At 46.1% G+C, this 218933-nt stretch overlaps 3 protein-coding genes across 8 annotated transcripts; 1 reads left to right on the forward strand and 2 right to left on the reverse strand.

Moving 5' to 3' along the window:
- The first annotated feature begins 37831 nt into the window (after positions 1-37831).
- MRTFA (myocardin related transcription factor A) lies at positions 37832-147078 on the forward strand. Of its 2 annotated transcripts, none has more exons than XM_090042968.1 (15): positions 37832-38089; positions 101456-101521; positions 127586-127641; positions 131281-131356; positions 131890-132051; positions 133892-134067; positions 135354-135509; positions 136247-136500; positions 136809-136983; positions 137267-138382; positions 139377-139520; positions 140675-140839; positions 141909-142085; positions 142583-142643; positions 143075-147078. In XM_090042968.1, the coding sequence occupies exons 2-15, from the start codon at positions 101515-101517 to the stop codon at positions 143572-143574; spliced, it is 3225 nt and encodes a 1074-aa protein (XP_089899094.1). In that variant the 5' UTR covers positions 37832-38089; positions 101456-101514; the 3' UTR covers positions 143575-147078. The 2 variants fall into 2 exon arrangements, with proteins under 2 accessions (XP_089899094.1, XP_089899093.1); XM_090042967.1 differs by lacking the exon at positions 37832-38089 and adding an exon at positions 79816-80317.
- A 363-nt stretch (positions 147079-147441) lies between these two features.
- Positions 147442-198033, reverse strand: SGSM3 (small G protein signaling modulator 3). 5 transcript variants are annotated; one of them, XM_090042971.1, is made up of 23 exons: positions 193725-198033; positions 189600-189724; positions 177673-177765; positions 175087-175172; positions 173201-173267; positions 170048-170256; positions 169814-169921; positions 168701-168844; positions 168022-168217; positions 167425-167570; positions 166327-166554; positions 165548-165602; positions 159018-159145; positions 158508-158663; positions 156667-156721; positions 156005-156054; positions 152344-152496; positions 152041-152111; positions 151581-151629; positions 151165-151250; positions 150729-150851; positions 149358-149418; positions 147442-148847 (listed from the first exon to the last, which is right to left on the reverse strand). In XM_090042971.1, exons 3-23 carry the CDS (start codon positions 177677-177679, stop codon positions 148764-148766), a joined length of 2262 nt encoding a protein of 753 aa, XP_089899097.1. In that variant the 5' UTR covers positions 177680-177765; positions 189600-189724; positions 193725-198033; the 3' UTR covers positions 147442-148763. The 5 variants fall into 5 exon arrangements, with proteins under 5 accessions (XP_089899097.1, XP_089899095.1, XP_089899098.1 ...); XM_090042969.1 differs by lacking the exon at positions 189600-189724; XM_090042972.1 differs by lacking the exons at positions 189600-189724; positions 193725-198033 and adding an exon at positions 180758-180863.
- Positions 198034-198177: 144 nt separating this feature from the next.
- ADSL (adenylosuccinate lyase) lies at positions 198178-217657 on the reverse strand. Its single transcript, XM_090042975.1, has 13 exons — positions 217408-217657; positions 210046-210249; positions 208485-208529; positions 207897-207976; positions 205456-205627; positions 205094-205140; positions 204547-204637; positions 203112-203181; positions 202000-202147; positions 201311-201401; positions 200108-200197; positions 198468-198644; positions 198178-198320 (listed from the first exon to the last, which is right to left on the reverse strand). The coding sequence occupies exons 1-13, from the start codon at positions 217567-217569 to the stop codon at positions 198234-198236; spliced, it is 1464 nt and encodes a 487-aa protein (XP_089899101.1). The 5' UTR covers positions 217570-217657; the 3' UTR covers positions 198178-198233.
- Positions 217658-218933: the final 1276 nt, after the last annotated feature.

The following is a 218933-nucleotide window of genomic DNA, read 5'->3' on the forward strand; positions in this document are numbered from 1 at the left end:
ATGGCACAGTCCTGGCTCCTGCCCATACCTCTAAATGCTTCTCTTGCCAACAGACATCGCATCTGCTTTATCTGGGTTAAGGTATAGATGTTTTGCTTTCAGACTGAATGTTTAATTTCATGTATATGAAGCAGTGGCATGCCCTCACCATGAATAATGTGCTTAGTTTTGGTCATCTCCTCTTAATAAAATATTGCAAACACAGAAATGCTCAGAGACTGCTGATGAAAATGATTAATATTATTTCTGTTGTGGTAACACCTAGGAGTCCTGAGACCCTATGGGCTAGGTACTGCATAAATAGAACAAGAAGATGACCCTGACCCAAGAAGATGGGGTATAGAAGTATGAAAAGTCTTCTCCATAGGCTCATCTATGCTGGCATTTAAAATCATGCTCTATACATGTTTACTAACATAATTTTAAAACCTGTTCCTAGTCAGGAACTGGGAACAGATGTTTGCATCCTTTCTAAACTAGATCTACAACGGATTTTGCAACAACATAATTAAAATCCTATTAAACAGAAAAACCTGATAAAATCCTGTTGTAGACAAGCTATGTAAGGAGAGACTGAAAAAAAAAGGGAATTAAGTTTAAAGAAGGGACTAAAAGGGATTAAAGATGGTGACTTGATAGAGGTATATAATGTCTGGAAAGAATAAATGACATGTTTCTTTTTACCTACTTAGAATACAAGAACAAGGAGGTATCAGTAGAAAGACAGCAAAGGTAACCATGTAAAAGGAAATACATTTTTATACAGTGCATCATTATTCTGTGGGTCTAATGATACTTGATTGCATGGAGACCGTGACTTTAGCAGGACTGAAAAAACTAAACATGATAATGAGAAAGAGAGAGAGAGCTAGTGGTGTTAGTCTGCAGTTAGTCAAGGCAAGATAGGGTGGGTGGCATTGACTTGTTCAGAGAGGCATGAGCTTTTTTGGGGTACAGACTATTTTGTCAGATGCTATGAATGGTTCCATCCTCGGATGGACTTCACAGCATCTGATGAAGTACGCTGTAACTTATAAAAGCTCTGAATAAGTCAGTCCATAAGGTGCCAACCCTACTATAACAAGAATATGTTAAAAAAATTATAAAGACTATAAGCCCCACATTAGAGGGTAGAAGCCAACCACCACCTCTCAGGTTTAGGGGGGATTTCCCTTTTAGAAAGCGTCACTGAATGAACTTTGAGGGGATTTATGACTCATCTACACTAATGCCAGGCTTAGCCCATCTCTTCAGGAGTCCAGCAGTCACATGCTTCCATCAGGTGACTTAAAATAAGGCTTGTGGTCATTCAAGGAGTCAATGTGCTGAGAAAAGAGAAAGTGGCTGGTCTCTTGCCTTTCTAAGGAGAGTTGACTCCTGAGTAAGAAGCCCAGGCTGCAAAGGATGGTGAGTCTGGGGAGCAGGCCACAAGGAAGAGGACCCTTGATAAAGGACTGGAAAGATGATTTTTAGAGAGAGTTCATAAACTGAAAGAATGATTTGAGTTCTGGCCATCTTGTTCTGGCCATTGCTAGGGAACCTGATCCAGGGATCCTAATGCATCTGGGGCGGGCAAGTATTTTGGGTGGAGGGCCGCTTACTGAGTTTTGGCAAGCCCTCGAGGGCCACATGACAGGCAGCCAAGGGAAGACAAATATTAATTTTCTACATTTTTTAGGGGTCCCACAGGCCAGATGGAATGGCCTGGCGGGCCGCATTTTGACCACCCCTGTGATGCATTATTTCAAACACATAAGTACTTCAACTGACTTCAGCTGAACTTGCATGGTTAAGGTACTTTACTACATTCAGGTCACAGATAAGATACTGAAGTCACTGGACTACCGGTATAGCAACTCGTATTTGCCCTGGCTGAGTCCTCCAGAGAATTGTCATCAGTCAGCAGTATCAAACCCATCCTTTGGATCCTACGTGCTTATGAACTAGCTGTGGCCTCTGAGCAAAGGCCTCTTGGACAGTCTCCTGAGGTGCTAGTGTCCCGTTTGTCACTCTTTTTTTCAAGATGTGGGGCTCTCCAATCCAACTGCCCAAAATCCTGAAATCAGTTCTGGACTTCTCAAGGCTCTGTATATGCCTTTGCATGCTGAAATACACTCACTCTATTTTGCGTAGACCTGTCCAGTCTGGCAGGAAATGCAGTTAGTTCCTCTTCCCCTACGTACTCACCGATCCTGAAAGTCCTTGGGGAAAAGACAAAGTTCTTCTTGCCCCTACATCGCCAGCTGTGTCTCTTGGATGATAAATAAACTCTACTCTCCCTGCTTACAGAACTTAACGCAGAGTTTGTGCTATTGGGTGGCCACCTGAAGGAAAAACTACAGCTCTTCTAAACATGTGCTTAGGCAAGAGAAGACTTGCATTCCCTGCCCCATCCCAACCTCTCCCTGCACCCCCACACCTCCCCCCCAAAGAAACAGAAACAGTTTTCTGTGCTGGCAGAAATGCTGTTATTCAAGTAGGTGAGAGACATTCACAGCTCATGGCCTATGATTGCTTTGTCATGCCTTTCCAGACTAGCTTCTCTCTTTTCCAGGTTTCTGCTACCTGGAACAGAGCATCTCTAATCTATAATGACTTTTTCAGGTACAAATCATGTTTATAAAACTGCATGGAATTTGCAACTGGACGTAAACATATTCCCCTGACTATTGCATATTAGCATCCAAATTACTGGCAGTTGATGATGCCATAGTCCAAATGTTTCACAGTTATTCTGTGTGACTTGGTATAATGTTAAACAGCAAAATAACAAAATGACTGCTTGAAGTTTGAGGGCCCTTTGGGAGAACAAGCATAATCCCTCCTGTCCTCTCAGACATAGCAGAGCAAGTAGTCAGCTCAATAAAAGGCCATTATGTCATTTAAGCAAGCTGCCTCAGGCAAGCTGACAACACTTTGATGTCGCCACTAATGAAGGCTGCTGCGAGATCAAGTAAAATCAGCCTGAGAATTGTGTTCTTGTCTATCACTGAGATATTCTCTGTGATACATTTTCAGTTCCACACCTAAATCTCAACTCGCACTGAGAGGAATCAAGGAAAAATGTAGAATCCAAAGGGTATTGGAGAGAGGTCAGTAGTTGACAAGACTGACATTCTTAGATTTTTTTTCTTGGACGGGGCCTAACACTTGCATCCTTCAAGTACAGCTAACAATTTAGGCTCATGACAGGATGCATTTATATGCCTCTTTGAAGTGGGCTTAGCATATCCAGTGGCTTCTAATGATCAGTGCATGACATCTCAGTATCCTCAACCAGGGCACCATGGAACCCTGGGTTGGCTTGAGATCCTTTCAAGGGTGCCATACAACGTCAGAGTACTGTTAGACATACAAACTAAGATCTGGCATTTTCTGAGGGGGCCCTTGAGTCTAAAAAGGTTGAGAACCATTGACCTATCTCAGAAGGTAGGCCACAGAGTCCAAACAGACGCTCGGATGACAATAAAAAAAAAATGGACATAATATTGTCAATAACGCTAGAAATCCACCCTCAACATGATGTAACTGGGAGGTAAGTCATGTGCCAAGTGTAAGTAATCAGAGAACAGATAAGGTGGTATATGGGTACTAATTTGGCACTCAGTGGACACATCTACATGTTCATTAATGTGCAGTAGTTACTGAGCATTTAGTTTAGTACTTGCTTAATAAAGTACTACTAAATGTACAGTAACTACAGTTACCACTTTTTTCTGTAATACTTACTGCACAGTAGCCTAATACTACTGCATGGTAGGGTATTAGCACGTTTTTTGTCTGGGATGCTACTGTGCAGTGTTATTAGGCTACTGCACATTAAGCATCTCTGGGTGTGTCTATGCATTCATTAATGTACCGTAATTATCTATAGTACCTATAATTACAGGTGCTAACTTAATGAACTGTAATTAGTGCTACTGAGCATTAGCACAAACAAGTGGTCTTTTTGTGATGTTAATGCACAGTAGCCATCGTGTTAATGCGCAGTAGAATTAGTCTGCTGCTCTCAAAGCATCTCATGTACATGTGCCCAGTAGTTATGTAAAGCAAATGTGATTTGCTCTGATTTGCTGTTAGGTTGAAACCAAGTTCATTCCTGGAACAAGCACATGCAATTCTACTGAAGGTGATGGAAGTTGTCTCTACCTATGCTAGTTATGAAAGTTGATCTGGAGGACTGGAGATCATGTAACAGTACCTGTAGAAAGTTGTTTCATCTAACACCTTCTGTTTCCTGCTCTACTTGCAGTGTTCCCTGTCATTGTTTGGCCATGGTACATAGGGGATGGTTCCTGGCTGACAACACACACTAGCCATCAGGAGACTGGGACACATTTTAGTGGTTCAAGGCAGAGTTTGTGGATCTACAAAGGGGTTTCAGAAAGTAACAGCAATTTCAAAATAAAACCACTTTGTCTGCAATGGTCATTTTCTGGACTACATCACTTCTCCACATAGTCATGAACAACTGGTGCATTTGACAATGTAGCTATCGGTGTTCCCACTGCTGTGTAGTTTCCCACTCATTGCAGACAAAATGGTTGTATTTCAAAATTGCCCGTACTATCTGAAACACCCTCATATAAGTGTCTAGAGCTCTAGCAATGAGATGAATAAAAAGAAGCAGAAGAAGGAGCCTTTGGCCTCCCTTCCTATTTATTCCCTTTCCTTGCCTTCTTCCTGACACTACAACTAAAGGTCACAGAGGATGATGGCCCTCCTTTAGTGCATTGACTTATGCAAAATAGCTGCTACATACCTCCCCTCTCCCTGAGCAGGTGTAAAGAATGAGCATGTTACTTTGATTTGCTGTGAGAGGGTGATTGATGGCTTCTTGGTTCCAAAGGTTGGAATTACTTGCTCCCCACACCTTTGCTCATTTTATCCCTGCTTCTCTTATAGTGGTCATTTCCTTCCATGTACCAATTTTGTCTGTTCAAATTGGTATAAGCTTTACTGTCACTGCATGCTTTGACAAGCAGAAAGATCTGCTCTCCTAAGCCTAGAAAATGTAATTGCTATATAGTGCACAGAGGTCCCCTCAGATCTGTAAGAATGGTAGTTGCTCAGCATGTCATTGCACTAATATTGCTTAGTACTATTCATTTATGAATCTTAAAGAATTTTACAATGAAAAGTTACTGTCTTTGTTGGATGCCAGAAATTTCCCCAAGGTTATGTTGCAAAAATGTTGTAGTTCGTTTCTCGGGAGGCGAAGAACTCTCTCAGACACACACTATTAGCAACACAAAAGGTATATTTGCAAATAGGGTCAGAGTGAAGACAAAAGACCACACTCTGCCCCCAAGGAAAACTCTCAGCTGGGTTTTATCCCTTCCCTCCTGGGCACGTGTGCAGAAGCAGGAACTCTTACAACTCATTTCCGGTTCATACAAACATATATGAAATGACGTCACGTCATCCGTCGCATGTGCATTATAATTAACTACTTAAGTATGCGGGGCGGATAGGCATATATGCATTAGCTAATTACGCATGCTTAGAAAGCTCTCCAGGTTACCAAAAGTTCAAACCCCTCTCTTTCCCAAGGACACAGCCAATTAAATCACAGCCTTTGTAGTTTACAAGAGTAGAGGCAGAGGAGTTTGAAGGTATGAGTGATTTAGTGTTACAAAGAGATAGTAAATTAGCGAGATGTCCTTGGTGGTGTTGCTTCTTATCAGGTACGAGATACAAACTGTGCAGTTCTAACAACACTCTATTCACTATACATTTTTAATAATATTTCTAACAGTTACATAGTATGGTCAGTGACAGACAAAGCTAGAACCTAAGATAATGATTCTCAGCTAGGGTGCCATAGCATGCCGCACAATATTCATATTGGTAGGTGGACACACACCTACACAATTCACTGGATAAACCCAGAGGTTTCAAATCAGAGTCCATAATGTCAAAACCATTCTGAGTGTTGTGGGCTTTCTGCATGCTTTGCAACAGAAGAACTGCAGTTAGGAAATATGTGAAAGCTAAGAGCTGGCATTTTCCAAGGGGCACCTTGAGTCTAGGGAGATTGAGAATGAGAATGACTGACCAAAAGGCATGTCTACCTTGTGATGCTAGTGTCACAGCAGAGATGCTTCTGAGCACACCCTGCCCACTTACCCCCACTCATACACTCCAACCCTGGACACATGCCAGTGAGGCCTCTTTGAGGTTTCTTTCTGCGGCTGCTATTTACGCCTTGATCTCCAGTGTGCTTGGAAGTGGTTGTTGGAGACAACCTGAAAGCAGCCTCACTGGCATGTGGAGAGGAGAGGTGAACAGAGTATCCCTGGGGACTTCTCTACTGGAACACATTGCTGTCACCATGCTTACAGGCTCTTATGACATACTCACAGGCTCTTATGTTGTCCTCTAGTGCCTTATCCATTGGACCCTGCTGCCAGATGGCTTGATAACTAAAGGTTGGATATAATGTATGTACATCGAGAAAGCAGAGCTTCAGAACATTTGAAAAACAGCTCTCCTCAAGCTATGTGGGGAATGTCAGTATGAGAATGGGACCTTTTGGTCTCCCTCCATACTGCCACTGAGTTGAAGGGGCAGAACTGGGAGCCAGGAGACAATGCTAGGATGGCAGACCATGGGGACAAGAAAGAAACATTTCTTTATAGAAAAATAATATAAATTACTGGGGGAGAAAAATCTCTCCTACTATTGTTCTCACTCTGCAATTCACTGAAGCTGTGTTCAGAAATCAGGAGTGTGACGCACCTGGAATGTGAGTTTGGTGCCACCTAAAGGCAGGACTAGCAAATGACCCAAGCTATAATTTTTTTAATCAATAATTTATGTTCATTGGTGTCAAACACTGTAATTACAAAGCCGGAACTCTAGCCTCACCACCTCTTGAAAGGTAATTATACCTTAGACAGATTTCTTTTGTCTGAAGTTATGCAGGATTGGTTTCTGACAGGTTTTTTTTGTTTGTTTAATTTGAGATGAATTGATTCAGGTGTTTGAATTACATGAATGCTAAAGACAAACCCTCCTTTTCCTATATGGGGCTTCATATTCATTGTACTGTGCTCCCATCCAGAGGCCTCATCCAGGGCTGGGGTCCTTGGACAGGTACCTATAAAGATATTGTTACCAAAAACCATGTACTATTTAGTCTTTTGAGAGACAAGACTACAGACTATTTATGACCAGGACATCTTTGCAAGCTTAGACCCAGAATTCAAGGACAGTTATAATTCCCTTATTGATCACCCCTTTTGTAAACCAAGTCAAGATACACTCACATTTCACAGTGATCCACCCTTCCCTCTTAGCAGGTAAAGCACTACTACCACCCAAGTCTGATAAAGAAGCAAGAGAGAGGTCTATAGCCCAACTTTTTATAGATTTACACCCCAAAGCATAAGAATAAGCACTTGTCTCTATGTCTGTCTGGCTACCTGCAACAGCACAATACAGATTCCTACCTATGCTGGCTGAAGGAGACACAGGAAGGAGGAAGGTTTTCTTGACTTTGCAAAGGTCTTCCCCATAGAGTAATTCCCCTGTTTACACCCAATATTTATATGTGGCTTTAAAAAAAATACTCTGATTAGTGTCATTCAAATTTGTTTCACTGAAACTTTAGGAACTGGACTGAACCAGTTTTCCTATGGACTTGGAAGATAACAATTTGCTGGGATCTGTGTCCCCGAGAAAAGTACACTCTGGGGAGGGAGGACTTCTTATCTCTTTCCCTCATCATTTGGGAATGCTACTTGCCATGTTTTGCTCAATAGACTGAGTATAACATACAGCAGGTTAACAAAACAAAACATCAATTGTTACTTCTAGCTGTTGTTACGCACCCTTTCAAAAAGCAGTTTTTCATTCTTGACCTAGTCCAATATTAAAGGCTAGATTAACAGCTTCTTATTCCACTTCCTCAGGATGCTGCTGCTGCTTGTGAGTTAAATATAATCTTATTGATTATATGTCATCTTAAACACATATCATTTATAATTTAGGCTTTTGCTAGCTCTGTAATCTCCACTAACCCATATGTTCTGTCAGTCGCTGACCTTGTCTGTAGCCCACAATATGATTCTTGTGCAGAAGAACTTAACACTAAATGAATGAAAGATATTACCACCAAAATCTATGCCTCTCAAATTAAATTAAATATTATTGTCCACCCAACTCAAACAGCTGAAGTGAATAACTTGGCTTCTAGCCTGAAGTCCTTAGAGAAGAAGAAAAAACAGTTGCTCTGTTTGCTTGGAACAATCCCCCTTGACCAGTTTAATAGGCCATGGCCCTCTCCACTCTAAAAATCACTCTTTAAAACAGATTTCTGCTGTACTGATGACAGCAAATCAGCCAACTAGTGATGACTAATTCAGGGGGAAAAAAACACACTTTAAATCATATATGTGGAATTATCCATGGGCTGATCTAGGATTTTAATAATGGGGGTTGCTGATGGTGGGATACATCATCCCATATAACGCAACATACATTTTTCTCCAGTTAGAAAGAAACTAGATACTTTACTAATATGCTTGGGGGAAGCGGGTGGACAGCAATATATTAATTAGTTTAAAATCAAAGCAAAAACAAATATAACTTTTGAAATGTCTATTAGTCTGCTAGATTACATGTAAAGTTTGAAAAAAGCACAACAAACTAGGCAAACAAGTAAACATAATGTTTAATTAGTCTTGTAGTTAATAATATAGTTAAATGTACGTCTCTTATTCAGATTCATAAAACAAAATCTAGCATTTTTGAGCATCTTGGCAGTGCCTCCAATACTTCACTACCAGTCACTTCTACACCTGAGTTAATATTAACACACCTGTAGGGCTGTGGAATACAAGAGAGACATTACCAGGGGATGGCTAATGCACAGCAAAATTGAAGAAGGAAGCACAGTTTGAACAGTGGGACTCAAGACTATTAAGAGGATAGAGGGTCATTAGCACCTGTGGTGTAGAGAGAAATTAGCAGAAACGAGGAAGATGATAATTAGTCATGAAGTCAATTGACTCTTTCAGCATTGCCTGAATAGAAATGCTACTGCCCTTCCCAGGATGTTGGTTTTAAACTTTGGACGGAAGAGGAATTGAAGTGGGGAAACAACTGCACCACTGCCTCCACCACCTGCCTTGGGAATTATCTATTGTCCTTTACTCTCCTTTTTCTCTCTTATTGTTTCCCTTGCTCATTTGTCTTTAGCTTTTGTAATTAGCCTGTAATTTCATCAGGATACAACTGATCTTCTGATATGTTTGTACAAGACCTAGCTCAACAGGCCCTGAATCTGGATGGTACCTTTGGAGGTTACCATAATTTATATCAGTAATAATACTCCAAGTCTACAGAACTGACTCAGTTGTGTAAAACATAAGAATGGTTTAGATTGGAATAGGTAGAAATATTTGCCAGGATATTGTTTTCATTTGCTATTTTGCATCACCTTAACACTTAACAGGAAAAACATTGAGCTCATCTTGAATGAGCTGCTGAGCTGTCCTTAGATTCTGGCTTTACATAGTCCCTTTGGACAGCTCACAGGTGTTAGGGAACTTCAGCCTTTAAGGTTGGTTTTAGCCTCCTTAAACACTTTGGCCCCGTCCAGACAAGCGTGACCATGTGACATGCAGACGTGTCTGCAGCGTCACATACTGTACATTCAGTTGTTCTCCATGCTGCAAGGGGACAGTGTGAAGGGCTTTTTTTGACCCCTGGATATTCAGGGGTCAAAAAAACATGTGGGAAAAAAAAAAGCAGAGTGGTGCATGTGAGGGAAGCATGTACTGCTCAAAGCCAAAGCCTGGCCAGCCAGAGCTGCATTCTCCTGCTGGCCAGGCTCTGTGTGGCAGAATCGCTGCTGATGCATCCTTGGGAAGCTTTACAGAACCTCGGGTAAGGCTGCTGGGGCCAGCCCAGTGCTGGCTCCAGTCTCCCCTCCCCACCCTGGGTAACATGCTGCATGCCAGAGCATGCATGGCACAGGCATTCCCCAGGGACAACTAGTAGTGGCACAAGGTGTGCAGCTGCTAGTTGTCCCTGGGGAACCAAACATCCATGCACATTTGGACGTGGCCTTTATGTTTAAGCACACTTAAATACGCTTCTTAGCTTAGTTCTTTCCTTTTTCTCTTCCTTATTTCCTTAATAAAGGTTTAAACATCCAGAAGGTTGTCACATAATCCAAAATTAGGAAAATAAAAAATTTGGGGGTCAGGTTCCATCCTTACCCAACTGAGTGTATATCCAGAGTAACTTCATTATTGAATTTATAATCATTTGTGATGAGAATCTTGGCTGAGGTATTTAAATGTAACTGGAATGATCCCCATTGCACTTGCGTATTATTCCATTGATTCTCTTTGTATTGAATGTAAACCTTGATACAGCTATCTACATGATGTGCTTTGTTCCCCTATATGAGGCCCTACTCATATCTGTTCAATATACATTAGATTAGTCCACATGACAATATACATTTTTAATAGACTAATAACCTTTCGAAATAACAAAATGCTGTCACAACTTTGCTGAAAAAAATCTTGTGCTTCATATATACTATCCTTTATTCACTCCTCTTTTGTTATTATGCATAATGAGGACTGTATGTTCTTCTGGCAGTCACCCATCCTTGTATGTTTACCAAGTGCCATGAATATTTTTGTAACTGCAGAAATAATAACTGGCAATAAATAGCAATTATGATTAGTAACAACAGCAGCAGCATGATGAAATTAAAACTGCCATACTTTTTGACTGTACTGACTTTTGTTCATTTCATTTATGTACTTCCTTCCTTTCACATTCAGTTTGTCTTTCACGGTAAAATAATGCATTGATTATTGAGCAGTGACTGTATTCTTGAGATTGTACAAACATGAAAGAAAGGGCAATTCCTGCCCCAAATAGTTTATAGTCCAAGTTGGATGCACAGTTTAGTCAATATTCAAATGATGTACTTTGGTGAAAGTTCTAATCTTTCTATTAGAATATCTTGATTTTTTAAAATTTCAGACATCTACATAACAGCTTTGGAGGAGCAAGCAGACATACAGATAACTGTTTTTAATTACAGTCTCTAATGTCTTTTATCTCTGAAGAATTGGGCTCAAGTCTGCCTTAAACTACTGCATTCTGAATTAATTATCTCAACTCTGACCTACTTCAGATGACAAAAGCATACAGGGACAGACAGCTCTTCCTATCCATATGTAGATCCATCCTCTTCCATATAGGAAGGGAGTATGGGTATGGTAAGCCAGGACAGGTGGGACACGCATCATGTCACTCTCTCCCCACTGTTTAACTTCACTGGAAAAGTTAAGACCATTTAACCATATATTAACTTTTTTCAGGGAACTGCCACTTGAGGAAATTACTGCTTGGAGGACAGAGCTTTTAGCTGGATCCCAGCTCCTCTGAGTGGATGGTTCTCACCTCCTGTTCTCCCTCAATCCAACAGGTTTAGAAGCAATTTAATTTTGCAAGGGGTGGGCAGCACCTGTCTTTCTGGGATGAGGTAGGGGAATTGCTGTGTGAGGAATAGGCTTTCTTCTATTTTTACCATGGAAGGGGATGATCTGGGCTACAATTAGGTATAACGAGCCATTTCAACCCAGGGAAGGCATGGTGTTTTAATAGCAGTGGGTGCTGCAGCTCAGTAACTGGATGGCCTAGTATAGAGCTGTTCAATTTCTGAGTGGCTGGGGCTACAGGCGACCTCAACTGCTGCATGGGCTGCACACCCCTGGGCCATGTGCTGCATGGGCTCCACACTGTGTTCCCCTCCTGCACTGCACCAGTGCCATGGAGGAGCCCTGGGTCCCTCCATGCTGCAAGCTCCTTCACTCCACACACTGCACCATACCACACCTCTCTACCCCAAAGGGTAGGGGCAGGAAATGAAAGTTGGAGAGGGGAGGGGAAGCCTGGAGAATCCAGTGTCAGCAGCAGGACAGTGATGCGGGGAGCAGTGCTCAGACTGGGAGCCTGAGGATCCGATGTAGGTTGCAGGCTGCCTGTTGAACAGCTCCGAACTAGCAAAACCATGATTTTTTCAAAAAAATTATGTAAATATATTCACCTGACCCTCCGGATATATTCTCCATGGAAAAACCAGTGGCTAAAAACTATAAATATACAATCAGGACATGATGTACAAACAACTTGTACTGTCCCAAACTACCCACCAGTTAGTTGGTGCTAAGGATGGAGACAAAGGTAAAGACAACTTTTCCCCTGACGCCCATAGAGAATGGTTGTCCTTGTAAGGAAGGAGAGTGTTGTAGTGGCAAGGACATTGGACAGGAAGGGAGAAACATGGCTTCTGCTCTACACTCTGCCACTGACTTGGTGCATGGTCTCAGGAGATGAAGTCACCTCTTTTGCCTGGTCTGTGAAATGTAGAACATGTTCAGTCTCATTTGCCAATTGCTTTGAAATCCACAGTTAAAATCCTATTAAAACTATTGGTGAAGGGAGGAGGGACAATCTCACCCCCTTGTCTCTTCTGGGGCTTTCAGGGAAAAATGGGAGAAGAGGAAGATAAATGTTTATGACTTGCCAACAAACCTGGGACTCCCCAAGAATATCACAACTCACATCACTTCCCTTTTATATCTAGATTAGCTTAGGTTAGGTCAGAAAGGGGCATGGCTTGGATTTATGTGATGGCAGGCTGGAAATGGATGTCGCCTTTGTGTTGTGGTGCAAGAATTTGTGGAGGCATGAAGCGTAAGCAAACGGATGTCTTTTCCCTTGTCATACCATGAATGCCCCAAATCTGTGGCCATGGCACAGGCAGTATAAAACTATGCTGCTTTTTCATGGCTTCTATCTGATGTTTGCTTTATGGCAGGAATCCAGAGCTGAGCTCTCCAGCCACCCTGGGCAGGTGCTGCCAAGGTTTCCTGAGTACCCCAGGACTCCCCACTCAGAACTTGTGTGTGGACCCCAAGCCAAGAAGCGGTGGCAGGATGAGGAGTGGAGGAGCATCAAATGCCAGGGGCTGGTTTGGGGTGGAGGTAAAACCTGTGCTGTGCCAGGCTACATACAGTATGTCTGTGTGTGAAGTTACACGTTGCACTTAGATCATACTAACTCTGTGGCATACAAAGTGGTGTTAAAGTTAGAATGTGCTGCGAGCAGTCACATGTTAGTGGTTAATGCTGTTTCTTGTCACTTGACTTGCCACTGGGGGCTGGCAGCAGAGGCATAGCTAGGAGCCAAGACACCTGGGCTTGATCCCTAATGGGGGGGAAGGGGGGGGCTGGGAGTGGTGCATCCTGGATGCTGGAGGAGTGCAGATTGCTTGTTTTATCTCCATGGAGCAGACTGAAGTTACCCTGATACATGCTGGGCACCCTCACCTGAAGGGGCATCACTTTAAGATGCTCTGAGGGCACTTAGCATGAGTTAATGAGCTTTTAATGTGTGGATGCTCACCTTTTAAGTATCTAAGTGTAATGTGCAACTTTGCCCTGTGCCTGGCAACTGCTCCTGCCCTTCCACTTGTGGATTACAGCTAGGTCTAGGGATCCATTGGTGGTGACATGAACCTTGCATAGCCACCTGTAATAGGGTGGCCTATCCCCTTAAGAGAAGACAGCTAGCTTGGCTGAAAGGCTGCAGCTTTAAGAAGGCTAATGAGGGAGTGGCTCCTTGATAATCAAAAACTCAAGCAAGCAGAACCAGAGGGAGGTACAGAAGAAAAGCATCAGAGATGGGAAATTTTGGGGCTACCAGGAGGGCAAGCCTGAGATAGGAAGGTGGAAAACACAGCAGACCCCTCCCAGCATCCAGGATAACAAGGTTTTTTGTTTACTTGCTTCATTTTGCTAAAAGACTGAATATTACTGTGGCATGCTGCGAAATACTCTGGGTAGCAAAAGCCAACAGGTTTAAAGACTGCATTTTAATCAGGTTTGCTGAAAGCTGCTTGGGGAAGGGGCAAGCCTATTTAAAAAGGCCCACAGGTGGTAACTTGCTACACCACTGCCATTTCTTGCTTTTTCCCCACTTCACGCCCCCAATCCCCCCGCTCCCTGCCCTATGGGATGAGCATGGTCAGACAGACAAGCCTGTATCCCCATCTCTGCATGGCTCCTTGTCGCACCTCTTGGGCAGAATTTTGAAAAGGGGGGTGAGATGGTGTCATCGCCTCTAACACAATGCACATTATTCCCCCTGTTAAAGAGAAACTAGAAGCTTTGCTAGGTGCTCAGGGCTGTAGGATCCAATTCAAGGTCAAAGTAAAAACCAAAAGAACTGTATTGGAAAGTGCACTAATTTGCTACATATTGTGTGTGTGTGTTCTTTAACTTTTAGTTTTTAAATACTTAATACGTGGAACTAGGCAAAAATAGTCCAAAACATTGGTTTCTTAGTTCTGTAGTCATGGATAACTACAGGACTATATGGATAACATGCCCATTGCTTGGATTCATAACAGAAAACCTAGCCATTCTGGGCATCCTGACACGGCCTCCAACCCTTTGCTCCCAGTCACTGTCACACCCACGTGCCAGTTCACTTGGGGGAATATTGCTGTGCCCGAGCCAAGTGTTCATCTAGAACAAGCAGCAGTCTGAAGGCCTGTGAAACGAAGGAGAGCTGCTCGGGGAGGACGCAAAGTGGGTACAGTGGTGTAGCCAAACCCCGCCTCTCCGACGGGGCAAGCTCAGCGGCAGCCAGCGATGGAAGTCTAGAAGCAGGTAAGCATTTTCCTTTCCCCTCCGTGCTCAAAGTCCCCTCCCCTCTCTCTCCCCTTCCCATTCCCACACCAAGTCCTGCAGCCTCCTGGCCAACCTCTTCCTGGCCCTGGCCAAGCAGACCATCTGTGGCCATTTTACATATACATTTGTCTGCTCCGACAAAATGGCAGCACTGTGCTTTTGAACTAAAACACCTTCCATGCGTTTTAGTTCAAAAGTGCACCGCATTGCGCCATTTATACAAATGCACGTGCTGCAGCACCAGGTGATGTTAAAAGCCCTATAAGACCAGGACGGAGGCTCCGTCTGGGAGGACCCACGGGATGGCAGGGCTGCTTTCCTGTCCCTTGGTCATTCACTTCTCGGGGCAGAGTATCACCGGGCAGTTTCAGTGGCTCCTGGGATATGCTGGAGGGCCAGCAGGTGCGGGCTGGCATGCTCTGCTCTGTGCCCCCCTCAGCAAACTCAGGGTGAGCCCGTGACCTCACTTCGGGCCCTGTTTTGTTTTTTGTTTGTCCCAAGCAATCAGCAGTAGTCCCTTAGTGGCCCCCAGCCCCAAAGGGGGCTCTCAGCCCTACTTGGCGGGCTTCGGCCCACCCCCCACCCCATATGGAAAGGCCTTCCCCTTTTTCGGCTGGGGCAGCACTGGGACCTCCTGGCCCTGGATCGGCCCAGGCCCGTGGCAGCAGGCAGGCACCTCCCTGCTGCCTGCCAGCCGGGGGCAGGCGTGAGGAGGGGAAGCATGCCTCTGTGGCGGAGCAGGCGCTTCCCCCTCCTCCTAGGGCAGGGACAACGTTTGGCTCCCTTGGCACACGAGTCCTTGCTTCAGGACTGGGTGGCAGGGGGTACAATCGCTGCAGCCAGGAGCGGCCCCCGGGGGTGAACTGGGGCAGCGCACCCGCTTTGATTACTGACACACCCAGGCCCCCGCTGGTCCCGCCAGAAGCCTCAAGCCAGGCGCGCGCTGCCCCTTTAAGAGTCCAGACATGCCCCACCCCCCCCAGGGGAGTTCGGCCGCGCCCCCCCCGCGATGACATCATTTCTATCTGGCGGTTGGTCGTTGTCGACGTCGACGTCACGTAACGGCCGGCCCCGCCCCGAGGCCAGTGGCGTCTCAGCGTCGCTCTGCAGCCGCTGGTCGGCGGCAGTGTCGGTCACGGCGCTCGCCGCACTCTGATTGGCAGGCCGGCGTGTCACTTGCTCGGGCCGGGGCGCCGGGGGAGGCGGGCGCTTCCGTGCCTGCAAGTTGCCGGCGGCGGCCGGGCTGTGGCTGGGGGCGGCTGGGCTCGGGAGGTGGTGGCAGCGGCGGCTCCGGAAGGGGTGGGGCTGAGCTGGGCTGGAGCGCGGCGGGATGGAGCCTGACCAGGTGAGGGTCTCCCCGCCATAGCGAGGTCGGTGGTTGTAGCCGCCCCCCATTGACCTGCGCCCTATCCGGCCGCGGTGCAGGCAGGGGTCCCTCCCCCCGCAGCTGTGCGTGGACGGCTTCCCCCACAGGCCCGGGCTGAGGGCCTGGCTGCTGTCCCTGCGCCCCGCACCGCGGGCTGGGGCTGTGAGGCTTGCTCTGCGGGAGCTGCAAGAGGGAACCCGGGTGTGAAGGAAGCCCGGGCTCTGGGCAGGGTGGGTGGGTGTGGGAGGAAGAGCTGGGTCCCGCCCCTCTGATCCCAGCCACTGCCTGCGGTCCCGCGTGGGCTCCAGTTCCCCATTGCTTGCTGGATGTCACTCCCCGTGGGGGCAGACTCCTTCTGCAGCTGAAGAGCTCGGGTGCCCGTTCAGCAGGCTGAGCCCATGGTTCCCTTCGCCTGCTGGACCTCACAAAGCTGCCCCCTGTGCCGCTGCCTTGCAATCAGTTGCACGAGGCGTGCAGCGGGAAGAGAAGCGAGCTGCCCTGCGGGGTTTGTAGGTGGTGTTTGGCCTCAATGCCGTTTGGCAGGCGAGAGGATTATTCCGAGGAATCCCCTCAGGGCTCTTGCTTGTGGTGTTGCTGAGTCCCGCAACCTGTGCTCGTGTTGCCAAGCCCCGTTGTCCTCCACTGACCACACCAAGCTGGGGGGACTGTCAGGGAGGAGATGTTTTAGCTAAGCCGGATACGCTTGCTTTGTGTGAAGCACGGCTGCTGCTTTCTGGCGTGTGATAAATGCCCTTGAATGCCTCGCTCTGTAAGATTGAGTGTGTGAGGCTGCAGTACGTTTCTGGTGTCTGCGATGCCTTAAAATGATGTTTTCAGAGATCTTTCCCAAAATCCGCCTTGATCACAGAAGGCCTAGGAAACTTCCAAAGGATAAATTAAGCTATTTCCTAGATGAAGGTCTGTCCTGAGCAAGGTAGGAATCAGTACGCAGAACTGGGCTCGCCTCTGTTTTTGTTTTGGCTTTGCATTTCACCTTTTAATATAAACTGACCTTGCTTTGTCTCTCATCTGAAAAGCGCAGCTTCTTAATGGAGCCGTTCTAAAATGTGATGCTGCAGAGTTCATTTGTACTCAAGGTCACATCAGTCCCAAAGCATGTCTTGCTTTTTGTGTCTAATGTAATACATCAGTAAGGAAACTAATTTCTCTCTTCTTTTCCCAAAGCACTGTTAAAACTCATGCCTTAGTAGTACTTAGTAGTACATATCTAGTGCCCTCTGGGAGGTGTTTCAATATCTGCTTATTAAGAAATGGTGAACGGGAGGCATATCCATTTGTACTGGCTGGATTGACGATAACTGTGATCAGGGAGAAATGAAGGGGGTGATCTTGCACTGACTTTAAACTTTTCTTTCTGTTTCTTTACAGAAGCCAGCCTCCTGCTGAAAGGAGGAAGGAAAAGAGCTATACAATTGAAAATAAATGCCACACAACTTTGGACTGGGGGGAGGATTTGGCTTTTCTTTCCCCGTTAGTAATTTGCTGAGAGTGTAGTGCAAGCCTGTTTATACTCTTCCCACTCCTGATGTTTTTGGCATATTAGATTTTCAAAGAAATGACACTTAAGTAGCTAATTAATGGAGTTTGAGCACTCATTTTTATTCTGTAGTAAATGTAGGAAACTGCAGGTAATATGGGAGTTGGTAGAATTGGTACTTGCTTTGATCTTGTTTCAGCTTGTACCAGTCACTTTATCATCATCTGGGAAAGTAGGCAAAATCCTTAAAACCCAACTCTTCTCCCCCACCCCACATGCCTCCACCCCTCAAAACTTAGAGCAGTAAACAGTTTGTCAAATGTGGAAGCCAGAAAGGGAGGGGCTGCAGAAGAAGTTGAAGTCTGAGGATGGGAGAACAAAGGATGGTTATAGGTATAGAAAAAGAATGTAGGAGAAGTTTTGTTCCAAAGAGGATGTATTTATCTGTGGCTTTCCCATGAAACAGAAAAATTTTGAAGGGACCTTTGTATTGCTAAACCCCAGAAGGAACGTAACATGTTCAGTAAACTAGGGAGCCTTGCTCTTCAGGAGCAAAAGGACTTATCGACTTCACTTCCTGTTCAGCTTTGATAGTATTGCAATTTACCCCCAGTTTGGGGTACTTCAAATACGGAGAACAGAAGTAAACTGCAGAGGGTTATGGAAGTTGGTACAATCATAGTAGTAGGCAACAAAGGACTGACCTGATAAAAGTAAAGCTCCATATCCAGAGAGAAGAAATAGGCAGCCCAAATATAGTATGGGGCCAGGGAATGTAACTAAGCAACCATTCCTATGCACGAAAGGGGTTAGTCACCTCATTTCATTAATGCTGTCCTAGCATTATATTTATGATATCAATATAATTTGTAGGAAAGGTCTGAAACTGGGTGGTTAGCAGATGTGGCATTCATCACAGGGACTTTGTTTGAATCAGTTCATGGTATGAAAATATTTAAACCATTATGTAGTGAAACCTGATACTGGAGACTTCCTCAGATGTCCCAAGTACAGCTGTGCTATGTTTTGTTAGAAAGCTAATTCCATTAACCTGAGAATTTGTCAGTCTGAGCTGTTGGTTAAGACACATTTCATTATATTAAACAAATACCTGAAATTTTCTGGTTCACGTTCTGTTGGGTGTCAGTCTAGACTGGAACAGTCCCTTCTAGACTTAAGATTTGTGAATCTCAGAAAACAATATTATTATACTTTTTTCCAGTGTGTTGACCCTATATGTGAGTTGTGATTCCAGCTGAAGGTACTCTTTGCCAGCCTTGGCTGCAGGTACAAGTTCTGTAAGTCAGGGGCCACCACTGGATTTCCTTTAGTAGAAGGACCAGAATGAGAAGCAGTTTTATCACTTGGATTTCCACTCCTGCTGTTGTTGCTTCCAGCTTGTTAGGCTGCTGACAGATGCTGTCCCTCCCTTGTTCTGGAAGGGGCTTCCAGCTAAATGGGAAAGCTTGACCTTATATTTTGCTTAAATAGAAATTCTAGTGTTAGTGGGGGAGATGAGGGGAATAGATTCATCATAAGAGGGTTTTATTATACCAGTTAAGAATGTATCTTCTGTAGTCTAATTAAACCTGTGTGTGTGAGATAGCTTAAAATATGCTTTCTACCCCAAGAACACAGATAATCAAAATTGCTGTAAGTTGTTTTTTCCTCCCTTGTTTTTGTAAATTCAGCTATCCTTCCTGTGTCCTGCATAATGTCATCTCATTGGCTTAATCTGCTTTATTGCAAGCTATTCAGTATTGCAAATAAGATGCCTTCTTGAAACAGTGATAACTTTTTTTCTTTCTAACTAGGTGTAGTGATTAGTAACTCTATATATTGTACTGTGCTCTTTTTTTAAGGATTTTTTTTTTTTTAAATCAAAGATGAGTTGACCATTAACTCTTTTTTGTTTTTCTTCCTGGAAAATTGTTGAAGAAATAGTAGGCAAATATGACTGTTCAGTATCTGAAACAATTTAAATGCTTCCTCTGGGCAAGTCAACTGTAATGATTTTGGGCTGGGTGCACTCCTTCATGCAGTTCAACAGTGGAGCTGAGCTGAACCTGAAAATTGGAGCTGGCCTCAAAGCTCTGCCTTTTAATCTGCTGCATGGTAGGGATTTGCAGTGGACTAATGTACACCCAACCAGTTATTTTGTACATCATATTCTCTGGGATGCCATCAACTACGTAGGCTGCTGATAGACATTCAGTTAAAGACGTGATGGGAACTGATCCCAGTAGTCATGCATCCTGCCATGGCACACATGCATGGCAGGAGGCAAAGCTGTGGGATTGGGGTTCAGATCCCAATTGTGCTTTATTTTCTGTGCAGGAAAAACCTGGGATCATGAAAGTAGCAAGCCAGGTCCCTGGAGCGCCCCTAGCTGGGAGAGCCAGTTCTGTGGTGTTTCCAGCTGTTGGAGTGGATCAGAGCCTTGAAGGGCTCTTGTGACTGGGAGTGCTAGTCAGCCTGTTGGCATTCCCAAGTGTGGGAGCAAACTGGAGACTTGGGAGAACTAGTGCTCGCGTTAACTGACCAACTGGCAGTTAAATCTTGGCGCTATTATGTGCGGGTTTGTTGAACAACTTCTCAAGTGAAGGCAGGGCAGGGTGGCACCTTAGATTAACTTGTTCAGGAAGGTACAGGCTTTTATAGGTAACAGCCTGCTTCATTAGGTGCTATGAATGGACTTGTAGAAAGCAGGGGTACTACATAGAAAGGAATAAAGAGACAGAGATGTTTAAGAGCTGTCTTTCCAGCTCCCAGTCACATGTTTTCAGGTAGCGGGAAACTGACAGCAGTGGTAGCTCCTTCTCCATCTGTGTTTTAGGACAAACACCATCTTGTTAGATGACCACACTGGAGAGATTTTGCCAGTGGACAGGTTCCTTTAATATTTATCCTAGGCTTCTATTTTAGAATTCAAAGTACTGGATTTAACTTGTAGAAGCCTATTTTTTTCCATCTGTCTGTCCTCTGTTCACTATTGCTACCTCTGTGGGAAAACTTCAGATTTGGGCATACAGTCTACTTCCTTCTATTTTGATATCAGTCTTTTAAAAATTAAGAATGGAAATGTTAACGCTTCTCTTTAAAGCTCAGAAGTGCAAGCTGAGTAGCTTATTGGGGAGCTTCCTTTGTTTTTTGGTGTTTTGAAAAGTGCTGTTAAGCACTGCCTCTGGAATTCTATTATTGTTTCATCTGATCTTGCTGGTGGGGCCAGCCTCCTCTTTGTGTTATGCTCTCTCTTTATAAAAAGAAGCATGGATGTCTCTCTGCAGGCATTCACATAATTGCAGCTCATGAAAACCCTTTTTGCAAGTGACCTTGTGTTCAGTAACTTCACCAAAGGGAGGAAGTAAAACATGTGAGGATATTATTTTGGTCTGCAGAAAAGAGTTGCATGTATTTGGCTTCTCATTGCCTTGAGTAGGCAAGGACCTGGATGAAGAATAATCTGATAGTATAGGGCCAGGGAACAGGAGAAGCTCCATGAAGCTGGGTCCAGCCCACTATTCTCAACCTTTATAGGCTCAAGGTACCCCTTGGAAAATGTCAGCTCTTCTTTTTCACTTGATGTTTGACCACAGAAAAGTAACAGAGCAACTTTTCTATTGCAAAGAACTCAGAAAAATCACAGCAGGTCCGATTGCTTTTAACAGTATTGAATTCCTATTTGAAATCTCTGGGTTTATCTCATGACTCATATTTGCACACCTAGGAGTGCTAACATTTCATGGCACCCTGCGGCACCTTGAAGGGATCTTGAGGTGACACTGTGGTTGGGATTTGCTGGCTAGGGGGGTGTTTAGTTTTATAAAGGGGGTTAGGGAGATGATAATAGTTTAAAAAAAAACAAAAAACAAAAACCAACAACAACAAAACTAAAAAAAGCTGTTTGGGTTTTTTTTTAATTTAGGCTTCATGAAAAAAACACCAACTATGATTTGGGGGTGACAGCGTGAACTGCTGACTTGATAAACACTGGTATAATCTGAGGACAGGACCAAAAGAAAAGTGCTTTGAATTTTCTAGTTTTAGCTGTGTTACTGCCGCCTCTGTGGTGTTTGGTAAATAATTTAGCTTGGACTCTTCACTTTATCAGTGAAGTATAGATACTCCCTTCTGGGTGATGAGGGTTAATGCCTGTAAAGTGCTTCAAAGATGAAACTCATTGTAACTGTATTAATATTTTATTTTTATGGACTGAGGCTTAATCCTTGTATGCTTTTAGCTGCTTGAAAAAACAATCCTGTCTTATTGGAAATAAGTGCTCCTTTTGTGCCATGCCTCTTGTTCTTCTTTTTTTTCTTCCTCTGCTATGCACAATCCAGAGAGGAACCAGTTTTTTTCAGAGGTTAGCAGCAGTTCCCAATCTATAATTTCAGGGTTGTCAGCAGAGTTGTTTCCCACAGAATTAGCCAGTGTGAGGGTGAAGATAGTGAACTGCTTGCTACGTGCCGTGCTAGTGCTTTGGCCCACAGTAATCCATATGTAAGTGTGTGTCTGAGAACAGCACCCATATAAAGGAAACACACATGTAAGGAAAATAAACTAATTCTGTTAGTTTGTTAGAATTTGAGTTGATTGGCTTGCTCAGAACTGATGGGCTCCATGGTTTTTTAGCTCCCTTTGTATAAATGCCAAATAGGATGGTTGTATTCTTCTGAAAAGTTGGGATAAAATCTAAAATACCTACACAGACATGGACAAGAGAGTTTGCAGTGCCACAGAACTGCTGAAAACTGCAGTCTTCAATTTCCTATATTCTCTCATTAAGTGGCAAGCAAGCAATAGGTTTGCTATGAAAGCTAAGGATCCTAAGCTTTTCCATGGTCACAGTAGGCACTTCACTAGGGAGAGGATGCAAGCAGTGAATATCTTGGGTAATACGATAGGAGAGGGCAACCTAAAAGTGCTTTCAAAATCTTCCCTTAGAGTGATTCATTGCACATCAGATTTAAATCTAAGGGAGCTATGCTAAGGGTCACCTTTTTAAGGGGGTTAGCCCTCTGTTGTTGATGATACTAGCTTAGTAGCTGGAAGTTTATCATATTTATGATTGAGCTATGGTAAGCTGAAGAGAGATGGCTCTATTGGCCAAGAGGACTAGGGCTGTTAAAGAGGGTGGACAGCAGCTGTTGGGAGGGGTAGGTTTGGCACTGTAGTTGGGAGCTGCCAGTAAAGGTTGGCGTAGAGCAAAGGCATTGTACATGCTGACTTCAGCACCCTCGTCTAGGGGCCAGGGAAGATTTCCAGTCTGATATATGCATTTTATGTTCACTTTCATAGTGGAAACAGAGCTCCCCATCACAGAGTTGTTATTTCAACTAATGTCTTGTTATTCTGGTTGACACAGTGGGGTGGTTGACCACAAACTTGACTCCCTTCCATATACAAAGCCTTAGTTCAAATGCGGTGCTTTTTAGTTTGAGTTGTCTGGCTCAAGAAAGAGGTATAGACTAGAGCTTTGAGTTAAGAATGACTCGTCAGCTGCAAATACAACCATTCTGCGGTGTGGATCTATGCTAGTTCAGTTGAGTGCCTGTAGTCTTCCAGTGCCTTCCCACAATACCCATTTCTCCAGAAGGGTAGATATACTGTCAAACTTTACAGGGTGCTTAAGCTTACTGTAGCACTGCGTAAGAGCAAGCATGGTGCTAGTGTGGACGTGGCAGCTAGTCTTCTGTGGTATGGGTGTTCGTACTTGAGCAAGGCTAACTTGACAGGAGTACAATGGTAATGTCTTCATTGCAAGGTTAACTCAAGTAAATTATATTCAAGTTGGGATTGCTATCCCCTTCTTGGTTGGCTAGAAATAGATGGGGGTCAGGGAAGACTTGTGCTGTGGGTTCTGTGCCTCTATCCTTTGTGCTTTAATAAACTAAAGAATGTTGTCAGAGCACAGTTAATCCAAGTGAGTTAGCCAACTTGGGCACGAGAAGCCCACACAACAAAGCCATAGCCATGTTCCTCTGTTCTCAGTGTTACTTGCATTGCTTGTGTGTCTGGGCCCATATTCAGTGGTTCTTGAGCTTGAATGCGCTGAGGTTCCCTGTTACAGGAAAATGTGTCCCTCTCAGGAAGGAATTATAGGAAGGGCACTGAAGCACTAAAAATACACAAGTATTTTTTTGTTCTGTTATCTGTGTCTTCATGTTTAAAGTGCATAAGAGCCAGCCAAAGTTAGAACCTGTCTCTATCTTCCCAGCTGTGTAAAATAGCTTGAGCCAGTAGCAGCTCCAAACTTGTCAAAGGATTTTTTTTTTTCTGGATGGGTAGTATGGGGTTCAGGCTCATGCCCAGATTAACTATGCAGTGAAGATCTATTTTCTGTTCCTAGGATTTTTTAATTGGGCACTCTTCACCAGGATGGGTCACACAAATGCTTGTTAATCTAAATCTAAGATCTGTCTGAGAAGTAGTTTGGCTGCTGGAAAATGGGATACAAAGCCTCAGTTTCCATATTCAGATCAGAGACTTGTGTGTCATGCCAGCTAGTGAATTTCCATGCTGCTCAGGCACTGTAAAGCTCCAAGTCACCAGTGAAGTCAAATCATCCATTGCAATCATTGGAAAAGCCACAATTTGGCCTGAACATGTAAACAGTAATGTGTAAATATTTCCATTGGATGGAGAAGTTTATCAGCAAGATGAGACTTCTGCATTTCTTAGAGGTGACATTAGTTTATTCTTCAGAAAAACTTGGGCAACAGAATTTTTGTCTCTAGTAATTCAGTATAGGTAAAAGGGAAACTTTTTTGTTATAAATGGTAGAGCTAGATAATAAAACCAACTTAAGCATGGATGATTGCTGGAGAATATTTTAGTTATCAAATAAATCTTTGCTCATGGCCAAGATAGGTGCAGCAATAGAAAGAAATCCCTCTTTTAGGTTGTCTGATGATTTGGGGACTCTAACCCATTGTAGAGAGTGGAAGGTGTGTGTTGTGGATGAGAAGCCACATACAGGAGGGAAGGAACTTCATTGCTTGGGTGAACACTGTAAAGGAAAGGTCATGCTGACTGGTGTTTTGACTGGAGATTTGTCCTTGTCAGTGTGGGCTCTAGCACATTGGTGCCCAAGCTTTTTGCCCCGTGGGCTAGATGCTGAGTGCCAGATCTGGCCACCATCCAGATGTCTGGGGGGTAGGGGAGCAGCCTAACCCTGATCCAGATACCTGGTGGGGTAGGCAGTGTGGAGCAGCCCCTGTCTGAACATGGTGGGTGTGTGGATGAGGGACAGCTTCCCCACATGATCTGGACATGTGGGGAGTGGGCCCAGCCCTGGTCCCACTGCAAAGCAGTGGCCTGGCTGGGCTGGACCCAGCTGTGTGGAGCTTCCTCTGCTCCCTAGCTCCCAGTCTTCCTGACCCCCGGGAATTCCCTTGAGTCAGGTATCGTGGTTTTGTGAGCCTGAAGTTGAGCACCCCTGCTTTAGCACATTGGTTAAAGAAAAGGAGAAGGGTTTAAAATATGCTTTGCATGGTTGAAGTTTAAATTCCGTGTGAAGGTCCTATATTAACAGGATTTTCAGTTTTTATTATTTGCGTCAGCGTAGGTTAGCCACCTGATCCTCAAGGCAGTTTAACACTCTGCAGTGGTTAATCAGTTGGGAGTGAAGTTTTTATATATTGTTTTCAAATGCCTTTGAGTCTCTTCCTTCTCAGTTCTGGTAGCATGGAAAGGGCTCTTGCAAGTTTGGGCTGTTCTGTCTTTACCCAAGCTTCTACATAGGATCTGTTCCTCTTCAGTTTGATCTTGTTTTTATCTCAGTAAATTTCTACTTCATGGTCTTTAAATGTTTCAGCATTGCTTTATTCCTTTCTGAGGGCCCTTGGTCTGTTGGTTCTGTGCCTGTTCATAGGAAGCGGAAGCTATTTTTCCTTTAGAAATGCTGTGATGTTTTGTCACTGACCACAGTTGTTTTCCCATCTCTTTTCAGTGCTGTGACTTTTGCAGCCCTGTATCTGACAGAGCCCAGCGTATAAACAGAAATGTAGTAAAAAACAGGAGTTTTTTGTTTAAGCCCTTTGTATGATTGCTCATAACTGTTGTAATAATACAATGCATGGGTGTGTGTTGGAGGAGGTCTGGATGTGTATGGGGAAAGCCTGAAGACAGCTGCTGCCAATCAGTTGTTTTCAACTTCTCTGTGATGTCTTCTCATTAATGTGGCAGCTGTCACGGAGTCTGAAATAGGCACTGTTCTTTGATCCACCTTTTTAGTTTTTTCTGACATACGTGCATATTTAGACTGCCATACAAAGCAAAACTGCAGATATGTAATTTGCATGTCTGTGATGTTTAAACAAATCCTACAGAAATAAGGTATTCCTGCTGAAGTTGTGGCAAAGTCATGGAATTTATTTTTTACCTTTCCTTGTTCTCTCTCTTGGTGTTGATGCAGTAACATGAAGTAATAAATTAGTCATAACATTCTCCCAGCTTCCTTTCTCCATGTTTTGGGAGTGGTTAAGTTGTGGGGAGGAGAAGGTTGAATCTGATATTTTGTTGAGCATTGTAGTTAGCCAAGATCTCAGAACAGCATATTCCTTAGAACTAGATAATAAAAAATACTCAACTACAGCTTTGGCCCTGGACTGACTTTAGTTAAGTGGTGGGCAGGACAGTCTGTGCAGTCTCCCCTGCACTTCTCTTGTCATGAGCCACTGTGGCCTGGCTACTACCTGTCCCCAGCCAGTACTTGAATCTAAGATGAGCTTTCCCCCCCCCACCCCTCCCTCACTGCTTGATTTGGGCGGGGAAGAAAACCTCATCTGGGATTCAAATAAATAGTCTCACTCCTATCCCTGCTTGTCTGGATTCAGAAATACTTACAGGTGTTGACAAAGAACACTGGGTGGAGCTCTGCCTTAAAAGTACATAAAGAAAAATATGGGCTGTGATAAGTATATAAAGAGAATTAATTTGTGCTCTGTTTCCCTTTTTCAGTGAGCAGAAGTGCTTCTGACATGGAACAGAACTGGGTTTGTCTGTGGAAGCTGTGAGTAAGGTAGGTGCAGATTTTCCCCCTCCTATTTTCAGCCTGTCACCTTTTGCTTTATTTTGAAACCTATTGGGTCTTTTATGTGCCTTAAATTTACTTTTGTCTTGTTATGATTAAACCTAAACATAAAGCGGTAACTTTTTTTTCACCCCATTGTATTGAAGATGTAATTTTGGAAGCTGATGATGCAGGATCCATGTATGCTAGCAACTTGTTTAACGTTACCAGGGTTCAACATACTTTTAGATGGTTGCATTAAACATCTAGGGATAGATGTGCCAGGGACAGCTTGCAGTGTACTGCAGAGCCCCATTAATGTTTTTTGTCTTCATGCTGCTTCCTTGTTGCTCTGTATTGCTTCAGCCACTGATTTCAAGCAAGAGAATTGAGATCTGGTTGGTAGGTGGATTTGCTGCCTGGGTATACAGAGAGTGGTAGACTTGTGTGCAGGGCAGAATTGCTGTAGTAAATTAATTTACAGCTTGGCAGTCATAATATAACTGCCCGGGAGAAATGATGTTGTGTAGTATGCCTATGGGACTAGGAGCCATGTGTCATATTCTTGTCTGTGGCCACAGACAAAGTGCAGTCAATTGAGTCTTGTAGTGTGAGCCAGAAAGCTCTTTAGTGCCATTCTAGCAGCACTAGCAAAAAAGTTGTAATGTTAAGTTTTTAGTGATTGTTCTAGATTTCTTCTGTGCCTTGACTTAAGCTAGCTCCTTAATTTTTTTTTTTTAAAAAGCAGTAATACCACTTTCATAATGGAGACTGAATTTGTCAGTCACAAAGCTGATGCAGTATGGGCAGCAGCTGCAGTATAAGCTTCCTTTGTCATTTACTCCCCACCAATGTGCGTTGTGCCTCTAGTGTTAGGGTTCCTCTAGCAGTGATAAGAATAAATCTCCCTGTCCTGTTCAGTCCTTTAGACACCTCTTAGTTTGGCTGTAACATTTATTATGATCTAAATCTCACAAGGGCTATTGGTGCAGCTAAAAGAAACTAAGGTGATATTCTGTAGGAGGTGGGGAATCCAGAGGTGTATACAGCCAGACACCACAGGGAGAAAAGGAGTAAAAGGTCTCTGATAACTTAATATCATCTGCAGGACTTGGTAGTGAAATGGATGCTGTGTTGATATTCAGGTAGCTGAAATAAGAGATGCAAAGCAGATTGAAGAAATTTGGACTCTATGCCAAGGGGCCCCTGAAGGGGGAAATGGGAATGTTAGCTGAAATTGGGATCATTTTTGAAGATTCAAAATATGAGGCCCTTACGACAACAAGTGGTGAATGGGCCCAGAACATTTTGGGCAATCTCTGCTTGTAGTCTTATAGAACAATGGATTGGAATTCGGGTAGCCATTTTGGGAAATGCATCACTCTTGATGTCTGTGAATTTGGAATTCCTGCAAGCCCCTTGCATTCCACAATGTAGTTCTTGTATTAATGCCCCTCCCTAACTCCTCTTAGCCTAATGAATATTTTTCTACTGGCTTATATGACTGACTGAAGTGGCTGCTTGTTCTGTTCTTCAGTGGTAATGGTCTCTCTAGAACTCTTGCAAAAACCACGGTTTTATTCTGTAGTAGAAACCTTGTAAAGAGAAAACTATCCAACATTGACAGTCAATTGGACGCTCACAATTTTTTTTGGTGAGGGCATAAACAGAATTATATAGGTTTTACGTATTGCTGTACCTGAAATTAGAAGGAGTTCTTTCCCATTATGGTTTGCAGGACTTAAGCAAGCCAGGGGCTTTGACTTCAGTAGTGCATTATTTTCACTTTACTGAGCAAAAGGGCTGTGTGAAGCTTCGGTAGCTGATTAAATTTGGAGGAGACTTGGCTCAATTCAGGGACCGAATCTCTGAAACCAGATTGAATCGGGAGACCAGTTAAAAGCTCCAAATTGTTTCGAAGCATCTGAATTGGTTTGGCTGCTTCGGAGATTTGGCGATAGACTAAACAGGCAGCTGACACAGCTGCTGCCAGCTGGTAAGTCTGTTGGGGGAGGGAAGGGCTGTGAGGGAAGGAGGGATTGGGGCTGGGACTGGAACTGGGACAAGCTGCCCATCTGGGATGGGGGAGGGGAAGTGCAGGATGTAGGTGTAGCAGCACTAGGAGTGGGGGCTCTGCCCTGCTGCTGCTTGCCAAGCTGAGGCAGGGGTGCAGGATGCAGGCGCGGCTCGCTCCAGGCAGAAGGGGCCAAGCAGCAGCAGGGCACAGCCCTTGGTCCCAACACTGCCTTGCCAGCTAGCGCAGACAGAACGCAGGATATGGGCAAGTGGTGACAGGGCAGAGCCCCTGCTCCCAGTGCTGATGTGGGCGCGGTAGTGCTGGGAGTGGGAGCTATGCCCTGCTGCCACCTGGAGTGAGTCATGCCTGTATTGCGCCCTCCCACTCCCCTGTGCCAGCTGGACCAGGTGGGGGATGGGGCTGGGCAGGGCAGCCATGGGGGCTTCTCTTGCAGCTCCCCCTGCTGGGGCAGAGGCAGGCACAGCCAGAGGAGCTGTGGGAGAAGCCCCCATGGCTTCCCTGCCTGGCCGTAGTTTTCTGGCCCTTAAAAAAAGTCCCACACTCACAGGCTGTGGCAGTGGTGATCAGGGCCTCTGAGGGCTTGTGGCAGAGCCCCTCTGTGCAGTGGGGGGCAGCAGGGATCACTCCCCTTGCCTGGGACCTGCGTGGCAGATGCCCCATGGTGTTGGTGCACCATGGCTCGGCAGGGCACTGCATGGTGTTTGGGAACTGGGGCAGCTCCAGCAATCAGCTGGAGCCCGGATCTGCTCAGCCCCAGAGGTGCCAGCTCCCAGGGAGTGCGTGGTGCCCTGCCGAGCTGCGCTGCACCTGTGGTCCTGGGCAGGGCAGCCATTGGGGTTTCTCCCATGACTCCTCCTGCCCGAGGAGAGGCAGGCGCATCCAGAGGAGCCGCGGGAGAACTGCAGCCGACTGTGCCTTCCTCTCCCTGGCCAATCCGAATCAGTGCCGAATCTTCGATTCTGATTTGGCCCAATTGAATGGGGATGGTGATTTGTCACCTGCTTTATGGGGCCCCTGGAAGGAGCAGGAAGGGCCAAGCAGGGGTGGGGCCTGCCACCAAATTCCTGGGTATGGAGCCCTGTTGGGGATGCATTTTGGTGGCAGCAGGGAAAACAGCTGCTTTAATCCCCACCCCCTCTCCCCCAGCTCCCTAAGCCCATGCAGCACCTCAGGCATCTGTGGCAGTTAATGCTGCTGTTGCTTGCTCTGCTGCTGGAAGAGGTCTGGATCGCCAGCAAGGAGCAGCATGGTCTAGATTTGGCCTGGCGGGCTGAATGAGTTTGACACTGCTTCCAGTGTTAGAAATTGGTCCTCGTTGAATGGATTTTCAAGCTATTGGGGAGAGTTGCTTTTATCTACAACAATTCATCAACCATTGCGAACACTCTGCTGTTTTCAGTCCAGTTACGCCAGGCAGGTTCTTTCCAGCTCATTCCCCTTTCAAGTCCTAACTTCTCTTAAGACAGCTGTTTGTACCTTTTGACTGATAAGGTTTCATACTGGTCCCAACATGTCTTGTTTTGGATCCTAGATGCAGATCTCACCACTGCCTGGAGCAAAAGATTTCTAGTGATACTTGGAGATGGCCAGTCTTCTACTATCAAGCTCTTGGGACAGACTCAGAGACTTTAGCTATGTAGTGGGAACACAGCCATCCATTTCTTATCAACTTTTCTGTCTGCCTGTGTTTGCAGTATTTTTATTGAAGGCCTGGAGGATAGTGACTCAAAGTCCAAGATGGAGTATGCAGTCTTATATCTCTGAGTCACTAGTTTTAATGTAGCCTGTGGTTGCCAGCTGAAAATGGTTACTTTTTGACGGTTCAGTGGTTTGTATGAAATGATCATACTGCAGTTTCCAGAAGGCAGGAGTTCCTGTTTTATATTTGGCCTCTCAGCAGAGTGGTCAAGAGGCTAAACTCCACTGCTTGCCTGAAGGTGTTTCCTCTGGGCCAGAGCTGGGTTTGGTCTTTGAGAAGCTTTTGTGCTGCAGCTGACTGTGCTATTTCCTTATTATGGGCAGATGAGGCTTCAGTCTTAAGGTTAGTCAACCTGGATTTCAATTTACTGGAAACAGAATCCTGTTTCCGCTTGTATGCATAGCTGCAGCTTGAGTGACTGCATGTTGAATACATTCCTTAATGCATCCTTTTTTCGTGAGGCCTTTTATGGGGGTGATTTCCTAAATCTAAAAGGAGCTGAAGCTAAAAAGAGTGCTTGAGAGAGATCTTACTCTTGATCTCTAGCAACCTCTCAGTTTACCATGTTGCTGTTCCTTCCGCGTGCTACAGATTGCCGCCTTCTGGCCTTTTTTTCAGTGTTGGGATGATTGGGAGACACGACTGCCTTTGGGCACAACGTGACATTGTCTCTCCTTTTCTGTTCATTCATCTCAAAGAGTGATCCACTTAAAGCCTCTCTGCCCCAGGATTACCTCTTCTTTTGGCCAGCTGATCACAGCTGGCACAGTCATTTAACAGAAGGCTGCTCTTAAGTTTAAAAAAAAAAAATAGTATCTGCTTCTTCCCAAAATAGCCCAGCTGCACACACATGCTGTTGCTGTTAGCTGATGCAGGTTGCCTAGCAATTCTTAAATTGGTAGGAAATTACTATTGCCCTGGCAACTCAACCCCCAAAATGCAAACAGATTTCAAGGAGAGAGAGACAGGAATGCTCTTCACAGCAGCTTCCTCTCTTGCCTTGAGAAACTGAATGGCTGTGTTTTTTCCTCCTATTTCCTTTTTCATTGTCCTGATTGTTTGTTTGAATTTTTTGTTTCCTTTGAGGGCTTTCTGTAGTACTTGATGCTGGATGGCTTCCCCCTCTCCCCCCATTTAAAATATTCATCTTCATTGTTGGAGGCTGCATTCTGCCTCTACTGTGTGATACTTTTGCTGAAACTAATGTTGTACATCCAACAGCTACAGCATCAAGCCTTTCTATGCATGTGTGCTTATATATATTTGGGTAGATTTGGGAAACCTTACTCTCCTCCTGTGCAAAAGCATCTCATCCTCATCTCTCTATTACCAGCAGTTTTTATCAAAAAATGTTAAGTAATGGTGCAAAATCTTAATATTTGCACACACAAGTGGCTCCTACTATGTCTGAAGCAGAAGTTGTTTGCATTCAAAACCAAGGAGAAAATGGGACATAGTAGTTCACGTGCCTTTTGTGCTACTTTTGTAGCAGCTCTATTCTCTCATTGCCCTTGCTCAATGCTTATGTCATCTGTGACATATTCCAGAGGAAGCTAAGCTAAACTTTCAGTGGAGAGTTGCTGTGACAAAAGGCTTTTGACAGCAATGGGAAAATAGGGATATAAACAGAGGTTGCTGTCTTTCCTCAATCTCTTATTAGCTCCTATAAACCCCTTACCTTTAAGTGAAGGTTATTGTTGATCTTCTGCCTCTGTTCACACACCTGTATCCTCAGGACATGCTATTTCTCTGTGAAAAAATACTAATAGTCTTTTAAAATGGCAGCAAAACAAGCATTTTAAATATGTAATTAATTTGTAAATATTAATATGTGTAACAGCCTAATCACTGTAAAATGCTGCTCTCCTGGAAGTGGGAAAGAATGCATTGTGGGAAACCTTTTGGCTAAGTACAGACTGTCAGAAAGCCCAAGGCTGAATTGATTTGGTCTTTGCTGGTTAGTCTAAGCTGCAAAAATTGAACCAATTAGCAAATGAACAGAAATTTACTTTTCATTCAGGAAATGCAGCCAGATACCTGCAGTAGTTCAGGCCAGAAGCAAGGGGTGCTAGAGCATGGCCTTCTGGCAGGTAGCCAGAATGGTCTGTGTGTTCACTTCCTCTTCCTGCTGCCCCCAGGTCTGGGATTTGGAGTCACCAATTGGAGCAGCAGGACTCTGCAGGGTTGCTCATCACTTCCTCTTCCAGGTGCCTCTGGGATTTGTAGTCCACAGTCATAGTCAGCACTAACTAAACCAGCAGGGCAGTGCAGCTCTGTACTCCGGGGGGTGGGGATGATGCACATGGGATGACACGGTGAGTTTTTAACTTCCTTCCCTGGCCCCAGCCTCCAGCCAGGGTTTGCCTGGGGCCAGTGAGGTTGGTGAGCCAGTCCTCACTACTCCAGCTGGAAAGCAGAGGGGCAGAGGCAGCCCTAGTCTCTGGAGCAGTGGCACAGCCCAGGACTGCAAAGCATGCTGGGGAACTGTGATTTTTAACTTGAACCAGGAAGGGGCCTGGGACAGAAATTTAATAAACTGGTTTGTCCCAAGTCAGTTAAGTCTGCTACATTCAGCCAGGTTGATCTTAAACCAGTTCCAGCCTTTTAAACTGGTTTACGTGTAACTTCTGTCTCTAGCTCTTAAGATCAAACTTCTGGCAACCAAACAGGTTTTAATATCTCACAGTGGAACATTTGAAGCATTATACCATATTTGCTGTACCAAATTACTTGTAAACACAGCAGACTTAACAAACTACTGCCCAACCTGGTTTTTCCCCCTTTGGGTGGTAATTGACTTTCGGCAAGCTTTATATCCTGCTGTTCAAAAATGTCCTCTTTCCCTGAGACTTGTTGGAGTCAGGGCCATGGTCTGGAACAATCAAGATTGTGCAGAGCCAGGAATTCTGCATTTGTTAGACTGATACTTTGCCTTTTTAGGGATTTTATGAAGTAGTCTGCAATGGGAGATGGAGACTCTTAGACAAATTTTAAATGGCACATCAAGTAGAATAGGAAATATGTATGTTGGAAAATGATGAAAGAGCAGTACAGTAAGGAAATCTGCATGGTTCATATGCAATTCCTTTGTGAGGAACCCAACCCTTGTCATCCTGCTAAATTCAGTGTGGTGGCCTGGGAGTGTGCATCTCGCAGATCGGTGTCTGGCTAATCTGGGTGTGCCTAGACTAGGAAAACAAGTTTTGCTTTAAAACAGTGTATTGGCTAACATGGTTTTAAATACAACTTGGTTTGCTTACTCCAGGTCCAGTTTTGTTTTAAAATCATGTTAAAACCTGTTTAGTGAACATGCTTTGACATGCTGCCTATTTTTGTTAGTTTAAACATGACATGTGTGATAGCTTTGAAATCTTTCTTTCTACCTGAAGGGGGAAGGATCTTTTAGGGAAGAAGGTAAGATGGGTCGACTCCCAGTCCAACCTTTTTGTTAGCTGCTGCAAGGTTTGGGATGCATCTGTTATTGGGTCACTGCTTCCCAGTGGGTAGACTGGGCAGTATGTTGCAGTCTCTCTGCCTCAGTTTCCCCCAGTGGATTCTCCAGTGGTTGTGGATCGGTTGCTCTGGTCAGGCCATTACAAAAGTTCTGTCTTTTCTGCTGGGGTAGCGAACACCACTGTCCTAGTCTCTAAGCAGACTCAATGGGGGAAGTTCATCCCAGTTGAGCTCAACTCTATCTGAAGCTGTTCATCTGCCCACTCTTTGTGCTCAGTTTGCATCTCCTCTTCCTCCCAGGTGGGGGATCCCCTGTTATGGGCTTGCTTAACTATTGACATCAGGTTTAGTGTGGAGCCAACTCTCTCTTTCAGGGAGATTTTTATCTGGCTTTAGTCTTGCTTTACAATTGTTCTAGCCAGCCCTCTCTTCTCAACTGAGAGCAGTAGGTTCCTCTCTAGGCAGCTGCCAAATGAGGAAGATTTGTCAAATTTAGTCTTTCTACAGGCCCAGTATGAGTAGAAGGGCAATGGGTGGAGCTGATAGTACACTGCTGTTTAACTCTTCCCAGCCTATGCAGAGTCTGTATGTCCCATCACACTCTGCTATTCTACATCTTGGAGGCAGTGGGGAAGAAACATTTTCAGGCTTTATTTTCACATCATGAAGAAACAAAAGGTGGGGAAGCCCATTTTTCTCTTTGCAGATCACCTTTGAAATTATGCTTTCAAATGAATATGAACAAGATTTGTTAGAAAATGTATCAAGGAAGGGATAGTCTTATTCTAGCTGAAGTGAAATTAAGTAAAACACATGCTTAGTCTTGTAGCTGACTTTGGGTCTATTTAATTTCTCTTGTTAGAACAAGCACTCTTTTTTTTTTCCAGTTGACGTACTTGGAGACCATCCATCCAATTTTCCATAGTTTGTCTTGAGATCATGATGCAGAATTCTAGGGATGGCTATGACAGCATGGCTGAAATTAGTCTGTATACATTGCAGCAATTCTAAGTGATGGTTTGAGTGTTTGGTATGCATTCCTCTGAGGCAAGGATACTACTGCTTACCACTTTGCTGTTACTTGTTAAAATACTTTGCAAACATTAATCATCAACTTTGAGGTAGCAAAGAAAAACAGGGAAATGGAAGCTCCAGGCCAGGTACAGACATACTTTTACCAGTATAAGTGATCAAAAATGGGTCTATACCTGTAACAGAACAGAAGTTTTGGTGCCCACGTATTGGTTTAAAAATGGCAGAACCCATTCTGATTTGTGTGCCCGCCCCTTGGCCCCCCAACCAGAGGGCAGATGTGCATCCTGTTTGCCACTGACCTAAACTATGCTGCTTACAAAAAACCATGCGAGTTGTATCGATTCAGTCTCGGGCTTTTTGAATGCCTGTACCTAGCCAAAGACTGAAGCCTTGCCCACAAAAAGGTGGGTTTGTTTGAACCCATTTCAGGCTGGTTTAGGTTAACAGTTAATACAGTGGCTTCTGGACTTGATGCACGTATCAGTGAAGTACAGACAGGTAAAGCCCTAAGGCTGAATCCATTCAATCTTTGCAGGTTAGTCTAAGCAAGTGAACAGATACTCGCTTTTGATTCTGGAAATGCAGCCATGTGCCTGCAGTGGCTCAGGCCAGAAGCTAGGGAGTGCTAGAGCACGCCTTCCTGCTCAGCTGAAGCAGACAGCTTGGGCCAAGGCGAGGCTGCCCCCCCACCCGTGAGGGGCAGGGGATGTTGTGGGGGAGGTACAAAGCATCCTGTGATCCAGGGGGTGGACACTATGAGTTAACTTCTGATTCTGGAGGGGACTGGAGATGCATCAGTTTACTGAACTTCTAACTTAAAGCAGTTAAGTCTAAAACTACATCCATCCAAATTTATTTTAAACGGGTTTCAGCCATTTTGAAAGAGGTTTATGTGTACTGAACTTCTGTTATGTTACAGATTTGAACTGGTTTCTGATCACTTATACTGGTTTATTAACAATTTCTGTCCCTAACCACCAAGACTGGGAAGTACAATTGTCTTTAACGGAAACCCCCCTGCTGTTTAATCTCTAAAGAGAAAAGTTTTTGTTTAGGTGAGACTTTTGCACTGTTTTGTTTGAATAGTTTTTAAAACATAGGGATTTCCTGCAGATCTCATTTTGTTGCCTTCATAGTTATCTCTGTTTCTTTAATGGAAGCTTAGCTTCTGAAAATTCTACAGGCTGATAAATAGGTGCAGCACAACTAGAGTTAATGCAGTCTTGGCCTGTGAGCCTGAACAGGTAGAAGCAGCAGTGATAGAGATGCAGGAAACCCTCACCTCCATCAAAGCTGGGTGTGAATGCCTTACTACAAGCTCCTGTTAATGGTAGTACATCTTTCATTACTGGTTCTCATGTTGAAGCTGTCCAGCTGATTATATTTGCATCATGCATATTCATCCATTTGAAAGGCAGCTGTATGGGAACACAGATGTGGGTTTTAAATGTTCACATATTTGAATAGCTTGTTTGGATAATTGATTCTTGATTTATTCTTTATAAAAACTGTAGCTCATAAATTACAAGGGAACACTTTTTTACTTTTATGTACAGTTATTTTTTCCTCCATAATTCATTTGTGCTGTTTGTATGGGTTGCTTGTAGAATGGGAAAGATAATCATATTTCTAGTTTCAGGAAAGAGGAGACCTGTCAGGGAGGGGGGCAGGTAATGTGGCTGTTGGTGGCAGGACAGTAATATACCCATGCCCTACCCCTGCCCCTTATTCCCAAGCCACAGCTGCTGCCCCCCCCCAGCCCTGTTGCTGCCTCTCACTCCTAACCCACAGTACTCTACCCCCTCCCCTCAGACCATGCTGGTGCCTCTCCCTCCTGACCTGCAGCCTCTGGCCCTGCTGGTGCCCTGTGCTTCTGAGCTGCAGGGCTGTGAGGAGAGCAGACAGCTGCAGGATCTCCCAGTGGCCCCACCCCTTCAAGCACAGGCATCAATCCCAGTGCCGCCAGCCTGGCTGTGCAGCTCTCTGCTGTCCCCAAAGGGCCCCCCTACCTGCTTCCCCTGCCACGGGAGGACAGGTGCCTCCCTTGGCCTGCCGCAGCCCCAGCGTACCCACAGGTACTCACCCCCCTTCACACAGCCATCCCCTGCCACACATGTGTGCATGTACACACATGCACATGCCCCCCAGACAGTCCACAAGCTGTGGCCCCCCACAGACTTACCCGCATGTAACTGTTGGGGCTTGTCCTACCACCACGTGATGCCCTGTGCCTCTAATCACCCTCTCCCTCCAGCCCCAAGCAGCTCCTTGCTAGGGCAGGCTGGGAAGTGCAAGGAAAAAACTGAGCGGAACAAAATCCCAGACACTTTTTGATATTTAAAAAAACTGCCTTGATGGAGATGGGAGGACTCAAAATGAGGTCCTGTCCAGGAAAACCCAGATGTATGGTAACCCTAAGAATGGGGGAAAGAGGGGCAGTATTTTATTTTAAAGTGTGGATGTGCTTGCAAAATCAGATTATCTGAGAGCCAGAGAAACAGGTATACTACCTGAAATTACTCCACTTGCTTGAAATCCAGTCAATGGAGTAAAAGCAAGTTTTATATTATTTATTTATTACAAGGAAGGAGAGTCCTTAATTCTTATTAAACATGTTTCATTGGCAGATGCTAAGCACCATAAAACTAATGCTGTTTTTCCTTCCTTCAAAAAATGAGGAGATATAACTAAGGTTAGGAGTACTGTTGTAGGAGCTGTATAAAAAACAGAAGGGTAACAGTAGTTAGTAGCTTGTTTGATCATCGGACACAGTGAATGACCCTGTTGAGGACAGGAAAATGCCATGCAAGTCTCGAGGGTAATAGGCTTAGTGGGTGTGAATGACTGAGTCTAAATTGACAACAATAATGCAAATAATAAACTACATCTAGAAATGGTGTGCTGGACTTCAATGCAGAGATGCCACATATCATTATGGAAATGGGATAGCTTTCCCTGTGATAAGGTCCAAACTTGTGTTGTTTCTCTTGCAGGTTGCCATCACGAAAGCCAAAGTGGATTTCTCCGGTGTCGTGTGCCTGCCCCCTTCCGTCATTGCTGGCAATGGGCTGGATGGAGGAGGGGCAGGTGAAAATGATGATGAGCCAGTATTGGTGTCACTTTCGGCGGCACCAAGCCCCCAGAGTGAAGCTGTTGCCAATGAGCTGCAGGAGCTCTCCTTGCAGCCCGAGCTGACCCTGAATCTCCATCATGGCCGAAATCCCAACCTTCCCCCCCTAAGTGAAAGGAAGAATGGTAAGTGGCACAGTGGATTAATGTTCTGTGACGTTTGTCTCCTGTAACCAGCCTTTGGCAGGTGGAGTAAGCTGGTGTGGGACATGCTTTGATTATCACAGAAAGCTAGGGTTGGAAGGGACCTCAGGAGGTCATCTAGCCCAACCCCCTGCTCAAAACAGGAGCATCCCCAACTAGATCATCCCAGCCAAGGCTCTGTCTAGCCAGATCTTAAAAACCTTAAAAAAAGATGGAGCTTTTACTCAGAGAGGTGGTAGCCTGTTCCAGTGTTTTACTACCCTCTACCCTCCTAGTGAGAAAATTCTTCTTAATATCTAACCTAAACTTCCCTTGCTGCAACTTGAGGCCATTGCTCCTTGTTCTGTCATCTGCCACCACTGAGAACAGTCTAGCTCCGTTCTCTTTCAAACCTGCCTTCAGGTAGTTGAAGACTGTTATCAAATTCCCTCTCAGTCTTCTCTTCTCTAGACTAAATAAGCCCAGTTCTCTCAGTCTTTCCTCAGAAGTCATGTCCACCAGCCCCCTCACCATTTCTGTTGCCCTCTGGTGGACTCCCTCCAGTTTGTCCACATCCTTTCTATAGTGGTGGCCCCAAAACTGAACACAGTACTCCAGATGTGGCCTCACAAGTGCTGAATAGAGGGGAATAATCACTTTCCTTGACCTACTGGCAACATGCCTACCAATGCAGCCCAGTATGCTGTTAGCTGCCTTCGCAACAAGGGAATGCTGCTGGCTCATTCAGCTTATTGTCCATAATAACCCCAAGGTCCTTTTCTGCAGAGCTGCTGCCCAGCCAGTCAGCCCCCAGCTTGTACTGATGCATGGGATTGTCCCAACCTAAGTGCGAGACTTTGCACTTGTTCTTGTTAAATCTCATGAGATTCCTTTTGGCCCAGTCCTCTAATTTGTCTAGGTCACTCTGAATCAGCCCTGCCCTCCAGCATATCTACTACTCCCCACAGCTTGGTGTCCTCTGCACACTTGGTGAAGGTGTGCTCTGTGCCATCTTCCAGGTTGTTGATGATAATGCTGAACAAAACCAGCCCCAGGACTGATCCTTGGGGCACTCCACTTGATGATACTGGCTGCCAACTAGACATCAAGCCATTGATCACTATTGTCTGAGCCTGATGCTCCAGCCAGTTTTCTGTTCACCTTACAGTCCATTCATCCAGCCCATACTTCCTTAGCTTGCCTTCAAGAATGCTGTGGGAGACTATATTAAAAGCCTTGCTAAAATCAAGGTATGCCACATCCACTGGTCTCCCCCCATCCCCAGAGCCAGTCACCTTGTCCTGACTTGCCCCTGGTGAATCCATGCAGACTGTTCTTAATCACCTTTTTCTCCTCCAAATGCTTAGAAATGGATTGCTCGAGGATCTGCTCTGTGATTTGTTCCAGGGCCTGAGGTGAGGCTGACTGGTCTGCAGTCCCCTGGATTCTCTTCTTTTCCTTTTTTAAATATGGGCCCTTTTTCCAATCATCCAAGACCTTTCCTGATTGCCTTGAGTTTTCAAAGATGATGGCCAATGGCTCTGCAATCCATCAGCCAACTCCCTCAGCATCCTCAGGTGCATTCCAACCAGCCCCATGGACTTGTACATGTCCAGCTTTTCTAGTAGTCCCTAACCTGTTCTTTCAGTACTAAGGGCTTCTCCCCCTTCTCCCCAAACTGTGCTGCCTGATGCAATAGTCTGGGAGCTAACCTTGACTGTGAAGACTGTGGCAAATAAGGCAGTAAGTTCACTTCAACCTTTTCTGCATCCTGTCACAAGGTTGCCTGCCCCATTCAGTAAGGAACCCACACTTTCCCTGATTCTCCTCTTGCTACCAACATGCTTGTAAAAACCCTTCTTGTTACCCTTCACATCCCTTACTAGCTGCAACTGCAATTGTGCTTTCACCTTCCCAACTTCATCCCTGCATGCCCAAGCAATGCTCTTATACTCTTCCCTAGTTATTTGTCCAAGTGTCCACTTCTTTATAAGCTTCCTTTTTGTTACTTAGTTTACTGAAGAGTTCCCTACTATGGCAGAAGACAACTTGGCTTACTTTCTAGTCTTCCTGCACATCAGGATGGTTTGTTCCTGCACTCTTAGTAAGGCATCTTTTGAAGTACATCCAGCTCTCGTGGATTCCTCTCCTCCTCAGGCTGACTTCCCAGGGGATCCTGCCCATAAGCTCCCTGAATGAGTTGAAGCCTGCTTTTCTGAGGGCCAGGGTCCCTATTCTGCTGCTCTCCATCCTTCCTTTCCTCTGTATCCTGAACTCAGTAACCATGAGATGATTGATTAGTGTTACTTATTTGCAATATGTCATTCATATGAATGTCTCATAATCCATAACTGGTATAACAATGAGAAACTGAAGCAGATGTCAAAAGACTTTGACCTCAGAAGTGGAGGATCAGTCATGGATGTTTGGCTGCAAAAGGTCCAAGAAACTCATGCAACGAATGCTTGTTAGTTATTGTCCAAGGTAAATGGCAGAAATAGCTTCCACATGCTGTGTGGTGACTAACAGTTGTGCAAAACCCACACATAAAGGCAAAGGAAGTATGACCTTGCTCTTAAACTATCCTGGAGCTGGAAACCCATTTCCTTTCAGCGGTTCTTGCCTGGTTAGTTTATGTCTAGTGAGAAATCTTTCTTGCCCTGACTGGCTGAGACTGGAGGGAGGAGCCCAAATTGAGAAACAGCAGAAGAGCTAAACCATGACTTTCTCCGAGGATTTGGATTACATGGAATCTGAGCCTACAGATATTAAAAGCTTTAATGCGGGTGAAGTATTGAGCATCTTGCATGATTGGGCTTCATCTGTTTACAATTGCGTAGCACAACAAATCTCAAAACCTGGGAGATTTTTTGGTGTGGCTGTGCTGGCCATTACTCAACATTTAGGAAAAATGACTTGTAATAGTTAACTTGGGGCCTTCATCTACAACAGAGACATCTTATTTGGCTCATCTGTTTTTTCTGACTCAAAAGTGGGTAGTGTGTTTCTTTTGGAGGCTATGCCAAACCTTTGGTTTCTTCTCCAAAACAAAAGTAAAATAGATCTTCGGGAGAAGAGGGAAAGGAGAATTTTTCCCAACCTTTTCACTAATAAATACAATCATTTAATGTTACTTTGGTTGCCTGAGAGCCATTATCCTGAATCAAAGTGCTGTATAAACAGAATAAAATGCTCTTGTCCCATAGATTTTGGTCTTGGCACAAGGCAGGCAGTGAGTTTATAGACAGGTGTGGAATATAAAACAGAAATAGTATTAGCATTACAACCAGTGGTCCTGGCTTAGCAAGCATTTTTGTAGTCTCATGACAAGGAGTGCTGCTGAGAGATTTGGAGGATAATGAGGTAGCTTTATGGTTGTTTATGGTGAGCTGTTCCCATGCATGACAGGTAAGAGGGGAGAAAAGCACTAAGATGCTTGTTTTGAAAATTTAGCAAGTAGTGGTGAAATCATGAGTTGCTTGGAGGCAGGAATTTTTCTTGCTCAATAGCAGGTGAGATGATTAGATGAGGTGGGGTAGGTCATCAGGGGCATTCTTACGTGTGCTCCTGACGTAGCTTTGGGCGCTTTTCATTAGTGAGCTTCGCTAATGAAAAGCGCTTGGTGCCACGACAAAAGCATGCATCAGTGGCACAGCGTGCCTCTGCACTGAGAGTGTTGGTGGTACACTTTGAACTAAAGCACATTGAACATATTTTAGTTCAAAGCGTGCTGTTGCCATTTTCTCAGTGCAGAGGCACGCTGTGCCGCTGATGCACATGACATGCAAGGCTGCCAAAGTGCATCAATTTATGTACACTGGCAGACTTGATTCTGCTCCGATGTGCTGGATTTCCAGCGCGTCGTAGCAGACTCCCCACATGTGTAAGTGCCCTAGAACCTTAGAAAGAGGAGACTAAATGGAGAACAGTGCTTCAGTGTGATGCAGTAGAGGAGCAGCAGCAGCCACTGTAGGGATGCAAGAGTCTTATCTGAGCAAGGTGAGGAGCTGTGAAAATGGTCTTATAGCGCAATTCTGAATGGCTCTGATTGGGGCAAGATTGTGTTTGTCAAGGCCAAAGAAAAGGATGTTGTGGTCATCCTGGAACAAGATGAGGAGCCTGGACAAGAGATTTTGCTACGTGGATAGACAAGAATGGCAGAAAATGTGTGGAAAGAGCAGGCATATCAGTTTGCATACAAGTGTAGTTAATTCTGGCTGTAGCCTGCAGCTATATTACTGCAGGCTACTTGACTTGTATAAGTTAAACAGGGTTGGGTTTGGAAAGCAGCTGAACGGGATCACCTCTTTCTCCACAGCTTTCCCCAAGGGAGAGCATGGAACTGCAGGAAATGATTCACTAGGTGGTTGTTACTGAATTGATACTGAAACAATGCCAAACTTGATTAAGAAAACAATTCAAGCATCATCTTTCCCTCAGATAAGATGTAAAGTCCAAGGTCCGTAACAGTCCTGGTATTAAAGATAATATTTTTCTTGAAAATTACAGCTGTTAGCTCTAGTATTGCATCTCAATTCCAATTTAAATTTCCCTTATTTCATTCATATGTGTATGTATATGTATATATGTGTGTGTGTAAATATGAAATTGAAAATTTATTTTATATATAAAAAAATATTCTTTTCTCCTAGAACTGTGGGGGGATGCTATGTGTGTTTGAAGAGCTGCTGTGTTTCAGTTTTGGGAGAAGCCATTTGAGTGTTTGCTTGACCAAAAGGGTGCGTGTGTATTAAAGTTCTGAAGGAGGAAAGGTGCTTTGTAAATGCAAGGTTATCTACATAGGGTCCTGGTGTAAAAGGATACAATGGCTCACCAGTCTGCAATGATTTGGTTTGCAGTATATTTAATGCATCTTGGATCAATACATTTGTTCTTGAAAATGAAGGGAACCTAGAATGACAATATAGACTATTTAAAGTGGAGTTCTTTACTCAGTGGCACTGATGGCAGAAGTTGCATGATTTTTATTTTATTTTATTTATTTTTATATTTATAGATGTTGACAGCTACAGTTATAGCTCTTTGCTATATAGGTGTGACTTTGTACCTCCTGATTTCAATTACTGCTCTAAATACCTTTGGAAGTGCTTTGCCAGTTGGGATGACATTTGATTGCTTGACTGTTTCTTAACTCTATCCAGTTAACTAAAGAAGGTAGAGTTTTTTTTGTTTTTGTTTTTGCAGGGGAGCTGCTTCTGTGACAACTGGCCCAATCCAAGAAATGGGGCACTGAGAAATTTGGGCTGAGTGGGTATGAGGGAGAAATGTTAGAATTGGGGAAATGTTCTTGGGGGGCTCCCTGTGTGAGGTTCAGGCTCTCCCATTTGCAATTCTAGACAGGCTCTGCTGACTCGGAGGTGAACTAGCTATTTATGTTGAGTGATTTTTAACTATGGTTAACTTGCTATGTGCCTTAAATTTACAGAAAACTTATTTCCTAGCATATCTTCTTTAGGAAAACATAGCACTGCAGTTGCACAAAACAATGATTAATTGCACTAACTATTTGTGTCAGGGCATAAAATGCATGTAATTTGAGATGAAAAAAAGCTTTCCACACAGTACTGTGTTGTGCAGTTAAGTGCATTAAAGGATTTTAGGGATATAAGATGTAGTCATGTTGGTCTAAGGACACAGGCAAACAAGGTTCTTGGGTAAATCTGATATCTTTTATTAGACCAATGTAGATAGTTGGAAAAAATATTTTTTGCACACTTTTGGGTACAAATACCCTTCGTCAGGCTTAGGAACTGTCTGCAGTTGGCCTTTGTTCTTCCTGAATTTTACCCCTTCTTCCAAGCATTCAGCTTGAATGTCATTGGGACCAGAGAAAATGGGACTAAAATACATGGTTTTTCTGTTGGTGTGGCAGATTTTAATTTCAAAAGCAGTAAGAAAAAAGAAAAGAGGAGGAGGATTTTTATATCTCTCTCTCTCTCAAACCAGGGGTTCCTTTCTAGGTTCCTCTTTCCTTTATTCTTGTTGTAACTGATCTTTGAGCCCTCCGGCACCAGGATTTTTGGAGGTCTAAACTGTTACCTGGGTTGCTGGTATTGGATAAAACTATGTAAAGAGTAAAATCTGTTTAGGGCTTTTCAGGGTGCATTAAAGGATGATTAGGTCAATGGCTTATGTAGCCCTACAGAAATAGTTCTATATAACATACTGGTTAAATACTGACACTTTTTGGTACCCTATTAAGATCTTTAGTCTTGGTATGGTAAAAACAGATTTCTAGCAGAATAGCTCTGTTTCTGGCTCTAGCAGTGTTCTACAGTGGTCTTCCTAACTCACATTTAGTTTCGTCCTTCTGCCTTATACCCACTTCTGTCAAGGCCCCAAATCATAGCAGGCTTCCTTTTTAGCCCAGAATTGCATGAGACTAAGCAGGAGAATGAAGCAAAAAGGTCATTGCAGAGGGATTGCTGTTGTTAAGACTTTTATAGTGTCACCTGTAATTGTGGTATTTTGGCCTTTCCTGTCTATTCCCAGAGGCAGGAGGTCAGACCTAGGACTTTTGTGCAGTTTGATTGTTACTTTCGTATGAGCTCATTGGCTGTCATGATGATGCTGATGATCGCATCATTGGCCACTACCTGCAGTCCAGTTGTCAAAAGGAGTCATAATTGTGCCTCTGCCTGAGGCCATGGAAAGTGTGTTGGTAACAGTGTGGTGCTGCCCTGGTCCTTTCTCACTCCTGGGATGTTTGGATGATTCTGTCTTCCATCACATCATTCACCAGAACATGATGATTACAGGTTTGGACAGAACTTGTAGTAGCTTGTCCATGTTATGAGTTGACTCTACTCTGAGGTGCTTACATCCTGCAGGACCCCCGGGGCAGTTAGGATGTGGGGAGTTTTCAGTATGACTACAGGCTGTATACTAGGTATGAGCAAGAGCTCTCTCTGTGTAGCGTGACTGTATTTACAACATGGGATTAAATTGCTGCCACCCTGGCTGCTACACACCATTTCCTATGGGAAAGGCAAGAATTTTTTTAATTGTGTTTTAAGAAGCTCCTATACTGTAATTTGTGCATATGCTTATGTACTTTTCAAGTGTGACACCTTGAATGCTGCTTAGGAGTGGTGTGGGTAGATATTTCTACCTTATCTATCCATCTCGTATGCTACTTCACCCTCCCAGAGTAGTGTGATTATTGTCCGCAATCAGGTTAGAAATGGTTTTCAAATAGGGTTAGCAAATACCTTACTAAGCTTTGTGACCTGCTTTTAGCTACCAGTTGCAAAAAACAGCATGGATGGTATGTGTGTTATAAGAACCATATCATAAACCATCCTCTTATTAATTTTTTTCCTGTGGTTTGTGAACTTGTTCAGATGCTTGTGTTGAAAGGAATTGGACTTGACACTGAAAGCTGCTATGCTATTAAAGGGGATGCGTTCTTTGTGACAATCTTTTTTTTTTTTCTTTTTTCTTTTTTTTAAGTCTGTGTTCTAATGTGGGTAGGGCTTCAGGAGCTATCTTGATTAAGCCTTGTTTTTTGAATGGCAGGTTTTTCTTTTAAGTATTGCTTTTGTTTTGGATTTAAATCCAAAAATACATTTCAATGTGGTATTACAAGCAAGTTGAGAGGAAATTCATGACTAGATCTGATTTCTGCTTCTCACACATTCCAAGTGGGCTTGCTGTCCCCTCTCAGTGTGTGAGTAAAAGGAACAGTATGTTGGTATAAGAACAACCAGTCTGCCTTGAATAACTTGTGTTAAGAGAGCTGTTCAGTCACATGTGCCAAATGACCATAAACACAGTGCCTCGTCCAAAGACTTTGAGCATTGCTTTGGGGTCCAGCTCTTACTGAAAATAACCATCTCTTGGGGGGGTTATTAAATGGCCTGGAAATGGGAATCTCTTGACATAAATATTAAAATACCTGTAAAAAAAAAACAAAAAAAAAACCCTCTTAAATAGTGCTGAGGGAACAGTGAAAATTTAGGTAATGGTAAGGGCTACTTTCACCAATGAATGTAGTGGTTTTATTGTATGTGGTGGCTTGCCATCAATGTCAAGTTGTTTGCTTCTACCTAAGTTAATGGTGGCACTTTAATGCTTTTGCCAAGTTTTGTAGTTGGCTTCTCCATTATTTTCTGTCTTCCCCTGTTTTTTTAATTTCCCCATGTCTCAATTTGCCTTTACATTTTGAAGTGTCAAGGTGATATACTATGTACTTAAATTCCTAATTAATGCACTGAATTCACTCTCTTGACTAAGCCAGTACCAGAATTGGGCAGTAATTAATTTTAGAAATTTGCTGATAGTTTTTGGTGGTAAGTAGTAATTGACGATAATGGCAGGACAGATGATCAGAAATCCTCCTTGGGGGGCAAAACAGAATCTTTGCAGGATGACATTTGGCCTGTTTTAATCAAATGGGCTAGTGGCTTCTCTGCCTAAGATAACTGCATCATTATGTAGCGCTGCTAATACAGTGCAAACTAAATCCAAGGCTTGAGCAGTGACCTTTTTCTGGGATCATGGTGCTGAACTTCTAGCCCATGGGCCAGATCGAGGCTCTGGTGAGGGGTCATCCAGTCCATAGCGCTCCTCATGGGTCCATGGAGAGCCCCGAAGGCTGTGGCGCTGCGTGTTAGACTGAGCACATAAGGTGGTGAAGGCCCTGATTCCTGGTGCTTGGGGGCTGGATGTGCAGGATGGCACAGGGCCAAAATGTTGAGCACTGATGCTCTCTTGATTTAATATCTTGCCCTGGTATATAGCACTCCTTTTGAAGAATGATTTCTGCATTGTTCTACACTGCAGTGCTCTACAAAAGTGTGGGGAAGGGAAGCTCTGAACAAAGACACCAGGCAAACTTCTGTACCTCCAGGAAAACTGTCGTCTTTGTGCAAAGTGCCACTTACCTGACACCGCCACCTCCCAAGCTGCATGGTAGAATCTGGATACTTGCAGGGTTATTCCCCTTGTGAAGATCAAAGTTTGTGGTGTATTTGGGGGTATGTACAACTGCAGCAAACAGATGCATTGGACCACTGTGGTACTCCAGATATTTGCACCCCTTCTCCATCAGCAGTTCAGGGATGCAGCTGTAAACCAAGTGAATAAAGAAACAGTGCTCTTTGAAGTAAAAGCTGCAGCAAAAAGTTGAGTGGCTGGCAAGGTAAACTGCTGGAGATTTAAGTAGGTTGAGAAACACCTGGATATGAATAATTCCCATTCTACTGCACTAGCCTATGGCAATGATCCTCATAGCTCCAGGCTGAGAACAGAAACTTTAAGCCAGTATCCATTTATGCATGTCTGATTAATGTGCCCAGCACCATATTGAGGACTTGAGAACATGTTTGAGTAACTTGCAGGATGCAAAGTAATGCTTTCCAGAGTATGGAAGGGCGTGCTTTCTGAAAAAGAAAGGGAACTGCTTCCTCTCCATCTCTCCAAGCAAAAGTTCACAACATTTTTGTTGGAAATGGCTTCTCCTTTGTTGCCAGAGGGTGTTCTGGTTTTTTGTTGTGAGATGCTTCTGTGAACGAACCCTGGGCAGATTCTCAAGGTTCGGATTCCCGCTTCATCTCTGCTGTACAGTCTTTGCTTTGAAACTTGCGTTTTCATATAATGTAAGCCTGGACACTAGAACTACGTAGAGTGGTATTTAGGTTGGTGTTTTGGAACCAACCTGTGTCTGCATTCTGATCCCGTTATGCTACTTTATCAGGGCAAAGGGGCTGGAAAACCAGTGCAGTGGACCTGTTGGAATGCCACTAGCTCAGGGGACTGCCCTGGGTTATTTCAAGAAGCTGGAATGCACCTTGAACTGCCTCTTGCCATTCTGGAAATGCTGCAACAACCTCCTGCATTCTGGCTATTCTCAGCTGTGGAGCAACTGTTGGGGGGGGGGGGCCTGTTGCATTTGTGCGTTACAGCACCTCTGAAACTATTTTAAGTTCATCAGTGGTTAGGAGTCAGAACACAAGAGGTGTGAAGCTGTTCCTTTGTCAGCACGGTTCTATCAAAAGGAGAATTTGGCCAACCACAGAGCGCTTTGCTTGAAAGGGAGACCATATATTTGTCCATTTGGTTCTTTATGTTTTTTGAGTGAGACAGAAATAAATATATGTTTTTACTGGCAAATGACTTAATGGGTACTGTCAGTAAGCTTGGGGGTGTAGGGGAGGGTGATTAGACGCAAGGGAGGAGCTGCTCCTGGGACAAGTTGGAAGTGGTTCACTGAATTAAATTATCTAGCTAGCAAATTACTTGGCATTCTCCTTAGAGATTGAAATTGTATTTTGCCTCTGTTAGGAGTGAGTGCAGATGCAGTGAGTAAAGATAGGTCAACTTATCTTTTAAATCTTCAGGCAACATTTTGACAATAAAAGATCCACCTTCCATTCCAGGCCACATTGCCTGTATCATCTGAGCCTGGCAAGCGGTTTAATTTTTTACCTTTTAGGGTTGAAAGTATTGGAAGGGGTCCAGGATCTGGAATGGAAAAGATTAGAGCGAGGACCACCATTTTTCCACCCCCCTTTTAAACTAACTTTTAATTCTACTAAATGTTCTAACCCTGGCATTTAGTGCCTCAAGTTCTGTAGCCAGAAAGGGAATGGGAACAACATTACCAACTTCCTAGACTTATTTCTTCACATCTCTTGAAGAATGAAGTAATGTGTCTTGGACTGGTGGGTTAGGTATAGTGTATTTTTTCGTCTGTTTCCTTGTTCAGACTGTTTATGTTAATGCAGAGTCTCCTTGTTCTTGCAATGAAACTGCCTCATCAGCAGAGCCCTGTAGAGGATCGAAAGCTCGCAGACAACTTCATGTGCCTTTCTCAAAAGTGGAAAAAAACAAGTGTACTTTCTAGAGTCTGTACCCCCCATCCCCCAGAGCATTGTGGGCTGGAGCTCATTGTTGCAAACCATGCATCTGAAGTTCCAGCCCTAGTATTTCTCACTTTCTTCCTAGTAGTAATTTGATTCTGGGCTGTCCCAACTTGCATGTGTGGTGAAATAAGCCGGGAACTGCATGGGGGAAAGAGACAAGTTGTCTCAGTGACCTGAGTGCGTGGCATCTAAAGATGTGCATTTCACAGAAGTTTTGATCAAATTTGAGGTGGGATTCCTCCATCTGACTTGCTTATTTTTAATGGATTGTGGCTGTTGAAAAAGGGATTAACATGACTCTGCTGGAACCAGAGATGCTGATGATGACAGTCCAGTCAGGTAGAGCACCTTCAACCATTTACTACTAACTAAATGTCTGTAGTATGCTATAATCACAGTGTGTATGATTACTTGGGGAAAGCCAGCAAGGTGCGTGATACTATGTATAAAAGCAGACCTAGAAGTAGAACTGGGATGACTTTGAGTGTTATCTTCAACCACATATGGGATGTTATAGTTTGAGTGTTTGTCTAAAGATGGGAAATGATCTTTCTCTTCCTTCTGATCCTCTTAAATTGAATAAAATTAAAATTTCCCTCTCAAGAATTAAAAAAATCCTAACGTGGGGCTCTAAAGTTAAAGTGCATCCCTTTGAGACAAGCTCACCACTTCTGTTTTTCTAAAACAACGGTTAACAATTGTCAGCTTGGTTTTAATGATTGATAATGAAAGTTCTATTGACACCTCAGAGGAAATGTTGAATGGTATTTTTGGAAGAACTCTGCTGTTTTACAACTCTCCTATCTTGCTTTATGGTTTACTGGATTTCTTCTTACTCAGAGAATTAATCTGATCTTGTTTGGTAGCATTTTCTTCCAAATGATGTCATCCTTTTCGTGTGGCATCATAGCTGGATCCTGAAAATGATTGAGAGTTGTACTGACTCCAGGCATGAGGATTAGTCAAAGAATAGTAGAAGGAGCTTGATGCTTGTTTGTAATAATATTGTGCACTTCTAATATTGTGCACTTCTATAGTGCCTTCCATTTGAGGATTGCAAATCATTATAAACATGAAGTTTCATGGCATGCCTGAAGATTTATTTCCGCTTTCTAGAAAATAAAATGCAGGGTGCAATCTAGGCAGAGCAAGTTGTGTAGCATATCAGTAGAATCTGTAATAGTCTGGGAGTCTTCATTCCCATTTCTATCCTCTAATTGTTGGGAGGATACAATCGGTGCAGAAAATCTCAAACGCTGCTATCTCTAAATGTATTAAGGAGCTCCTTTCTTTTGCCTTCTTCTGGTGTGGTAATGGCTCTTGTAATGTATCTTTTACCATTCTTGTACCTCTTTATATTTTTGTTATATACTTTTTTAGAAAGCTAGAACCATTTCTAAAATTGCTGGTGTGGTTTAAGTTTCCAATTAGTTGTTCTCTTCCTGTGCTTTGTGAAACTTATATAAAGATTAAGTGGAACTTTAATGATCTCCCTTTATCTGATGGCCTTCCACCAAAAGTGGAAGGTATTTTCCAGCTCTGACACATTGCTGTACTCCTTCCTGTGTGGGCAAGGGGCTTTGATTCTGTAACACATCCCTCGGAGGCAAAGAAAGCAGGCCCCCTCTCTGTTTTCTGTATTGGTGGAAGGCTGAGTGGGGTGTAACATGGGAACTGCCTATTGGCGAAGATGCGTATATCCTTATTCTTAAAGTTACAGGAAGTTTTGTGTAGGCCCTATACTTGTTTGGCTATCCTCCAGCAATTTACTTGTGATCTGCCATTTTCAGAGCCGGTATTTAAGCACTAAGAATATGCTTGGTGCTGGGCAGAACTTGCCTCTGACCCAAGCGGTCTTTTCTGGAGCAACAGTGTTTTTAGTGTGGCCACTTTTGCCTGAGACACAGGCACCGTAAGGCACAGCTGGTTTTTTTTCTTCAATAAACTAGAAGCAGTATCTTACCTCAGTCTGCCTTGCTTCTACTTGAATTTTTCCCCCCTTGTGCAGCGTAGACAGAAGTCTCAGTGTTCAGTCTAAGAAGCTCTTTTTATTGAATTTATGCATGTTTTTAAGGAAACTTGAGAAATTCAGTTTATCACTTCTGAGGCCTCCTCTGGGTGTCCAATTTTTGGTTGTCATACTTAGGGAAAAAATAGGAAGGAATCCAAAGGAAAAGAACAGTAGCTTACCTTGGGTGTGGCTCTTTTTCCCTCTCCGTATAAATCATGGAAGCCTGCTATGATTTTTGGCATTGTATGTGTCATGCCAACTCCCTCTAACTAAAAAGTTCTGGATGTGACTTCGCTGGAGTTCACTTCTGCTGTTCCTGGGTCATCAAGCGTGAGTCACACAGTGATGAGGTAGTTCCTTGGCATTCTTAGACAATGTAGTTAGGGATACAAACAGATCACCCTCTACCCTAAATGTTAGCTCTTTCCTGCCAAGTCAATCACTGTTTAAAACGTTTAAGCAGGAACTACTTTAGTGTGAATGGGTTCATACAAGACAAGCAGCGGTGAGTGTGTGAAATGACAGAAGAATGAAGGATCCAGATGAGTTAATGTATAGTTGCTGTTCTTTACTGCAGTGTGTCCTTGGTTAAGGTTGCAGACTTCTCAAACTCCTGTGGATAATAATGGTAGTATATGGCAAGCTTCTAGATCACAGACCGAGGTAGGAGAATTGGATGGGAGAGGTAGGACGAATACCAAAGGCAGTATCATAGTTTGTAGGGTCAGAAGGGATCTGAGCAGATCATCAAGTCCGACCCGCTGCCGTGGCAGGAAAGAGTACTGCGGTCAAACAACCCCAGCAAGGTGTTTGGCTAGCCTTGTCTTAAAGACCCCCAAGGTAGGAGCCAGCACCACTTCGCTTGGAAGTTGGTTCCAGATCCTAGCTGCCCTGACAGTGAAGTAGCGCGTCCTGATGTCTAATCTGAATTTACCCTCTGTCAGCTTGTGACGGTTATTTCTAGTCACTCCTGGTAGTGCTTGGGGGAACAGGGATTCCCCGAATGCCTGCTGGTCCCCTCTGACCTGGTTGGTAACAGGCCACTAGATCCCCCCTCAGCCTTCTCTTGTGGAGGCTGAACAGGTTCAGGTCCCTTAGCCTCTCCCCGTATGGCCTGCCCTTCTGCCCCTTGATCATGTGAGTGGCCCTCCTCTGGACCCTCTCCATGTTGTCCACATCCCTTTTGAAGTGTGGTGCCCGGAACTGGATTTAGTACTCCAGCTGCGGCCTGACCAGTGCCACATAGAGGGGGAGGATCACCTCCTTGGACCTGCTTGAGATGGATCTGTGGATGCGTGACAAGGTACGGTTGGCCTTCCTGACTGCATCCCCACACTGCCGGCCCAGTTCAACTTTTGTCAATCAGTTGTCTTATTAGTATTCATGTCCTGCCCCATACACACACAATCATAGAAAATTAGGGTTGGAAGGGACCTCAGTAGGCCATCTAGTCCAACCGCCTGCTCAAAGCAGGACCAGCCCTACCTGTATCATCTCAGTCAGAGCTTTGTCTAGGCAGATCTTTAAAATCTCCAAGGATGGAGATTCCACAGTGTCTCTTGGTAACCGTTCCAGTGCTTTCCTATCTTTCTAGTGAGAAAATGTTTCCTAATATCTAACCTAAACTTCACTTGCTCAAATGTGAGATCTTTGTTCCTTGTTCTGTCATCTGCCACCACTGAGAACAGTTTAGCTCCATCCTCTTTGAGCCCTCCCTTTAGGTAGTTGAAGGCTGCTATTAAATCTCTGCTCAGTCTTCTCAGAGGAAAGTGGCCCCCACCACTTCCTGTGCCAAGCAGTGTTTGCCACTGCTGCCTAGTGCGTGAGTGAGCTCTGGGTGGGCAGCAGCAGCAGCAAACACTGCTTAGGGTGGCAAATTTTTTAGGGGCCCTGTGGGCTGAATGCAGCCCACGGGCCATATTTTGCCTACCTCTGGTCTAGCTTCATCCTCTTTCGAACCCCACTTCAGGTAGTTGAAGGCTGCTATTAAGTCCCCTCTTCTCTTCTTCTCTAGACTAAATCAGCCCAGCTCCCTTAGCCTCTCATCATAAATCATGTCCCCCACCCTCCTCACCATTTTTGTTGCCTTCTGCTGGGCTCTCCAATTTGTTTACATCCTTTCTGTAGTGAGGGGTTGGGGGACAAAACTGGACATGGCACTCCAGATGTGGCCTCCCCGCTGCTGAATAGAGGGGATAATCACTTTTCTTGACCTTCTGGCAACATCATCTGTCACTAGATTGCCTCCCCCATTCAGTAAGGGACGCACATTTTTCCCTGATATTTCTCTTGTTGCTAACATACTTGTAGAAACCCTTCTTGTTACCCTTCACATCACTTGCTAGCTGCAACTCCAGTTGCACTTTGGCTTTCTGAATTTTCAGCCCCGCATGCCCAAGCAATACTCTTATACTACAGTGTCCTTTTATAAATATCCAGTGGGATAATTGCAGATTGAGGATAGAATTATGGCTGGTTGGCAAGTTTTGTGAACAGTGTTGACCTTAATAGGCAAATTATGGTAGCTTCTGTTGTGTGGTGTAACGGCTGCAGTATAGGAATGGTTATGTTGGTGAAACTGAGTGTGAAGTCTGGTTTTCAGTAGCATGACTTTATAACAACCTCTGTTATTGCAGGCATTTCTGGTAATTACAACAAATCCTAGTGTAGTGTGGTAGGCAGACTTTTCCAGGTGTGGACTGTGTAGCATGTACCAGGCCACAAGGGTGATCATAATGTCTCCTGGTGGCCACACACTACCTGCCCTACTTTGGCTATATGGGTACACTCTCCTTTTTTTTTTTTTTTTTTTTTTGGGGGGGGGGAGTGTTTTGTTTTGTTTTTGTCTATTGATAGAAAGGGAGGCTGCCTGATTATTCCTCAACTGAACCTTTGTCTGCCAGCCGGCAGGTCCTTCCTAGACCCTGCTGGTTTCAGTTTGCCCCTCAAGCACTAAGTGAGCCTTCTTGGCCTGTTTGTGCCCCCTGGGCACTAATTGCCTTAAGGGCTAATTCACAGCCTCCAAACCTCCCCTATAGCTATGTCCATGCCTTACAGATATTAATAATTAATCATTCTGGGGGCACCTTGCTTCCTACAAGGCTAGACTCTTGTACCCTTGTTGGGACTTCTTGCTTTGTCCCCTTTCTCTTGCTGGACCTCCTCCAGCCTAGGCCACCACACTGGACTTGGCTTCTGGGCTCCAGCCCTATCTATTATTCTCTGGGCCACTGGCCCTTGTCCCTCTAAATCTGGGCCCCTGGCCCTGGATCTTGCCCTTTTCTCTAGGTGCTGGGCCCCTGACCCTTGTCTCAGCCCCTCCAGGCTCCTCTGCAGCTTGTGCTTCTGCTCCCTGTAGGTCCAAGCCTTGGGTGCCACTCTGGCATTCTGGGACCTCCAAACCTTCCCTACAGTCCCAAATCTAGTCCACTGGTCAAAACTCAAACCAAAACCCTAAGCACCTCCTGGCCAGAACTAAGCTCTTAACTCACTGGATGTATAACTTACTTGGGTCTTGGTCCTCTGTCAGTGTTCAGCTTGTATGCAACAGCACTGGCATAGTAATCTTGCCTTGGATCTTTGGCATGTAGATGCTAAAACCTGCCTGCAGCTAGCACTTCTCCCCATGTTGGGGTGAGAGTGGGAGGGGAGAGGGGTCCCTCCTGCCAGTACTTTTCATTGTGGAGATATGCATCTGAAACCCCGCATCCACAGCACGGATTTAATGGCCCTGCAGTTCAGAACCAGTCCTCAGGCCAGAGGTTGCCAACCCCTGGCCTAATACATTCCTTCTAGGGATGAGGAAGTGTTTCTTGACTTTAGCATTATGTGCATTGGACCTCATTTAATGCTTAGCCATATTGGAATAATGCTCTGGGAACAGCCAGGCTTATTTAAATCCTGTTCACGCTTTTTTTTTTCTCCTTTTTTTCTTTTTTGGAAGATTTATTCAACTTCAGTGTTTGTATTATCCAGCATTCTTGGCAGAATAGAGGACCTTTCTAATACTTGAAAATTCTGTTGTAGTTGACTGAACCACTGAGAATTTCTTTTATAAAATGGAAGACCTGGCTGTTTAACAAACGGAAAGTGAAATTATTTTGTAAAAAATGGTAAGACTGTTCAAGAGTATCTTTCTGTTAGTTATTTTTAGCAATCTGTGAGAAGAGTGTGCGTGCACGCAAAGTAATGTGCACTCAAACTTTGACCTGCTTTTGTAGACTTGTTGCTGATACCTAATTGTAGTACCTTAGAGATTGTCATAATGCCCGCTGCAAGAATTTAATGGATTTTAGCTTTACGATCCTGGTTAAATTGCCATTCTTTTTTTTTTCCTACTTTGTGTGTCTCCAAATTACATTACGCACTTGCAATTGCATGTAGTAAGGGTTCTCAATCTTCAGCCTGCAGGCCAGATTTTGCCCCTAGTGCTATGCTCATCCAGCCTTCATGGGGCTGGGCAGGGGTGGTACAAAGCCTTTCCAGGTGCATGGGTCTGAGTGGGGGTGGCATGGGGCCTTGTCCCAGCAGGTGGGACAGCATGAGCCCCCATCCCTGTATGAAGGAGTGGGGATATACTATACCGCTCATCTGGTCTGTGGGACCAAAAGGCTGAGAGGTATACCATTCTTCAGTTTCTGTCTCATCTTGTAACACCACATGAACAACATACAAGGCTTGCTTCATTGCAGAGAAGACAGCTGTGTGGTTAGTAAGTGACTGATCACTATAAGCTGCTTTTTTATATATCTTTGTAATCTTAAAAGTTAGTGTGCTAAATTTACCGTTTTTGCAGAATGATTTTGCAGAAAACATTTTTGCATTTGGGTTTAATAGATCCAGATGAGATTTATGTATTTGCTGAAACGAACATTATGCTCTCCTTTTTACATCAAATTCACACAGTGAGATGTGTTCCTCTTTATTGATGGTGGTACAACCACCGGCATGGGTTATGTTGCTCTATTAAAAATGCAGTTTAAATATATGGAAGTGCTTTCCTCAGTATATAGAAGATAAGATGCCTGTTTTACTTTTATTAAATTGTAAACTAGTAAAACAACACACATGCAGGTACCTTGTTTAATTTTGTGTTTGTCTGAGTGTCCCAGGAGAGAAATTATAAGACTAATGCTCCCATCCTGAACTGAGCCTAAAAGCTTACTCATCTACTGTAGACTCTTTCATTTTTGGCCTAAATGGTGCTTCTGACAGATTGGGGACATAATAACCAAGCAGATTCTTAAACCATTCTTCCTGCCTTCCCAAACAAACCCTCCAGCCCCTGCTGCTTTTTTCTTTTTACAAGCAGCGAGTCCAAATAATGCTGCTGTAGTGTGTGTTAGACGATTAACTGACTTCATGCACGGTGCAAAGAGGTCAGCTTGGTCTGAATTCTCACAGATGGAAAGAATCTTTCCCTTACCTCTCCCTTAAGTGACTGTCAGTGCTGCAGTTTCTGGGCTTAAAGATGGTCTTTTCTTGCCTTTGAGTTCAATGGTGGTTTTGTTGTTTTAATAAAAACATGTCTTGCTTGCACCAAAGTGGAAGGAACAGAGCCAGATAAGAAATCGTATTAGCTAGGATTTTTTTTCTTACACTTCCAATTATGAAACTTTTTAAAATTCAGATTTGCCCCTGGGCTTTTTTTGTCATTTGGTTTGAGCAGCAAAACTAGATAGACTGGTTTTACTTTTTCCTTGTCCAATAGGAGATTCTGTTGGTTTAATAAATATGGGAAAATAATAAATAATAAATAGCTGGCTGGTACACTTTTAAATAGCCATGTTTTTGAAACCAGATTCTGAATGTTGGGCCTTGTCAATGGCATCTGAAAGTCTGTGCCTTTGCACCTGGATAACAAATCTGGAGGAAAGTGAATTATTCTCAGAATAGTGGTAGGCTTTCCTGATGTGTATTTGCAGCAGAAGGTTCAGGTCAGTGTTTTGAACTGTGGTACAATGAGACCATTGGCTTTTCCCTGGCCTATAACCAGAATTCTTCATGTGATGAGGAGGCTGAACAAAGCTATGCAAGCCTTGCCGTCAGCATGGAGTGGGAATTCTTTCCGAAGCAGCAAATGGGACTTTCTTGAGTACGCTTTTAAATGTGGAAACTTTTTTACGCCAGATCCACTGGCTGCTTGAAGGTTTGTTTCTTAGCTTGTGCCAGAAACAAAGTGGGGGTGTCCACCCCAAACCATCACATGACTAAGTAATTCCATTCATGAAAGACTTGAACACAACCTCTTTGTGTTTTTATTCCTGTAATTAACTGCAGAGCAACCAGGTGGTTCTGCATCTTGTTGTCAGTCAGATCAGAAGCGTGGGCATTGTTCACTCTGCAACTAGTAGTTGCAGTACAACTGAACCATTCTTAAATTTTAAAAATAAAATTATTTGAAATTTTAAATTTGAAAGTCTATTTTAATGCATCATAATACATTTACATCTTAATATAATACGCAAACACTGCAGATATCCTGAAGTCTTCAAGTCAGACCATCAGAGTGATGAAAGTTGCTTAGAAACGGCTTGTTGAACTGCTAAATCAGCTTTTGAGAGCAATAGGCTCTTCTGCTGGTACAGTGAGTGCTTTCTTCATTTCTCCTATTTATTGAATGACTTGGCTTTTAACTTGGGGATATGATCTGGGAATTGAAAAAGGAATGCTTGTTTTTTTTTTCTCCACTCTAAGAACAAAAATGAAACATGAGAGAGTGAGAAATACTGCTTGTAAAATTTTTGTAGCACGCATTGAACAGAGAGAAATCCATTTCTATTCAGTAACCACAGGCAAGGTCATCTGTTTGACACCTACATTTTTAATTATAAAACATGTCTTACTAATCCAGAATATTATCTAAAACAAGTTTAAGGTAGCTTCATTTCAATAATAAAGAACAATTTTAAATGTTTGTGTATTTCGGTTCACTTCCACTTTTCTATATTAATGGACTATGACATGCAAGTAAAAAAAAATCTAGTAAAAAGGAAATGTTCACTAATCTCTAACGTAGTAAAATGCACAAGTTAAGAATCTAAAGAAATGTATGGGAGGCTATACAATTGCTTGCATATAGATATGGGTATGCTTTTGCTTTGTGTGGAGGTTCTAGTTAGCTTCAACTCTGCATATTTTAGTCGTTACCAGCCAGTGTGAAATCAGCTATTCTTTGGGGAAATAGCTGATGCACAAATGCAAAACACAATAAAAATCAATAGCTTCAGTTTATTTCCTGCTTACTTATGTAACTCTTGACTTTAAAATTGGTCATTCAAATTTATTTCCATTCAAATCAATGCACATTTGCTGACTGCATCATCTTCCTGAGTCCTGCCTCTCACCTCATGTCTGGATCACCACTATGTTACATTGGGTCTCTGTGGCTAGGTAATCGTTCTAATTCAGAAAAGGATTGGTAGCCTACAGCTTTGAAAGGTATGCATTCCCCCCTTTTCCTCGGCCTAGTAATTCACACACTCAGTGTTTCCTTGACCTGAGAAATGAAGGATGTCTAACCACATAATTGCATTGTTCCCTTTATGATAGAAGCCATTGGAAGTTTATTTTTTAAATGATGCAGCAACAGTGCCCACACTGCATTTACACTACTGGGTTTGTTACTGCTGCCCTAAGTAGTGTTGTGGACAGATATGGATTTTCCTAAATGTCACAGCTCAGGATTATTAGATTTAGTTTGAAGTTGGATAAATTGGTGGAAGGAGCTATGCACAGTTCTGATGACTCTGCCAGTGCCTTAGATCCAGTTGTCATTCATGCAATTTATAAGGACTCTAGATGGCTAGATCTTGACCTTGACCATTACTCCTCATACCACCCTCTTTCAAACTTGTAGCATTACCTGATGTCTTGAAGCCCCCTGCTGCTCTGCTGATATTCCACAGTTCAAACCTATGGCGCTCTCTGTTTCAATAGTAAGGCCTTTTCAGAATGTCAGTCGGTTTACAGCTGCCTTAACTTGGTTATAAATTGGAACGAGATCACAGGGACATAAGATGGGGCCTCCAGTCAAGGTCAGCCATGTTGTGTAACCTCTTATTGAGCTCCAGTTGAATAGTGAATTTTTTTGCTTCCATAGCTCCACCTAGAATTTTTTTCAAGCACCTCATTCCTCTGACAGTTAGAAAACTTCCTAATTTCCAGATTGTTCAGAGCCAGATTTAAACCCATTTTTATCTATTTTATTATCTAAAAAATGTCCCTTGGATTAAATATCTCTATAAATTGAATCAATATGAGGCAGAATAAGAGCATTCACCATATTTGAAAACAGTTTCTTATATATGGAGGTCTTGAGTTGGGTAGATTTGACTGTGATGTGGGGAACTCTTGCTGGCCTCTTTCTTAACATGAAGCTTCTAAGCACCTGGATGCTTGTAAGACTTCCTGGGTGTTATGAACATAATCTTCTTGGAATCCCAATGGAAGGAAACAAGGCTTTGAGCGTGCAGATTAGCTTGGAAAAGTTTTACCTACTGTTTGTGTTGTCTGTCTTGTCATCTTCCTCTCCTGATGGGGTTTTTGGCACAACACTGACAAACCCTTATATCTGATCTATAGTGAAGAAGTCTCAAACAATGCAGTGGTAGGGGAGTGGGTTTGATGCTATTTCCATTTCTGTTAGACTTCTCTGCTGTGTATGCTCCCAACTGTCTCTTTCAGTATCCAAAATCAGGATGTTACTTTCATCTGTCATCCGCAGGAAAGTGTTTTGCATCTGTTTAAAATAAAATCTGGATAATTTTGATTCTTATAGAAAGCGTTTGCCAGGTACACGGATAATACGGTAAGTATTTCTGATCACAAATTACAAAATCGACCCCCACCTTTTTATATACTTTAGCTCGCACAAGAACTCTTGCAAGACTCAAGCCCCTAGGTGCTGCTTCCTGCCTGCAAAGTTAAATGGTACATTTTACAGCAAAAATTTGAAGGTCAAAGCAACGAAGGCTATGCTGTTTCAAACCACAAGGAAGCAGCTTCTATATCTGAGTGCCTTATGGAGAAACCTCTGTTCCCAGTGACATCTAGAAACTCCAATTTGAGCCTCTCCAGCTGATTGTGGCAGTGGCATGTTTAAGGTGGTCTCAAGAACATTCCAGCTTTAAGCATTTTGCAATTAAAACACTATCATTAAATTTTACCTAAAGACCAGTAGGGAGCTAATGCAGATCAGGAACTTCACAGAAATACTGCTTTAAGTGTAAGCTGCAGAATTTTTGCAGTAACACTTTATATTTACTTATGAGACATTTAACTTCCACATCAGGCTAAGCTTCCTGCAACGTGCTTGTCATCTCCCTCCTACATGCCTCATTCTGGGCCTCTGCCTTTCACTGGTAGGATGAGTGGTGTACACTGCTCTAGTCTTGCTCTTCCAGAGAGAGAGAGCAAGAGGCAGTAACTTGTTTGTCTTGGTCCTTGATTTAGTGCCTGGGAAGAGTGGGATTTGTTTTTAGACTTCTACCTCATTGCTCTTTCGCAAAGGGAGCCTGCGTCATTGAGAAACATTTAACCTTCTGGCCCTGAAGTGAAGCTGGAAACTTTGCTGATGAGAACTAAAAGTTAGAACTAGTCTGGAAACATTCCTTATGCAAACTACCCTTTCCCTTGATTTGATTAAGAAATGAGATTGCAGTGAACGTCTAAACTTTGTTTTGGGTTTGGTAGTTGAGTCACTGCAACTTTAGTGAGGAGAAGCAATTCTCAGCACTATATGAACAGCAGCTGGAGATAGGTGGGTTTTTTTTTGTTTTTTTTGTTTTTTTTTGAGGACGGGAGTTTTGCAGGGGTGGGTGTCCCTAGAGCAGACTAGTAATCTCTCATGTGTCTTAAACAGACAGTTTCTTTGTGTGTACACTCCCTCCCACCTCCCCAAAGGGTCTGGCTGTGCATAATTATACTTTTGTGGCTCAGTGTTTATGGTTTCAACATGCTGATGGCACAAACACAGCCTGGCAAACCACTTTGAAACAGGAGTTCCCACATTGTGGTCCTTAGTGCATTTGCTGGCTTGCAGAGGGCTAACAGCTCATGTTGTTGTGCTAGCTGTTCCTGTGTCTACAGCTCTAGCTGTAGGTGCCCAAGCTTTTACTGGTAAAAAGAATGCAGATGCCTATGAAAGAAATTAGCTATGAAAAAGAGCCAGGCAGACTAAATTGTCTCTACTAAACATTGCTACATCAGATGGAAAGGAATAGCACCATCAGTCAGCAGAGATATCAAGAAGAGAAGTGTTCAGGGGACCAAGTGGCTGGGGCAGTATATTCAGTAAGACAAGAGGGCCAGCAAGCAGGGATGAATGTACTGGCAGAGAGGAAGTGGATGGAAGATGCAAGCATTCGGTCAGATAGCTCTTCATTTTACTTGTCATAACAAATATCTGTATTTTTTTGTCGTCTTTCATTTTACATGTTACGGTTGCTATATCTATCCCAGGGATGTCATGTGAATGTGAATACCTAAGGCAATAGCAAATTGGAGGGAGGTGAATGATACTCTCTTCAGAATGTGATCTGTAATAAAATATCTCATCTGTTACTGTCCTGTCCAGGCAGTGTCCAGTAAAGGCAGGTGTATATCTGTAGCAGTTGTACGGGACTAAATTTAATATGGCACACTCATCAAAAATAAACATGTGGCAGGGTCTGTGCTGTTCAAAAATAGCACCTCTTGCCCTAAAAATATATACTTAAATGACTTGTGTTTATCCACATAGACGACTGGTGCCTCCTGAGGTGGGGGACACTTGCCCCCCCCAGTGGCTAGTCAGCATCGGGGTGGGGGGGTTCCTACCAATCTTGCCAACCTCGAAGTCTGTGGCATGCCCAGAAGTGCCAGCGGCTCCACCTCCAGGGGCAGGGGCAGAGAAGCCGCATCACATTTATAGGCTCAGCAGTGCTACAGTTGCTAGTACCAGTCAAAAGAGATGGGGCAGGTCATGATTGACCCCAAGATGAACGTGAGCCACCAGTGCAATACCACAGTTGGCAAAGCGAATAAAACTCTGGATTGCATCTACCGATGCATCTCAGGCAAAACCCAAGAAGTCATCTTCCCACTGTACTTGGCCTTGGTGAGGCCACAGCTCGAGTACTGCATCCAGTTCTGGGCTCTGCAATTCAGAAAAGATATGGAGACGCTTGAGAGAATCCAGAGGAGAGCCACATGCATGATCAGAGGGCAAGAGAACAGGCCTTATGAAGAGAGGATGAGAGCCAGAGACTGAGGGACTCTTTCACCAGAGCACCCCAAGGGAAAATGAGGACCAATGGTCACAAAGTCCTGCAAGGCCATTTTAGGCCATAAGGAAAAACTTCTCTGTCTGAGCCACCAAGGCCTGGAATAGACTCCCCAAAGTGGTGCAAGCGCCTACTCTAGACACTTTCAAGAAAAATTTGGATGCCTGTCTTGGTGGGATCCTTTGACCGTATCAGACTTCCTGCCGATGATCTTACAAGGTCCCTTCCACCTCTAATGTCTATGAAATGCTCACCTTTGGTGCAGCTAGATCAGTTGTGGGTAAAATACGGCCTGCAGGCTGAATTTGACCAGCCAACTGATTATATCCAGCAGTGCTCCACACGATGCTGAGCCCTGCGTGTTCTTGCCCAGTGCAGCCTGTGCCTCGCATCTGTCGGCACTTGCCCCATGCCTGCTGATGGCTTTGGCCCTGGCCAGCACACACAGCTTCCCAGAGAGGAAGGCCTTTCAGCTCTCTCAACTGCTGGCACGTTGCTGCTCATTGTGCTGAGTGGGTGCAAGGGTAGCTATGAGCTGGAGTCAGAGTCCCATGTACTGGGCAGCAGCTGCGGGGAGGAAGCTGCAGTCCGGCCTGGTTGGGCATGTGGGGCCAGGTATGTGTTCCCATGGATGCCCTTGCTTCCCCATGCTACCTGCTGACCAGAGTATTGCAGCATGGGCAGGAAGAGGAGGAGGAGCTGCTGGAGGCAGGGGGAGCCAAGCAGAACCTGGGCAGCTGCAGCAGTGACACTGCATGCGCACTGGCTGAGGCCAGGGCTGTGCTGTTGGTGGGCTGGGCATAAATCCATGCAGAGCATCTTAGGGACAGCCATGGGAATGTGGGGGGAACTGCACCCTTACCATCTAGGTAAACTCTGCTGCACGTGCCCCCTGCCTCATCCTCCCTTCATCCACCCCTGCCTGGCTCCCAGGACCTAGTGTATGGGCAACTCGCTTCCTACTCCCCCTGCCCTACACACACACACAGTACACAAGAGTAAGACTTTATTTTGAGCTATTATGCAATCACATCTATATACACTACTCCAAATAACATAAACCAGGACAAACTATATATTTTTAAATAAAATTATCATATGTTATAGTAGAGCCTTGATTTCTAGTATATGATTTGTTTTTTATTTATAACTTGTTAAAATAATATCTTCTATAAGATTTTACGTGTGCGGCCCTCAACTGCTCATCAAAACTTAAGTGTCCCTCCATCCAAAATAATTGCCTACCCCTAATCTAGATTTTGATGCATCACAGAAGTTCAATTATGTGTCTACAGAAGTGAATCTCTTCAGCAGTATGTTTCTCTCCAACTATATCATCGACAAATCTGCTTTATGACCCTCATAGTCAAGATCTTCTATTGTATTTTAAAATATAAAAGGGGTTATGCAGCTTGGACTGGGGAAGGTGTTCATCTCTAACCAAAGAAACCTATGAGACTTTTCAGGAATATGATCATCTATAGGTGCAGCAGGTGAATTCTGTCTTCCTACTTGATAGAAGAATGTTTGCAATTTTAAAAGAATGTTGAGTCTTAATTGCTGAAGGTTTATGAAGTACTTGGAGGTCTTCAGCTGGAAAGTGCTTGTAGAAGCTCTGTGTGCTAATTTCCTGTGTCCTGCTTCTATTCTTAATACTTCAGGATAAGCCTGTTTCAGGCTAAAGAATTTATAATGTAGTTGAGCTGACCAAAGTGCAAGCAGCCAAGTTGTATTTAAAGTACTTTAATACATTTTCCTGCAGTTACAATATATGTATACATGTAAAATATATGTATAAATGGGCCCTGCAGTTGAAATGAAATGCCATGCAGTTGAAATGAAATGCCATGTATGTATGTATTGGTTGAACACAATATTTATTGATATGTTTACAATTTCAAAGCAGTGTGGAAGCCTACCAGTGCCTCAATCATAATAAAATAAATTCTAAATAACTTTATATTTTGGTGTTTGATTTTGGGTTTTTTCATAGAAAATCACAGCTTCCCCTGCTCCCTTCTTGTTCACCAGGACACGGGTCCCATTGTGGCTGTTGTCATGTCCCCTCACACTGTTTTGTGGTGCTGAGCAGCCCTGATTATGTTGGTGTCTTTCACTCCCAAGCTACAGTCCCCCTGTCCCCGCCTGTGCCCCTCATTCACAGGATCCGCAGCCCCCATGGCTGTTGGTGCCCTTCACTCCCAACCCAAAGCCCCCTTTGCTCCCAACCCCCAGCCTTCCACCCTCTCACTTCCTCCTGGCACCAGCTGCTTGTGCGCTGGGCTGTGGCTTTATCCTGCCACTGCTCCCCTTAATCTACCTGTGCACCTCCCATCTGGGGTTGAGCCAGCATATGAGTAGCTGGTGGCAAGAGGAGATGAGGGCAACATGACTCCCCTTCTGCCCTCCCCCTCCTCGTTACTCCTTTCACTGCTGGTGGTATGGAGGTCCTGGTGGCTGTAGTAGCAACAGATCTCACCACCTTGCTCTGCCCTCCCATGCCAGGTCCACCCAACTGGGCTGCAGAGGCAGCTCCTGTCTGGTGTGGGTCCTGAGCTGGTTCTGAGAAGTTTTCTGTTTGTGGATGACATGGCTTTGGTTGCCCAACCATGAATCTTCCCTGCAAAATTTCTTGGGCAGATTTTCTGCATCATGCAAGATCTTGGGGTTGACAGTCTCAGAAAGACTGATTATCACAGGGATCCTAGTTTTCTCTGTTTAAAAATCCCAAATTCTCTGATTTAACCTGCCAAAAATCTGTGTTTTTCTGCCATTAATATTGAAAAGCCACACTATATAGAAGTATCAGTTGACCACAATATTTTATTGATATATTTACAATTTTAAAGCAGTTCAGAAGCCTACCAGGGCCTCAATCATGATAACAAAGTAAGTTCTAAATACCTGTATATTTGGGGGTTTGATTTTTGGTTTTTTTAATCAAGGAAAATCAGAGCTCCCCTGCTCCCCCTTCACTCACCAGGACATGGGTCCACCGCTGACCCCCTCCCTCTCCCTGCTTTGTTGTGCTGAGCAGCCCTGATACGCCAGTACCTTGCCCCTACCTGTGCTGTTGCCCCTTGTTCCTGACCCACAGCCACCCTGAGCCCTGCTGTTGACCCTGACTCCCAACCCACAGCCCTTTGTCCCTGCCAGTGCCCTGACTCCTGACCCACAGTTCTCCACCCCTGCCCCACCAGTGCCCTTTGCTCCCAACCCACTGTCTCCTGCCCCCAGCCCTCCAGTGTGTGGGGAAGGATGGGTGTGGGCACAGGCAATGCATCAGTGGGTGCAGGGGGCGCAGACCATGCATTGGGGGGGCAGGGGAGGAGGGCATGTGCCCCCCCCGATTTCTGTGCCTATAGCAGAGTGTGGGGTTGCAGTCTGGCTAGTCTAGCTCTGGGCAGAAACTGCCTTTGTGGTCCAGTGAGCAGGACTCAGCATGGGAGAAAGTGATGTGTCACCATGACTGCCAAAGTGTGGCACCTGCCTGACCGCAGTGGGGGGCACAACTCCATGTCACCACCATGCCTAACATTAGTGGCCATGGTGGTGTGTGCACGGTGCTCCCTCCTGCACTGGGCCGCAGAGGCGGCTCCTGTCTGGAACTGGTCTGGCCAAACTTTGGCCCCACGCCATACTCTGCAGTGGGTGAAGAAATTGAGCTGGTCACATGTGCCCCAGCCCCTCTGATGTGTTGCCTGTGCTCTCTCCCCTTTGTCCCCATAGACTTACCTGGAGGGAGCTGCTGTCCACCACACTGTGTGGCTTCCATGTGCATGTGTATGTGTATGTGTGCACATACATGTAGTGTCCCCTGCTTCCAGCTCCCCCCAGCCCCAAGCAGCTGGGATTCTGTCAGTCTGCAAGGAGAACCTGTAGTTTCCCAGGTTTTTCTCCTTTCAAAGGAGAAAATCTGTGTGTTTGTTCTTGAAAGGAAAGAATCCATGTTTTTCTCCAGTGAATGGAAAACCTGGATCCCTAGTGATCACGTACCAAGGGGTGGAAGAACTAGTGCCTGACATCACATTTCGGAGGGTGAATCTCTTGGCGTCATTGACAGCTTTTGCTACTTGGGTTCTATGATCAGCAGGAATCTTGCCTGTCAGACTCCACTGACTAACAGATTCAGAAAAGTAGCTAAGAATTTGGGGCTGTTACAGAAACATGCATGGCACAACAACAGACTATCAACTAAGGTGAAGATGTGAATCTACAAAACTTGTGTGCTGTCATCTCTGCTTTATGGTTTAGAAACGTGGACTACATGTGCTAGGCACATCAGGAGACTGAACAGCTTCCACATGAGATGCCTGCACAAGATCCTGAAAATAAAGTGGGGAGGGCAAAATGCCAAACAGAGGTGCTGGAGCATACAGGACTGATACATATAGATGCCACTATCAGGAAGAGGAGGTTGCAATGGATTAGCCATGTCATGAGAATGGGAGGAGACCATATCCCCCAGAATATTTTGTACAGCAAGATTCAAGACGGCTCTAGAAAGCAGGGTTGTCCTCAGTGACGGAATTATGACTTGCAAAAATAATAGGAAGTTGTTCAGCATCAATGTAGAAAGCTGGGAAGAGTGTGCAGAAACCAGTCCAGTCTGGAGGCAACATCTGGCCCTGGGCTGTAAACTTGGGGCTCCTCTACACATGCAGGGAGGCTGCCCCAACACGCTGTAATTACAATGCGTCGGAGGAGACTTCATTAATTGAGTCTACTGGAGCGTTGTAATTACTGCTTCAGCAGACTCTGGTGTCGCATGTACCAATGTACCCCTGCTGAAAAATGGCAGTTTGACGAACTTTAGTTCAAGCACCCTGCTTCTATTTCTCAGCACGGAAATGCTGATACATATGATGCACTGGGTGCTTTTAATTAGCATGGCTCTTGGATCTGCGCTAATTAAAGCCCCACCCGGAGCACATTTATAAACACCCTTGGACTCCAACTCGGACAACGCATGGATCTGTGAAACTTGCAACAAGCTGGGTCACTCGAATTGGGTTTGTCAGCTGTAAGTGGATTCATCATGTGCTTGACTAGACCTCTTACATGTACACCATAATCCAGAGGATTGACAGTTGCCTATAAATTCAACGCTATTCTGTGTTGTCTCCTGAGCTGTGTAATTGATAGTTATAGAAGTTGTCATGGAAACTGGAGATGGTGACATCTAGCCAGTGCATGTTTGAGAGCTTCTGGCATGTACGAGGTGCCAAAAGCTTCAAGATATTTGAAGCCTTTGATGTTGGAGGTAACATGCTGGTCTTTCTGGGATGGGCAGAGGCAGATTTTGATTTGAAAGGGAGCACCCTTACTTTTTGTCTCCAAAACTCCTAACAGCAATACTTCACCCTGTCCCATTATGTGCCACTCTAGATTCGATGAGGCTTATTTCTGCTAAAAAAGTCAACAGTGACATAAACCTTTTTTACATCTGAAAGTTCATTGTTAGCATCTGGAAATAACATGCGTTGAGCAAGTAGAGCATTTGGCACCTTTGCCAGACTCTATCTACATTAATATATTTTTTGCAGTAAAACTCTTCATAATATAAACAACCATAAAGGGTAAAGACCGATTTTAATTGAAAATTATTTTTAGGACATAACTCTGCATCTTATTAGCAAAGGGGAATTATGGTGCAGTCTTGCATGAATGGGTAATAGCTGTACATTGAACCCTCATCATGCTGTGCCAGTTCAATAAGGAATTTTATGTCTGCAGAAGGATAATGGCTTTCTGGGCAGAGGTCACAGTGCTGGTAGTGTGTGAGACTTCCCCAGTTGCTATTCAGGCAGCATAAACTGGAAACTAAATGAAAGGATTGATAATCCCTTCACAAGCACTGGATAAATGTCTAGTGTAGGTTGAAAGTTTCCTTTTTTGCTCTTGGTGTAGAAATTGTTTGCAGTAGACCAGTGATTCTTAATCAGTGTGCCATGACTGGTGGGAGCCGTAAAATGTTAGCGCTGTTAGCGTACCCACATGATTCACCAGATAAACCCAGAGATTTCAAATAGGAATCCATAGTGTCAAAAACATTCAGACCTGTTGTGGTCTTCCTGAGTTCTTTGCAACAGAATTGCTTTAGTATTTTTCTGTAGTAAAAAGAAAAGTTAAAATAAAGAGCTGGCATTTTCCAAGGGCTGCCTTGAGAACCAGTGGAGTAGACTGAGGTTTCTAAATACTTCCAGCTAATCCCTGAACAGTAGAGAAGGAGGGAGAGTTAGGAGTAAGGGTCTGATGTAAAGAGGGACCTTATTGCTGAAAACTCAAAATGGGGAAGGGGAACACTTTCTCTGCTCAGCAAGAACAGCTGTGAAAGAAGCTTCTTAACTCTGGGCATGCTGCAGCATAAAGAGTGGTAGATCCTTCCTGCCCTATGCCCATTCCTAATTTTCAAAGAAATTCCTAAAAACAAATTAAAAGAACATGTCCTCTCTCCCTTTCCTTCTCCCCTGCAGCCAGAGAGCTTCCTCTCTTAGCTCTTTCAGTAGCAATTCCAAGGTTCTTATTTATTTTCCCAGTTCAAATCCATAAAAATTAAAGCACAAGGTATTTGCAAAAAGGAGATGTTCTATTATGGAGCATAATGAAGCAGACTTACTGTATGTTCTTATCTGGACATGGCGCAAGTTTCTTGCCCCTTTATTTGATTTCCTAGGGCTCTTTTGCTTTGGGGATGAAATGATTTGGAATTGATATTGTTATAACAGGAGCCAACTCTAGGTGGCAAGGGTGGTGTGATGACAGAACCACACTGAGAATTAGAGGAAGTGCAGTGCTTTTCTGGGTGAATTTGGCTGGTGGGAAGACTGTGATTCAATTAGAGTGGGGACATTAAGCTCATCCCAGCCTCCGGCCTGGATCTGGACCCACCTCCAGCATCAGAGTAGTAGTGGTGGTCTTCACCCCCTTGTTGTTGGCATTTATCCCCCATGGGGCTCCCTATCCTGGATTTTAGCAGTGGGCTCCACCCCTCTGAGTCCCACAAGCCAGGTTAAATATCGCTGTGGGATGAATCTGGCCCCCAGTCCCTATCTTTGACGCCCCTGTATCAGAGGACACTTTTATAGACTAACCAAAATAGGTAGATGCTGTGAAAGAACATGCAGAATGTAGACTATGAGAGAGAGAGAGAGATTTGAACACAAAAGACAAAGCAGCGTGGGGTGAGAGATGGGGGAAGGGGGACAATGCTTAAACTTCTAGGAACAAAGAAGTCACCAAAGCTAACCCAGGTAATGGGATAAGAATTCATAGTCTCTGTTTAAAACCATACTTAACACAAAGTTGTTATTAAAAGACAGCAGTTTGACAGCAGGGTTTCTAAACTAAGGGCCAAATCCTAGTTCAGCTTTACACCCCAGTTTCCCAGGGTATGGACATATATAACATTTAGGTTGGTTTAAATACAGTTTAAACCTGAAATGGATAGATGTACAAGCCTATGAAACCAGGTCTAAAGCCTCCTGGAATGGTTCAGAATTGTACCTGGAACATCAAGTACTGTTTTGAATTGGTTCACTGTGAACCAGGTAAGTGTTGGCTATGGACACCAAGTGTTCTGTGACACAGATCAGGTTGGCCTTCCTGGTATCTCACACTGCATGGCTCCTCTACCCCCCCTCAGGTTTGCAACAGCCAGAACTCTACTGCCTCTTTCCCCCCAACCCCCTCTTTTGTTGGTACTTTTCTATCAATAAGTTCCCTGCCACTGCTTGTTCACTAAAAGCTTTCTAACAGCCATTTCTGTCTTTGCTCCCTATTAAACTGTGGCCCATCATCATGTCCCCCAGACCCTGGGAACCCAAAAACGTGGGTCCAAACAATCCTTCCCCTCTAATCAGGGAAGCATGCTGCAGAGTTCAATCAAGTGCAGGCTACTGAACTTCATTGATCTCATGTTTATGAGAGAAGGAGAGTAGAAAAATAACTCCCCGCCCCCAGCCACAAGTCACCCAGCCTCTGCTAGCCGAAAGTGTGGGTTCAGGATTTTCCTGACTCCCCGCCAGGTGCTCACTCCTGCCCCCTGGTGTTGGAACCGCAGCATTGCATTGTCTAAAAGGTGACCGTTCTGCCTGGAATGCTAGGCCGTGGCATGTATAGACAACACTGATTTGCAGCAATTGTGAACCAGTTTCCAGTCAGTAACATTTTGCAATGGTTCATTTGTTAGGTGTGTCTGTACCCTTAGGTAGGTATCTAAATGTTGCCATTGAAGTGCATGAACACACGCAATACTGAAGTAGACAGATACACAGGCCTGTTAACGTGGTATAAATCTGGAAGCTGTCTGGAACCACTGAAAACTGTACTTGGAAAATCAAGTTCCCTTAAGTGCGGACACCAAGAATTCTTTGGTACAGGTTGGGTTGATTCTCCCAGCATCCCATGTTGCATTGTTCTTCATTCATTTGTCCCTTCCCACAGCTACAGGTGGCTTCTCTGGTACACAGCCACAACTCTACTGCCTGCCCCCCTTTTGTTGGCACTTCTGTTTTATCAGTGAGCTCACTTGCACTACTTGTTCAATAAAAGCTATCTTCCTAACACCCAGCTGTGTCCTCACTCTTTACCTGACTGTGGCCCCTCATCATGTCCCCTCCCCCCACCTCCCCTAGCCCCTGGGAATACAGAAGCTTGCATCTGAGCACACTGCAAAGTTTGATCAGTGCAGGCTTCTGAACTTTATTGATCTCATGTTTAGGAGAGAAGAAAAAGCAGAAAAATGAAAATGTCCCCAGCCACAGGTCATCTCCCGACTCCCAAAGAATAGGTACAAGCATTCTTCCCCCACCAGCCCACTGCAAGGCATGCTGGGCTTGGTGCTTACTCCCACCCCCTGACGTCAGAGCCTCAGTGCTTTATACAGTGGTGATCCAGTTTCCAGGCAGTGACATTTTGGAATAGTTTGGTTGCTGTGTGTGTCCACACCCTGTGTCCTATTTTTTTGGCACTTCTGCAAATTTTTGCCTTCTATTTCCACCCTTGTAACTGTACTTGTCCTGTGCTCCCCTTCTCAGTATGCTGAGAAGGCTCTAGTCTGGCATTATATGGTCTGTAGTCAGAATGGGATCACGCAGGTGTGTATGTATGCAACCCTGTGTAAATCACTGAAAGTCAGAGAAAAAACAAAGCTGTCCTATTGAATATTGAATACTAGAAGCGAAAACTCCATTAAGAACAGGCATTAGGGCTAGAAGCCAGAGCCCTCTCCTTTCTATGTGTGTATGCGCTTTATCTGAGCTGTTTTTCCTCTGGTTTATACCTTTCCTGGCTCTATGTAGAGGCTGGGTGGTGTGGGTGCCAAAGCACATGGTTGACAGTGTAGAGGTTGCAAGTTCAAGGCTTTAGCAGAAGTGCTTACAGTGTGGCCATGTCAGATTCCAATGAATCTGTGAATTCTGCTGGATACTGTGTCACAAGGATACAAGAGGGAATGAAGGACTGCACGTATCTTCCCTTCCTAGCTGCTGAGTGGCTCCAGTTGAAAAGGAGAGATGGAGTTTGTTTTCAACAATACTAGCCCATGTCCTGGTGGGAAGACTGGTTTCCCAGGAAGTAACAGAATGTGGGTTCAAATCCCTTCTGGGTTTTGATGCACTAGAATCTGGGTATCCCTGCATCTGCAATAAATGCTAAGTTGTTATACTACAAGGTAGAAAGGGTCCCTTCATTTTGCTCATAACTAGTTGCCATTCATTTTGGACCACACTTTTGGAAACTGCTCAGCTTTAGGAAAGCACAGGTCAGGGGTCCGTGTAGGTGGACATAGAATATCTGCATAAGTGCAAAAAATAGTATGTATGTAGCAGCATTTGGATATATAAGTGGCAATGAGGCATATACAGGTGAAATAGGATTTGGCCATAAGTGTCTGCCCTGCATTGAACAAAACTTACCAACCAAAACAGTAAAATAGAAAATAAAATGTGAGTGAGTGCACATTGGTGATGTATTTTCCTATCTTGGGGGCATTAATGTGAAACTTGAGATCAGCTGTGATTTCATAGGAAACTCTAAACTCTTCCATTTAATGCTTTTTGTCTCTTTGAAGTTCTTTATTGTGGCCACCCTCTCACCCAGGTAGCCAGAGAAACACTTAAAACAGTTGGAATGCTTTTGAATGACCCCTTTGAGTAGAAACTTTTATGTGGGTTTCATTATTTCAGAGTAATAGAGATTATGTACAGGCTGTTGGAGCCAGATCTTTACAAAACTATCTCAGCCTGTATTGTGAAAAAAAAAATCTGTTTGGGAGGGTTTCATGTGAATTTAAGTGTTGTGTATTTTTATTTTGAATAACATTATGCTGAATTCTTCATCTGCAGACACAGCAGCAGCAGCTTAGCTGGGATAGCATTTCATCTAGCAAAGCCTGCAGACCGCAGTTGTGCAATACTTTGGCTATTTGACCTAGAAAGTTAATCAAACTGAAATTAAAGTGGGGTTAACTATGCATTCCTTACCCTGAGCGCATATGTCTTACAGACAGGCCTTATGGTTTTGGTGTACATGTTTTCAGGGAAAGGCATACTGAGAAACCTTGGATGCGTTTCAAGGAATGAGGCGGGTGGCAGAGTTTGTATATGTGGTGGGGCTTGATCTGGCTCTTGCTGTTGTGTAAAGTTCACTTTGGCAGCTGAAAGATGCAGAGAAAAGCACTCTCAGAATTAGAGACAGTGAGGTAATGAGAAAGTGACATAGAAAAGGAAGTGGGGGGGGAGGCAGGGCCAAGTTAAAAATTTACTTTGACATCATCTGATAGATTTTCCAGCCTGCGCGACAGCTATTTTTACATCTCCAGCACACAGCATTCCAAGCTCAGTTTGTCAAGAAGTGACAGCCAGCTGGCTGAAAGCGGGGGCAGTGGTATATCCCAGGGTGGGTTGGGGGCTGCAGAGCTGTTCTCTAGATGGGCAAGGATCCAGATTCCCAGGACTGTCTACTCTTCCTGTCTTGTTTTTTTCCTGAAAGAATACACAACACTGAGCCATCTTTCACTTCCTTTGTCATGACTAGGAGTTTCTTGAGCTGGCTGTAGTAGTTTTTGCCAGCTTGTTGGAAGCATCAGAAAACATAAACTTCAGGTTTTTCTGATAATTGTAGAGGCAAGAATGCAGAGTACTCCCAACGTAGTTTTTCTAGCTCTTTCTTAAGGTCCTTATTGCTAGGAGGCAGGATCCTGGAAATGTCTGTTAACTCCCATTTATGTAATGCAGTCCCTGCTGGGTGGAAAGAAGAGCCACGTTTATCAAAGTGATATTCCTGCTTACTTCAGTCATTTTATTTTTTATCATACCCTTCTACATTTTAGAGTGATCTAGGTTTAGCATATTAGTATCCTCCCTTTGTGCTCAAGAGAAAAATGGGTAAATTTAGGTAGCAGGCTTATGGTCCTCAGTAAAGGTTAATCTGGGTGGAAGCTGACCACACCTTTACGTTTGATATCGTGATCATTTACCAGTGCTCAATGATGCCTGGTTGGGACTTCATTTCTTAAACAGACACACAGATCCCTGCACACATTATGTTTTGAGTATGAATTTTGCTATAGCTAACGGGGAGAAGAAAGATGAGAACCCACTGTGGAGAAGTGAGGGGTGAAAAAGGAAAAAGCGAAAGGGTATGGCCTTGTAAAAGCCCAGGCTCCAAACAAGGGAGCACGGCATGAGCACAGGGGTATGCTGATGGTGCAGTGTCAGTTTCAGGATTCAGACCTAAATTAAGGGTTTTTCATTATTCCAAACTTGTCTTTGGGAAAAGAAAGCAAACTGGAGTTCGTCGGTGGGTTCATAGATTTCATAGACATTAGGACTGGAAGGGACCTCACGAGATCATCATCGGGTCCAGCCACCTGCCCAAGGGCCAGGGAGTGAGCTGGGGTCATATTACCCCAGCAAAATAAGCATCTATGTGTTTCTTAAAGGTATCCAGAGTAGGTGCTTGCATCACTTCTGGGGGATGTCTATTTCAGACTCTGGAGACTCAGATGGTAAAAGTTTTTCCTTATATCCAGTCTAAAACAGTCTTCTAGGAACGGTTTTCCTGCTTAGTTTATCTGTGGTTCTCTTGTGAACACTTCCCAACTTTTCTACAACTTTGTTAAAGTGCTGACACCTCAACTGGGTGCAGTATTTCGTTGCTGGTGTCACCAGTGTTATAGGAGAAGGAAAAGTCTCTACCCCTACCCACTTTTCCCACTATACGCATCTAAGGATCAAACAGAGTTCAGAGTGGACAAATTAATTGACCCTTAAATTCTTTTAAGAGGGCTGCTTTTCAGATACTATTTCTTGCTTTCTCTGTAATGATCATGGCTTTTTAGTTAAGCAATGGACCCCTCTTAAAGAATGCTCTTAAAAGAGTTACCTCATGTAAGGTGCAGAGTCTTCTATACTACAAAGTGACGTATAATTTTAGAAATTAATGATTTTTATTACTGGCTACATAAGATCTTTATCCTGGATTCAAGTCTCCCATGACAATACAATTTTCCCCCTTCACACAGGCACTTAAGGAACTTTTGATCCTTGTCTCCCTCTTAATTCAGTCATTATGACAGACCTCCCCTACGGTCACCTGAGTCTATAGCTCTAGTTGAAAAGTGAATTAGATCCAGGCAGGATCTTGCTTTATCTGGTTTCTTAAAAATCACTGTTTTAGAAATCTTCTCATAACGTAACTTAAATATAGATCCTTGCAAGTTCTTAACTTTGTTATTCATAAAACGGATAGACTGCTACTGAAAAAGGGAGGCGGAGAAAAAACTTAATAGAGAGACAGTGGTAATAACTTTAATTTCTTTAGGTATGTATGTGGCTCCCAGTGTGGTATGTGTATGACCTCTGTCCTGTGAACAACGGTGCCCAGGACATCCAGACATGGCCCCTCTGTGCTCTAGTGCATCTGTACAAGGATACCAAAGGGCTGAGCAGCCACAAGCTGTCCTCAAGTCTCCATCACCACCTGTGGCAGTGATCTGGAATATAAGCTGTCCCCCTGTTTCTTGAGTATGAAACTCAAGTCTTTTTGTGAAGACGTTTCTTTTTGCTTGGTATTTTTATTTATTAACTCTTTAGATTTCCAAAGGGAAAAAAAGTCCCAAGGAGACTCAGGGTGAAGTGCTTTGTGCCTGCTGGTTTCTAAACCCCCACTGTTTAAATTCTGTCCTTCAAGCAGTGAATTTGTACCATTTATTGATGGGCAAAGCAGATGTTTTTTGTGCCTTAAGAAGGACATGTTCCTGCAAGATCCTTTTCATCCCAGACTTGAAAATGGAGAGGTGGGAAGTTCAAGTTACATCTCTTGGAACAGGCTGTGATGAAAGTTATGTTTGATACTGGAGAAGATACATTTTCCAAGGGAGATTGAAGTGGCTGTCCACAGCAAGCACTATAGCAGCCAGGCACCATATATCTAGTTCCTGCAGGAGCTTGAAGGGGTACCAGGATTAATGGAATGAGCCATTAATTAGCACCAGCCAGTACCTGCACCATTAACCAGTACCAGCCAGTACCATTTGTACAGATAGCCTTGGTGCTATGTTCTGTATTGGTGACTCCAGGGCTAAGAGACTGTTTCAGATGCTCAGCAGCATACATGAAGTGAGTGCAAGTGCAGCTCACAGTATTCAGGGAGTTTGTCTTCTAAGGAGGACTTGAAATATTAGGACCATGAATAAGGCTTGAGAGATGAAGATAATCATTAGGACCACGAAGAAGGCTTGAGAGATGAAGATAAGGTACCAAAAGAGACAGGCCATGGCCTGCTTCAGGACAGATTCTGAATGAAGAGCTCTACCTGATAGCAAAATATATCTTTGTGGCACCTGGTACTTACATTATGCCTATAGCATTTTTACATTGTATCTTTCCTCACCAAGTTAAGGTCACTTCTCAGCAGTACCCCAAGAGGGTCTCTGAAACATCCTTTGCTAGATGGTATATAACTGGCATTGGAGGGGTCAACTGTAGCCTAGCTAGTATCTGTACAGTAAATCACTTTGGCTCATTGGAGCCCACTTTCCCACAGGTCCCATGATGGAGTTCCATTGCATATGTCATAAAAAAGCACCACCTTTAACAATAAATAGTAAAGTCTGCAGACCAGGACAGGAGAAATCTGTCAACTACCAGGGACAAACTTCTTCATCAGTCTGTCAGAGATGGGTAATATGCTGTATCTTGCCGTTAGCATTTGGCCAATGTTACTCTTCCTTTGATGGTTAAGGCTTATTCCGCCAGGGCTCAGCTGATATCCCTGGTCTACTTCTGCAGTATGGAGATATCTGAAATCTGCAAAGCAGCTACAAGCAGCAACCCTCACATTATGTGACCCTCAAACATGTATTGGACTAGCTGTTAGATCAGATGCCAAATTTGGATACCAGTACTACAGTCTTTATTTGATTAATGTAGATGATACCTTCAGGAGGATGGGAATGAAGAATGGATTGCTTGCCAGTCTGCGTTTGGATTCATGCTGCCACTTGGAGAGAATGATTACTTCCTGCAGTAAGTGTGGATCCCTCCATCCCAAATTTGAGACCTCAGTTCCATTTGCCCTGGAATTGTAAGAGATCTGAGGGAGGGTTACGCTTGCTCTGCCCTTCGTGTCCTCACATGGAAGTATGAGGTGGCACAGGGCTCGTTCATTCCAGGCTTGTGCAAATGAAATGTATGTCTAGAGTGGAATCCACACTGATTTTAACATTGCAAACCACAGTTATCGTAGGGTAACCATTCTCTCTGTTGTTTCTGAGTCTTTCACTAAGATCTGCTTTTCATAGAACTACATTACATGAGTGATTCACAGGACTGTTCTTTTAAAGGTATATTTTTAAAACAAAATGCATGGTTAGTAGCTGTGCTAATTTTTGTAATGTTTAGTTCTGTAAGTCAGCTAGAGTAGTAAATTACACTAAGGTGTATGTAAATAGGCTAATGATGTGTGTTTTGGTTGCCTGCTAGCATTTGGTCATATAGTGTACATGAGATGTACCAAAAAACATACTTATATTTGCTCTGGAGTGGCATATAGCTTTAATATGATCCTACTAAGCATAGCACTAGACTGGAGGACAGGCAAATCTCTATGGCAGGATGTTTGTACCATTAAGGACAAGGATAGAAATGAAACAGTGTTGCCTTTGGAGCTTTGAAAAAAACTTTTCCCCTCTAAATTGGTAGCAGAATATGCCAAAATGATGTCTTCAAGAGAAGGTCAGGTGTTTAAAAGAATACTGACTTAAATGTTAACGAAAACTTCCACTTTCTGGTAGACCACCTTTTAAATAGTGTAACCAGAAGCTAATTTTGGTTTTAAACATCCAAATAATCTTTTTTAGCAAGGGAGAAATGTATGCAACTGACTGGACAAGCTGCCCTACGTGGGTAGATGGCTGGCCCTTTGTGGAGTCCTGCTAACTTCACTACTTAGGTATAGTGTCCTACCAGCAGGGAACAACTTGAAAGATCCAGACTAAGTTAGACAAACAGTTGAGAATACGCATTGGAAATTCAGGGTTAAAAATTATCATAGGGGTTGTGTCTTATTACCAGCCCAAGCATTATAAATGCAGGGAATTTAGAAATTCATGATAAGGTAAGAAATGTGACATGAGGACCCTCCCCCACCCAATAAATGTACCTTTGTCCAGTAGTGTCCTTATATATTCTTAACACACAAAACTTTTGGTACTTGATGAACCTGACTTTTAATGACATGTTTGATTTTTAGCCTTGTGGAGTCACCACAGGACAGAATTGAGGTAATTTTTTACCTTTGTTTTGTTCTGTTTTTTGACCGAGTTCAACATTTTTCTGTATTTTTTTAGTCAGAAATACCAGATCCTCATTTCACATTGCCACGTGACACTCTAACCTGAGCTGCAGGCAGCTTTCTGTACCTCAGCCCAAATCCATGGCAAAGTTAGCATTGTGGGAGCAACGGAGAGGGCTTCAGCTTGCATTATAACTTTGTGTGACATCCTTAGGTTTTGCAAGAAAGGGAGCTAGATGAGTACTTTTTAGGTCAGAAGTACAAGCAAATGAACTCTTTTCTAGATGGAGAGTATCTTTAAACTGTATAAAAAGAAGCTGACTTGCAGCAATGAAACTTAGGTTTAAAAACTGATTCCACATGCACAATAGCAATTTCTTTTCCTTTTAGCTACAAGAACTGGCAGAGTGGCAGATGCAGTTATAACAATCTAATTTAAATTGCACAATGATAATGGTAGCAGATGCAACAACCTAATCTAAACCAGTAAAATGAATCTCCATCTCCATATTGATTTAGCTGTGGTTCTGCTTTTGTGCAAAATTGTTTTTGCCAGAACAGTTTCATTTGCTTTTAAGTGTCTTGGACATTAGTCAGAAAGTCAAGGGCTGGGTGAGATCAGGAAAGAAATGTAATCCTGATGGCTTTTACGTTAAATCAGGTTCTCCATCATTAATGTAGGCAGATCTTAACAACAGGATAAGTGCTCAGAGAATATTATTTCTAAGGCTTTTTTTCCCAAGAAAATAGATTAAGTGAATTTGCCTTTAATACTAACCAGATTTTCCATGTGGTTCTTACACCAGGCTTGTTCAGCACGGGGATTGAATGATTCTCCAACTGTTCCCGGAGGAGAGAAATTCCTGTCTTGACATTTAGAGCTGGAAAGCTGAGACTGAACTGTTAGAGCCTTGCATTGCATTAGCCTTCAACTGGTTGGGAATGGCTCTTCCTCTTTTTCTTTGCAGTGGCTCTTTGGATCTGTCTGCTCTATCTCATATGCATAGGATGCTATCTAGCGCTCAGCAAAGTGGCAGTCTTTTGGAAAAGATGCTGGAATGTCTTTATGCCCTGTGGGTAGTTAAGCTATTCCAGTGGTGTATGTTCCTGCCTTCCCTACCCCTTAGCCTCATGCATTCTCTACCACCTGAAAAAGCACTGGTGAGGGTGGGTGTTGGATGGCTCGGGGGATTAGGATACACAGGATTTTTCCACTTCAGGCTGCAAGTCAGTATTCCTGGACTAAAGGTTGCAACTATATGACATCTGTGTGAAGATATGTGCAAAGCAAGTTGCTAGTGGAACAAAGCCAGTGTGTCCAAACTGCCACTATGTCCAAACTGGTATGGATTCTCCAGCCTTATTTCCACTTTCAGCAGAGTGGCTGGAAGCTGAACTCTGTCAATTACTTTTACCTGGGCAGTGTTTCTTTCAGGTCAGGGTGCAGGTACATTGGAAGAAGGGAATGCAAGCTGGCAGTGCCACTGCTTGCAGTGTACCAGCTTGTCATTCTAGCCTTCCACCCCAGCTAAAATTCAATATCTTTCCAGACTGGGAAGGAAACAGGACAGCAAGAGCTCATCTCCTAGCCATGGGCACAGTGTGCTTATAGCTGGTAGGTGGAGAGGGGGAGGAGGAGAGGGATAGATGAGGTCACATGACATTGCTTGTCTGGCAGGTGTCTGGGCTCTGAGTAGAGAAAGCAACTGTTCACTATTTTGGGTGAATGAGGTTGGCTGTCCCTGCAAGCAGTTCTGTGAGGGAGGTTACCCCCGATATGCAGAGTTCTGCATATTGAGAACCTGAATACATCCACGTACTTGTTGAAGCAGGGACGTTTCAATGAAAAACTTCAAGGGAATTTAGAGCTGACAGGAAGAAATTTTTTTCCTTGGAGACTCGTTGTTTTGGATCTTTAGATGTTAGCTTTCAGGATTTGTCACTGCCGTCAGTGTCTGTCTGTCCCTGTGCAGGTGCAGCTGTGGAGCTTAGCAGTGAAGCAGGTCTCTCAGTACAGCGACAGATATTTGGGTAAAGGGGGATTGTGACTGAGCCTTTTATGAAAATTAAATAGCCTTTCCACTGATCTGAGACATTTCCTGTATTACTGGATCTGCCTTTTCTGACCCTGGGTCTTTCTCTACAATGTTGGATAAAGCCAAGACCCTTCAGCCTGCCTATGCTGGGATTTTGCCGCTTGCAGAGACTGTGTCAAAGCAGGGGAAGAGTTGTTCAAGCACATGTCAGGACTCATACCACAGCTTGCGGGAAGGTTAGTGGCCTCTACCCTGTTTCACTTAGGTTTTTGTGTGTGTGTTTGCATTAAGTTCCCTGCCCATCCTCGGCAAACATCCAGATTTGGAGGTTTCCCGCTGGCTCCTATGATCTATGCTCCAAACTACTTAAAAGCATGCCCACAAGGAAGTGTTAGTGCAGCGTGTGTGGTGTCTTGCCAATACTTCGTTCTTGGGAGGCTTTCAGTATTTCTACTTTCTCATTTCTTCCTCTCTTCAGTGCATGGAGGTCTTCTGTGAGCAAGTTTTAGTGAGAAGTGTAAGGCTTTCCTTTTGTCATGAGTACCAGAAGCCTGAAATGGGAAGGTGCAGCATGCTTCCCAAAGTGGTGTTTTTGGTACAAAGTTCCATAAATTTCTGGAGAAGGAGCTTCTCAGTGAACACCTAAATATATTTTTATGTATTTCCAGGTGTGCTGTAAATTGGTGCAGTACTTTCACAAGCAAATGAGACAAATTTCCTATCCAAAACACTTCTAAATACAGGACACAGGTCAAAGTTTAGAATGAGTATGGAGGGTGCTGTGGGTAGTGAGAAGGAAGAAGCTGCTTGGAAGGGTAAGTATGAAGGAAAGAAGAGGAGATAGGTCAGGAAGTATTAGGCAAAATGGACAACACAGTAGATGGCCACAAACAGGAGTGAGGGAAGAAAATGGTAAGTATAAAACAAGAGGAGTAATGGGAGGGTTAACTAGGACTGGATTATAATTGTCCTGTAGATGAGGACAAGGATCTTGAACATGATGTGCTAAAGAAAAAGTCAGTAGCTGCATTCAAAGAGCTGATGTGATATGAGTGAAAGGAGAGGAAGATGACTTTAGCAGTGGAATTTTGGACAGAGCTAGGCTGTAAAGGGCAGGAGGGCTGAGGAGGAGAAAGTTGAGAGCCAAGGGGTCAGATGGAAGATTACAGTGATCAAGGCAAGAGATGACCAGTACATGGTAAAGGATATTAGCAGCTAGATGTATTTAGTTTTCTCCATTAAGCAGCTCCTGGATTACAGACAAAGCTACAAAGCTTCTGTCCAAACCCTTATATTAAATAGAAAAAGCAAACCTGGCAGAGATGCAGATGTACTAGGCACTAGGACAGTTGGTGCCTCTTAGGTAGAGGCAGTAACTCAGACCTGCTGCCAACTCTGGTGAATCACTGGTTTCCATATTTTTAATTTTAACTAATCTGTAGCTTTGACTTGACTTCCGTTTCATCTTCCACATTTCCATTGGACCTAAAGGTGTTTCATCAGTAAGAAGATTTTCTGTTGGCCCTGTTTTCCCAAGGCACTGGTTTCTATGCAGGGAATCCAGTGAGATACTTGGAACGAATACCCTCAGCTTGATGGGAGGGTTACATAGAGAGGTGTTAGGTAGCTGCTGTCCTGTCAAAGAGCTCTTGATCAGTGCCCAGGTGAAGGGAAGGTGGAATTCTCTGTTGTCCGTGTCAGTGGAATTTAGCCAGGTGTTGTCTCAATTGAAATGAATAAGGAATGCTGAATTCCTGAATTATTCTGATCCTTTAAACAGTTTGGCAGACTGTGTCTGAAGATTACATATCTGACAACCTCATCTTAGTAGTCAGTGAATATAGGATACAAATATAATGCACAGCTTGCACTCACTGTCTATTGTTTGAGGGCAGGCAGAAAGAGAAGTGGATGCTGGCTAATCTTTTCCTGTCAAAAGAAAAGAAAGGCAAATAACTGCCACCATAGCAAAAAGATGGCATGACCCTGTCACCTCACTGCTCGTCCATTCATTCTCCTGCATTCTCAGGATTCCAGCTGTATTTGTGCTTCCACATGCACTGCACTTCTATAATAGCAGAGCCAGACCTTACACGCTATGGGAAAGCACATTCACTCTAGGGTATAAATCCTGAGAGAATCTCTGGGATCCCGGTTAGAGTTGTTGTAACTACTTGGGCAGTATACTATCTCCAGCTGGAACATAGCCTGCTTCCTTCTGTACTACCAAGAGGAGAAGATACCTGCACTTTATTCTTCTTCTTCCACCACTCATAGGAATTAGTGCCAGTCTCTTCCCCCTCTTCACCAAGATGGACTATATTCCAGTTTGCAAATGCAGATCCTTGAAATTAGGAATCCTCTGTATATCTAGGAAATATTTTTCCATTCCTTAGTCACCCTGTGCTGCACTGAGAATCAGCTGCTGCTGGATTAGATTTTGCTTCACTCCCCTGCCCCAGGCCACTGGTGGTATGTGAGCATGACGTGCCTACTAGTTACTTCACAACAGTTTTAGAAAGTGATACGTGAATTGCTGATCTCTACCATGCATTAGTGGGTTGGGGACAGGAAAGTGAAGCCAGGCTTGTTCATATTTTCCAAAGTGGGTGTGTGCCAGAGCAAGTGTTAGTAAAATCTTGGCAGAGTTCGAAGATCCTCTAGCAGTTCTTTTGCAAGAGTCCTTTGGTGTGAGGGGGCTTCTGAGTACCTCAGAAGTCTGCTCAACTTTTGCTTTCTATTTTCCAGTATATGACCTAGAATGGGAGGGGGGACATTACTAGCTTTTGAAAACTTCATGGAGCCAGGTAAAGGTTCATAGCGTGACATCTGAAGTGAAGAACTCCACAGTAAATACCCCCACTTCTCCATGTGTGTGCATCAGCTGTATTTAAGTGCTCTTGAACGAAACACTTTTTTAAAAGTTATTTTGAGAGCTGACCTGCCAAAACTGGTCAAGTCTCTTTCAATATTGAATTACACCTTTTTTTCCCCCCAAAAATCTTTATCTTAGAAACAGCTTGAGCAATTGAACCCAGTTTTTTGCCATTGATTCTCATTGTCACAAACCAAATATGGAAAATTGAAGTGTATGAGATGCTTTGGAGAAAAATGAAAAACACTTTTAGCATATGCCACACATGTAATTACAGGGACAGTCTGATAAATAGAAGGGGCAGCATTACCTTGGGGATTAATTTTGGGAATGTAACACAAAATCTTCCTGTTCTCTAATCCTGGCTCTGTTAGTGTCCCATTCTGTGACTGTAAGCATATTACTTACTTAACCTCCTTTTCTTTCACTGTCTGTACAGTAGGAAGAATCTCCTGGTGTGGCATGTCTGTGAGCAGGGTGGGAATCCTTAATGTCTGGGATGTACTTTGAAGATGTCAGAAACTAGACAAGTTCTTGTCAAAGCTTGTTTTTTAACTGTTGAAGGAAAGGAAGCCAAAAGGCAGAGTAGATATGCACCTTATAGATTAACTGAATTAGATATATAGAGAGCATAAGTTTTTTGTGAATTTGAGTTTACTTTGTCAGATGCTGTGAAAGAGCAAGCATAGAGCAATGTATAAAGTGCATGAGTAGAAGTCTCTTTGTTATTTATTGTAGTGCCTCTGGCCACTAGAGGGGTGGTCTCCAAAGTGGGGTGCGCGCACCTCAGGGGGTGCGCAAGACGATCCATTGGGGCGTGGGAAGAAAATATTAGAACTTCTATTTATATGTATATTTATATAAACATACATATATTGGGGGTGCGTGCTCAACATTTTTTTACTGATAGGGGTGCGCGATCAAAAAAGTTTGGAGACCACTGCACTAGAGGACAAAACTAATAGTTTGAGAAATGAATTTAACATTATATTCAGTAGAGGGCAGAAGAGCACACATGAACACAAACTTGTTAAGTTGCTGTCATAGGAAGGTCTAACCAAAATGTACAGACTCCTAAGAAGAGGTCTGTTTCTGGGCATCTGTTCTTTGAGCCCTCTGGAAAATTAGACTAAATATGGAATCCATGTTTTCTGTATGATGAATCAGTCTGTCTTCCAAGTTCAGTATGAACCACAAATATATCTGAAGAGCTGTGAGAGATATATATGTAGATAGATGGCATCCGTTTTAGTATCTTATGTTTGCAGTATGTTTCTTTTATGTCTCAGCAGTATGATTGCTATATCCTGTATACTGAATGAACTGCTTATTAGGAGCCATGTGTCCCTTATTCAAGGAACTGACCAGCTCGAGTCTATTGTGGCATAACAGTGACATATACAAAATAAATCAATCAGGACTTATGGGGGCTGATAACTTTTATTAGACCAACTAGATTTTTGCAAAAAAATCTACTTGGTCTAATAAAAGATACCACCTCTGTCACAAGTCCTGATTGATTTTGCTACTAGACCAGTCTGGCTACAACCTGGATACCATATACAAAATATGCATCTGGGATCCATTCAGCTGTTGTATTTGCAAATGCTCTCCAAAGGCACAGAGTGCTGAGGAAGAATGAGGTGTGATGCATGTCCCTGACATGACATCTTTGACAGTGAAGATTGGAGATGTGATGAAGGGCAACATGAAAATGTTGGAAAAGGGCTCTTGACAGTGTCTGTCTGACTTTTCAGAGATCAGTCCAGTACATGGTTGGAAAGTTGTACCCTAGGCTGCTATCTCTGGGCTCTTCTTTTTCCGTTCTGTTTCCCTAATGTTTTTTTAGTTGACATGCTCTCCCCTGTTGGAGTCTACCAAACTATTCCTGTCAGTGTAATGATCCCCAGCTGTTGCTTTAGCCCTAGCTATTTTCATGCTGGGAAGAGGAGAGGGGTAGGCTGGCTTGTTTACTGCACGGTCATCTAATTCAGTTCTCAAAAACATCTACTGTGAAACTCTCTCCTAGCAGGAAGTAACACAAAAATGAAAGCACAGCGAGGCTTACACATGCAAAAGCAGGGAGATGCAAAGGAGCTGATACATGTAGAAAATGACAGAACAAAGTGTGTAGGGATGCTGTCTTTTGTGTGTATGCCAACAGTGTTTTGAGCAGCAATGATACCAAGTGAAATTTGCAGTGACAACTCCCTTGCCCTATAAACTGCATTTTGTTCAGAGTGTAAATGAGGTAAAGGGCCTCCCACAGGAGGCTGAAAGAGTGATCTATCCCTGTACTGGCAACCACTGTGAAGAATGCTTGGAAAACAGTTGGATGTACCCTGCAGTTATTTGCTGTTTAAAAATAAATTCAGTGTATGTTTACACTTTTAAATGGCACAGAAGTGTCTGATGCTGCAGACTTCCTGCCAATTAGTGAAAAGCTGATGCTTTTCAGAAAACGAACTGGGATACCTGAACTCTGAGAGTCTGCCTGCATTGCATAAGGAACCTGCTTTTGCAGTGAAACTAACTTTAGCAGTTCTTGCTAGGAAGATGCTGCCATGGTTTCTCTGTCCAAGACAGACAGGATTTCGTGGTTGCTGCCCACAGTGACTTCAAAGCCAGATCAAACTGTTTGCATAAATCTTGCCAGTATTTATACTGGCTTCTATAAACTGTCTGTCATCTGCCCCCGAATTCTTAGCTGTTCTGTTATAGATTTTAAGTCACAGGAATGTAAAAGAAATATAAAATAGAAGTGCTTGCTTAGAAAACCCCTTTCCTCGCATGGTCCAACTCCATCTGTGCAGCTTTCCATGAGCACTGAATTATGATCCTGTCACCTGCTGCCCCAATAAATTCTAGTTCAGAATCTTACAGGAGGACGTTTCTCTACCGATCTGTAGTAGAGGATGAGATATAATGGAATTTGACATGGCCTTCACCCATTTCGGAACAGGCCTAGGGGAAACTGTTCTGTATCCTGTGAGGGTCTTGTGGGTTGATGCTCATCCATGTAGTGGGCCCCGAACCTTACTGCCAGTTTTGCCTTTCCTTTTTCAGAACAGCGAAGGTGAGGTAATATACTTGTTCCTCGTGACAAATAACAGCCATGGTCACCTGTCAGAGAAGTATCACTTCATGAGCTACAAGTATATTTAAATGTGATTGTTGCTAACTGAAACAATAGCATGTGTTGTGGGACCAAGGTACCCAATTTAGATTTTTTAGGGGAAGGTGGAAAAAAACCAGAGTGCTCTTGGCCAGTGCTTCTACTTTTTTCATTTGCAGACCCCTAAAAAATTTTGAATGGAGGTGCAGACCCCTTTGAATTGTAAGTGTGTGTAGTCACATACTTTTGATTGGTCATATCATCTTTTGTGGACTCATTAAACATAGTCTGTGGACCTCATAGACCACAAGTTGAAAACCACTGCTCTAGGCTACTGCTCAAATGATCTTATGGGCCACTCTATTCAAGCTGTAGAAATAACTACAGTTTATTGTTCATTTAATGCAGTTATGTGCCTTTCCAAGGAAATACACAAGTTAAACTCTCTGATCTGCAGTTTTGCAGTATCATGTTAGACCAAACCTAAGGACAGCTGTTGTGAAAACTGTGGGGAAGTCAATGATAAACTGAAGGCACTGCTTTTGGCCACAGGTCCTTTCCAATGATGAGAAGTGACATCTGGTGGGGTCATTCCTTTTTGCATCGCCTTAAATCCTTTCTAAGTTCAGTATTCATCATGATGACTCTGGTCAACCAGGATTAAAAGGTCAATATAATGTTATGGTAACTGAAACTGATTCTGAAGCACCTGTCTAGTAGCAATGCAGCTGATATCTATACAACTACTGTTTGTTCAACCTAATGTTAGCTGTGTTTGCCTAGTTGTGCACTGACGAGGTAATTGGGTGATGCTAGCAGATCAGCCTTCAAAGGGAAGTGTCAGTGGGTGTGTCTATACATGACACTATGTCGCTATAGCAGTGTGCTACAGCAGTGTAGCATCGGTGGGCACAAACCGTGATGTTCAGCTATGTCACTAGCAATGCGCTCCCTTGGTATAGCTGTTGCTTCAGTGATGTAGCAGCTAAAAATAATTGTGTGCTGCCAGCACGGCGCAGTACGGGCTGTTATTGCGCCGTCATTTAGTACTTCTAAAAGGAAGTGCTAAATGTTGGTGCAGTGACAACGTTGCTGTAGGGCAGTGTTTCTCAACCAGTGGGATGTGTCTGCACTGGTTGTTTGCGCTTCAAATAGATGAATCAGCAGATATCTCGAACAGTTCAATTTTGTGGGGTTTTGTTTTTATCATGGTGGGATCAGGGTTTTTTGACAAAATGGTTGGTGGGAAATAAGGTGCAAAAGGTTGAGAACTGCTGCTGTAGGGGCGTGTGTAGATGTGCCCTGTTTTCAACAGTTTGATCAAGGAGTTTACCTTAAGTTCAAAGTGGTACTTTCATGCTTTCTGATTACTTTCTGTGGAAAAAGGAACGGTAACTTCGTAGATGTTGGCTGCAGCTGTAGGAGTTGGCTGTTTATCACTGGAAAGTCCTCAGTGCATGCTGGAAATGTTCCATGTAATAGTCCTGCTGCATCATTTGGTCCCCATTAAAGCAGTATTCAAAGAAGGCCCTGTGCTATTTGATCTTGTCTGTCTCTCAGTGCCCGTTCCGATGGTGTTGATGCTCTTTCTCCACTTCTCCCATTCCCAAGGTTCCCTATCTCCCCCATTGCCATACATGTGCCTGAGCATCCTTCCTGAACCTATGTGCTGAGCTGTCTCCCTCATGCCTTTCAAATCTGTTAAAGCTTTGCTTCTGCCTCTTGCCTCTCAGAAGGGGGAGATGAAGGGGACCTTTTTTTTTCTTTATTTAAAAAAGAAACAAGTTAATGGAACCCTCATGCCTGACTCCATTGCCACTGTTTTATTGCTAATGACTCTATTGTGTCACATGGATGTAAGCTGGGCAAAGCAAAGACCACATCTTTACTGGGTTTATGGTCATGCAGACCAGCTTGAACCAGTATGTTTTGGTTCTTCGGTAATACAGATCTGGACTCAGTTTTCTTATTCCTGTTATGATTGCACTTAGGACCATGTTAGCTACTGGGGGGCCTCGTTATGCTCAGCAGCATGTATACATCAAAAAGTCAGTCTTGGTCCCAGACAGCTTGGAATTTAGGGTTTGAAAAATTTGCAGCATGTGAATAAACAAAAGTAGGGGGGAGAGGACAAGGTAACAGGGACATGGCATGGGTGTATAGTTTCAGGAATCTCAGGGCATGTATGATAGATTACCCTCCTTACAACACGTTGGAGAATTTGATTGATGTGCTCTTTAGTGGATGCTGCAAATTTTGGGAATCCAGCCCATCTTTTAATATCAAGATGGATGGGGTAACAATGATGACCAAGTTTAAAAAATAAATGTAGGAGCTGAATGGTATGTGGGAACCTATAGAGAAGGTAGAAGATTACTGCGGCATGATGACCATGACCTTCAGCTAAATATCGGCAGTAATGTCTGTTGGTTGTGTTCTCCAGAGACCATGGGGAAGCAATGGAGTAATTTTCATTGCTTGGGATAAAGAGCAGGGTAATTCCATTCCTGTTGTGTGAGGCTTGGGAGGGAGGGACTTGGATGACAGCCAGTGGCTATAATGCCAACCAGATAAGAGAAGCCCTATGTCTGTTTTGAATATACTGTGAATATTGGTGACGGACAAAACTGCCGTCATATTAGGTCCCATGAAATAAGGGTCAGTGTAGCTACCCTATCTGGGACATTAAATAGAAATGAAATTCTGTAGCCACTTAGTTTAAATTTGCTGCCATGCCTTTTCTGTGTTGGTATATTAAGAGCTGATCTCTTCACCTTCTAAATGATCATTTTATGCCCCCATGTGCACACAACAAAGCAACAGTGGCAATTTTGTAACACGTGTTACAACAAATTTGCTTTAATTGAGACTTCACTTTAACTGACCAAGGTTTTTTAGCAGGCAAAAACAGAACCAGAAGTGTACATCACTGGATATATAAAGCGAGCCCAGAGTTAACAGGAAAACCCAGCATTTCTCATGTTTAGAAGTGTCACAGCTGTAACCATGGAGAGTCTATGTGGTATTTTTACTAGCAGATTATTTTCTTGACTGGTGCTCTAACTTTTATGTGAGAGGCATTGAATCACTGAACGACTAGTCTGTACTGAGAAGTAGCTGGGGGAAGCCTTACTCCAAAGGTTCTTGGTAGATGGGGCTGTGAGCTGCACCAGAAACTGTACTATTAAAAGTGAGCTGCAGAGCTACATATTGTCTGATGTCACTTCTTGTTGTTTTGTGATTGAAGTAGGCATGTGAAGATTTTCCAGTTAATGATATTGACTAACAGCAGAATTTCTAATTATATCTTCATAAGTTTTCTAGGTATGCCTTGGAAATTCTCTAACTTTAATAAATGGGATTGTGGCATTAAATCTTGGACAAAGATATCTGTGGATAAACTCTTGAGCCTTTAAACCATCTGAAAGATCGTTTTAACTCTCTACTTCCTAAAAAAAATGTTCTTTTATAATCCACACAGTGCTTCAGGAAAGACTTGAGTGTCTGATGTTAAAAAACAGCAACACAGTTTTGGAAGCAGGAACATTTCTGTCTTTCCTTACATGTGATAAAAAGTGAAAAAAGAGCCCAAACTCTTTTTCCGTGTGCAGCTTGCCTGTATGTGATGCTACTGTACGAGCATACAGATTGACTGACCATTTTGTTATTTATACCATTATTTTTTTCCACACTCTTTTTTCTTCTGTGTAGGAATCTATTTTGTTACCTTCTTTGTTCATCTTGGATTGGCTGTCTTGAAGAATTTCTTTACAGGTTCCTCTTCTAAAGGTGGTTCAGGGTAACATTAATCCCTTGAGTTTGTTGCTTCATGGAAGGATATGGACACTCACTACTGAATGCAGACTGTGACACAAATTGGTATGGAGAGCCTGCCAGTGGAACTTGATTTCTGTGAAGTATTTTCTAGAACTGGAGGCAGATAAAAATTGGATATGAAGAAGTTTCTGACAAAGAAAATATAGACAGTATCTGTTAATAGTGGTTACAAGACACGTGTACAACACAGTGACATTAATGTGTGATATTTGGGTAGAACTCTCCACCTATGTATCTTGCAACAGGTCACTTTTCAAAACTGCACAGTGGTCAGATTTCATAGAATACAGTTCATGACTAGCTATTCACATTTGGGTTTCACCTAACTCCTTTTTCTGGGACTAATTGATTTAATGGAAATCAGTATATTTCACTGAAAGCAAACAAAATGTATTCCGGCTCATAGGCTGGTTGTAGATATTTCCATTTCAGGTATTCTGCTATGTGTACAATATTACACGTACACAAGAGTGCTTTACAATCCTGATTAAATAATCCCTGTGAATGTTTAAAGCCATGATTGCTACGCATGCCCAAACTTCATGACATTGGGATATTTTGGTGTTTATAGGAAGACAATTGGACTGAGTTTAAAAGAAGTGAGGTTTACATAAAGGTTCAAAATAACTTTTAAAAAGTGAAGACTTAAATTTAAAATGAAATGCTAGGAATAAATATAGAAATAAAATGGCAATGATTAAAATAATCTATAAGAATTCAGTGTTAAATACTTAGCAGACAATGGCAAAAGTTAAAACTAATTTGAAATATACATACAATAAAGTTAAATAAGTCACACTAACAATTCACTAGTGTTAATTACAAACCAAAGTCAATAAGAACTGGGGTAAAGCAAAACATTGTAAATGATTTAGAAATTAAGAATGAAATGTGTATTTTGCTGCTTTAGATCCCAGTCCAGCAATGACTTTTGCAGGTGCTTAGCTTTATGCATACAAGTGCTATCCAAGAAGTCAGTTGATATGGCCATGTAGTTGTAATTGAACACATGCAATTGTTTTCAGAGTTGAGGACTTTGTAAGCTCTTAACATCATGGCCCGGGCCTTTCTTTGAATATGGTACTTACTGCAATAGAGCTTCAGTCCGGGTTAGAACATTTGACCTCTACCACATAATAATTGTTTTGTTCTGTTCTGTTCTGCCCTGTCCACTGAGGTTAGGGAAATTGTGTTATAATACAATATATTGCGATACTGTTGGGATACTGCAGATTTATAACATTGTGCCTTGACAAAGTAAACTTGACAAAGTGTGTTGGGCCTGTCACCCTGTAACTACCATTGCTTTGCTTATAGTGAGAACAAGTTTAGTGGAAAAATGTATTGAATACCATGGTGTGGGTAGGAGTCTCTAATAATCTAAATGAGTGATTCTCAACAGGGTGCCGTGGCATCCTGGGGTGCTGAGAGATCCTTTTAAGGGTGCTGTGGGGTGCCATGCAATAGTAGGTATGCAAAAACACCTACATAGGATTCATAAGATAAATCCAGAGATTTCAAATAGGAATCTGTAGTGTCAAAATTATTCCGGTCTGGGCCTCAAGAGTTCTTTACAACAAAAGATTGTTCTGTTATTTGTTCATAGTCAAGAAACTAGGTAAAGCTTAGAACTGGCATTTATCAAAGAGTGCATTGAGTTTAATGAGCGGTGCCTTGAGTCTAAAACGGTTGAGAACCACTGATCTGGATAGATAGATTTTGTGGATTTCAGGTAGTCTGTTCTTCTGTGTCCACAGTAGATAGCAACAGGCAATATTTGAGGGTGGATAGTCTATCATTATTTAGGAGAATATTGAAGACAGATATAATATCTATTCTCAAGTATTGCCACAAGTACAATGTGCTTTTGTTGTTGTATTGTTTGTTATCTGCTTCTGAGAGTAGGTCTTCTTGTAGCTGTTTAACGATGATTATTTGCATTTAACAATATCCATAATTCACAACAGTTTGTCTAAATTACAGGCTGATTTTATATACACAGCAGTGAGGAGGATTATTGAAGCATTAAAAGAGGATACACATTTCATCACTTTCTGAAAACACTGCAAGATTCCTGTTTGGTTCTGTTTTCCTGAAGCTTCTGCCCTAAAACAGGACTTTCTGGCACCTTATCTGATAATCAGACTTCAGTTTTGCTGTAGGGAATACATTCATCAGGCCTAATGACCCAGAATTTTAATTTAAGGGTGTGCATTTTTTGCGCACTAGCCCTTTCAAAGAACTGTGAGCAAAAAATATGGAATTTTCTCTGCCTTAGAAATGAATCAGCCCTTTGGGACAAAACCACCTAGATAAAATAACTGGTGTATTTTATAGTCATAACTTTGCTGGGGCATCTATGTCTCACAAGACTTTGCATAAGTGAAAGTCTAGCATAATCTTGAGCCACATTACCTCCCCTCCATTTGTATTCACATCCCTGCAGGAATCACAGCCATTACCTTGCATGGAAAAGTAAGGTAGCAAGATACTTATATTTTCAGCTCTCTTTTCTCCTGTTGCTCCCTTGGTGCCAAATGGTGTCCTTCATGTGTCATCGGTCATCTCATCCTCTTCTCCTTCCCTGTCTTATCTCATTTTGTCTTGGTGATAGATAAAAAGCTGCTCCTGTTTCTTCTCTTCCTTCTTTTATGTACCTGAGAAATGTCAAGTAGAGACAGCTAGACTGGTTCCTTCTTGATTTCAATGCTTTTAGAAGCAGCAGAAAAAGAGCAGAATCAATACTGTGCCTCCATGGCTTAACAACACCAGGGGAGGGCAAAATATGGCCCACAAGGCCATTCTATCTGACTCGCAGGGCCCCTAAAAATTTTAGAAAATTAGTATTTATCTGCCGCTGGCTCCTGCCAAGGGGGTGGGGGAGGCAGGGAAGGACCATGAGGATTTCCTCAGTCCTGGGTGCCAGGCCAGCTCCTGCTGAGCCCCATGATCTGGCCCTACAGCCGGGAGCTGATGGGCAAGCAGGAAGGCAGGGGCAGGGGGGAGTGGAAGCGAGTGGGAGTGCAGGGCCTGTGCCTGTGTCCTGGGGCTAGCACTGGTGGGGCCCAGAGTGGGGTGGTAGGAGTGGGTGGGGGTGGAGATTGTCCGGACCAGCTGATTTAAATACATCCAGTCTCTCCAGAAGTTCCCTGACTAGATCCTCACTAACTCTTGCCCTAGGTGTGCCTCCTGGGGCCTGAGGGGAGCCCAGTGGCGGGGGCTGATCTGGTCCCTGCCCAGGAAAATGGAGGCAAAGAAATTGTTAAATATGTTGGCTTTGTCGTCTGGTGTGACGACCAAATTTCCTAGCGTGTCTTTCAGGGGCCCCACGTTACCCGGTACCTTCTTTTTGCCCCCTATGTATTTAAAAAGGGACTTCTTGTTGTCCTTGATCTGGGTGGCTAGTCCCAGTTCCATTTCCCTTGTGCTGAGCACCAGCTTGTTCCCCTGAAGCTGTTTCTCAGCACCTCCGGGCGGTGTTTGCTGAGGCCGTCCACTTGGAGCCTGCGCCGCGCTAGGCTCTGGTGCGGCTGCTTCACCCCCGTCTCTGTGCTGCCCAGCATGACAATAGCGGCTATGTGGAGCAACCACTGTGCAACAGAGAGGCAGTGGTGGATCAACCGCACCACAGCCTAGCATGGCGTGGGCTCCAGGCAGATGACTGCAGCAAACAGTACCCAGTGGCGGTGAGCAGGGGGAGGGTTGAGGCTTTCCTGCGTGCTGAACTACTGGTGCCTTGGCTTACCCTAACGGGTGAGCCTGGAGCCAGCGTGAAGCCCAGGCTAGCAGTGGCGGTGGGTTACGAGCTGGTTCTCAGCATGGGGGAGAAGTGGGCACCCCCTCCCGGTGGCTGGTGTCCCATACTGCAGCCTCTCCAAGCCCACACAGGGTTGCCTGTGCCTGCTCTCCATTGCCACCGCTGCCCTGTGGGGTGGCAGTGATGTGGCAGAGAGGCAGGACAGCCCCCACAGGCTCTGAGCAGCTCCAGCATGGGGTGCTGCCCATGGGGAGGGAGGAGCCGCTTTTCCCCTGCTGGTGAGCGTGAGGTCGGGGCTGTGCACTGCTCCCCACCTGTACCACGGGGCTGGGGCAGGGGCTCTGGGAGTGAGGAGGTGTGCGGGAGCCAGCTGCAGCCAGGTGGGAGCATGGGGCCTGGACCAGCGCCAGTGGGGCCCAGAGCAGGGAGGCAGGAACGCGGGGTCCCGGCTGATGCGCTCTGTGGAGCCGGGCGAGCTCCCCTCTCCCTGCTGGTGCAGTCCAGCCCAGCTCCACAGACCCCTGCCAGTCCACACCCTGCACTCTTACTGCCCTGCTGTGGGACCCGCCAATGCTGGCCCTGGGACATTGGTGCAGGCCCCATGCTCCTGCTCGCTTCCACTCCCCCACACTGCTTTCCCCACTTTCTTGCCAACCCACTCTGCACTACATGGCTTCCATACCCACATCCATACCCACATACAGACGTCCCCACAAACCCCCATATACAATCATTTCTGCATATACAGCACAAACGCCCACGAGTCAGGACAAAAATATATTTTTTAATTAAATTAAAATATATTATTATGGGTGTTTGATTTTTAGTATGTAATTTGGGCTTTTTTGCCCTAAGATGGCAAACCCTCCTCCCCAAAGGAGTATTTCGAGGGGCAAGGAGAGGGACTTCCAGTGGCAAAGGTCAGAGGTTAGGGGTGGGACTTCCGACCCCAAGATGGTGACCAGGGGGCGAGGCACCTGTCAAGGGGCAGGGCTACCCATGCGGCCCTCGACAGCTTGCCAAAACTCAGTAAGTAGCCCTCCTCTCAAAATAACTGCCCACCCCCGTCCTACACCATAAACCACTGTTTGGGAACTGCTGCTTCAGTGGTGAAGACTCTTGAGATAAATGCAGAGAAACTGGTTATGGTTTTTTTTTGTTTGAGGGTTTGTTTTTTAATGACTTGTATCATCAAGACAGAATTTTGCTCCTAGTTTCCATCCACCCATGTTTTAAGATTTTTTAAGAGATACCTTCTTATTGAGCAAAGGAAAAATGAGGGATAAAGGAAAGACATTTAAAGGAGAGGAGAATCAGCTTCTAGTAGTGTAAGAGTTGATGTAGTAGCTGTGATGGTCCAGAAATGATGTGAGAAGCAAGGATTACTTAGGGTGAGATCTTTTATGGGAGCAACTACATAGCTGGAATAGAATTAGATGAGCTTTTGAATGAGACACTCTTCATCAGGTCTGATCAGTACAAGCCAAGAATACCATCCAAGCATATAGGATGAGCTTAGAGAATTTCTTCCCAAACATGCTGGGTAAACGGATCACAGGGGCTTGGAATAAAGCAAAAGTCCAACCCCCAAACTCTGTGGATTCCCTGGAAGCAAGGGCTTTCTGCATGGGCAGCCTGCTACCCCCTCTACTAACATTTACTGCTTTGCAGTCATGCCGCCATGGTATCTCTTGGCTGTGGTTTTCTCTGGTATCCTTCTGTTGGCTTTGTGTCATAGTGACTTTTCCTGTTGGATAAGCAGAGCTGCAGAAAGATTCCTGTTGAGTCTGTCAGCACTACTCTTATAGTATCCAGTAGAGTGGTGAGTGTCTGGTGTTCTGAATCCTCTGAGCAGAATCTGGTTATTTTCCACAGTGCTGCCAAGATACCTATTTTAATCATTTGCATGAGATGCCACTACTCATCCTAATTTTGGCCCCTGATCAGCTGTTACTGTTTAGACCTTCTCTCTGAGGAAAAGGAAGTTCTCAGTCCCATTTCCCCCAAGTAGAAGAGCCCATGGCATGAATATAAATAAGGGTGTTCTGATTCTGGTGTGAAAGGTTCCTCTAATGATTTTAGATTGAAGCAGATTCCCCTCCTCTCGGCTGCGTGGTTGCTAAAGAAAGGATGAGGAAACTACTTGCATTTGAACAGTGGCTGTTGCTGCCATACTAAAGAAAAGCGGTAGTGGAATATGAGATGGGCTCAAACAGCAGAAAGAGATGAATTTTTGAGTTGTTGGTTTTTTGCTTAGGCTCTCTATAGGCCACTTTTTCAAATCCGTGGTGTGTTAGAAAGTGTGTGGACACTGCCCATAACAGCAATCAAAGATTTTAGAATGGGTGTCAGCAATATAACCCCGGTGCTTCCACTTGGCTTTACATGGAGGTTCCCTCCCCCCCCCCACCAAGAGAGAAAGCTTGGCTATATAATTCCTGTAGTTCTGATGTCATTTATGGTCTGTTTCACTTATTGTACAGTCTGCTTCAATGCATAGCCAGTGTGCATTCCCTGTCAGCAGTTAGGAGATTAAAGTGCTGTTGTACTTTGACAAGTGCCTTTAAGGCTATGTACAGACTTTCAGAAAGCCTGAGGGGGAATCCATCTAAATTACTTGATTTTCTGTAAGCAGCGCCATTTAGCAAAAAGAATACACATTCACCCTTTGGTGTGGGGGACAGACAAATCTTAAACCGGGTTCTGCCATTTTTAAACCAATATGTGTGCACTGAGCTTCTGTTCTGTTATGGGCATAGACTGGTTTCCAATCACTTATACCGGTACAAGTGAAATGTCTGTATTTGGCCTAAGTGACATATGTTTCTTCTACAAGGCAGAAAATGACCTTTTCCCCTACCGTCTCTATCGTGACCTCCATCTGAATTCTTAGCCCTTGTCTGCTCTGTAATAAAACTTGTGCTGGAAGATCTATTCAAATTGGACTTCAGCATTAGTCAGTGCTGAACACTCTTTTAGAAAAATTATTTTGGCCACACTGTGCCCACTCACTGGGAATGTAATACGTTATATATAATTTCTTGGCATTTTTGCAGCATAGACAGCCTATGAATGAAGCTGCTGTCTGTTCTCTCTGTTGGCCTTAAAGATGCCATAGTTGGAACCTAGTGAACTATTGTTGCTGATACATGAACCAGAACCAAATCTCGCTTCGCTCTGCAAAAGTATTTCAGGAATCAGAATGTATTTTTATAAGCAGGTATAATTTAAAGATACACAGGAAGCTGTTGCTGGAGCAAGAAGGGGATTTTTCTAGCTACATCGGCACTGTAAGGATTAAATTCAGATGAAGCTTAAATAAGCCCCTCTTTGATTGAAGTGGATGACAGTTGCAATCACTTAGTCCAAGCCTGAAAATGCTGCGGCACTATAGTAACTAATCTAGGGGCGGGCAAAGTCTGGTCCATGGGCCAGATCTGGCCAGCAGCGGACTCCATTTCCCAGCAGCCCCTGCCCACATGGCTGGAGCTGATTTCTATGGAGACCCTAGCAGCAGCTGCACTGTGATAGCACAGAGCTGAGGTTTCCATGGAGACTGGCAGGGCAGGGAGCTGCTACAGGGCCAGGCTGGGATCTTGCCATAGTGACAGCATGGTCTAGAGCCAGGGCAGAGCCGTGATCTACACCTTGCATGCTCTGGGCAGGGGTGTGCAGGCGTTGGATTATGGTTCTGCCCCAACTTCTTGCAGTGGTGACAGCATGGTCCAGAGCTGGGGCAAAGCCGCTATCCATTGCCTGTATGCCCCTGCCTGGAACATTTGCAGCTGTGCCCTGGCTCCGGACCACGGTGTCACCGCTGCATGATCCCAACCTGGCCCTAGAGCAGCTCCCTGCCCTGCCAGCGCTGCTGGGGTCAGTCTCCACAGAAACCCTGGCCCTGTGCTATCACAGCACAGCTGTTGCTGGGATCCATAGAAACCAGCCTTAGCTATACAGGCAAGGGCAGCTGGCAAATCGAGTTCAGCTGCCAGCCAGATCCACCATTTTGCCCGTCCTTGAACTAATGGTTTAATGCATTTTAAATTCAAAGGTAAATTCTTTGTAATAATAAAATTACTCCAGATAAGTAAATGGTAGAGAGTATAACAGTAATTTCATCTTTCAAAGCATTAGTATGTCATGCTGGTTTTAGTCAGTCAGCTGTGCCCTTCAGTCATTCTCCAGTTAGAGTGATGGGCTTAAGATGTGTAAACTCCAGTATCAGTGTTGTTGGTAATTATTGTTATGGTGTCAAACGCTTTGTGTTTACAAATTTCACAGTTAACTTAGTGGCATGCATGCTGCTCAAGTTCATTGGCCATATGTGAAGTACTTCTATTTTATATGTTATCAAATGCATTGGCATGTACAGGTGCTGGCTGCAAATTGCGGCCTGTGGTTTTTCAAGCCTCACAAATTAATTAGTGAAAGTTTCCAGGAAGTGCTTTAGGAAATGCAGGTGCTTATTTAGATGTTTTTTACCTGATTCTGCTGTACTAGTGTCTCCTGATGTTAGTGCATTGCTGAACCTTCACGGGTGATGGCAGAGGTCCCGAATGTTACCAAAGGTTGCTTTTCTTGGGAGTGAGAGAACTTCTTACACTGAAAAGGAAATTAATCTCCCTGAGGCTTATTAAAATGGCACTTTTCCTTTGCCCTATTTATATTTGAATATTGGCACTTCTCAAAAATTTCACTTTTGATTCTGTTTGGTTTCTATTTCTCATTGCTTTGTTCAACTAATGTTTTTATGACAAAGCTGTTAAATTAAAATATGTCACTGTAATAGAATTTTTCAGAACCGTGAAGTTGTTTGCATTAATGTCCAGCCTGTCCAGTGTATGTGTTCCCGGCAAATGTGCCTGACAGTTTTCCTTTTAATACATTGGTAGCCTGGATTAAATTCCAGTGTGGGGACTAACGTTTGGCCTGCATAGTTCCTCTGTGTAATTTCAATTGGATACAGTATTTTTCTTCACTTCCTGTTCTAAACTGTTGCTTATGTTCTTTAAATAACTGTTGTGATCCCCTTTGTATATGGCTTTACTTCATTATTTACTAGGTGACATTTGATAACTTTGGAATTTTGCAGAATGAAAGGTATTGTAGAAATGCAAGATTTCCTTCAGCACAAAAGTCCCGTGGCTGCATCCAAGACATATCAGGCCTCAAGACATATTTCTCTGATTCTTTTGATGAAACCGAAAATTTAGAGACCTTTTTTTCTTTTAAGTTGCTCTTATAAACTTGTTGCATTGTGTGATATTGTGTCCTCTGACAAGGGGGTGTCATTTCAGTGATGTCCTCTTCTGAAACAGAGAAGGAAGTGACAATCAGGCCTCTGTGGTTCTTCTAGTCACATTGTTGAACACCAAGTGTTATTTTCAAATAGGCAGTATTCAGCTACAGACAAGGTTATTTGGGTAAATCCAATATCTGTTAATTAGACCAACTCAAATCTAATAAATGATATCACATTTACCCAAAGAACATTGTCTGCCAGTGTCCTTAGCTCAACACGGCTACATCCTACATTCCAGTTTTCATCTGTGCACATGTGAGACCAAATACATACACATAGCTCACAGCTTAGGTTTAGATGACAGAGTAAAACTGATTGAGCTCTGCTTATAATTCCCACCATTTCCAGTACCGGCGCAGGTCTGCTCATTGTTGCAGTAATCATGGATGAGTTTCCTCATCATCATCAGTTTAGATGTCTCTCCAATAGTGTATGTGTATAGTGCTCTCAGCTCCTACCAGGCATGGGGTGGTAGGTTAGTGAGTCCTGATGTAATCCAGCATGTCTGCATAATTCACCACCAGTGCCGTGCTATAATCAGATAAGTGGGTGGGAAACATCAGTGCTGTATCTCACTAGCAGTGCAGTTTTGGTGGTAGTCACTGTAGTGTCATTGTGTCAACACTCAGAAGTACTGCTCTCTCACATGACATTGCTTGTTGCTGACACTTGTTCTCCATGCCATCTTCTGCTGTCCTTTGAACTTTTTAGTAATTGTGCTTCACACCTTGTTCATTTGAGGCTCTCAGAGCGCCATACAAAAGTTACTTAAGCTTTAAAGGAGCTCTTCTTTTGAGGAAAGAAAGCATTATCCCCATTTACAGATAGAGAAAATGAGACTGTCATCAAGGGTTAAATGCCTTGCTGAGTGTCAGAATTTCTGGCAGTTTGCAGTAGAAGGCAAGAGTCTTCATTTCAAACCTGTCACAACCACCAAATGTTCTCTTTCCCTCCACTGTAACAAGGGGTGCTCCAGAATTAACTTAACCAAAAAAAACAAACCCTGTAGAGAAGAGGGGGAGATACTCACAACCAGGGCCTGTAGTTTACTGTAACTGAGACTCTTCTGTCATTCTAAACCATTGGCAGAGGTCCATAAATGACAGACAGCCTTGAACTGGCTCTGGGGACATCTGTTACTCTATTTTTAGAATTCACACACTTGCACATGTAAACAGGTGATCTCCTAAATATATGGAATTAAATAACACTTGGAATTCAAAGTACTCGTAAGTCAAAGTGGATTTAAGGGTGAGATGAACGTGCCACTACCAAAATGATCAATTGCGTAATAATCCCTGAAAAAGGTGTATTTTATGCTGCTAATGTTTTATTCTTGAGTATGTGTGTCTTTGCGCATTCTTGCACAATTAAGAATTGCTGTTACTTCATGAGGAAGTACTTTTCAGGACACTTTCTCTCTGAATGACTTTGTTCCACCTTTATTCCCCATTTGACTATCTTGGCAATTACCCGTTTCTCACTGTTAAGAGACATCTCTTGTAGATATGTTGCTTCTATTTCAAAGGAGACAAAGAAGAAGTAATTTTCTAGGTTAGTCCTGAAGTATTGGAATTAAGGGAAGGAGGCTGAGTAAAGGGACATTTAGACTGAATGTCTGGAAATACTTCCTAATAGCCAGATTGATTTTGGAGTAAGGTCCCGAAGGAAGTGCTGAAAACTCCAGTGCTTAAATAATTTAAAACTGAATGGGATAAAACACTGGAGACTATGCTGTAGGGAATGATTCTGTATTGATCAGAGCATGATGGGGGAGAAAAACAGACTGACTGTGATCGATTACTGTCTTTTTTTCAAACATCCCAACATCATGCCAACAAATAAAGATTAGACATTACAGTTATTATTTCTATTAACATTTTTAAAGTTCTGGTTCCCCAAGAAAAAGTGGAAGGGTTTCTTTCAGTGTGAGACAGAACCATCTCTAGCTAATCTATATAACTGAATTCAAAGAAATGGTGTGGTAATGCAACAAAATTTATTAGTGGAGGGGGAGTAGGTTTCTGTCTTACACTTAAGAAAAGCTCTGTTGACCAATGAAATGGGCAGGCACATGGTGAGTACAGTTTCTAGGAGTTGCTTGCAATGTGAATGTTGGTCCCTTCCTGTTGGAGCAGTCAGTCCATATTTTCTGTTTGTTTTTAAATGTTCATGGTTTGGAAAGACCTTGGTGCTCTAGAAATAATTGAGAAACAGGGCCTGTTTTGCGGATTTTTATCACCCTACCAAGACCTTCGCAACTTCCTCTCTCCGTTGCCTGCAGCAGAATACGGAAACCTTGCTCTTAAGGCCACTTCTGCAATTGCAGGAGGGAAGAGGCGAAGGGTGGGAGGAGGGGCCTTTCTCTTCTGCTGCTCAGCATGTCCTGGAGCCAAAAGAAGAATATCTAACGTATTTGAAAATGTGTCCTGCACTGTGTCTCCCGCTGACTAGTTTCCTACTCTTTTCTCTCTTTGTTGCACCTCAGTGCTGCAGTTGAAGCTCCAGCAGCGACGGACTCGGGAGGAGTTGGTGAGCCAAGGGATCATGCCGCGTAAGTACCACTTAAACTCATTCCTTTGTCTTAGTGTTTATAGCACCTGCCTTTGAATGGAGGGTGGCTTGGGGATGAAAAATGGCGAATGTGAGAGCCCCACCCTGTTTCACTCCACCTCCCTTCTTATAAAGCACTGTGGACCTTGGAAGAGAGAGCCACCTAGAATATCAAGGAGCACTGTTGGCACCACACTTAATTGCATTCAGAACAATGGCTGTGTTGCTTGCTGCGGAGAATAGTCTTCTGGAGAATATGTGCCATATTAGAAGCATCTTATGTGCTCATGCGTGCTGGTAATCGCTCTTAGCAGGCTTCCTGCCTCTGCCACTTCCATTCTTGTGTGTCAGCGCCGCATAACTCAGAAGCGTGGCTGTCCTGAATTAGTGCCTACATACTTATAAACCTGGTAGAATCTCTACTATGCACGCAGGGTATCAAGGCAGCAAGGCTACTCTTTTTCTGCAATGGTCAGTGTTTGAAACACATCTAGTAGCAACTGTAGAGAGCAGCTGTTCTGCTGCAGGGGGGAAAGATCTGCAGAAACTGTTAAATGGTAGTGTGTGGGTGGCTAGAATATACCTTAGCCCCGAGCTCAACATGTACAGAGTTTGGGGAACAATTTTTTTGGAGTGCAGGACTGGTGATAGAAATGGAATTAAACAGTTTGACTCAACTTCAGTACCTCTGAACTGGATGACACTTTCCAAGTGCATCAGCAAGCAACCAAGGGAGAACCAAAGAACAGGTGGTTATTTTTGGAGTTCTCTGCATTTCCTCTGAAAGCCTTAATGAAAAGCAGCAGCTTAACTATGCATTTCTTTTTCTGAGAACCCTTCCCTACCCCAACAGACACACTGTAAGTGTAAGCTAAAACCAAAAGGAGCTACGCTGTTCTTTTGGAAGGCCAGATAGAGAAGAGAGTTTTCTCACTTCTACTTTGGGATGTACTCTGAAATAGTAGGGCCTTCCTTTTCTAAATGCATGAGGCGAGTTTATCAGCAGTGAGTCTTTCAATGAAAAGAAATTTGTAAGTATCAGTCAGTCAGTGGGAGTGCCTCAGTATAAGACAATGATGTGTAGGCCTATGTGAAGTGGTAGGTATTTGCTTCGGATTCGGCCAGTTCGGGGGACAGTGATTTGATTTGGTGATTCAAATCACTGTCCCAAATTGATTCGGCCAATCTGATTCAGAAATTTGGCCATTGCCAAATTGGCCTAATCTCTGAATCGGACAGGCCCCAACCCTGGCTGCTCTCCCAGCCCCGTAAATGTCTGGCCTGCCTGCCCTAGCTCCCCGCTCTTTAAAAAAAAAAGGCCCCAGACTCACTGGGTCCTGCTGGGCGGGGGGTGATCCCTGCTGCCCTGTGCTGTGTGGGGGGCTCTGCCACAAGGCCCAGAGGCTCTGAGGCCGCTGCAGCAGTAGGTAAGTGTGAGGCTTTTTTTTTCTTTAAGAACTGGGAGCCAGGATGGGCAGGGCAGCCATGGGGGGCGGGGAGGGGGAGGCTGGGAGAGTGGGCAGTAGTTGGGTGCTACTCAGGGGGCTGGGGGAAGAGGCAGAGGATGGGGCCTGCCAGGGGTCCCCCCATGATCTCCTCCCCACTCCTCCAGCCCCACTTCCCCTGCCCCTTACTATCATGGATTCCAGGTCCAGCTCCTTGCTGCAGCCAGTGGGGAGTGCCCAAATCTCCAAAACTCTATGAATCTTTTCTGAATGGATTCAGAGAGCTTCAAACCTATTCGGACCTTTTTATGGGTCTCCTGATTCAATTCGGATTTGGAGATTCAACTGCTGAATTGGGCTGAATCTCCTCTGAATCGAATCAGCACTTGAAGCTTCGCACAGTCCTGGTGATGTGCTCTAGGGCAGCAGTTCTCAACCTTTTGCACCTTACTTCCCACCAGCCATTTTGTGAAAAAACCCTGGTCCCACCATAATAAAAACCCCACAAAACTGCACTGTTCAAGATATCTGTTGATTCGTCTACTTGAAGTGCAAACAACTGACTTTTTCAATCAGGCAGTGAGTTGAAGGCCCACCTACATGACCTTCAAGTCCCACCAGTGGGACATGTCCCACTGGTTGAGAAACATTGCTCTAGGGCAGGGATGGACAGTTATTTTGGGCGGAGGGCCGCTTACTGAGTTTTGGCAAGCCATCGAGGGCCACATGACAGGCAGCCAGGGGCAGGTAAATATTAATTTTCTAAATTTTTTAGGGGCCCCGTGGGCCAGATAGAATGGCCTGGCGGGCCGCATCTGGCCTGTAGGCTGCATTTTGCCCGCCCCTGCTGTAAGGCAATTCTCTTCATAAGATTCCATCAAATCAACCTAAACTCCCTTAGTGAATATTAGTATTAGGGGATATTAGTAAATTGTGCCACCTGTGATTATTTTGTTCTGTGGGACTCCTGCAGATATTTCTAAAGAACACCTTGTTGGCTTTGGGATGAACCATATTGACCCAAGTGTTGGGTATTTGCAATAATCTTTCCCAGGAGAAAACATTCCTGACCTCTGTGCATCATCTTTATCTCTCCTCTTTATCACTGTCATAGGCTATTAATATCCTTAGTAGGTTTGGTAAGTCCAAAATGCATAAGTTTTATTTGCCATGAGGGATGTATCTTTTTTTGCTTGTAGTTATGTGAAAACCTTGTGTCTATTTTCAAGAGTGGTTAATGGTTTGTTTTTTCAAGTTTTTGGTCTCCAGTGTGAGATACTTTAAAAGGGGCCTGATTTGTAGAAAGTGTGTGCTCAGCCCTTTGAAAATCGGGTCCCCCTTATGATGTCTCAATTAAATACCTCAAACACTAGTTACTGTTAAATCTAGGCAGTATTTTAAATGGTTAAGCAAGTGGCTGGAGCTTACGGAGACTTGTCTTGTCCTTTGTAGCATTCATAAGCTTTATGACAAACTAAGGGGAAACACTTTTATGGAAGCCCCTTGTTAAATTATGGCAGCATGTTCTACACTGTAGAGAAAACCATTTTAGCAGAACTATTCTTTAAACTAGGTTTATAACCAGTTCCTTCTAGCCATGGTTAGAACACTTTACCTGTCACTTGTAACTTGCGCAGAACTACTTTAAAGAAGTGCTTAAAACCTTCTTGGTCTGGCTTGCACTTTAATGAGAAGACCAAGTGTGAAATTAGGAGTTGTGTTATTCAAAGCAAAACTCTCGTTTTAGTTCTGGAAATTAAGTATGGTTCTAGGCCAGCTTCTGCTCCTGTAGGCAGCTCAGAGTCATGGCCACTTTGTATAGATGCTTCTAGCTCTCTGATTTAAACATTTGTGCCTTACCAATTGGATTGCCTAGGCTCCCTATCCCTCTCCATGTTCCTTTCCCAGGTATCCTTGCTGTGAAAATACTTGCTCATCCCTCGAGGCCTGGTGCTGAAGAAACCAACCCTCCGTCTCACACCTCCCTCTTAAATGGGTTAATCAGGAGGCTAGCAGGGCCCAAACAGCTTATTTTATCCTATTTAATCACAGAAGCCAGAAGGAGACTTAGAACTGGATCGGTTGGGTCTGCGTTCTCTCTTTTCTTGAGACTCTACTTTGCTTCCGAACCATACTTGCCATTTGGAGGGCATGGCAGCCTGTGAAAGAAGTGTGGTAACTGAGATGCATTCCAGGTCCTGATCCCTCCAACTAACCACTGATGTGGAATTGACTGAGTGCTTTGGGGAGAGAGTAGAGGTCACTCCTTAGTGCCTGGTGTGCATGCTTATTTTCCATCACCCTTAATTTCATTGACTGAAACATAAATCTTGAATAGTGTTAAATTTAACCTGACACTCCAAACATATTGCAAACCTCAGACTTCCTTTATCTAAACTCTTCTCAGGCATTGTGGGCATTTATACATGTGCTCTGGGAGTAAGGGGTGGGGGGGGAAAGCTTTAAGTAGAGTGGGTCTGAGAGCTGCTCTAATTAAATCACCCAGAGTATCTTGTGTATTAGTGTCCCCCTACTTCAAAATGGTGGCAGGCATGCTTTGTCTAAAAAAAAAAAAAGAAAAGCGTACCCACTGCCATTTTGAAGCCAGGGATGCTAATACACAAGACACTGGAGGCTATGGAGCACAGTAATTGCCATGCTCTGGCAGACTTGATTAACTGAGTCTGTAATTACAGTATGTTGGAGCAGGCTCGCTGCTTGTGTACAGGTGCCCTGTGTGTGCCTGTGTGTGCCTGGAAAGTGGAAGGAGAGGTGTTAAGAGTCAGAGGGCTAGCTCTCAGATTAAATGGCTGCTTGTCATTTTGCTCTTAGGATGTACCCTTGTTTTGCTCAGAAGAACAGAGTTTGGAGCAGAGCACCTTGTTCCCAAATGGAATTTTGTTTAGATTGGGAGCGGGGAGTGGAGTGGTATGTTTTAACATTTTTTACCAAGTACACTTAAGCTCACTTGAATACCCTCTCAAGGCCACTTCCCTCCCAGGGGAGAGATGCATTATACTGCATGGTGTACGTCTCTCATATTTAGAGCTTCATAGGTGCACAAAGGCTTAAAACAACGGAGGCAAAGAACCACATACTGTGCATGCCTGAGCTTTGACCTAGAAGGACAGTCTCTAAAAATGGACAGTTTGGTGTTCGTGTTTATTCAGTTCTTGCCCTTTCTGCTGAGACGGTCAGTGGAGGCCAGTCAGTGCTGCAGGTCAAGTTTCTTGACTGCTTGCATTTAAAAAATAATATGTGAAAGTAAATCTACTTTTTCCTCTTAGGATGTTGATTGAATATGAAAAATGACTCCCCACTCAGCTCAGCCCTTCTTAACCTGGTGTACTGTGGAAGGAACAGTCAGATTTTGCCAATTTAAGGTGCTGAAATTAAACTTTAGATTTAATGTACAATACTCCAAACATGCAGCCACCTCTGGAGAATGCAGCAGCTGCTTAACAGCACAGTAGTAAGGCACATAGAAAACTTCTTCAGTAAAAATTGCAAGAATGTTAAGGGTATAATTTATTACCCATATACACCAGAGGTACCAGTCTCCCTTGCAGTTTTTTTCTTTAATTACTGCAAAGGTTAGGGCTTTAGTTTTACATAAGTATTTTATTGTCGGCCAGGGCTTTGACCTTCGATATTAGTAGCATGTGCAAAACTCCACACAAGACCACTGTAAAATATAATCATAGAGCCCAGTTGCCTTGTGGTTACTACCCTTCAAATTTTGCAAGAGGTACTCTGAATAGGCATGAGAGTCAGCAGTATTGCAGAGGAGCACTGCCTGCTGCTCCGTAGCACCCCTTTGTGACCAGTTCAAGAATGGCATAGATTCAGGAGAGCTGTATCCTACCTGCCAGTTGGAAGGAAGTTGGCTGAAATGCAGTATTTCACCGATTTTCTTTTTCCTTTGTTTAATAGCAGTCTCACATTATTCAAGTTGGTGCCCAGGTCTGCCTACTCAGCCTGAGAATGGCATGTGTGTAAATGCCCAAGGGGATTGAATGGATGTAAAGACAACCTGCGGGCATTTAAAATCTCCCCTAGCTACTGCTGTCAGCTGAAGTTGTTAGTGAAGAGAGTAGTGGGATTTACATAGCAGCCTTTTGCCCTCCTGAGAGAATTTATGCAAAAGGAGTTCATCTAATATCAGTTCCCTTTCCATCCCCCAGGCTTAGTTCTGATTCTTCCAACTTGCCTTTTGTCCTCCTGGATTAATGAGGAGGTTGTAAAATGATTGGGAATAAAGACTCATCCCTGATAGCTCCTGAACTAAGTATAGGGTGTTTCTCATTCAGAAAGGAAGGAGTTTGTGCAGGCTGCTGCCCTCTGGCTCTTGGTTCCTTGCAGGTTGTGTCACCATCACTCTGATGCAACACTGATGGGGCTTCAGTGTCAGCTTGTTACTGTGCTCTGAGATATCGGGTAGGATCCTTAGAGCTTCTCATGCTCCAGTCCAAACTCTCCTGGGTGAGGAGAAGTTTTGTACCTGGGGCACTGTATTGCTGAGGTTAATGAAGGTAAGTTGAAGCTTGGCACAGATTTTTATTCACAGAGGTTGACAACCCTGCAACCAAGAAACGATTCGTAGGATATAGTCATAAAACAGTTGGTATTCAATAGGAACAATTGAAACATGACTTCAGAAAGCAGAGCACAAATTGTGTCTCTCATTTTTGTCAATTCGTATCTGAATCAGGGCAAATAACATATTTAGGTTCATTTTCTCTGCCCAGCAAAGCTAATAAATAAGAAGTGTTGATGCTTAGTAAATGTTTCAGTCAGAATTTTCAAATGTTGGTTTTGGTTTTTAAAGTTCAGCATTTGAAGCTTCATTTGTGGATTTGTGTGGCTTGGTCTGGGTACAAAAGCTGACAGTTTTCCTGTAGTGTCCACACATAAAAGTGCTTGTAAAGTATTGCAGTTATCAAAGCATTGTTCCTGCTGTATGAGCTCTTACTAGGTCTCATAGCTACTTCTGTCTGAATTGAGGACTGACTTGTTTCAGCAGTATTGTATCTTGAGAGTTGTGGCAGTGCAACCTTCTGGTTTAGGTTGGTACATCCTCCCAGCTCAGTTCCACGGTGGTATAAAAGGAAAAACTTCACTTAAGAGTTTTAACTTTTTTACTGCATGTTTTGATGAAAGCTTCTTAATCAATACAAACTTTATACCACACAGACCGATAGTTACATTTTGTTTAGCAACATATCTTTTCTTTTTAAACCCTGAAAATCCTGAAGCCAACACAGTAAAAAGCACTGCCCGGAATTGTGGGACACACAGCACCATCTGTAGTGACAGCAGTGCTGTGTGGCAACGCAGTGTGGGGACATGCTGGACTAGTTCCTATTAACCAGGAGGCAAATATGGACATGCTAAATGTTCTCAGAGAAAAGTGGTTTTAGAGTTCTGCCATTACACTATTCACCATGAAATAGTGCTCTCTTATTGCACAGTTCATTAGCAGATAGGTCCAAGGAAGGATGTAACACATGCATGGCACACCTAATTGTGTGCTGTTGTATCTTGATGGAAATGTTTCACTTGAGTTTTTCACTGGCCTCCATAAATGATATATTTTACACACCATTCTTATTCATGTGTGTGTGAACAGTGTGTTGTCATGTTACCTGCAGAATAGACTTCTGTGCTCATGTGCAGCTCCAGGGACTTCAGTCAGATTTGGCCTAGTTGTAGCAGTCTACACCTGGCATTGCAGGATTGCAGTTGAAAATAATACGGTTAAATTCCAGAGGAATTAGCAGCAGCATTAAGCCCCTGAAGGCAGTTGATTTGCTGTACAGTTGATGTTATACAAACAAATAACATGCTATCTACTTCTGCCCCGTTTGTCACTTCCCAACCAAAGAGCTTGCTTTGTCTTGCCCCTTCCCTATCAAACAGGAGAGGTGCAAGGGTATGATAGATGGGAGTTTTTCTTTAAAAGTATTTTTCTTTAAAAGTGATGTGTAAAACAAAAGATGCAAATATTGCCAATCCCAGATTGATGCACTTAATGTCCTATCCCCATCCTGTGTCCCGCTTTCTACCCCAGTTGTAGGAGACTGATAGCATTTTTATGATACTTCATCATTTCCAAAATCATCTTGGCGATTTATGGTTCACTGATGGCGACCCAGAAGCACAAATACCAGCAGATTGCAGCGAGAGCTCTGGTATTTGTGACGTCACATGTTGTGAGTTCTGCACGCATCAAGTCGCACCAAGAGGATTTCATAGACCAAACAAATAATTTTTAAAGGCTAATTGAGACATTTTTCTGGATTGAAATCTTGCATCCTCAACGCAGCCTGGTTAGTGGCTCACAGCACAAAAATCTGAAATGAAGTCAGTTTTTATTTTTATTCTTCACTTCACCTTTAATTTGTCTTGGAGAGGGTAGTGTGTGGTATCTTGGACTATGATTGTATCTCTTGAAACATGCCGCCTTCTCCTCCTGCCTCTGACCTTGGGGATGCGGAAGGAACCTGCATGTTACACTGCAAACCACACCGACAACTTGCCAGGGCCCAAGGCCTGCCCCTGGTTTGTCTCTGTTTCCATTAGAAACAAATGTGTACAATTCTGTTTGTATTTACAAATTGGCAGCTCGCTCAGCTTTCTCCTCACTGAAGTTCTAGGAGGGGAGGTTGCATTCAAGGATTTCCTAAGCTGCATTTAGCCCTCAGGGACATCCATTCAACAAAGCAACAAATACAGCCATACAGACTGCTGTCTAAAGAGGCATAAAAGACATGAGAATGAGATCTGGTATGGCAGTTACCTTTGCGAGGCTGGGGGGAGGAACTGAATAAAATTTTCTGGGATCCCCTCTAACATAGCTCTCCCCCCCTTCCCACGAGCAGTCCTTTGGCAAACAAACTTTGTTCATACTAACTTTTATATGATAGAGGCTGAAAACAGTCCCATTCCTCCCCCTCCCCCATCTTGTCTAGGCATTTTGCCAAAATGACAAATGTTTGCTAGGGGAGGGGAGATTATTTGTCAAAAGGGTAGACATGAAGTCTAGTCCAAGAATGGATGAATCACAGGATTCCCATCAAAGATGCTTCTTGCCCTTCTCCCCTTTGAGCTTGGAGATTACAAAGCCATAGCTTTAGTGGAGCTTTCTTACTTGGTTTAACCTCTTTAGGTTTCCAGTGAAGCAGGCCGAATACAAAATGTTAATGGAAGCAGACAGCTGTGTACACACCATCTACATCTCTCTTATAAATATGATGATATGCTTCATTATGGTGATGCTTATTCATTATGGAGGCACTAGTCATAACCATAGATAATGGTTTCTGTTCTGCACTTAAATCAGGGATTCAGCTTCCCTGTTTTGTATAGGAAGTGCTGTAGTCTCATGAAAATTAGGGTGCTTATTTTTCAAGTACAGAATTAATTTTCTGCAAACGTTAATTAGTTATTAATAAAATGGAAATTCAAATGAATTAAAAGTCTCATTCTTTAAAAAACTTAGCACCCCAAGTTAGTCATTTCTATGTCCCTGTCTTTTTTACAAGGAAATAGCATACATGTCCCACTTTTCACAGTTAAAATTAATTAAAACCTTGTGCATAAATTATGTTTGAAATATGACTATAACCTAAGTCAGGGGGTCAAACTCTTCCAGCCTTGCTGACCATACAAATGGTGCAGGACTGGTCCGTGGGCTGGATAAATGATGTTGGGCTGGTCCCATGGGCTGGTTTTGGCCCACACCACTCCCCTGGACCCACCTCCCTCAGCATGTGCCTTCACTGGTCTGGATCATGTGCTGCATGTGGCACCTACTCCAGCTGGTCAGGGGCAGGTTCTGCCTGCAGTGCGGCGCCCAGAGCAGGTGCTGGATCCAGTATGCAGGGGATGGGCTCCTTCTCCTCACCATGCTGGATCTAGTGCCTGCTCTGGTCAGCCTAGGACTGTGCCACACATGGCTGCTACATTGGCCAGCCCAGGGTGGGCTTTGTGTGCAGTGTGGGTCCCAGAGCTGCTTGGATTCCAGGGCAGCCAGAGCAGGTGCCACGTGTAACACAGTCCCACACTGGCCAGAGTATGTACTGCAGACGCTGCGCTGTGTGTCGGGGAGTCCTAGACTAGCCTTGCCCAGGTGCTGTGTGCAGTAGGGGTCCCGGGCCCATCTGGTGCCCTCCATGTGTGGCATGTGGGTCAAACTTGAGACCCAAGTCCAGCACTGGAGGCCAGAAAATGTGGCTGTGTGGGCCAGATTTGGCCCATGGGCTCCATCTTTAACACTGTTGACCTAAATTAACAAATATTGTACCTAACTATCACCATGGGGACTGTAGACAAACTCAGATCAGCAATTCAGGTAATTTTTAAGTGGGACAGTTGAGACATCAGAAGCATTTCAGTCAGTAACCACTACTTTTTACAGTCACCTTGCATGCTACAGTTCTCATGGTTAGAATGGCTCAGTGACATAAGTGAAACTAAATGCAGTCTTAACTCAATAATCTTAACTCTGCCTGTGACAATACCAGCAAGGCTAAAAAAAATCCATCGTTAAGCATCATTTAATTCATGCTTCCAAACAAATACCCTAATCGATAGGTTATCGGATAGCATCCCTGCAGGACAGAGTTCAAGTTGTTAAATACCCTTAGAATCTTAATTTTTTATTTTTCTGCATTTGTATAGTTTGGGCTTAGTATTGGAATAACTACAATACCCCTGTGTTTTTACCTTTAACTTACTACTTCTCAGAACCTTAGTTCCATTCAATGCCATTTTTGACTCTGTGGGTGCCTGTATACGCGTGCAGAGGCTGCTCCAATGCGCTGTAATTATAGCACATTGGAGCAGACTTGATTAATCCATCAGATTAATTACCATGCTCCAGCAGCCTCCCACATCTCATGTGTCAGTGTCCCCGCACTTCAAAATGGTGGCAGGGGCGCTTGAACTAAAGCTCGTCAAACTAGTTTTAGTTCAAGCGCCCCCGCTGCCATTTTGAAGCACAGGGACACTGATACATAAAATGCTGCAGCGCTTTAATTAGAGCAGGTCTCGGAGCTGCTCTAATTAAAGCACCGCCTCCTCCATCCCCAGAGCACATGTAAAAGTGTCCTACATGCTTAGAGTGAAGTTGCTGGTTCTCCAGTGGCTCTGAAGGCGTTCATCTTCTTCCCACACCTTCCACAGGGACTGTGAAAGGACATGGGAAAGTTCAACTTCTAGGGTCTGACACACTTGCAATGACTGTATTGGGCAGTGTGTCAGAACCTGAGTGGGAGACACTGGACAATGTGTATTCTACATGTTGACTTCCCTGCAGTTGTACAGGGGGCAGGGCATTGGTGATAGACTTCCATCCTTTCCATCTTTTTATATATATTCTCTCTCCTGGTGTTTCTAATGCATGCAGCAGTCCTGGTAGCTGTTTTTTGACTTGCACTTGGAAGACAGCGGTTCCTTTGACTCCTGTGACCAATGTCTTAATGTGTGCTAAAGCTCACATAGTTTGAGGGGAAGAGGTTGTTTATAACTAGAGGAAGGTAGAAGGGACCAGCTACCTGTGGTTTGAGATATGTGTCTCATTAGATGGGACTTAGAGCCCCACCCAGAGCCAGCAGAGGAAACTGAGCATATTTGCAGCTCTTATCTCGTTTTTTATAAAAGAGTAATAAACAAAGAAACTCGAGTCCTCCCCAGACAAATAGAGCAGTAAATAGCAGGCAGCTCTTCACTCGCCCTCCTGTTTTAAGTCAGCAAATCTGAGGCTTAGCTTTGGGTGTGACACAAATAGGTTGGTGAAGAGCCTTGTTTTTTAGAGCAAAGGAAGATTGACCTTCCTTTCATGTGCTGATCTGAAAACAAAACAATATGAAGGGGATGCTCAGTTTATACTAACTTTGCCATTCATATTTGGTTCCTGATTTTGGATTCAAATATGACTTAATTCTCCAGTTTCCATAAGAAACATGATACTAGAAATATGGGAATATGTGCACGGGGCCCTCTCCCCTGTTCTAGAGGTATCTGACTAGCCCAGAGGCAGGCAATTATTCCAGGTGGAGGGACACTTACTGAGTTTTGGCAAGTCATTGAGGGCCGCATGGGTAGCCCCGCCCCTTGACAGGTGCCCCGCCCCCTGGTCACCATCTTGGGATCAGAAGTCCTCTAACCCCTGACCTTTGCCACCAGAAGTCTCTCCCTTTGCCCTCGAAAGTACTCCTTTCAGCAAGGGGGTTTGCCATCTTGAACCAGCAAAATTTCTAAAAATCAAACGTACTACAACATTCATTAATTTCATTTAAAAATATTTTTTTTATCCTGATTTACATGTGTTTGTGTAGTGTACATAGAGGTGATAGTAATAGCTTAAAATGTAGTCTTACTCTTGTATATTGTGGGAGAGTCGGTGTAGGTCTGTGGGTATGTGGGGTGTGGGGGAGAGTGTGGGTGTCTGTGTGGGATTTTTCGGGGGTTTCATAGTTTCATAGTTTCTAGGGTCGGAAGGGACCTGAGTAGATCATCTAGTCCAACCCCCTGCCATGGCAGGAAATAATACTGGGGTCAAACGACCCCAGCAAAATGTTCATCGAACCTCGTCTTAAAAACCCCTAAGGTAGGAGCCAGGACCACCTCTCTTGGAAGTTGGTTCCAGATCCTAGCCTCCCTGACCGTGAAGTCGTGCTTCCTGATATCTAGCCTAAACCTGCCGTCTGCCAGCTTGTGGCCGTTATTCCTGGTCACTCCTGCCAGTGCACGGGGGAACAGTGACTCCCCCAATGCCCGCTGATCCCCCCTGACTAATTTATAACAGGCCACTAGATCCCTCTTCTCTTGTGGAGGCTGAACAGGTTCAGGTCCCGCAGTCTCTCCTCATAGGGTCTGCCCTGCTGTCCCCTGATCATGCGAGTGCCCCTCCTCTGGACCCTCTCCATGTTGTCCACATCCCTCCTGAAGTGCGGCGCCCAGAACTGGACGCAGTACTCCAGCTGCGGCCTGACCAGTGCCGCATAGAGGGGGAGGATCACCTCCTTGGACCCGCTCGAGATGCATCTGTGGATGCATGACAAGGTACGGTTGGCCTTCCTGACTGCATCCCCACACTGCCGGCCCACATTCATCTTGGCATCAGTGATGACTCCAAGATCCTTTTCTGCCTCTGCACTGACAAGAAGGGAGCTCCCCAGCCTGTAGGTATGGTGCCGGTTGTTCCCTCCCCAGGTGCATCACCTTGCACTTGTCGGTGTTGAATCCCATCCTATTCTCATCCGCCCACCCCTGTAACCCGTCTAGGTCTGATTGTAGCCTATTCCTCCCATCTAGCATGCCCATATCCCCCCACATCTTAGTGTCATCAGCAAATTTGAACAGGGTGCTTTTTACCCCCTCATCCAAATCACTGATGAAGATGTTGAACAGTGCGGGCCCGAGGACCGAGCCCTGGGGGACCCCACTGCCCACGTCCTTCCAGGTTGAGAAGGACAAATCCACCACCACTCTCTGGGTGCGGCCCTCCAGCCAGTTGGCAACCCAATTGACTGTGTGGGCGTCGATACCACAGTCCCCCAGTTTCTTAATGAGAACGGGGTGAGAGACAGTGTCGAATGCCTTCCGGAAGTCCAGGAAGACTATGTCCACTGCTACCCCTGCATCTAACAGTGTGGATAGGCATGGAGGATGTGGATGTGCTGGGTGTGGTCACGTGTGGATTTTGTAGGGGGCTGTGAGTGTGTGGAGGGAGGGTGGCTGGGGAGGGTTGTGGCTTGCATGGAGGGGGAAGATTTCCCCACAGCCGCCGCCCCCCCCTTCTCCCCCACAGCAGGCAGAGCCCCTGCCAGCACTCCTGCAAGCCTGGGCTCCATTCTTCTGCTGCTCCTGGCCCTGGAGCACCGTCATAGGCTCCATGCTCCCACTCACTTCCACTTCCCCCTGTTTGCCACCACTGACCTTCTTTTGCCACTTCCCCCTCTGCCCCTCACCACTCCCACACACATCCCAGCTGCTCCTACAGTCCCAAAGATGCAGCTGGGAACCAGGTGGTGCCAGAGCCACCCGTGGGCAAGCTGGGTGGGGAGTGTGGAAATGGCCGTGGCAGCCGGGGGGAAGGGGCAGTGAGCAGGCACGTGGAGCGCAGCAACAGCTGGGCAGGAGCGTAGGACCCAGGCCAGTGCACTGGGGTCAGTGCCGGCAGGGCCCAGAGCAGGGCAGCAGAAGTGCAGGGTCTGGCCTGGCAGGGGTCTATGGAGCCGGGCTAGCTCTTCCTCTCCCTGCTTGAGCAGCGCAGCCTGGCTCCATAGAAGCCTTGCCGGTCTAGATCCCATGCTCTTGGGCAGAAACTGCTGCTTGGCGTAGAGAAAAGCGCCTCCCGCCATCACTGCTGCCAGGCAGTTTTAGCTGCGTCCACCCAGAGCCCCTGCTACACTAGGCTGTGGTGCAGCTCCTTCACCACTGCCTCTGTGCTGCCCAGCATGGCAGGAATGGCTGTGTGGAGCAGCCATGCAAGGCAGCTCACAAGCGGCAGTGAAAGAGCCGCATTGCAGCCTAGCTCAGTGTTGGCTCCTGACAAATGCAGCTAAAACTGCCCAGCCGTGGCGAGGGGGAGGGACCACTTTCCCCCATGCTGAGCAGCAGTGTCTGCCCATTCACTGCTGCCGCTCAGCCCTGATGGGTGAGCCAGGAGCTGGAGCAGGGCCCAGGCTTAGCATTGCAGGACAAACTGCTGCTCAGTGCAGGAGAAAAGCGGCCCCTCCCCCACCCGGTGCTCCCTGTTTCAGCCATTTGGAGCCCACGCGGGGTTGCCTGTGCCTGCTCTGTGCTGCAAAGGCTGCCCCACGGGGCAGCCCAAAGGTGGCGGTAACACAGCAGCGACATAGGACACCCCTGCATGGGCTCCAGGTGGCTGCACCAGGAAGTGCTGGCCACGGGAGGGAAGGGGGGAGAGGCTGCTTTTCTCCTGCACTGAGTAGCAGTTCGTTTTGCGCCACCACTGGTCAGCCCAGATGGGCGAGTGCAGAGTCGGGGCTGTGCGCGCTCATCCTCGCCTGTACCATGGGGCTGGGGCAGGGGGGCCTGGGAACAAGCAGGCACACAGGAGGCAGTGACAGCTGTGCTGGTGAGGCCTAGGGCTTGGTGGCAGGAGTGCAGGGTCTTGGCTGGCTCTGTGGAGCTGGGCCAGCTCCCTTCTCTCCCTACTGACACAACTCAGCCCAGCTGCACAGACCCCTGCCAGCCCACACTCCTGCCACCCCACTCTGGGCCCCACCAGTGGTGGCCCTGGGACACTGGTGCAGGCTCTGTGCTTCCACACGCCCACTCATTTCCACTCTCTCCAGCTCCCACCGCTGCTTTCCCCACTTTCCTGCCCACCTGCCGGCTGCTCTGCACCACATGGCTCCCCGCAGCATGGCCAGACAACAGGAGCCAGCATGGCCCCGCAGACTGGGGTGATTGCCCATGGTCCTTTCCTGCGTCCCCGCACCCCTACCCCTTCTTACCTGAATTTCCCACTCCCATGCAGGCAGGTACAAACAGCCCCAGGGACCCAGGTCAGAAGGCTCTGCTAGGCAGGGTCTTCCAGCTTGGGGGGTGGGGGAGAGGTGGGCCTAGGCCCTTGCTGTTCAGGGTCCTGCCATGGCTTCCCCTGGATCCTACTGCCCCTGGCTCCTGTCATCCTTGACAGGCAGCCTGGGGCACATAAATACTAATTTTCTAAATTTTTTAGGGGCCCTGCAGGCCGGATAGAATGGCCTGGTGGGCCAAATCCAGCCTGCGGGCCGTATTTTGCCCACCTCTGGACTAGACATTATCTGTGTGCCTCTTATCTGTTGTTTGCACTTGCAAGTGTGTGAGGGACCTCCAGCATGTCTTACACCCTATCAGAGTGAAGGGGTGGGTGCTCTAGTGTGTCCTTATTTCTCCCTTTCCCTGTGAAGATGGGAAGTTTGTCTTTACAAACCTTTGCATCTGCATCAGCTATGTGGGCAATCCCTGAACATGTCCAGATATGTTTCATGTTATTACTTTTGATTTCCATTTCTCTGGTCAAGATGACCCCTTCCTCCACTTGGTTTCATTCTTAGGCCGTGTTTGGTTTTGATTTTGTTTCTCACACTTGATAATGGGAACTTGGATTTTTTGCTATCGCTGTCCATGTCTTGACCCCTCTGAAAGTCCAGAGTTTGCTTTTGAGTGCTATAGGATAAAGTGTAGGGAGACAGAAAGGTGAAGCTAATATATTTGCTTCCCTCTTAGTGTCTGCACTGCTGAATGGGAGCCTGGTCAGTTCCTGGCCCCTGATTCCCCAGACAAGAAGTTCTGTAGTTGCCTAGTTTGATGCCCTATTGCAGTAGCTCCCAAATTTTACATGCTTTTGGATGCTTCCTTCTTAAAGGGTTGTGACTGGAACTGAGGGAGCATTGAGCTTCTGTGTTAGAGTTGGGACCCCAGCCGTAGGAGTTAACACAGTGGACTAGAGCAAGCAATAGATGGGTTCCATTCTGTGGGCTGCAGGGAGGGAAGGCAGAGTCTAACCACAGATTGTTAAGGAGCTCTGAGGATTTTGAAGGTCATTTGGAAGATAGTAGCTGTCATGCATAGCCTCAGAGGGCAGGAATTTTTAAAGCAGAATTGAGGGATAGGAAAGGAACCAGGTGTGGAGAGCTTCTGTCTCTAAAAAGGATTTCCCAAGGAAGCTAGGTTCATGAGAGCAGAGAAACTAATGCTTTGGATTCAATTTGAATTCCAGAGATTGATAAGGAAACATCAACATTGTCAACAACAAATAATCTCTGTCATCTATGGAGGAGCTAAATAAAACCAGAAAATATGTGTGAGGAGATTTCTTGAGGTTCTTGTTAGCTAATAGGAGCATGGTGTGTTGTTGAAAAATGACCTATCATGTCAGCCATTATCAACCAAGGGACTCGCTGGCTTCTTCATAACAGAGGGGTGAAAATGGCTGTTTGCTAGTGAGAACGGAACAAATCTATTTACTGCTGTCCTACAGAAAATGTTGGCACCTGCTGGAATGTGTTGTCTAGGACATTTTCTTTAGTGGCATTGAAAACTACATTGTTTTATCCCCTCTATTCTAATAGCTAAACCATTTTTTAATGCTGGTTCAGTGGGGCTTGTTGCTGATGATCAATGACTAGGACATTTTCCTAATGTCAGTAGAGTGTAAATGTGGCAGTCTGCAGCCACTGAGTTTTAGATACCAAGGATCATTAGGTGCCATCAGGGAAGCACGCTGTCTCTTCCTATTAGGAAAGTCCCACTGCATTAATAGGTAAAAAGAGGAGGGGTGAAAAGAGTCTACCTTATTTTTCTGTTCAAAACATTTGGGAAATTCATGGATCGACTTGCCCTTTGGGATTTGGGTCCTTCTTCTCTCTTTCATCTGTTGACCTCTTTGTTGCCCTTTTTTTTCTTCCATAGTGACACCTGATGTTTGCTTTCCCACTCTCCAGAATCAAGGCCTTGTTATATTGGAAATTGGAAAGATGAATACATAGTCCCTGCAGCGAATTGTTTTCAATCTAATGAAAGATAGGATTCAGTAAATGGGTTTAACAACTCAGTGGAAGAAACCCAGGAAAAAGCATGTGGGTTCTAGGTTCTAGAAAGTGTTTCCATAAATTAAAGTTGTGGTCATTTAGAAAGGATTAAACTGACAGTGACACTTCACCCCCAAATCCGGAAAACAGCAAACCAGGAAGTAAATTAAAAAACAACCATTAAACTTACCCTATTCTGTATATGTCATTCATTATCATCAATCCAAGCCCCCAAACCTCTGTGCAGCATTCCATGAAGTTCAGATTATTTGGACATTGCAGACCAAGGTGGAGACTCTGTACTACTGGGTCCCCAGTAATTTCACTTTACCGCAAGGAAGAAGACCCTGTACTACTGAATTCCCCAGTAATTTCACTTCACCACAAGGAAGGAGCATTAACTCAAGAATTTCCACTGGTTGTAGCTGTGACAATACCGCATGGCCAGAGAGACACTTTCTCAAATAACAAGGTTCTAAACAGTTTACGGCTTTTAAAGATCACAACTAACATCTTCACCACTTGGAAGCTCAGGGGCAGTGAATGCAAATCAGAGTACGAATCATTTACTCCTAGCAAGATATGTTTCTTATATTTAGGATGACTGCATTCTGCATCAACTTTATAGTTTCATAGTTGTTAGGGTTGGAAAGGACCTATTAGATCATCGAGTCCAACCCACCTGCTCTGGGCAGGAAAGTGCTGGGGTCAGATGACCCTAGCCAGGTGTTTGTCCAATCTCCTTTTAAATACCTCCAAGGAAGGGGACAACACCAATTCCCTTTGCTGCCATATGATTACTTTGCTGCCATATGATTATTTACAAGCAGTTAGGGATCCAAAAATACTTTCTAAATTGCCATGGTTCATTGTTAGAATGCTCAGAACTTCAATCTGTGGATAGATATAATTTAAGTTGTATTCTCTAGCTGTGTACCTGTGTGTTCTCTAGTTACCAGTGTTACCATGGTGCTTGTTTTTGTGCTCTAATTTTAATTAGATAACAGGTAAAACAGGAGATAGTACTTGCAGGTTCAGATCAGGTAAAAAATTGTATGTCTTTAACACCTGCAAGTATTACAGCCCATGCCGCTTTATTACCTCTCCCAGTGGCCCCTTATACATGTTGAATGGGTGGGGAGAGAAATATGAAAACTGTGGGACATTATACACCAGAGTCCTTGAGGACAATCAGCAGTTACCCAGTGCTTCCCTCTGGGCGCATCTACATAAGACACTTTACTACATAGTTACTGCACAGTAAAGCATCACAGTCTACACATGCAGGACATTTACTGTGCGAGTGGGGCCTGGGAACCTCCCCAGCCGGCAGAGCTCTCCTGGCCCCGTGCGCATCAAGACTGGCCCTGGTGCCCCTTGCCAGCCCCTGGGGGATCCTGGAGCACCCCCTTGCTGCTGCAGGGGCAGAACAGGGCAGGAGCTGCTCCCACAGGGTACGATTGTAGACATGCTCCTGGAGAAGGCTTGCTGCACATTAAAGCACATTAAATAGCAAGTGTAGCTCTCTATGAAATTTTAGTGAGAAAGGCATAGAGCCACCCAGGAGAAGTGCCATCCACTCCTGTTACAGTCTCACCATTAGGTGATGATGACTAACTTACAAAGGGAAACAGTAGACTTAACACTTTCACTCAGAAAACCTAAGCTTGATCCAGCAAAGCAGAAGTTTGTTAAGTAACACTGTTGATGCAGTCAGTGTGCTGTACCAGAGTCGTGACCCAGATTTATAAATATCAGTTGTCTCATAAAAAATTTTAAGTTTAATCAGAAGATGAGATTCTATATGATAATCATCTTATTGGTCTCAAGAGATTTTTTTCTTGAGCAAATGCCATGCAACACTCTTTGGAAGAGATGTTGTTGGTAAACTGCTTCCCTCAGAGCTGGCAGTGATAATCTCCTCCAGCAAGTGAACTCCTTCAGCCATCACCAGTCGGGAAAGGCATGGTTCCAAAGGATAACATGTTCAACTGTACTGACAACCACTAATGGCTGCCATTCATTTTTCTCTGCCAAAGCTGTAAGTAGGGCCCCACTGCCTAGATAGTCTTGACCATTTGAGGCATTTGTACACAGACATGTTTGCGTCACAGTGCCAGGTGCATGCATTTATATAAATGGTGAAATACATGTCAGCGCTGAGAAAATGGCAGTGGCACACTTTTGAACTAAAACACATCAAAAGTGTTTTAGTTCAAAAGTGCACCGCTGCCATTTTCTCAGTGCTGATGCGCATTTTGCCATTTATACAAATGTATGTGAGGCAGTGCCGGGTGCATCAGCTTGCGTGCGGAGCAGACTTGATTAATCTGCTTTGACATGCCGGATCTCCAACATGTCAGAGCAGATAAATATATGTGTATAAATGCCCTTGGTCTTTTATATGCGACTGAAGTGCTTAATTCACTTCCTATGTCACAGAATGTATCCCAACTCCATATAAGTTGCAGTTATCACTACAACGCTTTACATCCAATAAATTATACAAATTATATTGTAGCAGCAGTGTAGTCTAGTGAGTGATCAGAACTTCTGAGTTTTACTATTGTGTATGCCAGGGACTCATATGTGGCAGTGGGCAAGATGCTTAACCTCTATGTCTCCGTTTTCCTCTCTGGAAAACGGGGCTGGTGTATGTATATTACAGAGAGGTTAAATTAGTTAATTAACATTTTCTGAAGTATTTAGAGAGCTTTAGATGAAAGGCATAAAAGAATTGTGTATTTTTTCAGGGCCTTTGATCTCTTCCTTTTTGTAAATGTTTCATTGCTGAAGGTAGGAATTTTAAGGGTTTCCCTTTTAAGGAAGGGATAAATATAGAACATATCCTTTCTGGTCTGGAGATGTACTGTAGCCTTAGGAGGGATTGACATGGTGCATAGATTACTGCAGGGCCAAATCCACAAAGATACTTGGGTCTTGTAAAACTCAGTGTTGGAACATCTAACTTTCAGTTGCTCTTTCACCAAGAGGAAATAAGGGTCTTGAGTTGGATATCCAGGCTTCCTATACAGTTCAGTGGGAAGATGAGAAACCCACAAACTGATTTGGAAACTGTCCAAGGTAGTCAGTGGGAAATGCCCAAGAGAAGGGCATGGCTTGAGCCCCATCTCTCCAAGGTACTTAGGCACCTACCTTCAATCAGAGTTCTCTGCTGTGAGTCTTTTTCAGGGGTTAGGTGCCTAAATCAGGTTATCTTCTTCTCTCAAAAACAAGGAAATGGGAAATTCTCTACCCTGTTATGACCAATAACTCAGATGTTAGTGCATTCACATGGTATGTTCAACATGAAGCGAAATTATAGAGAGGATGGAGATGGGTTTTTCCCTCTGGTCACAGGGGACCAGATTAGGATGAATGGCCTCAAGAAGCAGCAGAGGAAATATAGGTTGGAGATTAGGAGGAACTTTCTGACTAAGAAAGTGGTCAAGCATGGAACAGATGACCGAGAGAAGTTGTGGACTCTCCACCTTTGGAAGTTTTCAAGAGCAGGTTGAACAGACTCTTGGCTGGGATGGTTTAGTGAGGGATGATCCTGCCTTGAACAGGGGGCTGGACTACATGACTTTGTGAGATCGCTTCCAGCCCCACTTTCCTATGATCCTAAGACTTTGCTCCAACAGTGGGGATTTGTGAATGTCTCCCCCATATTCCACTGCTCTTAGTCAGTAGGCTAGTGCTTTTAATGAGGCATGTGCACATACACATACAACCAACCCTTCAAAAAGCCTTGTTGGCAGCTGTCTTTTGTATGAAGCTTCATCTGATATGCAACCATGAGGACACCTACCAAATTCCTCATGGATAGGGGAGTGCTTTGAGAATGCTGCAGGGGTTTAAGCAGGGACTAGGTTTTTTAGGTAGTGCACAGATGTCAAGAGTTGGGTGGCTGTGAGGATGCTCGGGAGCAGAAACTTGAGTATGTAGAGAATTTTACCAGTGGAAATTTGGGTGCCTGCAGGATTATGTGGTGGCTGATAGGGTATCTTAATGGTTTCTCTTGTATTTGAAAGTTGAGCTAAGGCATGTGTCTGCCACTTCAGGTGGCTCAGTTCCTTAGCACTTCAGTCATCAGTTTTATAAAGCCAGGACACCCCAGCTTGGGATGGAGACAGGCTAGCACTTCCAATGTGAGCACTGCTGCCACTAGTGCCCTCACTTCTCCTTGGCACCCAGCTGCAGCATGGGTGAAGCCCCCACTGCTGAAATGCCACAAAAGACCCCCTCCTCCCCACCTGCCCTGGCTCCTTGGACTGGATCTTATGGCTCCAGCCTGCAAGCAATATGTTGCCAACCAGTACCCTAGCAGATTTAGCCCAGTATTTATGAACCGATCGCTAAGCCAGACTGCATCTCATGACTCTGGCTTTCCCCTTAGCTCAGTGGTCACGTTAACAGAGTTGTGCCTGGCTCCAGGCTATCTATTATGCAGTTGTTTCAAGTCCAAGACAAATGTACAAGCTTTAGTTAACTTTGGATGGAGCATGGTTGTACAATAACCCTTCTATTCTGATATGTCAGCCTCCTTTTAGAGCACTGAGAAAAGCAGTGAAGGATGTGTGCCCCTTGACATTTTCAGAGGGTGAGCATGAAGTCCTCTGTCTTGTTGCCAACATAGACAGTGCTACAAATCAGTGTTTGTTTCCAAAGTAATAGCCGTAAAGATTGAAGTTCCTCTTTTAGGTGACTGTTTAGTTGTTTGATGTAGTTTTGGTACATCAGAGAAGTCTCTCTTCCCTCTTGTTCTGTTTTTTTATATTCAGAAAGCTAATCCTGGAGCCGGCAAAAAACGATACAGGTTGTGCTGAAAATCTGATTTTAACTGTCAGGGAAGTTTGATTTAACTCCTGCTATACACACGCTGCTAAGTATGTTATGGCAGAGCTATGGAGAAAATAGGAGTGGCAAAATGACCAACTCCTTAAATATTTGAGTACTGGAGTGCTCTTGAAAACTCAAAATAAGTCCTACTGTGACAGCCTCTCTGAAATGGCTTTTATAGTGGTTGCCTGAAGCTCTGGGATGTTTTGGTATAGAAGCACATTTTTTTTATCCGTCACTCAAAATAATTATTTAAAAAGTGTGATGTGTTCATGTGTGTGCACCCGCATGCACAAAGACCACAGGATGGCTTGAAAATAGTTTTTTCCCTATAAGTTTTGTCCCTTGATTACTCTGAAATGGAATAATTTCAGCCAGCTAGTCTGTAGGGATTTTGTTTGCTTATTGAGCCATATTTCCACACTTATTTCTCATTTATGCAGTTATACCTATTCTCATTGGCCAACTTGCATAATGCCTTATGGGCATTTCTCAATAACTGGATAGCATGAAAAAATCCCTTGAGTCTGACTGACAACCTTTATTAGCCAGTCAAGAGTACAAGGATTTTTATGCTTGCTGTGGTTATTACTCAAGGATTGCATAGCTGTTGTGCAGTGTTAATATGTCTTGGCCACAGTCTGTAGATATATCAATCCTCAGAGGCAAATTCTGATTTCCATTACACTGATGTAAATGTGGAGTAGCTCTATCATATTCTACGGCCCACATGGCTATCACAGCTTCTGATATTACGTACCCTAATTCATGCACTCCTTATGTCTTGTGGGTGGGGGGAAGCTCAGTATACCACACACAGTAACCGGAATTCCTTCTGACATTCAGTTTAAGTGAGGATTTTTACTTTAACGAAACAACAGCCAAAGACTGTTTGTAGAGCCATGTCTCCCAAAGAGGTCATCTTGAAACATAGAATTAGTTCTCTATGCTACTGTTGGGTGCAGTCTGGTACATAGGACTGTATTTTATAAGATCTGGATACAGTGTTTGGGGGTTATTCTCATGGAAATTTAAACCTTTGTGTTCCATCAGGGTTGCAAGGGATTCCTTCCTTCCTTCTTTGTGAAGCTAAAGTTTATGAAATGGGCTGATGGTATTTAAGGATATATGAAGTTTATTTTAGCTGATGGTAACATACAGATTCTGCCATCCATGGGCCAAAATTAGGGTCTTGATTTCATCACCGCATTCACACGGGCAGATCTTTGTGTTCATGTAGCAGCCATTTAAAGTCAACAGTGGTCCATGCAGGCACAAAGATTGATTTGTACAAAGCCATCTGTAAGATCAGAGATGAATTATCACCCCATTTCCATTCTAAGGTTGTGTCTGACCCGGACTCTGAATTTCACAAAACTGCTCATGTGTGCTGGAAACTTTTCTTGCATGACCGCCAGGTGGATGCAATTTATTCTAAGTGTAATGTGTGATGTAACCTTGTGGTTTTTGCTCAAGACAGAATTTAATAATAATTTGGAAACAAGACAGGAATAAAGCAGGTCATTGGCGCTGTTCCACTTGGTTGTGTCTGGCGACAAACTGATGAGCGGTGCCTCCATTCAGGGGTTGCAGACCTGCCCTGGCTCTGCAGAAACAGTGGGAAATGATGGCCATCATTGGGCAAGAACTAACGTAAACCCCTTTTTCCAGTTTCACTGTGGATGTGTACTTTGTGTGCCCTGGCACAAGCAGCTGCAGTGAGAGATTCTTCCAGGGTTAATACAGTATTGGACAGCATAGGATCAGTTTCTTAAAACACGATCTGTCTTGGCTGTGCTTCAGTGCTGAGCTAGAGAGGGAGAAGGACCGCTATTCAGGGAGCTGCTCTTAATTCCTCCCGCCTGTTGATAGACAGGTGTGGTTTCCTGGCCAAGTGCTTGTTCTTGTGGAAGAAGAAAGACATTCTTACGTTGGAGGAGTGCATAGGTCCTGCAGAGACCATACCAAATCTGTGTGGAAGGGGAGAGCCAGTCTAAGTAAATGAATGTACATGCAAGTTATGGATTTTCATAATACTGAATGCAGTAAAGAGGTACAGTTCATAGAATCCTCTCCCATTCTTCCAAGATGCCAGATGACAAAGCTAACATATTTAACGATTTCTTTGCCTCTGTCTTCCTAAGTAGGGACCAGTTCAGCCACCTCCCTGCTGGGCCCCCCTCGGGCCCCGGGAGAGACACGCCTGGGCCAGGGGTTAGCGAGGAGTTAGTTAGGGTACTTCTGGAGAGGCTGGACGTGTTCAAGTCCGCTGGTCTGGACGATCTTCACCCTAGGGTTCTACAGGAACTGGCCGAGGTCATTGCGGGACCCCGGCGCGGCTCTATGAGCACTTGTGGTGCTCTGGTGAGGTGCCGGAGGACTGGAAGAGGGCCAATGTGGTCCCTATCTTCAAAAAGGGAAAAAAAGAGGACCTGGGAAATTACAGGCCAGTTAGTCTTACCTCAATCCCGGGTAAGCTCTTTGAAAAAATTATCCTGGCACACATCCAGGAGGGCCTTGCGGGGGAATGCATGCTCAGGGGCAACCAACATGGGTTCATCAGTGGCAGGTCTTGTCAGACCAACCTGGTGGCCTTTTACGATCAGGTCACCAAATCATTAGACGCAGGGGTTGCTGTGGATGTAGTCTTTCTGGATTTCCGGAAGGCTTTCGACACTGTCTCTCACCCTGTCCTCATCAAAAAGCTGGGAGACTGTGGTGTCGATGCCCACACAGTCAAATGGGTCGCCAACTGGCTGGAGGGCCGCATCCAGAGGGTGGTGGTGGGTGGGTCCTTCTCAACCTGGAAGGACGTGGGCAGTGGGGTTCCGCAGGGCTCGGTCCTCGGGCCCGCACTGTTCAACATCTTCATCAGTGACTTGGATGAGGGGGTAGAAAGCACCCTGTTCAAGTTTGCTGATGACACTAAGATGTGGGGGGATGTGGGTGCACTAGAAGGGTGCAATAGGCTACAAGCTGACCTTGACAGGTTGCAACGGTGGGCGGATGAGAATAGGATGGGGTTTAACACTGATAAGTGCAAGGTGTTGCACATGGGGAGGAAGAACCGGCACCACACTTACAGGTTGGGGAACTCCCCTCTTGCCAGCACGGAGACGGAAAAGGATCTTGGAGTCGTCATTGACTCCATGATGAACATGGGCCAGCAGTGTGGGGAGGCAGTCAAGAAGGCCAACCATACCCTGTCATGCATCCACAGATGCATCTCGAGCAGGTCCAGGGAGGTGATCCTCCCCCTCTATGCAGCACTGGTCAGGCCGCAGCTGGAGTACTGCATCCAGTTCTGGGCGCCACACTTCAAGAGGGACGTGGACGATATGGAAAGAGTCCAGAGGAGGGCCACTCGTATGATCAGGGGTCAGCAGGGCAGGCCTTATGAGGAGAGGCTACGGGACCTGAACCTGTTCAGCCTCCACAAGAGAAGGTTAAGGGGGGACCTTGTGGCCTGCTACAAACTGGTCAGGGGGGATCAGCAGGTATTGGGGGAGTCCCTGTTCCCCCGTGTGCTACCAGGAGTGACCAGGAATAACAGTCACAAGCTGGCGGAGGGTAGGTTTAGATTAGATATTAGGAGGCGCTACTTCACAGTCAGGGCGGCTAGGGCCTGGAACCGGCTTCCAGGGGAAGTGGTGCAGGCTCCTAGCCTGGGGATTTTTAAAAGGAAGTTAGATGAGCACCTTGCCGGGGTCATCTGACCCCGGTGCTCTTTCCTGCCAAGGCAGGGGGTTGGACTAGATGATCTACCTAGGTCCCTTCCGACTCTAGCTACTATGAAACTATGAACTCCAGTACCTAACACTTATATCAGGGCCCAGAATATTTACCACTATATGAAAGTTTGTGCATAGGGCATTGATTATCCTCGTTCCTAATTTTTAGCCCACATGATTATTATACCTCAGTAGATGAAGTGTCCGCAAGGTAGCTCTATGGCCAATCCAAGTCAACCTCTAGTCCACAGTATATTTTCAAGCGGCCTACGAAGGGGGGCAGATGCACAGGTGGTATAAATCACTGCAGTCCCACTGCTCTGAAATGGAGTCTTTCTGATTTTACATCAGTTTTTAGCAGCTGAGAATCTGATCCAGTTTGGCAGATGCAGGCACCTCTGTTTAGTTCAGTTTGCTAGGTCTCAGTGACATGAGGTTGGAAAGGGCTAGGACTCCACTATTCTTATTCATTCTCTAAATATTTTTCTCTCAACAGCTCTGAAAAGTCCAGCTGCATTTCATGAACAGAGAAGGAGCTTGGAGCGGGCCAGGGTAAGACAGTTTATCTTTGGAGGTTTAAGGGAAGTCAAAAGTGGTGGGTGTCAAAGTGTTGTGCCAGACAACTCATAGCTGTAAATGGGATGGAGTAAGAGACCAGTCCACAGTCTGGAACCGGTACTTTGTTTTCATAGCCATAAAGACGTGTAAGACTGAGGAGTTATTTATATCGAATGGTAGTTTCACCCTCACTGTACCTGGGCCCGACTACACTCTAGCTGAAAACAGTACCTAGAGTTCACCAGATGGAAGAATTTGGGGAATGGCAGTATTTTTCTACATGTCTACAAAAGCTTTATGTGGTCCATCTTCATGGCATCAATTGTACCCACCCATTCTAAGCAGCTGTATCCTTCTTTGAGTGAAAATGCGTGGCTTCTGCATTGCATGTTGTTACCTAGATGACAGGTAACCGTGTAGGTAGGGTACTGATAAAAGAGGCAGAAACAGGTCTGCAGCCCAACCTTTTGTTTACTTGCACCTTAAAACATGAAAGCAAACATTTACTAAGGTCTATCTTAGTACCCACAGCATAGATTTTCACCTATTGGTATAGGTGAGACCCAAGAGGAGACTCAAGAAGTGAGAAGAGGGTGGCACACAGACTGGCAGCAGCTCTTCTTGGATTTGCTGACTTCTCCAAATTTGCCTGCAGCCTATGCCCAATATTTATAGATGGCTGATTTTAATATTCAAATAAATGGACGCTGATTGGTTTAATTTAAATTTTTTTGGTCCACTGAAACTTGGAACTGGACTGAACCAGATCTCTTGTGAACTTGGAAGGTGTCAATTAGTTGAGCTGTATATATCCTTGGAAAAGAGGGAGGGTTTCTTATTTACTTTTCTTCACTGTGGAATGCTATTCCGGTTTCTTCTTTACCTTACTTTATGGTCTTCTCTGACCAGGCTGTTTTTTGTTTTTACAAATTAAGCATTTTAACAAAAATACATCTATTATAACAAACTGACATCTAATACATTTGGCTACATCAGTCACTACTACTATTTTAAGATAAAGCTATGATATATTGTATATAGATTGTGTAATATATCGTCTTCCCTTATCTCCATTCAGGCCATGTGCTTGGTTTAATTGTGCTTGATGGCTTCCTTTACTTGCGGACCAAGTTAGTTGTCACATCTGCAAAGGTTTTACACTATGCTCACTCAGAAAAAGGCTTTGGACCTTCTGCTTAGTAGCACTTCTGCAGCTTAGCGTAAGCCCTTTGAAAATGGCCAGTGCTGGCAATAATGTGCATTTCCCTTAGTCTCGTGTGCTACCAAGCCCTGGGCATTTCTCTTTTCTAAAAATGACCATGGGGATCCCACATAGTTTTGAGTCAAGGCTAAAATCACAGACGTTGAAAAAGAGGAAGTCAAGGGAGACAGGCCCTGCACTTCATGCTGCTGCTGCTTGAACAGGGGATTTTCTAGATTATTTCAGTTCCCCAAAAGGCCTCTAGGGAATGTGATTCTGACCAGACCACTTGTTCTGAGAAGAAATTATTAAAGCCTCCAAGGGACCATGCCTGAAGTTAGTGCTTTGGTTTGCTGTACACTGCCTCCAGGCTTCCAGTCTCAGGCCTTGTCTGTAAGTGCCAAGAGCAACATCCTCAGCCTAGAGGTGCTTGTTTCCATGCATTGCTGTGTGGCACTGCCTTCTCAAACAGAGCTATGAGCAGCATCACAAGCCAGGGTGAGGCTTGTTGCAGAGTTCGGGTCCCACATGCACAGGGTCTCCAGTTTAACAAGCAGTCAAATTTACAACAAGCGTACAGCCTACCTGCCAGCCAGCTCCAAATGCTAGCATTGTGTGTGCACCCTCTGCAAACAACTGAGCCAAAACTCAACATCATAAATGTAAAAGGAAACACAGGGTATGTCTGTACTGTCTCCTTAGTGCTTCCTTGGTTTGCCTCCTTCTGCTGTATACTTGCTGCTCACCAAAATATTTCTGGTTACTTTTGTGTCTGTGCCCAAAGTTGCTGTCAGAATCTCGACCTTCAGCTTGCCTGTGAGAGCAGCAGTGGGCGCATCCAGATTTACTCCAACAGTGGCCATGCAACATTTTGTCAGTAGGTGGACGAGAAGCACGTGGGCTCTGCTCCCACTGGGCTTCTTTCCTGGCAACAATCTCAGGATAAAGAACATAAGAACTGTCGTTTGCTAGGTCAGAGCATAGGTGCCTCTCAGCATCTATTCTCTGCCACTATGTGACAGGATAGGCAAGATGGACTTATGGTGTGACCCAGTAAATGGCAGTTCTTCTGTGCTTGTGTCCATCTTGCCCAGTATCCTGTGTCACACAGACAGAGACTGGCAGAGAGTAGGTGCTGAAAGGGAGACTGAACAGGGTGTGACTAAGGTTTTTCCCACTGTTGTTCTGTCACTTGCAGTCTCCAGCATTTAGGGTCTAGGAAGTTCTGATTCAGAGGCTGCACCTCTGTCAGCTCCCACAACACACAGTTGTTCCACATTTTAACTATAAGCTATGTGAAAAAAACAAACTTCCTTTTATTAGTTTTAAACTTACTACCTCCTAGTTTCATTTTGTGACCTCTAGTGCTTGCATTGTGAGAGAGATAGTTAATAATACATCCCTATTTATTTTCTCTTTACCATTTAATATCTTGTAAACCCTTACCACTTTCTCGCTCAAACCTCTCTTTTCTAAACGGAATAGGCCTTGCCTCTTTAGTCTCTCCTCATATGGAAGCCCCTCCACACCACTTACCGTCCTTGTTGCCCTTCTCTGGACCTTCTTTCATTCTTTGATATCCTTTTTGCGGTATAGGGACCACAACTGGGCATGGTACTCAAGGTGTGGATGCACCGTGGACTTACAAAGGGACATGATGATACTTTCCATTTTGTTTACAGCTCCCTTCTTAATAATCCCTAACTTTTGTTTGCCTTTTTGATGGCTGCTGAGTACTAAGCTGAAGTTTTTAGCAAACTGTCCACAATGAATCGTAGGTCTCTTTCGTGTGTGGTAACAGCTAATGCAGAGCCCATCATAGTGTAGTTATAGTTTGGGTTATTTTTGTCCATGTGCATAACTTTACACTTACCTACATTGAATTTCATTTTCCATGTAGTTGCTCATTTTCTTTATAGTGCCAGATCCTTCTGTAATTCTTCACAGTCCTCCTTGGTTTTTACCACTTTGAATAATTTTATGTTATATGCGAATTTGGCTACTTCCAGATCATTTATGAATATGTTAGTATGGAAATAGCATAGGCCTACCCCTGAAAGCTTGGGCCATGTTGAGTAAAGAGGAAAAAGAGTTGAGGCTCTTGATGGAGCCCCTGTGTCTTGTTCTGCTGAAGGGCTGTCAACAGCTGCATCCTCTGCTGAAGGACCATTAGTAGCTGCATCCTTACTGGCTTCACGTACAGGTTTGGGACACAGAACAAGACATTTGCTGTTGGGCAAACTGATCCTGTAGCATTTGAGGTTTTACATACTGAGAGTAAGCTCTTGAAGGGAAAATGCATCCCCCCCCTTTCAGTGTGCAGTTTATTCATATGTAACAGTTAAGGATGGATTAAAAATTGAAATCCCCCGTGCTGTCCAGGGCTGTCTGTTCACTTGAGTTCAGTAGATTCTTGTTTGTCTCTGCTGCAGACGGAGGACTATTTGAAACGGAAAATCCGATCCCGGCCAGAGAGAGCAGAACTGGTCAGGATGCACATTCTGGAAGGTATGACACGTAGTAAAGGGAAGGAGCCATCTACAGCATACATTAAATCATGCCAGCTGCTTACTCACTTGGACTTCTTCCACCGCCAAGTCTTGTTCACCTGGTGGTTGATAAAGAGTGGCAGTGTCGTGGCCCTCTAAGAAGGAGTTGCTACTTCTTTCACGGATCTATTGTGTGAACCCCAAACTGTGCACAGTAGTAGGGCCTGGAATAAAAGGAAAGTGGGGTGGATGTGGACTATTCTTCTAGCCAGAGAACTTCTTAAAGTGTTCAAACAAGTAAGAAGGTTGAAAGTTCAGCTAGAGAGCATGCAAGTCCAATTCTGGCATCAGAGATGGCATTGATACACTGTATATGTATAAGGATGGAAATCAAATCAGATGAGATGAACATGAGTTGAGTGACACCAGTCTGAGCGTAGGGGGCATGTCCCATCCCATGTCAGGAGTGCAAGCTTGTAAATGGAAGCAAAGTTCTGCAGTCACATGCAGGGCAGGCCTCGTCTGACAACTTATTTACTTTCCCCCGAGCAGAGACCTCAGCTGAACCCTCCCTGCAGGCCAAGCAGCTGAAGTTGAAGAGGGCTAGGCTGGCAGATGACCTCAATGAGAAGATAGCCCAGAGGCCAGGTCCCATGGAGTTGGTGGAGAAGAATATCTTGCCTGTGGAGTCCAGTCTGAAGGAAGCCATCATTGGTAGGAGCAGAGGATCTCTGTTTGTGGGGAGGTTCCCAAAGTGGGGTGGTATTTTCCATTACATCCGCATTCGCTTGCCCTAGGGAGTGCAGTCCTATGATGTCCTTTTTTTCTGTATCCTGGAATTAGAGCCTCTTCTGTTTGGAATGGAAAACTCCCTCCCCAGCTCAAATAGTCGTGAAAAAACACTAGATTTAAGGGATGTAGCTATCCTAGAACAATGTAAAGTTAATCCTGAAATCCCTGTGACTGAAGAACTGCTATAGGATTGCATTTCCCATCTTGTGAATCCCCCACTTCTTTGAAAATCCCTTTATCTATATAGCTAACCTCTGTGGTGGAGGCCTGGGAGAACCCCCTGACTGTGTCAGATTAGGAAGTGGACAGACAGGGAAAATGAGGAAGCAGTTGTGGAGAGGCAAAGGCTTTCCTTGGACCCCATATCATCTGAGGATTCAACCTTTTAAAAATAAAGAAGCACAGACATAAATCATGCCAGGACCCTTTCCAGGGCAGAGAGGACAAACTGGACATACCTTCCTCTTTCTCTCCCAGTACCTACTGAGCTGGGAAGGCTGCAAGCAGCCTTAGGTGCACTTTCCTCAAGCATAGACAGCCACTGGAAGCATTGTCACTTCTTTCAGAGATGAACAGAGGTACACACATGAGCAAGGCTGCATGTAGGTCACTGTGGAGTGCAGGGCAGTAAGCCTGGCTTTCCCATTCCACCAACAATAGTCTAAGGAGAACAGTGGATGAACTTGTAGTTGATACTGAACCAGAACATGAGAGGTCTGGGGGCTGTTCCTGGCTCTGCCACAGGCTCTTCTGTATGACTTTGAGCAGGTCACTGAATATTTTTACTTCAGTCCCTCATCTGGAAAATGAGGCTGATAATACTTTTCTGTCTGAGTGGGATGTCTGAGGATAAATCATTGTTTCTGGGGCACTGGGGAGGGCCTGGTAGGCAGGTAGAAGCACTATCTGCAATCAGGACCACTACTTTTGACTGACCCCAACCCTTTTTGGGTCTTCTAAGAGACTATCAACGACTCCTTGAAGAGAGGAATCCTACCTCCTACGCTGTAGCATATAGCCAGTAATGGCAGTAAAGTCACCACTACTTGACACTAGACTGCAAACGGCTACCCAGTGTCAGACCTTCCTTTTCTACTAATTGAGAGACAGCCAAAGAGTATCTGAATGCTCCTTATAAAGTGACATTGTCTGGACCCCTCTGTCAGTCTTCAGGCCAGGTTATTGGAGAAGTAGCACCTGTTCTTTTATCCTAGTAGGGGCCAACCTTTTTGGCTGGTGTGTTACAAAATAAGCCTACACCCTCCCCAGTCCCACTCTGATCTTCATCCCCTGCCCAGTCTGTTGCTCTTCTTTCCTTTCTATGATCCATGATCCCTGCTCATCTGTAATGCTGCTCTCTCCTTCCTCCCCTCTCTCTTGCTGTTCTCTCTTCTCCCTCCCCACTTTGTCACATGGCACATACAGAAGTTGTCCATGCTGCAAGTTGGCCACCCCCATTCTAGTCAGTGACTTTTTCTTGCCCTTGGGCAAAAGAAGTGTTTCTATACCCCTGCTAGATCAATCTGCAGCATTTGATATTACTGATCACCAAATATTCTTCAGAGCTAAATAGAAATAACCTGAAATAGCTGGGGTCTGTGCTGTACTCTTTGATCATTTGAGGTTTGTGATTCAAGCATACCCCAGACTGCTCCCTTCTCTGCCAGCTGGCCTATAATACTGTCTTTGGGCAACATTTGTGGTCAGATAGAACAAACTTTTATTCTCCACCATTGTCTGAATGTGGGGTTTGTGTTTTCAGTTGGGCAGGTGAACTACCCAAAGGTTGCGGACAATTCCTCCTTTGATGAGGACAGTAGTGATGCCCTGTCCCCTGAGCAGCCAGCCAGCCATGAGTCCCAGGGATCTGTACCATCCCCAGTGGAGGCCCGAATTGGTGAACCACTTCCAACCATCATGGGGACATTGCCAGCCCAGGTGAGAACGCAGTGTGTTGACTCTTTCTTTTCTTTGGGGTCACAAAACCCTCTCTGAATTGGGGCAGTTGATCCCTAACGAGTGAGGCACAGGCATCCACAAGCTGCCATTACTCAAGCCTGGTCTGTGTTCCTTACTGTGTTTTTGCAATATATTTTGGTTTTAAGTGGCACCAGTGAAGGCCTTTGATTGCCAGGGTGCCCCATGGGTAGGATTGGGAAGGAGTTGGCATCCATGATGCTCTGGTGATGCAGGAAGGCAGGGTCGATAAAAAATCAGGTATTTAAAAAATACACAATAGGATTTTTTAAAAATTTAAATCAGATTTTTTTTATTTAATTGTTTTTTTAACTTTTTTGTTAAGATGTTTTTAAAAAAAACCCCAACCTATATAAAGATAATTTTAATTTAAGATATGTTAGAGCTCAAAGATATTATCATGAAATAGGGATTATAACTTCTAATGATTTACTATCTGAGACAATATATTCATGTAACCTTTTTAGAAAAGTTTTATAAATAGGTTACAACAGGCCATGGACTGTATTAGGGGCCCAATCTTATGAGGTTCCCAGAGGCTTCTCGATAGATTAGTAAGGATTAAAGAAAACCACTTAACGCAGTGGGACTCAGTGTTCATCTGGAAGATCCCATTAAGCATCTCTGTGATGCTTAGTTTCAGTTTTCAGACTGTGGATTTGTGTCTCCAGAGATAACATCCTTGTTAACAGCAGTATAGGGGAAGGAGAGATGACAGACCTGATTACCTGTCCATCAGCCCTATTGTCTCTCTGCAAGTTTGTGTACACAGAGTCAAGCCCTTACCTCTCTCTGAAAGTGCAAAGTTTCAAGAAGTTAAATGAATCAGATTTTGAGGGTGGAGTAGATCTGGGCAAGGAGGAGGAGTCTGGAGATGAGTGCAAGGAGAAAAGGGTAGTAGAAACAAAAAACAAACATTTTGAGCAAAAAATTCCAGAAGTCTTGAGGGATAAGTTTCTGAGTATAGCCTCTCCATTGATTTGAGATCTAGTGCGGGAATGGTATGGTAGAAGGGAAAGGTGGGGGTGTTGGTTTGGAAATGGAGCTTGAACTCCATCCCTGCCTTAGGCTGGTTTGCTCGCACTGCAACAGGTAAGGTAGCAGATGGCTATGTAATGGTGTGGACCCTGTCTCTTTAGTGAATGTCTCCCATAGATCATTTACATTGTGTGTTTTCCAGAAAACAGAAAAGGAGAACACTGCTTCTTTGTGTGTATTTCACACTCTCTATTTTTCCTTTTTTGCAGGGTATATCACAGTTACAGATCACTGTAGACTCCAGTGAAGCATCTTTCCTACCTGAACAGCCACCTCCTCCCTTGCCTCCACCGCCTTTGCTGCCTCCTAATCTCACCAATGGAGCTCTTGTTCCTGCTGCCAAGCCCCCACCAACACTTATTAAGGTACCTTGGTGGGGCATCCCCATTTCTGTATAATAACAAAACTTAAGATGAGTGCTCTGTTGTGGGTAGAAAGTGGGAGTGAGACACTAGATCATGCTCCAACACTGGAGCAACTTCCTGTGTCACTTGCTGTCTCCCCCGGCCTCCATTCACAGAGCCTTTAATGGGCTTTTCTCCACACACCTGATGAACATACAACTTCAGCAGCCACGATCCATAATTTCTGGATGCAGACAGCTTTTGAAGTACCCAGAATCGGCTGGGGTCAGAGATGAGAAGTCTTGGCTAGATGGACCAATGGACTGTTGGGCTGAGCAGGCCTTCTGTTCTAGTTTTTGCTCTACCCCTGTATAAGGTATTGGAACTAAGTGAGCTGCTCTCTGTGCTTTATTGTTGAGGATCTAGGAATGTGGAAAGGCCCCTGGGTTATATCTGGAGAGTTTTGAGATGCAAAACCAGGCTGCTTTCTGATTAGGGTTAGATGTTAATGTCAACCACATTTTTTTTTCACTAGGCTGGTAGTAAAATACTGGAAACAGGGTACCCAGATAAGTTGTGGAATCTCCATCCTTGGAGCCAAAGCCTTGGCTGAGATGATCTAGTTGGGGATGGTCCTGTTTTGAGCAGGGGGTTGGACTAGTTGATCTCCTGAGGTCCTTGCCAACCCTCATTTTCTATGATTCTATGGAATGCCTTGACTGCACCCACTCTTACTCTCTTCCTTTTCTGTTGAATAGCAAAGTCAGCCCAAGACTGCCAATGAGAAGTCTCAGCGCAGCAAGAAATCCAAGGAATTGAAGCCGAAAGTCAGGAAGCTTAAATATCACCAATACATTCCCCCGGACCAAAAGCAGGACAAAGGAGCCCCTCTCATGGATTCATCTTATGCCAAAATACTGCAGCAGCAACAGCTCTTCTTGCAGCTCCAGATCCTCAACCAGCAGCTGCAGCAGCACTACAACTATCAAAGCATCCTGCCAGCCCCACCAAAGTATGTGTCCCACAACATTTACCTTCCATGTGGACGGTTATTGTGGTCCTCCAGAAGGAGTCTTTTGTTGGGTTAATCAGTCAGGCAGGAGCGTCTGAACTTAGTTGGTTTGTTAGTATTCAGAGTTGGGAGTTCTGGGTGCAGTTAAAAGGCTCTGATTGGCTGGTGTCATATTTGCAATGATCAGGAAGCTTCTGGTACATACTGCTGCAAGTGTCTGTGCTTGGCTTCTTAGCATGAGGAGGGACAAATGGTGATGAGCACTTTCCATCTCAGTTTTGATGCCCACACTTTTTCTTTCTTGGTAGGCCTCCAGGAGAGCAGCAGTGCAGTACCAGTGCCCCTGCCGGGCGCAATCTTTCTACCACGGTCAGCTGCATGTCTTCAGTATCCTCCAGTTCTGGTGGGCTGATGCGACAAAACAGTAATGCCACAGTGGCCAAGCCAGTGGGCAGCCTCCCTGCCAACCTAGATGACATGAAGGTAAAGGTCCACCTTGCTATCACCTGTAACACTGCTGGATCTCTAGTGGCCATTCAGTAAGGACTGCATGAGGTGGCCATCTCAGGTCAGGGCTGAGGCATGCTGACAGGACAGTTTGTGGTGACAGCTGGCATTGCTGTCCTGCATTCTGTCCTGTGTATGTGGGTAAAAAAAGGGACCTTCCACCACCAGGGCTGTCAGTTCAGGACTGTAGAGACTTAAAGGTTTTTCTGGTAAGGGTGGGAATTCCTTTAATTTTAATCCTGTTTTTTCCTGTGATTAGGTGGCAGAGCTGAAGCAAGAGTTGAAGCTGAGAGCATTACCTGTCTCTGGCCCAAAGACAGACTTGATTGAGCGGCTCCGAGCTTACCAAGAGCAGAATGGCATAGCCAGTCAAGCAGCCACCACATCCAAGCCCAGTGCAACAGCCGTCATCCCAAAAGCTGCTGAAGTGATGGTAGCCTTTCCAGCTACTAGGCTGAGTACAGGGTCAGCATTAGTTACTGCTGGCATCACACCAGCAGAGGTTGTCGTGGCCACTGTCACTGGCAATGGTGTGATGAAGTTTGGCAGCACAGGCTCAACCCCACCTGTTTCTCCCACCCCATCAGAACGTTCTCAGATGAGCACTGGGGACGAGAACTCAGCCACTGGAGATGCCTTTGGGGAGATGGTAACTTCGCCTCTGACCCAGCTCACCCTGCAAGCATCTCCACTGCAGTTCGTGGTGAAGGAAGAGAGCTCCAAAGTTACCTACTGTAGTGGAAATCCAGTCCCCAAGTCAGAACAGAGCAGCACGACCAACAGCAAAGACATGGAGGTTCAGGATAAAGACCAGATGCTGCAGGAGAAAGACAAGCAAATTGAGGAACTCACTCGAATGCTGAAACAGAAGCAGCAGCTGGTAGAGATGCTAAGGCTGCAGCTGGAGCAAGAGAAGCGGTCACAGCAGCTGCTTCCAGCCATGGCCACTGGAGGAGATGGACCTGTCTCCATTCCCAAGTCAGTGGTGTTTGACGTCCCAGTGAAAAGTGAAGATGGTTTCCTGAGTTGCCAGTCTGCAGAGCAGCTCAATGGCCAAACAGACCAATACACCCCTGTGCTGACCGCTAGCCAAATGGACACTTCAGATTCAAGCTCCGTGCCAAAGAAGGAGGTGATGGTGAAGCAGGAGGTACTGGCGGCAGAAACAGAGCCACCATGCCAGTCCCACAGTCCACAGCTCTTCCGTGGTCAGGAAGGGGGTGTCCTGAGTGACTTCATCAAGGGGGCTCCTCCCCCTACCCTCATCACAGATTCCACAGGGACCCACATCGTCCTTACAGTGACCAATCAGAGTTCAGGGAGGAGGGGGCTCTCTCCACAGGAGAAAGTGAACAGTAGCTGCACAACACTGCAGGTAGGCATGTATCGGTTCTCCCCTCTCTTGTACTGTCCCTTCCTTGCTAGCCTAGTCCTGATCATTATCACCGAGGACTCATAGCACCTGGGGGTGATCCACTGGGTGAATACCATAGGTAAACTAAGCACAAGCGTGCTGCTCTTAGGGCTGCCTGCACAGTAGTTTGTGCAGGCAGCCACACGAGCTTGTAGTTTGTAGAAACCAGGTTTGGTGTAACTAAAGTTTATGCTTCAGGGCAAAAATGGACTTGCGCTGTGGGATGGGATGGAAGTCTGCACAGGCAAACCTTGCAGTTGAGCAGCACTACACCATTACCAGGTGTATCATAACCTGCTCAAGTCTCCTTTGAAGCACCAGGTATTGTCAGGGGTAGGCCACTAGGTTAGGTCGACATGCTGAGATGTGCTGACCTTGCTTTTTAAAAGTGCAAGCAAGAGCATCCCACCACACACTGCTTTATGAAGAGGTGGGAAAGAGAGAGTTAGAGCTGTATAACTCTGTCCACTGAGGCTTATATGCTGATATCTGAGCCCAGGGAATGGGAGCTTGTGCCCAACTCACTGATGTTTTCATGGGCAGGCAAGTCAGTTTTTAACAAAGATAACTTAATGATCCTCTCCAGTGGCTTCAGGGTATAAAGCATCCTCACCACCTTCTGAGTATTAAACTATCCCAGGGTAGTTTTTCCTTATCCCAGAACTCCCTACTATAGCATCCTTACACTGTCCTCCAAAGCTGCCACCAGTGGCTGCCGTCAGTAACAAGTTGCTAAACCAGTTTTGCAGTTGCTCAGTTCCCAACAGTAGGTGGGTGTCATTCAATATCTCTGTTCTGCAGGACTGAGAACTGCATTTCCAGAGAATAAGGACAGGCTGATCTCATCAGAGCTTTAAGAAATCAGATCTTCTTCTCTCTCCCCACCACTCTCCCCTCCAGCTCCGTTCAGTAATATGGGGAATTGTTTTTCTTACGCATCTTTTTCCCTTCTCAGACGGTACAATCATCACCTACTAAAACTTCCAGCCACGCACAGTGTCAGCTCCCTGTAGGCAACTCCCAGCCGCAGCCGCAGCCACAGCCGCAGCCACAGCAGCAACAGCAGCAGCCCAGAATACTGAACCAGCTTGTCAGGAAGGTAGCTGACTCCTTGCTTGCATTTCTTCTTTGCTTTCCCTTTGGCTGGTGCTGGAGTGTGTGGCAATAGGGAGAAGGGAGCACATATACAAACCAGTTCTGAGACCAGCTCCACCGCAGGAGAGACCTCGCTGCAGGGTTTTCTCCACCACAGGTTTCAGCTGTATAATGCATTTGATCCTCAGTTGAGGAGTTGCCAGCAGATGCAGATGAGGGCAGCATGGCACAGTGCTCCCAGCCCCCATTTCCAGCCTTCTGCCAAAACTGTTCTACTCAGTCACTCACAAGCACACCTCTTTGGAGGATCAGGAGCACTGTGCACCTTTTTCTGAGGTTTCTGAGGTGACTGTAGAGGAGCCACAGGTACTGGAGCAGAGGATTCTGGGATGCATCAAAAGGGACTGAATATGGAGTTCATGGCATGAAATATAGCTGAGAATCTCTGGCAATTTATTGCCTTTGCCATCTTCTCACAGATAGTAATGACAAACAAAGAGAGACTGGAGTGGCTCTTGATTCATACAGAATAGCTCCCCCTATGAAAAGTCCCACTAGAATTGCAAAACATTTACTGTGCAGTGTGCACCTGCCAGCAGGTGCCTTTCCAGGTCACAAGGGTTGGAGGAGTGCACTCAGAATTGTCCTGCAGGCATAAAAAGGTGCCCTCAGTGGAGGGGGCCTGAATTGTTTTGTCCTTCCTGTGGATTATGTTGACAAGCTGTAATGGTAACATGGAGCAAGAGGGGAGCTGGACAATACTTCTGCCTTCTCAAAGCAACAGCTGCTAAGTGTTCCTGTTGTGCACCTGCTCTCTGAGTGGTCCAGATCAGTTGATAACCCCAGTCCATTCTGCAGCTCATCAGTTAGATAGGTTGGAGCAAGGTCACAAAGGTTTTTTTGGGGCTTAGAGCATAGCTTCTACACTGGACCATGACAAGAATGGGGAGGAAGTGGGGTTGTCTACTATATTTGTGCTATTGGGGTCTCATGTTCCGGCCTCTTTGAAGAGGATGTGGGACCTGTGTTCACTCTAAGTCCCTTAGCTATTGCAGAAGTTAACCCAAGGCTTCTTACCCCTTGAATTCCTTTGGCTGGTTAACATCTGTGCTACAGAAGTGTCTGCAGTAACTGTCCTATCCTTTTGCCTCCCTGTAGGGTCAGAAGCCAGGCCTGCAAGTAGTCACTGGGCAGATGCCTCCCACAGTATTGTCTTTCTCAGCACCTCCAAACCTGCAGCCCTTCTTCCTTAATGGTTTCCACAAAGGATCTCTGAAACCTCGTGCTCCTGTCAAAGCTGGCCAACCCAGTGTGCCGAAAAAGGTACCTGTGCAGCAAACAGGGCCGTCCTTAGAGGGGGGCAAATCAGGGCGACCATCCCAGGCTTTGCACTTTGCAGGGCCCTGTGAAGCTGGGTGGAACGGCTGTGGTGACTCAGTGCCGCCGGCTTAACACCTGGTTGCTTATCACCCACCCCCACTGCTGAATCCACCGCCATTTTCTTCACATCCGGGGCGCGTGAGGCTCATTTACCCAGGGCTCCGCACCCCGCTCAGGTCATCTGTGGAAGCAAACCCCCTATGCCCATGTTATGGCACCAGGGTTCAACCCATCTTTTTCAGGCATACCCGGGGTTTTGAAGGCTGAATGTACAGGGATTACTCCTGCACCAGCAATATTGCTCCATGTGCCCTAGGGAGGAAGAGCAGAGAGTGGCTTCCTAGGTGACAGTGGTGGGGAGGGGTGCAGAGAAGCAGCATCGTGGAAATTGGAGCGTTCAGGAAGCTGGGGCCATTATTCCTACTTTAGCAAACTAGCTGAGGCGGAGGCCTGCCCCAGCAATCTGATGTGTGTTTGGGCACTTGATCAATGCTGACTCGCACGGAAGAGCTGAGTCACCAGTACCGCAGGTCTCCCATGCCAGCCAGCTTAGCCTGAGACATGATGCCAGCAGAGCCTGAGGTGGACACTGCAGGCTTTTCCAAGGCCAGTGTTGTACAAGTAGCTCTGTGTTGCCAAAGCACGCTCATGCCTGGGAGGAGCAGGTGAAGTAACTGGGTGGAGCTGTTCCATGCAGAGGGAGCACAAAACACTGTGCTGGTAGTGTCTTTGAAGCTGAGGAGTCTCCACCCTAACCAAGGAGCCCTCCCCACTCCAGTTCAGCAAAGCATGCTTCAACAGAGGCTTCTGGTTGTGTTTTGAGTAGAAATGGCTGCAGCCAGGGCATAGCACACACTGTGCAGTGCAAGTGCTCGGAGCAGGAGCAGGGCACATATTCGCTGTGTTAGCTGAGGCACAGGTTGGTCCCGTCCCAGTAGGGTGGAGTGGCCCTGAGGGGGACAATGGACGGGGCTTTCTGCCTCCTCACTCCTTTGTCTTTTACTCTAAACAGCCCTCTTCACAGCCAGGCTCTCCCGCTGCCTCCTCCCCATCGCAGATGGACCTTGAGCAGCAGCAGCATCCATCCCTCTTTGGGACCCCTCCATCTCCCCTCCCTGCCCCCTCAGTACCAAGGAAAGAACCGCCAGGTTACGAAGAGGCCACGAAACAACAGCCAAAGCCCCATGAGGTAAGAGCCAGCCTCCTTCTCTGGCTTCCTTGGGGAGACTGTGCAAAAAACATCTTCCCTGAATAATAAACCCACACAAGTCACTGAATTCAGGGACAGGCACCCAGAAACAGAGACACTAAGACATGAGGGGTCTTTTCTAACTGACCCTGAACGGCATGTAAGGAGTCAAAGCACCTTCCCTCTGGAGGCATGTCAGAGGGGTTGGATCCATGTCCCGTCTCACTCTGGTCCCTCCACTTACTGAGGCAGAGATGAGGTTACTATGGGGTCATTGCTATGGGGCACTTTGGGGCTGCTACAAACACCTTACTACCCAGTAATGCCTGGGGTTACAGGGTGTTGGTGCTTGGCTGCTGTGAGCATTGTCCTACCGGGTAATTTCCTCATCAGGGGAGAAGGGAGGGGGCAGGGGAAGGCAGCCAAGTTGTGACTGCCGGAGAGGGGACAGAGGTTAGTGCATCTTTTGAGGCTAATCCTGCACTGTCTCTTCCTAGGAGAATGACTGTTCAAGCCAGCAGATGGATGACCTGTTCGACATCCTCATTGAGAGTGGAGGTGAGAGAACTGGCACTTTACAGCGCTTAGCCCTCTGGATTTGAGTCCGTGGTTTGTACAGCCCAGTTGCTAGTATGGCTTCCACCACTCTGCTGACCCACAGGAGACTGACGTTGCCGCTGGTGTGCAGAGCTCCTGGTCTGGGCCCTTGCTCTTGCTTCACTTGGTGCTGCCCAAAAGCACTGGCAGGAAGGCAGGGGAGTCACTATGGCTCCATAAGAGACTAGTCGGGCACTGGTTTAATGTGCTATAAAGCGCCTGAACGTACCTGGGTGGGTCTCTTCTAGGTTGCACTAGCCAGTGCCGGTTCCCTCTGTGGCAGGTTGAGAGCCCCCACAAACACAATTGAGGCTTATCTGGGGAGAGGGGTCTCAGGTCCCTTGAGCGGAGTCCTTCACTGCCCTGGCACTATGTATGTTTTTTCTCTACAGAGATTTCAGCTGATTTCAAAGAGCAGCCCTCCCCGGCTGGGAAGGAGCCGTCCCCATCCCCAGCCTGCACCTCGCCACCTAGCAGCCACCATTCCTCTGAGCTGCCCCTGCAGGTATCCGTGGGCCACCCTGTCCCAGTAGGCCGACTGGAGGACTTTCTGGAGAGCAGCACAGGCCTCCCTCTGCTGACGGCAGCCCATGATGGGCCTGAGCCCCTGCCCTTGATCGATGATCTCCACAGCCAGATGCTGAGCAGCTCGGCCATCCTGGACCACCCGCCTTCACCCATGGACACTTCAGAATTGCACTTTTCCCACGAGCCTGTTGGGGGATTAGCCCTGGACCTGGGTGAGGCTAACTTGGACAGCATGGATTGGTTGGAGCTGCCGGGGGGGCCTGTCATGAGCCTTGCGCCCCTCAGCACTGCAGCCCCCAGCCTCTTCTCCACAGACTTTCTTGATGGACATGATCTGCAGCTGCACTGGGATTCTTGCTTGTAGCTCCCTGAGCAGAGACTGAAGGGAATGGGTGTGGGAGGGCTGGGGAGTGTGTGGGGAAAGAGAGGCCAGTTAACCAAAAATGAGCCCCTAGTGTGTGTACTCCTCCCCCAACAGTGACCCCCTAACAGGTACCAGAGGCTGGGGCCAGTACTGCTGCTGTTGGCTTTTGTGCATGCCGAGCTCCAGGCAGCAGGTCAGGCCCAGAGTGGAAAAATGGGGCTGTTGAAGGAGAGGGTCCACAGGGGCTTTACAACTGGCTGGTTCCCGGCCCCCTCCCCTTAGCCTGGACACAGCTGGGAGCTCAGGTGTTAGCAGAGGCATTTTAGTTTCCACCCTAAGTTCAGAGAAATAACAGCAGTGCCCTGCATGTGACCCTGGCAGGCAGGCTTTCCCTTGCTCAGACTGGCAGGAAACAGTGTGGCTGGGTCTGTTCACTACCGGGGGCAGAAGGGGACAGGAAGGCAGTGAGCAGCAGCTTGCTCCTAAAAGTAGTTTAAGAAAAAAAATAACCATGGGGTTTATGCAGGTCAAAAAGGTTCTTTGGGGAACCTTTACGGGTGGGGGAGATGGGCCGCGGGAGTTGGAAGACGGGCACCTGGGGGATGGGGGTGCAGGCTTTCCCCCTCACCAGGCCTGAGCTCTCAGGCCTGTCTCAGTTCCAGACAAGGCTCCAGCCCAAAGTGACACTCGAGCCATAAGCTACAAGCTTCCCTCATCCCCTCTGCTGCCCCAGTGGACAGGAGTGGCAGGCCCCAGAAGCTGGGCAGCTGCAAATGCTAAAGCATGGGCTTACCCTCCCTCCAGCTACCTGGGCCAGGTCCACAGGGATGCCACACTGGGTCTTTTACACACCAGACAGAGCAGCCAGGCCAGGCAGGTGGGAGGCGGGGGAGAGAGGGAAGCTGCCATTGTGCCTGGGAACAAGGCCAGCAAACTGCTGTGTGGAGTTGATCAGGGCCCTTCAGTGCACCACTGAGGCTGGGTGGAGAACCGGGCAGGTGGGTGGGGCTCCCTTGGCTTTTCCACTCCTCCAAAAGGCAGACAGCATCTAGCTGCCCCACTTCCCCCACCTGAGGTACTCGGGCAGGTTGCCACCGGCAGGCCCTGTACGTTCCTCTCCCCTGCGCATGATGAGCTGTGGCACTGAGCCAGAGGCACAAGGGTAGGCAGGAGCTGTGGGGTGGAGTCCAGCATACCCACTAGCCCCACACGGCCCTCCTTCTGCACAGCTTTCCTAAATGGCCTCAGTAGGAGCCATGCAGGATGCCTGCCCTCTTCTGCACTCTGCTTGGGGCTGGCACCTGCTGCTGGGCTCCAGCTACACTAAGCTGCTGGGTATTTGGTCCTTCCATACGCCATATGTAGACTCCAGACAGTGTCTCCCCACCCCACCAGCAAAAAAAAAAAAAAATGCAGCTGATGTGATCAGAAGTCAGGCCCTCATATGCTGACACCATTGCAGACCCTGTGCTCAGAGCAGCCTTCTGCCCAGGGCAAGAGTATCCAGGGTGTTTGCCCAGCTGGCCTTGGGCACTGAGCAGCAGCATATGGTGTCTGGGCCTGGTGGGCCAGGGGAGGCTGAGGGCTGTGGAGAGCAGCTCGGGTTGGGGGTGAGCAGAAGCTGTTGACACCTCCCATGATGCAGCCTGGTGTATCAGGGCTATGGCGAGCACCTGGACCCACCTGCCTTGGTGTCTGGTGAGCTGCGGCTCTGCCAGCCATATTTACTGCACGAGCCCTACTGGCGAGGGAGAGTGAGCACCTGCAAGTCATGTCAGCTTAGCAGGGTGATAGCAGTGGCGGCAGCTGCCCAGCGTCGTAGGCTTAGGCTTCCCTAAAACCAGCGTGATGCCCTGCAGCTGGCCCTTTTTTCCCCCCTGCCTGCGGATTGAGGATGCCCAAATCAGGTTATTGGCCTAGACACTGCCCCACTTCCCCTCCACCCACCTTCCTGCCCTGCCCACGAGCGCTTCCTGTGCAAGGGAAGTTGCAGCCTCGATGCCCTGAACAAAAAAAGCTCAGTTGTGTGGGTGGTTCCCACGGAGGTGCTCCAGGCTGTTACATGCCTGCAGCCATACCCCTCAGCACCTTGGCATTCATGCTGCCTGGTGCACCTTGGGGATGTGCCCTGTGTATGGCCCAGAGCCACCCTGCTGTGCACTTGTTGGCAAGGCTGCCTGGTTTAGGGGGGGAGCAGTGCCTCATGGAGGCAGAGAGGAGGAGCGTTTGGTTTCCACATGTGGGGCTGTCCCCACGCTTGCTACTGTAGTGCTTCTGCATGTGCACCCTTAGTCCTATGGCTGGCATTACACAGGCAGGGATGCTAAACATGGCCAAAGCAGCCTGGCGGGACCGATCAGCCATCTCCATCCCATTTCCAAAGTCTGGGTCCCCAGTGGAAGGACTCTGGTGGACTACACAGCTCTACAGGGGTATTTGTCATGTCACACAAGGCTGTGCGTTGGGGCTGGGCTGGGCATGTGCTTCTGCAGTACCCCTGGGCCTAAGGCGCTCACGTCCCCCTGTTGGGCTGCAGCTGCTGTCCTTGTCCTCTGCCAAGGTTCCTTTATCCTTTGGAAAAGAAGGTAACAGAAGTGGCCGGATTCACCTTCCCAGTATTTTTGGGGTGTAGGCGTAGTGGTAAAATAATTGGGCATGAGACAGAGGAGGGAACTGCTGAGAGCTGGGATTGGGAGGCACCTGGATTGCTTCCCAGCTGGAGGGGAAGATGTAAACACCGAGTTTCCCCTGGCTTTTCAAAGTCAATAGAAGCCACTATGATTGCTGAGCTCCCTCTGCTCTCTTCCCAACCCCCAAGATGCAGGGGCTGATTTTTTGGTACAGATGAGAAGCTGCAGATAAGAGCCACCTCAGACAAGAACAAGTGCAATAAGCTTCTGCAGGGAGGTGGTAGCAAAGGTTCCTTGCAGTGCAGAAGGAGGGGGAGCAGCGAGGTTCAGGACCCTCCCCAGCCCTCTGCGGTCGTGCAGTGTAGAGCACAGAGGGATGGGCAGCTTTGGTCAGCTCTGCAGTGGCTCTCAGGGATGGGCAGCTCCCTGCTGGGAAGGTGCTAGGGCTGGCTTTGGGTGCACACCTTTCAGTGGAAGGCAAAGGTAGCCTGCTCTTGCTTCAGTGATGGACTGTTTAGAAGGGCTGTTCCCCCAGGAGACCCTGTTGCCCCCCACCAGGAAAAACAAAAGCCTGATGTTCTGCCTCTACCTTGAATGTAAATCCTGACTTTCTGCTGTAACCACTACTTGTTTGTAATGTGTATTCGATTAGCACGCATTCTCCCTTCCACTATGCAGCAGCTGGCAAGGGGTGACCAGCACCAACTGGGGCAAAAGGCAGTGCTGTGACATAAGATCTAGCATGAGCACTCAACTGGAAAAGGACACTTGCAAAGAGGTAACAGGAGAGAATGGATCTTCAAATCAAATTATTTTTTCAGTTACAAATATTTGGGGAAAAAAAATCCATTTTATTAAAAAAGATACCAAACCACTACATGAGCAGCTTCTCCTGGAGGGAGCGCCGATGGGAGTGGAGCAGGGATCACCTTGTCTCTGCCCTCCCAGCCCATAATGCTGGGAGACAAAGAGAAAGGCTGCATTTCTAGGAAGCCCTGACTTCCCTGTGCTTTGGCTTTTCAGGTCTGGGGTTGCAGAGGCCTCTTTTGCCACTGCACGGGGACATTCACTCTCTGTGAGCAGGAGGCAACAAGCCCTTCACAAAACAGCAAGTGTCTGTCCCCCTCCTGGGGACAAGTGGGCAGCCTAGAGGGCAGGTACCTGGCCCAGCAGCAGGAGTGAATGAAGCTCAAAACCATCTGAAGCCTCAAGGAAAAGAAAGAGGCCAACTCCGGTCTCTCAAGATGCAGTTTATTTACAAACCCACGGAACAAAGGAGAGTAGGATGCGAGTGGCATTTCACGAGGAGTTGTGCTCACACACGGGTGCTTTCACTGTACAGTCAGACTCCATAGACCAAAGCTACCACTCCCACTAGCAATTCTCCACCCTTGACCTGGAGGCTCCTGCACACAGGTCAGAGACCCCATCAGTCTCCCTGAGCCAGCTTAGTCCTGAACCCACTTCCTGAGCTAAGATGCCAGAAATATACACACATTTCTAGAGATTAAATTTACAGCTTTTTGGTTAATAGTAAAAATCAACTAGAGGCTAAAATGACAGCATGAAACACGCTCTGTTTAGAGGGCAGGCAGCTCCTGTCTTGGACCTGGGGGCAGAGACAAAGCCTATCCCCTAAGGCAGTTGGAGTTGGTACAGGCTGGTCCGTGAGGCACATCTTGTGAGCACCCTGCACGCTGGTGCACTGCAGCATGGGGGAGGGGAGACAAGACCAGTGGCACTCCCCTGCCCCACAAGGGCAGACGCTGCTTCCCCAGGAGCTCCTGCAGTGCAGGAGAGGGGAGAGGCTGAGCCCTGGCCTGCCAGCAACAAGCTGCCTTCCCTCACTCACCTCCACCTCTTCTTTCCCTGGCAGTGCTCCTTGCTGTTTCCAGCTTCCTGCCCACTAGGCCCTACATGCCACCCCTCACATGCCCAGCACTGGTCTTCCACCCATGAGCAAGGCACGCTTGAAGGGGCAGCTGCCTCTTGCACACTCTGGACTAGTGGCACTTGGGAATGCTGTGGAGACTGCACCACACGACAGCCCCTGGGACACTGAAGGCGGAGAGGCCCATGGTCCAGGTATGAGCTCTCCTCCACCGGGAGACGGCAGGCGAGAGGGTGGCAAATAACTTACCCAGTGGAAGGCAGTGTGGAAAGGCAAAGCTGCACCCTGAGAGAGCCGGGCCACGAGAGGCAATGCCAGGGATCCTTGGGCAGCTTGGCCAGTGCAGAGTGGTACAGGCGAGGGGGAGAGGGAGAAAGTCCTTGTAAGTGCTCAGTGCTGAGCATTTACTCCAGCTGGTCACTGTGTTTTGCACGTCTGTGGTTTGTGCTGCTGTGGCCATGCAGCCAGTCAGTCTGTCTGTCCCCAGTGACACAAGAGAGCCTAAAGTGGGCCTTGTCACTGCTACAAGCAGGAAGGGAGCTGGGATGAGAGTGAATGGGAGGGACTCATCTTTCCAGCAGGGCCGAGAGCAGCTGGGGGTCAGGGAGGGGGGAGCGTGTGTTGACTGTGCGCAGTCAAGAAGGTCCGCCCAGAGGCATGGGAGGGGGTCACCCGTCAATGTCCCAGCTGAAGAGATGGTGTTTCACTAACATGTCCTGCACGCCTTCTTTCAGTGGCTTCTTCTCCTTCTCCTGCAGGAAGACAGAAAGGGCCAGGAGCTAGTGCCAGCTTCCCTATGCAGTGAGGCAGGAACAGTGGCCTTTCCCCCACACTTCAGGTCCCTCACTCTGCTCTATCCCCTCACTCAGCAGCACCAGGCCAGAACAGCAAGGGCCACTAGTCAAGCAGAAAAGATCAGCACCCTTTCCTCCCAGAGCCCCAACATGGCTCCTGGCTGGGGAGGAGAGACAAGAGGGGGCAGGGAGCTGATCCTCAGAGCACCTTCAGCTCTCGTCACCCAGGAGGTTTCTGTGAAAGTTCTGCCGTCGCCAGGTCCAGTGTGACCCTGCCACAGACTCCAGCCAGCTAATGGCAGAGGCAGCCCCACTAGGAAGGGACAGCTCTTCGGCTCCTAATGATCTGGGGCACCGAACCTGATGCTGGGGCACGTCTATGTGAACTCTGCTGGAGGCCCTCCAAAGAGAGCACGGGGCTGGCTAATGTGCCAGGAGATGGGAGGGGATCTCAAGCTGACAACTCACCTCTCTCTTTAGAGGAAGCTCCCAGTCCTGGGACAGACTGAATGCAAATTTGCAGAGGACTCTAAAATGGGACAAAGCAATGGTTACACCCTTACAACAGACACCTGCTGCCATCCTGTCCCCCTCCTTGGCTGCACTAAGGCTGAGATGCCACAGGTCTGTGCCCAGGTGCTGGCTCCTGGATTCTCAACTTACGTTAAGAAAACGGGAGATGTGGGCTTTAGCACTTAAGGGGCAGCTCTGGGTCGGCTGATCAGGTCTCTGCGACTATGAGAACAGGACCTGAGCACAACAGCTGCAAAGGCCCAGAACAGCTGTTTGGAGAGGTGTGAGCTACCCTGTGCATCTCACTGGGCATTAATGCCAGGGCCCCTTGCTTGGGTGGGGAACGACACCCACTGAAAGGACCTGGCAGAGGCCTGTGTTGGGCATGATAAGGCATGAGCAGGCCCAATCCTACTCCTCAAGCAGATGCACCGAAAGCTTTTGCAGCTGTGCTCTGGGTAAAGGGCCCTGCCCTCACTGTCATGGATGCATGAACCCCGCATCACTGTCAGCACATGTAGCTGGTGGGGCAGAGTCCTGGGGGCCTGTAGCCATGGACTGCCTCCACATGGCTCTGCCCCACCCCAGGCCAGGTGCTCTCAGCCCTGGCTGCAATGCATTCGCTGACCCCAGGAGCAGTGAGGGGGCCAAGCTCCCCCCACCCAGCCCAGCTGCATAGCTGCTCAGACCTGCCTGGTTACACGCTTGGAGCTTTGGCAGCCAAGCCCATGCCAGGGCTGAGGACAGCAGCCAGCAGCCCCCTCCCAGCAGGCCACACCCTGCCGCTTGCATCCTGCAGGGCCTGGCTGGGAGGGGCCTCCGGTGGAAAGCAGCAGCCACAAACAGGCAGCCACCGCAGCTCACAGGGGAAGGAGGGATGGTGTGGCACGTTTCAGTTCTGCCTCTGACATACAGCCAGCCCTCCCCACCATCCCCTGCCCAGCCAGCCCCTGTGCTTGATCAGCCTGGTGCTGGACCCCCTGCCTGGCCTTCCATGTGCTGAGCCTGGGGGATGAGTCTTCTCTGGCAGGATCCACGGGGCCAGTGTACAGCTGCCTACTTCCCCACCCCACTGCCAGGCCCTCGGGACCATGAAGTCAGCTTCTCCCCATAACATCAGTCAGGCTTAGACTCAGCTGTCTGTGGTCAGCAGCCTCCCCACCCCTGCAGCTGCTCAGGAAGTGACCAGAGTCCTATTAACCAGTAATGCAGCCCAAAATAGGAGGTGCTGCTTCCACCGCTGGAAGGAGGCTGGTCCTGGCTCGGCAACACTTCTCTCTGCAGGTCCACACGGGCCAGTGGAAAGGGGACCTTGCGCACACTCACCTGAGCTCACACTTGATCTGCACCCAGCCAGGACTGCGCAGGAAGGACCAGGGGTGAAACCATTTCTCCACCGTCTGCAGGCTCGAGCATAGCACCTCCAGCCACAAGTGCAGGACCTGTTCACTGAAGAGGGAGTTACAAGTCGCTACTGAAGGAGGAGCCTGGGAGCCCGGCCCCTTTGGGGGGCAACTCAGCTCCTCACCCAACCTGTGGCCCATGAGGTGCCTCCTCCCTGCATGGGGCTGGGCCAATGTGGAACCAGCCACAGTCCAGTGCCTGTAGCCACCAATGTCGGGGGGTGCATTTTGGGCAGGCTTGGCCATGCGTGAAGTGGCTGGTTCCCAGCCTTTCCCCATAGCCCCCTCCCCCCCTGGCAGCCTGCCCCGAGCTCAGAGCGCAAGCAGCTCTGAGGGGGTCCTAGGGCTCCACGACTCACTTGAGTCCCACGCAGATGAGGGAACGAAGTTTCACATCCATCTGAGCATGCGCGGTGTCATGCGTCATGTTCACCGACTGCACCGCCTGCATGAGGGGAGGAGCCCGTTACCCCCTTCTCTGGGGCCCAGCCGCTGCGACCCAGCATCCTGGGGCTGGCTCTCCCCATCATCTCTCTGTTGCCAGGGCTGGAGGACCTACGATCCCCTGGAAGCCAGAGCTTCCCACCAGCCCCGCAGGAGGGAATGGGGTGGGATCCCCATGCCTGCCTGTGCCTCCCCCCAGCCTCCCCTGTGGCACCACCTGCTGCCCGAGGCTCGCAGGGCAGGAGCTCTGGGCTCTCGGTGGGACCAGAGCAGCCATTTAAGGTCTCTTCACAGAAGGCTTCCGGGGGCAGGAGCAGGGGCACCTACTCACTCGATAGAGCAGCTCCTCTGGAGTGAGGACTTTGCCATCTTCATCCAGCCTACAAAAAAAGACCAAAAAAAAATTAGAGCAGAAGCCCAGGCTCATGCTTCCAGGCCAGCCATGCCCTGAGGTGGGCAAGACACCTGCCTGGCACAAGCACTCTGCAGGGACAGGGGTGGGAGGAGCAGCAGCCCCTGGATGCTACCAAGGGTGGCTGCAGTTCTAGATGGTGCCAATGGCAGGCACAGCCACAGCGCAAGGGGACAGGGTTCTGGACAAAAGCAAAGCACCAGTCCCAGACCGGCAGGGCCACCTAGCACCGCACAGCCCTGCTTTCTCAGAAGAAGGAACCCACTGGGACCCAGCAGGAAGGCACGAGCTTCCCAGAGGAGAGGGCAGCAAGGGTTTGGCAGGTGGGACTTGGGAATGGAGGTGGACCTGGCTCTCTGTGTGACAATGGTGGCCTCACCTGTAAGTCTTGCAGAGCACAAGGCGTGAGTACACAGAGTCGAAGTCCCTCTCCACCTCCCGGCTGGCAGCCTGGCAGGAATGGGACACAGTCAGTGCCGCAAGAGCCCAGTGCCCACCCCTGCCCTCATGGACAGCTGGACAACCTCCCAGCACCGTCCCACCCAGTAACAGCAGAGACACACCTTGCAACCCAGTGGGGAGGAAGGTTGCAAGAAGGCTGCTATCTTGGCATCTTCCCAGGTCAGAGCCGCACTTTCCCCTTCTCTCTTGGCCTAATAGCTCCCCGGAACGCCCTTCTCACCTCCTCAATGAATAACCAGGGATGGCAAGGTCCTCCCAGCAGCGATGGCTTCTTTAGTCCATGCTCAAATATGGACTTCAGTGCTGGACAGAGTGTCCCTCGGACCAGGTCCGTCACCCCCTCTGTGACTGAATCGTCCCCAGCAACAGAGTACTAGAGAATGAAAGAAGCCGACTCTGAGCATCTCTAAGATAAGCAGAGATGCGCACTTGTCCAAACTGCTCATGAGATGTGCGTGTGGCCTTCCTTCCCACACAACCTGCACCCAAACACACCCTGGCCCAGCTTCCAGCCAGCAGTTCCAGGACCAAAAGCTTTCCTGACCCTCCCTGGGGCTCAGACCTCATACTGGAAAATGCCAGTGCCTGACTAGCAAGCCTAGGGTGCTAGGAGGTGGGGGGGGTCAGGGGTATGCAGGCTGAACTTTTTAAGGCTTGCTTCTCCCCAGCTTCCTCCCTCTCTCCCCAAGCTCTCACACATTAGGAGTATCTGCAGGGTCCCTGCCCAGAAGCTCTTGGGCTTTAAACACCCATGGACTGGCAGTCAGGAGAAGCAGGATCAAATCTTTGCCCTATACAGGCTCTCCATGACCTTGCACAAGTCACTTCACTGCTGTGCCTCCCATCCCCATCTGCAAAAGGTGAAGGAATGAGATGCCCCAACAGCACCAGAGTCATGAGGAGGTATTTGTTCACCTTGGTGAAATGAGTGGTGACCTCCCTGCAGTAAATGTGCTTCTCCTGGGTATTTCAATCACTGGGGATCAACTGTAGGTGTGAAGTGGCTTCACCCGTGCCATACGAGAGTCTTTGGAACTGCCATTTTTATTAGAAGCTCGTGTACCTTCCCATGCGGCTCTTTCAGCCCCTTGCAATTCAAAGACTGTGGCACCAGCACACTTCAAACCCAAGACTGAAAATGGATTATAGAATCCACATTGATTGCAACGTTTCAGAGGACCTCAGCTATGGTAGGAGGCTTCATCTTTCCTTAAAGGATGTTACGGGAGTGTAAGAGTGATGGTGTTACTGTGATAGTCCAGAAATTATGCAAAGGGGCAAGGATTTCTTAGTTGGTCTGATAAAAGATATTACCTTGCATAGCCTGGCTGGGCCTGGCTCCCTGTGATCAGACACATGAGGAAGAATGGCTTGTATTTGAAAGCTTTTTCCCCAAAGAAAGCTACATCCCATAGTTGGTCCAATAAAAGATATCAACCTATAAAACCCTTGCCTTTCATTCAAAAGGATAAATCAGCCTGGATCCCACTGTAGTGACTGGCACAGAGCATCCCCTCCAAGTGGGGGTGGGACCAAGGAGTTCCAGATTCATCATCAGTTGAACAGTAACTGGAATACAGATCTCTTGAACATGGCACCTGACCTAGCAGTTGAGGCCAAGGCTCAGCCTTTGACAGAAGTCAGCAGGTCATTCCCCTGGATGACCTTGACACTGGCAAGGGTAAGAAATGCTGGCAGGTCAGAAGCTTGTCACTTGAGTTTCAGTGCCCGGTGGGAGAGGGACATTAAGCAGTTGGCAACACCAAGAGCTCACAAGAAGCTTTTTGTAATTTTTTCTGAAGAGACAGGGTGGCCTTTTGAACCGCCTTCTATAGCCAAAATGATGACAGCCTGAGTGATTTAGCTCCACTCATGTAACATGTAGGGTCCTGGATCTATGTGGTGTGTAGTCTGAGCGTGGCTTCGCTAGTAGTCCCAGGCAACAGAAGAGGGATGAGACTGGCTTGCTGTCTCCATTCGTGACCTGCCCCTGATCAGCCAACTGGCCCAATAGCAGAGGTCACTGCCCTCCCTCCTGAGGTGGGCTGCTGCTAACAGGTGTATTTGGAAGTTACTTTCCCTATGTCATGGGGTGTCTGAGTTATAGCACCTTGCACTGGTAATGATACACACTCACCAGGACTTCCATGAACTTCCTGTGGACTGGGTAGCTGGCTAGCTAGCTAGCTATATGGGAAGCCCATGAACCAGCAGAGCCCTGAGCCTGGAGACTGAGGCAAGTGTTGCCACCTTGACTCTGAGGCAAGTGGATGCGTTTAGTTTCCTAAGGTCTGGGGCAGGAGATAGACCCTTCTCTGCCTTTCTTTTTTTGGGATAAGGAGACAGCAGTGTCCTGTACTCCTGCGGAGTTGCTTGGGCCACTGCTGGGTGAGGCAACAAAGCCCTTTGCACCACAGGGTCCGAGAGAAAACTTTTGCAAATTGAAAGGCACCAGAGTGGAAGTGGATTAGCCATTATCCAACACTCATCCACCAGAGACAGTATTACACTCAGCAATGCGGTATGGGGTAGGGGGCAAGGCAGCTCCCAAAGGCTGTTGTCGACTTCTGAAATTCTGTCAAATCTGGTGCTTGGCTGACAGGATGGCGAGAGACTTATGGAGGAGATGGATGTCAGGAGTTTCCTCTGGTAACAGAACTATTTGCATTGCTGATGATCTGGTTGTCTGTCCTGGGCCTATGGGGTTGGTGTTTGTAGAGCTTCCAGTAGGACAGTGGAGAGTAAAACTTCACAGATCTGCGGATGGACCCAAACCCTTCAGGGAAGGGGAATGCACCATTAGTCCCTGGATGGGAGGTCTTGGATGGCTGCCTGCAGAGCCGTGTTGAAAGCTGCCTGGCCCTTCTTGTTCAGTTTCCTTCAACTCCTCCCAGGTGCCCTCAAGCTGCTCGGATAAGAAAGGAGTCATCCTCCTCCATGTTAGGTAGACAGGGCTTGAAAGTCCGCCACCGAGTTCAGCAAGACCTATGGGCTTTGTGCATGAACAGAACCTTTCTTCTTTTGATTGGTTTTGGTGTCTTTGCTGTGTGTTCACGGTACCCGATCACCTGGTGCCAGTCTATTGGCGACTCTCACAGGCTTGCCTTTGCCAGAACGATATTCTCACTTCTCCCGCATCTCAGTTTGGAGCCATGTCTGGACTGCGTTTGGCCTTTCCCTCAGCTGCCTCCAGGCACAAGTGTTGGTGCTGTGATAACAAAGGCTGAGGCTGGTACCGGTACCAAACTAGCGTTGCAGCTCTCAGCACCAGCAGCCTCCATGGCTCCCGGAACTGGTTTTGTCTGGGTGTGATCAGTCAGTGCTAGGTTCAGTGGGGTCTCTCCCACGTCCTTCTCACTGCCAGACAGGAATGGCACTTACTGAGGAAGATCCTGCATTGACCTCTGCAGCCTTGCATGGAGTGCAAGATGGCTGCTGGGTACACCTGGAGCCCAAGATAATGGTGCTGCATGAAAGAATCCAGTCTTGCACACGAGGCGCCCGTGCGGCCACATTGGGATGATCTGCACTGATGCACTCAATTGGTATCTGGCAATTTTCAGGGGTCCCCTCCTTCCCTTCAGGTCAGCTGGGAGCTCTAAGTGCAGTTCCAGGGACCTTGGTCACTGCACTGGACTCTCACCCACCCCACACCCTGTGGGCTACCAATTTTCTCTCTCCTTTACATGGATGATCAGCAAATACCTATGGACATTAAGTGCCACCTGGCCACAATTTTGTTTGGTCCTTGAGAGTTTGAGAAAAGTTTCAGCCACCAACCAGTCTAAAGGGGCAATGGCAGCAGGGGAAACATGCATGGCTTGCAGAAAGAAAAGCAAAGAGGTTTCCAGGATGATATTTAAAGATACGATGGTGCTTACCTCTTTACTCCGTTCGTCCAAGATCTCCACAAATTTTGCAGGAAACCAACCTATGTGAAGCAGACACAGGGATCGGCTTGAGACAGACTTTAGGAAATCCTTATGCAGGCACATACTGAACCCTAGAGAAGCAGCAGGCTGGGAGAGGGAGGAAGGGAAAGTGGGAGAACAAAGGAACTTGGTTCCTGTGGCCCTTGGAGCAGGCTGGGAGCCCAGCCTGAGAAGAAAAATAAGCTCTGGGATCAAATCAGCCTGGGCTCAGGAAATCAGGATGGTTGCAAAGAAGAGGTCATTAAAGGACATTCTGCCAACAAGCAGCACAGGCAGCCCCCACTCTAGCTGTAAAACCTGCTGCCTCTGCAGGAAGTAGCCAGCAAGACCATCAAGACAACTCCCCCACAACCCAAGCCTGTGTCCCACCCACGCCTCCTGTGCAGCAGAGCAAATGTGCATTCCCAGGCAGTTACAGCCCCCCAGGACCTGCAGAGTCTTCAGCTGCAACGCTGAGAACTGTGTGCAAAGCAAACCCATGCAGCCCTCTGGGAGAGGGACGGGAGAGCTCTCGCTGCAGGCAACAGCCCTGTGGAACACCAGCCTCCTAGTCCCAGCAGCTCTGGAGCCTGCCCCCACTGCCTCCAAATCCCAGCTCCAACCATTCTCACCTCTCAATCCATTCAGCTCCCCCACCCAGCAGTGCTCATCCTTCTGGGAGATGATCTGAAACGAGGAGGGGGAAAAAGGGGACACTGACAACTTGCAACATGAGCAGGCTGAGGAGTGCCAGCAAGGAGACAAAGATCTGAGAACTACCTGGCTCCCCCGGCCCAAGAGCCTGGGGGACGGGTCTTGCCATGAGAATGGTGCTGGCAGAGGCAGAGAGAGAAGGGGCATTAGGGGCAGGTCATGTCAGACCAACCTGATTGCCTTTTATGATCAGGTCACAAAGGCAATGGATGCAGGTGTTGCCGTGGACGCAGTCTTTCTAGACTTCAGCAAGGCCTTTGACACCGTCTCCCACCCCATCCTCATTAAAAAACTAGGTGACTGTGGCATTGATGCCTACACAGTCAGATGGATTGCAGGTTGGCTCAAGGGTCGTACTCAGAGGGTGGTGGTGGATGGGTCATATTCGACCTGGGGGGAAGTGGGCAGCAGAGTCCCCCAGGGCTCAGTCCTTGGGCCTGCACTGTTCAATTTCTTCATCAGCAATTTGGATGATGGGGTGAATTGCAACCTCTTTAAATTCGCTGATGATACCAAAATTTGGGGGGGAGGTGAACACGCTAGTACGGAGGGAAAGACTGCAACAAGACCTGGATAGGTTACAGGAGTGGGCTGACAAGCAGGATGTGTTTCAATACTGACAAGTGCAGTAGAAACCAGCAGCACACTTACAGAATGGGAAACTCCCTTCTTGAGAGCACGGAGGTGGAAGGGGATCTTGGAGTCATTATCGACTCCAAGATGAACATGGGCCGACAATGCGAGGTCACGGTTGGCAGGGCATCCACAGGTGCATCACAAGTAGAGCCAGGGAGGTGATCCTCCCCCTCTGTGACGCTGGTCAAGCCACAGCTGGAGAACTGCGTCCAGTTCTATGCGCCCCATTTCAGAAGGGTTGTGGACAACATGGAGAGGGTCCAGAGGAGGGCCGCCCGCATGATCCAGGGACTACAGGGCAGACCCTACATTGAAAGACTGCGGGACCTGAACCTGTTCAGCCTTCACAAGAGAAGGCTGAGGGGGGACCTGGTGACTGTCTATAAACTCACTAGGGGGGACCAGAAGGGTTTAGGGGAGATGCTGTTTCCCCTAGCGCCCCCTGGCATGACAAGGAACAATGGACACAAGTTATTAGAGTAGATTTAGATTAGACATCCGCAAGAACTACTTCACAGTTAGGGCAGCTAGGAACTGGAACCAACTTCCAAGGGAAGTGATGCTGGCTCCTACCCTGGGGGTCTTTAAGAAGAGGCTTGATGCCTACCTGGCTGGACTCATCTGAGTCCAGTCTTTTCTCCCGCCCAGGCAGGGGATCAGACTTGAAGATCTACAAGGTCCCTTCTGACCCCACTTCTATGATAAGGTGCATGCAGTGTGGGAAACTGCTTTGTCCTCAGCTGTCAAAGGCCAGCAGCAGCCTGAACATCTGCACTTCAAGTCATCAGCCAATTTTCATTACAGGCAGACCCGACCTGGTGGGAATGACAACTTCACTTGGTCACCTTCAAAGGCTGAACCTCAGAGCCCCAGCTCTAAAAAGTATGAGCTGTTATTGCTGGTGGCAGAGGACTAGCTCCATTAGCACTCTTGGCGCAATGTGCATCAGGTCAGAGTAACAGACTACATAAACTGAAACCCTGCCAGAGCTACGGATGAGACTGGGCTGTGGGGAGCATTTGGTCTCAAGCAGTAGCTAGAGGCCAGTGCCTATAGCATGACCTCTTTGCAAGGGAACAAAGAGGATGCATCACAATGGGGGATCCCAACCCCTCCCACTTACTGTGATTATATCATTCTTGCGGAAACCCAGCTCATCGTCATCATGGCGCTCGAAGTCCAGCAGGGCCTTGGCGCGGCGGCGACGGTTCCGAGAACAAGCCACGTAGTTCTCGTGGTCCCGCTGGTGGCTCTCCATGCTGTAGTCTGGAGTCAGATCCTGGGGGCAGGGGGAAGGGGTATGGAAGAGCACCACAGAGAAACAGTAAGAAGGTGACTGGATGCACAGGTGACTAGATGCTGAGCCAGGTGTTCCCATCCCCACCCACCGTAGCTCTTCTCCTTCCCTGGGGCAGACAAATTAGCTCTCTCTGACCCCGTGAACAACCATGACTCCCTCCTCCACCTGGGAGGGCCAAGCTATCCACAAAGACCCTGCCCTTGGCAGATCTCACTTGGGCCTGGTAGTTCTTCTGGGGCTTGGATTGTTGTGGCCTGGACAGGGAGCATGGCCTTGGCCCTGCAGCGAGGAAAAGGTGGAAAATTTAGGCCTCCACAGGGTGTCCCCACTCACAATGCTGCAATTCTTGGGGTCCACGCACTGGAAGTGCCGCGCCACCTGCAAGATGGCCTCGCGCAGGTCAGCCACCAGCTCAGTCTGCTTAATGTTCTTGGCCTTCAGCGCCTCCAGGTCATCGTCACCTGGTACCAAGGGATAGGCCCAGGGTAAATGCACACAGGCAACCCATGTTTTTCATATAAATTAAAACAGAAGTGCTGACAGCCTGTCATTAGGGCCTATGGTTAAATCAATGTGCTTAATTCATTAAAAGTGGAGGAGAAGGATACTGCTTTTTTAACAATACACAGGATCAGTAGGAAAACGCCTCACTTCTGAAGCCAAGTCAAGCTGCAGATGCATGCCACACCGGTTGCGTGCTGCATTAGACATCCATGCTCTTTTGAGTCTCACCAAGGCCTGATTACTATTATTTTCATAATTCTGAGTGCAAGTACTTTCAGTTTCTGTTGAACAGAGAGGCTTCAGCCTGCAGGTGCAAAGACTAACTTCTTCAATGGACTAACTCATTCAGAGTTGAGAAACTGACTGGAGGAAGAAAAACAAGCTTTCTTTCTGCTTTTTCAATTCCCAAGCTATGAACTAAAAGATGGGTGGCAGAGAAGACGACTTATACATTCCAAGAGGAATGCAGGGCCAGATTTTCCAGAGGTGCATAAACACCAACAGACGCCAAGAGGCACCTTCTGGGATTTTTCCAAGCGTCTTCGCAGGCCTCTCACATGCACAAATTTAAAACAGGAATCAGGCACTTCTTTACATTCTACTGGGCTCCTTTCTAAAGGCACCTAAATACTTTTGAAGTCTGGCCTGTGTTTACCAGATATTATTAATCAATTCCCTACCCGCAAGAGATACCTCCTTTGCTGCCCAAATCAATTTTAAATGGAAAACTACATTTTGATTAACTAGTGTGCCAAGCACATTTAAAGGCAGTTTTATTTAATAAGGAAACAATTTCCAGATTTTTTTTTCACATTTCTATGTGAATTCCAATTCCCATCCAAATGCAGCCACACAATCCCAACTACAATGTTTTCACTTGGAAAATCAAGGGTGTCCAACTGGTTTAGTCCTTTGAGACAGAACCAGATCATGAGCTCCTCACATGCCAAACCTGGATCCATCCGCTTTTGGCGGTAGGGCAAGCACTGTCAGAGAGCTGCGCGGTCAACACAACCATTGCTTACCCCCTGCTGCCGAAAAGTGTCCCCTGTGGGGGTCCATACCCCAGATTTTGGCAGCAGACCTTCTCCCCAAGCTCCCGAAACCTCCAGGTGCCCCACAGGCTGGATGACACTGCTCTGTTATCATCTAAATCCAGCCTGCATGTTTAACACCCTTGTAGTAAATAAATACATTGTTAATAATTTTTTAACATGAAAACCTGTAAGAATTAAGAGTCTGAATAAATCTGTATAGATACAGTGCCTTCTCTGGGTTTAGCGAGATCATTTTGCTTCTTAATCCCATTCAGCCACCCCATCCAGCTTTGTGGAATCTGCAAATTTGTCAAGTGTTCACTCATTTCCATCCTCCAAATTATTACTGAAAATACTCAATAGGACAGATCCTGGGTGGATGCGGGGCGACTTTACTTGATACGCTCCCAAGAGAACCTGGAATAGGACCCAGATGGCAGGAGCCTTGTAGCTCCTCTGACATTGGTTACAAGTCTTTGAAGGCTTCAGTCCTTACATGCTCAGCAGAGATTCCTTAGAGGGGCTGCTAGATTATCTAAAAATTCTGTCTATATGAGCAGCCCCACCCCTGGGGCTTCAGGGGATTTACAGGATTCTCTGAAAGTTTCTCTCAGATGCTGTCACGGAAGCAGGTAGGCACCATGGGACCAGGTAAAGTAGCCATGCCTGATCTGCTCTGCATGGCCTTGCTGGAAGAACTACAGTTCTGCTGTCAAAACTGTATGCACATGGCCCTCAAAGTTATTCTGCGGTGGCAGAACCCCTCCTTTCGGCTGGCAAAACACCACCTCTCCCAACCAAAGGCGGCACTTGGCACTGCTACGCAGCCAACAGAGGTGCACGCAATCACACCTGCGCTTTCTGCTGGCTCATGCGCTGCCTTCAGCAGTTGTAGCCATAGTGCCCAGTTGCCTCAATTGCTGCAGTGGAGCCATGCAGAAGCAAGTGTCCTTTTGCAGCTTCCCTGCAACAGCTGCTGTCCGAGTTTAGCAGCAGAAGCAGCCCATGCTACTGCACAAGTGTTTTCCTTGCTGGTGCTGGAGCACTGAGGAGAAGGAGGGTGATAGCCTCAGCAGAGAGAAAAGGAGAGGACCTGAACCTGGTACATGCACACATGTGGGTCAGGGATGAGAGAGGAAAATATAGGGGGTACCAGGAACTCAAGTGGGGGAGGAACTGTGACTGAGGGGAAGATGGGCCAGGATAATGGTGGACTCTCCTATCCATAACTATCACCATATCCAGGAAGAGTCTGTAACTGCCAGAGCACATTCCCATCAGAACCCACAGCACAGTCCAGCACTGAGACGACTCGGGACTCCTGCTGTCCTCAAGCAGCTGTAAAAAATCCCTGGCCAAACATGTGCCTCAGCCCCCTCTACACAGAAAATGACAGCCTGCTACTCTTGTCAGTTACTGCAGTATCCCCAGGGGCAGGAGTCTGCATGGTGGAGCTAAATGTTTCAATCCACGAAAATGTCCAATGTTCAGCAGCGGAGAAGTGCCAGAATGAATGCACCAGGATACAACCTTGATTCAGCCCCCTTTGTGCTTATGTATTACTATGTATTAGATTTCTACACCACGCTCCCCAACAAGGGCTCAGAGCAGTTTACAGCAAGAAAAAAAAACTAACAAAAGTAGAACAGAATATGAAAAAAAGCTCCCAAAAATGATACCCCAGATTAGGCCAATCTGCTAAATGCCTGCCCAAATAGGAAGGATGACTTCATGTCCCTTGGCCTGTTTGGTGCACAGAGAAACTAGGCAAGGAACAGTGGGAAGAGGAAGGATGGTTCTGCGGTTGAGCCAGATGAACAGTGCCCAGATCCTAAGCCTGCTTCTGCTACACAGTTCCCACGTACGGCTAAATAAGTCACTCCATAGGTGTTTTCCATGGGTCTTTAACAGCATGAGCCTTATTTATGGGGTGCCCAACATGAGGTATGTCGAGTCTGACTTGCAGAAGTGCTGAGCACTCATCACTGCAAAGCTGAAACTAGTGGAGCTGTACTTTCAACAACCAAGACCTTAATGTCTCTGTGCCCACATTCTCCATCTCTCAAATGGAGTGACAGGGGCCCCTCAACTCGCAGGGAGACTGTGATGATTAAAATAATTTAATGTTTGAAAAGCAGCAGGAAGATTTAATGAGGAGCACTGCAAAAAAAAGCCCAGGAGGAAATCAGTAATTCTGCTGTCAGAGCAAAGCTGGAAAAGCATGCAGTAGAGACGAACTGGGGCCACCTACTGAAAAAAAGAGAAAAAGAAACCTATCAAATAGCTGCTCATTAAGGGCACTGAATGAAGCAGGGTTCACTGTGCACTGAATGAAGCAGGGCTCTGTGGAAAGCGCAGCATGAGACCATGTAATTAAGAACCGCGTCACAATACATACACACAGGAGGCTGAATTAAGGTCACACAAGTGACTTTCTGGCATTGATTAGCTTTTGAGTGCTTGACTTTACATACTGCTCTTTTACTCTTTTACCCTAGTTTATCTGTAAGCAACGATCCTTGGAATTTACTATTAGCCTCCCTGAAAATTTGTACAAGGCATTTTCCAGCAAAGCCAGCAGGATCCACACTTAATGCTACTCATAAGACTGGAAGAGCCAATAAAACTCAAGAAATCAATGACATGGAGACCAATTCACCCACACAAAATTCAGGCCCCTTTCTTAAACTTTTAGATGGGGCAGTGGGAATCTGCCCCGATTCGAAATATGGCTTTTTTTCCCCCAAAGGATCTACAATAAAAGCTCTGTTATCAGGCATCCATCGGGATGCGGGGAGGGCAGGGGGAGGAGGTTCCAGTTAATTTAATATGACGGTTATCTGAGGGGCATCTTTGCCTGTTGGGGCCACCGTCCCTCCCGCCACATCCGGTGCGCCAGGGCTTTCACTCCCTGGCATTGGTGTGCTGGGGGACAGGGAGGGGGGCCCTGCACAGGCTGCTCTGCCCCAGGCCATGGCCAGCAAGGAAGAAGTGGGACTCATTGAAACTGGAAGTGCCACAGTAGGACTTCTGGTTTTGCTTTTGGTGCATCGATCGGCAGGTGGTTTCGCTTTTGCCACGTTGATCAGCATGTTGGTTAATAGACCATTCTGGATGGTAACGAGCCAGATAACACAGCTTTTACTGTATATCTTATGGGGGGAAAAGTTGATAACTCACACTCACGCTGGGAGGTTTGCAGACATTTCGAAGTAGTAACAGCTCTTAAGTGCATGCACAATTGTACCCTTTACTTGAATTGATTTTTCCTTAGTTTCATAGTTAGTAGGGTTGGAAGGGACCTGAGCAGATCACTGAATCTGACCCCCTGCCATGGCAGGAAAGAGTACTGGGGTCAAACGACCCCAGCAAGGTGTACATCTAGCCTCCTCTTAAAGACCCCCAGGGTAGGAGCCAGCACCACCTCACTTGGAAGTTGGTTCCAGATCCTAGCTGCCCTGACCGTGAAGTAGCGCCTCCTCATGTCTAGCCTAAATCTACCCTCTGCCAGCTTGTGATCATTATTTCTAGTCACTCCTGGTAGTGCTTGGGGGAACAGGAACTTCCCCAGTGCCTGCTGGTCCCCTCTGACTAGTTTGTAATAGGCCACTAGATCCCTGCTCAGCCTTCTCTTGTGGAGGCTGAACAGGTTCAGGTCCCACAGCCTCTCCTCGTAGGGCCTGCCCTGCTGCCCCCGGATCATGCGAGTGGCCCTCCTCTGGACCCTCTCCATGTTGTCCACATCCCTCTTGAAGTGCGGCCCCCAGAACTGGACGCAGTACTCCAGCTGCGGCCTGACCAGTGCCACATAGAGGGGGAGGATCACCTCCTTGGACCTGCTCAAGATGTATCTGTGGATGCATGACAAGGTACGGTTGGCCTTCCTGACTGCATCCCCACACTGCCGGCCCATGTTCATCTTGGCATCAATGACGACTCCAAGATCCTTTTCTGCCTCTGCACTGATGAGAAGGGAGCTCCCCAGCCTGTAGGTATGGTGCCGGTTGTTCCTCCCCAGGTGCATCACCTTGCACTTGTCGGTGTTGAATCCCATCCTGTTCTCATCCGCCCACCCCTGTAACCCGTCTAGGTCCGATTGTAGCCTATTCCTTCCTTCTAGCATGCCCATATCCCCCCACATCTTAGTGTCATCAGCAAATTTGAATAGGGTGCTTTTTACCCCGTCGTCCAAGTCACTGATGAAGATGTTGAACAGTGCAGGCCTGAGGACTGAGCCCTGGGGGACCCCACTGCCTACATCTCTCCAGGACGAAAATGACCCGTCCACCACCACCCTCTGGGTGTGGCCCTCCAGCCAGCTGGCAAGCCATTTGACTGTGTGGGTGTCAACACCACAGTCCCCCAGTTTCTTAATGAGAATGGGGTGAGAGACAGTGTCAAAGGCCTTCCGAAAGTGCAGAAAGACTCTGTCCACTGCTACCCCTGCATCTAAGGATTTGGTGACCTGGTCGCAGAAGGCCCTGAGGTTGGTCTGACAGGACCTGCCGCTAATGAACCCATGTTGGTTGCCCCTAAGCATAATCTCTAGTTCCTCGCTAACCCTTGCCCTAGGTGCGCCTTCCCTGGGGTCTAAGGGGGGCCCGGCGGGGGGTGGCTGTTCCAGGCCCTACTCAGAAAAATGGAGGCAAATAAATTGTTAAATAGGTTAGCTTTGTTGTCTGGTGTGACGACCAAATTTCCTAGTGTGTCTTGCAGGGGCCCCATGTTACCGGGTACCTTCCTTTTGCCCCCTACGTATTTAAAAAAGGACTTCTTGTTGTCCTTGATCCGGGAAGCCAGTCCCAGTTCCATCTCTACCTTGGCCTTCCTGACTGCCCCCCTGCATCCCCGAGCAACCACAGTATAATCCTCCCTGGTAATGGCCCCTCACTTCTTTTGGGTGTGCGCCTCCCTTTTAGCTAGGAGACTTTCCTGGACGCTTTTGGTGAGTGGGGGGGGGGGGGGGGTGTTTGCGCCCTCCTGCCCCCTAGTGGAAGCATGATAGCTGTACATTGACTTAGTTCACCAGCAATGGAAATTAAAATGAGTGCTTGGAGTTGAGATCACAGATCAGGCTGGGGAATGGATACTCGTGGGCTGCATATTTAGATTCCACAAGCAACACTGAACATCCTGCAGCAAGCTCTGAACTCCCTTCCCCCTCCCCATTCTCCCTCTCCTCTCTTTCCATAACTTCAGGCTGAGGCTCACCCATTTCTCTTCCCTATATTCAACCACTCCCTTTAGGCTACTCTCTCTCTCACCCTTGACCCTAACATCACAACCACCACCACAACATTCAAGGCATACATTTGTCCTCACCAAACAGCAGCGAGGTGATACCAGATTTCCTGCGCTGGGTCCTGCGCCGCACAATCTGAGTAGGGGAGGGAAGAGCAAGACAAAATGGACACGTGAGGAAAAATTAAGAGAACTTGGCTCAGGCAGACTGACCACAGAAGGGTGGGAGTATCTCAGGGGAATAAAGTGGCTACGAGGAAATATCCGAAAGGTATAAAACAGCATGGAGGGAGGGGAATGGGTCAGGGCAGACCTGGACAGGAAGACTGGAAACAGAATGAAACTAAGCAGGACTCATGCAAACAGCAACTGACCTAATGATCCCTGTGGAGACGCTCAGAACAGGACTGGACAGAGCACAGAGAAGAGCCCTGTACCAGATGCGGACAGGGAGGGGAGGGAATGTCTTGCTAGGTTATTGCAGCAATAAATTAATTCATTCTGTATTTAAAGAGTCAGTATTTTCTGGTTTTTTTGCCACCTATGCAGGTCCTTCTCACATGCGATGTGCCAGGCATGGGAAGTGTTGTGACCATGCCAGCGTGCAGGAACTTTGGCAGTAAGAACAGTGCAGGTTGGTGATCCTCTCAGCGTGACCATAGCACTTCCTCCCTCCCATCCTCTGCAAGACATAGATGGAGGCAGCAGGAGCAGGGAAGTTTATCCTGGAGCTAAAGCCTATTGAGGCAGGATGGCCTTGCATGGGCAGACAGCAAGGGGCGATTGAGCCCAGAAGGCAGTGCTATAAAGGGAATCTGGAACCCCAGACTGCAGGGGCAGGGAAGACCCCACACACTCACCTTGGAGATATTACTGACAGCAGCGCTGGGGTTGAGCAGCTGCCCCTGGTCAGCAATGAGGTAAGCCAGGTGCTTGCGGCGCTGGGTCTCCACTGCTACATCTGTCAGGGAGCCCGCAACACGCATGGCCTCCCGCAGCAGCACGTCTGCGTCCTCAATCTGCGATGGGATGTCTGACAGTGTGTTGAAGATGGATGCAGAGTTCTCTGACTGGATGAGCTCATCTTCCTGCAGAAGTGGAAAGATAAAGTCACTATCCATATGAGACATGGAGCAAGTCAGCCACTCTCATAAGAGGGAGATACTCAGCAGACCCCTCAGGGCATAGGGCAAGCAGGCAACTTAGCCCAGTAGTAACTAGGTACCTTCTTAAGTGGTTATATTAGGAAGAAATCCAGACTGCCAGAATCAGGAGACAGCTGCATCTCCTCATGCCGTTCATGTGGCTTTCAAACCAAAGCATCTCAGAGCATGTTACCAAGCATACATGCAAGAATCACTTCATGCACTACTGAAATGCAGCTACCTTGGTGGGTGGGGCAGTATGAAACAAAGAAGCCATGACAACAGCAGCACTCAGCAGCTACAGAATAAACTTTTCCCATTTGCAGCTAATTAAGTGCAATGGCCAGGTTAGGATAACCACATGCAACTGCCCAACAAGGCTAAACCTCTGACTTCTGTGAACAGCACTGCAAAATCCTCAGCTGAAGCCCTAAGTGTCTGGACTTTGTTTTTACATCTCCATTCAAAACTAGTGAGAAACCCAGAGTTCTCCTGAAATAGGAAGGATGGGATAAGTCTCCACTTTGGGCTTTGGCGTCAGAGGGAGGGAGCAGAGACAAATGGGGCAGAGGGGGGTGGGGGGGGAAGAGAAGCCATTTTTTTTGCCTGAAGCACCCCCCAACCCCTAATCTCACACAAGGGATTGCTGACTGGCTTAACAAGAACCCAAACATGTCAGATTTGCTTGCTTCTGCCAGCCATTGGAGGCAACACCCAAACCAGATCCAGAGAGTTCTCACCCCTAGTGGCCTTCTGCTTCTTGGAAGGAGGCCAAGTTGGTATATTGATAGAGGCAGAAGAGAGGGTTGTTACCTTCATACTGAGCATGCCCAGCGTGACCTGGAAGAGCACCAGGGAGCCGTGGTAAAAGAAGAGGTCCCAGATGCGCAGAAGCAGTTTGATATGCACAACGCTAGCAAAGGAGGTGAGGAACCAGTGGAGGGTGATCAGGGACAGCTCTGTGGATATAAACATACAAAGGGGACATGACGCAGAGGATCAGCTCACCAGGGAACAAGGGAGCTCCCCAGAGCCACCTACCCTACTAGCTTAACAATGGCTTAAAGCACTGAAGCAGGACTTGGGAGACCTGGGTTCTACCCAGGCTGTCACTGGCCTGCTGGGTGACCTTGAGGCAAGTTGCTCTTCTTTCTATAACTCAGCTTCCCCATCTGTAAAATGGGGATAATGGCACTCACTTCATTGGCACACAGCACTACATGCATACTAAGAAAATATTGCCTCCGGCATATTAAGCTAGAGGAGAGAGGGGAAATAACATAGCTGTGGGATTTCCACCACAGCATTTCTCCACAGGATAGGCGGCTTGCTTATCTACCAACACAGACAAGCCAGGGCCCTGCCAGCATCACCCATCAGGAAATGTAACAGCTTTCAGAACTACTTTACCAATGTCGTGCTCTTGCAGGAGCTTGTCTAGCCGTGGCAGGTACTGCACAATGAGCTGACGCAGCACACGCTGGTCTGTTTGCACCCCCATGAGTGTGGTGCTGAAGTACGAGGCAGGTACCAGGTCCTCGATGATAGCACACATCATCCAGAAGGCATCCTCCTCCTCCAGGAAGAGCAGTAGGGAGGCCGCTACCTAGCAGGAGGGGAGACAACAGATTCAACCACACCTGTACTAATGAGATGCTCATTGGTACTTCAGTGGACAGGAACCATCTCCCTCCCTCACGCTCTCCTTCCTACACAGGAGAAGTGGACTAAGTCTGGGGTTTAAGTGATTGAAACCTCTTTCACTCTCTGATCAGTGGGCAGCAGCTCTGCTTTGGTCTCTCTCACTGGTGGAATATTTTTTTTTTTTTTTAAATCACTGCCGTCAAAGAGCTTCTTTGCAATTATACTCAGACCACCCAAATCCCCCAGTTGACGCAATTACACCCTTGCCTAGGTTGGTTTATTCCACTAGCACAGAACAGTTCCTTCCAAGTTTCCCTTCCCCACAAGGAAAGGTTGTTTATTCTCTCTCCCTCATCTGCTGCCTTAAGTCCTCTGCCCCACCTCACCTACAGTAGAAGGAACGAACCCTGATGAAACCACCCAGAGCCAAGGCAAGTGGAATTACCATGCCGGTGCCTTGGCAGTATCCAATCTCTGGGTAGAGCCAGGCCAACCCCCGGAGTATCCTGCGCAGACGTGGTACCCCGATGCTGTTCATGTTGGAGAAGCAGGCATTGCTGGGCATGGTGCGAAGCAGGTCCTTCTCGATCTGGCAAGGAACCACAGTCAGAAACAGACCAGGCCAGTGTAATCAGATTAACAGTCACCCCCTCCCTGATGCTCCCTCTGGCTACATCCTTGCCTCCCCCCACAGTTACACAAAGTACATTCAGTACCAGTGAAAGATGACCTGGCATCTACTGGAGCCTGAAAACCTTAATTCACCCCAGGGCTAGTACAGCACAGTAAGGGAGAAGGCATCTCCCCCATAGACACCCTCAAAGTGTCCAAACTCACCTATGGAGGTACAGCCTCTACTGGTGAGGGGAGACTTCATGATCCATGACCATAAACCCATGGATTTACTACAGAGAACAGCCGCCAGATGGCCAGTCAGTGCTCTCTTTGCAGTATGGGCCTTTATCCAGTGGGCTCTGGATCGATGCCACTCCCCTCACAGCCTGTTTCAGACAGGCCACCAAACCCCACTGGATGGCAGTGACTTTCTACTATTAGCCAATGGCCTGGGCTGGACTGGAGTTGGTAACCCGAGACAGAAATCTTTCAAGTTGTCCTTTCAGCCTCTAGGTTTAGCAGGGAAAAAACAAAACCACAGGAGGCAGCTGCTGCCCCTCAGATGGGGACGTTCCTGCTGCCATGGCACTGCACTACAATGAAAGGGCTCGCCCTTGCCCTCTTTGTACATAGATGTTCTTATCCACACAATTCACTACACACATCCATACTGGACACACTATGTCTGGGTGGTACTTGTCTGCTCCATGTGTGCTTTAACCATTACACCTTGAAGCTAGCCAGCAAAATACTTCCCATGAGAACTCAGTCCCAAATCCACCTCTTAAAAAGAAGAGAGAAAAATAACCAAATTAAAAGATGTAGGCCAGTCCAACTGCCCCTACTGCAGGGCATTAGGAAGACTCCTTGCACCTCCCACCCAGGAAGCCATACATTTCTCCATGCTGAGCACAAGGCTGGGGGCACAAGCCGGAGTCCACACCTGTTTGGCAGCAATGGTTTCATCGTTGGAGCTGTTTTTCACAATATCTCGGTAGGACATTTCTGAATTCCTCTTCTTCTGCAGGGCCCCAGAGAGACGCATCCAAAGCTGGGAAAAAAGGGACAAAAAACTCAAAACACATCATGACAATCAGAAAGGAACCCCACCCTCAGACACTAGCGTCTCACCACATCCCCCCACTGACTGGGCAGTAGGGCCAGGCCAGCACCCCACCTGTGGCCTCATGCTGTGTGGGATACCAGCCAGGACCAGCGTGCGCAACTTGTCTGAACGGGGCAGCGTGACCTCAATTTTGTCCCAGGTGAGGTCCCCCACATCGTGGTTGTGTGTGAACTCCAGGTGTGCCTGCCACTTCAACCTCTGCTGTGGCTCCTCTGTCAGTGGGATCCCCAGAAGTTTGCTGGAGTTTGGCTCTGCACCATCTGTGACAGGCAAAGGGAAAGGCAGAGGCGGCATCAAAGCAGAGACAAGTGAAAAGGGCAGGGGCTCATCTCCAGAGACGCCCACACATCTGAATCTTGGAACCCAGGGGTGGTGGATCTGGAGATTTGGATGTGGATGCTCTGTGCTCTCCAAACTGCATTTTCCCTCCAGCAGAGCCTGTAGAGCTATAAGACCGTCCCAATTTAAGAGGCTAATGACAGGGGTCATTAAAAAGTTAAATGGAAGCCTAACAGTAGCTACCCTGCTGCGTACAGCCTGGCTCTCCAGATCTAGCAGACAAAGGTACAGTATAGCTTGTTGGCTGGAAGCTGGACCTAGGTATGACTGACGCTAGACATAAGGCAGAATATTTTACCAACAAGGATGATTAGCCACCGAAGAATTCAGGAGGCCTGGTGTGGATTCTCTGCTACTGTGAGCCCTTAAACTGTAGCTGACTTTCTTTCTCAATCAGCCTGCTCTCTCTCAGCCACAAGACACTGGCATGATGTGGGAATTTCTGGGTTAGATAGTCTTGCCTGGGTTGTTCAGGAGGATCAGATCAAAAATAGTCTCTTCTACAGGAGAAGGACAGCCTAGATGAAAAGTCACTTTCTTTGCCCCATCCTTGTATTGGTGCCACAGTCCTGGGATGGGCTCCCCCCGAGGTCACATTACCTCATAGCTTGTGTATACACATGCACACTGAAATCATGAGAAGTTGGGCTGGAAGGGACCTCCAGAGGTCATCTAGTCCAACACCCTGCCCAAGGCAGGATCAACCCCATCCAAACCATTTTATACAACCCAGAATCCAAACACTTTGTAAAAAATTACTGTCAACCCTGAAACAACACAAGACATAACACCCTAACCTGCCACAGCTATAGCAGAGGAATCACAGCAGCTAACATCCTGCTTCCATAAAAGATTGCCAACATATGCTCAAGAGACTGCGGGACTGTGGTGTTGACACCTACACAGTCAAATGGGTTGCCAACTGGCTGGAGGGCCACACCCAGAGAGTGGTGGTGGACAGGTCATTTTCAACCTGGAGGGATGTGGGCAGTGGGGTTCTGCAGGGCTCGGTCCTTGGGCCCGCGCTGTTCAACATCTTCATCAGTGACTAGGATGAGGGGGTAAAAAGCACCCTGTTCAAATTTGCTGATGACACTAAGATGTGGGGGGATGTGGGCATGCTAGAAGGGAGGAATAGGCTACAATTGGACCTAGACGGGTTACAAGGGTGGGCGGATGAGAATAGGATGGGATTCAACATCGACAAGTGCAAGGTGATGCACCTGGGGAGGAAGAACCAGCACCATACCTACAGGCTGGGGAACTCCCTTCTCATCAGTGCAGAGGCAGAAAAGGATCTTGGAGTCATCATTGATGCCAAGATGAACATGGGCCAGCAGTGTGGGGACGCAGTCAGGAAGGCCAACTGCACCTTGTCATGCATCCACAGGTGCATCTCAAGCAGATCCAAGGAGGTGATCCTCCCCCTCTATGCGGCACTGGTCAGGCCGCAGCTGGAGTACTGCATCCAGTTCTGGGCACCGCACTTCAGGAGGGACATGGACAACACAGAGAGAGTCCAGAGATGGCCATTCGCATGAGCAGGGGGCAGCAGGAGAGGCCACGGGACCTGAACCTGTTCAGCCTTCACAAGAGAAGGCTGAGGGGAGATCTAGTGGCCTGTTACAAACTAGTCAGAGGGGACCAGCAGGCACTGGGGAAGTCCCTGTTCTCCTGAGCACTACCGGGAGTGACCAGGAATAATGGTCACAAGCTGGCAGAGGGTAGATTTAGGCTAGACATGAGGAGGCGCTACTTCACGGTCAGGGCGGCTAGGATCTGGAACCAACTTCCAAGTGAGGTGGTGCTGGCTCCTACCCTGGGGGTCTTTAAGAGGAGGCTGGATGTACACCTTGCTGGGGTCATTTGACCCCAGTACTCTTTCTTGCCACGGCAGGGGGTCGGACTTGACGATCTGCTCAGGTCCCTTCCAACCCTACCAACTATGAAGAGATCCCACACAAAGGGTCATGCCCCCACTAGAAGAAGGCAACCCCCCCACATGTAGCCACAAACCACTCCTGCCATTCATCTTATCCAAACTAGTATTTCCCTTTCCAGGGCACAAGCAATATAATCCTCTCCTGCCCCAGACAGAGGCCAGGTTTCCTTCCATCTGGGTGGTGAGCTCTGCCTCTACTCTGGCACCCCTGGCCAATCTACCTGGGAATACACCACCAGTCATCACTGCAGGCATGGGAACTTCAGCTGTTTCAACAAACCACTTGCAAGGAAATTTGGTTTTTACTGCCTCTGTTGTAGGTATTAATGGAACCCTCTGCTGAAAAGCTATGGTACCCTTTATCATAGCAAAGCACCCCTCAGCAGTCTCTCCTTTCCCCAGCAGCAACAGCAGGCTAGTGGAAATATGCTTCCCTCTCTGGCAGCAGAGCACACTGGAGTCCCAGATGACCCTGCTGGACCAGGAGCCCCGTCTGTAGATAGGCATGCATTCACAGTCAGATGGGCACTTCGTGCTTTAACAAACACAAATTGAGGAAAGCTTAGGCATAAAACACTTTCCCAAATAAACACCTTGTCTCCAACCCAACAATGCAACAACCAGGCTTCAACCTGCCACAGACCATGTGGATAACCCTTAATAGGATACGCACTGGACATGGCCAGTGTGGCCACCTGATGTACAAGCATTACTTAAAATCCTTGCCTGGCTGCAACTGTGGAAACCCTGACCAAACCATGAAGCACATAATAACATCCTGCCCCAGATACAAGTTTGAGGGTGACATCCTGAGTTACACTTGCGGGTTTTTTCCCAGCTAAACCTAGAGGCTGAGAACAGAACAGGTGGCAGAACAGTGGTCAGGAGGATCCTGCCCCTGCACAGAAGGGTCTGGGCCTTACCTTCCTTATCCACTCGGAAACCAAACTCATCGTAGCGGAACTCCGGCTGGTCCACTGACTCTTCCTTCTGCATGGGGCGAGGGAGGAGAGAGAGCTACTTTCTATACTCTCACCACTAGGTAGGTACCTGCTCCACATCCACCATTCCCTTCAACCCCCCCACCCCTGCAGGCCCCAGGAAAGGAGTACCCCAAGACCCTCACCCCAAATGAAGACCTTCATCCTCCTCCTGAGCCACACTTCCTATCTGCCTAAAAGGCAGCCGACCTGACCAGTGCTCTGATGCCATCCTCACACAAAGAGGTATTTCTGGGCTGTCACCCACACCTCAGTCAGCTTAGTTCCCATCACGTTTCCCCCATTACTCCCCACTCTACTCCCATGCATGTAGAGTCACTTCACAGACAGTAAAGGGGCTTCTGAAGAAACAGGCTTCGGGCACGGCTGCCCTGTCAAAGAACTGCAGAAGAGAACATCACAGCAATGGATACTATGCTGGCTCTGTGTACACTACCCTCCTGGAACAGGTAAGATGTAGCTGCCAAAGCCAGGTGGGCTAGACATGTGACAAATTCACTCTGAAGTGCTTGCTGTGACACACCCAGCACCGCACTGACATATGGATATATAGCAGAGGTCGGCAACCCCCGACACACGTGCCAAACATGGCATGCGAAGCCATTTTGCTTGGCACGCTGTGGCCAGCCCTGGCTCCAGGTAGCTGCCACCAACGATGGAGCCCAAGCTGCTCCCAGCAGGGCTTGCAGCATCCCAACTGCCTGCTGGGAGCAGTACGGGATCCCAGCTGGGAGCAGCTCCCCAGAGCTGGGGCTGGCTGCACCTGAGGGGCTCCAAAACAGCTCCGGCATCAGCTCCACACCCACGCTTGCAGGCATGCCTCAGAGCAGGTGGTAGGGGAGGGGCCTGAGGAAGCGCAGCCCCGGTTTCTCCTCCACTCCCGGCATGGAGGTGATGAGCCTGGCGCGGCTGCTTGGAGCCAGCCCAGGTTCTGGGCAGCTGCAGCAAGCAGTGGGCAGAATGCAAACAGCTCCGCCAGGCTGCACAGCTCCAGCATCAGCTCTGCACTGGCGGTGATGGCACAGGCACCTCAGGACGGGCTGTGCCGTACAGCCTGGGCTGTGCGGCAGGAGCACAAGCAGGGCATCCTGCCATGTACCCCTTACCCTCATTTTGTTTTTCTGCCATGCTGGCACTCAGGCACCCTCCGAGGTAGGCATTGTGGTGTTTTTCGGCACTCCGGTCAAAAAATGTTGCCTACCCCGGTATACAGCAGAGGCAGAGTGGATGCAGCATGCTTCACTGAGGTACTCCCTCATGCTGTCCTCTGCTAGAGGAGACATGACCATGGAGACCCCTGCCAATGGGCTCAGTGCCTCACCTCACCTTAGCAAACACTGCTAAGGGTAGGTTACAAAGTGCCATGGTTATTTCCCTTATTTCTCCCCTGCTCCGCTGGTGATGTGATCTGGGCGTTTCTCCCTGCAACACAATAGCTCAACCAGAATTGGTGGGTGGCTACAAAAACCATCTGAAAATGTCAACACTGACAGTCATGCAACAGCTGCAAAACAGCAGGGAAAGAATCCATGTGGGTCTCTTCAGCCTCTGAGCATCCCCTTGGCTCTATGACACAGACTGGCTCACAGCTCAACGCATTAACCCACACGTCTGCAGAGAAAGCTGCAGAACTGATATTTAAACACTGTGTGCAACTGCCTTGAACAACTGCCCCCATCGTGCAGCATTAAGGCTCTGGCAAACCAGCTGCAGCATTCCCCCTTTTATTACTCCAGAGAGGGGAAATCAGATACAAGTGGTGCCTTCTCCCCTCTGCTCTGCATTCCCCCTGCCCTGGTGCCCCGTACCTGTGTGTACTTTGCCAGGATCTCCTGCGGCCATATGCTGGGTGTGAGAGCTGAGAAGGGACCCCCAGCAGAGGGGGTATAGTGCCCTAGATTCAAAGAGAGCAACACATAGGCAATGACAACAAGCAATAACAGCCCCCTCAGCAGATGCAAACCCCTATTATTGAAACCATCTGCAGACAGTGGGGGGGTCAGGTGGTTGCTATCTATCTAGGGGTATACACGGTTCCCAGCACTGCAGTATCTGTGCTAGCACAAAGGAATTCAGTATCAGCACCTTCCATCCCTCAGGAACTTAAAGAAGTGTAAGTCATTGTTGCAAAAAGAAAGTTGCCTCCAGGGGAAAAAGGGTGAACTCTGGGTACCAGCACTTTAGACAGTTTCTGTTACTAAGGGAAGGACTGTAAGGACAACAATTGAGCCCCCAAGAACAAAAGGAAGAATTTTAGAAGTGAGTTGCCTGTAAGTCTCACTGTGATACTAGGTCTTTGGTGACACAGTGCCCCCTACTGCCATGCTAGGGTATTCATTCAGTCTTAACCAAGAAGGGAGTGCCACCTGCCTTGTCACCAGCCCCAATTCTTGTGGCAATGGGCAAGCCCTGGAGTGCTACCAGCCAAGGCCTGGCCCAGGTTTCAGCTGGGAGCAGAGGAGATCACAGTTCTCTAAAGAGGTTACATCTCTCCCTGGCTTCTTTCTCCAGGGAATGTAATTCCAGGAGATCTGGGGGAAAGCAGGGAGGGGGTGACAGGGACAATTTCAGGTGCAGGGGCTCACAGTCATGTCCGGAAGCTTACTAATATAGTTGAGAACATCACACCTCTGCTACAGTCCCAGAGTTTGCCCCCTGTTCAAACAAGAATGCTGAGTTTAGGAGTCAGAATGGGACACTCTCCTCCCACCCCATGCCATGGGGAATGTCACTACCCGACGTAGCACCCCTTCCTCAGCCAGTCCTCCAGGGAACAAGCAGGTGGTGGAGGAGGAACTGCTGCACAGGGGCCCAGCAAGGGAGGAAAGAACTGTGCGTACAGAGTGAGAGAACTAGACTCAGGTCTAGGCTGAAAGGTGCAGCTGCCCGCTGCTGTACCAGTACACATCCCACTGCAACCTCCTTTCTGCCCTACTGTTATTCAGGCAGCAGGGGGAGCAAGCATCTTGTAGGACATCAAGGCTGTCCCCGAGGTGAAGACTCTGGGATGGGCAGAGAGCCAAGCAAAGCTGACAATGATGCATGAGAGAATAGGTCATGGCCTCTCTCCCCCTATGCGGTCCATGACTGGGGTAAACTTCTGCAGGTCCCAGTGCTGGGGAGGGAGGGAGAGAGAACAGATTTAGACTGACTGAATTATAGCATCAGAGTTGGAAGAGATCTCAAGCATCATCTGGACCAAGCCCCTACAAATGCAGGAATGCTACCCCTAAACCAGGAGTGGCCAACCTGTGGCATGAATGCCGTAACTGGGATGGGTAGTCTCTGTGGGTGGCATGCAGCAGATCAGGGAGGGGTCAGGCAGCACAGCAGTAGATAGGGCAGGGAGCAGAAAGCCAAGCAGCAGATCAGGCAGAGGAAGAGGATCAGAGCAGCACTTGTGGAGTGCTAATTTGTGACATGCTTGCCAAAAAGGTCCTCCTCTGCCCAAAGCCACCGCTATCAACTGCTTACCCAGCCTCCTCCTGAGGCTGTGCTGGGCAGTCTATTGCCATACTATTATAACAGTAAAGGAAGTTTTTTTCTGAGATCTAATCAAGATTTGCTTTGCTGCCATTTAAAACCAGGGCTCCACATCTTGTCCTTTGTGACACGGGAAAACTGTTCTCTCTTCTCTTTAAGGCAGCCTTTCAAATATTTGAGAACTGCTAACATTTGCTCCCTTCATTTCCTTCTTTCCAAGCTAAGCATACCTAATTTTCTCAGTCTTCTCATACGGTTTGCATTCTAACCCCTTTATCATATTTGCTGCCTACCTCTTGATACTCGCCAGCTTTTCCACATCCTTCCTGAAATGTGGAGCTGCATGCAATATTTTAGCTGAGGCCAACCAGCACTATCACCTTCCATGTCTTATGCAGGCCACAATTACATTACTTTTTTGTGCTTGTGTCCCACCCTTTGCTGACTCACACTGAGACTATGATTCACTACAAGCTGTAGATCCTTCTCAGCAAAAGAAAAGCCCAGGCAGTAAATTTACCATTATTTGTGAATTTAGTTATTCTTCCCTAAGTAGCACCTTGCATTCGTCTGTACTGAACTTCCTTCTGGCAACTCTAGCTCAACTCTCCAATCTATCAAGATTCTTCTGAGATCTACTCCTATCATCCTAAAAATCTGCAATCCTTCTTAGTTGCATGTCTTCTGAGCTCAGGGCAGGACAGTAAAGAAAGGAGGGAGGACATTTTATACCTCTTCACCTGACTACAGTGGCACATTAAAATAAGTTACACATGTCAAAGGACCATCCATTCCTTAAGTCTCTTTGCTCACCTGCAGCTTAGTAAAAGCAGACAGACAATCTGAATTTTTATTGCTGGTTCCACCCTCACAGGCAGGAGACCCTGCTCTCCCCCTTACCCTTAGCTCACCTGACATTGTCCTGGAGAAGCACAAGTGGCAGAGGCTCGGTGTGTATCCGTTTGCCCTGACTGTTGTCTTTTGAGAAGTCTTCTGTCACTGTCCTTTTAAAAAAAAAAAAAAATGAAGATGAGTGATATCTGTCAGCACCTGGGATCAGGATCAATTCTATGGGATAGGCCCAGTCAATTCTACCAAAAAAACCCACCAAACCCACACACACTTCAGTCTTCTCCAGGAAAAATACTCTGCACTCCAGAGCCTATCAACATGGCCAGGGGGCTAGGAAAGTGGGTGGGAATTTCTGCTCAAACAAGCAATCAGTCAACTGGAAAGCTCAAAGCATTGAATTTCCCACCTTCCTTGTGATACCAATGCTACCACCTCAGACTGAAAGAGGAAAGGACTTCAACAAACCAGAGACTCTTTTTTCACTGACTACTGGTCACCGTCAGTTATTTCTACTTCCCCACTCAGAAACCTGCATCCAAAAGAAGATATTAGAAAAAAAACAATATAAATCTGAGGGAGCTCAGATAACAATGAGAGCACTGGAGGGACTATGCCTAACTGCCCTATGAGGACATGCAGAAAAACTTTAGAATGGTCTACAAATATGCAAAAGGTGTAAATGCTGTTAGGAGATGGTGATCGTTCAGATTATGTAGGGATGCATAACTAGGCATAGGAGGATAAATGCACACATTTTAGAGTGTTATTGGAAAACATTTCCTGAGGGAAAGGTCTATTAGACTATGGAAATGGGCTATAAAGAAGAGTGAGGGGAGCCTCCAGACTTGGAGTATTCTCAGAAGTACTCAATCAAGAATGCACTGGGAGGAACAACCCATCATCCAGCCAGCTGTAACTTCTTCTGTAAGTGGGAAGTTCAGCCCAGGCAGTAAAAACACATGATGCAGCTTCACTTCCCTACTCTCGAGCATTAGCTGGTCCTGCGCAGCGTTGGAGGGTGGGGGAACATGGATTATGGCTATGGGGAGAGATTCAGTCAAGAAGCAGACTTGAGATATTGAGTTTAAAACAAAAATCGCAACAAACTTTGTCAGTTGATGGGTTCTGTAAAACTTAAAAATGCAGTAGGCCTGCAGTTATCTGAATGGCAAACCAGTTGCTACCACACTGCTATCACAGAGATCCTGGTAATCAGCAACTGTAAATAAACTAGGAGAAAAGCAGAGCAGTAGAAAATAAACTAGAAAAAAACCAACCCACTGATCAGTTGAGGGATGGGACCTCACCATAAGTGTTGTCTCATAAGGTATAGGACAACTTCATAAGTGAACGGTACAGAATTGGGAAAGCAAACTTCACAGATATAAATGCAGATGAAGAGTGGCTTTCCCAAAAGTGGTATCTAAAGAAGTTTGGATAACTGAGGATGAGCTGTGGCTAGTAAAACCTAGCTTAAAGTCCCATAGCTGTTCTGGGAGATTGTTTTCACATGCAACAAGAAATGCACAATGTTCACTCTTGCTAAATAACTAACAAGAGCAGCTGGTAATGTCCACTTAATTCCTGCACAGGAAAACGTCAGTAACAACAGCACTTCTGGGCGAAGAACACGAGGAAAGCTTAACTGCCTTATTCTTATTCTTGCCAGTTTCCATGAATCCCACAATAAACTTTTAATATCAGAGGGCTTTTAGATTAAAAAATAAATAAAACAATCAAACCAAGGGCCCTCCCTGCCTAGCTCCAATTAGACACCACAGGAACGGGGACAAAGGGTTCTGGGGGGGCAGATGCTGCTCCTCCCCGCTAAAAGTTACACATTACAGGAGGCCATCAAAGGTGGAACATTAACAATTTCCTGCCACGGCTTTCCTGAGCTGTTTTTCTTCAGCCTGGCAGCCCGAGGTAACTGCACTCTCCTGATGCCTAGATGCACACTATGACGACTCCTGGCTTTGTGACGTGCTGAATTCCCCCAGGAAGCAGACATTCCTGGCACTGTAGGTACTTCAAAATCCTAGCTGGGCAGCATGGAAACCACTGCAACAGAGCAGAGAGTGGCAGCTAGAGGGGATGCATGTGAACAGAGCTCCTTCTTTAGCTGAGCATGTCTAAATAGGAATCACCCGACACAGGTAGTAGCTGAGGGTCAGGTATGCCAGCAGAGACACTTGGAGCATTAATGGGAATTTCCACCATTCATGGGGAGAGAAGAAAAAGGATCAGCTTCTTCAGAGGGAGAACCAGCCTGGATCCCATGCACAGCACCTGCCCACACGGTGCCCCACGGTCTCCTACATAGTTCTGCACGTGTCCCCCAGCAAGGGATCCGATGGCAGTGCTGCACCCTCCCTGGGAATCTAGACTAGGAAAAAAACAAAACAAGAAAGCCACACACACTTAACTGTGCAAAGTAAATAAGCCCACAGCAGAAACTGGGTGGAGACCTTGCAGAACACATTGTACACGAGAGCTTTAGCAGCACGTGACAAACCTGGCACAGAAGCTTGGTTAGGAGCCCGGGGCAGCCCCCGCCTTGTCGAGCCTCACTCTTCCACCACCCGTTTTAGTTTCCTGCCACGCTGACCTCGAGTTAGGAGCAAGTCCGGCTTGGGATCAAATGTAACGAGGCTCTTTTTTCCCCCGGAACTGATGTTCCCTTGTGTAGAGCGACCCTCGGGCCACATCCTGCCCTCTGCAGCCCCAGAGTCAAGCCAGAGTGCATGTGCTGTGCCTCTCGCCTACCCGCCTTGCTCTCCTGCATCTTCCTTGGGAAGGGGCTTCAGCCACCCTAGTATTTTTATCACTTTCCTCACTCACTCCAATTTGTTGCCCAGGACCTCCAGCACCCAAGGGGAATACAATCTGTCCCACAGAGCCAGTGCTCAGCTCCTGCCTCCTACCTGCAGAAGAGCTGGGCCAGCGGGGTTGGACATGGCTGAGGGAGATTTTTTTTTTTTTTTTTAATTATTTTGTGTTCCAGGTCAAATCAGCCAAATTGTATCGATTGAGCAGAACTCAATTTTTCCCCAAACCATATGGATTGAGCAGGGAGGACTCAATCATTTTCAACACCACGTATAGTACAACAACTGGCAAGCAACCTGCATCCCAGGCTTTTACCTTGGGACTTCAGATACTCCCAAATCCATTGGCAGGTATCCTACATGCAGGTCCAAGCCCAGAGGACTTGGGATTCAGATGCCCCTGCTTGATCCAAGAGGCCGAAAAGCTGCGAGGGAGAAAACACACCAAAACCACCTTGCGTATCCAACCTGCTAGGGATGGAGGGAAACGCCCAGCACCAAGGGGCCCTTCCTCAGCACAGCGCAGTCAGTTAGGAGCGGAGGCCCTCCCCTTGGAGCCACCCTGGACCCGCCTGCCCCCACCGCTTCCTCCGCCAGGACCGCATTTCAGAGCAATGAACTTGGTAGGCAGGTTTTTCCTGCCTTGGGTTGCTATGGAAACCTTCCTGAAAGCAGCCATCTGGGACCTGGCAGAGAGAAAGACACTCAGCCTTGCTGCTGGCCTGCGAGTGCCAGGGGTGTACAAGAGGACAGGGTGGGGGTGGAGAAATCACATCAGGAAGGCAGGTAGGTGCCGTAAGCCAATGCACTGGATGTCAGGACACTGAAAAATGGCCAAGGATCCAAGTGTTTCTGTGCCTAGCCTGTTTGTCTGGGGTTGCATCCTGTGGCTCCTTATGCTGAAACACTCCAGGGTGCTTTCTCTGGCAAGTGTGGGAGAACTTTGTCTGATCTTCAGTGGGAATTGTGGCCAAGAGATTGGTGGTCTAGCCCACTTGAATGATTTCTTCCACCCCTCTCTTTCCCCCCGCAAAATAACCAGGCCCCAGCCTGAGTTCATGCAAATCCTGGATACTAATTTACACTCTCTGATGAGTGAATTTACCTGGGTTTGAGGCATCTCTAATCCTAAACTTATAAGATTTTGAATGCATTCTGTAGGTTAAAACTTGGGTGATTTATGCAGGGAAGATGTCCTTCGGGTAGTCTGCCATTCCTAAAGTAATACGGGGCCTTCTTAAGGGGTCACTTATTTTAAGAGGCATGTCTCTAAGACAGTGGTCACGAACCAGTGGATCTCGATCCACTGGTAAATCTCAGCACCTTGTGGAGTCAATCCAAGGCTGGGGTGGGGGCCGAGTGCCCGCATGCATGCACACATGTGCCCCAGCCCAGCAGGTCAGTCGGTGGGGAAGGGAAGGGGTGAGGGCTAGATCCCCCTGCAGTAAGGGACAGCGCCACAGAGGCAGAAGCAGTGGTAAGTTGAAGGGGACCCTGGCCAGGTGGGACTTACCTGCTGGGGAGGCAAGCCCCCAAATAATTTTTTCTCCCTCTGCCTCAATCTTTCCCCTGCTCCCTCCCCACAGACTTACCTGCTGGCTGGTGGGGCGGGAGGGGGTGGCAGTGGCATCTGGTAGATCTTGGCTTGCTTTTAAATGCTAAAGGTGATCTCCTACTTAAAAAGGTTGGAGACCGCTGCTTTGAGAGCTCCTAAATCCTGCCGGGGGGGGGGGGCTGCCTATTGCTGTTGAAATGTCCCTTTGCGTGTGTTGTTTTTCAGTTGTGCAATCTTCCTGTTGAATTAGCTAAAAATTTAAGAGCAAGTTATGCTAAGTCAAAAAAAACAAACCCTGCCATGCTTTATTTTGGTTTCCCCATGCCCCCAACTTTTGATCTACTAGATGAACCTTTACCATTTCTAAGTACTGGTAAAAGGAAGGTGTAGAGTAGCATAGGGCCCCTGCAGGACAAATCAGGGCAGTTGGTGACAGACAAAGGGGAAAAAAAGGCAGAGCTCTTCAATGAGTTCTTCGCTTCAGTATTCCTAAGTACTGGCCAAGACAATTCGCCCAGCTTGAACATAGATGTTTGGGAGGCACCAGACTGCCAACAGCTAGTGCTGACTTAGTTAAGGAGCACTTGGAAGGGCTGGATGGGCACAAGTCAGCCGGCCCAGATGACCTCCATCCACAGGTGCTGCAGGAATTGGCCATTCATTCATAGCTGAACCATTGGCATGGCTGTTTGAGCACTCATGGTGCTCCAGCCAGGTCCCCGAGGACTGGAAAAGGACCAACATGGTGCCCATTTTTAAGAAGGGGAGGAGGGATGAGCCGGGTAACTTTAAGCTAGTCAATCTTACTTCTATCCTCAGGAAAACGCTGGAAAAAATCATTAAAGAGCGCATTTGTCAAGGCCCAGCAGGGAAGTGATGCTGAAGGGAAACTAGCATGGGTTCATCACAGGTAGATCCTGCCTGACAAACCTTATAGCCTTTTACGACCAGGTCACACACTGCCTAGACGCAGGAGCCAAGACAGATGTCATCTACCTGGACTTTAAGAAGGCCTTCGATACAGTTTTGCATCCTAGTCTCATAAGGAAGCTAGCAAGCTGTGGAGTGGATGCTTACATGGTCAGGTGGGTGGTGAACTGGCTTAAGGACTGCACCCAGAGAATGGTGGTGGATGGGTTGTTTCTGACCGGGAAGGAGGTGGGCAGTGGGGTCCCGCAGGGTTCAGTCCTTGGACCGGTGCCATTTAATATCTTGATCAGCAATTTGGATGAGGGTGGAGAGAGCACCCTCTCCAAATTTGCAGATGACACCAAGTTATGGGGCAAAGTTAACACACCGGAGGGCAGGGAGCAGATACAGGGCGCTCTGGACAGGTTGGATCAATGGGCAGAACGCAACAGGATGCAATTTAACAAAGACAAATGCAAGGTACTCCACCTAGGGAGGAAGAATCCCCAGCACACCTACAGGTTGGGGGATGACCTCCTCAGCAGCTGAAAGGGATCTTGGAATCATAGCTGACTCCAAGACTAACATGAGCTGGCAGCGTAATGAAGCCATCAACAAAGCCAATCGCACCTTATCGTGCATTAGCAGATGCATGACCAACAGATCGAGGGAGAATGATGCTTCCCCCCTATGCGGCATTGGTCAGGCTGCAGTTGGAGTACTGTGTCCAGTTTTGGGCATTGCACTTCAAGAGGGATGCAGAAAATCTGGAGCGGGACCAGAAGAGAGCCACTCGTATGATTAGTGGCCTCCATGCAAGACCCTATGAGAGGAGATTGAGGGATATAGATCTCTTCAGCCTTTACAAGGGATGGCTGAGGGGTGATCTTGTAGCTCCCTATAAGTTTATCAAGGGAGGACAACAGAGAATTGGAGATACGCCATTTACCAGGGCACCCTTAGGAGTAACTAGGAATAATGGGTACAAACTAGCGGAGAGTAGATTCAGGTTAGACATTAGGAAGAAATTTTTCGCCGTAAGGGTGGCCAGAATCTGGAACAGGCTGCCAAGAGAGGTAGTGCTATCACCTAACTTGGAGGTCTTCAAGAAGAGGCTAGATGGACACCTGGCTGGGGTTGTATTATCTCAGCGCTCTTTCCTGCCTGGGGCAGGGGGTCAGACACGATGATCCTTCATGGTCCCTTCCAACTCTACAGTCTATCAATCTACTATGCTGGCCTGATTAGGGGTTGGACTAGATGATCTCCTGAGGTCCTTCCTAACCCACATCTTCTATGGTGCTATGATTCTAAAGGTGCCAAGGACAGGTCACAACTGCCTTCTAACTCCTTGACATGGCTATCTGGGGATGATTACTGTTTGCAGAGACATCTTTTCACAGCATCACAGTACTTTAGATGTTAAAAATATCCAGTAAAATATCACAGGAACTTCCAGGACATAGTAGGGAATGTGGTGCCTGATGGAGGTAAAAGACTGAGAACTCCTACTCCATGTTCTCTATGGCCCATGGTCCAGATCCACTCCATTAAACAGACAGCGGTTAGGCCACAGCTGCTCTCAACTTTTTTAAGAAATCTGGGGACAGCGATTCAAGTGTGCACAGGAGCCGTGTTGCTTGTCTTCCCATCCTCAAACAACCTCCAGGAGTATTTCTGGATTCAGAAGAAGTAATTTTTAAACAGGTTCCCAAAACCAAGTAATAAGACAGAATATGAACAGGGAGTCAGTGGCAGCAGATGAAGAGGAAGTAAATAAGCCAATTAAAGATAACTGTACAAGGATTCTCATGTTCAGGAGAAGGAGGATGAGATCATGATAGCCCTCTTGAACCCGTTGTAAGTCAGTAACTACAGGGACACTGAAAAAGATGGAGGATCTTATTGGAAAATTCCAGCAAGGGTTAAAGTGCAGCAATTACTTGTAAATACCTAAACACTGAGAAAATGCTATGCACTTGTGAAGCCAGTATCCACAAGTCAGAGAACTGTGGATCTAAAATCTGTGCCCCCACACATCTGTGTTATGCTGACCTCACACCACCTCCTTCAGTTGCTCATGCAAATCTGATTTTCATTAGTGCTACACAGCCATAATCAAGGTGCAATCAGAGAGAGCTGCAGGCAATCAACCTCTCAGACTTCTTTTCTTCACACACATAGTCTCTAAGTAACACTGGCCGGTACAGTAGAGCCCATGAGTCATTTATACACCAGACAGACAGCCAAAGCAAGGGATCTTGTTTGATGCCCACCTTCACTACTGCAGCTAGATTAGCCATGCAACTCACACTCCCTACTGCTGCAGCACAGTTAAAAGACGGCTAAAAATCATAGTCAATGCATTGTGCAAGCACAAACCCAGGTTTCAGCTGAGCGCTCAAAGACATTTCTCTCGTTTGAGGACAATTTCTAGGCCAAGAAGCAGCTTGCTATGTCCAGACATTATGGAGAGAGAGCTGCTAGTACTGAAGAAAAAAATAATTCCTAGCTTGTTGAATGCATAGATATACATTTAATTATAAAGAAATTCTGTTCCCTTCCCTCTGTCATTTGAAGTCAGTCAGACTGGTCATCCTTGAACATAAAAAAAGTAATCTGTGTGCAGAGAAAATTCCCACTTCATAGGTAAAAATCTGGACTGGTATGCATGTGACTGAAAGAAAAAGTGATACAGGAAATGTAGCCAACCTCAACTACAGCTGTTTGTAGTGCTCCAGCTACACCAGCTTTGCCAACTGTGCAAACATTCAGTCTTAACTGTATTCAGCCTGGCATTTTGAAAAACAAGTGGTAATTTCCTTTAAAGAAAACAACCTCGAAAAAAACGGATGTGAGGAAAGAGTTGTGAGTTCATTTCTCCTTTGCAAAGCTGAGCCTTGTCGATATTCTGTGCTCTCTCTCTCAGCTGCAACATGTAGGGTTTCAGATATCTGGTTTTGTGCAAACACCCAGATAAGTCTCCTACCTTGTTTGTTCCACCTGTTCTACCCTGTTGGCCAGGTGATTTCCATTTAACTCTGACATGACACCTACTTGCCCTGGTGGACACAAAACAGACTAGTTTAAAGCTCCTTTCTGCATGGCCTCCCCAGGACTGTTAGCATAGGAAAATTCACCTTCTCAGGAGTGTCCTTCCTCAGCCGATTTTAAAAGAGGATAATAACAAGCATCCACTTGCAAATGGGTGGCAAACCAGTATTCTTCTAGCAAACAGATCCCATAGAAAGCAAAACAGTTTTCCTTCAGCAAGTCATCAAAAATAAAGCTCATCACAATGCGTCTTTGAGTACCCATTCAGGTCAGTACCTTCCAAACTTTCTGGGATCAATAAGCCACTGTCAACCTGCACAAATTTCTCATCCAATCCCCACACGATCAAATTTAACTGAAAAAGGAATGGGGACTTGTACAATCCATGGGCCAGCTGCAGACCACTTTCCATGGCCTCCTGGACCAATGGGGGACAGCTGGGAACTAGTGATCCAGAGAGCTGAATAAGTCAATGGAAATCATAAAAAGGGACAGTATACTGAAGAGTTATACTTCTAAAATCCTTTGCCCCTGCTGCTGGATCTAACATATACAATTAGTGTCACTGGAAGAAGTTAGTATGGGAGAACAAGTGGCATTTTGGGCTCTGTTCTACTTAATTTATATATTCACTGGCACCCTACACAGAGTGCATCTCACAGCTTCCTTTGTGCCATCAGCCCCTTTCACAGAGTGGAAAGATGAAAATGCTGCAGGACATCATCTAGAGCGGGGGCTGACAACAGATCTGGCCCACAAAGGTGGTGGGCTTTGCTTGTGCTCATACCAGACTGGGCAGCAAGGAGCTGTGCCAGGGCCAGGCAGCTTCCAGTTGTGCCCATGCTGCTGCCATTTATTCCTACCTTCTCAGCTTCAGTCCAGCATGGGCTGGGTGGTTTCAGCAGGACATCAATGACAAGGGAGCTTTACCTCTGCCTACACCAGGGCCAGGCAGCTTGGAGCTGTTCCCATAGTGCTGCTGCTTCTCCCAGCCCTCCACTCCTCTGCTAGTGTGGGCTCAGCTTCCAGCCAGTGGGGACTCTGCTGAGCACCTGCAAACTGCATCCCTGCTGCCACCACCTCCTCCTCGCCTCTCACCCAGCTGTAGGAAGGCTGAAACTTCTCATCACCAGGCAGCTCTGCTGAAGCTGGGCAGCTTTCAGTTGTGGTCCCACTGTAACCCAAGGGGATGGCGGGGAGAGACAGGAACAGCATGGACAGTTTGCAGATACCTGGTCTTGGCACTGTTCCCCACCAGCAAGAAGCTGTGCTCACACTGCAGCTGCTGGGGATTTGGAGAAGCAGCAGCAACAGGACAGGTGCAGCTCCCAATTGCCTGGCCCCAGCCTGGGTTCAGGGAAAGCCACACAGGCCTGGAGCCAGGCTATTCTGGCTTGTGGCTTGTAAACGGTTGTGGGCCCCTAATCTACAGCATTCCTCGCTGCTATTACTCTCTGCTCTGTTTGCAATCATGATTCACCAGATGGCATGCACAAAGCAGGCTCCTGTTGAGAATCCAATGATCCTCACTACATGTTTCCTTTCCCATACTCCCCACCCTCAGGTGAGGCTGCCACCTACTTGGAGCTGCAAATGCCATTTGTTCCTCAAGTCAATATTTGCTTTGTGTGTACATGGTTGGGAGGAAAACGCCATAATTAAGTCAGCAATCAAATGGGACTCAACATGAGCCTAAAGAACAGGAAGGATATGTGGCCTGGAACCAGGCAAAGGGAAGCAAGGCCTGTGCCTTACAATTAGATGCTTACTGCAGAGGCAACATGCTGGTCAGCCCTCAGCCCTTCCAGATTAAAGAGCTGATATTATAGCTGTAACCTTGTTTCATTTCAGGAAACACCTCCATAAGCTTTACAACCTAACCAGTTTAGCAATGTTTTGAGTGTCTGCAAACAGAGTGGAAGGACCAGAATGAAGCAATTATGATGGACTAACAATCTGGCTTCCTGTCTCTGATGATCACACAATTTAGCAGAAAAGTTAAAAGAGTTTAAACCTCCTCCATCCCACGACCTCCCAGGCAGCAGGTCAGACATCACAGAAAGCCATTGCTGATTTGGCAGTTGTGGCTTAGAAGGGACATGAGCAAGATGGCAGAAGCTGGGCCAGGTTGGAATTGGGGTGCCTTGGCACAGCTCTAGGTGAATGGGCTGGCAGGCGCAGAGGATCATGATTCACTCACAATATTTTGTTGGAAACTAATTGGTAAAGAGAATACTCAATACTCAGAGTGTTTAAAATCCCTGACATTGTGAATTGGGGAAAGGGAGGAGGAGGGGGAAAGTGTGTACACAGGCATGCACTAAAAGAGTAAGGAAAAAGAGAACAAGTCAAAAGGTGTCCCTATCTCCTGCAACTACGCATACCCCCCTACCACTCCAACCTAGAGCTGGAAGAATGAGTCAGAGCCTAGCACTCAAAAGCAATGAAAAGCAAACAAACTCCTCAGCACCCCACAACCGGGCTGACAATGATACTTCTGGAGACACAGGCTGAAGGCTTCAATATCCCCTTCCCCTCCATTAAATATCAGTGAAAAGAATCCAACTAAAATACTGCATTTCTTAACTGTTGGCTATGGAGTCTCTGAACACCTCCTATCTCAGTGGTGGTATATCCAGCTTCTTCATAGTCAGTAGGCTTCTTTCCACCCATAAAGTATCACTGCACCACACGGCACTTCTGCAGAACTTTGCAAACTGAAATGCTCTACAAATAATTAAACCTAAAAGCACCCACTCAGAGATAAGTGTTATTACCCTCCTTACACAAATGGGAGACGTTGATGTAGGGGCTAAGGGGCTGCTCTACTCTGAGGAGCATTCTGTAGCACTGACATTATAGAACCAGCATTCATCTTTGCTGAATAGCTTCCAGATCTAGCAAACTCAGATTCTCATATTTCTCTCCTCCTCTTGCCCCGAGACTCCAGTCAAGTTGTATCCTCTCCTATTCATCCACAGTTTCCAGCAGGAAAGGCTCTACAGGTCAAACTGTGGTCTCAGCGAAACCTGTGCCTTCTTAGCACCTGTGATAGGTTTACACAGGTTTAAAGGACCTTTAATTCTTCTGAGGACACTCAAAGACAGACTAGATGACACATCACATGCTCACAGCAGTGCTGGCTCTTCTGGGCTAACAGGAGCAAAAGGCAGTACTAGGATCAGCAGATGCAGAGTGAACAAAGCACTAACTTGCCAAGTACCCCTTGGTTAAGTAGCACACCACTTGAGACTGGGATTCAGATTCCTTCTTTCAGGCCTTTCCTTTTCTAAAGCCAGACCTGACACCTACAAAGTTTAAAAGCTACCACCCCCTAAGACCATCCTTGCAGGATCTGTTGGAAATGTTGCTGTCTAAAGTCTACCATTTTGGATCCAGATGCTGGGGGGAAAAAAGAATCACACATGCAAGTAACTTAACTTGCATATTTTTAAAGCAGCTGGAAAGTATTAGGACCATTAATAACTACCAGGGTACAAGAGATGAATGGCACAAGAGCAATTCATTTCCTGCTTGGGGAGATCAGAAACGATTTTCTTCTTCCCTAGTACAATCATCCTGCTGCATTATGGGAGCTTTCCTCCTGCCCTCCACCCATTTCCAAAAGACAGACACTCACCTGATTAGCCCAGCAATTAGAGCTGCTCTGCTGGTGATACAATTGGTGTGATCTCTCTCAAGCTGGCAAGCTAGCAGCCTGGCATGATGGGGTCTCTTCTGTTCACAAGCCAAACTTTCATTTTCCTAAGGGCACATTTAATGGTGTGCTGTAAATAGCCAGAGCCCCGTGCTACCAGCAGCACCCTTTGTGTTCCCTCTCAGATGCAGAAGAGCCACTTTCCCAGAAACACAGACATGTGGTGGAACCAACATCCCCCTCTTCCCCCCCCTGACGATGGCAACAGTGTAGCTGGCAACAAAATTAAGGAACAAGTATCATCCCTCAGTAGGTGGTTCCCCCTAGCTACTAGCAAGACCAGCTAATGCAGAGTTTTTAGCTGCTCCCACAGAAGGCAGCAGGAAGAGTGGGTGTTTAAATAGAAACAGGTGCTGATATTGTTGAGGCCAGAGCTTTCGGATCAAGAGTCCCACATCTCTGTAGGGGTATTGAGAGATGCAGGATTTGTTATAGCTGATCAAATCATTTGTCCATCTCAGTGGTTCTCAATTTTTTTTTCAGGCCCTTTTAAAGTTTGTTATTTTGTATACCTCAATAAGCCACAGAAAACTGTGCACCTGTGTAGCTCACTACAACCACAGAAACCTCACCAGCATCCTGAGACAGACACATACAGTACAGGTGTTCTTCATGTTTACTTTATCTCCTTTTCCCTCCATTTCTATTCCCCCTTTCTCTGTCCTTCTCCTCCTATACTCTCTGGAAGTTCACAACACACCCTCAGAGGGGCATCTACACATTCACTGATGTGCCCTAGTTACTGTACATTAAATTTAGTACTTGTATAACCAAGCAGAAATCAAGTGTGCAGTAGCACATGTGAATGGCTTTTTTAGTGATGCTAACTGTACAGTAGCTTAATACTACTGCGCAGTAGCATATTAGCATGGTTTTTGCCCTGCATGCTACTGTGCAGTAGAATTAGGCTACTGCACAGTTAGCATCTCATGTAGATGCACCCTGTGGTACACATGCCCCAGTTTGAGAAGTATCCATTCACCTCATCAGCTAACCCAGTCTAACAGAAACCAGCTCTGATCATTTCCAAGGAGAATACACATTCTCCACAATCTACCTAAGACACTGAACAATTCTTGATTCTAAATTGGTGACTTACAGGTGCCCAAGGTTGAGATATACATCTCTTATAAAAATTCTCAGCTCTGACACAGCAGATGCTGGTCTCATTTAATTTAGTCAAATATGTTTCTGAATGTCTTTTTTAAACCTCCCGTGATTTGGCGAGAAGTGCCAGATTAGCAGCCTTGGAAACGGAAACCTATTTATTTCCAGAACAGGTTTCAACCCAGAGCATCAGAAACTTGCTCCCTGGCCTCTCCTGAGTGAACCGACACAAGGCAATTGCCACAGTGGTTTTATAATATAGACATCAGTCCACAGAGAACTGGACCAAGACCAGCAGCTCATTTAACTCAAACCATTGAAGAGTCATCATCATCAGAATGCAGCAATTTCAGTTGCTACCAGCCTAGCCAGGACTGCAAACATTGGCTTTCATACTTTGAGTATTGCCTATTCTCCAAATCACACCATCTATTTGAATTTTGCTGTTTGGTAAGGTACTGTCTTGCTGCAGGATATCCAAAAGTTAAGTATAAAGCACCAACACCTGCCAACAGCAGCAGCATCTGGAGGCAAGAGGACCTGAAATGAGTGTTGTTTGATCACAAACACATACATAATAATGCCTCTGTGTCATTATTACTACTGTTAACTATGTACTTCATCATCACCCTCCCAAAACATGGCTTCTTTAATGGAAAGGAAAGGAAAGGACAGTGTCTATAGAACATCCCTTATGGACCAGCACAGAGCTGTGCCCCTTCTCCATGTTCTTATCATCTCCCCCTGCTTCCCAAAGGCAGTCATTTCACAAGTGATGTCACCTTGCATTAAGGAGACACAAAACCCAATCCTGACTAGGATGGGGAAAGGTGGCAACAGTTTATATATTCTACCATTTTTCAAACAAAATTAACTTAACCTTGCATTAGCAAAGCAGGGCCAATCACTATGCTGGCCATCCTAATTACATGTTATACTTCTACCCTGTATGCCTTCAGACTGTAAATTCCCAGAAGCAGGACTAGTCGATAAGCCCTCTTGTCTGTTTGGGAACATTACAGAGAATAAATAAGAAGTTAATCCTCTTTCTGGTACCAGAGACCTGTTCTCTCTGGTCTCTGCGGCAACCGGAAGACTGCCTGGAATCCAGATTATCCAGCAAGCAGCGGCCCATTGTTTTTTTCTGGGCTGGAAGGTCCTCCTAGTGATCCCAAGATTCAGCCAACATACAGTGTCATGTCTGCTGTTTGCAAGTGGCTTGGTCTGTTCTCATTTGTTTTCTTTTTTTAAAAGCAAAGGATGCTTGATTTCTTCAAGAGACACTTCCTGCTTTACTCTTCTTAAGACACTGCATGTAACAAGGTATCCTGAGGATGACTATGATTTCACAATGTGGGGACCTATGACAACATCTAAAGAAAAACCTAAGGTGGTGTTGAAATCCACAGCAAAAAAGCAACTCCTGCAATTCGGTCATCCCCTAAAGAATTATGGGAGGAGAATATAAATACGAAAGGAAAAACATTTCCCTTTTTCGCCCCGCATCTGACGTTGGTGGCTCTGTAAGCAATTTCTGATAGCGCAGGGCCCCAAAACTACTACCTGCAGAGATTAGGCCTCATTCACCCTGCTGGTTCTCCCCTTCTCTGTATTCATATTGTCTTGCATGAGAAACTGTTGCATGTGTCTCCAGCTTTCCTTCTTGCTTTGCCACGATCTGAAATTCAGAAGGTGGTGGCATACCTACTCATGCCCAAAGCCTGGAGGCTATTGCCATGTTTCGAGCCCTGCTTTCCCCCCTCCCCCACAGCAGACAGAAACAGTCTGTCTTACTCGCTCTCCTCTGAGCAAATCTGAAAAGAAACAGAACAGGGTGACAAAGCCAGCAACGTGAGGTTAACAGTATTAAAGCCCAAGAGCCTGTGCATTTGGGATTGGTGGCTATCAGGGGAAAGTCATGACCTGCTTCTAACCAGCCATGAACACAGGAAGCTAGAGGAGTGACAGGTGAGGGACAGAGGGCAAGAGAAGTGCAAAGAAGTACAAGGAAACATGGGCAGAGAAAATGAAGATGCCCTTATGAAACTCAAGCATGAACCCTTAGAGAAAATGAGTCAGGAAGTGGTGGTGCAGCCCCTGAGTCATTACGTCAGGCGAGGTAGAAGCTGCCAGGGGGTGCAAAGAAGAAGTCTTTCCTTCGTGACCCCCATGGGGCAAGCACACTCGGCCTTCATGCCAGGTAGGAACCCACCTGCTTGCCCAGCCAGCTCGGGTCCAGCCCTGTCAGCCACCAGCACAACCCTGCCCAGGGAATGCCTGGGAAGCACAAGTACAGCTTTGGCTGCCTGAAAGCAAAGCAGGGCAGCAACGTGGGAAGCTGCTCTGCTCCGGGCCAGGCTGCAGGAGTCAAAGGAGCCTGGCCGGCTGCACACACTTGGAGGTTGCTGTCACCAGGTCTGACACCCTTCACTTCACTGCCACGTGTGGACCCTGCCAGCAGCTGCCCCCATGGGAGGTGGGCACCCACAGCAGGGAGAAGAAAGGGCCAGCTGCTGGGCACCTCTGGGGGGCAGGTGCTCCCCCACACTGAGTGGCTCATGCCCTGTCCCATCCTGCCAGCTACTGGGGGCTGGCGGGGTTATGTCAGTGGTACCCACGGGGCAGCCTGCAGACCTCAGGCTCCAGCCAGCCACCTCATCTGTCGGTCTTGTTCGCACTCGGGCCCTTGCACCCGTCTGTCTGCTGGTGGCTGCCGTGGATTTTCAGCCTGGACTCAACGCACCTGGCCCCTGCCCAGGGGGCACCTAGCCTGTGGGGACCACCTACCCGCCCACCCCCTGCATGGGGCTTTTCTATCCCTCTCCCACAACCCCCACCCCGAGTCACCAGTCTCTTCCCTGGCAGCCTGCCCCTAACCCGCATCAACACACATGTCTGTCTGCCCATCCGTCCCTTAACCCGCATCAGCCTGTCCCTAACCTGCGTCAGCCTGTCCGTCTGCCCCAATCCACACCCGTCTGTCGGTCGGTCGGTCCGTCCCTTCGCAAGAAGCACCTCCTGCTGCTGCTGCTGCCTCCTCCGTGCTGCGAGCGCTGGACACCGACCCACTTCATCGGCTCCTCCGCCACCGTCAGTGGTGAGCCCGGCCCGGGGCGCATGCGCAGCATCCGGGAGGCGCCGCGGGGCATTGTGGGGGGTGTAGTTCTGCCGGGGGGAGGGGCGCGGCCGCTATGCGGCTCCTCTTCCTCGCGGGCCCCTCCTGGCGCGCAATCAATCGGCCGCCTGCGCAAGGTAGTTCTCAGTGGCAGTCCAGCTATGAAGAGTTGACTTGCTACAAATTTAGTGCTTGAAAATGCGTTAACAGCTTTATAGCTGGTTTCTATCCAGCACTGATCTGAACGTGGCAGGGCCCTACCTATCAAGTCGCATCCAAACCCTTGCTTGATTGTGGAAAGCTAGAACCAGACACCTTGTTCAATCCACGGTTTGGCACCAAAACCAGGCCAGGACAATCATTTGCACCTGCATCTTGAATGGCAATGGTCTTCAATTAGCTTTCCTAGCCCACAGCGCAAAGCATTTAGTTCAGATGCTTCACAGGTATTTAAAGTGGGACAATGAGCATGTCCATCTGTGGGATCCCAAGGATCAAATTCTTTGTCCCAGAGTAAACTTGGCATTTTTTTTAGCTTAAAATAGCAACGAGGTAACTTAAACTCCAAATAGCTTTGCACCCTATTTCTCAAGGCGCTGTAGCTTCATAAGCCCTCCATAATTTGTCTACTAATGTGCAGAAGTTAGGATAAGTAGCTTAAAAATTAGGTTAACTATTATTTGAACAGTAGTATTCAAACATGGTAAGCTTAGGTAACTCAAAACTGTTCACAGTCTCCTTCAAGGGCTGTGGCTGCAAGTGGAAAAACATTAATAGATAATTTACAGTAAACGCTATTCAAAAACTGCATGTCAAGCCTGTAAGACTGGAGATAGTTGAGGTACTCAGTCCACAGAGATGAGAATATTTATTGATATGTGCATGTTGCCTACACTATGGGAGCTCCTGTTGTACTGGACAATCCAGTATTCACCTCTAGCTCATGCCCCTCATCCAACCAAACTCTGGTGAAGCGACATAAAGCAGTGTTAAGGCAGAGCTGAAGTTGTGTTAAAATAGTATTGAAATGCAGAACTTTTAAGTGCAAAGGCAAATAATCTTATTCCCTTATATTTGTGATATGCTACAGTAATTTAAACTCTTTGATCTAGAAGATCAGTATAGATAATTTCAGTATTAGGATGAAATTAAGAAAAAGAAAACTTAGGCTGACTTGCAAGACATTTTCATTATCAGGAGCTATAGTACCTGTGGAATAATTTCCCAAGGGAAGCAGTAGAAGCCCCATTACTCAAGACATTTAAAATTAGACTAAACTGCTGAACAGTGGAAAATGAATAATCCTGTATTTTGTATGAGTCGGAAAGAGCTAAGTAGGTTTTTTCCACCTTCCACTACTAGGATTTTATTTTTTGTTCCAGTTCACGAGTAGGCCTAATCCTGCTTACTTTGTGATATCTGCCAAGGATACAAGTTATAAAGATAGATAGTAAAATAAAGTATACTGGAGAGAAATCATATGAGCTGTTAAAAGATCAGCTTCTGCAGCAGTTTATCTGATAAAACTCCCTGGCAGTTTGTAGCAGTGTAAGTCCCCAACAAATTCAAAACTTTATTAGAAAATGTTAAAATAATGGTTATTTACATGTGTACATAGCCAATATATGTTAACACAATCTAAGGCATGCAGTTAGACATGCACAGGGCCCAAGGAGTTAATAAGTTTCAATGCCGTGAAGCCCTGTGCACCATAACAGTATTAGTCCAGAATTGTAAGATGGCAAGACATTCTTAGACAGTGGTTGTGTAGCATATGGTGCACAACTGCTGAGGCGGGGAATAGTCATTGAAATGCTTTGCTGGTTAATGGTGTGTGTAAGAGGGGATCAATCCATCCCCTTGGTCTTGGTTCTGGCCAGTGGTTTTGAGCAGCTGTTTTCATATTGGCACATACTGCAAAGTCTTAGAACCCCCTAAGGGGTCTAAGTTAATTCAGTTGAGTAAGGGAGAAAACCTTGAATGAAATTCTTCCACATCCTGTTATAGACCCCGAATATAAGGTTCAGATGGGATTACTGAACCAAGTTTTATGTTTATTATGCAATAGCTTCCAATTGCTCTGACTTTTTCTTTTGTGCTTTATCAAGAAATCAAGCCCAGTAGAATTTAATCTAAGCCTGATCCCAACATTTCATACCTGCATTCCATAGCTGGCACCAACCTTGGTTACCAGAAGAAGCAGAAAAAAGGCATGTGATATCCCACCCCCCACCCCGATGATTCTTCATGCAAGCACCCCTTCCACAAAGATAAAAAAAATTGAAAAATACAAATCTTTGTGCCCACTCTTTCATGTATCCACTTAAAACAGGAGTGAACACTGGTGCTGTCCAAATTAAAATTCTCATCCTAAACAGATGAGCAATTAAATGTTAACAGTATATGAAGGAAAAATAACTGACATCACAAAAATGAAGCAAGAGATGTTCTGAATGTTTTAGTTCAGGAGAAATCATGCAAGGGCAGAAATGATGTCACATCTGAAACTTTGAACTTCTCACAAAACTTACCCTGTGCTTAATGGGACACTTTTGTTATATTATATTATGAAGTTGGGGAAATCCTTTAACTTTCTATGGCAGGGGGTTTCAATCAGGGGTATGCGTACCCCTGGGGATACTTTGGAAGGCCACAGGGGTACACAGCAGCGGTGTGGAGAAGCTGCCGGGACTTCCAGTTTCACTGTCATGCAGGGGACCCCCCCACTCATTGACTGGCCACTGGGTGACCCTCCCCCTGGCTTGTCAACCAGCCACTGGGGTACTCCCCACTTCTTAACCAGATGCCAGGGGTACTCCACCTAAAAAAGGTTGAAAACCCCAGCTCTGTGGCATCTTGGCCAATAGGCTGTTTCTTAATTAGCTGTTTCTGTCTCTTGCACAAGAGGTAGAATTTTTAACACAATCAGATCTCTGAATGAAAAAAAAATCATGCTATGACTGTATGCTTCACAAAATTAAATAGCTAAAGGAAAAGAAGATGCATTTGATGTGCTTGAAGATGGGCATTAAAAATAACAGAAATTCTATAGGGCATAGCAGAAATTCACTACTTCATCTGAAATCTGCATGAGAATAGTTGGTTTAGAACTGGTGGCCATAAAACTACAGATGCTGCAAATGGAAAAGCATGCAGGGTAACACATACCCCAGCCTCCTGAAGTTCTTTTAAATTTATGAGCTTCCTGAATCTCTGCTGTCTCTTCTTTGTAAGGAGAGACTCCTTATCAGAGGACAACGGTTTATACCAGAAGGCAGTACCAGTGACTGCGTGGTACAAGTTTCTGCCTACCATGCGAGAGATCTGCGTTCAAGTCTCACCTGAGTGAAGTGACAGGGGGAAAAAATTCTGATTTAGGCTAGATATCAGGAGGCGCTACTTCAGTGTCAGGGCAGCTAGGATCTGGAACCAACTTCCAAGAGAAGTGGTGCTGGCTCCTACCCTGGGGGTCTTTAAGAGGAGACTAGATGTACACTGTGCTGGGGTCATTTGACCCCAGTACTCTTTTCTGCCATGGCAGGGGGTCAGACTAGATGATCTACTCAGGTCCCTTCTGACCCTAGAAACTATGAAACTATCCCATAGGTCCCACAGATAACCAGTTATTCTTAACACCACTGCTCACAACCTAAGACAACAGCTCCCAGACCTGGATGTGAAGGACATATTGGTTGGTATCCTTGTTCCCACATTTTTATGCATGACTGTGTACTACAGTTCAATTCTGATGTCTTAATGTAGCCAGAGATCACCCTGTGTAACTTTGAGGACCACAACTATAATGTGAACAACCACGTGCCAGTTTCTCCCTTTACCGTTCCTAACCATGAGACCTAATCCCCACTGTAGGCAGGTGTTGAGTGCATTTAGGCCATGGTGCTCCCAAACTCACTTTTAAGAAAAGCTATCTAAACACAACTTAAACTACATCTGTGCTGAGTGATTCCTGAGGCCAGATGAAGATGGGAACATGAGCAAAGCTGTTTTCTCTGTTACTTTTAAATACTGGTGAGTTCTTGGTGCTTGAAATATACCATGTGAGTTTAGGAAACTGACAGCACATCTGGTTTGGTTATGATCTAACCAGAAGAAAATTGGGAAACCTCCTGCCAGCAATCTCAGTGCACACAGGGGAGAAGAGATGGCTACAGAGTAGACCCAGAGTAAGGAACATGATGGCATGTATGAGATGCATGGGTGAAAGCCCTGGGTAAGCAGCTTGGGTACGCCCCATGTAAGCAGACAGAGTAAACAGGCTTGGTTCTTTCAGACTTTCATTATCTCGCACACCCATACAACTCCATAATATCAGGCTAAAGTGCCAGCTCTATTTTCACACCCATCTTGCTTTGGTACGGAGTCAGCATTGGATGAACCTCCTCCTTCAGGAACCTTGCCACCTGCTCAAGGAAGAGGAAAAGAAGTTTAGAAAAAGGAATGAGCAGAGATGCATAACATGCCTCTTTTCAGCCATATAGGGGGATGCAATTTAGATCATTTGAGCCATAATGGCCCACAGCATCTTCAGTCTCTTTCCACTATCTCACCTGCTGCGGTGCACGTCCAGTGAAGGATGTGGGGTCCAGGAGGCTCTCCAAGTGTCCCTGGATGGGGCTGAAGTAGGGATCAGCACGGATACGGGCAATAAGGTCATTATCGCCCCCTTCCTGTTTCACAACCGCAGCTGCCTGCTGGGAAAGGACTCGTATCTTCTCATGACAATCCTACAGAGGGAAAATAGCCAGCAAAATGTTACAGATACACACTACAGGCTTACAGTCAACTGGTGCACCGAACAGGGAAAAACATCAGAGACTACAGCACTATGTGAAAGTGAAACAGCTAGAGCTTAGCCTGTATCAGTGGTGCCCAACCTTTTTGCCTGGTGGACCAGATCCAGCTGGTGCTTCTGATCCAGTGCAGGCATGGTGGGCACCATTGGGAGTGGGGAGGTCAGGCCAATCACAACACACCCTGCAGATGAAAGAGGCTTGACTTGGCTCTGTGGGGAGGAAAGGGGGTTTGGCCCAGCCCTGGGGGATTAAGGGCCTGGCCAGACCCCAGTGGGAGGTAAGGGAGCATGGCCCAGCCCCAGTGAGAGGAAAGGGGGCATAGTTTGGCCCTGATCCAGAAGCAGGTGCAGGAGCACACAGAGTGCAGAGAACGGGGTGGACAATTAAAAATCTTTTTTAAAAAGAGCTATGAAAAGATTAGGAAAAATCTGAAAAAGCCAACTCTTTGTACTGCAGGTACCCTAAAATGTTAAAGGAATTAAGTTAAACTTGCTGATCCACTGACAGTTTTGAAGAAAAAGGAGAGGTATCTGAAAGGAGGGGAAAAAAGAGCAAATGTGCTAGTGCTAACTGTACTGCTGGGACATTCTGGAGAATTTAAGTGGGTTAGGATCATAAGCTCCAGTATCTCAGACTTTTCTTAATACCCCATATATGATTACCACACTGCAAATCTAGCTCACTAAGGCAAGTGGAAACCATAAGCAAGAATGAAATTTGACAAGCAACTCAATTACTTCTTCCAAACTGTGGAAAAATACTGGATGAAGGGAATACACACTAATAACATTTGGATTTTATTAGAATAATCAGTAAAGTTCAGAGAGTTAATTCCAGTTGTCTTAGATTTGAGACCTCTCAACTATACTGGCTAATGGACTATAAACAAAAGTTAATGATAAAAATATGCTATGCTGAATAAGGACACTCACATAGATGGGTGTTCAGTGCAGACTTATTCAGCATTTTCAATGACCCAGCACTGATTCATTCTTTTAATTTATGAGATATTCAGTTTGTCAGATTTCTCATTTGTAGGTGCTCATCTTGCACTCCAAGGGCCTTTATAGCAAACAACAATGACAATTAAAAGAGAACACACTTATCTTATGTATACAGACAGACAGCTCACTCTATCACAGATGGAAGGATAACCCTCCCAGTGCTTCTAATACAAATATAAGAATTCCCATATTTGCTCCCTGCCTACTGTGTGGGAGAAGAGGATGGTGTTAAAGCAATGATTATAAGGCTACAAGGTTTGAGGTCTGACATACCACTGAATTGGTAGAAGGAAGTTGGAGGGAGTGGGGGAAAGAATCCAAACATCCTCATTCCCCAAAAGGCCAATCCTGGCAGGCAAGAAGCATCAGATTCCTCAGTTGTATACGTACCTGACGATTGCCCCCAGCTTTCACCATAGCCATGATAATATTCTCTGTGGCCATGAAGGGTAGCTCCTGTTGGATCCGTCTCTCAATCACCTGAAAAATACAAAAAAAGAAACATGTATAATGGAACAGACAAGCAATACATTTAAATCATTTTCTCTTACCCCATAATGCCCTGTAAATCAAAACTTTGAGGGCCAACATGCTTTGAAACCATATTACTACGGTACATGGAATTCCTATTCATATAATTGCCTTCACTTTTTTAATCTTAGTAAAAGACCCATCTCAGGGATGTTGCTCTCTCTTAAAGGTATAACAATATCTCAGGGCAACAAATAATGACATAAGAATTGCCATTTACTGGGTCAGACCACAGGTCAATCTAGCCCAGCATCCTGTGTCACAAAGTGGCAGAGTGGGTGCTGAAGGGAAACAGAACTGGGTATGACCGGGGGTTTTCCATGATTCCTCTCACTTGCAGCCTCCAGCATTTAAGGTCTAGGAAGTTCTCATGCGGAGGCTGTACCCCCAACTCCCATGCACAATAGCTACTGATGCCCCTTTCCTTCAAGAATTCATCCAATTTATTTTTGAATCTGCCTAAATTGTCAACATCCACAACATCTGGTGGCAATGAGTTCCTCACTTGAATTACATGCCAAGTGAAAAAGAACTTCCTTTTGTTCATTTTCAATTTACTACCTACTAGTTTCATTTTGTGATCCCTAGTTCTTGTATTGTGTGTAAGAAAGAATAAATCCCCTTGAACTTTCTGTTCACCATTTTGTATTTTGTAAACCCTTATCATGTCACCCCCCCAGCATCCCCTTTTAACTGAATAGGTCTAGCCTCTTTAGTTCCTCCTCATACGGAAGCCCCTCCATGCCACTAATTATCTATGTTGCCCTTCTCTGTACCTTCGCTACAAGTCCCATAGGTCAGTCAGACACCTAAGACAGGAAAAAGAAATGTTTTCTTTGATTTGTTTCAAAACCTGTCATCCTAACTTCACCAAGTGCCCTTTTACTTCTGAACTGCAAAGAGAAATGCCATGCCAAGGAATTGGAGGGCAGAACTCAAGGACCCTATGGAACATCCAAGAAGAAGCAGGCAGGAACTCTACACTGATCATGAAAGCTGTGTTCTTTTACACGAGTGCAGTGCTAAAAGGAATACAACTCTAAACGTTTTCCCCAGCTTTACCTTGGGATAGACCACAAGTCCCTCGGAGATATTCTGCAGCGTGCTCAGTATGATGTCGGCTGTCAGGAAAGCCTCAGCCAGACACACGCGCCTGTGAAGCAGGTGTAACCAGGGGGCCTGGGTCAGCAAACAAGCAGAATGCAGTCTAACCTCCGTGCTCCTATGCATGCATCTCTAGACAACATTATTGTAGCATCTTGCCAAAAGCCAGAGCTATTCCTTTAAAGCACTTCTTGATGGTATATGCAACACCTAAGAAAGCTTAAAGCAACGTCTAGGATCTGCAGCTGGGATAAGGCAGACCATTTGCTACTCATGATTATTATACCATTCCCTCCTACTGCTGGCTTCCCTTTTTATAAGATCTTTACCCTGTAAGCTTTCTTCTGAATGTTTCCCAGCTCAAAGGAAACCTCCCAGCAACCTCTGGGCTCTGTTAATTAATAAGGGTGCTTTTCAGCAAAGTGGCAGTTACCAGAATGAGGTTAAGAGCTGATGGTTTGAGTTCTGAATACTTTTCAATAAGTCAAAGAGCTTTTCTGCATAAGAACTTTCATACTGCTGCACTGAGACCACTTACCCCACACTAGCCAACCCCCTAAACCTGTATCTTCCTTGATTTCACTGTTTTTAGGGGCCTCTCTGCCCGCTACTCTTCCCAGGGCTCATGAGGGAGGACACAAACGGACCTGTTTGCACTGTCATCCAAAGTGCGTTCAAACCACTGCACAGAGGCTGTCTGGAGCGGATTCAGAACTAGGGTCACTAGGTGACGGGCCAAACTGCAGCAACGCTCCGAACGCATTGGGTTCCTCTTGTAAGGCATGGCACTTGAACCTGCATACAAGAGGGCAAAAGAGGGAGAGGAGGATGGAAACAGGGGCGCAGAAGAAATGCACAGATTAGAGATCAAAAGAATCCAGCTCTCCTCAAGAGAACATAATATGTTAACATTTGCATTTCAATCTGAAAACTCAGACTTGGACAAACACTCCCCCCCCCACCCCAAGACTGGAATATCAGCACTCAGGGACAGAAAATGTGACCTCAACTTCTAAACCTGCCAAACTAACACATGCATTGGTAATATATAATAAGCCAAACTATTTTAGCACACTGTATTTAGCACAGTCTTTATAAGCTTCTTGTGGCTTGCAGGGTGCAGCAGCACATCTGCTTGAGTGTTTGTCCTTGAAAAAAAAAAATCTGGTTTTCACCAACTGTTTTTTCCTCCAGCAAGCATGACAAAGCCTGAGTGCTCATTTTTAAGCAGCAGAAGACAGAATGACACTGAAAGGCTGAGGTAAATGTAATGGGCAGGGAGGAAATTGCTGACTCAGTCCTACAGCATGAGCTTGGGTGGCTGTACCTTTTCTATGCCATTGTCCACAATTCTGGAATTGTCTCCCCCTCTGCATTGGGTCACTGATATTTTTCTGGGAAAGGCTCCAGCCTGTTTTTACTCTTCCAACTATCAATTAAGTTCAATGGAAGTTGAGTGCTTTGCTACTCAGTCAGGCTCATTTATGCTGAGGTGGGATGCAAACACACTAGGGTCTCTGCTCTGTTAAAACATATCAAAAAGGAACAGAAGAGGTGTTTGCTTTTAGTTAGTCAGTGGGTCTAGAACCCCTAAGGCACAGGCAGATTGGGTAAATCAAACATTACCTAAAAGCATTTCTGCCAGTGACATTAATATTAGTGTTGCTGGGAAGAAAGTGCTGATGAGGAATTGCCAAAATGCACTGGAAAGTAGGTTCAGTGGACCAAGCATCATACACTAACATCTGCTACTTCTTACCAATCTGATCTCTTTCAAAAGGCTCCTCTATCTCCTTGAGATTGGCCAGCAGGCGGATGTCAGTACAGATCTAAGGAAAGCAATAAGACCATATTTACATGTGCACACAGTTGCTGCTGGTGTGCCTGGAGACTTGTGTATATCTATACCCAAACAGTAAACTGAGAAGAAGAATGGACACCCTTAAAAATACCTACTTCAGCACTATGGGTTTAATCTTTCCATGAACGCTAAGGACTTAATCCACACTACAGGCCATATCTGACACCAGAGTAGACAACCAGCAAATTATTGCAGCATCTCCCACATGGCTACAGCATCTCAGAAGAGCAAGGCCTGTTTCCCAAAGGACTGGCACTGAAGATTTCAAATGGATATATAGAGCTCAAGTCAAGAGAATGGGAAGGACAGAACCCATATTTGTCCTACGAAAAGGCAACAGGACTCCAGGTACGGCAAGTGAGAAAAAATGATCAGTGAACACTAATACAACTTTCTAAAGGTACAAAGTGAAATAAGACAGGACAAATGACAACGTGTTATCAGTCAGAAGAATAGCCAGACAATTTAATGCTCATCTTATTAAGCCTTCTCTCAGTGGGAGAAACATGCTGGGTGGGAGAAAATGGTGAGATTTTAGATCTCACATACCACTGGGAAGGGACCAGCTTTAGTATAAGTTAGATTAAAATCTGGACTGGAAACTCCACTGTGAAGATCTCCTAGTAAATTTAATTTACTTGCCTCTGGTAGCACCTACAGACAAGAAATTGGGTCCAGGATCAATCCTACAGCTATGATGTCCTAGACCAGTGGTTTTCAACTTTTATTTGCAGACCTCTAAAAAATTTTGAATGGAGGTGCAGACCCCTTTGGAAATTTCAAATGGAGACACAGACCCCTTTGAATTCTAAGTGCAAGTATTCACATACTTTTGATTGTTCATAGTCATCTTTCGTGGACCCCTTAGAAATAAATTTGCAGACCCCCAGGAGTCTGCAGACCACAGGTTGAAAACCACTGTCCTAGACATGTATCTAAGATGAATTAATCTGATAGCAAAGAGACAAAATGAGCCATTAGCTCCAAATGATGTCTCCCAGGAAAAGCATCCTGCATCAGGATCTCCTCCTTTTCCAACCCTCTTTACAGATTTTTTTTTATTTATTCAATTTACATACCGCTTTTCTCAACCACTTTATTAAACATTTGTCCAAATAGGAAGGACTTACAGCACTTCCAAAAATACATCCAAGCTTGGGTTTGGTTGGGCCTCAAAAGGGAGGGAGTTTCAGAGTCGAAAAGCAACTGCTGAGAATGACTTCATATACACTTTCACCATGTGGACATAGTATACTGATACTTGCAGGAGGCTGCTTTTAGCTGACCTTAGGGATTTTCCCTCCCATACAGAATTTGGAGGCAGGGAACTCACCTTATGTATGGATGCCCCCAGACTGGCCAGCACACTTAAGACTTCAATATCCACTTTGCGACTATATGTCTGACCTGTTACTATATAAGCCCTGGAAATGAAAGAAAGTTGTTTGGATACAAGCACCAGGAATGCAGCAAGACAGAGTGAGAGGAAACACTGCATGGGCACACTGATGCAGAACCTCGTCTTGATGAAACACCATGAAAGGACTGCTTGGTAATTTGCTTGGCCTCCTCACTTTTCATTCATACTTGCTGGAAACAACATGGGTGAAAACAATCTTGATTTCATGCTCCTGTTCTTGGCTCAGCAAACAGGCACAAAGAGGCAGCAGAAGCAGAATAGGAGGTCATGCTCTGACAGGGTGAGGTGGAATTTCCTTCTTAGAGCTACACCATGAAGCAGGGACCAACTGGGTGAAGACGCCCTTGACCCCAAGCAGCACAGAAGTTAGTTAGCTGGCTGGCAGAAGCTGAGTCCATGAGAATGGTGGTCATCAACCTCTCATGGGCATCTCAGGTTACTAAGCAAGTATTTTACCTACCGCTTAAATCCTGCCATGGCAGTCACCAGCCTGTCGAGCTCCTCCACCTCAGGGGAAAAACAAACAGGAACCTCAGAATGCAATCACTGAAGAGTGAACTATGCTGGCTAAGGGATCCCGACAACTTCCTTACCCTATGACTCACGAAGGTGTACTGCCAGCACACATCAATCTTGCCCTGAAGCACCCCCTACTATTCCAAATGGGCTTCAACTCCATAGAGTTTTGCCAACGTATCTCCTTAATAAGGATGCAGCATCCAAAACTCATTTGACTCAAGAATCCCCCTCCGACCTGCACAATTTCCCCTCCCCACCATTCCCCTTGCTGGAAATTCTGACCACTGTCAGAAAGTCACTCACTTTCTCATGATTGCCTTCAAAGAGCTGCAGGAAGCTGGCCTGAGTGCCAGTGGTGCCTTTCACCCCACGAAATCGCAAGTCATCCCGTGCACGCTCTAGGTTCTGCAGGTCCATGCACAGGTCCTGGATCCACAGGCAGCAGCGCTTTCCCACTGTGGTGAGCTGGGCAGGCCTGGGAGCAACCAGGGCAGAATGTAACTGATAACCAGCACAACAACTCCACAAAGACTATGCAAGAAGGAAAGTGCTTGGATACAGTGTGCCATCATGACTCTGCTACCCTCTTTCCTCTCAGATTCTTCTGCTCAGTCCCATTTGTGGGGAAGAGCCAAATATACATATATTAAGTGACACCCAGATCTACAGGAATTCTTAGGTAAAGATACCAAGGAAGAATTCAGCACAGTAAGAAAATGTATGTATTAATTAACAGGTTTCATCTGAGTAAGAAATAATTGATGATGGATATTAGGAAGCATTTCCCAGCTATGCAAGCTATTAGAGTTACTTGAGGAAAATGGTAGGAACCCCGCTGCATGGGACATTTAAAACTGGACAGGGCAGAGTTCTGAAGAACACATGTGGAAAAGGCCTCATAGGCGGAGAAGAGCTGACAACATGCGACTGAAAAGGCTCCCCCAAGTCTCTAGTTTTCATGATTGTCTCCATGAGGCTTAAATCCACAAATTTGATCTATTTTTAAAAGCTATTGTATTGGAGGCATCTCTCTCTCCACTGGTCCAGTAAATTATAGGAACATTTAAGCAACAATTTCTGTAAGATTTAAATAAAAGGATAAGTGCTCCCCCTGCTGGATCCTTAAGAAAAGTTCATTGGGTATCCTTGGGACCATGCTGATAACACTATAGAATATAAATGGAGAAAAACTTAATGCTGACATTCAAGGACACAAAGGACATGTAGACTATTGCACCCTCAGCCAGGTAGCTCACTGGGCTATTGGGTAAATGTTTTAATCCAGGAGCATTCGGATACACAAATTAGAGAGAGTGAGATTGATTAACCTAATTAAATGTTCTTTTTTTTTTAAATTTATAAAATTAGTATCTCAGCCTCTGGGCACAGAGTTTTCAGAAATAATCCTTATTTTATTAATCAGTGTTAAAATTAAGATTTCTACCAGCAAATCAGCCAAATATTTGATTCTTCAGCCATGCTCTTGCCTGGGAAAAAACTACAGACCTCCCATTATAGTGGGAAAATTATCAAATATGTCAAAATCAACACAAATCACTTGGGATGAGATTACTTTTCCTATCTAAGGCATTTCCTCAGCACCCATGTTTCCCGTGTAGCAGGAAAGGCTACACAACTTCTAGTGATTCTCTGATGAGCCATAACTTGGGGAAAGGTAGACCCAGAATTTGAGCCCTGTGGACTGGCCTATTTTTTCTCCATCTGCACTTACCACTTAAGATTTGATATCTCTCCATTTCAGAGGCAATTTCCAGTACAACCAAGACATCTGATCTGGCATGAAATGTCCCAGCTTCCTTAATTTTCCACTATTCTTCACCACCAGGAGTGAAGAAATAGGGTTTACCTCAAAGAAACCTTTCTGGTAGCCATGCCATAAGATAAGGTCCATACCCTCCCCTTCCCCATACCCAGCTGTTGCTCTATTTCTATTTCCTGCCCAATCTGTTCCCTGCTTCCTCCCCAATCTGCTGTTATAGTGTGAAACCCTGAACGCAAATAATTGCTCTCCCTCACAGCAGCATCAGATTAACCCTTCTCCCCAGGCACCTCCTTGACCAGGCCTCTGACCAAATCCTTCCTCAAGACAAGGTGAAATGGTCATTTAAAAACAGTCCAGCATCCTGCATGACACTGTCCAATACCAAGAGTACTGCACAACACGTATGAGCCTCCCATGACACAAAACTGTGATCCTTTAACACGGGGTGGGGGGGGCGCAGAATTCCTAGGGATTTTTAGTAACAATCTGTCTGTACCCTAAAACATGAATACTGGCAAGTCTTGTAATGATCGCTGCAGACACTAACAGCAATATTTTTTGAGCTTCTGCTGAAGCCAGTTGAACTGACAGACAGGAAAAAAAATGTTGCTGAAAACATGACTAGAATTTTATGTCTAAGTAGAGGCATAGTGCAAGCCTTGCCTTCAGGTACAGTGTGGAACATGAGTTCGTACTGCTGATATTTGCAGTTAAATGGTTCTTAGCAGATTCAAGGGGAGCAATCACTGGCTGCTGTAGTTTCCCAAGGTAAATGGAGATTTACACATCTGTTCCTTTTTAAAAATCTCTCTACACCGCAGGTCAACAGTATCTAAAAGTAGCGGGCATCACATATTAGACACAGAAGAAAAGAAGGGAAAGAGACTGAAGTGGCAGTAATAGAATAACCCAGCCTAAGAGTAACCCATGCGAGTAAAGCAGAAGCTCTTGGGCTACTTACTGGTAGTGAGTGAAGCCCAACGTAGGCAAGTTGGCATACTTCTCAGCAAAGTCGGCTAGCCGGCTGATCACCCTGGCAAGCTGACGAACGTGGGAGAAGGTAGAGAAAAAGGTAGCGTAAAAAAAATAATTGCAGTGTAGACAGAAGTTAAAAGGCAACTTGGAGTTCTTTTGGTACAAAAGCTGGCATGCTTGAGCATAATAAGAATGGAGGGAGAGAAAAAGCCTGTAATTCTTTATTTGATCCCTTAAGTTTTGCTTTCTAAAAGAAATGGCAACTACAAACAGATTACATTGATGGTCAACACAAACTGGCTCCTATATCCAGGAGTAGGATGGTGGTTCAATCAAATAAGCATTAGCTTTTCAAGGCAGTAAAGGTTGGAACAAAATGCCCTCATACAACCCTTTCAGGGGCCTTAAGGAAGGCTGGTTTAGAAAGAGAATATTCACTTTTTACTGAGTGCCCAGAAAATCCCAGAGACACCCTGTGTCTCCACCCAGAGGAAGATCATGGTTCATGTCATCTGCTCAAAAGTCATCAGTAGAGCCAACTCCCAGGAGGCTGTACACATGATTTCTCTCTCACCTTGGGTAGCAGCAGATTGAAGCCATCGCGCAGAACAATCAGGTCCTGAAAGGAGTAAGAAAATGATGTTCAGGTTTGACTTTCCTAGGCATCCACTATCTCATTCCCCATTCTGCTTTGAAAGCAAAGTAGATTCCTGCCTCTCTCAGAACACACAGCAGACACGGACAACTGAATAGCTCCCCCTACCCTCAAAATGAGTCTTCTAAGAGAGCTAATTGTCACTCAAATTCACACACTTCTGAACTAAAACACTGCCAGAAGGAACTTCTTTAAGAGAAGGAGGGTGTGATTTTTGTCCAGAAGCATAAGGCTGTCACTTCCCTGTGAACCAGAGAGAGTCTGGCAAAGCCATATGAGACCTGTTCCTACTTACAAGGTCATTATTCATTTTTATAGCACTCAAAGGGTTTAGGAAAATAAGACACTACACCCTAGCATTCCCACATAAAGTTCAGGCACTATGTGCTAGAGCAGTGGTCTCCAAAATTTTTCGATCGCGCACCCCATCAGTAAAAAAATTTTGAGCATGCACCCCCAATATATGCATATTTACATAAATATAAATAGAAGTTCTAATATTCTCTTCTCGCACCCCAATGGATCATCTTGCGCACCCCACTTTGGAGACCACTGTGCTAGAGGACTGGTTAAAATCTGCACTTCAGAAAGAAGATCACTTTTCACATCTCTGTTTTCCTTCCTCAGGGAGGAAATATGTACAGCTGGGTTGATATAACATGAAAAAAAGCAGGTACTAGGTACCCTAGAGACCAGACAAAGGACAGATTTGTCACAGGAGAAAGGAAGAAGTGTACTATGGCTCCTATGACTTTAAAGAGGGCTAGCCCCAAAACAGTTTGTAGAGGTTGAAACTGAATAACAGAAAGTAAAATTTTTAATATAAAACTCTCATCCATTCTATTGACCAGTGACCAATCTTTTCCCTTACTGAATCAATTCCAGACCTTCCACACAAAAACTGAAAGCTCATAAATGTGCATGTCAAAAGTAGCCTTGATTTCTCAAGTCGCTGAAATACGGAACATCTGGCACAACCCACATGTCATGTGGATTTTTATTTCATGCAGCTCATATGATTGTACATTTTCTAAATTTAAAGTAACGGACAACATACAAGAAGTTTTTAATAAGTTCAAGTTAAGGATAGATCTTACTGTCAAAAGGAGGGCAGCAGTGCACTCTGTATACTGGGGAGCCAGAGACCTAGGGCCACATCTGCACAGCTGCCCTATCAATACTAGGTCTACTGCTGAGGAAGTTAGCCCATCTACTAACTCCTCCAGTGGGACACTGGAGACTGCCAATTAGGCAGTGCAAATGGCCATACCCAGACTCTGTGAAGACATGGCCCAGGACACCAGTTAGCATGATTTAGAACAATCGCTGGGGGAATCGAGGTATGAGGTGTTACCTCCAAAAGAAAAACTAAATATTTCCCAAAGTTCTACTGGAGATTTAAAAAAAGATCTGATTACAGAAATAAATTAAAATGATCACATCTACAATTGCTGGGTGCAGAAAGCAAGAACTGTTATACCGTGTTGTCCCCCACATAACAGGAAGTGGCTCCAAGGTGAATGATGCCTGAAGCTTTGGGACAGCAGTGTGCAAAGGTGTGCACATGGGCCATCACATCATGACGCAGTTTTTTCTCCTCCTCTGCTGCCATCTTGAAGTCAATGTTGTCCAGGTTGGCTTCCATCTCTTGGATTTGCTCATCAGTGATAGGCAGCCCCAGTGACTACAAGAAATTAAATATCTGACCTTAAGTGACCAAATCAGAGCAATACAAAAGAAATGTGTTTAATTTGCACCATTTAAAATATTTTTACAGGAATGGAAATTTGATGCACTTGTTAGTAAAAGGTCACATAAGGGGACTATAGTAGCAAATGATTTAATTCAGGGATTCTCCAGCTTTTTGTGGCTGGCCTACACATCTGGGAACTACTTGCTGGACACTGTCTTCCAAGTATGATCACATTATCCCTCTGACAACTAAAGCAGCTGCTTGCATGGAAAAAAGCTATCAAAAAGTGTATTTTTAGCTTCTTTTAATGCAGTTTAATGGCTCGGAAGGAGGAGAACTACTACCAAGTGACCTGCTAGTTCCCCCACACAAAAATTAGAGCTCTGCACTACATTAGTTATCTATGGAATATATTTTAGGAGCCTTTACTTTATCCAAGTTCCAAACCCTCTATTTACAGCTTTACCTAAAATTTTCCTTTGCACACCTCACCTCCACCCAAAAACTGAAATGTTTTGGAATTTGGGACAAATTAGTTCAGTCCTGAGCTTAGGCAAATGAGACAACCAGCACAGAGTTTCTGCTTTACAAAAAGAAAACTACTGAGCTTTCATTCACCTAAATTACATACCAAGCAATTGCAGTAGGTGACTTCACACTGAGTAGACCACTAGGCCTTCATAAGGAACAAACATTAGGGCTGTACTTGGAGAAGGGTGGGGTGGGAAAACTAGCAGTAATACTTTAGAGGGATACAGACTTAAAATTACTATCTAAACATTTTTACCTATTATTATTACTTGCACCTTAGACCACTATAGTTTAAAAGCTATTACAGAAAAAATAATGCTGTATTCCTTGGTGTGTTTTCTTCATCCCTTTGACAGCATTTTTTATTCAGCATTAACTGAATAACAAAGCAGTTAAATGCCCATGTTGCTTAGAAAAAATAAAATAGAAAAACATGAAAACCACAAAAATGATCAGGACTCAACAAGGCTACTTGGGAAGTTAACAACATTCCTTAAAATGAAACTTTTACATTTCATGAAATATTTGCCCATGTGCAAAAATAACCAAATATCGCTTTCAGGTACATCTCCTATAGTGTGATATCCTTAATAACATGCTGCTTATTTTTTGTCAACACAATTATGTAGTTTGGGACTGTCTAAGTGGCAGCCCACAGGGGGTTAACATGCAGCCCCTGGGCTCCCACCCAGGGGGCAGAGCACCATGGTGCTGCGCAATACAGCTTAAGGTAAGTCAGGGTGCCGCACAAAGGAGTGTACGCCCTTGTGCAAGGTGCAATAGGATGCAGGGTGCCTGCCCACATGCATGCAGGACATGCAGCCTGGAGGCCCCATGACCCCTGCTAGTGCTGCCCCCATGGTGAGAGGCCCCTCCTGGTACAGCCCATGGAGCACACAGCCCCCAACCTCTTTGGACAGCCCTGATATAGTCTTGTACAATTCCAAACTTGTGCAAATTATCCAGGTCAAGAAAATGTCTTCCCTGATTTAGCAGTGCTTCGATTCTAGGCAGGATATTCAAAGGCTAAGGTTTCGAGACCAACAATAATTCGGTTCCCCCGGTCATATACTGTAACTTGATTTCAGTGTTTTTCAACCTTTCCAATCTGTGACTAATGCCGCATCTGCAATTACTTGATGGGACATCCCTATGATTTGCCTAGATCCCAGGGCCTTTTGAAGGAACAAACAACACTGGCCCTGCAGTAACAGCAGGATCTCACATTTGGCTTTGGATTAGGCAGGGTTGTTGAGAGAAGCTGAGGGTACTAGGTTACACTTTTGTGGATGTATATTTTACTTTGGATGAAGTAGAGGGAAGAAAGGGTTGTGATGGGTTGCAGCCACAGGGTAGAGATGGATCTGTGGCTGGGCAGCAGCTGAAGCAGAGAGGGGAAGGAAAAAGGAACTACTTCTCTTTTTCAGTCCCTCCTGCTGGCTCTTGCGCTATAGATTTTGTTAAACATTTGCATTTTGCAAACCATGGCATAAAGCAGAGGGTATGAAACCTTGCCACCCCCCATTTAAATCATGCATCATGGATTGGGAAACATCACACTGTTAATTTTCTACCCTGTTATACGCAATACCTTACTTGCAAAATTGACAGCCACAACTTGGCTGTAGAAGCCTTATGTATTTAATCAACCAATCTATCAATCAAAATTCTCATGATTAGCATGGCACTAATGTAAAATTTTTCATGCAAATATTTGTTTTTAAATCCTAATAATCCCTACCAATCAGTCAGACTGCTTCAGAGGTATATAGCATGTTAAAACCTAGTTCATTCCAAGGCAAGTAGTGAAGCCTTTTGAACGTGTAGGACTCAGAGAAGAAGAAAGCAGGTGAGACAGAAGGAGCCTATCAGCTAATACGCCTTAAAAAAGGATAACCAAAACTAGCATGCTTCAGGAAGCAAAAGCCTCGAATGCCCAGACCAAAATGATGAAGGCACTTTGGCCATCTCCAAGACAATACCTCATAACACTACAGTGCAGGGCACAGATAATTCTATGGGACAATGTGAAACTGGGATAACAAGCCGGTATTCAAGAGCTTGGTTTACCCTAATGGGAAACGTGTACGTGACAGGTAGGATACCTAGAACAGTTAAGAGCCAAGTCATTTTTGTTCACAAGTACCCAGCCCACCCTGCAAACTTAGTCAAGGCACCAAAGCAGTGGCAATCCCACAGGTAGGAGAGAATCAAACTTGTGGAAAAGGGATAGATTCCTAGTGAAAAGCACATCAGATAAAGGGGAGCCAAGTTAAACATTGATGTTGCACATCCACATACATCATATATGATAACTCTCTCTCCCCTACAGCTGGGGTCATGGGAGATGAAAAGGGAAGAGGATGACAGCATAACTGAAATGCCTCAAACTAGTGCATCTAATAAAACTAGAAAGACAGGTCAGATGTCCAAAACTCCAGTGCCATGATCCACCTAGCCCTTATTTTCTATTTGTAGATATCTCCTTCCTCCAAAGTTTGTCTGCATCTCTCATGCAATACTGCAAGAAACTATGATTGAGTGCAGTCCTGGACACATTTGCTCCTAAAGGGCATAGAAGCATTAGTGACAGGCAGCCAGAATAATCAGTCTGTCTCATGATGAGTGAAAAGATGGACACAGTTCAACTGGGGAGTAGAACAAGACAAAAGTACCAAGAACACAGAATGGCATTGGGAAGGCAGGTCAGGTGCTTCTTTCAACCCTTTCACTCGATGCAAGAGCAAGGAACATTCAATGACACTGAAACAGAGAGAATTCAAAACTGATCAAAGGAAATCCTTTCCTATAATGCAAAGGTTTCCATTTGCAATATAATATTTAGGTCAAGAGCTTAGCAGGATTCAAACCAGGATAGACATTTAGAGAGGCCTTGATCTGAGGCACCACCATTATACAATACATCTTTAATGCATCGTTCATTAAATATGTTTTGAAAAGGATATAAACCCTCTTGCTCAGGTCATATGGCAACTTGTAATCACGATGGGTTTAATGAAAAGTTCCCTGAAGTCAGATTACTTAGAGGTGCACCAATACATCAGTCCATATTGTATCAGCACCAATAAAAGGGGGCAGATCGAGGCCCCCACAGAGAGGGAGGGAGTGTGGCAGGGGCTGGGGCAGGACGGGGCACAGGGGAGTCATGGGCAGCTCATCTGAGAGGTGTGAGGGAATGAGAAGAGGGGGCAGCAGCTCCTGGCTGCTGTGTGCACCCCTGGGGAGGCATGGGGGGCACATATGCCCCGCATTTGTGTGTGGGGCAAAGGCAGGTAGCCCACCCTGGAGTGCCCCCTCCCAGCACCACTGCTGCCCCAAGCACAGCCCTGGCCCAGCCCTGCCCACCAGGAAGAAGCCGGAGCAGACCTGGCCCCGAGCCTGCAGTGTGCCCTCATTCCATGCACAAATCTGGGGGGCACATGCCCCCCATAGGGGAGTGTGCAGCAGTACGAGCCACACCCCACACTCACCACGCCTCCCATGGCTCTGTCCTGTGCCCCACCCCAACTGGGCAGTGCCTGCCCATCCCACTCCCGCCCTCACCATGTGAGCCTCAATCTACACCCCTCCTGCCCCTCCCCCCCCCACAGACTTATCCACTGGATGCTGCTCCCCAAGCTGCTGGGCTGCATATTGACTATTGGATCAGTATCAGCTCATATGGCTGGTTAATAATCAGCCATTTAGACCGGCAAAAAAATTTTAATCGGGGCACTCCTATAAGTTACCACAACTACTGCTGGCTTACTTATTCTTTCCCTTATGAAGTCACTGGTATTGTTCACTGTGAGATCCGTAATACTGACATGATGGACTTCTGGTCTGAGCTGGTACAGCAATTCATGTTATTGGTGACTTACTGCCAAATTTCTTCCAAGGGAAGGGTTGACATTAATGCCTTTCACTAATGTCTAGCACTAACTTTCACAAAACCAAAAGCTTTAGTACTAGGAAGATATAGCCAAGGATCTCTTAATTTCCTGCATCTAAGTTATAAAACTGGCTAAGGCTTCTGATTCAGAAATAGCTTGAAACAAGCAGGGAACAAGTAATGGGGGGGGAACAGTCCCAACACTCCTTCCTCCCATAATCTGTTTCCTGTTCAGGACCTCACTGTATTTCATGACAGAAGTCAAGGAAAGCTGGTTGTAGTTGTGTCTAACCACTTGTGACTGAACACTGACAGAGCTAACAGGTGCTGAGTGAGAGCGATTCCCCCACCTATTCCAGACAGGGCTAATATCAGAGGGCTGTAATTCCTCAGGAATGTGAGCATACAGATAAAAATAAGCTTCCTTTTTCTCAGTGGGGTCAGAGAACTCAAGATGTCACGAAGGCAGGGGGCCTTTACTCTCCAGAAGCAGTTTAGGCTGAGGACAGGGGCAAACAGGAGGAGAGAAATTCCTAAGTCCAGGTTTGGTAGTCAGACGGGCTGGAGATTTCATCTCGACTCAGTCACCATCTTGCTATCCAGTCTTGGGCAAATCATTTTAACCTATTTTATTCTCCAGCAGTGAATATGGTGATAGTTACCTACTGCAGAGAGGGGATGTGGGAATTAGTATTTGTACTGTCTTGAAAATATAAAGCTCCACACAGGTGCAAAATATCCTAAAATTCTGGAGTTTGTTTAGTCTCAGCTGCAAAAATTCGTACCTTGCAGGCAGGGTTCATACAGTAATAACAGACTAGAGCATAGGTATACTTCAACACTTGTTACACTGATTGATCTCTTATGCCTGTTATCAATGTTAACAACACCCAGTTGGCACTTCAGGCTAAAAAAAGTTCACTAAACACACCTATATAACTGCACTATTTCACATGTGGTGTCAGCACCCTCTCAGTGGCTGAGGCAGCAACAAACAGTGGCACAATACCATGAGCCATGAAGGATGTGGTGATGACCCCCTTCCCCTGCCCCCACATTGCTTCTTCATTCTCCTGTACAGTGTTAATCTATTCTGCAGTTGGACAATCACTATAACCACGCATGGTAAGGACAGCCATTGGGGTCAAGTGTTATCTTGACACGCTATGGAAAAATGTGTGCGGCAATGAGTTGTCAGCTAGCAATACAAATGTGTCAAGGCTCTTTGCAAATCTGTTCAGCGTATTCTGTCCTTTTCAGTCACTTCACCCGATAGCTGCTTGAAGATTTATTGCACATTTTCCCCTCTGTTTCCAGCGTCTAACTTCTTGGACTGACAGGAAGAGATCCCCAACTTCTTAGATTGATAGCAGGTTCTTTCAGTTTTACTGAACTGCTCTGTGTCCACGCGCACGTGTTTGTAGATGTGAGAAAGGTGCAGCAAGCATTTCTGTGATTAGCATCCTGTTCATTTTGACCCAAATTAGTTAAGTCCCAGAGATATGGACTACACAGGTTATGAGGGGCTGAGGGTTGCTAAAAGCTGCCTTTAGCACAGGTTTCCAACAAACTGAGGACTCTGAACATCAGAATATTTTAGGTCAGGCACATCAATTGTTAGGGCCCCACTACCGGGGGCATTACTGTTTGGTCAGATGATAAAACTCCTTCTTCATCCCAGAAAAACTGTTTACTTTAGCATTACGAAACATTTCATAGGGGAGTGGAAAGTACAGAGGGCAGGGATGTGACCAAAAGTCTGCCTGGCAGCAGTCAATACCTCCTTTTGCTGAAGAAGCAACAGGACTCATTAGAGAACCAGAAAAAAACTGTATAAAATTGTGCCTGTGCCTTTTTTTTTTTAAATACTTCTTTATAGGCATGGAATAGTATAACAGAGTTTTAAACACCTTTAAAGTGCTAAAACAAAACAAAATGTGTGGGTAGACAGTGCTGCAGCACTGTGTGCTATGAACCAGCCTGGATGAAGCAGGGCTGACTCTGAAGTGCTTCGCAGTGACACTGCCCCGCAGCTAAAGACAGTTGCATATTTGTAGGTTACCAACATGCTACAAGTGACAAAGTGCTTAAAAACTTCAAATCCTGAGTCTGAAGCGCTTTAAACAAGCCTCTGTCCACAAGCAAAAAAGTCCCCAAAGGTGGCAGTTTCTCATGTCACTATTTTTGTTGTGCTTGCTATTGTCCCACCAGCGGTGTCCACACTGGCCTATTTGGCTTGGGCTGCAGACCATAGGGGAAGCACCAGTGACCTCACCCTGCTACAGAAGGAGCAAAGATGGTGCCGGGTATGGAGAAGAGAGCTGGCCGTGCTGGCTGGCATGGGGTACGGGCTCCCTTAGCGACTAACAGTGTCAGCTGCTAGCCTCAAGCCACGAACCAGAGCAGAGGCCTCAACCACACAAAAGCGAACGTGGGTTGGTCTCCTGCCCTGGATCTGCAGAGCTCCCAGACCCTTCGTGCCAGATGGGCAGAACCCCTCTGCTCCAGTGTCTGCCTGGAGAACATGGCACGCATGGCGGCACAGTGTGCACATGGCATGGTCCCAGGCCGCGCTGGCACAGGCAGAGCCCGGGCACCCCTCAGGGGGCGGGGTTCGTTCCAGGCTCCCGCGCTGCAGCCACCACCACTCAGCGACAAGCTTCACCCTCCGGGCCCGGGCGCACCTGATGGGCGGGGGGGAGGGGGGCGGGGAGAGGCCTCGGTACCTTTTCGGCCTGGGCCAGGTAGAGCCAGAGCCGCCGCCAGGTGCCGAACTTCTTCCTCTCGCTGAAATTGAAGCCCATCTCGGGGCTGGCGTAGCGTGACACCAGCGGGGAGTGGTAGCACGCGAAGGCGTCCGCCTCGCCGGGACGCCCTGCTGCCGCCATGGTGCAGCCGCAGCCCAGTAGGCTGCGCACGCCCCTGGCGGGCGGCACGGCAGGCGGCTAGGTCTTCCCTGCCCACTGTCGTAAAGCACTGGGGGGGGGGCGCCCCGCCCCGAGCGCGGAATCCGGCAGGAGGGTGGGGCGAAGCGGGTGGGCGCCGGGCTGCAGCGCCTTCTGCTGGTGGGAGGCCGCAGAGCAGGCAGGGCCTTGGCTGCAACTCGGGGCCTTAGGGCGGCGGTGCCCGGAGCACTTCGTGCGACTAGGAGTAGCACTGGTGTTATGAACCTCCTCATCTATACTATTCCAACCCGTATTCAACCAAACCAGTTACCCACTGTGCAAGGCCACATTCAGTCCCTGTTCCTTTGCCACTGAGTTGACTTTTTGCAGAGCCAAAGGGCATAATTGCTGTTCTCAGCCCTGCTATTTTTAGGGCACCTGGACTTAGTGTCAACAGAAGCGGCTCCAGGCAGGGAGACACGACACAAAAAACCATATGCACAGATTGTAAGGGGCCCCTGCCCAGACACATGCCTGTTCCTGAGCCCTCGCTGTGGAGGCCTGCTTGGCCTGGCATTGAGTGCCTCAAAGAAAGGAAATTCCTGCATTCCTAGGCAGCGGATGCCACACGCGTTGCTCTCACAGCAAGGGCACATCCAGGTGAGCATGCACACCCTGTGGCGCCACGCACTGCACCCGCAGCTGTTCCCTGCACTGCTAATTTTCTTGGGTGGGATCTTACACTAAAAGCAGGGCAGCACCTGAGGCAGCAGCGTGCACTGGCTGAAACCAAACGTGTTCAGTGCCAAAACTGAAATTTTTCTGGAAAATTTTCCATTTCTAAAAATGGATTGTTTCATAAAATTCATTAGTAACAATGAATGGAAGCCAATACAATATTAGGCAAGCTTGGCAGTTTCAAAGTTGTAATAAATGTTTTTCACGTGATTAGCCCTAGGAAGTGAGAGAGAAAGTACATATATGTTTTAGCAATTTGTAAACAGGAAGGTAAACACTCACATAATAATCCAAACCAAAAATCAAGTTATGAATTCACCTAACTGGCTGTGCAGGTCAATTCAAAACCAAAGCACAGTTCTTTGCATGTGCTAAAATTAGTGTCTCAACAACTTTCAGGGCCTTCGTTTTTTTTCTTCAATTTAAACAAACAACCTAAGTGAAGTACATGCTATTGTGTATGGTCTTTACATTTTTACAAATAATCCAATAAAAAATAATTTCCACATAAAGCTTTGAATTTGTTTGAATGTTACATTTAAATCACATTAAGCATGTCGTATTCAATTTTTTTCCTAATCAAATATTTCAGTTCAAATATCTGTGGCTATTAGAACATAAAATTAACA

This window comes from Crocodylus siamensis, chromosome 4 (assembly GCF_052110815.1).
Source record: "Crocodylus siamensis isolate JL-2025a chromosome 4, ASM5211081v1, whole genome shotgun sequence".
Classification (NCBI taxonomy): domain Eukaryota; kingdom Metazoa; phylum Chordata; order Crocodylia; family Crocodylidae; genus Crocodylus; species Crocodylus siamensis.

Coding starts and splice junctions, on each gene's coding strand:
- MRTFA (XM_090042967.1), top strand. CDS start 80,191: ATGTTGGATAAAGCCAAGACCCTTCAGCCTGCCTATGCTGGGATTTTG. Junction 134,068..135,353: donor TGGGGACATTGCCAGCCCAG/GTGAGAACGCAG, acceptor CCTTTTTTGCAG/GGTATATCACAGTTACAGAT. Junction 142,644..143,074: donor CATCCTCATTGAGAGTGGAG/GTGAGAGAACTG, acceptor TTTTCTCTACAG/AGATTTCAGCTGATTTCAAA.
- SGSM3 (XM_090042969.1), bottom strand. Junction 152,497..156,004: donor TGGACGAACGGAGTAAAGAG/GTAAGCACCATC, acceptor TTCATTCTCTAG/TACTCTGTTGCTGGGGACGA. Junction 151,630..152,040: donor GTGCTCTGCAAGACTTACAG/GTGAGGCCACCA, acceptor CTTTTTTTGTAG/GCTGGATGAAGATGGCAAAG.
- ADSL (XM_090042975.1), bottom strand. CDS start 217,569: ATGGCGGCAGCAGGGCGTCCCGGCGAGGCGGACGCCTTCGCGTGCTAC. Junction 201,402..201,999: donor TTGGATGACAGTGCAAACAG/GTCCGTTTGTGT, acceptor CCTGCTTCACAG/GCGCGTGTGTCTGGCTGAGG. Junction 198,645..200,107: donor AAGCTGGGGGCAATCGTCAG/GTACGTATACAA, acceptor TTCCCTCTGTAG/GATTGTCATGAGAAGATACG.